Raw genomic sequence first — 288,358 nt, 5'->3', positions numbered from 1 at the left:
ATAAACCGAAAGAAGTATCTTAAACCGAATATGCTCCTGTACAGGCAACCAATGAAGACTCTTCAGGATAGGGGTGATATGACTTCGTTTACTTGACAAAGAAACAATACGTGCAGCGGCATTTTGTAGCTTTTGTAATTGGGCAATTTGTGAGTTTGGTAGATTGAAAAAAAAAACATTACCGAAGTCAAGGCGTGAAGAAATAAGTGCATGAACAAGTTTTTCCGTGGCAGAGCGAATCAAATACTTGCGGATAAAACCAATATTGTGCAATTGATAACGGACTGATTTAGAAATGTTGGTGATTTGATCAGACATAGCCATGTGATAGTCAAACATAACACCCAGATTGCAACATGACTTTGACAGAGGGATATCGTTACCTACAATCGAAATGGAATTAATATCCAACTTAGGTGAGATTTAGAAGCAAAAAGGATAAATTCACACTTGCTGTGGTTTAGAAGCGATGAGTTGGACCTCATCCAAGCATCAATATCAATGATGCAATTTTCCAGACAGCGCAGTGCATGAGATGCTTGGATTTGATGCGGTGTAAAAGATACGAAAACTTGTATGTCGTCTGCATATAGATGATACCGAACAGAATGATTTTAAAATATTTTCTGAGGCCAATCAAATAGATAGAAAAAAGGGTGGGCCCGCCAACAGAGCCTTGAGGTACACCAAAGCTTAATGGCTTTGAGGACGATGTGACACCATTCAAAAGAACAGACTGTGAATGGTGTGATAGGTATGATTTAAACCATTCGAGAGCCTGTCCCTATATTCCCAAACTTGTAAGTGTATTGACAAGAATTCTGTGATCTACAGTGTCGAAGGCCGAAGATAAATCCAACAAAACCATTGCTGTGACGGATCCGGAATCCATTTCCCTTAAAATATAACTAGAAACATTCATCAAAGGGTCTCCACACTATGGTGTGGGCGATAAGCCGACTGTAAAGGATCGAATAGACCATGTTCCTGGATTATAGTCTGAGAGTCTCGAAAACACAACTCTCTCTAAAATCTTGAACAAAAATGGAAGATTGCATACAGGACGATAACTTGTCAGTGATTCCGTATCCAATGAAGGTTTTTTTTTCAGGAATGGACGGATCAGACCTTTCTTTAAAGACAAGGGTACGGTAGCTTGCTCAGTACTGAGGTTAACAATTTGAGAAATAATCGGGGCAAACGTGGGTACGCAGTCCTTTAAGAGAATGGTTGGAACCGGATCCAATGGACATGATTTAGGAGGCAATTTACGAAGAAGGAGAAGGATTTCATCAGTAGTTGTATTTTTTATATGACGTCTGCAACAAAATGACATTAGCAAACATTTAGGGGCCTAGTAATACATAGCACCCACATAACGGACAGTGATTACATTGTACACATCACAATAATTATTGCACGACTTGACTCGGCACACAGTGGAAAAATATCACTCACATCCTGAAGAAATCACGAGCTGTGGTTATGGCCTCGGGTCACCTCTCATTATTATATTAGTCTTGTATTATGTAAATATATAAATTATAAACTACACTTATAAATGCTTACTGATTTGAATATGGGAACTGAAGATCGAAATTTTCGTCTATTCAAGACTAGTGCTCTAACGACATGATTTGAGAGAGTCTTTGCATGTTGCTCTTGTTGTTTTGTCCATGCTGCCACGTCCGACGTTGCTCTGAAATATCAGCTACGTGTATTGCGTACTCACATCTATCATACGTCAACTGGTTCCGCCGTGCTCTTCCCTGCTGCCGAATCCGGGGACACAGACTCGTATGTTGGAGGAGCCTCCTCAGGCTTGGGTGACGGTGGAGCGTAGGCTGGCGGAGGTGATGACGCGTCTCCTGACGCAACTTCCACGCGCGTCGAATGCGTTGACTGCACGTAGGTGGCGCTGGCAGTTGTTGCGGAGCCCGTCTTCCGATGACTTCGCCAGCAGCAGCAAGCTACGAGACACAGCGGTATCACGACCGCCATACTGATCAGTACGATCTTCCACGCAGCTAGACCGGACCCGTAATCCGGATATGAATCTGAAGAGCCTAAGAATTATACATTGTACATAGACAATATCACTTGTATCACCTTTCAGGATAACATAATTTCTAATTCTGAGAAACGTTTGAGAAAAGTCTTCACTGAAGGGCAGATGACTTATCAATGCTTTGCCATATTCAATGATATAATGCAAACACTCTGTAGAAACACAGAAGCTAGAGAAATTGAATGATATAAACGCAAATTACATCATTTAAGCTTTAAACGCAAAGCGCAAAAACAATACCGATTGCCCCATTGACTGTTGTGGGTCTTATAATGCAGGTATCACGAAGCTAAGGATGTATGTTTTTCTTCCTTTTTATACAAACCCTGCTTAGTTATACACAGTCTTCGTCATAAAGAAGAGGCCATAACGAAGGAAGTGAACGGTTAGAAAATTTTTTATTAACAATTTTTGATGAATAAACCAAAAGAATACTTCGCCTCTTCAGATCTATGGTGCAATCCCCAGTGGCAAGTAAAAAGGCTGATATCGTGCAATTACATTTCACGATAAACACGTCTGTTTTTTTTTTTATATACAGCTGCATATATATATCGGGTGTCCCAAAAAAAGCGGAACGGTGGATTTTCAGTACCTTCCGGTCTGAAAGTTATATATCTTTTGGCATCATTAGAAAGAGCATCTTCCGCAGAAGACTATGATACCAAAATCATTAAATTTGGTTTAGTACTTTTTATTCTACGCCAATTTCTGAAAATGCAGTCATTGTCAAATTTCGCAGGATTTTTGCGACTTATGAGATAATAATTTGAGTGCGACACGCGATCCATACGGTGAATATTGTGTAAGCTCGGTGATCCATGTCAACAAAAGATACAGCTTTCACATTGGGCACGGGCCAGGAAAAAACAGTGTGTGTGTCTGTGTGTGTGTGTGCGCTCCAAATATGAAAGCGTTATCTTTTGTTGACATGGATCAAAGAGCTTACACAATTCACCGTATGGAACGCGTGTTGCACCCAAATTATTATCTCATAAGTCGCAAAAAATTGAAAATGACTGCATTTACAAAAAATGGCGTAGAATAAAAAGTACTAAACCAAATTTAATGATTTTGGTATCATGGTCTTCTGCGGAAGATGCTCTTTCTAATGATGTCAAAAAATATATCACTTTTAAAACGCAAGGTACTGAAAATCCACCGTTCCGCTTTTTTTGGGACACCCGGTATATCAATATATACAGCATCATGACAGACGTGGCAATTTATCGCTTTAACTTGGAGACCTCTAGAACATTTTTTTTTTATTTGTCCTCTTACCTGAACTGGAGTGTAAGTGAGGCAGATCGCCCACACACGTGATGATAGCCAGCTCCTCATTGCTGCAATACGGCGCCCTCTTCCACGCTCCGTGGCTACACTCGAACACCTTGTCGATGCTGTCTTGACTGTCTGAAAGGCAGAACGGATCATCAAACCAAACGTGGGGAGATGGCCAGGTGACACCTTCTGTCTCGTGGCTGTACAGAATTCGCGCTCTCCCCGTCCGAGAATGACCCAGTTCCTTGCACAATAACTATCACATAGAAGGAGTTGAGAAAAAAACGAGAACATCAAACGAAAGTACTACAAAAGAAAAACAAACAAATTGAACAAAATAAAGGCCATTTATATTATCTGACAAGTCTAAAGTCATTCACATTCTAAAATTGGATGAAACCATAACTGATAGAAAGGGACTTACTTCCGCGAAGAGGAAATACGTGTCACACACAGCTCCCCACATACCGTCGTGGTATATCTGTACGATGCCGTACCGCGTGTTGGCTATCCCGGTCTCGGTCAGTAACCTGACCGGATGGTTCGCGACACTTTCTTCGTGACAAAAAATAATGATTAAAAAAAGAGTAACACAAAAGTTAGGAAAGCCGTATAAAAAGATCAAATATTGCGATATTCTGTTTTGTTTTCCTTTCATAAACAGGTATTTTTTATGTTCCCTGAATTTTGGACTTACAACTGCCTGTCAACCCAATAACTTCTTCAAGTATATCTGACATGGGACGGTTGGTTACATAACGCGCATATAAGCACAATATGGCCTGTAGCAGGATTAACCAAACGATCAGTTTCTATCTTAGCTGAAAAGTGGATCAGTTTTCAATTTATACTTTTGCATGGGCAATGTAATAATTACCGTCCGCTCTGCTCACCCCAATAATCATGAGCGTATCAAATCGGTTGTTGTTCTTGTTGCTCTTATCATCGTGAGCTTCCACATGGATACATCCATAGTGAGCGCCCTCGTGGAGACATATGCAAAATGCTGCAAATCTACAAAAGCACTGATTGAGGTGTATGATACCGTCTTATTTGATGCAAGTATTGTCAGGGGTAAATCATTTTTTCATAGGACCCATATTTTTCATAAACAAAACAACAACAACATATCTTTTGTTTCATACTTGGTGATGCTTTCTGGAACAATGTCGTGATTGTCACTCTTTCTTTCTTAATTCAGACAGTATCCTGTCTTTGTTCCCAACTGTATTTCTGGTACATCATTCCTAACGTTCATAAACATACAATCATGCTTACCATATGGGAAGCAAATCACGGAAACTTCATCTTCTCGTGTTTTCCTAGTTTGGCCATCTACTACATCTACGTCAAAACAGTCGTCGATCCGAAGTTCTTCACCATGGCAGCCTAAATTTTCGATCAAGATTGGCAGAGTCCCGCGCGGAAATGATCCTCTGTCAAAGAAGACGTCAGAACTGAATCCCGCGTAACCTAGCTGGCGACAAATCACGCTGCGACTGCCGTAGGTTAGGAAGGTTTCGGCTATCACTCCCCAACGTCCGGCCAAGAAGACTTCCACACGCCCCTGCTCGGAGTACTTGCTGCCGGCGAATCTTATGTCATAGTCTGGGTGCCAAAGAAATACCGGTGAAAGAATCATTTTAAAACCCAGTAGCACGCGACGAGAATCGAGTAATGCATGCATTCTTTTACACACCACAGGAAAGATTACGATGTGGAAGGAAAGTGTAAGAGAAGAGAGAGGGGGGGGGGGGAGTAGGAAAGAGAGCAAAGTGGGGAATTTCGTTAGATGTATACAACTACATATTACGATAGTTAAGACAAAGGAAACTAAGTTATACAAAATTGACACAACATAGGCCTACATCTTCCACAGTGAACAGCATAGACTTTCACTGCTCAGAATAGAGTGCACTCTCGTAACGAATTGAGTTAAAAACTGTATAAGGAAGTTTTCGTTACAACGAAATAAAAATTCAGGTCCGAAAAGTATCATCTATATACCTTCACACACTATAATTAAATTGCTATTATAACGAAATTCCAGTAAAACGCAAGAAAAATGCCGTTCCTAAGGATTTCATTATAACGGGAGTGCAATGAAGGACTATTATATTTACCTTTTGGAGGTCCACATGTGACCTGGGCGATCTGATTACTGTCACACTGAGTGATACTCCGGGTCGTGAAGGGGCAGTCGCTTAGCTGTGTTTCCGTTCCATCGCACCGGTAGTCCCTGAAGAAAATCTTTCCCGACAAGGTGCCAAGAGATACCAGCTTGGTGCTGTTGCCATGTACGTACTCTAACTGGCGACAGACCACGGCTGCCTCCTTTTCTCCCCAGTCCTGGTCGCAGATCAAACCGGGAATAGTGTCTTCTCGGTATCTTACGATCCCGTCTCGAGAGCTTGATCCACTGAGTAGTTCTACCACAACCGACGGCACTGCACGTCAAAAATATATTTGGTGCGAGAAAGAATCTACGAATATATTATTAATTACACAAAAAGTAAAGGTCATGAGTGCGATGGCACAAGAGAAGAAGGCCAATTGAATCTCATCTTTCACCGAATGCGGAATCTTTTTCCACTGAACGAATAAAAATGTTCATCTATTTGATTTTCTTTAACTTCACGAAAGCCAGGCCAAAGCCAATGTCTGAACCTAAATATGACGAAACTGCAAAACGGCGAGTTTCATGAAGAGGAGCTTTTGGAAAGGTAGGTCTGTCCGGTTTGTGGTGTCCCGTGCACTATCAAAGAAAAGACTGCTGACTGCATTTTCTCTTCGATGTGTGGAGGAAGTGTGATACGGCCCTACATTGTCATGACGGTGGCTGAACACGAATCTTTGTAGGTGTTGAAATTTGAATATTATGTATACATAGCATTAGCAAGACTGAGATCTTGACCCAAGGCACCGACTCTCCTCCAGACATCCCCATCAATGACACGCATAGGAAGAAATAGAGTTCTTCACCTACCTTGGTTCGACCATCTCCATAGTTCCCTCTCCCTTGACAATGAGACAATGAGATAAGCAATACGATAGGGAAAGCTACCGCAGTCAAAGCCAAATTGAACAAGCGCGTATGGAACAACAGTTAACTAACCAAGAACACCAAAAGCTTGTGTCCTCAGCACCCTAGTCAACCATTGTGAGCCCTGGGCAACATACGTTGGCCAGGAGAAGAGGCTGAACACCTTCCACCTCCGCTGCCTCAGACGACTCCTGCACATTAATTTTCAGGATAGGTTGACAAACACAGATGTCTCCAAGCGTGCCGGCATTCTCATCATGTTTTCGCTCCAGCCAGAGACGCCTTAAGTGGTTGGATCATGTGCGGCGAATGAACCCAGGCTGTATCCCGAAGGGCCTGCTGTTAACAGAGAGCTATGCCAAGGTCTCGCCCTTTCCAGGAAGGGCACATCTTCGTCTTCAAGGGTGTGTGTGCACACACACGTGACATGAAGATATTTGACATCGACACAAAACACCATGGCAAGATGCAGCTGACAATCGTCAGCTGTGGAGAAGCACTGTCAGAGAAGGCATCAAGAGGACTGAAGCTGCAAGAAAAGTACATCGCACTGACAAGAGAGCCAGCAGGACGGCAAGGGCTGCCTCAGTCTTAGCCGCAACGGACTGCATCTGCTGCATGTACTCCAGAGATTGTCACTCAAGAGTGGGACTATGCAGCCACTCAAGGCTATACGCCATCGTTTCTCAAGACGAATGGATGCCAACCAACCAACCAACATATAAACAACATCAGCGAACTTGCGCACGCACACACACACACACACACACACACAACAAACACAACCCTATTCAAGTGATTTTATGCAATATGTCCACCATGCTAACGGTTGAATGTGATATAATATGCCTTATTATCTTCAAATCCGTCTTCTAAGGAACTTGACGAACATTACTTAACAAAACTTTGACTCCATTTTGAAATAAGATAATCAGAATGAAATTTATCAAAATCATCCTATTTTCATAGAATGGGAAGCGCTCCGTATAGCATTGACTTACCGTTACATACGACACCTGCCATCTGAGCTGACTCGGAATCACAGTTCTCATTGTTAGCCCATCCACTTGACAGACAGTCAGAAAGGCTAGCCTCACTTCCGTTACACAGCAAACCATCTAGTAACACAGCTGGTCTACCGACACTAGGCACTACCTTTATCGAGCGAGCTCCAACTGGATGTCCTAACTGTTTACAGAAAACGTGCGCGTCTTCGATGCTCCACTCGTGTGTGCAGATCGTCCCCCACGTGCCTCCATAGAACACCTCCACTCCACCCTCATCCGGGTACTCTCCGTCCACAATTCGAACGGCTGAAATATATCATACATGGAAGCATAATATACGACCATACGGTTAAAATAATGAAAGAGGATGTTGCGAAAATGGACATAATGAAACAGTGCGTATGACAGCGAGGGCAGTGAAAAGAAAACCCTGACATCATTCACATGTGATTGTTTTAGACTCTCGCCAAATCTTCTACAGTTAAAGCTGGAAATAATGAATTTTAAATATGAAATATAAAATGGATCAAAAGGAAAAAAAAATGTAATGATTATGCAGTATACTGAGCCATCAATTCACATAAACCACATCACTGCGATTTGGTATTGGTTCTTTTTCTCTAATATTTACTATTCATTTTTATAGTAAAGCTGGGTAAAGACTTCCATTTCATTTAACACTTTAGTTGTTAACACTTCTCCTTTTTTCCTTGAGGATAGCAAAACTTTAACTTTAACTTGGCGGTGAGTTGGCTCAGTCGGTAGCGCGTCTGCCTCACGATCACGCGGCCCGGGTTCGAACCCGAGTCTGGACTGAGCAATGTTGTGTGTAAACATACCGTCCCCTCTAGCAAGAGGCAAAACACTCTGTCCCTCGGATAGGACATAAAATGGAGGTCCCGTGTATGAGAGAGTCACAGCTCATGCACGTAAAAGATCCCGCTTCATTCATTCATCGCAAAGAGCAGGGTGTCTAACCCGGTGAAGTGGTCCCACCCCACATCCAACTGGACCCCATGGAAGACCAGCTTAGTGTAGCTGTATGGGCTATCCAGCCATCTTCACAGATGGAAAATGGACAACGACAACGAACGACAACAAGCTTCTTAAACGCCAAACTTACTACAGCTCAAGACTCATAAATTGGCATTGCACTTTAAATGCAAAGATGTCGATTCAGTACTGACAGGACAATGATTTCTTCATCTAAGAACTGTTCAAAGGAAGTGGCGGGCTAATTAGTCTGTAATAGAAAACGGCGTGAGGCTCACTTTTGGTCTCGCATATCACCCCAGCATCTTCCGCGTGCGAACAGTCGTTAACACCCCACTCTTTCGTGACGCTGCAGTGCCTCAGGAGAGTATTTTCCGCCGAACAATACACCCCGTCGAGAACAATCGGGCCCGCTCCTCGTCCAAAGCGGGGCTCCCCGGGAGAGGACGCTGAGTTAACTACGGCTTCCAAAGCATCAGGGTATCCAAGCTCACGGCACACGACCCGCGCATCGGCAATATCCCAGTTGTCATCACACACAGTTCCCCATTCACCAGATTCAGTGAGAACTTCAACTCGTCCCTCTGCAGGTGTCGAGCCGTTGACTACTCGAAGGCTTCCTAGACAGCAAAGAATTTAAATGGACAAGCTGAGCAGATTTGGAATTCTCTCGACATTCTAGTAACAATACCTTCACATCACCACAACGGTAGGTGGTTTTGTTTTGTTTTTTCACTTGAAACCCCAACAAATACAGAATTAATGATCTATAGCATTGATTGGTAAAAATAAAAAACAAAACAAATAACAAATAAACCTCATCGCATCATGATTTAATTAGATTTTCGCGAAATCATTCGCCTTGAATAATAGTAAGTGCGCGCAGGATAAGATCACTTTTCAAACTCTTGTCTTTTGATTTGCATCAAAGCTTTTTACAGATTATCCAGCATTCTACTTTTCTGCTCTATGATGATGATTAGGGTCTCAGTTATCTAGGATTACAGCTTTTTGTGTCTGACAGCCTGAATAAATCAATGATCAACTTGCAACATAATTGATCAATAAGATGGTTACGCGAGCTTCATAACACTAGTTTTAGAGTTATACACTCAGTCATAACTTACAACATCGCGTATATCTATCACGTATAGCCCCTCTTATCTACCCTGGGCAAACTCTATCTACGCAAAGGTGCGCCCGGAGAATATAGAATCCTCCTTCTTAATATCATTTCTAAACGAAAGGTGGCTAGAAAACAGGCTCAATCGTATATCTTTGTGTGGCTGACTGGTCGAGGTTTAATTAACAATGTCTACAGTATTGTCTTCCGCGAATATATATATATATATATATATGTATATATCATGACTTTTTTTTTTTCAATAGTCATGACAGTAATTCCATCTGTCTTCTTCAGTCATGATTCTGGTTTTTATGTTAGCACAAGTGTTGAGACGGCCGCTGTAACGCAACTAGGAAAGTATAGAACGAAGGAAGAAGGTGAAGACGTAATTTATCTCTTGCATGTTTTCTCTGGTCATCGGAGATTGGTGACGACGAAAGAACAAGTGAGGATACCGCAATTACCTACTGTAGTGCACGTAACGCCTGCGGTTTTGGATTCATGGCAACTCTTGACGCCTACACCGGCATGCTTGCAGGTCGATATGTTTGATTCAAGGCCATTACATTGCACTTTATCCAGAAGTACGGGGCTATTTCCTCGCTGAAATGGCGAAGCTACCAGAGCCAGGTCCGCCCCGATGTAGCCGAGCTGTTTGCAGACAACCTCGGCATCCTCGGGTCCCCACAGGTTGTCACATATCGCGCCCCAAGTATCGTTGAGGAAGACTTCAACACGACCCTCATAGTCAACGCTGCCATCGACTAGTCGAACCGACCAGGGAGCTGTAATCAATGACAGACATCCAAAGCAAATATTCTCATAATTTGAACTTTGTATTACATTGTATGTTACAAAATGTTTCAAATATCAGTATACAGTACGTAATGTTCAAACTTGTGATCGATTTTATGGATGATGCATGAAGATATTTGGAAAACAACGCAAACGCCAAGCGATGTCTCGCCAGCATGCATATAGCAATATGTGATTGCAGTGCTTTTCAACGTAAATTTCATTGACCTTTTTATCATTGACCTTGTGGTTCTTCACCAATACATATATAAACTTGATCGGCATCTTTAGTTGTTGCACATGCGGCGTGAGTTTTGTGGTCTTAGCTCAAAGCTGTGAAATGTTAATGAAAGTACACAATATATGGCACCTATTACTTAAAGTTCATCGACACTTTGAACTTTGACCTTGTCGAAATTCACCACTATTTGGAACTTGACAGGGATATTAGATGAAGTACTTGCATGTGGTATGAGCTTGGCTATTCATAGCTCAAAGCTTTGGAAAGGTTATTTAGAGCACGCTACAATGTCATGTGGACCAGTGCTTATCAGGTAAAGTTTATTGACCATTTGACCTTTGAACTTATCGGACTTGGTCCAAACTATATTCAAACTCGACCGGCATTTTTTTACCTGCCATGTGAGTTTGGTGGTCATAGCTCAAATCTGTTGAAACTTATTGATAATCCCTCACATTACTGTGAGTACGGAATATCAGGAAAAGTTCATTGATATGTTGATCTTTGACCTTATCGGAGTTAATCAATATACGAACTTAAATGACAGCTATAAGCTTGGCATTTGTGGTATGAAACTGGTGGTGATATACTATAGTAGCTCAAAGCTGTGGAAAGTTACTGAGCGTACACCACAATGCTATGTGTACAGTTCATAGCCCATTTGACCCTAATTTGAACGGGAACTTGGTACATGCATAATACTTTGCCTTTTTCCGAATTTCATATAGAAAAATCAAATGTGCAATCAGAACACAATACATTACAAATACAAACATATGCAATTATATTTGTGCAGTTTCGTATACAGCATAATACAGAGCGAATAAAAAAAAAGGTAATCAAGCTTTGGAGGGCTACGATTTCAAAGTTGTCAGATATGGAGAGCAAATTTTTTTTTTTTTTGGGGGGGGGGAAGAAGGAAGAACTCTTCCTCTTTCCATTCATACTTCTATTTATGTTGAAAATTGTCACGCATGACTGAGCACATGAACTTTAAAGGCAACAATGACAAATCGCACTTTTTCCAAGTTTGAGTGTCACATGAAGGAACAATGAAAGTCTCACCGAAGGGATGGGATCTGTCAATGAAAGTGGTCAAATTGACAAGCCAGCCTGCATGACTGCAGGTTTGTGTTCCTTCTTCTAATAAAACCTTCAACATGGCCACGGTTGTTGATAAGTCAGTCACTCCCACAAAGGCTAACCCATTATCCATTTTCTCTCTTCATATTACAGACATGGTTTGTCGCTGCGAGTTATGTGTTGAATATGAACACAGAAAAAATGGACTGGTGGGTTGGCGTAAGTTGAGTGACCACGTTACAGGACATGTGGACCATAAAATGTTAGAAGAAACCCTGAACACAAACCCTTAACACAAACCTGCATTTGTACAGGCTGGTCTGTTAAAGACAACAATAGGAAAATGCACTTCTTCCAAGCTTTTGGGAGTATTATCGTGAAAAAAAGAATGAATGTCTCATTGAATGGTTGAGATCTTTCAATGAAAGTGATCCAATTAACATGGCATCCTGCGTGATTGCACAGCAGGTTTGTGTTTAGGGTTTCTTCTGACCTTTTATGGTCCATAACCTTCAACGTGGCCACATTGTCGATATCTCACGATCACGTGGCCACTTCCACAAATGCTAACCCATTATCCCTTTTCTCTCTTCATATTCAAGACATAGTTTATCGCTGAGAGTTGTGTTGAATATGAACAGAGAAAATGAACTGTGTGTGTTGAGCTTTGTGGGAATGACCAAGTTATCGGACAGGTGGCCATGTTAGATATGGACCATAACGTTAGAAGACATCCTAAACACAAACCTGGCCTATTTATTAGACCACTTCCATTGACAGATCTCATCTATTCAAGGAGATATTGATTGTTCCTTCGTGATGACACTCAAACTTGGAAAAGAGCAATTTGTCACGATGGTTGTCTTTAAAGTTCATGTGCTCTGTCACGCATAACATTTGTCAATATAACTATAGGTACCAATGGAAAGAGGAAGGGTTCTTCTTTCTTCACAACCAAACGAACATTGGGCCCTCCGTAGCTGATAATTATGAAATTTATAGTAGCCCTCCAAAGTTGGATTACCTCTTTTTTTATTCGAACAGAACTGTGGTATGAATTAAATATTGATTATGCTCTAAACAAAATAAAAAAATTAATATTTCGCCTATACACCTCAATACAAACAACAGCACGTGAAATACGACGGAAGATTCACTGACAATTCAGACGCTATATGACGATTGGTAAATTTATTTATTTAGTTAGTTGCAGTACAACAATAGACACGATTCCACCAGTTGAATAAACTCACTGTGAATTTAACTCAAACTAGGATGATTATCTAATGCAAACTAATTTACAGATGACAGACTATCAACACATTACTCTATCGTGACTTTTTTTCTTTCCTATCACATGCATGATATTAGGCAGCGAAAGCGTTTCGACAAGTTTAATATTTAACAATAGAGAACCTCACTAGTCCACGCTTATTATACACGTACTCTTTGTGAATGATACAATTTTTTTCACTCCCTATTAAACATTTGGAAATTTTACCACGTACCACACTAAATTCATCAGATTATCATCTGGAAAACTCAAGAATTATCTTAGCACAAACGTTCTTTAAAACAGCACGACCCGATGTCTGAAATCTTGTACCCAACAACTTTAAACAAAGTAAATCTAAATTCACTCTTTCAATGGACAGTTTGAGGATACATGTATGTTACATAATTATAATGTCTAATCATCCGGATGATTTTCACACTTTGACATTTAAACAACTATAAATTGGTTTCAGTGTTTATAGTGATTCTGGGATGTCTAAATAAAAATGTTGTACAAATTGAAAACAAATAAAAATGAACAAGGATGATGACATGGCAGTTTCACCGTAAAAATGAACGAGTTGGGGCTCAGAATAAAACAAGAAAGCATGTATGAATTTCAAATAGGTTAAAGGGCCAGTTTACCTTTGGGAGCAGTGATTTTAAAAATGTTCAAGATATCACATTTGATGCATATGTTTAGGTCTGTTGTATCACAAAACATCCTACCATATAAAATTTTAGCAATAAAGCCTAAAATATAAGGTGATATCAGTATTTTTCTCAGTAAACCGTAACTGTAGACGGTTTAATCTGGAAGCATTCTTATTATAACTATTGTTCATATTTTGTGTATTTAACAATACTTAACATCGATTATACGGATTCAAATTTTTACAGTGGTTGTTTCTATCCCTATCTCACATTTTAGAACTACTTTAAAACACTATTGATGGGTTTTTGTTTCATCTGCAAATGGTAAATTATGCCTTTAACCTGTTAAGCAATATATATATATATATATATAGCTTACATACTTATGATACAGGCCGGCAGTGCATGACAAAAGTTATAGTGCACGCAAAATATAACGATTGCCAACGATAACCCACTCTCGATTTGATATCGGTTTTTGCTCCCTCATTTTAATCATCGAGTACTGAATCCCGCACCTTATCGACACGATTGCGCCACAACCGCGATATGCTTTGCTCGATATTATCGTTATTCTCAATTCTCGCTGGCTATGCCAGCAACTTATCTGTGTGGGACTAGACTTTCAGCGGTAGATTTAAACATGGAAGCTGAAATGAACAGGTTCGCTACTGTTACAAAGACTGATCTATATAAACAGTATCTTAGACAATAAGGACGCATATGATGCCATTAAATACGCCCTACGAATTTTGGACTCCTAGCAGTTACTGTTCTAAAAAAGGAATCAATCCGACGGATATTGAGCAAGTCAACCCAAGATTTGTGCCGCTTTCTCCGTACATTCTACGCGGAAGTGCGCCGTGGAAATGGGCAGCGTGTGTACGGTATACGCTAAGCGCTCTTTGATCACGCTACGCTGTGAACTTTTACTACGACATATTAATACAACACACTCTCGGAATCCACATGTGCAGCAATGATGACTTCAATAATGCCTAGCACGAGCCCTGTGTTTAAATCCAGTACAGATCCCTAATCCTACAAAACATCATCTAGTCCTGGTCCTGGACCCACAGTGCAGTAAGTAGGGCGCCTAACGTGTTAGTTAGATCCATGGTAGACATCGTTAGACTAGAGGGTCAAGTAACATTAGCTCTGTCGCTCGTAAGTGACGTAGAACTAGATCTAGTATAACGTTAGGCCAGGGCCCCTAGCTAGACCTAACCTATCGTAGGGCCTAGAAAACGTTAGATATAATCACGTAGACCCTAGACTCTATAGTTGAATTTGGATCTTCAGGATTTTGTCTACACAGGTTAGAAGAAACTGGTATTATTGCTTGTCTAGACACGTGTAGAGTCTTAAATGACCTAGGCTTTCGTATTTTTTTCAATTTATCTTGCCTGGGTATGTATGCTATTTTATATAACACATAGTGCATGACATCTTATTGCACTATAGCAAGTACCAAGCACCTCCAAATTCTGAATTTGCCCTCAGGCAATTATATTCAATTCGGCCTGAGGCCTCATTGAATATAATTGGCCTCCGGGGCAAATTCAGAATTTGTCGGTGCTTATATTGTTTTATAAAATGGGTTCAAGAATGTAGCCAATTGGAAGCGCTGAAATGAGTCACGTGTGCGTGCATTAATTTCTTAGTAAATGCACGGCCTGACGTACGTCACAATGTTTACACTAGCAGTGCGCACTCAATCAGTTGTTACAAGTGCGTCACGCGCTACTATACGCGCTGTCAATCCTGTAAACAACTTCTAGTTCGGGCTGCCACAACAGCCGGCGGCCTTTCTTGTGCATAACACGTGGCGTACGTATACTCTTATACGTACGTACAGTACTTATGTGCGGGATTTCCGAGTGCGACGTGCGTAAATGTTTGGGACGAACATCTTCGGACATCTTGACTTTTGAGCGAGTGCTACATGTAGCTGACTGGTATTGACCCACAAAGGTACGTGAATAATGCTGTTAATTTTTGACCCACTTTATAAAACAAATGATGCACAGGATTATTTCGTGGCATTAGTGAAGGTGCGGCGCACTCTCGAGTATTGACAACGGTTGCAAACATGCACTCGGCTGCGCCTCGTGCATATCGCACCATTGTCAATACTCTCGAGCGCGCCGCACCTTCACTAACACACTCTATTCTGTGCATCATTTGTATATTATAAAATGGGTTCAAGAATGTAGCCAATTGGAAGCGCTGAAATGAGTCACGTGTGCGTGCATTAATTTCTCGCTAACATGCACGGCCTGACTCACAATGTTTACACTAGCAGTGCGCACTCAATCAGTTGTTACAAATGCGTCGCGCGCTACTACACGCGCTGTCAATCCTGTAAACAACTTCTAGTTCAGGCTGCCAGCCGGCCTTTCTTGTGGATACATGTGGCGTACGTATACTCTTATACGTACATGCTCGCAGTACTTTTATGTGCGGGATTTCCGAGTGCGACGTGCGGAATATGTTTGGGACGAACATCTTCGGACATCTTGACTTTTTGACTTGAGCTAGTGCTACATGTAGCTGACTGGTATTGACCCACAAAGGTACGTGAAAAATGCTGTTAGTTTTCGACCCATTTTATAAAACAAATGATGCACAGGATTATTTCGTGGCGTTAGTGGAGATGCAGCTCACTCTCGGGTATTTACAATGTAGTGCATGTTTCACAATAGTAAATACCCTCGAGGAATGGCATCAATTTTTGTGTATTGATAGACATTTACCTATATCATCTTGGGTTACCAAAGAAATTTTGCTACCGAAATGTTCAATGGTATATTTACCCCACTGAAAATGGTCGTAAACGGCCAAATTCCCATGAAATATCACATATTGAGTTTAGAGGACATTTCAAATGTCCATGCTTTCAAGATGAAAAGCCCTAGCCCTGTGATATTTGCTGTAGGGGTAGTCTGTTACACATATTTTAGTAATATATACCACAAAACACTTTTATTACATAATAATGACCTTGAAATTTAACCCAAAATTTGATAAAAACAATTAGTTGCTCCATTTTCCTCATTGCACTGCATGTGTTTTGAAAGACTTTTCACAGATCAATATTTCAAGAATTATGAAAGCTGACAGCCTACCATATTAAGGTTCTAGACTATTTGTGCTCTTCTTTCAGATTTAGTATCAATTTGATCATGAATGTTATACCCTTGACCTTGAAGTGCTTCTAAAAATGGCTGTAAATTTGCTAACTACAAATTACACACATGACAGGTATTTTTATGGCATGATACTACTTGTGATTCTTTCACAAACACAAAAGTTTTTATGGTGTAAATGTTATATACTGGAATTAATCTATACGTGCTTGCAAGTATGTTACAATAAACTACTTTGTTCTGACAATGACCCTCAATTTCAATCGCAAAAGAGGACAGTAATATTTTGTGATTTTGTGTGCATTTCTTATGGAAAACAGTGCTTCGTGGTGAAACTCATAAAAACTTGACCATTTTTACTACCTATCACTTTGATTGATTAATTCTATTCAAATTATGGTAGATAAAGTGGGCTATGACAATTTCCAATAAAAAACCCCACATAATGCTGTAGAAAATAAAAAACAAAGAAATACATAACAAATTTTCCAAAAACAAGAAAATACATAAGAATGGAAATGATTTTGGAAGTTGCCATAAGTTACAGAACAAATCCCCCCAAAAAGAAAACTCTCAGTGCTTTTAATGTGCGTTTCACAGGCTAGAATAAGAATCTGATGTGTTGGGCGCAATGTCCATAATATCAGCTATTAATGTACTTAAATACAGGTCTTTATGGGCAGGAATAGGCATTTCTCCTGATTTTGAAGGTCATAAATTCAGGGTCATTGTCACAACAAAGTAATTAATTGTAACATATCTTGCAAGAACCTATAGATTTATTCCAGTATATAACATTTACACCATAAAAACTTTTGTGTTTGTGAAAGAATCACTAGTATTAACATTGGTTGTTATGCCATAAAACACCTCTCGTGTGTGTAATTTGTAGTTAACAAATTTACAGCTATTTTTAGAAGCACTTCAAGGTCAAGGGTATAAAATTCATGATCAAATTGACACTAAATCTGAAAGAAGAGCACAAATAGTTTAGAACCTTATTATGGTAGGCTGTCAGCTTTTATAATTCTTGAAATATTGCTCTGTGAAAAGTCTTTCAAAACATATTACATGCAGTGCAATGAGGAAAATGGAGCGACTAATTGTTTTTATCAAATTTTGGGTTAAATTTCAGGGTCATTATTATGTAATAAAAGTGTTTTGTGGTATATATTACTAAAATATGTATAACAGACTACCCCTACCGTAAATATCACAGGGCTAGGGCTTTTCAACTTGAAAGCATGGACATTTGAAATGTCCTCTAAACCCAATATGTGATATTTCATGGGAATTTGGCCGTTTACGACCATTTTCAGTGGGGTAAATTTACCATTGAACATTTCGGTAGCAAAATTTCTTTGGTAACCCAAGATAATATAGGTAAATGTCTATCAATACACAAATATTGATGCCATTCCTAGGTGGGACGAAGGGTGATCCGTGACCTTGAATTTGGCACATTTTTCATTTTTGTCGACTTTGAGGGCGCTCTCCGTAAAAACTGTGGGCACGAATCCGCTGATTTTTTTCAGAATTACTGAGCAAGTCAAAGCCTTCAACAGCATAATATTTTAGAACCTAAGGTGATGAAATGTGGAAGATATTAGCCTCTAAATATGCATCAAAATTTTCGAAATTAACATTTAACACCATTTTCGATGACCTCGTGCACGTTAACGAAAAGTCAATTTCGCGTCATAGTCAGTTTTTCTTGCAAAGACTATAAAGTTCTCTCAATTTCCAGATAATGAACACTTTTGCATAAATATCCATGCTACCACAACCAATCAAAAATGCATAATTTTCTTTTAACTAATATTTTGGAATGCGCATTGGTTGCTATGTGAGGCTGTATCTTAGCAACCAATTGACCTTGGGGCAAGATATTTTGGGATTTTCCGTCAGACACTTTGGGGAACATTTGGTGCGATTTTAAAGAAAATCGGAGGGGGTCGGGTGACAACTTTTCTGAAAATTGGATGATTTGACGTGGATTGACCCATTATATACAGGGCTCCACACTAACTTTTATTTTTGGTGGCCCAAAGGCAAACATCCGACCTTTTTTGGTGGCCCGATAAGGTCATCAAATTCTTCATTTGTGAAATTTTGGTGGCCCGACGTGCCTTTTTGGTGGCCCCGGGCCACCGTGCCACCGTTACTGTCGAGCCCTGATATATATATTATACAGATATTTATATTATGCAAATAAAATACATTTGCTTCTCATGCATTCACCTCACGCGGGCGCACGCCTACTCAACTCTCCAGGCCGCGGTTGCTGCTCAATATACATAAACATGTACGTACCGGTACTTCCTGCGCAACTCAACTACTGGTAGAACGTCAACATAACGGTAATGCTGATGGTATCCCGAGAATCTGATAAATTTGAATAGTCAGTCACCCGCACAAATAAAAAACGACCAAAAAACCCCGAAAGAGAAAGGGAATTGATCTGCGCGTTTTAATATCCGCAGGTATAGGCCCTATGCATGGAAGGATAAAACCCATGCCAGTACATTATCTCATGATGCTCATCTGCATGTTCACTGGGACGACGAGTACGGGGGAGGGGCTCGGTGTGTACATGTATGTCTCGATACAAATGACAACTCGTACATTGCTTGCAACTCACTTGTGTCTGCTTCAGCAACATTATTGACATCAACGGAGAGGGAGATACATGTAATTCCACACACAAAGACACGCGTTAAAAGGCATTTAGTGATCATGCTTGACTCCTTGTACATCCTCATCTTGCATGTATGGTGTGGCAGACGAGAGAACCACATGCAGTGAGTGGAGAATCACTCACCGGCGGACCGCTATGGGTAGAGTCATGTTTTATTCTCTTGCAACTCTGACCATGACTTTCGTTTTTGCGTGATAACCGTATGTACTAAATCCTTGCAGCGTGCGAACCAGAGATGCTGTGAGGCTGTGTGTTTTACGAATCCACTTCCCGTGCAGTGAGCACAAAGGGCAGTGCTACTACATGTAGCTCCAGCACCTCCCACCAAGGAGCTTCAAACACACGAACCTACGTACGCCTCTTCAGATACGATCAGGGAGGTGAGTATCACCAGGGAGGTGAGTTTTGTCTCACCTCCCTGGTCTCACCTCCCTGGTAGTATGCATCAGTTCGTCATGACCAGAAATACATTTTATGGGGGTTTATAATAATTGTCATGACCATTGTTATGAGTGGTCCTGCTCGTCATACCCAGACGACTTTCATCACGTTTATGTTGTCAGTGCTATTTTTATAGTCGTCGGTTCCGTTTGCCGCTGAGTAGGTAAAGGGCTAGACAGAAAGATCCGTCTGTCCGGAGGACTCTTTTGTATTTTGCCATTAACGCTGTCCTCCGTACGGAGGGGATCCGTGAAGCCAGACGCAGTCTCCGCGGAACATTCCCCGACGGACAGATACAGACCGATCTTTCGGTCAAGTAAAGGGCCTAATGATTGGAAAAAGAAGGACAAGGCTGCCCGTGGCTAAAGCGCGTTGAGTAAAACAACTCAACTGTTTGTGATTCACCGCAGCTGGGCAGAAACTGCCCATTTTTGTCCTGAAGTGGAAATATGCAAAATAAAGAAATGTGTGAATTGTTCATTGTTTGTTTTAGTTATCATTTTCCATTTCATAAAAAAAAATACACAGAACAATAGGCATACATGATGATATAATAACACATAATTATGAATCGATTAAGAAAAATGCAATATCGTTGGATTGCCTATTTCAGATTGAATAATAATAGCTATATAAAAAGTCACTTACCATCAACATACTGAAATCACTGAGAGAAATCAAATATCTGTGTCGGTTTATACTGTTACTAAATAAACACTTGCTATAATCCATAGCAACCTACAAGTACATCTACATAAATACTGATGCGGTGACAACATTTTTAATTGGGTAATGACGATAATGAGACATTAAAGAAGAAGGGTATATATGCGCCGGGAGTAGTGCAATCCCAAAACATATATGAGGAATAAGAAGACCTGACGGCCATTCACAAAATATATTTCTGGTCGTGACGAACTGAGTGAAGAAACGGAAGTTTGTGTTGGAAGTAGATTTCACTGCCATTGTGTTAACAGCACAGCTTGAGTGTTCACTCTCTGCCTTCGTTCCACTTTTCTGTAATTGTTTAGTTAGCGAGGTATTATCTCAATTTGACTATTGCCATGTTATTATACCAACACTGTAAACTATACTTACGAATAAACAGATGCCAAACAAAACTTTGTCTTTGAAAAAGGCAACTTTTACAAGGCCGAAATATTGCCATTCTCCAATGTGATAACTGACTTCACAGCGTGACGTGTAAAACGACTTGAGCTGATATTCGACTTTTCCATGAAAGACAATGAGTTAAAGTATAATAATTGGGTTCATCCATTCTCTCTAAGACAAATGTACTTGAGAGAAGAAGGAATATCATAGTCCAGAAGACCTATGTGACTGTTATATCGGCAGAGATTGTACGATGTGACGGAATAAGATAATGAGTGTTCCACATATATCGCTCTTCGAGATTCTCTTGTGGGATTTTTGTTTTCAGTTTTCTCGAAAGCCAGGATAGTTATTCTTGATGAAACCTCGACCAGTCAATCACACAAGGCTATTCAATTGATCAAGTTCTTTAGCCACCTCTCGTTTAAAAAGGAAATTAAGGAGAAGGTGGACTTTAGATTCTTCGGGCGCACCTTAGCAAAGGTACATGATTGTACGGGTATAGGAACGAGTGGCTGAGCGAAGTTATGAGTTATGACTGAGTGCATAACTCTAAAACCTTGTGTAATGAACCTTCTGTAACCATGTGATTGGTTAACTTTGTGGCAAGTTGATACTGTGAGACTGTGAGAGGCTATTTATCCTTGATAAATGAGACCTTAATCATCATGAAGTAAGAAAGAAGAATACTGGATGATTTGAAAAGCATTGATGCGACCAAGAGATATGAGTTCAAAAAGTGCCTCTTTTTATCCTGCATGCGATAATTAAACGCGAATTAAGAGATCTGATTAGGTAAAATGCCATGATGATTATCATTTTCGATGCTGTTGTAGAATCAATGTTGTAAGCTGTTAATCGTGTAATTATTGCAGCTTCATCCATGTCATGAACTCTTCGTGATAGTGATCATGGTGATGTTGAATTCTTGTTTCTGATCGCAGATACTATTCTCATTTCACACAACGAATTTCAAAGCGATTCACCCTGTCCATGGAAATTCTAAAATTTGCTTTCTAGGGAGCCTTCGACTAGACAACGGCTCGACACCTGTGGAGGGTCGAGTTGAAGGTCTCACTGAATCTGGAGAATGGGGAACTGTGTGTGATGACGTCTGGGGTATTGCCGATGCACGGATCGTGTGCCGAGAACTTGGTTATCCTGATGATTTGAACGCCGTGGTTAACTCAGCGTCCTCTCCCGGGTATAAAACCTGACTCAATTAATTTTTTTGTTAAGTGTAAGTGGTCACAGAGAAATATGGATCTTTGTAAGGCATGTCATAGGTCTGTCTCTTCCAAGTTCACAGCACTTGGATGCTCTAGGAACTGCGTATTAATGTGTGAACACAATGGACAGAAATTGGAGGGAAGGGATTCCTGACATGCTCGACAAAGATCCTCATCTCTCTGACCACTGAAGCAAATCGGATGGGGTTTTCTGTATTACAGATGAGGGTAGCAAGTCATAGTTTCAGAAAAGAAAATTGCATTTAAATTGATTCATTACTTTTAAATATATCGTTGCAAAGGGTCCCGTTGTATTCTTTTTTTTTTTGACATACACTATAGAGAAATCATGAGGATAAGGTATATAATACACGCTTACTTTCTTACTGTGATAATTTCTATGTTTTTTTGAGTGTTCTTTATCCAGTCTAGAAACGTGTTGATAAACTTTGTTGGGATTTGATACATCTTTACTGTTTATGTTGCTCTTTTTTTCGCGTCGTTTCCTTTCTTTGTATGTCGGCGTTGCGTGTGTGTGTGTGTGTGTGTGTGTGTGTGTGTGTTGTGTTGGGGGCGGGGTGGAGTAGAGGTTATAGAATGGTTTGGATGCTCGCAAGGTACATGTATGGTATTAAAACTGTGTGTCTTAACGAGAGAAAGAGCAAAGAGAGAGTGAGAGAAAAAAAAATGAGCGGGGGGGGGGAGATTATTACAATCATCTTCATCACCAGGCTGATTTTTAATATTGATAACACACGCAATGGGGGGGGGGGGGGGGACTGCAATGTCTTTGTTTATAATACGGAAAAGACCAACTCCTGTCACAATCAATATTATCTTTCTATGGTAGACATACAGTTTGACGTAACAAAGCTAACAACTTTCTGCGAGCCTTCAGCTGTGTTTACTTACATAATGGGTACACTATTCTCCATAAACTATTTCAATCAATTGTTTTGGTACAGTCACTAAAGTACGCAACTGATTCAAATAACAAAAAAAAAATCAACGCACGTAACTGGAAAAAGCTAATGCATTAAAACAATTTACTTGTACAGAATGTACATTCACTAGTGTATAACAGAAGACCTTGTAAACACAATTACACACACATACACTCACGCACAGGCACCTGCACGGACATAAAACACATCCTTGTAGTTTTCTGTTTTATTCTGCTGTTGCTTCGCATATTTCAAAACATCATATAAATGATAACGACGAGCGCTACTGCAACAGTCAATTTTCGCCAAGATTGATAAGGACACTTAATAAACATCGACCGAAAGAGTAGAGGGTAAGACTCCACAATACACTAAAAAACTTAATTGCAAGGGTAATATTGTGACAGAGACACAAAATGACGATTTATTGGCACCACAGATATAACTCCACAATACAGAGGTAGTATCAATTCGTACAGAGAGTGAAAATATCAATAAAACATTTGTATTGAATCATTCCAAATCATTCCAAAAGGAAGCACATGCTATAGTATCAAGACACTAAAGTAAACTTAGGCAATGTCCGTGTCTGCCGTAATACCACAATCAACAAGAATGTCACATAAGTCCATAATTCAGGATAAAATACCACAGCATCTCACCTAACACATTCTCACTATATGGCAGCATTGAGGTAATAGCGAAAAATAAGGGTTTAATGTAAGGGTCAGAACATGAATGTATCTTGCATCTTTAACTATGCAAAGTAAACTGTCAAAGCAAAAGACAGAAATCTGAGAGCCATCAACGTTTTTTGTTTGTTTGTTGTTTACATAGTGTTAACCTGCCTACTGAAAGGATTCCCATATGTATGGCGTTGTGATTTGTTTGTTCTCATCATATTTATTTCTCTATTCTTGGGTGCTTGGGCATCATTAAAATAAAACACACAATTTCCATTAAGTACGTAATACCCACTAACGTGACACATAGTGCCCGTGGAAGAGCTTGCAAAAAACTGTATCAAACATCAAATGAACGTGAAAGAAAATAAAAAAAGTTGATGCTTATCTTGAGAAAGCATTCCTTCCTTCACTATTTCTTCCTCCAACTCTCCTCCCTCATTTCCGAACAACAACAACAAAAATGCATCTGTAATTTCTTACCTCACTTTCACTCTGTCCTTTCTAACCCCCCTTTCCTTATACATACCCCCTCGTCCCTACAAGAATAGTGGCAATCGAATGCCACAGCGAATCATGGAAAACATCATCTCCATTGTGTGTTGGACCAAGGAAATATACTTCTCACGATACGCATTGTATCAAATATTAATAGTCATCTATCTTTATGTTTCTTTATTCGTTCGTTCTTTGGTAACAAATCTTCATTTTTCATTAAAAGGCAAGACAGCGTTACTTACGTTGCAAACAATACATATATCAGAATATGCGCACATAATGAGCAAAATAAAATAAATATTCCGAATGGACATGAGGGCTAAGCATGTATGTTGAACTACGATTAGCTTTGAACACGCATGCAGTCTGGATTCTGTCCGTGAACTGGAACCAGGAACACGCGATTCGGGTAGGCATACAGTTATTGGACCTAGGCCGTCTATCGCTTTTACGTTAAGCATGCATCAAGAGCAATTTTCATTGCGACTGATTTGTTTGAAATAGCGGCTTATGCCATGGTCGTTGACATGTAAATGTTATGAAACGTTCACATACATTTATGCTAAACACACTTTGTATATATACACACACATATATTTTATCTTGCATACTGCACAAACTCACCATCAAATAGCAGCTTTTAGCTTATTAATTATACACGTATACTATTCAAATCTACGTTGCAATACAAACAACAGCCGATACACTTGAATTCGCATAATCATACTTACAAAGAAGACTGTATTAACCACACATGGCAAGAGCTCAAAGGAAAGTAAAACCTGTCAATATGAATGCAACATTGACTTTCGAATTGCACCGAGCATGACACTTACAGCATCAAAGGAATAAAGAAATGCAATCCAATGTACTAGATGACAGTAAACGTTTTTCCAAAGACGTTTTATGCCATACTTCTATGTTTCTTTCAATCTCTACGACCTTTTTTTTTTTGCTTATTTTTCCTGAGGTAACCGTCTTCATTGAAACAGATGTTTATCATAAAAACGATGGTCTTCCTCTTTTTATGAATATGCAATATGCATAGTAATGGCCTCACTTCAGAGCTTTAAAAAAATGTCATAAATCTAAGATTGATTCTTCTTGGCAGTATGGGATGTTGACAGTGTGTTTATTTCGTCAAAATCAGCCAACATAGATCTGTGAGGCGGAGAAATAAAGCGCATTTTGATGGTTGTTGTTTTTTTTTCTGAATTACGGGCCCTGGTAGGACTCTTGCAATACCGGGTAGGCATTTATTTTTCTTGCTCTAATGCATGTTGATTTATATGTACAAACGTGTATTAGCCTCGAAAATGAGACTGGATTTGATCTGTAATCACTATGGAGATGTTACGTTTCAATCACACCCAGCCATTATAGAAATTATCTGTTTTATCATTGAAAATTGTCATATTATGACGTCTGCAACAAAGTGACATTAACCAACATTTAGGGGCCTATGTTAGTATACCTATCAAGTAGCATTCAAATAACGGACAGTGATTACATCGGATATAACTACACGTGTATAACACATCGTATATTGCACGGCTTGCCGCCACCATTTCTAACTCGATGTGCAGTGGCAAGATATATCTCTAACATCCTGATAAAATCAAGAGTGTTGGCCCGACGTCTGCCTCTGATGGCCCCGGGTCACCTATTATTATTCAGTCTTGCATTATGTAAATATCTATGTTATAAACTACATATATAAATGCTTACTGATTTGTTTATGGGCAAAGAAGGCCGAAATCTTCGTCTAATCAAGACTATAGTGCTCTAACCGCCCAGTACATGGCTTGGGACAGTCTTTGCATGTTGTTGTTCTTGATGTTTTGTCCATGCTATGTCACGTCTGACGTTGCGCTGAAATATCACCTAGGTATATTGCGTATTCACATCCATCATACGTCAACGGGTTCCGCCGCGCTCTTTCCTGCTGCCGAATCCGGGGACACAGACTTGTATGTAGGTGGAGCCTCCTCAGGCTTGGGTGACGGTGGAGCGTAGGCTGGCGGAGGCGATGACGCGTCTCCTGACGCAACTTCCACGCGCGTCGAATGCGTTGACTGCACGTAGGTGGCGCTGGCAGTTGTTGCGGAGTCCGTGCTCCGATGACTTAGCCAGCAGCAGCAAACTATCAGACCCAGCGGTATCACGACCGCCATACTGATCAGTACGACCCCCCACGTAGCTAGACCGGAACCGTACTCGTACTCATAATCCGGATATGAATCTGAAGAGAGTAAGAATTATACATACACAATATCACTTGTATCACCTTTCAGGATGATTTCTAATTCTGAGAAACGTTTAAGAAAAGATCTTCACTGAGTTCTGTGAGATGACTTATCAATGCTTTGCCATGTTCAATTATATAATGCAAACACTCTGTAGACAAATTCCACTTTCCACGCAAAGCACATTATACATCGATTATACACCGATTATACACCGATTGCCTTACTGGCTGTTCTGGGTCTTATAGAGCAGATATCACAAAGCTAAAAATGTTCCCATTTTTCTTCCTTTGATACAAACCTTGCTTAGTTATATGGAATCATCGCCAGAGAGAAGTGGACATAACGAAGCGAAGTGAAAGGTTAGAATTTTTCTGATAAACAATCTTTGATAAATAGGCCTAAACCAAAATAAATATTTCGTCTCGAAATAATGTAATTTAAGTTTGGCAAGTCGACAGACTCTACTTCATGCAATTTATGGACTTTCACAATTAGGACGTCTGTTCTTTTATGGAACATGACATCAAGATAGATGTGATAATTTATCATCTTCACTTGAAGACCCTTTTTAGCAGTTTTTAGAATTAATGTTGCCCTTTTACCTGAACCAGAGTGTAAGTGAGGCAGCTCGCCCACACACGTGACGATAGCCAGCTCCTCATTGCTGCAATACGGCGCCCTCTTCCACGCTCCGTGGCCACACTCGAACACCTTGTCGATGTTGTCTTGACTGTATGAAGAGCAGTACGACATATCAAACCAAACGTGGGGAGATGGCCAGGTGACACCTTCTGTCTCGTGGCTGTACAGAATTCGCGCTCTCCCCGTCCGAGAATGACCCAGTTCCTTGCACAATAACTATCACATAGAAGGAGTTGAGAAAAAAAAAAACGAGAACATCAAAAGAAAGTACTACAAAAGAAAAACAAACAAATTGAACAAAATAAAGGCCATTTATATTATCTGACAAGTCTAAAGTCATTCACATTCTACAATTGGATGAAACCATAACTGATAGAAAGGGACTTACTTCCGTGGAGGAGAAATACGTGTCACACACAGCTCCCCACATACCGTCGTGGTATAGCTGTACGATGCCGTACCGCTTGTTGACTCTCCCGGTCTCAGTCAGTAACCTGACAGGATGGTTCGCGACACTCTCTTCGTGACAGAAAATGATAATAATAGTAATAAAAGAATGAAGAGTAACACAAAAGTCAGGAGAACCGTATAGAAGGAGCAATTGTTGCGGTATGCTGTTTTGTTTTCCTTTTATCATGTTTATAGACAAACCTACTTGGCAGGCATTCTTATATACTCCCTGACTTTGCGACCTATGTCAACCCATCAACTTCGCAGGGTTTAGCTTAAGCAAACGATCAGTTTGTTACCTTAGCTGAAAAGGGGATCACTTTTCAGTAATTTTGCATCGGCAATGTAAGTACTGTCCACTCTGCTCACCCTAATAATCAAAAGCGTTTCGAATCGTAACTTTTCAGCAAGTTTGATAGAGGTAAACGATACCTAATCCAGTTTTCTTATTCGGGAACTGTTAGCGTTTGGACCGGTACTTGTTCTTGTTGCTCTCATTATCATAAGCTTCCAAATGGAGACAGCCATAATGAGCTCCCTCGTGGAGATATTATACATGTATTAGCATGATACTGAAAATGTTATAATAATTGAGTCATTCATGATATTTATTGATTTGATGCCAGTATTGTCTGGCGCAAATAATTTTTCCATAGGACCGCATTTTTCATAAACACAACAACAACAACAACTCTTTTGTTTCATATTTGGTCATGCTTTTTGGAACAATGTTTTGATTGTCACTCTTTCTCTCTCAAAATTCAGACAGTAACCTGTCTTTATTTCCGACTGTATTTCTGTTACATTATTCCTAACGTTCATACACATACAATCATGATTACCATATGGGAAGCAGATGACGGAAACTTCATCTTCTCGTGTTCGCCTAGTTTGGCCATCTACTACATCTACGTTATAACAGTCGTCGATCCGAAGTTCATCACCACTGCAACCTAAATTTTCGATCAAGATTGGCAGAGTCCCGCGCGGGAATGATTCCTCGTCAAAGGTGTAGTCGGAATTGAATCCCGCGTAACCCATATGCCGACAGATCACACTGCGGGTGTTGTAGGATACGTGGCCATCGGTTACCACTCCCCAACGTCCGTCCAAGAAGACTTCCACACGCCCCTGCTCGGAGTACTTGCTGCCGGCGAATCTTATGTCATAGTCTGGATCCCAAAGAAATACCGGTGAAAGAATCATTGTAAAACCCAGTAGCACACAACGAGAATCAATTAGTAATGCATGCATTCTTTTACACACCACAGGAATGATTACGATGTGGAAGGAGGGTACATGTATAAGAGGAGGGGGAGCAGCAAAGAGAGTAAAGTGGGGAATTTCGTTAAATGTATACAACTTCAGATTACAATATGTAAAACAAAGAAAACTAAGCTACGCAAAAGTCACACAACATAGGCCTACATCTTACAAAGTGAATAGCAGAGACTACCATTGCGCAGAATAGAGTCCACTCTCGTTGCAACGAATAGTGTTAGAAGGAAATTTTCGTTACAACGAAAACAAAATTCAGGTTCCAAAATTATCATCTATGTATCTTCATACACTATAATTGAATTGCTATTATAACGAAATTCTAGTATAACACACACTAAAAAAAAAAACCGCCGTTCCTGAGGATTTCATTATAACGGGAGTGCAATGAATTAAAATTTACCGTTTGGAGGTCCACATGTAACCTGGGCGATCTGATTACTGTTACACTGAGTGATGCTACGGGTTGTGAAGGGGCAGTCGCTTAGCTGTGTTTCCGTTCCATCGCACTGGTAATCCCTGAAGAATATCCTTCCCGACAAGGTGCCAAGAGATACCAGCTTGGTGCTGTTGCCATGTACGTACCCTAACTGGCGACAGATCACGGCTGCCTCCTTTTCTCCCCAGTCCTGGTCGCAGATCCAACCGGAAATAGTGTCTTCTCGGTATCTTACGATCCCGTCTCGAGAGCTTGATCCACTGAGTAGTTCGACCACAACCGACGGCACTGCACGTCAGAAATATATTTGGTGCGAGAAAGAATCTCCATGAATGCAGAAATGTATTATTAATTACACAAAAAGAGAAGTTCATGAGTGCGATGGCACAAGATTTTGCAGGAGAAGAAGGCCAACTGAATCTCATCTTACACCGAATGCAGAATCTTTTTCCACTGAACGAGTAAAAATGTTCATCTGCTTGATTTCGTTTAACTTCACGAAAGCCAGGTGAATGTCAATGTCAGACCCTAAATATGACGAAACTGAAGAGGAAACCGAACATGAAGAGGAGCTTTTGGAAAGGTAGGTCTGCGCGGTTTGTGGTGTCACCGTGCACTATCAAAGAAAAGACTGCTGACTGCATTTTCTTTTCGATGTGTGGAGAAAGTGTGATACGGCCCTACATTGTCATGACGATGGCTGAACATGAATCTTTGTAGGTGTTGAAATTTGAATATTATGTATACATAGCATTAGCAAGACTAAGATCTTGACCCAAGGCACCGACTCTCCTCCAGATATCCCCATCAATGACACGTATTGGAAGAAATAGAGTTCTTCACCTACCTTGGTTCGACCATCTCCAGTTCCCTCTCCCTTGACAATGAGACAATGAGAAAGCAATACGATAGAGAAAGTCATAGCCAAATTGAACCAGCGCGTATGGAACAACAGTCAGCTAACCAAGAACACCAAGCTGTCCTGCATCCTCAACACCCTGCTAAACCACTGTGAGTTCTGGGCAACATACGTTGGCCAGGACAGGAGGCTGAACACCTTCCACCTCCGCAGCCTCAGACGACTCCTGCACATTAATTCGGGATAGGTTGACAAACACAGATGTCTTCAAGCATGCCGGCATTCTTATCATGTTCTCACTCCAGCCAGAGATGCCTCAAGTGGTTGGATCATGTGCGGCGAATGGACCCAGGTTGTATCCCGAAGGACCTGCTATTAACAGAGAGCTCGCCCTTTCTAGGAAGGCCGCATCTTCGTCTTCAAGGGTGTGTGTGCACACACACGTGACATGAAGATATTTGACATCGACACCAACACCATGGAAAGATGCAGCTGACAATCGTCATCTGTGGAGAAGCACTTTCAGAGAAGGCGTCAAGAGGACTGCAGCTGTAAGAAAAGTACATCACACTGACAAGAGAGCCAGCAGGAAGGCAAGGGCTGCCCCAGTCTTAGCCGCAACGGACTGCATCTGCTGCATGTGCTCCAGAGATTGTCACTCAAGAGTGGGACTATACAGCCACTCAAGGCTGTGCAAACTTCTTGCCTAGTGCTATACGCCATCGTTTCTCAAGACGAATGGATGCCAACTAACCAACCAACCAACATATAAACAACATCAGCGAACTTGCGCACGCACGCACACACACACACACACACACACACACACAATAAATCTGTCCATCATGCGAACGGTTGAATGTGTTATAATATGCCTTGTTTATCTTCAAATCCGTCTTCTAATGAACTTGACGAACATTACTTAACGAAACTTTGACTCCTTTTTAAAATAAGATAATCAGAATGAAATTTATTATTAAAATTATTCGATTTTCATAGAATGGGAAGCGCACCGTGTAGCATTGACTTACCGTTACATACGACACCTGCCATCTGAGCTGACTCGGAATCACAGTTCTCATTGTTGGCCCATCCACTTGACAGACAGTCAGAAAGGCTAGCCTCACTTCCGTTACATTGCAAACCATCTAGTAACACAGCTGGTCTACCGACACTAGGCACTACCTTTGTCGAGCGAGCTCCAACTGGATGTCCTAACTGTTTACAGAAAACGTGCGCGTCTTCGATGCTCCACTCGTGTGTGCAGATCGTCCCCCACGTGCCTCCATAGAACACCTCCACTTGACCCTCATCCGGGTACTCTCCGTCCACAATTCGAACGGCTGAAATATATCATACATGGAAGCATATACGACCATACGGTTAAAATAATGAAAGAGGATGTTGCGAAAATGGACATAATGAAACAGTGCGTATGACGGCGAGGGCAGTGAAAAAAACCCTGACATCATTCACATGTGATTGTTTTAGACTCTCGCCAAATCTTCTACAGTTAAAGCTGGAAATAATGAATTCAAAATATGAAATATAAAATGGATCAAAAGGAACAAAAATGTAATGATTATGCAGTATACTGAGCCCTCAATTCACATAAACCACAACACTGCGATTTGGTATTGGTTCTTTTTCTCTAATATTTACTATTCATTTTTATAGTAAAGCTGGGTAAAGTTTAAAGACTTCCATTTCATTTAACACTTTAGTTGTTAACACTTCTCCTTTTTTCCTTGAGGATAGCAAAATTTTAACAAGCTTCTTAAACGCCAAACTTACTACAGCTCAAGACTCATATTGGTATTACACTTTAAATGCAAAGATGTCGATTCAGTACATGACAGGACAATGATTTCTTCATCTAAGAACTGTTCAAAGGTAGTGGTGGGCTAATTAGTCTGTAACAGAAAACGGCGCGAGGCTCACTTTTGGTCTCGCATATCACCCCGGCATCTTCCGCGTGCGAACAGTCGTGAACACCCCACTCTTTCGTGACGCTGCAGTGCCTGAGGAGAGTCTTTTCCGCCGAACAATACACCCCGTCGAGAACAATCGGGCCCGATCCTCGTCCAAAGCGGGGCTCCCCGGGAGAGGACGCTGAGTTAACTACGGCTTCCAAAGCATCAGGGTAACCAAGCTCACGGCACACGACCCGAGCATCGGCAATACCCCAGTTGTCATCACACACAGTTCCCCATTCACCAGATTCAGTGAGAACTTCAACTCGTCCCTCTGCAGATGTCGAGCCGTTGACTACTCGAAGGCTTCCTAGACAGCAAAGAATTTACATGGACAAGCTGAGCAGATTTAGAATTTTCTCGACATTCGAGTAACAATACCTTCACATCACCACAACGGTAGGTGTTTTTTTTTTTTCACATGAAACCCCAACAAATACATAATTAATGATCTATACAATTGATTGGTAAAAATGAAAGACCAAAACAAATAACAAACAAACCTCATCGCATCATGATTTAATTAGATTTTCGCGAACTCATTCGCCTTGAATAACAGTAAGTGCGTGCAGGATAAGATCACTTTTCAAACTCTTGTCTTTTGATTTGCATCAAAGCTTTTTACAGATTATCCGGCATTCTACTTTTCTGCTCCATGATGATGATTAGGGTCTCAGTTACCTAGGATTATAGCTTTTTGTGTCTGACAGCCTGAATAAATCAATGATCAACTTGCAACATAATTGATCAATAAGATGGTTACGCGAGCTTCATAACACTAGTTTTCGAGTTATGCACTCAGTCATAACTTACAACATCGCGTACATCTATCACGTTGCCCCTCTTATCTACCCTGGGCAAACTCTATCTACGCAAAGGTGCGCCCGGAGAATATAGAATCCTCCTTCTTAATGTCCTTTCTAAACGAAAGGTGGCTAGAAAACAGGCTCAATCGTATATCTTTGTGTGGCTGATTGGTCGAGGTTTAATCAACAATGTCTACAGTATTGTCTTTCGCGAATATATATCATGACTTTTTTTTTCAATAGTCATGACAGTGATTCCATCTGTCTTCTTCAGTCATGATTCTGGTTTTTATGTTAGCACAAGTGTTGAGACGGCCGCTGTAACGCAACTAGGAAAGTATAGAACGAAGGAAGAAGGTGAAGACGTAATTTATCTCTTGCATGTTTTCTCTGGTCATCGGAGATTGGTGACGACGAAAGAACAACTGAGGATACCGCACTTACCTACTGTAGTGCACGTAACGCCTGCAGTTTGGGATTCATGGCAACTCTTGACGCCTACACCGGCATGCTGGCAGGTCGATATGTTTGATTCAAGGCCATTACATTGCACTTTATCCAGAAGTACGGGGCTATTTCCTCGCCCGAATGGCGAAGCTACCAGAGCCAGGTCCGCCCCGATGTAGCCGAGCTGTTTGCAGACGACCTCGGCATCCTCGGGTCCCCACAGGTTGTCACATATCGCGCCCCAAGTATCGTCAAGGAAGACTTCAACACGACCCTCAGAGTCAACGCTGCCATCGACTAGTCGAACCGACCAGGGAACTGTAATCAATGACGGACATCCAAAGCAAATATTCTCATAATTTGAACTTTGTATTACATTGTATGTTACAAAATGTTTCAAATATCAGTATACAGTATGTAATGTTCAAACTTGTGATCGATTTTATGGATGGTGCATGAAGATATTTGGAGAACAACGCAAACGCCAAGCGATGTCTCGCCAGCATGCATATAGCAATATGTGATTATAGTGCTTCTCAACGTAAATTTCATTGACCTTTTTATCATTGACCTTGTGGTTCTTCACCAATACATAAACTTGATCGGCATCTTTAGGTGTTGCACACGCGGCGTGAGTTTTGTGGTCTTAGCTGAAAGCTGTGAAAAGTTATTGAAAGCACACAATATATGGCACCTATCAGTTAAAGTTCACCCACACTGAACTTTGACCTTGTCGAAATTCACCACTATTTGGAACTTGACAGGCATATTAGATGAAGTACTTGCATGTGGTATGAGCTTGGCTATTCATAGCTCAAAGCTTTGGAAAGGTTATTTAGAGCACGCTATTATCATGTGTACCAGTGCTTATCAGGTAAAGTTTATTGACCATTTGACCTTTGAACTTATCGGACTTGGTTCAAACTATATTCAAACTCGACCGGTATTTTTTACCTGTCATGTGAGTTTGGTGGTCATAGCTCAAATCTGTTGAAACTTATTGATAATCCCTCACATTACTGTGAGTACGGAATATCAGCAAAAGTTCATTGATATTTTGATCTTTGACCTTATCGTAGTTAATCAATATTCGAACTTAAATGACAGCTATAGGCTATGCATTTGTGGTATGAAACTGGTGGTGATATACTATAGTAGCTCAAAGCTGTGGAAAGTTACTGAGCGTACACCACAATGCTATGTGTACAGTTCATAGCCCATTTGGCCCTAATTTGAACGGGAACTTGGTACATGCATAATACTTTGCCTTTTTCCGAATTTCGTATAGAAAAATCAAAAGTGCAATCAGAACACAAAACATTACAAATACAAACGTATGCAATTATATTTGTGCAGTTGCGTATACACAGCACAATACAGAGCGAATAATAATAAAAAAAAGGTAATCAAACTTTGGAGGGCTATAGTTGTCAGATATGGAGAGCAGATGTTTTTGGGAAGAAAGAAGAACTCTTCCTCTTTCCATTCATACTTATTATGTTGAAAATTGTCTCGCATGACTGAGCACACGAACTTTACAGGCAATAATGACAAATCGCACTTTTTCCAAGTTTGAGTGTCACATGAAGGAACAATGATAGTCTCACCGAAGGGATGGGATCTGTCAATGAAAGTGGTCAAATTGACAGGCCAGCCTGCATGACTGCAGGTTTATGTTCCTTCTTCTAAGATAACCTTCAACATGGCCACGGTTGTTGATAAGTCGGTCACTCCCACAAAGGCTAACCCATTATCCATTTTCTCTCTTCATATTTAAGAATTGGTTTGTCGCTGCTAGCTATGTGTTGAATATGAACAGAGAAAAAATGGACTGGTGGGTTGGCGTAAGTTGAGTGACCACGTTACAGGACATGTGGACCATAAAATGTTAGAAGAAACCCTGAACACAAACCCTTAACACAAACCTGCATTTGTACAGGCTGGTCTGTTAAAGACAACAACAGGAAAATGCACTTTTTCCAAGTTTTTGGCGCATTATCGTGAAAAAAAAACACTGAATGTCTCAATGAATGGTTGAGATCTTTCAATGAAAGTGTTCCAATTAACATGGCATCCTGCGTAATTGCACAGCAGGTTTGTGTTTAGGGTTTCTTCTGACCTTTTATGGTCCATAACCTTTAACGTGGCACATTGTCGATATCTCACGATCACGTGGCCACTTCCACAAATGCTAACCCATTATCCCTTTTCTCTCTTCATATTCAAGACATAGTTTATTCCTGAGAGATGTGTTGAATATGAACAGAGAAAATGGACTGTGTGTGTTGAGCTTTGTGGGAATGACCAAGTTATCGGACAGGTGGCCATGTTAGATATGGACCATAACGTTAGAAGACATCCTAAACACAAACCTGGCCTATTTATTTGACCACTTCCATCGACAGATCTCATCTATCTAAGGAGATATTGATTGTTCCTTCGTGATGACACTCAAACTTGGAAAAGAGCAATTTGTCACGATGGTTGTCTTTAAAGTTCATGTGCTCTGTCACGCATAACATTTGTTAATATAACTAGGTACCAATGGAAAGAGGAAGGGTTCTTCTTTCTTCACAACCAAACAAACATTGGGCCCTCCGTAGCTGATAATTATGAAATTTATAGTAGCCCTCCAAAGTTGGATTACCTTGTTTTTTATTCGAACAGAACTGTGGTATGAATTAAACATTGATTATGCTTTAAACAAAATCAAAAAATAAATATTTCGCCTATATACCTCAATACAAACAACAGCACGTGAAATACGACGGAAGATTCACTGACAATGCAGACGCTATATGACGATTGGTAAATTTATTTATTTAGTTAGTTGCAGTACAACAATAGACACGATTCCACCAGTTGAATAAACTCACTGTGAATTTAACTCAAACTAAGATGATTATCTAATGCAAACTAATTTACAGATGACAGACTATCAACACATTACTCTATCGTGACCAGGCCCGTAGCCAGGATTTTTCAAGGGGGGGTGCGGTCACTAAAAAAATGGACCTTCGGTACCAATACCAATGATGACACACACACACACACACACATACACACACACACACACACACACACAATTATATATATATATATATATATATATATATATATATATATTCTTTGGACGACCGAACTACAAAAGTTGTATAAGAATTTGCGCGCGAAGCGCGCCGCAAATTGTGAATTTTGACTGTTTTAATGACGTTTTAAAGTCTCGAGGAAATTTGTATTTTTGTCTGTTGCATGCAATCGCGTTACGGTATTTCATCTAGGAAATAGTAAAAACTCATTTTGCCTGGAAGTTGCAAAGTTTAATTGTGTTCGAGACTCTGCGCGCGTAGCGCGCCGCAAAATTGAGAATAGTGATTTTCCTGGTGTTGTCTTAACTTTTATTTTTTCTATTGTATACCCGCGTTAGCAGGCCTGAAGCCAGGATTTTTAAAGGAAGGGGGGATTGCGTTAATTAACAAAACGGTCCTTTGATACTGTCCCGGGAGGGGTAGCGACAATTAAAAGGTGGACACCATGCTCATACATGGACTTTCAAAATGGCCCCTAAACGAGTAATGATCATATGACTTTTTCGGGCCTTAAAAACAAGTATTCCTTAAATGTTTCCTGCACCCTAAAGAAGTACTTCATCATGATTGAACAATATACCACTTTCCCAAATTTCGGCCTTTTTGATACCCTTTGATTATATACGCTCGTACATCACACTTTCCATCTAATCCGTGAGAAAAAACGACCCCTATTACGCGTTTTCTTTAGCGAGTATGGTCACGGTGTCCACCTTTCAGTTGGAGTTTTCCATCCCATTGGATGCTGTTTGGAAGATGAAACATTCACTTTACTATACAGTATATCAGCCGTTGGTATGCGAGTTTGTCAAAAATGAAAATAAATAAGAAAATTTTTAAAACAAAATGAATTGTAAATGTGAACCATTTATATTTTGCCTCCTTGTGGTAGGATATTTCCAGCATTTCCGAACTTTCAAATAATCATTTTAGATTTAATGATATTAAAGGTAGTAGATCCGATTCACAAACATCTCCAATATCAGTCAAATGTCATATTAACCATCATGCTAAGAAGGTTTTCTTTGTGAAATTTGGAGGTCAGTGAAATTCAAAAATTAAACATCCGTTAGCCATTGGAAGAAGTTGAGTGCAAATTCAGACCTCAGGCTTAGTGCTCAGATGTTTTCCTATTTGATTTGATCTGTCTTACTGTGCACACTAAGATACATACTGGAATGGTTATTTCTTATTTATTAAATTATAGTAGCATATTTGGTTACTAGCTGTCTCTAGGCATTTTCGAATTTGGGCTGCAAAGAGATCCACTACCTTTAAGTTAGAAGAGAGATAAGTAAATAATGATAAAATAAACAAACAAAAAAGAATGAGTTTCTTTTGTAATACTATCTGACAAACTTTTTACTTTACCATTTTACTTCATAGCTCAGCACTTTCCATTCTCTCTCATACCCTCTTACCCATTACATTTAAATGAAATACAACTAAAATGAGTTTGCGTGCCTGCATAATACTCTTTGGAAATTATAAGTGAGACTGTTCTTAGGTTTTGGCTCACTTTAAAATGAGAACCAATAGAACTGTCACAACATGAGAAAATGTATAAGTAATAATCAACAGTACATTTCCGAATTTGGCCTGCAAAGAAATCCGCTACCTGTAAGTTAGAAAAGAGATTAGTATACAAATGACGCACAGGTCTGAGTGCGTCAGTCGGAATTGTGTGCATAATGTAACTATGGAATGCTTAACCCACGAGGCGAAGCCGAGTGGGTTTAGGCTAAATTCCATAGTTACCGCATGCACACTATATTCCGACTGACGCACGAAAAGACATGTGCGTCATCTGATTTATAGAATGGGTAATTTTCTTGTCAAAAACTCATTTTTCTATCGTGTTACCCGATGACAAAATTACTGGATGCATTTCCTTTTGGCTTGCCGTAAACAAGCATGCATCAGTTTTTACTGGACGCACAGCCAGCCATGCATCAGTATTTATTATATACCTCATTTCTAGAATCCTCTCATCTGATTGGTTAAAAGGGGAGTCATGAAAATAACTGTGCCCTATTTTTGAGTTACTGTGACCGGAGCCCGGGCACAGTTAGGAAATAGGTTTTAGAGACAGTCGCAACCCCGTACACGTAGATCGCTCATATGTACGCACCAATGATACGACCGCGCGCATTCAATCAGCGTGCTGTAAAAGAGACTAGCGGACTGGTTTGGAGACAATCGCAACCCCGTAGTACACGTAACGTACACGTAACTGTACACATCACTGTACGCACCAATGATACGACCGCCGCGCTGTCGATCAGCATTGATTACGAGTGCTGTAAAAGAGACTAGAATCTATATTTTCGGTATATAAAACAAATAATGACTGCTTGATATTCGGGGTACAGTTAAAATTACGTAGGCCCTCGGTGATGTGAAAACCGTAACCATGCCCTCAGCTTCGCTTCGGGCATAGTTACGGTTTTCACATCACCTTGGGCCCATAATTTTAACTGTGCCCCTCATAGCAGTCATTATTATCCATACAGAGGATTTTTAGAGCCCAAATACAAGCGTTATTTTGTCGACGCACCTCATAACCTCCAACCCATTTAAAAAGTTTGCTGAACTCGACCAATATTTTTTTGCCGAGGCGACCAATATTTAAAATATTGGACGGCAAGAGGGGGATTCCCCAAAGTTTTTTATAAACTGCACCGTGATTGGGTGAGATACATGTATATACGAGATGACCTGAAATATGAAGTAAAAACGTCTGTGATTGGTCAATCACAAATTAACTAGAATATCGTTTCTTCTAAAATTCTGTGTTTATACAAACAAATTTCATATATCAATTAGTTGAAATTGTTTTTCATACAATTTTTCAAAATATCACTTTCATAACAGGAAGTTACATTTAGGTTTGATGAAAACAAGTTGCATTTTTTTTTGTGCATGCAGGCACAAGGCGACGATTGATCTGCAGCTCTGCATGCTCAGCGCTACGGCTAGATAGCCCGCGCGCGATATACAAATACATGTAGCCGGCCGCCGCTTGCATTTGCATGCGCGACAGTAGGACTACAGTACTACAGTGTATAGTTGTGGTAGTAGCCTAATTCGATCTTTCACGATCTACGGTAGATGTGACGTGAATTGTTTCTCAGATCTCGGGTACAAATACATAATGTATCTAATTCTGGTCTAAATTAGCTAGATCTCGGTCTAACAGTAACATTGGTCATGACGGCTACCTTGGATACATAGATCACTGTTTTATCAGAGACTGAAGTGGATTAACTTGCACTGAAGAGTGTACATGTACCATACCCCATGTCAGGATCACTACACAGTAGGAGACCATACAGCACTTGGAGACAGAAAGGGTAGGTCTAAGTGAAAACATTCTTTGCTAAAATCCTCTGCATGATAATAATGATAATATTGAATGTCCTATTTTCGGTTAATACAAGGAAATATTGGACTCGCTAAGCAAAATATTGGACTCGTCTTCGACTCGTCCAATATTTTTGCATAGCTCGTCCAATATTTCCTTGTATTAATCTCAAGGCCATCCAATATTATATAATTATTATCCATACAGAGGATTTTTAGAGCCCAAATACAAGTGTTATTTTGTCGACGCACCTCATAACCTCCAACCCACTTAAAAAGTTTGTTGAACTCGACCAATATTTTTTGCCGAGGCGACCAATATTTAAAATATTGGACGGCAAGAGGGGGATTCCCCAAAGTTTTTGTAAACTGCACCGTGATTGGTAGAGATATATACGAGATGACCTGAAATAAGAAGTAAAAACGTCTGTGATTGGTCAATCACGAATTAACTAGAATATCGTTTCTTCTAAAATTCTGTGTTTATACAAACAAATTTCATATATCAATTAGTTGAAATTGTTTTTCACACAATTTTTCAAAATATCACTTTCATAACAGGAAGTTAAATTTAGGTTTGATGAAAACAAGTTGCATTTTTTGTGCATGCAGGCGCAAGGCGACGATTGATCTGCAGCTCTGCATGCTCAGCGCTACTGCTAGATAGCCCGCGCGCGATCAATGTAGCCGGCCGCCGCCGCTGCGCTTGCATTTGCATGCGCGATATGCCGCATTACAGTTACTGTACATGTACGTACGTGTGTACAAGTACGTTATACACTGTATACAGCACAGTATAGGACTATAGTTGTGGTAGTGGTAGCCTATTCGATCTTTCACGATCTACTGTAGATGTGACGTGAATTGTTTCTCAGATCTCGGATAGAAATACATCTAATTCTGGGCTAAATTAGCTAGATCTCGGTCTAACAGTAGCATGACGGCTACCTTAGTTGGATACACAGATCACTGTTTTATCAGAGACTGAAGTGGATTAACTTGCACTGAAGAGTGTACATGTACCATACCCCATGTCAGGATCACTACACAGTAGGAACAGCACTCGGAGTCGGAGACAGAAAGGGTAGGCCAAAGTGAAAACATTCTTTGCTAAAATCCTCTGTAGGATAATAATGATGATATTGAATGTCCTATTTTCGATTAATACAAGGAAATATTGGACTCGCTAAGCAAAATATTGGACTCGTCTTCGACTCGTCCAATATTTGTGCATAGCTCGTCCAATATTTCCTTGTATCAATCTCAAGGCCATCCAATATTATATAATTATTTGTATACTGGACGCATGGCCAACCTGAGTGCGCGAACGCTTGCTTAGTGCGCAAACCTTTGTTACAAGTACGCGTACTCTTGCTACAAGTGCGCGATAACATGTTTACCACACGGTGACTCAGCGTACGTAGCGTGCGGCCAGTAAAAATCAACACATAGCTCTCGACCAATCAGATCGCAGGATTCTCGCTACCCATTCTATAATAAATAATGATAAAATAAACAACAAAAAAGAATGAGTTTCTACCGCCGTATCCAGAACAGAGCCTGAAACGGTGCAGGCTCAAGAAATCGTTTGTACTAATACGTCTTGAAGTACTGTGTGATACTGTTGACTCAGACTTCTACAAAGCTGTAAGTGAGAATTTTAACCCAATCCGGCTCATTACCTGTGTTTTTTATGAAAAATATGAATAAAGAATGTGAATTAAATAACGACGCGTCACAATGCAGTCTAACGCTCTCACAATGTTATCATACATAGGGTATTTCCCTAGCTGTTTTTACTCCGGAGCTCTTGCAATATTCAGGCTTTTGTAATACTATCTGACAAACTTTTTACTTTACCATTTTACTTCATAGCTCAGCATTCTCTCTCATACCCTCTTACCCATTACATTTAAATGAAATACAACTAAATTGAGTTTGCGTGCCTGCATAATACTCTTTGGAAATTATAAGTGAGAATGTTCTTAGGTTTTGGCTCACTTCAAAATGAGAACCAATCGAACTGTCACAACATGAGAAAATGTATAACTAATAGAGAACTGGAGTAAGACAGGCCTTTCATTTTGTTTTGTCTCTCCTGATCGTTCGTAAGAAATGCTAATTCATGACCACCTTTTCACAATTTGATTGGAGCATGCATTCATAATGGAAAATAGTTGACATAATAATATATCCCCAGGCATTATCATGCCAACATGTACTTATATGTACATGTACTATATCTTTGTGAGACGTAGATATAAAATGTCTCAGGTTTTCGATTAAGTAATTTCGAGGAAATTTCTTTAATTTTTATCATATCTTTTTATATGTAAACTTGAGGCTATTAGATTTTCATCCACTTACCTCTGTTCCTGTGAAAAAATGCAAGTGTCAACCTCAATGTCATCCACGAATCGCATGTACTCGGGCGGCCAGTGGAAAAAAAAAACACCGGTCACACGCGCCAAGGGCCATGGCATGCAGTGCCAATATAATAATAGCTCGCACAAATTGATACATAACATTTGTGTTTGTGTGCATGGGGACGATCAGATGGTTCATACAACAAAAGGGTTTCGTACAATTATTTTTAACATTGTTAAACGTACTCTTCCACATTTACGTAGCATATAATGTGTCTTTATATTTATTTGGATTGTTATCTTGAGAATTGCTAAAAACCGTTATTATGAAAAAGTGGACCTTTCAGAATTTGGGGGGGGGGGGGGTGCGTACGCACCCGACGCACCCCCCTGGCTACGGGCCTGTATAAACAGTATCTTAGACAATAAGGACGCATATGATGCCATTAAACACGCCCTACGAATTTTGGACTCCTAGCAGTTACTGTTCTAAAAAAGGAATCAATCCGACGGATATTGAGCAAGTCAACCCAAGATTTGTGCCGCTTTCTCCGTACATTCTACGCGGAAGTGCGCCGTGGAAATGGGCAGCGTGTGTACGGTATACGCTAAGCGCTCTTTGATCACGCTACGCTATGAACTTTTACTACGACATTTTAATACAACACACTCTCGGAATCCACATGTGCAGCAATGGTGACTTCAATAATGCCTAGCACGAGCCTTGTGTTTAAATCCAGTACAGATCCCTAATCCTACAAAACATCATCTAGTCCTGGTCCTGGACCCACAGTGCAGTAAGTAGGGCGCCTAACGTGTTAGTTAGATCCATGGTAGACATCGTTAGACTAGAGGGTCAAGTAACGTTAGCTCTGGTTGCTCGTAAGTGACGTAGAACTAGATCTAGTATAACGTTAGGCCAGGGCCCCTAGCCAGACCTAACCTATCGTAGGGCCTAGAAAACGTTAGATATAATCACGTAGACCCTAGAATCTATAGTTGAATTTGGATCTTCAGGATTTTGTCTACACAGGTTAGAAGAAACTGGTATTATTGCTTGTCTAGACACGTGTAGAGTCTTAAATGATCTAGGCTTTCGTATTTTTTTCAATTTATCTTGCCTGGGTATGTATGCTATTTTATATAACACATAGTTCATGACATCTTATTGCATTATAGCAAGTACCAAGCACCTCCAAATTCTGAATTTGCCCTCAGGCAATTATATTCAATTCGGCCTGAGGCCTCATTGAATATAACTGGCCTCCGGGGCAAATTCAGAATTTGTCGGTGCTTATATTGTTTTATAAAATGGGTTCAAGAATGTAGCCAATTGGAAGCGCTGAAATGAGTCACGTGTGCGTGCATTAATTTCTCACTTACATGCACGGCCTGACTCACAATGTTTACACTAGCAGTGCGCACTCAATCAGTTGTTACAAATGCGTCGCGCGCTACTATACGCGCTGTCAATCCTGTAAACAACTTCTAGTTCAGGCTGCCAGCCGGCCTTTCTTGTGGATACATGTGGCGTACGTATACTCTTATACGTACATGCTCGCAGTACTTTTAAGTGCGGGATTTCCGAGTGCGACGTGCGGAATATGTTTGGGACGAACATCTTCGGACATCTTGACTTTTTGACTTGAGCTAGTGCTACATGTAGCTGACTGGTATTGACCCACAAAGGTACGTGAAAAATGCTGTTAGTTTTCGACCCATTTTATAAAACAAATGATGCACAGGATTATTTCGTGGCGTTAGTGGAGATGCAGCTCACTCTCGGGTATTTACAATGTAGTGCAACATGCACTCGGCTTCGCCTCGTGCATGTTTCACAATTGTAAATACCCTCGAGTTGGCTACATCTCCACTAGTTACGCACTCTATCCTGTGCATCATTTGTATAATAGTGCATTCAGCCTCATGCACTATATATATAATATATAATGGATTACAGCGCTAACATTTCTGAAATAAGTGAGCCTCCTTTTGTCATCAATTAAGCGTAATTTGTTTGGGGGTTTCTTGGAATATTGATTGGTTTCTCTGCTCAAGGAATCACAAAATTTCACAAATCACATGGAACTGTCAATTTATGCATAATCTTTCCCCCTGAACTTTATGCATTTATTCATCTCTTTCTCTTCTGTTCACTTCTGTCATTCAAGAATAAAGGGCCCAGAGCTGAACGTACACAACAAACATGAACGTGTATAAAGACACTATATAGGCCTATATCAGTATCATGCACATCAGTTTATAATTATACGCACAGCTTCTTTCTAATATATATATATATATATACATATATAGCTGTATATATATATATATATATATATATATATACAGGGGCGGATCCAGGAATTCTGTAAAGGGGGGGCGTGACTAATATTTCTGGTGCCACTTCCGGGTTTCATTTCATTATTGTCTTTTTATTTTCTTTGTTTTTGACGAAAATTAAAGGGGGGCGTGCGCCGGTTCCGCCCCCCTCTGGATCCGCCACTGTATATATATATATATATATATATTATACAGATATATATGCAAATAAAATACATTTGCTTCTCATGCATTCACCTCACGCTGCGTCACGCCTACTCAACTCTCCAGGCCGCGGTTGCTGCTCAATATACATAAACATGTACGTACCGGTACTTCCTGCGCAACTCAACTACTGGTAGAACGTCAACATAACGGTAATGCTGATCAGATGGTATCCCGAGAATCTGATAAATTTGAATAGTCAGTCACCCGCACAAATAAAAAACGACCAAAAACCCGAAAGATAAAGGGAATTGATCTGCGCGTTTTAATATCCGCAGGTATAGGCCCTATGCATGGAAGGATAAAACCCATGCCAGTACATTATCTCATGATGCTCATCTGCATGTTCACTGGGACGACGAGTACGGGGGAGGGGCTCGGTACGCAGTGTGTACATGTATGTCTCGATACAAATGACAACTCGTACATTGCTTGCAACTCACTTGTGTCTGCTTCAGCAACATTATTGACATCAACGGAGAGGGAGATAATTCCACACACAAAGACACGCGTTAAAAGGCATTTAGTGATCATGCTTGACTCCTTGTACATCCTCATCTTGCATGTAGTGGCAGACGAGAGAACCACATGCAGTGAGTGGAGAATCACTCACCGGCGGACCGCTATGGGTAGCGTCATGTTTTATTCTCTTGCAACTCTGACCATGGCTTTCGTTGTTGCGTGATAACCGTATGTACTAAATCCTTGCAGCGTGCGAACCAGAGATGCTGTGAGGCTGTGTGTTTTACGAATCCACTTCCCGTGCAGTGAGCACAGAGGGCAGTGCTACTACATGTAGCTCCAGCACCTCCCACCAAGGAGCTTCAAACACACGAACCTACGTACGCCTCTTCAGATACGATCAGGGAGGTGAGTATCACCAGGGAGGTGAGTTTTGTCTCACCTCCCTGGTCTCACCTCCCTGGTAGTATGCATCAGTTCGTCATGACCAGAAATACATTTTATGGGGGTTTATAATAATTGTCATGACCATTATTATGAGTGGTCCTGCTCGTCATACCCAGACGACTTTCATCACGTTTATGTTGTCAGTGCTATTTTTATAGTCGTCGGTTCCGTTTGCCGCTGAGTAGGTAAAGGGCCTAATGATTGGAAAAAGAAGGACAAGGCTGCCCGTGGCTAAAGCGCGTTGATTAAAACAACTCAACTGTTTGTGATTCACCGCAGCTGGGCAGAAACTGCCCATTTTTGTCCTGAAGTGGAAATATGCAAAATAAAGAAATGTGTGAATTGTTCATTGTTTGTTTTAGTTATCATTTTCCATTTCATATAAAAAAAATACACAGAACAATAGGCATACATGATGATATTATAATAACACATAATTATGAATCGATTAAGAAAAATACAATATCGTTGGATTGCCTATTTCAGATTGAATAATAATAGCTATATAAAAAGTCACTTACCATCAACATACTGAAATCACTGAGAGAAGTCAAATTGATGTGTCGGTTTATACTGTTACTAAATAAACACTTGCTATAATCCATAGCAACCTACAAGTACATCTACATAAATACTGATGCGGTGACAACATTTTTAATTGGGTAATGACGATAATGAGACATTAAAGAATTGAAGGGTATATATGCGCCGGGAGTAGTGCAATCCCAAAACATATATGAGGAATAAGAAGACCTGACGGCCATTCACAACCACAAGTATACTTCATTGCAACTCATGACTAACAATCAGTATACATACGCCCATGATTTTTTTTTAGCATGGCTACTACTAAAACACTGATCAATTCAGTGCTTATTACGTCGATGTATATAGGGCAATTGTCGATCAGTTGCAATGAAAAACATCTTGAATGAAGTATTTCATGAATTTAGAATAAGTACTTCATATTTTAATTTTTCAGCAAATTACTGCCAGGAATACCCCATTTTTACCCATTATTATAATATTGTTAACTTTGATTGAAAAAAAACCCGCAAAATCTGACTGATCCATGTTTGCCAGCTACAAGGTTGCAATGGCAACCAGTACTGTCGGACATGACTATGGTTTTTTGAATATCTAACTGTTTAATTTGCAATAGAATAAAAGGAAAAGTCACCACCAATATTTGGTTGAAATTGGGTTAAGGGCGCAGGGGTGAATAGGAGTGAATAAGAGAATGTTTTCAAAATCTATAACAAATTGCTCAGTGTAATTGTTAAAGATTTTTCAGAGTATTGCTTCCCTGTTCAAGGACCATAATTCATAAATTCATAAAGTCTATACGTGGAGCTGTCGATTTCTGTAGGCCTACTACATGATGTGAAATTTTGAAAAGTTGTCTAGAATATCCCTTTAATCCTGACCACTTATCATAACAACATATACCGGGTATCACAATGGCAATGATCATGTACCCTCTCTGAGCCCATTGAATATATTTCTGGTCGTGACGAACTGAGTGAAGAAACGGAAGTTTGTGTTGGAAGTAGATTTCACTGCCATTGTGTTAACAGCACAGCTTGAGTGTTCACTCTCTGCCTTCGTTCCACTTTTCTGTAATTGTTTAGTCAGCGAGGTATTATCTCAATTTGACTATTGCCATGTTATTACACCAACACTGTAAACTATACTTACGAATAAATAGATGCCAAACAAAACTTTGTCTTTGAAAAAGGCAACCTTTACAAGGCCGAAATATTGCCATTCTCCCATGTGATAACTGACTTCATAGCGTGACGTGTAAAACGACTTGAGCTGATATTCGACTTTTCCATGAAAGACAATGAGTTAAAGTACATGTATAATAATTGGGTTCATCCATTCTCTCTAAGACAAATGTACTTGAGAGAAGAAGGACTATCATAGTCCAGAAGACCTATGTGACTGTTATATCGGCAGAGATTGTACGATGTGACGGAATAAGATAATGAGTGTTCCACATAATATATCGCTCTTCGAGATTCTCTTTGTTTTCAGTTTTCTCGAAAGCCAGGATAGTTATTCTTGATGAAACCTCGACCAGTCAACCACACAAGGCTATTCAATTCATCCAGTTCTTTAGCCCCCTCTCGTTTAAAAAGGAAATTAAGGAGAAGGTGGACTTTAGATTCTTCGGGTGCACCTTAGCTAAGGTACATGATTGTACGGGTATAGGAACGAGTGGCTGAGCGAAGTTATGAGTTATGACTGAGTGCATAACTCTACAACCTTGTGTAATGAACCTTCTGTAACCATGTGATTGGTTAACTTTGTGGCAAGTTGATACTGTGAGACTATGAGAGGCTATTTATCCTTGATAAATGAGACCTTAATCATCATGAAGTAAGAAAGAAGAATACTGGATGATTTGCAAAGCATTGATGCAACCAAGAGATATGAGTTCAAAAAGTGGCTCTTTTTATCCTGCATGCGACAATAAAACGCGAATTAAGAGATCTGATTAGGTTATATGCCATGATGATAAACATTTTCGATGCTGTTGTAGAATCAATGTTGTAAGTTGTTAATCGTGTAATTATTGCAGCTTCATCCATGTCAAGAACTCTTCCGTGATAGTGATCATAGTGATGTTGAATTCTTGTTTCTGATCGCAGATACTATTCTCATTTCACACAACGAATTTCAAAGCGATTCACCCTGTCCATGGAAATTCTTAAATTTGCTTTCTACGGAGCCTTCGACTAGACAACGGCTCGACACCTGTGGAGGGTCGAGTTGAAGGTCTCACTGAATCTGGAGAATGGGGAACTGTGTGTGATGACGGCTGGGGTATTGCCGATGCACGGGTCGTGTGCCGAGAACTTGGTTACCCTGATGATTTGGACGCCGTGGTAAACTCAGCGTCCTCTCCCGGGCATAAAACCTGGCTCAATTAATTTTTTTGTTAAGTGTAAGTGGTCACAGAGAAATATGGATCTTTGTAAGGCATGTCATAGGTCTGTCTCTTCCAAGTTCATAGCACTTGGATGCTCTAGGAACTGCGTATTAATGTGTGAACACAATGGACAGAACTTGGAGGGAAGGGATTCCTGACATGCTCGACAAAGATCCTCATCTGTCTTTGATCACTGAAGCAAATCGGATGGGGTGTTCTGTAAGATGAGGGTAGCAAGTCATAGTTTCGTTGCGAAGGGACCCGTTGTATTCTCTTTTTTGGGGGGACATACACTATAGAAGTCATGAGGATAAGGTATATAATACACGCTTACTTTCTTACTGTGACAATTTCTATATGTTTTTTTTTTTAGTGTTCTTTATCCAGTCTAGAAACGTGTTGACATACTTTGTTGGGATTTGACACAACTTTACTGTTTATGTTGCTTTTTTTTTGCGTCGTTTCCTTTCTTTGTATGTCGGCGTTGTGTGTGTGTGTGTGTGTGTGTGTGTGTGTGTGTGTGTGTGTGTGTTGTGTTGTGTTGGGGGTGGGGGCGGAGTAGAGGGTATAGAATGGTTTGGATGCTCGCAAGGTACATGTATGGTATTAATACTGTATGTCTCAACGAAAGAGCAAAGAGAGAGAGAGAAAAAAAATGAGCGGGGGGGGGGGGGGGAGATTATAACAATCATCTTCATCACCAGGCTGATTTTTAATATTGATAGCACACGCAATGCGGGGGGGGGGGACTGCAATGTCTTTGTTTATAATAGGAAAAAGACCAACTCCTGTCACAATTAATATTATCTTTCTATAATAGACATAGTTTGACGTAACAAAGCTAACAACTTTCTGCAAGCCTTCAGCTGTGTTTACTTACATAATGGGTACACTATTCTCCATAAACTATTTTCAATCAATTGTTTTGGTACAGTCACTAAAGTACGCAACTGATTCAAATAACAAAAAGAAAATCAACGCACGTAATTGGAAAAAGCTAATGCATTAAAACAATTTACTTGTACAGAATGTACATTCACTAGTGTATAACAGAAGACCTTGTAAACACAATTACACACACACACACTCACGCACAGGCACCTGCACGGACATAAAACACATCCTTGTAGTTTTCTGTTTTATTCTGCTGTTGCTTCGCATATTTCAAAACATCATATAAATGATAACGACAAGCGCTACTGCAACAGTCAATTTTCGCCAAGATTGATACGGACACTTAATAAACATCGACCGAAAGAGTAGAGGGTAAGACTCCACAATACACTAAAAAACTTAATGGCAAGGGTGATATTGTGACAGAGACACAAAATGACGATTTATTGGCACCACAGATATGATTCCACAATACAGAGGTAGTATCAATTCGTACAGAGAGTGAAAATATCACTAAAACATTTGTATTGAATCATTCCAAATCATTCCAAAAGGAAGCACATACTATAGTATCAAGACACTAAAGTAAACTTAGGCAATGTCCGTGTCTGCCGTAATACCACAATCAACAAGAATGTCACATAAGTCAATAATTCAGGATAAAATACCACAGCATCTCACCTAACACATTCTCACTATATGGCAGCATTGAGGTAATCGCGAAAAATAAGGGTTTAATGTAAGGGTCAGAACATGAATGTATCTTGCATCTTTAACTATGCAAAGTAAACTGTCAAAGCAAAAGACAGAAATCTGAGAGCCATCAACGTTTTTTGTTTGTTTGTTGTTTACATAGTGTTAACCTGCCTACTGAAAGGATTCCCATATGTATGGCGTTGTGATTTGTTTGTTCTCATCATCTTTATTTCTCTATTCTTGGGTGCTTGGGCATCATATATATATAACATATAAAACACACAATTTCCATTAAGTACGTAATACCCACTAACGTGACACATAGTGCCCGTGGAAGAGCTTGCAAAAACTGTATCAAACATCAAATGAACGTGAAAGAAAATAAAAAAGTTGATGCTTATCTTGAGAAAGCATTCCTTCCTTCACTTACTATTTCTTCCTCCAACTCTCCTCCCTCATTTCCGAACAACAACAACAAAAATGCATCTGTAATTTCTTACCTCACTTTCACTCTGTCCTTTCTAACCCTCCTTTCCTTATACATACCCCCTCGTCCCTACAAGAATAGTGGCAATCGAATGCCACAGCGAATCATGGAAAACATCATCTCTATTGTGTGTTGGACCAAGGAAATATACTTCTCACGATACGCATTGTATTAATATTAATAGTCGTCTATCTTTATGTTTCTTTATTCGTTCGTTCTTTGGTAACAAATCTTCATTTTTCATTAAAAGGCAAGACAGCGTTACTTACGTTGCAAACAATACATATATCAGAATATGCGCACATAATGAGCAAAATAAAATAAATATTCCGAATGGACATGAGGGCTAAGCATGTATGTTGAACTACGATCAGCTTTGAACACGCATGCAGTCTGGATTCTGTCCGTGAACTGGAACCAGGAACACGCGATTCGGGTAGGCATACAGTTATTGGACCTAGGCCGTCTATCGCTTTTACGTTAAGCATGCATCAAGAGCAATTTTCATTGCGACTGGTTTGTTTGAAATAGCGGCTTATGCCATGGTCGTTGACATGTAAATGTTATGAAACGTTCAAATACATTTATGCTAAACACACTTTGTATATATACAGTTATACACACACATATATTTTATCTTGCATTCTGCACAAAATCACCATCAAATAGCAGCTTTTAGCTTATTAATCATACACGTATACTATTTAAATCTACGTTGCAATACAAACAACAGCCGATACACTTGACTTCGCATAATCATACTTACAAAGAAGACTGTATTAACCACACATGGCAGGAGCTAAAAGGAAAGTAAAACCTGTCAATATGACGGCAACATTGACTTTCGAATTGCACCGAGCATGACACAGCATCAAAGGAATAAAGAAATGCAGTCCAATGTACTAGATGACAGTAAACGTTTTTCCCAAGACGTTTTATGCCATACTTCTATGTTTCTTTCAATCTATACGACTCTTTTTTTTTTTTTTGCTTATTTTTCCTGAGGTAACCGTCTTCATTGAAACAGATGTTTATCATAAAAACAATGGTCTTCCTCTTTTTATGAATATGCAATATGCATAGTAATGGCCTCACTTCAGAGCTAAAAAAAATGTCATAAATCTAAGATTGATTCTTCTTGGCAGTATGGGATGTTGACAGTGTGTTTATTTCGTCAAAATCAGCCAACATAGATCTGTGAGGCGGAGAAATAAAGCGCATTTTGATGGTTTTTTTTTTCTGAATTACGGGCCCTGGTAGGACTCTTGCAATACCGGGTAGGCATTTATTTTTCTTGCTCTAATGCATGTTGATTTATATGTACAAACGTGTATTACCCTCGAAAATGAGACTGGATTTGATCTGTAATCACTATGGAGATGCTACGTTTCAATCACACCCAACCATTATAGAAATTATCTGTTCTATCATTGAAAATTGTCATATGACGTCTGCAACAAAATGACATTAGCCAACATTTAGGGGCCTAGTATACCTATCAAGTAGCATTCAAATACATGTACAGTGATTACATCAGATATAACTACACGTGTATAACACATCGTATATTGCACGGCTTGCCGCCACCATTTCTAACTCGGTGTGCAGTGGCAAGATATATCTCTAACATCCTGATAAAATCATGAGTGTTGGCCCGACGTCTACCTCTGATGGCCTCGGGTCACCTATTTTTATTCAGTCTTGCATTATGTAAATATCTATGTTATAAACTACACATATAAATGCTTACTGATTTGTTTATGGGCAATGAAGGCCGAAATTTTCGTCTGATCAAGACTATAGTGCTCTAACTGCCCAGTCATGGCTTGGGACAGTCTTTGCATGTTGTTGTTCTTGATGTTTTGTCCATGCTACAACGTCTGACGTTGCGCTGAAATATCAGCTAGGTATATTGCGTATTCACATCCATCATACGTCAACGGGTTCCGCCGCGCTCTTTCCTGCTGCCGAATCCGGGGACACAGACTCATATGTAGGTGGAGCCTCCTCAGGCTTGGGTGACGGTGGAGCGTAGGCTGGCGGAGGCGATGACGCGTCTCCTGACGCTACTTCCACGCGCGTCGAATGCGTTGACTGCACGTAGGTGGCGCTGGCAGTTGTTGCGGAGTCCGTGCTCCGATGACTTCGCCAGCAGCAGCAAACTATCAGACCCAGCGGTATCACGACCGCCATACTGATCAGTACGACCTCCCACGTAGCTAGACCGGAACCGTACTCGTACTCATAATCCGGATATGAATCTGAAGAGCGTAAGAATTATACATACACAATATCACTTGTATCACCTTTCAGGGTGATTTCTAATTCTGAGAAATGTTAGAGAAAAGATCTTCACTGAGTTCTGTGAGATGACTAATCAAAGCTTTGCCATGTTCAATTAATGCAAACACTCTGTAGACAAATCGAAGCAAGAGGAATTGAATGATGTAAACGCCAATTACAGTATTTGAGCTTTACACGCAAAGCACATATACATAACCGATTGCCTTACTGGCTGTTCTGGGTCTTATAGTGCAGATATCACAAAGTTAAAAATGTTCCTATTTTTCTTCCTTTGATACAAACCTTACTTAGTTATATGGAATCTTCGCCAGATACAAGAGGACATAACGAAGCGAAGTGAAAGGTTAGAATTTTTCTGATAAACAATCTTTGATAAATAGGCCTAAACCAAAATAAATATTTCGTCTCGAAATAATGTAATTTAAATTTGGCAAGTCGACAGACTCTTCTTCATGCAATTTATGGACTTTCACAATTAGGACGTCTGTTCTTTTATGGAGCATGACATCAAGATAGATGTGATAATTTATCATCTTCACTTGAAGACCCTTTTTAGCAGTTTTTAGAATTAATGTTGCCCTTTTACCTGAACCAGAGTGTAAGTGAGGCAGCTCGCCCACACACGTGACGATAGCCAGCTCCTCATTGCTGCAATACGGCGCCCTCTTCCACGCTCCGTGGCCACACTCGAACACCTTGTCGATGTTGTCTTGACTGTATGAAGAGCAGTACGACATATCAAACCAAACGTGGGGAGATGGCCAGGTGACACCTTCTGTCTCGTAGCTGTACAGAATTCGTCCTCTTCCTGCCCTAGAATGACCCAGTTCCTTGCACAATAACTATCACATAGAGGGAGTTGAGAAAAAAAAGAGCACATCAAACGAAAGTGCTACGTTGAAAAAAACAAACAGATTGAACGATATAAAAACCATTCATATTGTCTTTTTCTTCAATATCTGACAAGTCTAAAGTCATTCACATTCTAAAATTGGATGAAACCATAACTGATAGAAAGGGACTTACTTCCGTGGAGGAGAAATACGTGTCACACACAGCTCCCCACATACCGTCGTGGTATATCTGTACGATGCCGTACCGCGTGTTGACTCTCCCGGTCTCGGTTAGTAACCTGACAGGATGGTTCGCGACACTCTCTTCGTGACAGAAAATAATAATAATTTTTAAAAAAAATTAAAAAAGAGTAACACAAAAGTCAGGAGAATCGTATAGACGGAGCAAATGTTGCGGTATGTTGTTTTGTTTTCCTTTTATCATGTTTATAGACAAACCTACTTGGCAGGCATTCTTATATACTCCCTGACTTTGCGACCTATGTCAACCCATCAACCTCGCAGGGTTTAGCTTAACCAAACGATCAGTTTGTTACCTTAGCTGAAAAGGGGATCACTTTTCAGTAATTTTGCATCGGCAATGTAAGTACTGTCCACTCTGCTCACCCTAATAATCAAAAGCGTTTCGAATCGTAACTTTTCAGCAAGTTTGATAGAGGTAAATGATACCTAATCCAGTTTTCTTATTCGGGAACTGTTAGCGTTTGGACCGGTACTTGTTCTTGTTGCTCTCATTATCATAAGCTTCCAAATGGAGACAGCCATAATGAGCTCCCTCGTGGAGATATTATACATGTATTAGCATGATACTGAAAATGTTATAATAATTGAGTCATTCATGATATTTATTGATTTAAGGCCAGTATTGTCTGGCGCAAATTATTTTTCCATAGGACCGCATTTTTCATAAACACAACACAACAACAACAACTCTTTTGTTTGATATTTGGTCATGCTTTTTGAAACAATGTTTTGATTGTCACTCTTTCTCTCTCAAAATTCAGACAGTAACCTGTCTTTATTTCCGACTGTATTTCTGTTACATTATTCCTAACGTTCATACACATACAATCATGATTACCATATGGGAAGCAGATGACGGAAACTTCATCTTCTCGTGTTCGCCTAGTTTGGCCATCTACTACATCTACGTTATAACAGTCGTCGATCCGAAGTTCATCACCACTGCAACCTAAATTTTCGATCAAGATTGGCAGAGTCCCGCGCGGGAATGATTCTTCGTCAAAGGTGTAGTCGGAATTGAATCCCGCGTAACCCATATGCCGACAGATCACACTGCGGGTGTTGTAGGTTACGTAGCCATCGGTTATCACTCCCCAACGTCCGTCCAAGAAGACTTCCACACGCCCCTGCTCGGAGTACTTGCTGCCGGCGAATCTTATGTCATAGTCTGGATCCCAAAGAAATACCGGTGAAAGAATCATTGTAAAACCCAGTAGCACACAACGAGAATCAATTAGTAATGCATGCATTCATTACACACCACAGGAATGATTACGATGTGGAAGGAGGGTACATGTATAAGAGGAGGGGGGAGCAGCAAAGAGGGTAAAGTGGGGAATTTCGTTAAATGTATACAACTTCAGATTACAATATGTAAAACTTCAGATTACAATATGTAAAACAAACAAAACTCAGCTACGCAAAAGTCACACAACATAGGCCTACATCTTACAAAGTGAATAGCAGAGACTACCATTGCGCAGAACAGAGTCCACTCTCGTTGCAACGAATAGTGTTAGAAGGAAATTTTTGTTACAACGAAAACAAAATTCAGGTTCCAAAATTATCATCTATGTATCTTCATACACTATAATTGAATTGCTATTATAACGAAATTCTAGTATAACACACACTAAAAAAAAAAACGCCGTTCCTGAGGATTTCATTATAACGGGAGTGCAATGAATTAAAATTTACCGTTTGGAGGTCCACATGTAACCTGGGCGATCTGATTACTGTTACACTGAGTGATGCTACGGGTTGTGAAGGGGCAGTCGCTTAGCTGTGTTTCCGTTCCATCGCACTGGTAATCCCTGAAGAATATCCTTCCCAACAAGGTGCCAAGAGGTACCAGCTTGGTGCTGTTGCCATGTACGTACCCTAACTGGCGACAGATCACGGCTGCCTCCTTTTCTCCCCAGTCCTGGTCGCAGATCAAACCGGAAATAGTGTCTTCTCGGTATCTTACGATCCCGTCTCGAGAGCTTGATCCGCTGAGTAGTTCGACCACAACCGACGGCACTGCACGTCAGAAATATATTTGGTGCGAGAAAGAATCTCCATGAATGTAGAAATGTATTATTAATTACACAAAAAGAGAAGTTCATGAGTGCGATGGCACAAGATTTTGCAGGAGAAGAAGGCCAACTGAATCTCATCTTTTACCGAATGCAGAATCTTTTTCCACTGAACGAGTGAAAATGTTCATCTGCTTGATTTCCTTTAACTTCACGAAAGCCATGTGAATGTCAATGTCAGACCCTAAATATGACGAAACTGAAGAGGAATCGAACATGAAGAGGAGCCTTTGGAAAGGTAGGTCTGCGCGGTTTGTGGTGTCACCGTGCAATATCAAAGAAAAGACTGCTGACTGCATTTTCTCTTCGATGTGTGGAGGAAGCGTGATACGGCCCTACATTGTCATGACGGTGGCTGAACACGAACCTTTGTAGGTGTTGAAATTTGAATATACATGTATGTATACATAGCATTAGCAAGACTAAGATCTTGACCCAAGGCACCGACTCTCCTCCAGATATCCCCATCAATGACACGTATTGGAAGAAATACGGTTCTTCACCTACCTTGGTTCGACCATCTCCAGTTCCCTCTCCCTTGACAATGAAACAACGAGATAAGCAATACGATAGGGAAAGTCAAAGCTAAATTGAACGAGCGCGTATGGACCAACAGTTAGCTAACCAAGAACACCAAGCTGTCCTGCATCCTCAGCACCCTGCTAAACCACTGTGAGTCCTGGGCAACATACGTTGGCCAGGAGAAGAGGCTGAACACCTTCCACCTCCGCAGCCTCAGAGGACTCCTGCACATTAATTCAGGATAGGTTGACAAACACAGATGGCTTCAAGCATGCCGGCATTCTTATCATGTACTCACTCCAGCCAGAGATGCCTCAAGTGGTTGGATCATGAGCGGCGAATGGACCCAGGTTGTATCCCAAAGGACCTGCTGTTAACAGAGAGCTCGCCCTTTCTAGGAAGGCCGCATCTTCGTCTTCAAGGGTGTGTGTGCACACACACGTGACATGAAGATATTTGACATCGACACCAACACCATGGAAGATGCAGCTGACAATCGTCATCTGTGGAGAAGCACTTTCAGAGAAGGCGTCAAGAGGACTGCAGCTGTAAGAAAAGTACATCACACTGACAAGAGAGCCAGCAGGAAGGCAAGGGCTGCCCCAGTCTTAGCCGCAACGGACTGCATCTGCTGCATGTGCTCCAGAGATTGTCACTCAAGAGTAGGACTATACAGCCACTCAAGGCTGTGCAAACTTCTTGCCTAGTGCTATACGCCATCGTTTCTCAAGACGAATGGATGCCAACCAACCAACCAACCAACCAACATATGAACAACATCAGCGAACTTGCGCACGCACGCACACACACACACACACACACAAACACAACCCTATTCAAGTGACTTTATGTAATCTGTCCACCATGCTAACGGTTGAATGTGTTATAATATGCCTTGTTTATCTTCAAATCCGTCTTCTAAGGAACTTGACTAACATTACTTAACGAAGCTTTGACTCCTTTTTAAAATAAGATAATCAGAACGAAATTTATTATTAAAATTATTCGATTTTCATAGAATGGGAAGCGCACCGTGTAGCATTGACTTACCGTTACATACGACACCTGCCATCTGAGCTGACTCGGAATCACAGTTCTCATTGTTAGCCCATCCACTTGACAGACAGTCAGAAAGGCTGGCCTCACTTCCGTTACACAGCAAACCATCTAGTAACACAGCTGTTCTACCGACACTAGGCACTACCTTTATCGAGCGAGCTCCAACTGGATGTCCTAACTGTTTACAGACAACGTGCGCGTCTTCGATGCTCCACTCGTGTGTGCAGATCGTCCCCCACGTGCCTCCATAGAACACCTCCACTCGACCCTCATCCGGGTACTCTCCGTCCACAATTCGAACGGCTGAAACATATCATACATGGAAGCATAATATACGACCATACGGTTAAAATAATGAAAGAGGATGTTGCGAAAATGGACATAATGAAACAGTGCGTATGACAGCGAAGGCAGTGAAAAAAAACCCTGACATCATTCACATGTGATTGTTTTAGACTCTCGCCAAATCTTCTACAGCTAAAGCTGGAAATAATGAATTTAAAATATGAAATATAAAATGGATCAAAAGGAACAAAAATGTAATGATTATGCAGTATACTGAGCCCTCAATTCACATAAACCACATCACTGCGATTTGGTATTGGTTCTTTTTCTCTAATATTTACTATTCATTTTTATAGTAAAGCTGGGTAAAGTTTAAAGACTTCCATTTCATTTAACACTTTAGTTGTTAACACTTCTCCTTTTTTCCTTGAGGATAGCAAAATTTTAACAAGCTTCTTAAACGCTAAACTTACTACAGCTCAAGACTCATATTGGTATTACACTTTAAATGCAAAGATGCCGATTCAGTACATGACAGGACAATGATTTCTTCATCTAAGAACTGTTCAAAGGTAGTGGTTGGCTAATTAGTCTGTAACAGAAAACGGCGAGAGGCTCACTTTTGGTCTCGCATATCACCCCGGCATCTTCCGCGTGCGAACAGTCGTGAACACCCCAATCTTTCGTGACGCTGCAGTGCCTGAGGAGAGTCTTTTCCGCCGAACAATACACCCCGTCGAGAACAATCGGGCCCGATCCTCGTCCAAAGCGGGGCTCCCCGGGAGAGGACGCTGAGTTAACTACGGCTTCCAAAGCATCAGGGTAACCAAGCTCACGGCACACGACCCGCGCATCGGCAATATCCCAGTTGTCATCACACACAGTTCCCCATTCACCAGATTCAGTGAGAACTTCAACTCGTCCCTCTGCAGATGTCGAGCCGTTGACTAGTCGAAGGCTTCCTAGACAGCAAAGAATTTACATGGACAAGCTGAGCAGATTTAGAATTTTCTCGACATTCTTGTAACAATACCTTCACATAACCACAACGGTAGGTGTTTTTTTTTCACATGAAACCCCCACAAATACATAATTAATGATCTATACCATTGATTGGTAAATATAAAAGACCAAAACAAATAACAAACAAACCTCATCGCATCATGATTTAATTAGATTTTCGCGAACTCATTCGCCTTGAATAACAGTAAGTGCGTGCAGGATAATATCACTTTTCAAACTCTTGTCTTTTGATTTGCATCAAAGCTTTTTACAGATTATCCGGCATTCTACTTTTCTGCTCCATGATGATGATTAGGGTCTCAGTTACCTGGGATTATAGCTTTTTGTGTCTGACAGCCTGAATAAATCAATGATCAACTTGCAACATAATTGATCAATAAGATGGTTACGCGAGCTTCATAACACTAGTTTTCGAGTTATGCACTCAGTCATAACTTACAACATCGCTTACATCTATCACGTTGCCCCTCTTATCTACCCTGGGCAAACTCTATCTACGTAAAGGTGCGCCCGCAAAATATAGAATCCTCCTTCTTAATGTCCTTTCTAAACGAAAGGTGGCTAGAAAACAGGCTCAATCGTATATCTTTGTGTGGCTGATTGGTCGAGGTTTAATCAACAATGTCTACAGTATTGTCTTTCGCGAATATATATCATGACTTTTTTTTTCAATAGTCATGACAGTGATTCCATCTGTCTTCTTCAGTCATGATTCTGGTTTTTATGTTGGCACAAGTGTTGAGACAGCCGCTGTAACGCAACTAGGAAAGTATAGAACGAAGGAAGAAGGTGAAGACGTAATTTATCTCTTGCATGTTTTCTCTGGTCATCGGAGATTGGTGACGACGAAAGAACAACTGAGGATACCGCACTTACCTACTGTAGTGCACGTAACGCCTGCAGTTTGGGATTCATGGCAACTCTTGACGCCTATACCGGCATGCTGGCAGGTCGATATGTTTGATTCAAGGCCATTACATTGCACTTTATCCAGAAGTACGGGGCTATTTCCTCGCTGAAATGGCGAAGCTACCAGAGCCAGGTCCGCCCCGACGTAGCCGAGCTGTTTGCAGACGACCTCGGCATCCTCGGGTCCCCACAGGTTGTCACATATCGCGCCCCAAGTATCGTCAAGGAAGACCTCAACACGACCCTCAGAGTCAACGCTGCCATCGACTAGTCGAACCGACCCGGGAACTGTAATCAATGACGGACATCCAAAGCAAATATTCTCATAATTTGAACTTTGTATTATGTTACAAAATGTTTCAAATATCAGTATACAGTACGTAATGTTCAAACTTGTGATCGAGTTTATGGATGGTGCATGAAGATATTTGGAAAACAACGCAAACGCCAAGCGACGTCTCGCCAGCATGCATATAGCAATATGTGATTATAGTGCTTCTCAACGTAAATTTAATTGACCTTTTTATCATTGACCTTGCGGTTCTTCACCAATACATAAACTTGATCGGCATCTTTAGGTGTTGCACACGCGGCGTGAGTTTTGTGGTCTTAGCTCAAAGCTGTGAAAAGTTATTGAAAGCACACAATATGGCATCTATCAGTTAAAGTTCACCGACACTTTGAACTTTGACCTTGTCGAAATTCACCACTATTTGGAACTTGACAGGCATATTAGATGAAGTACTTGCATGTGGTATGAGCTTGGCTATTCATAGCTCAAAGCTAGTTGGAAAGGTTATTTAGAGCACGCTACAATATCATGTGGACCAGTGCTTATCAGGTAAAGTTTATTGACCATTTGACCTTTGAACTTATCGGACTTGGTTCAAACTATATTCAAACTCGACCGGTATTTTTTACCTGTCATGTGAGTTTGGTGGTCATAGCTCAAATCTGTTGAAACTTATTGATAATCCCTCACATTACTGTGAGTACAGTGAATATCAGGAAAAGTTCATTGATATGTTGATCTTTGACCTTATCGGAGTTAATTAATATTCGAACTTAAATGACAGCTATAGGCTATGCATTTGTGGTATGAAACTGGTGGTGATATACTATAGTAGCTCAAAGCTGTGGAAAGTCACTGAGCGTACACCACAATGCTATGTGTACAGTTCATAGCCCATTTTGACCCTAATTTGAACGGGAACTTGGTACATGCATAATACTTTGCCTTTTTCCGAATTTCGTATAGAAAAATCAAAAGTGCAATCAGAACACAAAACATTACAAATACAAACGTATGCAATTATTTTTGTGCAGTTGCGTATACACAGCATAATACAGAGCGAATAATAATAAAAAAAGGTAATCAAACTTTGGAGGGCTACGATTTCAAAGTTGTCAGATATGGAGAGCAGATGTTTTTGGGAAGAAAGAAGAACTCTTCCTCTTTCCATTCATACTTATTATGTTGAAAATTGTCTCGCATGACTGAGCACACGAACTTTACAGGCAACAATGACAAATCGCACTTTTTCCAAGTTTGAGTGTCACATGAAGGAACAATGAAAGTCTCACCGAAGGGTGGGATCTGTCAACGAAAGTGGTCAAATTGACAGGCCGGCCTGCATGACTGCAGGTTTATGTTCCTTCTTCTAATTATAACCTTCAACATGGCCACGGTTGTTGACAAGTCGGTCACTCCCACAAAAGCTAACCCATTATCCATTTTCTCTCTTCATATTAAAGACATGGTTTGTCGCTGCTAGCTATGTGTTGAATATGAACATAAAGACATGGTTTGTCGCTGCTAGCTATGTGTTGAATATGAACAGAGAAAAAATGGACTGGTGGGTTTGCGTAAGTTGAGTGACCACGTTACAGGACATGTGGACCATAAAATGTTAGAAGAAACCCTGAACACAAACCCTTTACACAAACCTGCATTTTTACAGGCTGGTCTGTTAAACACAACAACAGGAAAATGCACTTTTTCCAAGTTTTTGGCGCATTATCGTGAAAAAAAAAACACTGAATGTCTCATTGAATGGTTGAGATCTTTCAATGAAAGTGATCCAATTGACATGGCATCCTGCGTGATGCACAGCAGGTTTATGTTTAGGGTTTTTTCTGACCTTTTATGGTCCATAACCTTTAACGTGGCCACATTGTCGATATCTCACGATCAAGTGGCCACTTCCACAAAGGCTAACCCATTATCCCTTTTTTCTCTTCATATTCAAGACATAGTTTATCGCTGAGAGTTGTGTTGAATATGAACAGAGAAAATGGACTGTGTGTGTTGAGCTTTGTGGGAATGACCAAATTATCGGACAGGTGGCCATGTTATGGACCATCATGAACGTTAGAAGACTTCATAAATACAAAACTGGTCTATTTATTTGACCACTTTCATTGACAGATTTCATCTATTCAGGGACACATTGATTGTTCCTTCGTGATGACACTCAAACTTGGAAAAAGTGCAATTTGTCAAGATGTGCTCAGTCACGCATAACATTTGTCAATACAATTATGGAAAAACGAAGAGTTCTTCTTTCTTCACAACCAAACAAACATTGGGCCCTCCATAGCTGACAATTATGAAATATTAGCCCGTCAAAGTAGGTTTACCTTTTTTGATACGCACAGAAGTGAAGTATGAATTAAACATCATAAATGTAACAATTAATTACATTTCTCCTATACATGTATATCTCACTCCACACAACAGCACGTGAAACACGACGGAAGATTTATGACCAGACGCTACATGACGATTGAATGATTTCTTTCTTTAGTTAAGTTAGTTAGTTACTGAGTACAACGGATTTTAGACACAATTCCACCAGTTGAATAAACTCACCGCCCCATTGTGAATTCAACTCAAACTAAGATGATAATCTCATGCATACTAATTTACAGATGATAGACTATATCTAACTCTATCGGGACTTTTTTGTTCTTTCCTATATCACATGCATGATATTAGGCAGCGAAAGCGTATGGACAATTCTAATATTTAACAAATGAGAACATCACTAGTCCACGCTTATTATATTACATGCTCTTTGCAAATGATACATTTTTTTCCACTCCCATAAAACATTTGAAAGTCTTACCACGCCGGTACCACACTAAATTCATTAGATTATCATCTGGAAAATTCGAGAATTGTCTTAGCACAAACATTTTTAAAACAGCATGACGGCCCCGGTGTCTGAAATCTTGTACCCGACAACTTTAAACAAACTAAATCTATTCACTCTTTCAAAAGACAGTTTAAGGATATGCTACATGTATAATGTCTGATCATCAGAGCATGTGAGACCTAGCTCGGGATGATTTTCACACTTTGACGTTTGCACAACTAAAAATTGATCATTTGAACAATATCATAAATTGGTTTCAGAGTTTATAGTGATTGGGATGAGGAATAAAAATGTAATCAAAGTTTATAGCAAATCACCAATGAACAAGGATAATGACATGGCAGCTTCATCATGAAAATGAACGAGTGGGGGCTCAGAATTAAACATGTATGGAAGTCCACACAGCTATATAGGTGAACGTACGTGTTAACTCCAGTGGTATATCGGAGTTACAGCGCTACATTTCAGAAATAAGGGATCCTCCTATGTCATCATACCGTAATTTGTTTGGGGGTTTCTTGGAATACTGGTTTCTCTAGCTGCTCAAGGGACCACAGAACTCCACAAATCACCACAAGTCATGGAACTGTATAAATTTATGTACTACATGATCTGAATTAATCGTCCGGACTTCCTCTTTAACTATGCGTTTATTCATCTCACTTTCTCCTTCTCTGTTAACTTCTGTCATTCAAGATTAAAGGGCCCCCGAACTGAACGTACACAACAAAGTTATGAGCATAATAAAAGACGCAGTCACCATCAGTACTGTAGGTCCTATCACATCAGTTTATATCACATACGCACAACTCATCATCATTACTGCCGTGTCAACTGCGATCTCCCTCCCTCTCTCTTTCTAATATATCAATGAACATAATTACTGCATTATGAACAGTGATGTGTATAAATATACATTTGCTTCTCATTCATCTCACACCTACTTCAGTATATAGGCCCGGCCTACTGCATATAGGGCCTATACCTCTCAACGCTTCGCGGTTGCATAGGCTGCTCAATATCATCAATATTCCAACGCAACTCAATTACTGATAACGTCAACATATTACGGTGATGCTGGTGATTATGTATCCCGAGAGTTTGATAAATTTGTATACGTCAGTCAGTCACCCGCACAATAAAACAAAGCATAACACGAAAGAGAAAGGGAATTGATCTGTGCGTTTTATATCCGCAGGCATAGGCCCTATGTATGTATGGAAGTATAAAAACCATGCTATGAGTATGTACTATATCTCTCATCAATTCACTGGGACGCGGCGAGTACATTTTGTGTGAGGGAGGGGTTCGGTACGTTGTGTTTACATGTATGTATCGATACATAGGCCAACTGGTACATTGCTTGCAACTTACTTGTGTCTGCTTCAGCACTATTGACATCAACGGAGAGGGAAATAATTCCATACACAAATACACGCGTTAACAGGCATTCAGTGACCATGCTTAACTCCTTGTATATCCTCATCTTGCATGTAGTGGCAAACGAGAGAACCGCAGTGAGTGGAGAAATCGAATCACTCACCGGCGGACCGCTAAAGGTGAAAGTCGTGTTGTATTCTCTCTTGCGCGTGTAAATACTAAATCCTTGCAGCGTGCGAACCAGGATGTCAGGCTGTGTGTTGTATGAATCCACTAGCTTCCCGTGCAGTGAAAGGGAAATCTAGTACAGCGGACCTCCCACCATTACAAGGAGCTTCAATGCAAACACACGAACCTACGTATGCCCGCTTCTTCAGATAGTAATCATGTATCAGTTCGTCATGACCAGAAATACATTTGAAGAGAGTATATCATTGTCATGACAATTGTTATGATGAGTGGTCAGGATTTATCCTGCTCGTCATACACTTTTACGCAGACGACATTCATCACGTTTATGTCGTCAGTGCTATTTTTACAATCGTCGCAGCCGCTTAGTAGGCATAGGGTCTAATGATCGGAGAAAGAAGGACAAGGCTGCCCGTGGCGTGGCCAATATCATACATGTCTAGCGGGTTGAGTAGAGCAACTGTTTTGATTCACCATGCACAGCTGGGCAGAAACTGCCCATTTTTTGCTCTGAAGTGGAAACTGAACATGAAAAATGAAGAATTGTGTGAATCGTTCATTGTTTGTTTATCATTGTCCATTTCATGTTAGAAAATACACATAATAATAGGCATACATATGCATACACGAATCAAAGAACATGTTACAAAAGCTTACAAAATCGTTGGATTACCTATTTCAGATTGATTCATACTATTAAAATTCCCTAACCTAACAACATACCAAAATCACTGAGAAAAATCAAATACCTGTGTGGGCGTATAATGATTCTACTTTTCCCTAACATTGACGAAAATGAGAAATAACGATGATAATAAAGATTTATACGTGTGCGCCGGAATAAGTAGTGCAGTCTCAAAACATTTATGAAGAATAATGATTATAGACCTGTGATCGAGGGCCATTCACAACCATGATTACTTCATATTTTACACTTTCAACAAATTACTGCTAGGAATACCCCATTTTAATCCATTATTTTCAATTCAATTCGATTCAATTCAAAATAATTCAAAATGATAATACAAAGTAACATACATGACGCTTGCATGAGTACATAACATCAAAAGGAACTTTGAATCACGTAATTTTCAACACAACATGAATATACAATTATTATAATGATCAACTCTGGTTTCAGAAAAAAAAAAGACAAAGACAAGGACAAGAAACAAAAGCAGGGACGGAACAGACAGAAAATAGAACTAAAGATATAATAGGCATGACAAAGAAAGGGAGGGAAACAAAACAAGATAATGTCTACATTCAGTTATCTGGAAAGGTCACCAAGGCATGAATAAGAACTTAAACTTCTATACAATTTGGCTTAAACACAGAAACTCTTAAATAACGAAAGGAAACAGACACTATAGTTTATATTATGTCAAAATAGTAATATTGTTAACTGGAATTAGAACGAAAAACACTCAAAATCTGATTATGTTTGTCAGTTTCATTTCATTTCATTAATTAAGTTTCCACATAAAAAATCATGCAGTGTTGTGTATACAACATCCATCCATGACAGACTAGAGTGTAAAGTAACACATGAATTATACGTTAAGTTCAGTATAATATACAAATAGCATTTACATACTAGTAGCACAAAATCAATTGTAATCCTTTTAAATGGTACATTCATGGCGTATAGATAAACTTGTGTGTGGAGGGAACCTAGCAGTGATAGAAGCAGATGCTTGTGGGAGTAGGTTCCCCGAAAGGAAATCAAACGCAGGCTGTTACACTCACACACACACACACACACACACACACACACACACACACACACACTGCACTCAGTATGTGCACCTGGACAACTGAACACCTGGACAGTTGCAATGGCAACCAGTATACTGTCGGTAAAATGACTATTTTGTACAATGTATATCAAATTGTTTGATTTGCAATTCAATTCAATTCAATTCAAATTCAATAAGATAAAATGAAAAGTCACTATCAATATTTACGGGTTGAAATTGGGTAAAGGGCGCAGGAATGAATAAGAGTGAATAAGAATGTTTTCAAAATTTATAACAAATTGCAATGAACAATGATGATGACATGGCAGCCTCACCATGAAATTGGAACAAAAAACAAGCAAAATCTGACTGATATGTTTATCAACTGGTTACAATGGCAACCAGAACTATCGAACATCAGAACTTGATTTTGATTTTGATTTTATTTTTGAGTTTCTTTTTTTCATACAAAACTGAAATACAAAGTCAATAATTGAGCGCAGTATAATTTGAATCTGACAGTTAAAACAAATGAATGATTAATTCAAATATCCAACATTTTTTCTGACATGACGCAAATAATTGAAAACAAACAAACTATCGTATTTATGCAAACATAAGTTACAGTGGTATTTATTGTTAAAAAGACAAATTAGGCAACTCTTGATGAACAGAAATTCAGGAGACCATTGTCATAAGCAAACGCAAATGAAAATACGGTATAGGGGGACAATGTACACCTCCTTGTGCTTCATATCAAGGGACTGTGATACTGTTATGACGAGCAGCCATTAAAGGACAAGTCCACCTTCATACATGTGGATTGAGTGAATGCAGCAATATTTGTAGAGCACATCAATGAGAGTTTGGGGAAAATTGGACAATCCGTTCAAAAATTATGAATTTTTAAGGTATCATGCACAGTCACTGCTGGATGAGAAGACTACTAGAGTGTATGATGTCACATGCGTACAACGATATAAGGGAAATATAAAGAGAATTTCACAAAATCTTACTTTTTGAAAAAGATGCACACTTCCTCGACTTGTCACTGACGTATGTTAAGGGTAATATTATTCCCCTTGCCTTCTGAAAGAGGGAATTGAAGCGTTCTTTTATTATGCAAGAAAAGTGAAAATATCTTGAATTTTCCTTATACTTTCTTTATATCGTTGTACACAGTAGTCATGTGACATCACAGGCTGTGGTAGTCTTCTCATCCAGCAGTGACTAAGCAGAAACTTCAAAAATTCATAACTTTTAAACGGATTGTCCGATTTTCGTCAAATTATTGCTGATGTGTTCTATAAATATTGCTGCATTCACTCAATCCACATGTCTCTGAAGGTAAACTTGTCCTTTAAAGGCCAGAGACCTCAGGATGATTTTCAGACTTTTTCATTTTGAACAACTATACTGAGTACAGAGTTTCAGAATTTTTAATGATTGGGATGAGGAATAAGAATGTTTTAAACATTTATAACAAAGTGCAATGAACATTTATGATGATGACATGGCAGCCTCACCATAAAAGAATGCGTGAGTTGGAGCTCAAGGAAGCAGGACGAAAGAAGAAGGCATGCATATATAGGCCCTATTCTTCGTAGGTCACTGGTAACTCCTTGGAATAACACCGCTGTATACATTTCTGAAGTAGGGCGAGGATCCGATATACTAGTATATGTCATCAGCATTGCTCAGTGTAATTTGTTTAAGATTTTTCAGAGTATTGCTTCCCTGCTCAAGGACCACAATTCACGAATTCCACAAATCTATACATGGAGCTGTCGATTTATGTAGGCCTGCTACATGATGTGAAATTATGGAAAGTTGTCTGGAATGTCCCTTTAATTTTGACCACCCATCGTAACAACATTATACCGGGTATCACAATGGCAATAATTATGTACCCTCTCGACATGCGTGAGACCATTGAATATGTCAATGTCAATGTCAATGTCAATGTCAATGTCAATGTCAATGTCAATGTCAATGTCAATGTCAATGTCAATGTCACTTTATTCAAAAACCAAACATAAATAATAAGATAACACAAATTGCTGATGCAAAAATTTACGTTGAAGGACCCCGAAAGAAGCAAGGCTTGTGAATGGGGCTCTATGCAAGGTACAGATAAGTTGGGACTCAGCAGCACAGGCCATGATGTAAAGTGACAATCCCCATCATAATGATCAGTTGAGAGAACATTCAGATCAGCAGCTGAATCACACACTAACACTACGACATGGCAAGATATAAGAACAATCATAATGTATATACAATGGCAACAGATAAACCTACATAAAAAGGGAGACCATAAACAGACTAACACACACACACACACCCACACCCTCACACCCCCATACACAACCACACCACCGGCAGAGCACTCAAAACTAAAGTAGGCTGGTCAATCTATACATAACATCAAATAAATGTTTAACATGTAGTTTAACAAATTTATTTCAAATTGTCTAATAGATATTTTTTACACTGAACTTTGAACCTAGAAAATGTTGTACTGTTCCTAATGTCAACAGGTAGTTGGTTCCACTCTTTAATACAAGTGGTTCGGAAATAATTCAAGGAAACAGTAGTCCTTACATGAGGACGATGCATGGAAGAGGTTTCTTTGACGTGTGTTGTAATTATGAATCCATGCAAATATTTCTGGTCGTGACGAACTGAATGAAGAAACGGAAGTTTGTGTTGGAAGTAGATTTCATTGTCATTGTTCACTGTCTCATTTCACTGCGAACTACAGCATCATCCTGGCAATGCAACATGAGGGTATATAGCTCTATGAGTAATAGAGCAGGGAGGTGGATCTCACCACCTCCCTGTGAATAGAGTTCGCACGCTGCACGGATTTAGTGTCCCACGTACGTGAGTCAGAGATGCAACAGAACACGCTACGACTCTATAGCTACATCCTCCGGCAGGTGACTCAAATACTACAGTGCTTTGCCTGATTACCACCAGAATTGTAATACAAACCGAGGATACAAGGAGTTGAGCATGATCACTAATTGTTTATTAACGTGTATAGTCGTGTGTGGAATTATTTCCCTCTCCACTGATGGCAGTAGTGCTGAAACAGACACAAGTAAGTTGCACGCAATGTACGAGCATGTATAGATAGTACAGTGTATACCCAACGTACCGTGCCCCTCCCTCGTCGTATTGTATACTTGCCGTCCCAGATGAGGGCATGGCCCATGGGAGAGTTGTAATGGGATGGATTTTATACTTCCGTACATAGGGTCTACCTTTGCTCTGTTTAGCAAAGCAATGTACATAACAATTCTTTTCTCCTTCGTTTATTTCGTGTGTATGACGAGTAAAAATTCAATATTTGGTAATCATCACCATTACGGTTTTGATAGTGGGGATTTGAGTTGTGATCGTAACTAGCAAACCGAACCGCGGCGCGTCTCAGGTATGTACAACGTAGGTCCCTGTAGGTGTTTGGTGAATGAAAGGTATACAGTAAATGTATGCAAATATCATTGTGGCTTTTGTACATAATGCATTGATAGACCATAATGTGTGTGTGTATTACCCTGTATATTGTATTATATTTTATATTATATTATATTATATTATATCATATCATATTACATTATATCATATCATATTATATCATATCATATTATATCATATTACATTACATTACGTTGTATTATATTATATCCTATCATATTATATCATTTTACATTATATTATATGGGCAATTCCACGGTAACTCGCGTTACAAATAATGGGTACATTTTTGAGATAATGTGCCAATATCTTTGTAATTGGTAGGATCTACAAGTTACTTTTTTCATCATGGGTTAAGTAGACATACACCAACTAAATGAATCCAAAAAGAAAAATAAAGGACAAACATGTTGGGATTCTTGAATCATTTAATTTCGGTAACTCGCGTTACACAAAAAGGACATGGTCAATTCTATGAAGACCTCTTTTTGGAAAGTCTCCTCATACTAGACAATCTTAATAAAAGTTTTCCTACCTTGAATTGACAGTGGGTTAGGACTCATAAATTAACAATATCAAAGTTGAGTAACAATGACCTGGAAAAATGTAGGGAGCCTTTATTTCGGTAACTCGCGTTACGGTAACTCGCGTTACATTATGTCCAGTAACACAGGGTGACACAAATTGATGACATACAATTGTTCTGATGGCACAGAATCTTGTGTTGAATAATCTGAGAGATGCTTATTTGTGTAGATAGTAAAACGAATAAATGTTAAACAAATATTTTACTAATAAACCCAATAGAAGAGTGTGTTTAAGACTAATAAGAGCTTCACTCCTCATAGAGACCTTGAATATGTTTGAACTTATATACTAGATGATAGGTGTATTATTACATTGTAAGTTTCAGAGTGTAAAGATGAAAAATGTTGAAAGTCTTTTTAAAACAAAACATAAAAGTATCAAACCCTATATACAAGTTTACGAAACAGCTTACAATCTTTCAAAAATTCAAATCCTATCTTTGTGAGGAGTGAAAACTAGTAGGCCTACATTTCTTTGCAACTGATTGACAAAAAGACCAGTTCGTAATTCCACTTTGTGCATGAACAAAAAAAGATCATTTGTACGAACAGGCATTTTGGTTTGTAAATTCACTGACATTAAGCATCTGTGATGCGATGATTATTCATGCGATCCTTATCTAAATGATGCTTGCCAGCACATCCACCTGACAGCAAGAATGGTATTTTGCAATATAAACGGAAATAAGCTGTCACTGCATTCAATACAAAACAATGAAATGGATGCCTGCTAAATTATAAACTGATGGGAGTATTCTGATCCCCTGATCTAAATGCAAGTTCATTCTTTTTTTTGAACAGAAGTTCCATAAATTGTTATGTCATGCAAGCTTATGCATTATGCTGCTTTGAAAACAAGTGAAGTGCCGAACCAACTGAGAAAAAAGAAAGGTCATTTGTACCAATGTGTACATGAGCTACAGTGTATACGAACTGGCTTATTACCCTACATCGACGTAAATAAGCACTGAATCGATCAGTGTTTTAGCAGTAGCCATGATAAAAAAGTCATGGGCGTACATACTCAAGCAGTATTCAAACTTACGACCTCCTGATCACCGGACAGGTGTCATCTCCACTAGACCACCATGCTTTCGCCCGACAGCAAGTGCTGGTTCTAATCCTTATAACATGCAGTGGGTACTGCGTAATTATTCAAATTCATGAAATTCTTCCGTTGAGATGTTTTCATTGCAACTGATTGACAAATTGCCCTACATCGACGTTAATAAGCTCACTGAATTGATCAGTGTTTTATTAGTAGCCATGATAAAAAATCATGGGCATACATACTTGAGCAGGATTCGAACCCACAACCTCCTGATCTCCGGACAGGTGTCATCTTCAGTAGACCACCGAACAAGGATTAGAACCAACACTTGCTGTGCTTTATAGCATTCTGTAATAAAAATTCTGTAATACTGATGCAGGAAATTCAAAAGATAAATCTAATGGTCTCATTCACTGCTGGATACATGTACAGTATGCAGTGAAAGCCAGGCTAGACTCTTCAATGTGGCATGTGATCAGTGGCCTTGATGCTAATCACAGTTTATTATGTTGCCCTCCTTTGTTTCAGTCCAGTATAGTGTGTATAGCACTGCATTTGATTGTTTTCACCACAATCTAGCTTAATTAAGTGCTAAAATTTGCTTATGTTGGGGGAAACTTGTGTTTATAGTTGGTAACTCGCGTTACATGCCGGTAACTCGTGTTACATGGTAACTCGCGTTACTCTTTTCATTGACATTTTTTAATGTGATAACAGTGTTTATTGAAGTCAACATCCTGTGTACAGTATCAGGGTGTGATGAATTTAGAAAATTATGATTCCCAACAAATTACCTCCACTGCTTCCTTCAGAATGAAAAATATTTCTTGTTTCGGTAACTCGCGTTACATGGCTCAAGGGCTGAACTTTCATGTGGTGATTAGAATTTTTTGAAGGTGGCATAAAAATTTCCTCATGGGAGACTGAAGTAGAACCAATTTGCTTCTTTAAAACAAATTAATTGAAGTGCTAGCAGAATTTTTCTATTAAAAAAAATTATATCAAGTTAAGCATGCATTTTAGCAATTTGGATGACTGAAAAATTGTCTTCAACATTTGTAGCTGTTTCTCGGGAAATATTTGACCGATTGATATAATTCTTTGAGTTTCTTTAACTTCAATATATGGGTAATACATAATGAGTAATTCTTTTGCAATATGATAAAGTTGAAATTTTAGTGCCATGTCCACATTCCCATGGAATTGCCCATATTATATTATATTATATTATATTATATTATATTATATTATATTATATTATATTATATCATTACAGAGAGAGAGAGAGAGAGAGAGAGAGATACAATTCGTTTATTTCAAACTACATAGTCAACACATTATGAGTTGTGTGTAGGGCTTCTACACTTATAGTTCCAGTAGTTTGTGAAAGAAGCTAATTTGTCTTTTATTGTATTTAGTGCATAATATAATGTGCAAGTGCATGCATACATCACGTGTCTCTATACGTGGCTTGGTGGCTTTGGGTAGTACATTCATATATCACTCATATATGGAACCGTGCAGCTATGTAATACATATTAATATATATATATATATGCGAGAAGATAAGAACATATATGTATATGTTTATATAATATGATATAATATGATATGATATGATATCAAAATAAATGATTTATGTTTAAAGCAGGTTAATAACACAAAGTTTTTAGGGCTTTGGATTGACCAAGAATTATCCTGGAAAACTCATGTTAATTTTGTAAGTAAAATTTTGTCTAGAATTATTGGGATTTTGAATAAGCTCGAACATTTCTTTCCTGTTCATATTTTGCAGAGTATATATTCTTGTTTAATATCTCCATACTTCAATTATGGAATTTTGGCGTGGGGAAATGCAATTCACTCATTACTAGATTCCCTTCTCCGTATTCAAAAGCGTGCAATAAGAATCATAAACCACGCCGGATATTTTGCCCGTACCAATTGTTTTTCCATCAAAACAGAATTCTAAAAATTTCAGACTTATTTTATTATAATCTCGGAATTTTCATGTATAAACTAACAACTAATGAATTACCATCTGTTTTTATCCACATGTTCAAAAGGAATCGTTCTATCCACTGTTATCCCACTCGCCAGAGTGACGCCTATCACCTTCCCCGTACTCGCACTATTTTTGCAAAGAAGACAATTATATTTACTGGACCCAGATATTGGAATGATCTATCTCTAGATATCACTTCTTCCTTATCTTTATTCACCTTCAAACGCAAATTAAAACAGTTATTACTTAGTGGATACACACTACCAAGCTTTTAGCAACCTTTTTATGCTCGCAGTCTTTTGTCCTTGTCCGCAGCACCAAGTTATTCAAGTGATTTCATGGTACCGATACATCTTTTAATAATATAGCATTTTTGTTATTCAAACACTGCGAGATTTGTATGCAGTCTGGTTTGTGCGATATCTATGTGGTTCATTAGTTTATTACTCATCGATTTTTTGTACTGGTGTAATTTCAGTTGGTCAAGACAAACATATCCGTTCTCCGTGTAAAATTATATGCCTATGAACTCGGGAACCTACAGTTTTACAAGCTTTAAAGCTTTTATGTAGGCCCCATCATATTTCTTATACTTACTAGTGACATTTTCATACGATATGACCACGTACATTTGTGTCAAGTATATTTTCTTTTTCTTTTTCTTCTACAATCAGAAGACATGATTGTATATATTTTGTAGTACTCTTGTTTTGTTGTCAATAATTTTGTAATGTCATCATTGAGAAAATGGAAATATGAAATAAATTTGAACTGAACTTAACTGAAATATATACATTTATATAATATCTACAGAGGGATTGGTACACTATAATACCTGCTGACATCACAATTAGTCGCAATATAATCTGAATACACACTGGACAAACAAACCTCATCTTCGTGTGGATTTATGTATACATTAGATAATTAGATTGAAATAAGTGTGAGTCAATGTAATCATGACGGATAAACAAGTACATAGATACAGTAAAACCTTTTGACTATTATATCTTGGAATCATGGTCATCCTGTAGTGCGCGAGCTGCAATGCTTTCACGTTTACAAACATGTAGTAAGTAGGCCTAAATACTGGACTGTTCTTTTGCACGAATATATAACTCAAGCGGAACAATATTTCTCAATGTGATGTATTCCAATGCGACTGTATAATCGGATCTATGAAAAGGGCAAACCAGTTTCTTTATTGGCCGCTCCTTCACGGAAAAGTTTTTACAGTCCTGCATCTGCAATGCAGTTTTGGTTGGTTTTAGATATAGCATTTCAACTGAATTTTCATCTTACTTGTATTATTTCTTGAATCAGTTATCTTGCTTGTGCCAGGGCTACAGCTTAGGACTCCTGCCATTGCCTGCTACTTCTCAAGTAATCTTTTCTTCCGTCCGTCCTTCCTTCCTTCCTTCCTTCCTCCTTTACCTCCCCTTCTTTATTCCTCTAATCTGCCCCTTCCCACTGTTTCTTGTTGTTTGTCCTGTGTCTTTGCTCACGGCGAGCGTTTTGTGCCTGCCTGTGTGTTTCCTTTCCTTTATATTTTTTTTCTGCATTGCAAGTTCAATAATGATTTATATTCAGTAGCTCACATTTCTACAAGCTTGTGTTTTACATGGGCCTCTCTTTTCCAATAATACAATTATTTTGAATAATGCATGTATATTGTTGTAATACATTTTGTACATTGAACTTTTTTTTCTCTCTCTCTACTTAAACTTGTATCAAAACGAAAATGTGTTATTGGAAATAAAATCGCATTTGAATGATTGATAGTTACTTTAATTTGAAGCTATCGTAAAGAATTGATTGAAGTGTTCTATCCCTTTTCAAGATTTTTTTTTTCAAAATAAAATCTGCCCTGTAATAATGATTCACTCAAAATAAAATCTGTCCTGTAATAATGATTCATTGATTTGTGGTGGGATGGCACAATGCTTTAAAATGTAAACTCTAGTACAATTAGGTGCTGGCTTTCGTGAATAAAGTTAATCAATAACATTTGAATAAAGTCAAATCTGATATTACTTCCTACTGCAGCATTCACTTGTATGCCAAAGGTGATTAGGTGATGAGTAGATGAAATGTGAGATTTCTCTGATATCTAATGTGTCATAGCTGACCAAAATAATAATAATAATGATATAATAATGATAGTCCTGGTTCACCGAACACAATTGAACCGTTCAAGTTGTTTGAACCAGAAGTAGATCGTTCTACTTACGTGCAGTGACCACGATTAATGAAAGAGTTATGAACACTGTGAACATTAGTTAATTCTAAACCTATCAGCATCGCAATTTAAACAAATGATGGTTTTAAATATTTCTTCAAGAAAACTTCTTGGGTTTTTCAAATAATAATCGGGTGAACGGCAAGTTGAGCTAAATCACAGTTATAATGATTCAGGTGAGAATGAATATTGGATTTAGGAATTAAAAAGTCATGGAAAGCCGTAGAAATTTGGTTGAACGTGATTTTGTAAATGAAGATGGCTGTCTGAAAAAAAAATTGAATAACATCAATTTTTTATGTGTTTAATTGAGAAAACAATACATGGGTGAGAGGGAGATAAGTTATAGTAATCTAAAGTTCGCAATCACAACCGCACTGCTCGTTTTAGCAAAATTGTATTGAGTCTGTTTAAATTGAACCACAATTTCCCCACACCTAATAATTCAGTCAATCTTTTTCCTACAACTGATTGTCCGTCAACGCAAATGTATTGGTGAAGTTCAATTATATTAAACACAAATACAGTAATTAGAGTTATAGAGTATACTATTTGACTTAATTTTTAATGAATTCTTACAAAACTTGTCTTAGAATGTTAATGAATGATTTTTTTTTTTTACAATCAAACCACTATGATATCACTTCAGATATCTCTAAATTTAGTGTGGTGATTAGATTATCAAATGTTTTATGGGAACAAAAATATTTGTATCGTCTGAAAAGAGCATGCCAAAGAAGTGTGAAATAATTAGTGAGGTTTTCACTTTCAGATATTATCATCTAAATTCTGCTCTGTCGCTGCCTAATATCATGCATGTGGTACAGGAAACAGCAATTCTGTCTCGATTCATTGATGTTAATTATTTCATTTATGGATTATAATGCTTCAGATAATTACCTTATTTTGAGTTTCATTGTCAATGAACTTATTCAGCTGGCGGAATTATGCCTCAAAATTTCGTTGTTACTGAGATAAATATATAATTCTACTCTGTGATTTTCTCGCCTGTGAACGCACACTTCGAATGACGTAGAATGTGTATATGTGTTTTTTTGTAAAATAATGATTTATCATTCTATTCATATCAAACTCACCAAATTTATAGTTCCATTTTCATTCTCATTTAGGTAGGGACCCGAGCTATGCACACTGTGATAACAATTTAAGGCAGATTTTAGTTACCTTCGTAATGATAGTTCTTCCGTCGCCAGCAAAATCACGACAGTATAATTTTTTATTTTCTCTCTTTGGCCAGAGACCTTTATTCATCACCTATAAAGTCGATTACAAACAGGAACTTCATGTACCAGTTTATAATGTGCAGTATTTCAAGCATTCGGTTAATCGGTAACATGATACAAAGTTTAGATTTCTCTGAATGTTTACTTTGAATGTTTGTCATCGATTGCAGTTCCCTGGTCAGTTCGACTCGTCAACGGCAGCGTTGACTCTGAGGGTCGTGTTGAGGTCTTCCTTGACAATACTTGGGGCGCGATATGTGACAACCTTTGGGGACCCGAGGATGCCGAGGTCGTCTGCAAACAACTCGGCTACGTCGGGGCTGACCTGGCTCTGGTAGCTTCGCCATTTGGGCGAGGAAATAGCTCCGTACTCCTGGATAAAGTGCAATGTAGTGGTCTTGAATCAAACATATCGACCTGTCAGCATGCCGGTTTAGGTGTCAAGAGTTGCCCCGAATCCAAAACTGCGGGCGTTACGTGCACATCGGTAGGTAAGTGCGGTACACTTGTTCGTACGTCGTCGCCCGTAAGGAATTATCAGATAAAATGGGTCTAAGATGAATTAAGTGTTCACTCTCTTCCTTCGTTGCACTTTTCTTGTTTAGTTACAGAGGTATTATCTCAATTTGGCTATTGCCATGTTATCATACCAACGCTGTAAACTATACCTACAAATAAAACAGAATTATGACTGAAATTGACAGCAGATGAAACCTCTGTTATAATTTATACAAAATGATGATTAAGGAAATCTTGTCTTTAAAAAGGCAACCTATACAAGGCCGAGATAATGCCATTCTGCAATGTGATAACTGACTTCATAACGTGACGTGAGCTGATATTCGACTATTCCAGTGAAAGACAATTAGTTAAATTATGATAATTCAGGTTCATCCATTCCCTCTAAGACAGATGTACTTGAGAGTAAAAGGAATAACATAGTCCAGGATACCTAATATAAGTGATTGTTACATCGGCAGAGATTGTACGATTTGACAGAATAAAATACTGAGTGTACCGTGTATATCGCTCTTCGAGATTCTCTTGTGGGATATAAATATATGTATTTTTTCAATTTTCTCGAAAGCCAGTATAGTTATTCTTGATGAAACCTTGACCACTCAAGGCTATTCAGTTGATCCCGTTCTTTAGCTACATCTCATTTAGCAAGGAAATTAAAGGACAAGTCCACCTTCATAGCCTATGTGGATTGAGTGAATGCAACAATATTAGTACGACACATCAGTGAAAGTTTGAGGAAAATCCGACAATCCGTTCAAAAGTTATGAATTTTTAAGTATCTGCACAATCACTGCTGGATGAGTAGACTACTATAGTGGATGATGTCACATGCGTACAACGATATAAGGAAAATAAAAAGAGAATTTCACAAAACTTTATTTTTTTCGAATAAAGTGCACATTTCTTCGACTTGTTGATGTATGTTAAGGGTAATATTATTCCCCTTGCCTTCTGAAAGAGAGAAGTCGAGTGTTCTTTTGTTATGCGAGAAAAGTGAAAATATGTTGAATTTTCTTTATACTTTCTTCATATCGTTGTACACATGTGACATCACAAGCTATAGTCTTCTCATCCAGTTGTGACTGAGCAAAAACTTCAAAAATTCATAAATTTTGAACGGATTGTCCGATTTTCCTCAAACTGTCACTGATGTGTTCTGCTAATATTGCTGCATTCACTCAACCCACATGTCTATTAAGGTGAACTTGTCCTTAAAGGAGAAGAAGGATTTTAGATTCTTCGGGCGCACCTTAGCAAAGGTACATAATTGTCCGGGCATAGGAAAGATGAGGAAAGAGTGGCTGAGCAATGTTATGAGTTATGACTGAGTGCATAACTCTACAACCTTGTATGTTCAAATGAACCTTCTGTAACCATAGTGTGATTTATTAAGTTTGTGGCAAGTTGATACTGTGAGACTGTGAGAGGCTATTTATCCTTGGTAAATGAGACCCTAATCATCATGCAGTAGGAAAGTAGAATACTGGATAATCTTTGAAAAGCATTGATGCGACCAAGGGAGAAGAGAGAAAAAATGCCTCTTATTATCCTGCATGCGATTATCAAACGTGAATTAAGAGATCTAACTAGGTTATATTCTATGATGATTATCATTTTCGTTGCTGTTGTTGAATTAATGTTGTAAGCTGTTAATCGTGTAATTATTGATGCTTCATCCATGTCAAGAACTCTTCCGTGATAGTGATGTTAAAGTCTAATTGTTTCTGATCGCGGATGCTATCTTTATTTCACGCAACGAATTCCAAATGGATTCAGCTTGTCCATATAGGCCTAAATACTTTGCTTTCTAGGAAGCCTTCGACTAGTCAACGGCTCGACACCTGCAGAGGGACGAGTTGAAGTTCTCACTGAATCTGGAGAATGGGGAACTGTGTGTGATGACAACTGGGGTATTGCCGATGCGCGGGTCGTGTGCCGTGAGCTTGGTTACCCTGATGCTTTGGAAGCCGTGGTTAACTCAGCGTCCTCTCCCGGGGAGCCCCGCTTTGGACGAGGATCGGGCCCGATTGTTCTCGACGGGGTGTATTGTTCGGAGGAAAAGACTCTCCTGAGGCACTGCAGCGTCACGAAAGAGTGGGGTGTTAACGACTGTTCGCACGCGGAAGACGCCGGGGTGATATGCAAGACCAAAGGTGAGCGCCACGCCGTTTTCTGTTCCGGATTGATAAGCCAACCCCAGTAGTCCACCAAGTTCTTCTACAGTTTTCAAACGAAGAAATCATCCTCATGTAATTACTGAACTGACATCACTGCATTTGACCACATATTCCTCTACCTTACATTTATGAAAGAATTGATGAAAGGTCCTACCGGGTTAATTAATTTAATTCCTAACAAAATCAGGGAAAAAATTAGAAGTCAATAATATAAGAGTGAAATGCTATACTTTAGTCCTTAAAAGTGACCTGGCAGTTAATGAGTTGGAATTTTAGTAAATTCAATTAAAAGGTTTGTCGAAATTGTGCAATCTTACGAAAGTATAAAAAATTTGGTATATCAAAAACAAAGGAGTACATTGAAACAGAAGCCTTTTATGTGAACTATAGAACCATAGATTTTTATGCCTCCTTGAACTTTAACAGGGAATAGTTAAAAATTATAGAATAAGAAAAAAAACAAGTCGCAGAGATGATGATTAATTAGTGTATGCATACTGCACAATGATTTCATACATGCATTTTTAGATCTCCTGAGCCGAAGGCTCAAGTGAGCTATTGCGATCGCTCGTCGTCCGGCGTCCGTCGTGCGTCGTCCGTCGTGCGTAAACTTTTTACATTTTCATCTTCTTCTTGAGAACCCCATGACCGATTTTCCCCATACTTGGCAGGTAGCATCCTTAGGGAGATAGGATCTCAATTTCTTTAAATGGGCACCATGGCCCACCTGGGGGCCCCAGGGGGCCCAAACACCCTAAAATTAAGGAATCTTTAAAAATCTTCTTCTTCTCTAGAACCAGAAGTGATAGGGCTTAGTTGATACTATGAGTAAGTACATTGATGACTGTAGTTTCAAGTTTGTTCATGGGGGAATCAGGGGTGCCCCCCTTGGAACCCAGGGGAGGGTGGGGAAGGGTCCAAATGGGGCCTAAATTGTACATTTTCATCTTCACTTTGAGATCGCCATGTCTGATTTTCACCAAACTTGGTAGGTAGCATCCCTAGGGGGATAGGATCTCAATTTGTTCAAATGGGCACCATGGCCCACCTGGGGCCCCCAGGGGGCCCAAACCCCCTAAAATTAAGAAATTCTTAAAAATCTTCTCTAGAACCAGAAGTGATAGAGCTTAGATGATATTGTGAATTAGTACATTGATGATTGTAGTTTCAAGTTTGGTCATGGGGTTGGCGGAATCAGGGATGCCCCCTCCCCCCCCCCCCCCTTGGGACCCAGGAGTGGGGATGGGGAGAAGTCCTACAGTTGTAATGGAGCCTAAATTGTACATGTTCATCTTCTTCTTGAAAACCTCACGATGAATTTTGACCAAACTTAGCAGGTAGCATCCCTAGGGGGATAGAATCTCAATTCCTTCAAATGGGCACCATGTCCCTCTTGGGGACCCCTAGGGGGTCCACCACCCCCCCCCCCCCACATTAAGGAATATTTAAAATCTTCTACCCCAGAACCAGAAATGATAAAGCAAAGTTAATACCATGAGTTTGTACATTGATGACTTTAGTTCCAAGTTTGTTCATTGCAGATCCAGGGCTGCCTCCCCCCCCCCCCCCCCTACCCTGGAGTTGAGGGGGGAGGATCCATATGCAGACCTAAGTTTCCAATGTTCTCAGGTAAGAGTGTGCAAGAATGCATGGAAGGTGAAATTGCGATACTTAGGTGAGCGCGTGACCCCCGGGTCTCTTGTTTTCATTTAGTTCCACTCTTGCGTTTTAAATTCAATAGTTTCAGGTTTGATAGTAGAATCTCTGGAGAAGGCCTAGAAGAATAGAGAGTCTGTGCCAGTCTTCTTCACTGCCGCTGTCTTTTTTTTAATGTACAAGTCAGTTTCTCTATACACAACCTCTTCCATTTTATTGTAATGGTATTATATTATGTTCCAGTCAGTTTCTCTATACACATCCTCTTTCATTTTATCGTAATGGTCTTATATCATGTTCCATGTATGATACATATAGCCGTTCGTATGGTGGACGGAGGGTACCCGGATGAGGGTCGAGTGGAGGTGTTCTACGGAGGCACGTGGGGGACGATCTGCGCACACGAGTGGAGCATCGAAGACGCGCACGTATTCTGTAGACAGTTAGGACATCCACTGGGAGCTCGCTCGATAAAGACTGTGCCGAGTGTCGATACACCAGTGTTACTAGATGGTTTGCAATGTAACGGAAGTGAGGCTAGTCTTTCAGACTGTCCGTCAAGTGGATGGGCCAACAATGAGAACTGTAATGCCGAGTCTGCTCAGATGGCAGGCGTAGTGTGTAACGGTAAGTTAATGGTACACGGCGCTCTACTCATTCTATGAAAGTCGATTGAAATGTGACAAATTTCCATCTGATTATCTTATTTCAAAAGACAATCAAAATTTCGTTAATTCCTTCAAAGACAGCTATGAAAGTTCCCGATGGCTATATACATATGGTCAGAGTAGATCCTGCAAGGCATCAGCGCATTAACAAGGGTCGAGGGTACATTATTACCAGTGGCTCGGTGGCCATCATTGTCATCAGAAATGTATTAATGTCAAGCCAACATTATCTAAGAATATGTTAAGATCATACAGGAGAGGGGAATAACTTGCAGATCGGTGCTTGATGTAACTTCTGCATGTATAAGTTAACAGGTAGCAGGGTCGCCAGATTGCCGTTATTGTCTTTACAGCACACGATTACTTCACCAACCATGCATTTTTCCCCAATGACTGCTAATCATTTCATAAAACTTGTCGATTTGCAGTTTTGTTCACCGTTCTAGGTGCTGCACTGCATTCAGTGAAAGATGTCATTCAGTTCAGCTTCTCCTCGTGCGAAATCTCTTACCATCGCACTCATGACCCTCACTTTCTGTTTAATTTGTAGGCTACATTTTTTTTTTCCAATCGTGTATATTCTTTCATGCACCAAATTTGCAACATGCAGTGCCGTCCACTGTGGTTGAATTACTTAGTGGATCAAGCTCTCGAGACGGGATCGTAAGATACCGAGAAGACACTATTTCCGGTTTGATCTGCGACCAGGACTGGGGAGAAAAGGAGGCAGCCGTGATCTGTCGCCAGTCAGGATATGCACATGGCAACAGCACCAAGTTGGTATCTCTTGGGTCGGTGTCGGGAAAGATTTTCTTCAGGGACTACCAGTGCGATGGAACGGAAACACAGCTAAGCGACTGCCCCTTCACGACCCGGAGCATCACTAAGTGTGACAGTAATCAGATTGCCCAGGTCACATGTGGACCTCCAAAAGGTAAATTCTGCGAATTGCGGCATCTGTTATTCACTGCCTAATGCTAAAGTCACACACGGTGGGGTGAAAAAACGGATTTGATGAGGGTGAATATGAGCCGGATTAGTCCCGGAATGGAGGGTAAATTAACTATGCTTCAGTCACATACGGCCGGATTTCGAACCGGGTCCAAGGAATTAAAACCGTATCGACCCGGTTCGCACCGTAGAGATTTAATTCTTATGGACCCGGTACGAAATTCGGCCGTGTGTGACTCTAGCATAAGACATTCGTTCTTTTGTGAATTTCCTTCGTTTTACATAATCATATATGTGTTTATAGTTGTGTGCATCTAACGAGATTTTCCCTTTGTTCTCATTCCCGCTATCGCTCATTCTCATTGTCTCGTCTTACTCTCCTTCCATATCGTGACTACGTTCGTGGTGTCAATAGAAAAGTTACATTCTTTATCTATGTATTGCTCTTGTTGTGTTCTGTCACTGTCTGTCGAGATCTTAGTATGATTCTTTCACCGGTATTTCTTTGGCACTCAGACTATGACATAAGATTCGCCGGCAGCAAGTACTCCGAGCAGGGGCGTGTGGAAGTCTTCTTGGCCGGACGTTGGGGAGTGATAACAGATGGCTACGTAACCTACAGCACCCGCAATGTGATCTGTCGGCAAATGGGTTACGCGGGATACAATTCCGACTACACCTTTGACCGAAAGTCATTCCCGCGCGGGACTCTGCCAATCTTGATCGAAAATTTAGGTTGCATTGGTGATGAACTTCGGATTAACGACTGTTATGAAATAGATGTAGTAGATGGACAAAGTTCAAGAACACACGAAGATGAAGTTGCCATCATCTGCTACCCATATGGTAACCGTGTTTATACTTCATTTGATTTGATTTGATTTACTTATTCTCTGTATAGCATCATATACAATATTTTTAGCAATGCATACAAATATAATACTCACTCTATCTATAGTTTCTATATGCAAATTCAACAAAATCATTCCACGTTTAAATCTGTGACATAATTACAGTACATGTGTCATGAATTGCCATACAGAACAGAACAGCATTATGAACGTTATTGAGAAAAGGTAAAATAACGAATATAAGTGGGAATAAAGACATAGAAATGAGGGAGAAAGAAAAAAAAAGAAAAGGAATGAAAATCGAAACATTGTTGCAAAAGGCATTCCTCGATATATGAAGCATAAAAGTAACAAGAACCACCTCTCCAAACGGACACCGTCCCTAAATGAGAAATCGATTAAGTATTACGGTGTCTTTGCCTCATTCTGACTCTGCCTGACATGTAATCCGTAGATATGATACGAAACACTTTTTTGTGTGATCAGAGTGGTACTGTAATAATACAAAGTTTGTGTGTGTACATGGACATTACTTACATCGATGATACCAAAGTAACGATAATCCGTACCTCTTTCAGCAAAACTAAAGAACTGATCATCGTCACCATGACGAATTATTAATAATTCATGGCTTCAATAACTTCTTCATTACATTAAATGAAATGAATGGAGAACGTCTTTGCGCATTCCCTTTTGTGTATTCCTGTAACAAACAATCCTAAACTTTATATTAATGTTATCCATCCTTGATATGAACTTCCAAGTTCGAGGCAATCAAAATAATAAGGGCATGATGCCTCTTTTACTTTCACTCCAGTACTCTGGTCGAAGTTGATGTGTTAACGTGGCTCGAAAATTAAAGGAGAATAAAAGAGTAATTTCTTAGAAGGTTTGTCTTTGAGAGGAAAATGAAAAAAAAGAAGAAAACCTACAGCAAAAATATGATGTTTCTGTCTGACTCTCCTGAATTGTTTGTAACTCTGCATTTTCTGTCACGTAGAGAGTGTCGCGAACCACCCCGTCAGGTTACTAACCGAGACCGGGATAGTCAACACGCGGTACGGCATCCTACAAATCTACCACGACGGTATGTGGGGAGCTGTGTGTGACGTGTATTTCGGCGATACGGAAGTAAGTCGCCTTTTTTCAGTTCTAGTCGCAATTAATATGCATGAGTACAATTATGAATGGCTTTAAATTTATCATATACATAATGATTTGAAGCTTTTCTTCTGAATTTTCTTTTTTTTTTATGTTACTCTTTCGTTTTAAGTGCTTGGTTGTTGGTTTTTTTTTCTCTCTCTCTCTCAACTTCCTCTCTATGTCAGGTAGTGTGCAAGGAACTGGGCCACTCTGACACGGAAAGTTCGCGAATTCTGTACAGCTACGAGATGGATGACGTTGAATGGCCATCTCCCCGGGTTTGGTTCGATATCTCGTACTGCGCTACATACCAGGATGACAACATCGACAAGCTCTTCGAGTGTGGCCATGCGGCGTGGAAGAGGGCGCCCTACTGCAGTAGGGATGATGAGCTCACTATTATCACGTGTGTGGGCGAGCTGCCCCACTTATCCTCCAATTCGGGTAAGATTTGAAGTCATATACTCCATCTTAAAAACAAGAAAAACATGCTTATCGTGAAATTCCAGAAACTGCGCGATGTTAGAATAATGTTATGTCTTGCTAGCGACTATTACTTTGATATTTATCTCGAAGTGATTTTTTTTTTTCGTTTTATCCATTAAATTCAATTCTAACTTTTATTTTCTGTTTTTTCAACAGGATGTACATAATTTACGTAAATTTGACATGCATTCTAAATGTTACACACTCGGGTACCAAGGAATAACATGTTCATATCTGTAGTCATTAATGATGCTTTATTCATGCAAACATAATTATTTATACACATTCTGTGAAAAAAGGAGGCATACCCACTCAAAAGACTGTGCTTGTAGAACCTACTATGTGGGCACCTCACAAGGAAGAGAAGAAAACACACATGTAGGTGAAGAGCTTAAAACTACACGTTTTAGTGTGCAAGGAGAATTACTCATTCAGTATCTCACCGCTCATACAGTTTCCTTCGTTCTGTCCTCTACTGTCCGACAATCACCCTGTCTTAAACTGAGCACGCTTTGTATTATACAGAAAGATCCGTCTGTCCGGAGGAGTCTTTTATTTTTATTGACGTTATCACTCTCCTCCGCAGACAAGGGGATCCGTGAAGCCAGACGTAGTCTCCGCGGAATATAATATTATCCCCGACATGGAAATATAAATTAAACATATAAATTATAAATTTATGAATTATAAATATTATATATATATATATAATGTATATATATATATATATATATATATATATATGTGTGTGTGTGTGTGTGTGTGTGTGTGTGTGTGTGTGTGTGTGTGTAATTATACATATTATAATATCTGCATGATATCTGCACTAAATAAACCCAGAACAGCCAATACACTGGATGAGCATTTTCCTTCGTGTGGAAAGCTCAAAGCATAGGGTCTACTGTTATATTGTAGGCCTAATATTTACATCATTCAGTTTTCCTTGTTTCAATTTGTCTGTACAATGCTTGCATAATCATCAAAACAATGGAAATGGCTGAATCATCTCACAGAAGCCAGTGAAGACTTTTCTCGAACGTTTCTCAGAATTAGTAACCACATGATGCTGAGAATTAACACACAAGTGTATTGTCTGTGTATAATTCTTTAAAATAGACTCTCCAGATTCATACGGGTCCGGTCCAGGTGCGTGGGAGATCATACTGATCAGTATGGCGGTCGTGATACCGCTGAGTCTGATAATTTACTGCTGCTGGCGAAGTCATCGGAACACGGGCTCCGCAACAACTGCCAATGGCGCAGTGTCCACTAGCGCAACTTACGTGCAGTCAACGAATTCGGCACAAGTAGAAGTTGCGTCAACAGAAGCGTCCTCTTCTCCGCCAGCTTACGTTGAGCCGTCGCCAAAGTCTAAGGAGGCTCCACCAACATACGAGTCTGTGTCTCCGGATTCGGCAGCCGCCGAGGCGGCAGAACCCGTTTGCGTATAATAATGTGAAACACGCAAAATAGCTACACATAAATAATATTTCAGTGCAACCTTGGACGTTGTTGCATTTCAAATTGAAATCAACACGTAGAGAGTGTCTTAATATAACTTAAAGGAAAACTCCGGCTGATTTTCAGACTTTGCTTTTATTTAGAACAATTTTAAATTGGTTAAACTGGTTACAGAGTTTTGATCAGAACTTACAGTGATTGGGATAAGGAATAAGAAAAAAACTCATAACTTATCATCGCTATGAGCATGCAAGGATGATGACATATAGCAGCGTCAATAATCCGTAAGAATGGATGGGTGGGGGCTCAATTTAAGGGAGCAGAACAAAAAAAAGAAGAAGAAGAAAACATACATAAATTGTACACGGGTGACCTTGTTAAGAAGGTGGTATTGTACATGCATAATGGTATTGCATTGCTATTTTTCTGAAATATGTGAGCCTTCTTGCATGCATGCATCTTATAGTGAGCCCCCAGTCATGCCCAATTCGTATGGTAAAGCTGCTATAATATAATATGTCATCATCCTTGGTCAGTTATTGTTTGAGTTTTTCAGAGTACTAGTATTCTGCTCAAGGAAAAAATTGATTCCACAAATCTAAACATGGAGCTATCGATTTATGTACTACGTGATGTGAAATTATGAAAATCGCCTGGACTTCCCCTTTAAGGAGTAGTCGTACTTGATTTTCTTAACTGAACTATTCAGCAACACAATGTGAACTATGAGTAGAAATTGCTGATAATACGTTTACCTCATTTTTCATTAGTATGATTGATAATCTACTTTGCATGCTCAATACCTTGTTTATAAACCCGATGTTAAACGATCATTTTTTTTAATATCAGAGGCTTATTATAACACGTGCTTCTCGAAGTCAATTATCATGGCATCATTTTCTACAATACAATTTTACCATATCGGTCATCATTATGTAATAACAGATGATAACACAAATATCACCAAAATTTTACACGACTCAATTAATCTCACGTTATTTGAGCTCATTCATGACAAACGTGAATGAAAATGGCTTTGATTGAAATTTAAACCTGACTCTTACAATATGTTCTCTTCATTGACAAGGCGATATAAATAAAAAATGGCACTCTATAGGTAGGCCTACCTTCTATAACAAAAAGAAAAATGGTTTCTTTGGTTCCATTATGTTTCTCAAATATCAAGGATAGACTGTATATATATAGCAATAATAATGTCACAACAGAGGAATGCATTAAATACCAATCTTGATTTTAATTAAAAATCCGAATATTCTGGGGTCCTCCCCCTTCGTCAGGGATGACAGTGCGAATGAATTTTAATATGTTAATATCACTGTGAAAATTCATTCGCACTGTCATCCCTGACGAAGGGGGAGGACCCCCGAAAATTCGGATTTTAAATTAAAATCAAGATTGGCATTTAATGCATATCTCTGTTTTGACATTATCATTGCTATTTCTAGTACTGCCAATACGCGGAGATATATATATTTTCTTGCCTTTAATACTTTTTTTCCCTCCTCCATAGGTAGTATAGGTCGTCGGTGTTACCACGAACCGACGCTATTTCGTTTTTGAGCGAAAATGCAGTTCTGAGAAAATCGCGTTTAAAGATCTCACAAGTTTTAGACAACGTTTTCAATGACTTTTCCTGTCTTGTGTGTGAAAATTTTGACAGGGTGATGAGAGTGGAAGTTATTCTTCCTATCCATAGTGTAATTTTAGTGTGAATTCAAAAAATTTACGATATTTCTGTCTTCAAACTCACTGCGTCGGTTCGTAAATCCATCGTTTCTTGCGCGCACCATAGGTTATGTACTTAAGCGCGGGTCCCACGAACCGACGTAAGTTGTATTACGCCGGTTCGTGGGACCCGCGCTGTAGGGCCTGTACAATAGGTAACGTGCAATACGCGTGTATTTACGAACCGTCGCTATTTCATTTTCGTATGTGTTTACATACAAATACTATTAGGGCTATACCTGCTTATCAACAATAACCTTATTAATTGAAATTAATTGTCAAGTAATGATTGTTGTGATGATTACAATACATTTAGTGATAATTAAGATGATAATACAAGCCAGTTTCTCTTAATTGTTCTAAAAAGAGTGTTGTCATTGTTTTCATCTTCATTTAGTACACGCATGTATTGTTATTATAGCTGTGGTTGATCGTTCCAAAGATTTCTTTGCCCCCCCCCCCCCCCCTTTTTGTGGATATATTATTATTTAACACTTTTGCATTTGGACATCTATGGTAATACATGTATTCGGTATACTGTGTTTCATATTTTTTTACTGTTTTTTTTTTTTTTACTTAATTAACTTACTTTTTCATTTTTTCACATTATTTTTAATTCAAATTCAGTTCACTTCTTTCATAATAATTATGAATGTTTGTTCTAAGATGAAGGATACCGCTAAATCTTGGGAAAAAGATGTGCCAGTCAGTAATAATTACTTGTATTTACTCATCTTTCATACTCATGCATGCACTCTGTTATTTCTTTCTCTGAAATAATATATTAATTTCTTTATTTCTTATTATTCCACATATTTGTGACATTTACTTTGTCACAATTTTTATCAGTGTCATTGTCATTTGGCTCGCATGCGAATTCACTCATAATTCCTCATTTTCCATCTTTCTCTTTCCTGCTCAACAGATTCTATGATAGCTGCACCTGATCATATAAAGACATAAACTCATCCTGCATGCACTCTTCGAAACTGATAAACTCCTAAAAATACATGAATATCAACACTATCAGAATTTCAAGCTTCATTTTAAATATATAACAATGGTCATGTTTTATTATGCCTTTTGCAGCAATATATTGAAGAGGTGCATTATGTAATCGAAGAAACATAGGTCCTCAGTAGAATATCAAATTTGAATTATTCAGAGATGAGTAATGACAATGGGAAGGATAACAATTGTGGAAGAGCTCCATAAATCAATACATATCCAATGGCAAATGGAGATGGAATCAAGATTCAAGAATATGTGTAATTCAAGTTCATTATTATATCAGTTCTTGTGTGTTCACAAAAAGAGGAACACAGTTCGAACATGCACACCAAATCTTACATCGTACATTTACATCTATAGAGTGCGGACGGAACATATACAAGAGAAAGAATAACATTCTCAAATTAATATATCAAGCATAACTACATGTATGTATATGACCACACAAAGATGTTGCTGCATATATGCATGAAGCTTGAGAGTGCTGCAACACCCATATGTTCAGATAAAAACTTGATGTATATCATACAAAAGAGAAGAGGTACTGCATGTACATGTAGTTACACTATTCACAGGACAGTAGAGAAAAAGCACGAGAGAGAGAGGGAAATGGGTGTCTAAAATAGGTCGATGTAAGGAGTGCCAAGCCAATTAAGTCTCTAATAGAAGTCATACATATATAAGGAAACAAATTAATCACAACATAAATGATCATGCTCATGTTAACCAATAATTAGCATCTAAAAATGTGTGTAGAAAGCCCATAATATCAGCCTTTCGCCCCGAAGGCTTGTATTATGAGAAAAGAGAAATTTTGGCCGACCCCCCCCCCCCCCCCTCCCTGTGAATCCTTAATCCACCAGTACTATAAACACATTCTGAGAATGTGTTTTAGTACATGTACTAGCAAATTCACAAGAGAGTTGGGGAAATTCAGCCAAAATTGTGTGTGGCTAAAATAATTAAAAAGAAAGGTCATCAGCAAAACTACGGGGTGGATGCAGACGAATTTTCATGTGATGACTAAAAAATATGCAGCTAAAGGGAAAAAAAAAGACGGCGGAGAGGGGCCAAGGCTAATTTGACTCCCCTCCCCCCCCCCAAAAAAAAACAAACAAACAAACAAACACCACTGTTTTACAGCACCTTTAAAGGACTCTTAATTTTTTGTTTGTTCAAAAACAAACGTCTTTTCCATATTGTAGGCGAAATGTAGACCGATACAGTGTATAAAGTGTACATCCCAAGCTATTAAAGAAAAAAAAAACAGATTATGAATATCATTTAAAGTAAGAATTTCAGTGTGTTTAATCATCTTTAGTTGAGTTGCAAATGACATGTACATATTTAATAAGAGCAGTAAACTTCGAAGCGCCCCCAAGCCCTTCTATACTTAATTATTCATGTGTAAAGGTAGCGCCAGGGCACTCTGGTGGTCTAGTGGTTATGACGCTGGTCTAGTAATCCAGAGGTCGTGGGTTCGAATCCTGCTTGGGCTGCCTGTGATTTTTTTTTTTCACAGCAGCCTACAAACTGCACACTGCAGTTGCGTGCGTTACTACGGATGGAGACAAATGAATAATCTATTATTTTAATATACGATGTTTGACATCCTTATTGCAATCACTTTCTTTAATTGTAAATTTAGAGACATAATGAATTATTATTAAAAGAAATCAAATTTCTGTATTTTGTTGTGAGTTTGCATGGGAACATACACGTATCATAATTTACAATTTTAGTTAGATAAAGAACATCTTATAACAGAACTGTATAGTGATGGTTGAATAATTATGTCAAATTGTTATAAGTCCTATCATTTACATGGAGTGCATGTTCCCATGTTTATAAGAATCATACGTGACACATTCAAAGTGGGTTGAAGACAACAAAATAATAAATAAAAGAATAAAGGAGAATAGAACTTAATCTGATTACAGCATCATCTAAATATTGCCAATGTGCACTTAGAAATCTATCAAGATTTATCACAAGGTTATGATTACCACACAAAACCTTCAAGATTTATTATCATGAAATACATACCAATGAACACTTAAAAAAATCTAACGTTCCACATCCACATGAAGCTTTCCTTGATATAAATGTCTCTCTGTAGTGTTATTAAAGTGTAGCAAAATTGTAATTACGACATCACAGAATGGAATGCATTGTTTTCACCTTCAATCTTAGGATCTCCTTTCATGTTTCCACTTTACAATCACATTTCACTGTAGATATACCGTCCTTATGTTGTCGCCCTTCATCCCAATTTCTCCCTTCTATCCTATCTGTAGATTGTCTTCTTTCCTAAGCCATTGTATTCACATTCCTTGATGATCAGCACGATGCTGTACTTTTTTCTTCTTCTCTGAAACAGTCCAGCTCTTCGCTACTGCATGGCATCAGTCATCTGAAAGAAAAGACAGAAATTAAGAACTTTCGATTAAAATCAAACATCATGATACAAGATACAACTTTCATTTTGAGAAAAAGAAATCAGCCAACTAAACTGTAGTTGAAATTATTTTGCTCTATTTATATTAAACATAAAACAAAACGGTATACAGGATCAAAGAATGTCAAAAAAAATACTGCTGTTTTTGATGCATATTCAAATTGTCTCGCCTTTTACATACTTTAATGATGCAAGATCTTATGTCTAGCACTTAGTAAGTCTCATGTAGAATTTAAATTATTATTCACATGAATAAATCTGCATGTCCTTGTAAACAAGGCATTGCTTTGAAAAAGCTGAATATCACTAATTGCATTTGGGAAAGAGTCTACGACAATCAAACTTGTTTATTATCAGAGACTTTAACATCTTAATAAGACCTAGACTCTACATTACCATTGTATTCACATCCGTTGGTGATGTACACGACCCTGTACTTTTCCTTTTCTTTTCTGAGACAGTCCAGTTCTTCGCTACTACATGGCACCAGTCATCTGAAAGAAAAGAAAGAAATTAAGAACTTTTGATTAAAATCAAACATCATGGCACAAGATACAACTTTAATTTTGAGAAGAAAAAAAAATCAGCCAACAAAACTGAAGTTGAAATTATTTTGCTCTATTTATATTAAACATAAAACAAAATGGTAGGCCTATGCAGGATCAAAGAATGTCAAAAAATGCTGCTTTTCGTATTTGATGCATATTCAAATTGCCTCTTCATTTACACATTTTACTGATGCAAGATATTATGTTTAGCACTTGGTATGTCTCATGTAGAAATTGAATTATCATTCACATGAATATAAATCTACATGTATTTGTAAACAAGGCATTGCATTGAAATAGCTGAATATTACTACATGTACCTGCATTTGGGAAACAGTCTATGACAATCAAACCTGTTTCTTATCAGAGACTGTAACATCTTAATTAGACCTAGACTCTACATTATCATTCAGCTTTTAAAGGTATTAACCATTCACCTATAAAACACTGGCATTGTCATGTGCATCATATTTCTTTGATACTGCACATATTTTCATGAAGTCTGCACAAGAATGCAAATGAAACACGTCTGCTGTTTGGTATTTATGAAAAAAAAAATTACTAACCCGAAGTCCTTGGCCTTAGAAATAACATGTGGCGAGTTTAGTAGGAATTGACGTTAAATTCTTAAAATAGAATAAGAATAGATCTACTAAGTAGGCCTTTGCCTCATGAATGTCTGGTCTAATTATAGACTAAGTGAAGTCTAGACCTTTCACTTTTAAGTTACCAGTGGTTCACAAAATTTATATTATAGATCTAGACTACATCTAGATCTAGACATCTAATACTATTAGATCTTGGCAACTTTTGTCTTTGTGACACGAAATTAACATGTCACGGATGATATTGCGGCGATATCCAACAGGATGACAGTACCACTATTACTGACTCAGTAAAGTTGACATAGATAACATCAACTTGTTAACGTACGTTAGAGATGGCACCATATACAAAAGCCGGTGACACTGACACTGACAGATCTAACGACTACGTTTAGACTAACGTTAAAGAGTTAGACTCGCCATCTCAGTAAGTCGGCCAAAGACAAAGTCAATACAGGGCTAAGTCAGTGTTACTGTTATGTTAGGCCTAACAAATGTTAACGGTTACTCGGTTAGGTTAGGTTTACCAGGACTCAAGAGTCCTGGTTAAATCAGTCGAGGGACATTTCTTAGAAGTCCTTCGATTCCAAGAATAAAAAGGGTGAAAGAACAAAGGGAAAAAAGGAAAGAAGAAAGGACAAAAGATTATGTATGGATGCTGTGGAAATCGACAGCGCTACTGTATCACTATCAATCACGCGTGAATATGTAAACGCCATTTGGTTGGGCCGCATTCACAAGTTTTAGGGAAAAAAAGTCCCACCGCTGTGCTTCAAAGGTACTCCACTCGAACTAACATTAGACATAATGTCACATATCTACACACAGTACGGTACTAGGGCTGAATTCACAAGTATACTATAACACTGCACTGTACAGGAAAGCCACCTAACCTGTAGAGTACTACTCGTAGTGTTTAGCGTTAGGTAGTATCACTAGACCACATACTGTCATAGATGACATCTACACCAACGCTGCACACTGGCACTGGTCCGACGGTCCCTGACCAGGAAAAATCACTGTTGGACACTGACCAGTAACTTTTTCAGGAATGGACCAGTAAAGATTGGGGGAAAAAATGGGTGGACTCTACCTACTATTACCACTAGTCTAGATGTAGATCTAGAGCTAGACTACCGTGTACCGGTATGGCTCTGAACTGTGTTAATTTGACTTGGTCTTAGACTTCAGCTGATCTTAGTTTTAGTAACTGGTACCGGTATTACAAGTAAAGTCTTAACTTAGACTTAATAGTTAGACTTGAAAGTAAAAGTCTAACATGTCTAACTTTATTCTTTACTCTTCCTTTGAGTTTTACTGTTAGACTTTTTATTATTTTTTTTGTTTAGTACGCCTACTTTGTCAATCTCATGATTTCATTTTCAACTCAAAAGTCAAGGCTTTTAGTGTCTTCGAGACTTTGAAATCTTGCAATCTGCATGTCTTGCACACAGACGTTACGACTACAGTACTCAGTAGTCTCAGAAGTAACGACATAAGTTGAAAAGAAACAATAAATAATATGATTTGGGATCTAATTTGAAATTGGATGGCGTTTACAGACTAGGCTTCATAAGCATCACGCGATTGAATACATGGGACTACACACTACCGCAATTAATGGTTATGGTAGTCCAACTGAAACTGTTATTTTGAGCATGATTTTAATAGGATTATAGCTTACCATTCACTTCACTCGTGGACAGTGGGCTGGCTTAGGCCGTCATTCATCTTTCAGAAGGTTTGGTTCTCACTCTGAGATCTGGATTAGGGCCAAAACCTAATTCTAGGCCAGTAAGTTGAACAAAGCTCAAAATAATGCAACTGCGACGGTTCGTGAAACCCGCATTGCTCTTCACCGTAGCAATTCGGGTTTCACGAACCGGCGTATCTTTCCTGCGTCGGTTCGTGAAACCCCTTTTTCTCAATTTCTCGATATTTCGAGTACCGTCGTTTTTTTCTTTCTTTGATAAAATTAAGAATAATTAATTTTGTGATCTAAAATTTTGGGATTTGGTAGAGTTTTGAAAGCACTTTCATTTGGTACCAATATCTCGATTTTGAAAATTTTGACCAAAATCGAAATAGCGTCAGTTCGTGAAAACACCGACGAGGTAACGAGACACTTTCAGCAACCTAACTACTTTTATCTAACTTTGACGCCACTTACATTGCTATCTCCCGTCAGGCATTATTGTTAAAGTATAGAAGTAAGATTTCTTTGCCTGTCATAATTGTTATGGGCAGACGAAAATAACAGCATGTCCATTTACGAAAGTGCGTTGCTCATACCACATCTATATAACGTCATTCTTCTCGAAATTGATAGCATTTATTTTATACGTTTTTTATGGATGAGTCAGATTTGTTAAGAGAGTATTATTTCTTCCAAAGTTGAATCAAGGCAAACAATAATGCTGAAATTTCGAAAACGTTTAGGGGATGTCTATTCTTTTTTATTCCCCCCCCCCCCCCCCCCCCCCCCCGCCCGGCTCGGTCTTTTTTTTCCTCTCTCTCTCTCTCTCTGTTGTTCAACGTGTGAGCAGTATTGTTTTATGCATATAGCAAAGCATTTCAAGATGCGAAATTGCGACACTTTTAGGAGCTCATGATTTTGGCAGGATGTGTGTATTAATATCTTGCCCCTGTGTGCTGAGTCAGGGATGGTGACGACAAGCCGTGCAATATACAATGGTGAAACTGTTTGTTGTGTAGGTGTTTCGAAATAATAGGCAATACTAAATATACAGCTGTAGTGATAGAATAGCTGTCTTCTATGCGTGGTTTTGTGTGGTTGAAACATAGATTGTTGTATATACGATGTACTTACAGTAGTTTTACTGTGTCTCCTTTGTCTATGGCATACATGCAATTACAGATTAAACCCTTCCTCATTCTTGAAATTCAAGCATTCAAGCAGCAGAAGCGTAATGCAGGACATATTCTTAGAAAAAAGATTTGACAATTAGTGACGAATAATGCAGTAATGATGAATGACGGTAGCAGTGTATAAATATCATGATAACTATAAAGATAATCATTTTGAGTCCGACTGTGGGGCGCGTACTAATTCATATGTTTTCATTAATGAGAGACATCTTCAAAATGTGATTAATTTCTCCGCCAATATCCGCCTCACGGATCAATGTGGGCTGATTTGACGGAGTACAACAGTTACTGTGTCAACCGAACATATTGTCAAGAAAAGTCCATTCAAAATTTAGTGTGTAAGCACTTCAACATAACAATCTTTGAGCTCTGAAGTGTAATATATTTACCATCGCTATGTTTGCATATTAATGAAATGAGGATGACTAGCTGTTTAACCTCTGTGCTAATGAGTCAAACGTGCACAAATTTTACACACTTTATATACTAGACATATGAACGTGGCACACAAAAGGTTAACGAAGATTGTGCGCTCTGGCTCAGCAGAAGGGGGAAAGCACGTATCTATAGATAAGATTTACAATACGTCGTAATGCCATAAACTTCTTTGGAGAAGCTTTGACTACGACTGTCATCTTATACACTGGACTGCGTTGCTCTATTTATTCTTTTATTCAAGTGTCATATGAAAAAAATCGTGTTCTATGCAATAAGAAACTAATTGCTATGTGACAGTCATATTGATAGTTTTCACTTTTCCTTTAATATTATTGGTGCTTGCCTATGACGTGTGTAACGCAATCTTCTAAATGTGTGATTATGCGATGTTATCTGTATATCGGATGTTGTTCATGTTGCAACATAGATGTTATATGTCTTATTATTATAATCACTATATATGCTGAAATAATTGTTTCAATAGTGCTTGTGAATTTGTACAGTGGGCAAATTAGAAATCAATGATAGTCTGTATGAATGTATATTCGGTAAATTGATTTTAACTTTTCATGACATTACATAATATTATGTTAGACTAAGTCAATACTCACTCACCACCCATCAGTCAATCACCAAGGCAGAAGTCGCTATTTCAACTAGACCAGTCAGTGTGGCTGGAGACTGCACTTGATGATTACGGTATAAGAGATCGATGACCGATATGACAAAAATCAGGTATCGGAACCACGTGCTTCTGACTGTGGTTCATGGATAATACGATCATGACTGTGCGGGGAATTTATTGCCATTATGCGTATGCAGTATAGAAATTTCAGGCCACATAATAATTATGCCTCCGCCACGAAGTGACGCCGGAGGCATTATGTCTTCGGGTTGTCCGCCCTTCCGTCCGTCCATCCTCCCGTCCGTCCGTCCTTCCGTCTGTCCGTAATGAATTTTGTGTACAGCGTAACTAAAAAACCGTTTAAGGTGTCTTAATGAGCCTTGGTATGTATATGCATGAGTGGGCGAAGTTGAGCCTACTACTGTAACTTTTGGGTGCACATGCTCAAGGTCAAAGGTCAAAAGGTCAAAGTCAAATGCTCAAAATTTCACTATTTCCCCCATATCTATGCAATGCTTGGAGGTTTTTTCTTGAAACTTTGTGTATACATGTAATACCAAAATAAAGATTCTCCAGAGAGAGTTTTGAGTCACGAGGTCAAAAGTCAAATGTCAGAGGTCAAGTGAAAATGTTAAAATGTCACTTTTTTCTCCATATCTTGGAAATGGTTCAAGCTATCTTCATGGAACTTAGTACATATGCATATACTGACTATCAGTTATCATCTAAGGAATGTGGGGGTCATGTGTCAAAGGTCAAGGTCAACTCTTCAAAATTTCACTTTTTTCTCATATCTAAATGCAATACTTGCCGGATTTTTCTTGAAACTTGATATATACATGTATAACCCAATAGAGATTCTCTGGGAAGTTTCTAAGTGAAAGTGCTAAATTTCATCTCTTCGTCCATATCGTGAAAGTGGCTCGAGGTGTCATTATGAAACTTATGATAGTACATACAACGTATAGTATCTATAATGCATAAATATACCTGACAGTGATTCTCTTGGGAATTTTAGGGTCATATGGTCAAAGGTCCAGGGTCAAAGGCCAAATTAAAATGCAAAAAATTACTATTTGATTGTGAAATTACACTTTTTCTCCATACCTGGAAAGTTAATCAATGCATAGACTTATTAAGAAGGGTTAAAATTGAGGTACAAATCCTAAAATCCCCAAATACCTGCGCTCTTTGGCAGTATAGCCATCCATCCAATTAAACCTAGTTCAAGGAAAGTAAACATTTAACTTATTTGTGACAAACCTGTCATTTTGATATTTTGCCAATTATGTAAAACTCATCACACATTGTCAAGACGTTGTAGGTACTATAGACCTCTTAGGAGAATCATGCATTATGGCGGAGGCATACCAGTCGCCATAGCGACATTTCTAGTTTCATTATGATTGTAATGCTGCCTTGCCTTCTAACAAAAAAAAACAAAACACACACACACACACACACAAAAACACACAAAACAAAAAACACCTCGATAGGATTACCAAAGAACGAACCAAAGTGCACGAACAAAAGTAAAGATATATATATATATATATACAGTGTATACCCAATGGTGATGTGATACAATGAACATAATGTGTCGAAAGATGATTATCGTGGTCCAGCATACAGAGGTACAATGTATATGCTGTTTAGTTTGATTTATCGCATTCGATTGCCACTATTCTTTTAGGAGGGGGCATGGAAAGGAGGATTGGAGAGGAAAGAGTGCATGTGGATGAAATAAGAGCTTACAGAGGAGGGAGGGAGGAATACTTTGTCACTCAAAAAAGCAATTCTTTGTTCATGTTTCGGAGTATATTTTTGCATAGTGTATATCCTGTGTATATTACAGGACGCATTTATTTGATGTTTGGGTTTAAAGCAGTTTTGATCATGCTGTTTCACTGAAATTCTGTTATTTTATTTTGTAGTGTGTACTCGATGGAAACGGGGGTGTTGATGAATTAAGAATTAAAAATGATCTGAACAAACAAACAAACAAACAAACAAACAAAAAACGGCCACACACATGGAAATCCTTTTGGCTGGGAATTCAGCACACACATGCACGCGCGCAAACACATACACACGAACACAAACAAACAAACCAACAAACAACGTTTACGGCAATCACATTTGTGTCTGTGATATTTTACTTCGCACAGTTCGGGTGAACAATGATTCAAGTCACGACAGTGGGTCAAATCGTGGTTTTCCCCGAAACTTCGTAACCATACAAATTATAATGAGGCTGTGTTGAGTGAGCTGCCTGTAGTACAATGAACATTGTATTTTATCCTAAATCATGGATTTCTATGAAAATCTTATGAATTGTGATATGTCATACAAGGAAATTACTTTATTACCGATGTTAATGTTTGTGTCTTGATAAGTTATGATCTTCCCTTTACGAATTCAGTGTGTGTTTTGTGGATATTTCACTATGTGAAGATTGATACTCTACCTCCGTTTTAAGATATCGCGTCATATGCCTACATCTGTGATACCAATAAATCGTCATTCTGTGTCTCTGTCACAATAACTCCTTTGCCAATGAACATTGTATTTTATCCTTCTTTTCTTCTTTTTTTTTGTGAATTGTGGAGTCGGTTACAGCTCGTTATTCCGAAGGTTCGTTATTCCGAAGGCTCTTAAGTCCGAAGATTCGTTTTTCCGAAGGTCAGAGTCGTTATTCCGAATTTCATTTTCGGTCTAACGAATCTCCGGAATTTCGAACCTTCGGAATAACGCCCAAATGTTCGGATTAACGAACCCTTTCTATTTTCGGATTAACGAACCTCTAGGTATAGGGAATTTACAAGTGTGTTTCGGATCAACGAACATTCGGAATAACGAACCTTCGGAATAGCAAACCTTCGGAATAACGAACAGCACCCGTGGAGGTTGACATTATCCTTTTCGGTCAATATGTGCCTCATCAATCTCCTCATCTTAGATCAATCTTTAGGGCTTTAAAAAAAATACTGATATATATGTTGCAGTGTATGTTTCATTCTAGCATTTATAGTGTTGATGAGAAATACAAAGCATCGATAGGATTAAAGAATGTACGTATATAACAATGTGATTGATTATATCCTTGTGTATCTGTGTCTGCGTGCATGTGTCTGTATAGCATATTGCCAGGACGTATAGCCGGAATTGTGATCCACACTAATGGCGTATGACGTTGATATAATATTTTCAGCCATTAAATGAAAATTTACTGTCTTCAATTGGATGAGCGAATGTAGAAATATAATTATAGAAAAACACATCAGGGAAGATCGAAGAAAAATCAGACAACTCGATACGAAAGTTTGAATTTGAAGAATTTCTGCACCGCCATCATCTGTACGGTCGTATACATAGCAACGATTTGAATGATGTACCACTATATAGGACAACGATGTAAATGAAAATTAAGAGAATCGACATACTGCTCGCGTAAATAGCACTTGGCTTAAAGTTACCTCTTTCAGAAGTCACGGACAATGATACCCTCAACATAGGTCTACTTATTATGTTAATAAAATTATATACTGTATAACGAATGATAGTATGTTATTGCCCTGGGCCGATTCTGATTTTCATTACAAAAATTGATATTTGATATTTCATCTTGATATTTTCTTTATAACGTTTGTTTGATCTATCGTCCTGCTTTGACATCAATCTTGTAGTTCCTATCAATTGATGGCCATTACGTAACTTTAGAAAGATGACATTTGGAACGGATTGTCTGATTTTCCTCTAAAATAATGTGTTATATCACATTTGCTCGATTCACCCATCGCACGTACATTTTTTTTTAAAAGAAACATGTAATATATACATTTTTGTGCACTTAAATACTTTATACCTCGAGTCTCATGTCTGATACTCGTGAGAGCCCATACCATGGATGTTATCTGCACGGTACAAGAAGAAGAAGAAGAAGAAGAAGAAGAAGGAGGAGGAGGAGGAGGTGGTGGAGGAGGAGGAGGAGGAGAAGGAGGAGAAGAAGAAGAAGAAGAATTAGAAGAAGAGGAATATCATGGGGTCTAATATACAGCTTACTCGGTTGATTTCAGTATCACTCAATGAGAAAGTATGTGATGGGTTTCATAATCTAACTTTGTGTACATCCCTCGTACTGTATTTTGATATCATTTGCACTATTAATGTGTGTCAGTGGAGGACGAATTTTTGTAATCTAAATTCTCCATCATATAAACGACATTTCGCTGTCCAGTCAATCCCCGATCAATTACAAGGCGGTCATAAAAGTGCACGGAGGGCGCTTCTATACTTTTTGGTTACTGTATGACAGCGAAGCTAGCGATGCTTCTGTACTCACTCTTTGATGACAACTGTCAAACGAACAATGTTCGCGTGCATTAAATCTCGCGGAAATCTTCTTTTTCGTTCAATAAAGTACAGGCCACCTTGGTTTATCAGCGCACTGGTATCTCGTGGGGCCAAGATTCGCGAAATAAAAATGCACGCGCTAAATATAATGAATGCGAGTGGCCGGTCGGTGCGGTGGCAATCCACGAAAACAATCCATCCCACGAATTGACATGCCACGAATAGCTAGTGTGGCACCTTTCACCGGTTTTGTTATGGTGTCCTCTTCTTCAGACTTGTGCAGAATCAGAAGGACACGTATCCGGGTTGGCAGCTGTGACACCCCTTCAAAAATCGGCTTCATACTGTATCTAAACGTTAATGCTGATCGTGGAGCTTGCAGAGCTTGACAATGTGGGCATGACACCCCTGTTTTTCATCGTCAAGTTGTTGATATTGCTTGCGTAGTCCCACAGCCTGATATGTGTGCTGCCCCACAGACACAGGCGCAGACACTGCACAACACGCCGTCGCCACCGCCACCTCAACTCTGCGCCGCACGTATGTGCATGAGCTGCAACTTTGCTGCAAGCACCTGCTAAGGCCAGGAAAGGGTAAATATATTGTGCTTCAGTAAAATCAGGGAGGTAGAGAGTTTCCACCTATCAGTCTATGGAGGAGAGCCGACAAAAGTGAAAAAAAAAAGAATGATAAAAGACTCCCCTGGAAGCTGGACAGACAGATTTTTGCATACTCTCGAAATAGACCCCACCTCTGTGTGTCTGTACTAATAATACTACAGCAGCTCGCCTGTTTACACTTGTGAGTTCAGCCCCACCGTGTGGCGTTCAGCAGTACGTAAAGGTAAACTACATTAGCTGGGTGGGCGGTGGGGCTTTCTTCCACAGTATAATACTGTAAAAGTGGATATTTTCGCACGACTAATTTTTCGCGCTTGGCCGGGTCAGAAGAGTTTCGCGTGTTTTTAATTCCACGGAATCAAGACATCACGCACAGGAACATATGGCATGTAAAAATATTCGCGTGCTTTTATTTTTTTGCTAGTTTCTGGTTGCGCGAAATGCGCGAAAATTTCCACTTTTACAGTACTCGCATATGCGACCCCACCAAACAGCATTTACGCGAGATTGATACAGCGGCAGCGCCAATTTCCACAGCTTAGCGTCTTTTGTCCTTCCTTTCTCCTGTTTTTTCCCTTTTTTCTTTCTTTTCTTTCTCCCTGTTATTCTTGGAAAGACTTCCTAATGTCCCTCGACTAATTCAACCATAAATACAACCCTAAACTAAGCCAAACCTACTTGTTTAAACCCAAACCCTAAACCTTAACCTAACCTTACTTGCTAATGCACGGATGCATGAGCACTACTGCGGTGAGGCTGATTTCATGATTTTGCTGATTTTTCTGTCTAAATTTAACACTGCTGCAGCACTGCTGCAGCAGTGCCCCAGTGCTAAAGCTGAAACAATTGCTGAAAGGAATAAAGCAGTGTTAAATGTAAGGTTTCATATATTGTCTAGCATAAAATATTTTACTACATTTTACTATGTAGAACATACAGCAAAACTTAGGCCACTCTTACTACACGTAGGTGCATTTTTAGACCCAAAATCTACTTCATTAGTTTATTGGGTGAACATTCGTTTACATGTATGGCAACAGGAGTATAGAGCTAGACCTAGACACTTGTTCTAGAATCATAGCAGTTTATATTTACGTGGGTTTTTTATTCAGGAATCATGGTACATGTATTTGTGTTTATGTGTTATGTGTACTGACAGTGACACTATAGAGTGATCAGTAGACAGTGCACTCCAATTATAACAAACATGGTTACACTTTAATTTCCTTATACTGAAGTAAATTCCAGCCCCAAACAACTCTAAACTATTAAAAGTCTATGGTACAAAATTTGCTTGTATTGTATAAGAACACTGTGTCTATAGCAAACATTTTGTTTCAGTGAGTAATTTCTGAGTGCTATTGACAAAGAAAGCAAAACAGATGTCCTTTATTATATTCTTACAATGATTAAAAAACATTCAGAATAACGAACCTTATATAATTGTCGCAGTAACAAAACCCCCCCCCAAAAAAAACAACAACTTTGGAACAACAAACAATGTCTCAATTCCAGAATGATGAACTTTCTGAATGACGAGCCTTCAGTAGAATGAACCTTCAGAGTAACAAACCTTCAGAATAATAGATCCTGGGAATAGCAACCCTTTCGAATCTTATTGAGCCTTCGGTATAACAAACCTTCAAAGTAAAAAAACCTGTGAGATAACAAGTTGTAGCCAAATCCTAAAAGCTATCACTTTTTATACATATATGTTTTCATACCAAGCATAAAAAGTACAACTATATGCTCTCTCTTTAAGTGTGAATTTAAACAAAATTGATGAGATAGCATCCCATTTTACATAAGCTAGCAAGGGTAGGGTAGTGTAGAGTAGTATCACAAAAGTAGTAAGGGGTACATTATATGGAACTCTTCCTGATGGGCCTGTTCAATGAAGGGACCTATAACCACCAGCACTACTACCTGACAGCCCACCCCCCCCCCCCCCCCCCCCCCCATTCGCCCATTCGCCCATTCGGAGCACAGAACATTACTGGGATGGTCCTCTGATGTGGGACCTGGGCTAGAATGAGAATTATTTTACAGGGTGATGCACAAGTTGTCAATTCCTTACTTGGCTGTTGAAATTATTATTGTCCCCGCCGAACGAGTTCGAGCAGGGGACTATGAAACGGGCTCCGTACGTGTGTCCGTCCGGACGTCCGTCCGGACGTCCGTGTGTGCGTCCGTGTGTGATCAAAATCTTCAATTTGCTACTTCTCTGTCATTTATGAGCCAATTTTGATTCTCTTTGCTTTATATGATAGCACTACATGGGAGCTTTGAAACTGCTACACAGAATTTCAGTCGTGACCTTTGACCTTGACCTTTGACCTATATTATACATTTTGCTACAAAATGCTACTCCTTCGCCATTTCTAACCCGATTTCGATTCCGTTTGCTTTATGTGATGGCACTAGGTGAGGGCTTCAAAACTTCTACACAGAATTTTGACCTTTGACTTCTTTGACCTTTGACTTTGATTTTTGACCTGTATTGTACATTTTGCTACAAAATGCTACTCCTTCGCCATTTCTAACCCGATTTCAATTCCGTTTGCTTTATGTGATGGCACTAGGTGAGGGCTTCAAAATTTCTACACAGAATTTTGACCTTTGACTTCTTTGACCTTTGACCTTGATTTTTTTACCTATATTGTACATTTTGCTACAAAATGCTACTCCTTCGCCATTTCTAACCCGATTTCGATTCCGTTTGCTTTATGTGATGGCACTAGGTGAGGGCTTCAAAACGTCTACACAGAATTTTGACCTTTGACTTCTTTGACCTTTGACCTTGATTTTTGACCTGTATTCATTTTGCTACAAAATGCTACTCCTTCGCCATTTCTAACCCGATTTCACTTCCGTTTGCTTTATGTGATGGCACTAGGTGAGGGCTTCAAAACTTCTTCACAGAATTTTGACCTTTGACTTCTTTGACCTCTGACCTTGATTTTTGACCTATATTGTACATTGGCTACAAAATGCTACTCCTTCGCCATTTCTAACCCGATTTCGATTCTGTTTCCTTTATGTGATGGCACTAGGTGAGGGCTTCAAAATTTCTACACAGAATTTTGACCTTTGACTTCTTTGACCTTTGACCTTGATTTTTTACCTATATTGTACATTTTGCTACTAAATGCTACTTCCGGCGGGGACATATATTACGCACCGCGTAATTTCTACTTTTCCTTGTTTATGCAGCAAATAGATAAATGACTGAATAAATGAACAAATGAATAAATGAATGATTGAATGAATGAATGAATAAATGAATGAATAAATGAATGAATGAATGAATGAATGAATGAATGAATGAATAAATTAATGAATAAATAAATAGACAAATAAATAAATAAATAAATAAAAGAATTCTGTCTGTATGCCGAAGTAATGCAAAAGTCAAACTGCAAACTGAAATTGAAAGATCAAAACTTATAAGAATAGTGCACATGGTGCACATATTACTCTCTGCAGCTACAGATCAATGCTCCAACAATTTGACTGAGCACTGTAGAAAGTGTAGTTGATTATACACATTTAGGGGTTTATTTCTAAGGCTACAATTTGTTTGAAGTATAATGCATATGGCAGGAAATGTTCTGTTTGAGGGATGTATATACAAATGTAACTATACACAATTTCACAGCTCAAGCTGGCTGAAAACGAATACAAATTAAGAGTAAAGTTGAGGGCTTTCGCTTCTGTGAAATCAAACCACTGAGAACTGATGGTATTCTTACCATTGCTTATTGCAGATCATGATGTCGTCAAGAGGTTCTTCACTGGACTCCTTCTGTGGAAGGTCATACACCAATCACACTATATGGGAGCACAATCCATATGGCCATTGCTACGAGCAGCTAGTCTTCATCCTACCTGCCCATTGCTTGCTAGCTATCATCAGTGCTCTGTATGTTGACTTTTTGAGCAACAAATTGAGCAGTCCCAATCTTAAGAGGTCAATTGCAGTCCATGGTAGGTTTGTCACAGCAGTCCTTACTGCCCTGATTCAAGTATTAGACATACTGCTAAGACAATTTGTATCCAATGTAAAGCCAGCACCTGTGGATTATCTGGTGGATTGCTTGGCAGCGGTCGCATGGTTAATGGTAGCCCTGTACCTGTGGAAGCTGAGACATCAGAGCATTGCATATGTGCGGACCCACAAACCTGTCATAGGGTCATGGTTCTTGACACTGATGGGCGTCTGTGTCCGACTGACCACCATCAGCAAGGAGTTGCACAGTGAGGGTAAGACTTTGTCCACTGGTGAAGAAGCCATTGTCTTTGCATGGACTGCTCTCCAGATCCTCTACCTCATTTCACTCCTGCCAGCCCCTCGACACACCAGAGTGCATCATGAAATTGGAGCCATTTCATCGTATGGAAGCATAAACGAAGATCCCACAGAGGAGGAGCCACTGTTGGCCTCATCACCTTCGTCCAGATCTGGCTCGCGGGAGCTGGAGCTTGGCACAGCAGAGGATTCCGCCAGTCTTCTCTCGAAAGCCACTTTCTGGTGGACGCAACCGTTGATGCACAAAGGCGCCCAGGGTCAGCTTGTTCGGTCAACAGATGTGTTCCTCTTGCCAAAGAAGCTGACCACTGGGTATGTAGAGGCGTACTTCTCAACAGTTTATCCCCAAGGCTCCAGGGCATTTGCAGAAGAATTGTATTGTTTCAACGACTCACTCCATAATGGGAGGGCACCTGCAGTGAGTGAAGAAGGTGGGTCATATGGTTATGGAAGCGTGATAACAGGTGCAGTCCACAGAGAAGGACCTCTTGATACCGAGGTTGCCGTGACGGAAAGAATCACACTTTGCCGGGCACTCTTCCGCGCATTTGGCTTGCGATTCTTCCTGTTAGGCATAGTCAAATTTCTGGCAAATGTGCTCACATTTGCAGGTCCTCTCCTCCTCAACGCCATTGTGTCTTTCATGGAAAACGGTAAAGAACCGATGCGGTATGGCTACTACTATGCCCTTGGACTTTTCCTGTCAACATTCCTCAGTGCCATGCTGGGTACCCATTTCAACTATCAAATAACCAAGATACAAGTCAGGGTTCGTGCAGCTCTCATCACGACTATTTACCGCAAGTCCCTGGCAGTCAGCGCCACCACCCTGTCCGCCTTCACGACGGGACAGATTGTGAATTTTATGAGTGTCGACGCTGGGAGGATAGTCAACTTCTGCAACAGCTTTCATGCCTTTTGGAGTCTTCCCCTGGAAGTGGTTGTTTCACTCTATCTGCTTTACAGGCAGGTATGTATCAAAGAGTTTTTCATGCATGAGTAAAGAAAGTGATTAACATGATCTTTATCATACAACAGTGTGATACTATATTTTGCAATTAGCAGGTAATATTTGATTCGTGTATACCACAAGAAAACCTTTCTTTAATGGTGCATCTAATTTGACATGGTGTATTTGAATAATATAAATGTCAATATCATTTGTAGCAATCTGATACTTTTGATACTTTGAAATGGAATGGTGCCACACAGGCATGCTGAGAATGCACTTTTCATTCAAGAGTTTTTCTGTATTGGATATTCATTTTCTTTTTCTCTGTGAAAGCTCAATACCTTCCCCTTATTGCACTACCTCTGTTGTGCACACAAGATGAAATGTGCAGGCTCTTTTTCGTATGAGTAATGCATACTTGCATCGGGACCGGCAATGCATCTAGCATGTTGTCTGCACGGATGCCATTACAGGTATATATAGAGCATCTAATTGCTTTGTGCTTGACTAAAGGAAAACAAGACCTACTCCATCAAGCTGTACATGGTGGAACTTCAAGTATTATTTAACAGCCTATCTTTAGGCAAGTAAATATTATGTATTGAGAAACTTTCTTTGCAAATTTTACATCAACAAATTGTACTTGCTAGCATTATCCTGTGAGTATTGTTACTGCAGGTAAGGTTTACTTTAAGAGGTCTTTTCATTTTTTTCTCTCTCTTCTTTCTTTTTTCCCCCCTTTCTCTTCTTTCTTTTTTTCCCCCTTTCTTTGTCTGATCTCAAGGTTGGTGTATCTTTCCTTGCTGGCCTGGCCTTTGTGTTTCTGCTCATGCCTATCACCAAGTGTTTAATGGAAAAGATACAGAAACTGAACACCGACATGATGCAACAAAAAGATGGAAGAGTGAAGGTAAGACATGGGGATATGTGGGCATAGAAATAGCCAGCAATAGGGAGAGAAGTATATCAGCACACTTATAGATGTGCTGTATAGCTTAATGTGCACTAGAGTATCAATTTTGCTGTAAGATTTTGCTGTTAGACAAAAGAAAAACAACAAATCACAACAACAAAATGCAGAAAAACCTGCTTGTGAATACATATACTCTTGCCCTCAAGTTCCTTTCACAGACAGGTAATATGGAGGCCCATATACCGGTAGTTAATTTAGCTGAGATTGTAAATAGATGTAATACCTTTGTGTAAAAAGTGTTACGTCAAAGCTTTTATACAAAGCTGATATGGGTTACCTCATACCATACTATTGCACACAAGCATAGGGGATGATCAATAGCTGAAGTAATGCAGTGTTTCCATACTCAGTGCTATCCTTCAGAGGCCAGAAGCTCACTAAATAGGAATTAATATATAAAATAGTATGCTCCTCACTGAAAGATGTGGTGCCTGTTTTGTCTGTGACCATTGCATCACAGAAGTTTTTTTTTTATTGTGTTGCCTTAAGCCTCAAGCCTTCCCATACCCTCACCACTTCAGATCATGAACGAGATTCTCAGCGGGATACGCGTCATCAAGTTCTACGCCTGGGAGCGCCACTTCAGGCAGCACATTGAGGAGCAGAGGTCAGAGGAGCTGCGCAGTCTGCGAGGCATCAAGTATCTGGATGCCTTGTGTGTCTACTTCTGGGTCACCACGCCCATCCTCATCTCCATCCTCACATTTACGACGTACGCCCTTCTTGGACACGAACTAACTGCAGCAAAGGTTTGTTACCCTGTGTGGTGTTTTCAACACAAATTGTTCCTAGGCCAGCTAATATATGCTGTCATAGACTGACTATTATGTGCCATGTATGTGGTAGAAAAAAAAGTTTGACACAAGTGAAATCACAGAATCACCTTATCCTCTGTGTCATCTTCCAGAGGATGCAATGTTCAAATGTGAGATTGTACTGAACTTGCTCATATTGATCAGGTGCTATATTTCCATACCATCCATGTAAAATAGCTTCCCTCAGGAGGATTTTGATTTCTTTTTTGATATCATCGCCTGCCTGGTAGAAGGACCTTGAGTCTTGGGCAGTCAAAAAGTGTTGATGACAGTGACATATAAAAGAGCTTTCAAAACTATGTCAAATAATGTAACATCAAACTTTGATTCGGGGGTCATAACTTCATGCTATGTGTAGGACCCTTCTCCTGAGCAGGCAATGATAGATTCTCCCTAATTCACAGATATGTCCATTTCTATGTTGAAAGGTGACAATTGCAATTTGAGGGGAAGGCAAGAAGGTCTTAACTTCCATGAAGATGTTCAATCTCACTATCTGGGGTAACTACTGAAAGCAATCCTTTACACACAGCTATCACTTCTGATGCTGATTCTTTGTAAGATGTTTACACCCATCCAGTGTCAAATGAAATCATTTCATCAGAGTATGAGATCCTAACATCAAAGGTACTGTTAGCTATCCCTTTGTCATGAAATATATTAGGGCCTTAAATTATCACATTAGCAGCGCCATTGTGTATGTCAATTGTGTCATGCATTGGCACACCTTGTCATGAGGAGATAAACTTTGAGATGGAGGTATTGTGAACCAGAAATGATTACGTGCATTTTAATTTTGCGAGATTTGTGAAATTTAATGCACACAAAGTTTTCGTGTATACTATATGCATTGAATGCCAGTGGCATTTCATGAAAATTTAAAGCCACACCTAGTCGGCTTCAATTCGCAAAATTTTATGCTGCAAAATTATTTTGCTTTAGAGTGAGCCTTCCATTACACTGCACAACTCTGGTGCATGCTACATTTCTGAGTGATATGTAATCCAAATAGTCACATTCAGACTAGATAATTGTCTCAGTGTTCTTCATTTCTCTGACGATCAGGTATTCACCAGCCTGGCCCTGTTCACCATCCTCATTGGACCTCTGAATGCCTTCCCATGGGTCCTCAATGGCGTCATAGAATCATGGGTGTCACTGAAACGTGTCCAAGAGTTCATGGATCTAGAAGAATCTGACCTGAAAGCATACTATCAGTCAGGTTAGCTGGTTACATTTTTGTCCCCGCCGAACGAGTTCGAGCAGGGGACTATGAAACGGCTCCGTACGTGTGTGTGTCCGTGTGTCCGTCCGTCCGTCCGTCCGTCCGTGTGTCCGTGTGTCCGTCCGTGTGTGCGTCCGTGTGTGATCAAAATCTTCAATTTGCTACTTCTCTGTCATTTATGAGCCAATTTTGATTCTGTTTGCTTTATATGATAGCACTACATGGGAGCTTTGAAACTTCTACACAGAATTTCAGTCGTGACCTTTGACCTTGACCTTTGACCTATATTGTACATTTTGCTACAAAATGCTACTCCTTCGCCATTTCTAACCCGATTTCGATTCCGTTTGCTTTATGTGATGGCACTAGGTGAGGGCTTCAAAACTTGTACACAGAATTTTGACCTTTGACTTCTTTGACCTTTGACCTTGATTTTTGACCTGTATTGTACATTTGGCTACAAAATGCTACTCCTTCGCCATTTCTAACCTGATTTTGATTCCGTTTGCTTTATGTGATGGCACTAGGTGAGGGCTTCAAAACTTCTACACAGAATTTTGACCTTTGACTTCTTTGACCTTTGACCTTGATTTTTGACCTGTATTGTACATTTGGCTACAAAATGCTACTCCTTCGCCATTTCTAACCTGATTTTGATTCCGTTTGCTTTATGTGATGGCACTAGGTGAGGGCTTCAAAACTTCTACACAGAATTTTGACCTTTGACTTCTTTGACCTTTGACCTTGATTTTTGACCTGTATTGTACATTTTGCTACAAAATGCTACTCCTTCGCCATTTCTAACCCGATTTCGATTCCGTTTGCTTTATGTGATGGCACTAGGTGAGGGCTTCAACACTTCTACACAGAATTTTGACCTTTGACTTCTTTGACCTTTGACCTTGATTTTTTGACCTGTATTGTACATTTTGTTACAAAATGCTACTTCCGGCGGGGACATATATTACGCACCGCGTAATTTCTACTTTTCCTTGTTTTCAAGTGATGTGATATATACAGCTGTAATAATGATTTTTGTTAATTGATACTCCAGAATCTTCACCATGCATTCAAAATCTGGGATATTCTCCATGAAGCTGCTTGATGCTGACTTGCATCAAAATGCATGTTGCTTTCAAGTGCTTCCACTTACAATGTATTTCTTTTGAAGCTTTCCTCCATCAGACCAGATTGTTACAAAGTTTTCCATTGAAAAATTCCAAAGTCCATTTCCAAAGTTCCGGGCAAATTTGCAAAATTTTGCAAAATCATTACTGTGCACAAACATGTAGTATTCATTTTTACTCTCGCAAAGCCTGTATATCAATCCTACAGGATTCTGTATTATTATCTTTTTTTCTTTTTTTTAATCCACCAACTCCTCCCATGATTACTTGTATATGTCTTCCTTGAACTGGTAATCCATATTGTGGTGCTGCTCTCAGTGTGTGACACTGAGATCACTGGTGTAGTGTGTGTTATGAGCGCTCACGTTATGATGCTGCTGCACTGTTGGGCTCATTCAACAAAAGTTTTTTTCATTAAACACTAGAAATTGCTGTCACCCATTTTTTAGTAACTCAGTGTACACCACCACCACCACCACCAAAAAAAAAAAGAAAAAAAAAGTAATAATTCAACCAAAATGGCAGATTTCTGTTTGGTACCCCAGGGTACCAAAAACTGCATCAAATGTCACAGATTGCACTGAAGTAGTGATTGTTCACTTGTCAGAAGCCACAGTTTGTAGTGTTGTCTAAGTCACATGCACTTACTTTTATATGTTTTCTTTAACTTGGTTTTCATAAATAGATATGTGTCTATCAGAGGGAGAGCATCTCAAAATCCAGGAAGGATGTTTCCACTGGGAACGACCCAAGAGAGAGGATGAAGAAGAGAAGGAAGGTGGAAACAAGGAAGAAGGTGATAAAGGTGACAGAGAAGAAGAAGAAGAAGAAGAAGTAGAAAGGCTCGTGAGCAGCAGAGAGCAGGAGAATGATGATGGAGAAAATGTCGAGCAGTCATTAAGATTGCAAGACATTGACTTCAGCGTGTTCAAGGTATGATGTTAATGTGCTCACTCACAGTGCAATACAGCAATTTGACAATGCAATGCAATGACTGTTTCTTAAAAAAAAGCCAGGTATATTGGATACTGGAACAAAAATATCATTTGATGCATTTTATTTGCCTATTGTACACTCAGTATAACAGTGAAGTTAAGTAAACATCATGAACAGACAACTGTGCCGACCTGAACAGTTTATTGGGGGAGGGATTTCCCCAGCCTCAAAGAAAGTGGTATGGGATATTTCTTTACTAGTTTAGGTGAAATATGAAGAATATGCTAGTCATATTTCTGCAATGTTACTAATTTTGAAAAACTAGATAAGTCAAAAAATACATCGAGCTGTTTTTCAAAAAATGGATGTCCAGGACACTTGCTTTCTCTCGTCACATCATTTTATGTAGCTTTTATTCTCATTGCCAGCTATTTTCTTTTTCTTCTTCTAAAGAGTCAGCAAAATCTTGCAAAACATGATGTTAAGCAGTTTTATGTTATTTTTGTTGTCAAATCTGAAGGGTCAGTTGGTTGGCATCATCGGTCAAGTCGGCTCCGGCAAGAGCTCCCTCTTCTCGGCCATCAATGCGGACATGGTCAAGGAGGGTGGCTCCATCAGCGTGGCCGGATTGGGCCAAGGATTCGGTCTGGCGTCGCAGGACCCCTGGCTGCAGCATGCAACAGTCAGAGACAACATCACCTTTGGGAAGAACTTCAACACCAACTGGTATCAGCAGGTGGTGGAGGCTTGTGCTCTCATGGAAGATATCAAGGTAGGTCTAAACACAAGCTTTGTCGTTTTAAATTGATCATTGTGGCTTACGTTATTTCAGTTGTTGATGACATGTTCAGGTTGTTATATTATGGTATTAGTGTGGATGCTGAACTGAAGAAGGTATACCGAGGCAATAATCTTTCAGCTCACTTGACTCCCTTTATTCAAGAGGTCGCCATCTAGGCAGACTCTCCTAGCCTTGTTTCAGACTGTACATTTGTACATCATATCAGTACACAGGGCACTGTTTTGTAAAGTTGTCAGTCCTGACAAGTTGTCGGTCTCAGACAATTTCAGTAAAGTCATTGGTTGTGATTGGTTGAGAAACAGACAACTTGTCAGGACTGACAACTTTCATGAAACGATGCCCAGATGGAAATGGCTGATGTGGAAAGAGGAAGGACAAACTGAGTCACCTGATCTGAGTTATTATTTCATTCCTTGGCCAGCTGTCAGCAGCACTTCATGAGTGAAATGTTACAAATTGCTCCAGACATGAAATGAGGACCTAATGACAATGAAGGCATTTCAAGTTTCTGTATTGCTATTAAGATGATGTCAGCTGGGTGTTTGCTGATCAACTAGAGGGTTTCACTTTTAGAAGTTAATCAGTAAAATCTTACTTTTTTTGAAGTTTGAAGGTGCTTTCTGTTTGTTTTGTAACATAACTGGTTGTAATTGATCACCTCAAGTTAGACAGCTTGTTCAAAAAATGCATGTATGTTTGAAGTTGTATCTCTCTGTGTAGCTCAGACCTCTGTTATCCTGCATTTGTTGTGTTGTAGATCCTACCTGCTGGACATGACACTGAGGTAGGAGAGAATGGAGTTACACTGAGTGGTGGACAGAAGGCAAGAGTTGCATTGGCAAGGGCTGTGTATCAGGTACTTTAATACAGGGTGTCAACTTGTGAGTTGGGGGGGGGGGTGGCTGTTTCACAAAAGAGATTTTGCTAATGTAGGTGTAATGTTGGGCAGGTGTCTATGGGAAATGCGTGTTATAGCAAAATCAGTCCATCCTCAAAGGGGTTGAAGTCACAATCGCAAAGTCGCTGATTCCGCAAATTTGATCTCAAAAGTTGCGTGAGACTTGAAAGAAAAAAGTCAAGAAACCTCATGATGAGGTTCTTCTCACGTTGCAGAATTATTGCCCGAAATTAGAAGTAGGGCAGATTCCAAAGCCCCCCCCCCTGCTTGATTAGGGTAAATGGGGGCTGTGTAATAAAGAAACAGATCTACATCATCAAGTGGGTAACTGTCTGATAGAATAATAACAGCATTGTCTCAGTCTTTCCAAACAGTATGTGGTTGTTTGTCTTACAGTAAATGAATAATCTTGAGATGTGGAAGGAAGAAATATAGGTCAACAAAAATGTTCACACTTTATTGGTCTCCAATGCCAGGATAAAGAGATCTATCTCCTGGATGACCCCTTGGCAGCAGTGGACGTACACGTAGGCCGGCACATCTTCTCCAAGTGCATCATGGGACTGTTGCGGGACAAGACTCGCATCCTGTGCACCCACCACACAGGATATTTGACCGAGGCAGACATGGTCATAGTCATGGAGGGCTGCAGAATCGTAAATGTTGGTGAGCTCAACATAGTTTACTACCTATGCTGGTTTTGAAAATGCGGTTTGGTCACAATGGGTTACGCAGTGTATGTTAACCCGTTGAAGACGAGTCCCGAGTATACTTGGGCAGGTGTCTGTGGGAAATGCGTGTTGTAGTGAAATCAGACCGTCCTCAACAGGTTAAGAAAATTTTGACCTGTGGACTACTAAAGTACACATCAAATATACGTGTAACACAGATAAATAACCTAAATTTTGATGCCGGAAGTATTGTGCCTCTGTGGCCTCCATTTTGTGAAGAATTTAGAAACTAAATGAACCAAAACTTATCATGGTATGATGAAAAGACAGAATCATCTATGTCCCTATCGTCACTGGGGTGACAAGACCTTGAATCTCAAATTTTGGTGAAAATGACTTTTCTGGATTAATAGTCAGATAATCAGTTAAGTGATGTCCTGTCCAAATCCTGGCTGTTTTACCACCACAGCATGTCAATGGGAAGACTTTCCCATTTGATATAGTGCTTTGGCTGCCATGTTTTTTTGCTCTCCTGAACATCTAACATTTTGTAGATACAAGGTCTTGTCGCCCCAGCGACACTATGTTCTTAATGACATTACATGACAAAAATGATGTTCAACATGGACTTTATGTAGACAAAGTTTGTTTGGTGCAGAAGGTACTAGTTCCTTTGTAGTAAAGATTATTTCACAGGAATTGACAGAGGGCTCAAGTTGTGTTTTTCTCTTCTTAATCTCGATCAAGGTCCTCCCAGCTCTGTCCTCGACCATTCCCAGTTTGCAACCCATCTCCAGTACAGTGAGAGCGTCGGGGAGACCAGCACAAAGGACTTATCGGCAGGGAAAGAGGTCGCGGGATGCACCAAGGGTAGGGAGAAACTGGTGGAAGAAGAAGAGAAGGAGGAAGGTGTCGTCAAATTTGGCATCTACAAGGCCTACTGGAATGCTGTGGGCAAAATCTTGGCTCCATGTGTACTGTTCTCACTCTTCCTCATGCAGGGTATGTTCAATGAAGGGGCTTTCATACTATGAGAAGGCTGCATATAGAGTTGCATAGTGCTTCGTACCAACTACGCCATACTTCCACTGCCCTATGCTGTGCCTGCCCTGGCCTACAAATGTACATGTGTGTAACAATGTGCGCAGAGGCATACGCAAGATTTTCTGAACTTGTTTCGCACTTAATCAGATAAATTTGTCAGTCCACATATAATCATGGAGTAAAAATCAGAAGAATTATCACCGGTTAGATATGATAATATGAGTCTTTATTCAGTGATAGTATAGTTTCAACAGACAATGCAAGATAAGACAGTGTGAAATGTATGCTATCATATGACAAGATATGCCACTAGATCTGACATCTGACCAAATGTTTGTATTCCCCCACGCTCCCACTTTCCCTTGGCCTGGATTGCCCCCTGTAGCATCAAAGAATGTGAGCGACTGGTGGCTATCATACTGGACTGTCCACACTGGTGGAAATGCTGCAGGAAACAGCACCTTAGCCCCTCCCACTGGAGACCCTCCCACCATCCACTTCTCCCTACTGGATCCAATATACAGCTCTTTGGGACTAGGGCATCACATGTGAGTTTGCAGTGAAAGAGTCTCACATCAAATGATCCCGTGAACATATGCATTGACATGTGAAACAAACCAATACCAGCTCGGCGTAAAAGAGATCTGTAGGATGCGCATCCAAATCAGATTGGAAATGGTTCGTGGTGACAAAAATTTTAACAGTGGAATGGAAATGAGTCGATATTGCTGTCTTTAAACGAATCCACAAACTAGTTTCCAGTAAACCTTTATCTCAATTTAAGATATTAACAAATATGTTATAATTTGTATCCAATCTATGGACATGTAGTTTTTAATTTGAAGCAAAGTATATGAAGGTGATATACTAGTTTTTGTTTCCAACTTCCTATCTTTGTGTTTTACCTGCAGATCAACATCTCACTCAGGACTCTGGAGTTCGAGCGATGGTTCTGAACGAGGTCTTGAGTTCTATCTCGGAGTCTATGGTGGCCTTGTGGGAGCTAACTCGATCTTCACGCTCATACGGGCTTTTCTCTTTGCCTACGGTGGTATCCGAGCAGCCACAGTCATCCATGAAAGATTGCTTGAAAGCATTCTAAGGGTGAGTGCAGTCAAGCTTGCAGTCTCCAGCAGTCATTGCTACCAAGACAAAGCAGCCCAAGCTGGATGGGGAGAAAATCTAAGTAGTTTTGCTATCATCCATTTTTGGAGTCAATCCATTTGAGGCTTTGCTTTGATTTTTTTTTTTGAAATTACAATTACCAGCAATAATTTCAGCAGGTAAATTGTGCTAAATGATGCTTCCAAATCACAGGTTTTAGGAGTGTATAGAATCATGTGTCTACATTGTCAGGATTGGCTTTGACGTTGTAATGCATGCCAACCCAACAGAGATTCCATTAAGCAAAGTGTGTTGAAAGTGGAATGAAATGATGAATACTGGTAGTGCATACTAGACGATGAAACTGAATATTTTCTTATGCTGCCCTCTACTGTGGTTTTTCCATTCAGGGTGCAAGCTTTGGTGTATATGACATTGACTACCCAGACATGTGCTCTTTCTGAGGATCCATGTGAATGTGGTAATCTACTGCATTTTGCAACTCGTATGTCATGTTGTTTACAATAGCTGTTATTTAAAGGGTTTGGTAAATTTCTTTTCTCCAGGCTCCCATCTCATTCTTTGATGTGACGCCCGTGGGCCGCATCATCAACCGCTTCTCCTCCGACGTGTTCACCGTCGACTTCAGCCTGCCGTTTGTCCTCAACATCCTGCTGGCTCAGGCCTTCAGCTTCCTGGGCACAGTGGCCGTCACCTGCTATGGCCTGCCATGGTTCACACCCTGCCTCATCCCCATCGGAATCCTGTACTATATCATACAGGTAGGAAATGGTCTGCCATGGGGACATTGGGCATCAGTATCATTATTTGGTTATGTGGGACACTGAAGAGAGAGCTGCAATCTTGCAGTCATCTGTAGAGGGTAAAATTGAGTGTGTTGTAGTAAATCTGAGATGTGATTACCACGTCATGTAAGCCATACATTAGCAAAACTCAGCGGAAAAGAAGAAAAAATTAATACACATGATGTGTATGTGCGTATACAGTGCTCATTTCTGTAGATAAATATCAAATTTGAAAAGGGTGATGGACAAATGCAAAGTTTTGCAATCTTCTTGATTTCATGAAACCATCATCCAAAATTTCCACTTTTTCTTTCTAGAACTACTATCGTAAGACATCTCGAGAGCTTCGTCGAATCTACAGTATCTCCAACTCGGCCATCTACAGTCACTTCTCAGAAACTCTGGCAGGCTTAGCTACCATCAAGGCAATGAGGGCCACACAGAGGTGAATTATGGTAACATATGTTAATGAAGTATCGTGATCTATCCAAGATGCAGCTTCTATATTGCTGTTCCTCATACTATGATTAACCCGCTGAGGACGGACTGATTTTGCTACAACACGCATTTTCCACAGACACTTACCTGAGTATACTCGGGACTCGCCCTCAACGGGTTAATGTGTTCATAATGCTACTCTTAAATATTGTACGGAAAGGGGACATATTTCTGCTTATTGCAGCCCAAGAAAACTCAGATATTTTGATTAAAAAATGGAAAAAAGAATGCTCTATGTTATTCTGCCTGATTGCAAGCCAACAAAATCAGCTAGAAAATACTTTCAAACACTTTGACATGTCATTGTGAAGTCACAGAATAATGGATCACATAGTCAGGTTTTGTTTTTATCTCAGTCAAGTCTATGCATTGTACCATTTTGCATGCAGGTTTAGACGTGAAAATCAAGAAAAGCTGGAGTTGAATCAGCGTGCTTGGTTCAGCAGCAATGCCGTGACCTACTGGCTTGCCTTCAGACTGCAGATGATAGGCGTAGCCATGGTGACAGCAGTAGCCATCATAGCTGTACTGGAGCATCATTTTAACACTGTAGACCCAGGTTTGTCATTTATTACTCCTTTTAACTTTGATTTCGATTATCAATATAAATGTTATTTACCTATACAATGCAATTGCATACTGACTTTATGTTGATACATCATACCCTGTTCATCACTCCTGTGGACCAATAGATTTCGAAGTATGTGTCATATGTATTATAATAAGTTTCCTACTACTTACATTTGCATTACTTGGATACGCCCACAGAAAGAAAAGAAAAAAATCCAAACCAAGATTCTGTCAGTGACATCATCTGACAGTCACTGCTTATGTGCTAGTATGATTTACAAATGACATTGAAGTGCACCTTCCCATAAAACGAGCATCACTTTACATTTTTCCATGATGTTAGTACGATTGCAGGGAAACGTGCATTGTATGGTTGGTCTGTAAAAGGGGAAGATGTATTCCAATGTCTTTTGTTAGTCATAATAGTACTTTATCAGTGATTGACAGATGATGTCATTGACAGAACCTTGGTTTGGAAGGTTTTTATGAGCATATCAAAGTAGTCGGAAGAAAAGTAGTAGAAAAATCATTATAAATCATATGGCACATATTTAGATGTTTGTTGGGCCACATAAGGAAAGATCAAGGTACATGTATTATAAATCAATACAAGTCAACAAGCATTTGCATGGCATAGTTCCTTTTAAAGGAATAGGTTGTGGTGAATAAAATATTAGGCAACTTTTGTTCTCTTTCTATAAATGATAATGGTGTATTTTCCTATAGTTGTCCACAATATGAATAGGACAGAGCAATGATAATTGTTCAATTGAAACTAAAGAGACTTCAAACGCATGAAGAGCATGTTTGGTCAGAAATAGCATGTTTCAGCATCAGATATCATCTCATGGGCAGATCAGTCTTAAACCAGAGATGAAAGTTTCCCCATGTTTGCTGCTTCTGATTCCAAAGCAGGCATTCAGGTCTTTGAATCAGGAGTGCCATGCTTGTAAGCAAGCCGTAGACAGTTTGTTATGACAGGTTCAACGTACTGGCTGCTGAGCACAATCCAAATTACTCGCTTTCATCTCCACTTGACCAGTTTGTGAGTTCGTTTTTTTCTGCACGCATAATATGACATGAATTGCATAGTCCACTTTTGTTGCAAATCTTTCCTGTCACAGATAAGACTAGATATGTCTACAAGGCATCAAAGACAATTTCAACTAGTAGATAACTTTGTTGCATAAAAATCATGATGTCATGTTGAAGGGTACTAGTGATCACTGTCGTATTGAAATATCAGGTTAATGTTCCTGCGGCTTTAAATCTTGTTTGCTTCTCTTTCTATCACTGGACAGGTTTGGTCGGTCTAGCCATATCCTATGCCCTGTCCATCACCAACCTCCTTATCACAGCCATCACGCAGTTCACGGAAACCGAGAAAAATATGATCAGCGCGGAGCGCACTGAGCAGTACACTGTTGGGATTCCGGCAGAGCTACAAGGAGGCCTCGTACAGGTGAGGAAGGTACCTCAATGATCCCAGCAATCTCAACATAAAGAGCCCTGTTTTCAAAGTACTGGTATTGTACAGTGACAACTGGCAATGATTCAGTTTATTATAACATGAGGTAAGCAACGACTTACATGTGAGCTGTAATCAGTATTCAAATAATTTCCTGTGGTAACAAAGTTTTGGAATATACAGTCATGGCAAAATTCTATATTACATGTGTCCCTGGTCAAGAACTTGTCATAAATGTTTGATACTTAGTGAACAGTAATGTATTGCACTGTTGTGCAATTATTTATGTTTTGGATAATGTAAATATTTTTAAAGAGTGAGTTATAGTGATGTCCACATCACAGACTTGGGCAGTAGGTTACCATGCATGATTTTACAGATTGTTTTATTTTTATTTTTTATTTTTTAGCAGTAGTCACTTATAGATTTTTCATTGCATTTCTTTTTCGATGTAACGTTCTAGCCTCCAATGACCTGGCCGCATCATGGAGTGGTGTGGTTCCGCAACGTCCACTTCTCCTACCGCGCCAACCACCCAAAGGCCCTGGATGGTGTCAGCTTTGAGACCCGTCCGGGGGAGAAGGTGGGCATTGTGGGCAGGACGGGCTCGGGGAAGTCCACCCTCTTCCTGGCGCTGTTCAGGATGGTGCAGATCCAGCAGGGGGAGGTGTCTGTGGATGGAGTCAACCTTGCAGAGTTGGCCCTTGAGGATGTCAGGTAGAGTGACAGTACAGGGCTAGGGAAAGGTGACACCTGCAAGTTTCATACCACCCACTGTCCCCACCCCCTTCCCCTTCCACCTTTTTTGGTGACATCCTTAACTCACCTGCCCCAACTAGTTAAAAATATCATCATCCTATGTGTATCAAATTTCATGTTTTTGTGGGGGTTTTTTCGGGGAGGGAAAAGGCCTGTCTACTCTGTTGTCAAGTTATGAGTTATTGTGTCTTGTGATTATTCTGAATTTTGTTTGACGTATGGCTGTGAATGAAAATGCTCTCTCATTATGTTTGTTGCATGGATGTAAAGTGGAAATGAGTGGAAAATCACAAGAGAATGCTATGTGCCATCTGTATGTGAAGAAAATTATAATGGGTATTGACTTTGTCCAAGCTGTCAATGAATTTTAATATCTTGGTCATGGCTTGATGCCATGAGACCCATGCAATCAAGCATTGTGTTGATCATGCAACCATATTCTTGTAGCAGTATTTCAATCCACAATGCACCGTGTAGATGCTTTAGTTTTGTTGCAACTCTGCAAATATGACAAATGGATTGATATCTGTGATCGAAAAATATGTCATAATGTAGCAAACAAATTTGTATGGTGTCCATAATGTCTGTTTTTGTTGCAGTTCTTTTCTGTAACATCTACTATTTATATGATTTACAAACTGTTTTACCACACAGGTCGAGGCTGGCAATCATTCCACAGGATCCATTTCTCTTCAGTGGCACTGTAAGGACAAACCTTGACCCAATGGGTCAGTTCACTGACCGGGAGCTCTGGAGTGTCCTTGAGAAATGCCACCTGAAGGAAGTGGTCACTCGTATCGGTGGATTGGAGACCCTGGCAGGAGAGGGAGGCAAACTTTTCTCCACTGGTCAGAAACAGCTGGTCTGTCTCGCTAGAGCAATGCTGACCAAAGCAAAGGTGAGACATGTTGCATTGTACAATGCAATATTACACTGTTGAATTGTAACATTTGATATCCGTGTCATATGCCATTGAATTTGTTTTTACTAGAGTGTAATCCATTCTCAGAATTATGAGCTTATGAATCATAATTTGGTTTCCTTGTATGTTGTTTTGTCATCTACATTTATCCATTTCCAAGCTAATACCTTAAATCCTCTTTTGTTGTATGAGTCTCTCCCATTTTACTGTTTTTAGAGAATGAGCTGTTGATGTATTTTGTTACCAGTGGCATACAAAAATCCGTTTTCAATTTTTTTTTATTATCTAGAATTGATAAAGAAGTAGTGATCACTCAGGCTCTTTTCCCCAAGATGAGCAGTTATTAGAAACAACCATAATGACAGCTACATATCAATGAGAAAATGCACACATTGCCATTGCCTTGCTGATGCCATGAAAAAAGTTTATATTACACAAATGCCTGCACCTTTTCAAGTCTGTTGATGTCAAAACTTTGTCAAGTCTTGCCATGCAGGTGAAATTTGAATCGTGAGTAAGAGGATAGTGATTATTGATATGAAATAACCCTTGGATCAACTGTATTTCAGACTTTCTCTTGACATGAAGATTTTCAGAAGATTTTAGAAACTTGAGGTTTACTTATTCTGAGGTAGAGGAGAGTAATCGTTGATATGAAAGTAACCCTTCATTAATTAACCCATTGAGGACGGGCTGATTTTGCTGCTACATGCATTTCCCATACACACTTGCCTGAGTACAATCGGGACTGGTCTTCAATGGGTTAAGAATTTCATCATATTTCATACTGTTTCTTGATCCCATCACAGGTTCTGTGCATTGACGAAGCAACAGCCAACATCGACATGGAGACGGACAGCCTCCTGCAGGAGGCCATCCGCGAGGAGTTCAAGGAAAGCACAGTCCTCACCATAGCCCACCGCATCAACACCATCAGCGACAGCGACCGCGTCCTGGTCATGAGTGGGGGCAGGGTGGCCTACTTCGGACAGCCGGATGACATTTCCGCAGTGCTGTGATGTGACTGGTTGAAACCATTAGAAAGTCTGTGATACAAATGGCCCAGGTGCATCACAAAAGTATCTGTCTTCATTTTCCAGCGGTCTTGTTGTTGTGACTCCTGTTCCCTTCAAAATATATTGTGTGCTAATTTAGTGGTACATGTACTAGCCTTATCTTTAAGGCGTTATAATGACCTCTGCTCATCAAGTTGATGGGTTTTAGCTTCTGATAATGTACTGGTGCAGAAGTCGATTCATGACGTTCATTTCATGGTCACAATGAAATGAAAAGTCTAGAGGTGTATTGTATTTTCCTGGGATAAATGGCAAAGACCTCTTGTATTCAATGAAAGAATTTGGAAATTTGAAGACGAAAAAAATTTCTCCAAACCTACGAAAAATATCGAACTGAAATAGGACATATTGTATTGTGGTAGTAAATACTATCAATGATTGCACTTTGATGAATTTTGCACAAAGGTTCAATAGTTCTAAAGAGCTGTGAGAAGATGAAGAGGAATGATCCTTCTTCTGTCATTTTGAGTATTATGAGGGTACATGTGAAATATCTCATTCTGAATTCAGCATCGTTACAACGTGTAGCTGTCAAGTAGGATATAAATCTCCCCTCCGTAGGCCTTGAAATGGCTGATACAAGAAGTATTCTGAACAGTGTCATTTTTTGTCGAGCCCACCGGAGGTGTGGGGAGACTAAGGGATCGCCTGCGGCGTCTGTCCGTCCGTCATCCATCCGTCCGTCGTTTGTCCGTAACGCTACAAAAACTTGAATAACTCTCTACTGAGGATTTCAATTTCAATGAAACTTTGAGGGAAGAGTGGTTATGCAAAGTTACACAGTTTACCAAACATGAAGGGCACCTCAAGGTCAAAAGTTACAGGCAGAGGTCAATGTACTTTAGGGCCCAATGTTAAGTTTTTAGGGCGTGTTTCGTTTATGGCTCGTAACTTTTGATGTATCTGTCTGTTTGTGACCGAACTTAGATGGTAGATGTCGCTTGGGAAGTTGAAGGTTACCACAAGGTCAAAGGTCACAGACAGGAGTCAACGAACTTTTAGGGCCCAATGTTAAGTTTTTATGGCACGTTTTGATTATGGCTCATAACTTTTGATTCCTTTGTCCGTTTGTGACCAGACTTGGATGGTAGATGTCCCTTGGGGAGGTGAAGGTCATCACAAGGTCAAAGTTCACAGACAGGGGTCAACAAACTTTTAGGGCCCAATGTTAAGTTTTTATGGCGCGTTTCGATTGTGGCTCATAACTTTTGATCCCTATGTCCGTTTGTGACCAAGCTTGGACGGTAGATGTCCCTTGGGGATTTAAAGGTCATCACAAGGTCAAAGGTCACAGACAGGGGTCAACGAACTTTTAGGGCCCAATGTTAAGTTTTTATGGCGTGCTTCGTTTATGGCTCGTAACTTTTGATGTATCTGTCTGTTTGTGACCAAACTTAGATGGTAGATGTCCCTTGGGAGGTTGAAGGTTACCACAAGGTCAAAGGTCACAGACAGGAGTCAACAAACTTTTAGGGCCCAATGTTAAGTTTTTATGGCACGTTTTGATTATGGCTCATAACTTTTGATCCCTTTGTCCGTTTGTGACCAAACTTGGATGGTAGATGTCCCTTGGGGAGGTGAAGGTCATCACAAGGTCAAAGGTCACAGACAGGGGTCAACAAACTTTTAGGGCGCGTTTCGATTGTGGCTCATAACTTTTGATCCCTATGTCCGTTTGTGACCAAACTTGGATGGTAATTGTCCCTTGTGGAGTTGAAAGTCACCACAAGGTCAAAGGTCATAGGTGGGTCAATGAACTTCTGGGAGTTAGAAAAATATTAATTTCTTGCACGCGAATGGGCGAGACACAATTTGGCGCTTGCCTTGTTTTTATTTAACTTTTGGTGGTTTATCCCACATGCCCTCAATTTTAATATATATTTGTTTTTCCTGTGTAGGCTGATATACTCAGACTAACTGGCAATATTCAATTCCGTATACATGCAATCTATGTGAATGACATGATGCTGTTTGTCACTGTCTTACCACAGGGTATTCTGATTGAAGAGGCAGTTTACATTCATTTACATTTGACTTTAACATTGCATTATATTTCTATCATGAACAACTATTGCTGTTCCTTTTACCTCGATGTGTACATGAAGTTGAGGTTACTTCAAACATTCCATTATTCTTTGCATTATTTGACTTTGATTATTTGACTGAGTGCCTTCTATTACCAGTGTATCTTCATGAATAGCCAGAGTAGCAAATAGCAGGATTTGCCTGAAATTCTCTCCAGTCTTGGTTTAAACAAAAGAAAGCGAAAGAAAAGAAGAAAGGACTGTTCATATCAAGATATCTGAACAGATAAGCAACATTGCATAGCATGGAAATAATCCATCTCATACAGTGTTGTCTGTTCCCTTTCCTTGTTTTGTTTTAGATTTTTGTATACATTGTATTAATGATAATCACTGTAATGGTCAACTCTATGTTGTGATGACAGGGAAAATATTGTCAGCTATGCCCATGCCTTGGACCATCACCATATAATTCTAACTTGGGTTATATGTTCTGATATTTTCCCCAAGGTTAGCCAACCATACATCACACGGTTTATCTATGAAACTCAAATATGGCACAATGCAAATATGTAATAGCCATTGTTATACATAGTTTTACGTGAAGTAGATTGCTGCCTATACATCACCTGATTTAGCTATGAAATTCAAATATGGCACAATGCAAATAAATCCAATAGCCATGGTTAGACATTGTTACCACATGAAACAGATGGCTGATTATAGGATGAGTCACTGCAAGTGCATTACCGGTAGTTAAAATGTTTGCTCCAAGTGCATAAAGAAGAATTCATAATTTATGGAGTATATCAGATGGGAGGTATGTATATGCCTTTTCTTGTGGGATAGTGCACTCCCTTTTTGCCAAAGTTCTTAGGACCAGGGGTTTTCTTATGTTATATTTAGATTTCCGTGTAGCCGAACAGTGAACTACATAAAGATACGTATATGTAAATGATAATTTTGACACCCTGAAATTTTACTTCATTGTAACAGGAATTTTGTTATAACTATGTAGCATTGTATTTATTTTCCATCATTTAAAAGATATATCAACAAAGATGTACCACATGAAATAGACCTTCAACAGAGGGATGACCCTACTCAGCTCTGTTATTGTAACAGTGCTGTTTTACAGGGGGGTCCCTTACATGAGAAATATAAACCAACAGTACAGTTACATACGAAGAAAATATAAACATTCAGAGAAATATTTCATGTGAGATTTATATACAATAACAACTTTGATGATGAAAATATACACGCAAAGGAAAAAAAATATATGTAGGCATTTATGTATATTCAACAGAGAAAGAAAATGAATGAGGAATATACATCTACATGTTAGTTACATAAGTAATGATAATGAACATTTTCATTCATTACGGGAGTGCACTGTACCTGCATCGGCAATGTCTTTATTTGGTTTGGAAAAGTAGTTTTATATTTGCCGCAAAGCATGAATTTAGATTGCTACCATGGGCAAGTATTTTGACAAGTATTTGTAATTTGACAGTACAAGTATGCCTAACTACTGATAATGCACTCACCTGTATTCAAACATGAGTGTAGACAAGTTTCTGACAGATTAGAAATGAATGGTAACATTTTATGTGATGACAATGGTGACGTCCTTACTGCCAATATTGACAGAAAAAAAAAATATCTCTTTCTACATAAGAGTTGATCTTATTCTCAAAGATGTCAGTGACTGAAAGTTGCTTTCAAGTTTATATGTTATTAAATTATATTTTTCTTGTAGTATATGTGATGAAAGTGCATTTCGAATTTCCTTTCTTCTGCTAGTGATGATGGACCTGAGCCTAAAGACCCCAAAGAAGTTTTCCTACTGAAACTGCTAGGCACAGAGTGACGGTCTTGCTAGGTTGCAGATCAGCCATTTCTCTTTTTATGTGTTGATGTTGGAGATGAACATGAGGATGATCGATGATTATTATTTCTGATAATGACTTGTTATGCTGATCGACATGTCTGTCAATATTCAATAATATGCTGAGGAGACTGAATAGGGGAGAATTTAGAAATTCCAGTTGTGAGTGATATGTATGCAAAAGTGTGTCTGCAGTCTGTTCTTTTTTTCTTTTCTTTTCTTTTCTTTTTTTTTTTGGGGGGGGGGGTGTGTCTTAAATGCCTGCATAGGTTTTGTGATTTGTGTGTGTTTGTGTGTGTGTGTGTGTGTGTGTGTGTGTGTGTGTGTGTTGTGTATTCTTGTCCAAATTCATCAGGGTATTGATGATGAAGATAGCAATGTGTTGGCATGTGTACCAGGGTATCTATAGTTGTTTGATTAATTGGAAGTGCATGTGTGAGTTAAATGAGGGGTACTGGTAGGGCCTATGAATTCATAGACTCAACACACTCACTGTCATCTACCAATCACACCACCATGACGAGTATTCTGCTTGAACAATGCACCTTCAGGCAATGTAGGAATGAAGGCTCTTGCTTCGTTCAAACCAATTAATCAGTGGGAATAAATTAATAGTCTCTACCACAGCGCAGACTACAAGAAGGTCAACCATCCATACAGATAATTGCTTTGGTCCTCATTCAGTGAGCTGAAATAGCAGTACATGTGTTATGGTAATTTCAAATTATATCATATTTGTCATGTTAAGATGTGTGCTATCAGGCGCGCCGGAAGCAGTTTTGGATTGGGGGGGGGGGGGGGGGGGGGCAAACATTGGAGGGGGCTCAAGATTAGACCATGCATATGTTACACAGTATACACATATACACACACACATACACATACACGCACACACACATCTATTATATATATATATATATATATATATATATATATATATATATATATATATATATATATATGTAAAGTGGCGTATGGTGGGTCGCCGAAACATGGGGGAACCATAAAGTAATTTTGACGGTCTGTATGCTTGTGCGTGTGTGCGTGAGCAATAATGGGACTACAATACATTACGGAATGTGATACATTCAACAACGCAGTCATTGAAGAACATTGTAAGTTTTCCTAACATGGATTATGGAATGACGGTGTGAAACGATCAACAAATTATATACTGTCAGCAACATAAGGTGAATGGCATAGCAATAAAATGCGAGCGAGCGAAGTGAGCGAGATTGAAAATTTTGATATTCTACAGTTCCAAAACTGGAGTTTTAATTGTAGCTACATATTTCGCTTTGAAATAAATGGGGGCGCATCGGGCGCAACTGCTGGCAATTATTGGCAGCAACATTAGGAGAATGGCATAACGATTCAATGCGAGCGAGCAAAGCGAGCGAGCTTGAGAATTTTGACATTTTACAGTCCAAAAACTCCCGTTTGTAGCTATATCTTTCGCTTGGAAATTAAGGGGGGGGGGCATCGGACGCAACTGCTGGCAATTACTGGCAGCAACATTAGGAGAGTGGCATAACGATTCAATGCGAGCGAGCTTGAAAATTTTGACATTCTACAGTCCCAAAACTGGGGTTTGTAGCTTTATCTTTCACTTTGGAAATTAATGGGGCGGCGCATCGGGCGCAACTGCTGGCAATTACTGGCAGCAACATTAGGAGAATGGCATAACGATTCAATGCGAGCGAGCAAAGCGAGCGAGCTTGAGAATTTTGACATTCTAGAGTCCAACAACTGCCGTCGTAGCTATGTTTTTCGCTTTAGAAATTAAGGGGGAGGCGCACGTACCGGGCTCAACTGCTGGATGCGAGCGAGCGAAGCGAGCGAGCTTGAAAATTTTGACATTTTACAGTCCAAAAGCTGCCGTTTGTAGCCATATATTTTTCCCTTTTATTCATATATATACATATTTATTTTATTTTCTTTGTTTATTCATTTATTTTTATTATTATTTTTTTTTTCTGGGGGGGGGGCTTTTTGGGTGGCAAAAATGCGTTTTGCCCCCCCACTTTTTGGATTGGGGGGGGGGGCGGCCGCCCCCCCCCCCCCTGCTATGTTCCTATATGCTGAATAGCCTTGACAATGAATCATCCTCCTAAGGGAGGTGGGACTCTCTTCCCACCTCCGTGCTCCTATGGATCACAATAGGCCAGTTCAGAACAAAGATCAAAACAGAATTAATACAATGTACGAAATTATGTAAATTGCCCTTTTAATTACTTGTTTTTTTATTTATTTAGTTTTCCTTTTTCTCAATTTGTCCACAAAATAAGTAGGCCCTACCCAGTTTACAAAAGACAATAAAATTGTAGTAATATCACACAGCCTGGGAAACAGGCTAGGCTCCTCAAGTATTTAGTAAATTTTCTGAGAAATTAATTTTATGCAAAATAAACGCAGATGAAAACGCAAATATTTACATGTGAATGACGCGCCTCAAACACAACAACAACAACATCCTGTATTCACAACTAGCGGCATTGATTCTCGATTCGCACGGCTACACACACGAGGTGTACTAGCACCTGGGGATAGCGCTGCCAAGCTACTATACCTTTACCGTGACCCTCGACCTCTCTCGACCGTCGGTACACGACGGGTAGTAGCTGTCCGCTCATGCCTCTGCCGTCGCGCCGCGCCGCTAGCGCGCGCTCAATGCGCCATGCGGCTCTCTAGCTCTCTTGTCTCTACAGCATAAGCGAGCCACAGGCTGTATGAGTAGCGCATGCAGTCTCGCCGTTGATTTCACGAAGGCACAATAAAGCGAGTGGATCGTGGAACGAAAATGTCGTAGTATTCGTGTTTATAAGTATTCAGTCATATCCCATCCATCGTTGCCATACGTACACATCTCTGAGGATGGAGATAGAAGAACAAGCCAGGCAGTTGGCTGATGCTGTTAACATCACTCTGGATTCAACAATTAACCAGAAGAGGCGTATGGAAGCTTACCAGGTAATTTTAAATTAGAGAAGGCCATTTATAACGTTAGAAACATTTATTGTTAAATTGTAGATCTGGGCTTCTACTACTATCAGTTAATATAGAAATCAAAAGTTGGTAAATTAAGCCCAGTTATTGACCCCCCCAAAAATGAAACATCCTAAGGGATTGATTTTCTCCTGCTCCTGACATTCTTCAATTCTCTACTAGCATTGTTAGGTCTACTACATTAAAAATGTCTAATTTAGTAATTATTCTAAACAAAGAATCCTGCAAATGCATTACCAGGTATAGACAATAATACAACAAGGCGTAGATTTTTTTTTTTTTACTTTAGTATACAGGGGGAGGGGCGGGGGGCGGGGGGATAGCGAATCATGGACATGGTGTTTGTAACATTTTATCCTGATCATTTATTGAAATTATTGATTTGACAGGTAATGAATGGGTTGTAGACTCTCGGTTGTATGACTGTTTGATATGAGTGAATATGAGTATGATATTCAAGGCTTTATGATGAGGAATGAGGTGCCCTACCATTTCCACACAGGCCAATCGGCAATAAAAGCCTAGCTAGTCCTCACTGAGCCAGGCCAGCATTGCGTAAGCGTGAGCCTACGCCGAGATGGTGACAGAACCCTGTATACATCAGCATGGATCTGCACATATTGAGAGCTTGGGCTATTATTAACTGCACTAGCGACCCCAACTCGTACCGAGTCGGGGTCGCATTGCAGCCCTATGGCTATTGATGTACCACCTGATATGACTTAGTATTTTGGTGACCAGAGACCAAAATGCAGGGTTTTACACTGAAATTCATAGCCATACTTACAATCAGAGGCGCTGAAATCAATTTACAATATGATCTGTTTTAAGAGCCCAGTGAAAGATTTTATACGAGGTTTTAGTCCTTCCGCACTTCGTATCGTTGTACAACTTACACAGCGCATGCGCTAACAGCCTTGCTGTCGATTGGGTATGGATAAAACGTAGCACATGTTATAATACACAATGTATGCGTGTGGAAAAAAAAAACAGACGGCTAGCTAAGAACTGAAATGAATATTCATTCGCGCATGGGCAGATCATCAGATCTCAAAGATGATGACGATTAATCTTGTTTTCGGAGGTAATGGTGAGGGATTAGTCGCCTATATTCAACAATATGGTATTACAGCATGTGGCTTTTCGTTGCTAATCCGAGTGTCTTTTTGAACGATGAGTTGTTTACAGAATTGCAAACATCGCAGTGCACTTGATTACTTCACTAAATTGCATACAAGTCGTTGGGGCGCTGTTAGTGGTTTACAGCACCCTGTGCCGGGGTTAGGGCTATTATCAGTAAAGTCTAGATGTCACCGCATGACTTCCTTGTGTCGTCACTGCACATTAGCAATGATTAATGATTTTAAAGGGTTGCCAACTCTCACACATGTATAGAGCATGTGACTTGCACGTTTTACCTAATTGAGCAAGTCTTATTTATGTTTATTAAAAAAGAAAAACTGAAAAAAACCCCCTGAGAAATCAAAACGGCCATTGTTATTGGCACTGGAAGTAACAACAAATCTCTCGCTAGTGCACATCCTTTTTGAGATCCTATATTAATCAGATGACAAACTGCAAAATATGGAAATATTAATGATGCAGCTCGAATTGAAGAACCTTCGAATAAGTTTTTGAACTGCTCAACATGAAAATATTGCTGTTTACAGTAGGGCCTACATACCAGGTACTTCATAAAACTGAAAGATGTGCTTGATATGTCAGTTTCTAGCAATACTTCAGGACAAGCAAATCAGAAAAAATAAAATGAGAATGTGGTACTAAGATATAATGTTTGCTGGCTTATAGGACAGTCAAGGTGGAATATTTTTATTTTTAGAAATTACAATTGTATATGGCAATGAATGTTACTAAACTTGCAGGATACATAATAACCCAGGGCTATTATTATTATTGATATTATTACTGTTATTATTGTTATTATTATTATTCTTAATATTATTATTATTATTATTATTATTATTATTATTATTATTATTATCATCATCATCATCATCATCATCATCATTATTATTATTATTATTGTTAAATATTATCATCATCATCATTAATTGTGGAATATGCACAGGAATTATCTCAGAAATCTATGAATCTATCAACAAATGAAGTTCACTGAAATTAGCCAGGACTGGAGGGTGAAGCATTAGATGATTTCTAATATTTTTTTTTTTTCTGTGCAGTTGGCACTGTTAGTGTAAATGTGATTTTAGGGAATATCTTGATAATATCGGGGCCACAGAACTGGAGGGGGAGGGGTGAGCATTTGACCCTTGTTTGGCAGTAATGGTGCCCCCCCCCCCCCCCCCCACACACACACACACACAAACTACTGAAGGTACCCCAGACCCCGTGAAATAGTTGTGAATTGATACTCCTTGTATGGAAATTCATATTGTCAGGCTGCTTTGGTTCCATGGATCGTAATGAAGTGTTTTCTCCTCCTGTTTCAGATATGTGAGACTTTCAAGGAGAAGTCGCCTCACTGTGTGGCTTGTGGAATGTACCTCAGTGACGCAAAAAATTCACCAGTTATCCGACACTTTGGTTTACAGTTACTGGAACACTTTGTAAGGTTTGTACAGAAAAAAAAAAATGAAGTACAGCGTACAGTATAATTTATTCTTTTGTAGTACAATAAAGTTCTAAAACTGTTGAGGAATGCTGTATTGAATCTGAACAAGACTTTTCCCAAAGTATTTGCTATATTTTACAGGGATGGGATGATCTCAATTTCTTCACTCACTACACTCACACTCACAACTACACTCATGAACAGATTATGTATTACAGACTTACGTGATCGTAATACTGTTCTTGCTCAGTTTTCCGTCTCACTTCTCCAGATTTCTCTATTATCTAGACATAAATGCACAGTCTCTTTGTTTTTTCTTTTCTTGCATTTTTAGTGCAAAGTATACTGTAACTAAATTTATGCAACATAACAATTTACATATTTGCATTAAAAAAGAGTCAGGACATAAATACCAATATTACTATAATACAATGTATCATACCTCCCACAGTGCAGTCATTAGAAGGAAATATGTGTACATGTACAAGTATTAAGCTCATCTGATGGTTTGATCAGTGGGATGGGAGTGAGAGAGACCCTGAGGTATGATTATCCTTCCTTGACAGTTAACTTGGGGAAAAAAAGCAACAAAGACAAACAACAAGGGAAATTTGAATGATATTCATTTCAATTCCATGTCATGTGAATTTCGAAGCATAGAAATAGATATGTGTGTGTGAAACATACAAATATTATAATTTTCAGTGAATTGTCTACAGTATAACTTGTATAGATGTCGAGCACAACTAGCTGGAAAGTGTTGTGCTTTAGCATATCCTGCTTATCCAGCCAGCAGGCAATCAGACTTCTTATTTGGACAATCACCAATCCTGACATTGCAGGATAACTGAGGTTGGACTGTTACATCTAAAAAGAGTGTTTTCTTGTATGCATGAAGGAGTCAGAAATATGCATCATAACATGAGGGTGTGATATAAATTGTGTTTGATCACTTTCAAATATGACTCTTTTTTGCATGTAATCATGTTTGATATGTCTTGTTCGCACCTTTAGATTCAAGTGGAATGATGCTTCACAAAATGAAAAGGTCCAGTTTAAAGAAATTACCCTACAGCTCATCACAAAGGTACAACCATGTATAGTGTAGATAAGTACCGAATGTTCTGTATCATACAAATGTAAAACTCATTTAGTTAATAAAAAGAATCTCAGATTAGCAGTATTTGTTTTAAATCAAAGAATCCACATTTCTATTTCGTACTATTAAGCAATATTAAGCATAAGCAATATGAATTTGGCAATTTGAAAGATGAGATTTTGTTCAAAAATGTACTGAACATTATCAGAATTTTTCATTGTGCAACATTTACTACAAAAAATGAATTGACGAAAGGTTTCTGTAAAAAGACAAGGGACATTGGATATGAAAAAGTAAAGGTACATTGTTGTGAGTCTTGATGCCATGATTATGCCTGACTATGTATCATTTTCAGTTTATATGGCCCCAGAGGACAGTATGGAAATTAACTGAAGGCCATCAAGAAACAGATATTAAGCTTGCACACCTAAGCTTGAGTGTGAGCAATGTATGAATAAGTTGTGAATGGATATAAACTCAGGGTATCTGCTATCTTGACCGTCCAGGGAGCTGGTCATATCCTCGAGACGGCTAACTACATCAAGGAGGGTCAGGTCAAGATTCTTGTGGAAATGGTCAAGCGCGAGTGGCCTCAGCATTGGCCAAGTCTTCTATCTGAGCTGGACCAGATGAGCCAAATTGGAGTAAGAGTAGCTGATAAGAACTCAATGCACAATAATGTCTTCCCACCACTCCCATTGCCCCACCCCCTCAAAAGTAGATTTAGTGTATGATAGAAGATCTCTGGTATTTATTAAAAAAAAATAAAATATATCATTTCATCACTTGTCTGTCTCATGTGACCGCGAATGAAAATCGTAATAGCTCAGCCTCTTCATTGTATGACATCTGAGTACAATGGACTACTGTTATAACAAACTTCTCGGGACCGGCAATTTTCTTTCGTTGTATCAAAATTTCATTTTAAAGGAACAAATAAACAATAAAAAACACAGAATGGATAATGTGGCAGCCTGAATTTTTATTTCATTGTAACCGGAATTTCGTTAAAACCATGTTTTGTATAACAGGAGTGCACTGTAACTCTAAATGAAGTATCACAAACGGGAGGTTCCTTTTCTAGTGATTTGAATTTAGTAGACCAATATGTATGTCAAATCATAGCTTACACTGCTGACTTTTATCCACCCTTAGATGTCGCCATCTAGTGGCATGAAGAAACATTTTGAAGTTTCAGTACAATAGAACAATGATTTTAACATTGACATTTACACTGTGAGTTATAATTGCAAGCCTACTGAACTGATGTCCTTGCAACATTCCCACAATGTCACATAAAAAAAAAAGAGTAATTCTTTTGTAGGAAACATGGTGAGTTTGCAAGTGGGAATTACTGTAGTGATTGCTCTGTATCAGGACAATTACCCTTCCCTGCCTAAGTACCGGTTAGTGATAGGGTTAGAGTACAGATTAGGGTTAGGGTTAGGTTTAGTGTTAGAATTTGGGTTAGCATTAGGATTAGGTTTAGCATTAGGATTAGGGTTATGGTTATGGTCATGGGAAGGGTGTGGGGTAATTATCCAGGTGGTAGTTGTCCTACAACCAACTGATACATGTGTGTCCATGTACTCTCTGTTTCTATCAGGATTCTCAGACAGAGCTGGTGCTCCTCTTCCTCTTGAGACTGGTGGAGGATGTGGTCTCCTTCAGGAACCTCCAGCAGAGGAGGAGGAGGGACCTCTGGCAGGCCCTGACCTCCAACATGGCCGATATCTTCTCTTTCCTCTTTGTGCTCCTGCAGAAATACTGTGAGAAGTACGAGGCCTTGGTGAGTGCTCTGCGTGAAATTCTGGTCAAAAAAGACCGGGGGGGGGGGGGGGGTGTTTCATAAAACTGTTGGTAAAGTTAAGAACAACTTACGAGCGACTGGTGATCAGTTGCGATGTGCTATACTTACTAGAATTTCAATAATTCACCACAAGAACTGATCACCAGTCGCTCGTTAGTTGTTCGTAACTTTACGAACAACTTTATGAAACAGGGCCCTGGTAGTGTGGGGATACCATGGAGTGAGAAGGCCAGCCCGGCTCTTGATATTTTGGAGAATTCCTGTAACAAATTGTATGCAGCTTTGTCACCCATCTCTGTGTAATAAGGTACACACTCAAAGCCAATGAAGAATTTTGACTTGAGCCAACTGTTACCGATGAGTGTACACTTCTATGCACATATTCACTGATAAGTGCTAGGGAGGGGGGTTTAGTTAGGCATATTTTAGTTCAATTTGTTTTCCATGTTTCTCTGGTTTCATTTGTGTGTTTGTTTGTGTGTGTGTGTGTGTGTGTGTTTTCATCTGTTTCAAGAATTTTATCTGCATACGAAAACAATCAGGAATAATGTCATAATATTAAGATAGTCTGCCACTGTTGAGATGGGTGTAATACTTTGACTTTATGTCTGACAGAAATAACTTGCCAGAGTTTGAAGAAGAAAATGTTCAATAAGTTATAAAAATATTTAGTGTAAGTAGGCAAATCTTGCAAAGCCAAATGGTCAAATTATTGTAAAGTCATGCATGTACACGTCTATAAGTGCCGCAGGTTATGCAAAGATGCCAACTGTCCGTTGCTTTGTGCAGTATTTATACCGGTTTTGGCAAAGATACTGCAGGAGTCATGGAAATAGTGTTTTCTAAAAAAACCAAAAAAATGCCCTTTCAGCACTCAGAATATTGCAATGCTGTTTACAAGGTTGGCATCCCTGGTTTTGAATCATTGTTTTAATTTCTATGTATTCATGCAGATGGTATCGCAGCCACAGAGTACAGAGGTAAGTCCTCGTGATATCCTATCATTCTGAAAGGCTAGATTATGACAATGCTCTACATGGCTGAGAATGTGAGATGATTGACATGATCAATAGAAGATTGGGCACATCTCTGAGTATAAGATTTAAGCACTATGTTTTTGTGTCTGCAGACAAAATTATCCCTACATATGCAGTGAAAATTTTGAATTGTACAGTACTCTCCGCGTAATCAGGTATCGCTTAAATGGGTACTCCGTTTGATTAGGTAGTAATGTCAAAATCTGTTCCAATGCACATTAAAATTACCTGATAATCGGGCTGTCTCTCTGCATAAATGGCTAAATGATTTTCTTTCAATCTAATTTCTACCCACATTTTATCGCAGATATAACACTTTAAGAAATCATGAATGTCAAATTTTCCACGGCTAATCGCATTCTCTGCTTAACTTGCAAGAGGACCGATCATTTGAGGAGTGATGAAACATGAAAACACATGTACCAGTACCGACTTGCCACACGTAAACGAACATTACACATGTAGCTGGCACTCGCAATTGCATAGACAGACAGGAGTTGAACTCACTTGCACTCCTCCCTTGCTCCGCAACAACATTCACAATACGAGAAGTTTGCAACGAAAATCGGGCCATGCACCAGCTCCATAATTTTGCTTTTCCCCAGTCACTTCTCGAAAAGTAACCCAACGTTCTACGTGACTATAGTGCACGCAAAGAGAAGTGTTCATTTCGGAAAACGCCTGCGTGTTAATGAGGAGTCTATAGTCAAACGACAAAGTTTTCTGAAGACATTTTTGGCCATAAAAAGAGTAAATTATTGCTCGTGACTGAGCAAGTGTAAGGTATGTATAATGTGCTGTGCAAGCTCGCGTGTTAAGCATACAGTGTAGGTGTTTGGTGCAGTGTACAATGCATGTACATACACATTGTGTGTGTCAACTGTGAATGAGACGTGTTCTTCTGTTAATCGGATACAAAACGCTCTGCCCGAGCCTACCCGATTATGCGGAGAGTACTGTACCTGTGTTGTATTATAGATGTTTGCAGTTGATATAATAGTTATGCTGAAGCATGAAGTGATCCATAACTTCCCATTTCAAACAAAGTGTTGGATGTAAATCAAGTGGGTCATTTATGCATTTGTTACATACATTGAGCAAATCATAAAGAGTTACATTTTGTATAGTTCAGTATCCTTGTGTTGTATCTTCTGTATTATTTTCTTGGACCATGCATCAGGTTTGAGAAACATCTGTTTGCTTTGTTTGTTTGCTTTTTTTCCTCTTTCTTTGTAGCTGTTTTAAAGGTTTCATCATTTCCTTTATCTCTCAAATCACGAGCAGGCTATGTCGGCATGCAAAGTGACCCAGACAGTGCTGCTGACCCTGTGTGGCTTTGTGGAGTGGGTGGGGTCGGAGCATCTGTTCATGAGAGACAACGCCCTCATCGTTGTGCTGTACGGTCTCCTGAGGAAGGATGACCTGAAGATGCTGGCTGCAGAGTGCCTTCAGCTCATCGTCAATAGAAAGGTATGCCGCTGAGTGACTGAGATGCTCTGTGTAGTCGGATATCAATGGGGGGGGGGGGGGGGAGAAGTTCTTAGGAAGTTCATTTTCCCATGGCTGTCAAAACTGCGTAGCCGTTGAGGTACCATACATTCGATGCCATATAAACATGAGAAAATACACATGAGCAGATACACAGTCATGAGCAAAACTGTAATGTCTCATACACTTGCCTCCAGAGCTGATGCTGACGTCGCTGTGAATTGTTCCCTGTGAATTCAAGACAAAATAGTTATGATGATGATGATGATGATGATGATGATGATAACATTGACCACAACCACCACCTTTGCCACCATCACCATCGTCATAGCAATAAAGATGATGATTTGTCAGTATATATAAACCACTGGGTATGATATAAATAGATCTAACTAAAATGATGTCACTGTATTGACGGAGCACCTGAAAGGTATGACTGCCTCTCCAATATCCATGCAACTAATAATGGCATGTTATTTACAAGTTGTAAAAATAATTCAAAAGATATGATTGAATGAAAGAAAATGTACACTAGCTACATTCTTAGATAGGATTAGCATACAAATGAAGACGTACAGACTGATAACCAAAGACGCTTAACTGAAAAGACAGGAAAGTGTGCACTAATCCTCTACAAAACAAATGGGCAGCGCACGGTCCTCAAGCGTATTACGCACATCACCTGAGACGCGCTGTCTTTGAAGTTGTTGTTGTTTTTTATCAAGCATCTTTGAGGGAGTGTAGCCTGAACTCTGTTTTTAGATCATGTTGTTGCCAAATTGTTACCTCCATGAAATATTCCTTATTACTTTGAAATCTCGTTTTTTAAGATAATCCCCTTAATAAAAAAAAAGCTACGACTATAATTTTTAAATCTTTTTAAGATAATAAAAAAACCACTACCTTTGGAAATGAATGATGTTCCTAGGTGTACTGAGTTTGTACTTACCTCTCTCTCTTTTGTATCCTCATGTAGGGTTGCCATTTTTATCACGCGTCTTCCTATCTTGTTAACTCTAAAATATCTTTGCTGATAACTATATTGTAACTGAAGCATGTTTTGCATACCCCCTCAAAAAAAGCAACAAGAACAAACATACAAGCAAACAAACAAAAATAGCAAAGCATCTCATGTTTAGTTTATGAAAGACCCCATGTTGAAAGATGCAGAAAGATGCCAGCTTCAGCCTGGATACATCTGTAGAGCCAACGACGGCAATTGTGTAGTGATTCGCCTAGATTCAGTCTTTCAGCAAGAGATTATGATGCAGAAATGTTGACTGCCATTGATTGTGTACTCTACTAGGGCTGCATTAGTAAGTTGTTCATATTTATGAATGACAACTGATATCGCAGAATAGTATTTAGTGTTCATACAAATTTCCTTTGACCGTTGCATCATCTTTTCTTCTTCCTTTTGTTTTTCAGGGCAAGATTGAAGAGAGAAAGCCCCTCATGGTTCTTCTATGTGAAAGCGCCATGGTTGAACTCTTCAATGCAGCAAAGTGAGTATTAGTTTATTTTTTCAAACAGGGTAAAATAAAGTTCTGTCCTGGGTAGAAAAGGATTTGTTTATAAGTAGGTGCTTTGGTTTCTAGAAATGATATTGACAGAATTTGTGAAACCAGTGATGCAGCCCATCGCTAGACAGATATCACTGGAAACTCTTCTGCAAATGTACATAGTGTGTTTGAATCATCCACTTCATTTGAAGATATACATTCCAGTTGGCAAGGCACCATCTGGAATTTGCCGTTTGATGATATCAAAGAATTGTGCCATGTAATGTATTTTGAATGTTTGTGTCTTTTCATTGCTCATTTCCTTGGCAGCAAAGCTTGCAATGCAGGCATTGATGAGATGAACCACCTTTTCATCAAAAAGCTCTGCCAAGTGATAACTGGCCTCGGTACTCAGATTTGTGCAGTGTGGGTATGTCTTTGCCTTCTGAGCATTCTCTTTAAAAATGTCTTAAGTAAGAGCTTGATTCTTATGAGAATGAAACTTGTGTCATCTTTTCACACCAGACCTGCAGTCCCTCACTTCTAATAGGTGCATAGATGGTTGTATCGATCCATCATACTTACGCTGCTTGCTGCTGCAGACCAGAAGTAAACAACTTTGAAATTGGAAACTAATGCAAGCAAGTTTTCCTGTTCTAAGCCAAATTCAGTGAACATTGATATTTTATAATTTCACAGATGACAGTATTTTTGCACATACGGTATCACCATTAAAATTTAAAAAAATGAAAATGTTTGTTGCATGTTCCTATTTTCATACTAGTTTAGTGGGCCCAATTTCTGCTGTTCAAAAATAGTTCCTTTGAAATATTTTTTTTTCTTTGCAATAAAATAGCACTGAAAACTGTTGAATGATATATCCTGATGAGAGATTGTATAAGACTTGTAATGTGAAAGAAATCTTGTAACCAAGTGAAACAGTGTAGTCATAAGGTTGCCCCCATTTCCATTACCATTAACAAATGTCCGTCAGTATGACACTGAATGTATGAGAGAACCAGAATATGCCTACTTGTAATAATATATGTAAAGTCCTGTGAAGTGTGACATATGATTTTAAATCATCTCTTGTAGGCATCAGAGGGTGAGAAGTTTGAGCGGCCCCCGAGCCTGGCGTCGTTCCTGAAGACACTGTTTGCCTTCACGCAGCACGCCAGCATCCAAGTGTGCCACCTGACGCTGGCCAGCTGGACGGCGTTCCTGCGCCACGAGTACATGTCATGTGATCCAGCTGTCAAAGAGATAATCCCGAGCCTCAGCCAAACATTCACCACGACAATACAGAAGGTTTGCAGCCATCCTTATCTTCTCGCAAGACTCAAATGTTCATCTAGATTCATTGAATGCAGAAATAGTCAGAGCTGCCAACTAGTACTGATTTTCAGTAATTTCTACTGAAATTGGACAAGAATACTGAAGGTTACAAGCAAATTACTGATTTTAGAAATCATTGTCTGTGATAAATTCTATAACACTGTTAAGGATTACTGATTTTCACTCAAAAAAGGTGCAAATTACTGATTTTCAGCCATCATAATACTGTAAGGCTTTTACAAAAGTTGGCAGCTCTGAATAGTAGTAGTGTGAGGAAAATCATACAAATATATTCCATAGGTGTGACTTCTTTGCTGAAGTTTATTGAAGAAGTGCCATCATCTCTGGATAAGAAGCTATAACAATTAGTGATGTCACAGAAGTGGTATACATAGATAAAATATAATGAGAATTCCTCAGAATTTTAAAAGTACATTTTGCCTTTACTTGCTATTCACATCCTTTTTGGGTAATATCATTTGCCCTGCCTTTTTAAAGGGGTAAGTCAAGTGCTTCTTCAGTAATGATATGTGGAATTCTTTTTATACGTTTTGTTGGTTTTTTTTTACCATTTTGAGGCAATTGCCTCCCTACACTTGAAATAGATACAACATGCTTATCAGAGCAGCTCTGAATTCTTTCATGATCAGGGAGTAAAATTCATTGTTTTTGTATCAAGGAATATATTGATGAAGCTCTTGAAAAGGTTAAAGGGTGTGTACAGTTCTGGTTGAGATGAGGATTTAGCTTTTAATGTTTTGCAAGATATTCAGAAACCACTCTATGAGATGTCGAAGAGCATGCAATTCTAAGGGGTATCAAAAGTTGATTTGATGAAAATCAGTTTTGAAATGGCTGAGATATCCAAAGTCAAGGTGAAACAAAGAGATCCTAATAAAAGGTGTGGCCTGTCGTCTTTTATTATTATCACTTTTTTGGATATCTCAGCCATTGGAAAAACAATTTTCATCAAATAAACATTGAATCCTTCTTAAAATTACATGCTCTTTCATATTTCATTAGAGGTTTTTCATTATCTCACCTAGGAATGTTCAAAACATGAATCCCCACCTCAACCAGTACTATACAGTCCCTTTAACGTCACATCAGGTGCATTGTATCATTTAGTCAAATACCAGTCAACAATCAGATAAACATAATCAGATGATACCATACAATTTGTTTATGTTCTCCCATTGGCAGAGGATTCTTGAGGATGTTCTCTTTGTTTCAGGATATATGACCTTCTTCAGTTGAAATTCAAACCCTTTGTATCATTTTGTGTGTTCCCTCCCATGCAAAGCATCATCTATACAGTGCAGAATTTTCTCATGGATGTATCCATTATATTATCAGATTGGATTCCCCTCCCAGTCGGACTCTCCTGCATGTGCCTACTCAAGGCTGGAGTTTGACTCAGACGATGAATTCTTCCAGTTCTTTGCAAGTAAGTGCTTATTTCAGGTATAATGTTACCTGGGTGAAAATCAAGAGGAGAGGGAATTTGAAAACTAAACAGTAATGGTGAATCAAGAATTACTTCAACAGCTAAAAGAAACAAATGAAAATGATGAAATGTTAATGTTAATTGTCTATTTTACACATTGCGACATTGGTTTTCGTGAATTATGGAAGCAAGTGATGAGTATTATGTATCATTTCCTCACAACACATGCTTTGAGACTCCAAATTTTGTATAGAATTTTTATAATTGGCATATGTATGACATGTGAGAGATTGAATTCATCATGCTAACAGATGACATACTCTTTGTGTATTATCAACCCGTAGAGGACGAGTCCCGAGTATACTCACTAGACAGGTGTCTATGGGAAATGCGTGTTGTAGCAAAATCAGTCCGTCCTCAACGGGTTAAGCAGAGTGACATGTAGATGGATTAGCAAAGCTCTTCTACTTTTGAGATGTAAACGATGGTGTGAGAACCATCCCTAGCCATCTGTTAACAGTTATCTAGCTTTAAATATATGTGCAACTGAAGGAGTTGTGAATATCATAAGGGAGTGCGGTAACAGCATCCTGTTGATTGACTTTGAAGATCATCGGCATCATCAGCTGGAAATCATGCGACTAGCTACGGCTATCTGTCCAGAGACGACATTCAGCATAGCATCTCACTGGCTGCAGGAGATGCTGTCGGCTCCCTTACAGAAAGAGGGAGGTGAGGCCACTTAGCTCTGTAGAGAGGGTGATTTCTTATTCTGATTGTTTAACTGCTTAAATTGCATGCGTCGTGACATTCTTGGACAAATTGATCTACAGTTACTTGTTATGAAATTGGACTGACATAATTGTAATTTGTATGCACAAGAGACGTTTAAACAGTGGTTCTCGTCAATTTTTGTGCATGACATGCCAAGGAACTGTCTGTAGTAATCTTAATTTTCAGAACGATAAGCAGTATTTGAATGATTTTTTTAGAATTAATGATTATTATCATATTTCTATCCATTCCTTTTGCAAATGTTGAGTTTATTACAGTCATCATATTCTTTGCTTAACTTTGATATTGCTTGTCAAGTGATTCTTACAATTCCCATCACTAGACAGTATAATAGCGATCTACTGGCAGGAGTGGTAGCTCCCTCTCTGACACTTTCTATTCAAGTTATATGTAGTACTATATGTTCGTACAAAGAAGATAAATATTTTCCAATTCATTTATTGTTCTGCATGCTAATTTGACATGTTCTGCCTTTGACCTACATTATTTAAGAGCTGGAAATGTTTTATTCAATTTGGCAGACAAAGAGCTGTGCACTCCCCACAGCCCATCGTACATAAAATGGGACGCCCTCACCGGCTACTTAGACAGTGTCATGACAACTCTTATTAGGCGCGACGAGCTTCCAGTCCAGCCAGCCATAGAGCTGCTTCAGGCCACACTCAACTCAAAGATTCAGGTAATCACATGGTAGAAAGTAACTTCCATCCATTGTATCATGTTTATTCAACTCAAGAAATTAAATCAGTACGTGTTTGATTAACATGGACTACTTTCTGTGGCTATATTTCATGATTTGCATTTCATAAGATTGTTTGAACAGTGGTAAAATGGTAACAAAAATTAAAAATAGATTGCAATCATATGAAATGTACATGACTTTCTGTTCAGTTAAATGTGTAATTGGTGATTTCAGAAAAAGGCCAAAAAAGGAATTACTATTTCTTAATATCACCCATCTCCCCAAAATATGAAGACACATCCATTATCCATTTTTTCACTGGAATTCGTTGTGTGTATCTTATCCATCTCTTTTTTCCTTTCTTTCTGCCATCATTTCAGGATCCGATGATTTTGTCGTGCCAGTTGACCTGTATCTCTGTTCTCTTTCCTGTCTTGCACCATGCCAAGCAGTACGTGGAGGGAGTCCTAGCTAAGGTAACGCACATGGACTTCAGTCTGCTTGCTACTAGTGTAGGACTGTCACAAATATCAGTTACTCGTAGGGTCAAAACTTTGTTTCTTGTAACACCGCTTATACTGCCCACCCTATTGCTACCTCTCAATTATCAGAGATTTTTGGTGTTCCCATGTTTATGCCAAGTAATATAATTTGTGTCTGTACCTTAGGTAAGTACAGTCTTTTTTGATATGTAAACATTCCTAAAATTAAAGACGCATAATTGTTGTGTTCCATTTTTTTTTTCATTTGTTAAGACTTAACTTGTGCTAGTGAAATGATTGATTGTGTTCTTCTTTTCTTTTATTTCCTTTTTTCTTGTTCTTTTTTTCTGGGGGTTTGTGGTGGCCCATAAAGTGAATCTTCTGACATCACAGCAATATTGAAAAGCTGAACATAACATTGAAAAAAAATGTCAGTTCACCAAAAAAAAAATAAAACATGCAAATCTCTTGAGGGCATTTTTTTTTTCTTAATGTGCGTCTGCAGGCTTTGCATTGCGTTGCTCATTGCCTGGAAGAACAGATATTGTAGGTCTGCCCCATAGGGTGTCAGGGGTATTATCATTTATCCCACAGTCACATAGACACTGTAGTTGCCCCATCAAATGATACATTCGTGAAGCTTACTTTTCTGGCCCATGGTGTCCATGTTGGTACTGTCAAATTCTGAAGTTCTTTATACGGTTTGAGTCATGCGTCCTGTGACAAATACATGTAATTTCACTGTTTTCTTAATTTCCTTTGCAGCTATTCATTGCAGCGGTATATTCTCTACCTGGTCTGACCAAGGTATTGTATTGGCATTTCTGTACACATGACATTTTTTTTATATTTTAATTTCTGCCCTGAGTCAAGAATACCCAAAGCAATCTCAATTTACCCCACTTATTTGAGGTTACTTGGAAAACTTATTTAAAATTTTCTTGATGAGTAAAGCTAAAAGAAAAAAAAAGGCACATATGCATAGATGTTATTGTTTAAAGTTTCTGATGATAATTCCTCTTCACTGGTTTCAAATTATTTAAAGATATATCGCAGTTTTAGCAACTGGGTGATTTCTTCAAAGGCCTCCAGAGCTTCCAGGATGTCATTTGCATAGAGGAAAGACACTGAGGGGAAAATGTATAACTTACCATAGTCATATGCTTTGGAAGTTTAAAAATTTGAAAGTTGCTTTTGCTACTGGTTCTCACTAATTGGCTATATTAATGGAATATATTTAGATAGTAAAAGAAATGTGTTCTGTGTGTCATATCCTGGATGGGAAAGGTCTTAGTTGGCACAGGGGCTAATGCTGGCTCGTTGTTGGTGTTTTTTCAGAAGACTAGGACACGGTCAGTACAGAACGTCCGGAGACATGCCTGCTCTGCCCTGGTCAAGATGTGCCGTGACCACCAGGACCTCATGCTGGTAAGTTCAGACAAGCTCCAGTCCCTGTTCAATACACAGGCAAAATTTATGCTTATGAACAGAAGGGAGATTTCACCTTTATTACAATGTAGAGTGTTGCATTATCTTTGAGTTAAATGAAAGATGAAAAGGTTAAAAATAAAGAAAGATTAAAAACAAAGAGTTTATATAGAAGTGTAACTACTGATCATTTTAGACAGATTGTTGTGTAAGACATGCAGGAATTGCTATCATTATAAAGCGCTCTACAGCATAGTTTCAGTACCCATAAGAAAAGCCTATTCCCAGGTTTGTGCTCTGTGTAAGATGGTACACGACATTTGCTCCTGCAACAATTGCTCCAGTTTTATTTTCTCCAAGGTCGTAGGCTTAGGGGTAGGGATGTGATAGGGTTTTAGGTTTTATAGTTTGATGTGAGGATTAGGATTAGGATTAGGGTTAGGGATATGTTTGTTGGTAGGTTTTAGGTTTAGTTTGATGTGAGGATTAGGGTTAGGATTATGTTTGTAGGTAGATTTCATATTTAGCTAATTAAAAGCGTGCAGATATTTCGTGGTACCAATTTTTTGCAGAAGCAAATGTCATTGAACTGTACAAGTAATTCATATACCCCCTTTGCTGAAAGTGCTGGTATTAGTATAAGATGTTACACAGAGGTCAGAGGTTACATTCTGGGAATACCCTTCCCTGTCGAACACTGTCCCATCCAATGTTTTGTTGGTTTGTGACAGTGTCTTTGTGAACCTCACCGGCCGTAGAGTAAGATCACACAGAGGTCCATAGTACCGGTGGAGTGTTGTGACTGGTATGGTCTCTTATACACACACTGGCCTCCAGAACCTCATACAAATGTCTAGATATTGAAGGATAATGTCCCCACAAAGAAAGATTTCATAATTTATTCAAAAGGGAAAGACTACCCTGAAAATTAGGTCGTGTGAGTAGAAACAGAAAAATGAGTGGATCAGGAAGAGTTTGAGCAGAGTCTGATCAGAATTAAGAAAGTTATTTTTATTATTATTTTTTTTTAACGTTGTGATTGATATACACAAATTGTCAAATCTGTGATGTAGCATGTGAGCTCTCCTTCTTTTGTCTTGTGCAAAAAAGATACCAGATTTGAGAAGTCACACGTTGTTCTAAATGTTTGTCTTATAGTTTTTTGTTTTTCATTTTGTGATTATAATGATGATAATGAAGACCACGAACCACAAAATTATAAGCTCGCAAAAATGTCCCATCAACTGCAATTTGTGACAATATCGGCATGTACAGTGCTCTGTACTAGCAAGTGTCCCATTCTTATTACTTTATCATTACATTCTTATGGCAGTATTAAAATTTCAGTTTCCCTTGGCAAACCGATTATCTAATTGTCTTCATTGATTTGCAGCCCCACTTTGAGAAGATCTACAGCCAAGTGCAGACCCTAAGCTCTGACCCCGATCAGCTGACCCAACTGGAGAGGGTGACACTCAACGAAGCAGTCATCCTACTCAACAACGGCCTTCACAACTTTGAACGACAGAGCGCCCTCATTGCTGAAATAATGCAGCCTATCACCAAAGTGTGGCAATCGCAAACAATATCTGAGTACGCTTATTTATGTATTTTCTTGAAAGAGAAATGTACCTATGGGAGAAACTAGCATTCTGTTGAAAACAGTGACACAGAAGCAACAGATCAGTTTAAAAAATTTCGGAAAATAATGGAATTATTTCAGTGTTGTGATGTCATATAACCGTGGCATTTGTTGCATATGGTGGAATAGTTGGGATTATGAGACAGAGGCATTCATTTACATTGTCAGTCATGTCAGGTTTCCGATTTTGCTGGAGGCTCCCTAAAAGCATACATTATACTTATCATATGTTTGCAATTTTTGAAAAACAATTTGTTTCTTTTTTTTTGAAAGTATTTCCTGTTTAATTTCTCTGGATCTTTTAAATGTGCAGTATGTGCAATATCATAGGGATTCAGATTGACTGCCACATGAATGTTTGTTGTGCAATCCCAACCTCTGACCTGTGTAGATATGAATTGTCATTTCAAAAACTCCCTTCATGTTCCTTGGTTATTTGCCAGCTTATGCCAAATATCTTTATTTATTATGATATTTGTAAAATTAATTTGATAGTAAAGGTTTTCCAGTGCATGATCATTGATGCCATCAAAAGATGAAGTTCTGTGAAAATTCAGGGGACTGGTTAATAGATGAATGGAATACAAAGTTTTGTCATATTGGGAGTAGATACTGAGGTTATTTTTTCATGTGGTATTCACACTCGATGCACATTATAGTTTAAAAGGAGAGCAGGTGATCATACATAATTCCATATATACGTATGTGTGTTCTCAAACATAAGCAATATTGTAATCATTGTTTTTGTCATCTCCTCCTCTCCCTTCTCCCCCTCCTCTCTTCTCCTCCCCCCCCCCCCCCCCCCCCTCCTCCCTCCCTCCTTCTTCGTGTATGTGTGTATTTGGGTTTTGTACTGCTTGGCTTGAGGTAGAATGGTCCAGTCACCGGACATGTTCATCCACCACATTGGCCTTGCTCAGCCCAGCAGTGTCCAGCCCAGCCAGGAGGACACCCACAACAGGAATAGGGCACAAGTCTTCAACTGTCTCTCTACCAGCCTTGCTGTTATCAAGAGGAGCTGCTGGCCGAGTGACCCGGAGGTACGTCCCTTCTGATGTCCACACATTAGTCATTTGGGTCATGCTTCCTTGGTCATACAGCTTCTATAGTTTTAGAAATGAAATAGATGAGTACACAGGCATTGATTTCTAGCAGCATGTAAGGGGGGGGGGGATTCAAAAGACCGTTGAAGATCAAACAAGAGCACCCTTATTGTATGAGAAAGCTTCATTTGTAAATGAACAACCATATAAACAAACAAACATGAATTTGAATTACTAAATTTTCTCCAGTAATTCAAACCTGAAGTAAGTATCCAAGAGCAAATCTTAAGGAAGCATTATCCTCTGCTCTCTCGTGTGTGAAGTAGATCGGTCACAATCATGATGTGCAAATTAATGTGTCACGTAATATGGGATGGAATGCCGAGGAATTTTCCAGCATATTCTTGTAAGTTGCTAGCCATGTGGAATGATAAGTGCATGTAAATTAAAAAAAAAATAAATAAATAAAAGTACCAGGTTGTGTCCTGAGCAAGAAGAAGACAGATGAATAGATAAAGAGATACCAAAATGTGTGCTATTAAAGCCAGGCTAGGTGAAAGAGGCCAACTGGTAAATACACCATTGATTACATCTTAGATGGCTGAAACCATTACTCCGTATTGTCTTAGTTGTAGAGTCTGATGTCAAAGGCCTTATACTTGGCTGTGTTTCTTTATTAGGTCGCTGAAGCTGGAGGCTTTGTCAGTGGTCACCTACCCAACGGGACCTGCATCTACAAAAATCCCTGCACGCCACACATTGTACCTCTCTTGCCAAACCTCTTCACCTTAGCCAGGTAGGATCAGTTTGTCATGTCATAAAATGTCAAGTCTGGTACGAGTATAATTATGTTAATGAGAACAACTTTGGAAGCCCTGTGTAGTACCACTACAATGTGAATTTCATGCATAGTCTGTTGTGTTTTGCTCACAGTATTTGGACTAGAAACGATTTACATAAATGAACTCTTCTGTAGTTTGTAAAACCAAGCATTTAGAGATTTGAATTATTTGTCCAACAATGTTGTGCAGTTGTGCAGTATTTAGAAAGCATGTTGAACATATATTTATCACTTTATCAGCACAGCCATAAAGTGATTTTGTTCTGACTCTCTGCTGTATTTTAATCTTTAATATTTATCAGTCAGCGGTAATTGTTCAATTCGTCATTACAGAGATGAAGAGATAGGTATATAAATTGATTGACTGACTGATAGATAAGATGAAAACAAAAAACAAAATGCTTGGGGAGAGCTATTTCAGGTTTATAGAACTTGGCAACAATTACATCAATGAATCTTAATATGATAGCTTCAATATCAACAACCTTGTGATATGCTTTTGCTCTTCTTAACCTGTCGAGGACGGGCTGATTTTGCTACAACACGTATTTCCCATAAACACTTGCCAGAGTATGCTCAGGACTTATCCTCAATGGGTTTTAAGGTAGTCCACAGTGCGTGATGAGGTATCATTGTATATAATATAACACCATGTAATACCATTCCACAATGAAGAGATAATGTGTGCAACCTGCTCCTGTATTTCATGTTCTCATCTGCTCTGTCATAGAACGCTGAATGGTATATGGGCACCAGAAATCAGAGCGAAAGTCTGCCCAGAGTACACAAAATCGTACGACATGACGGACAATGAAAGAAACACCATTCTAGGTAGGTTCCTCTCAATGTGAGATGCTACTTGCATGTGGGTGAAATTAGAAGTGTCTATGTGGTCATGTTTGGAATAGATCAATGTGATGCATATTGAGAAAAAGACCGAAGTGTTTTGTCTGGAGTCTTATTGTGAAAGAAACTTGAGAAAACAACATTTTATGGAAACGTGGACAGCTACGATCAAGATGCGCAAGTTGCCATTATGTGTAGATGAAGGAATGTTTACATCAATCAAGCAAGCAGTCAGTCTTCATTACCATGCCTGCTGACAGTACTGTTTGCCTTCTTTTTATTTGAATGTGCAGAAAGATGTGTACTTATCTTGTGTTAATACTGTATAGTAGGCCAGCCAAGACGATTTTTTTTACTTTGGACGGCAAAATTTGTTAATGCTAAGTTTTCCAGCTGAAAGTCTTGCAAAAATACTCAAGTTTAGCGTACGGCCGGATGTCAAGCGCGTTTTTGCCGAAAAATGTCTTTTTTAGCACAAAATTTGAAAGAATGTAAAAAATCACGATTTTTATTTTTTTACCGAAATAAGTAATGGTTGATAAGTACCTTTCAAACTAGAAATGTGTTATCTTCCATTTCAAGTTTAGAACCTGACTAATATGCATTTGAATGTAGAATTTTTACACGCACATATATGGCGCAATGAAACATAAAAACTTGATTTACTCAAAATTGTACTTTGTAAAATCTACCAATATTTCAAAGTTTTTTTAAACTACCTAAATCAATCTATTCAAAAGTTTTTATTATTCCGAAATATAATATATATTCTGATATCTTATGCAGCAAAGAAATTACAAGATAAGGCGAAAGATAACTCGTTTTATGTTATCCTAAATGGGACGATGTATTTTTACCGGACGCGCATTTTGAATGAAAAATCGAATGTATAGCGTAAGCCCATATATGTTGTACATGGTATAGTGCGTGTAGGTATTTATCTTACGTAATTGGCGAAGTCAATGGACAGGTTGGATAGCTGACTGCAAAACCCTTTGTGGCACCTTGATATGACTGAAATGTGCTTCTTCCCCACCCCCCCCCCCCACCCCCCCCCCCAAAAAAAAATAAAATCAGTAGTGTTGTTACCATGGCAACTGATCATCATTAGGTCACTCCCTGAAAATTTCAAATATTCATAATTGTAAAACGTACGAAAGTGTTGAAACATTTTGTGTTTGTGTGAAAAATGTGTCAATCTAACTAATCTATGTTTAACAATGAAACCTAAGAGTTATATAAAATTGTTTACTATGTTCGGAAATGGTTGTCATGGAAACCGTGATAACAAATCACATGTTACTGGGAAAAATTACGATACCAAATCTCCCATCCTGCATACTCACCCCTTCCCCCGAGAATGCTTTGGAATTCGTAATGCTATATAGTTTGCATTCTCAGGCCCTGAAACGGAGCCCTGCAAGGGATAGGCACGAAATCACTTTTACTTTTGTAATGTTCTAAGGCGAGGTGTTTGCATTTTATTTTGATTTATTCTCCCGCAGAAGACTTATACTAAATGTTTCTTTTATGATGGTTGATTGTTGACATGAACGTTGTTTGGAACGCACACTTAGTCGGCGACATAAAAATGTTATTATGTATCCCGGATTTGTGTGAAGAAGTAAGGCAAATATCACCCTCAAAAGAGAAAATAAGAAGCGAAAAGGAAGTAGAAGTGAAATGCGTACAATGCAATAACAGCTTTATTTCCCCTTCCCATCATTAAGTCGGTTATATCATCGAGTCTATATTGCAGATTATATTAATCCTTGGCCAAGTTCTATGTCCTTGGAGCAGACATGTAACAACTTGTTTGTTTGCAATTCGATTTTTTTTTCTATAATATCACAAATTTGTGAAAAAAAAATCATTTCAGTTATCACCAATTCCCAGTCAACCAACAAAACGTACTACACAATGTGCACACGCCCGCAACCACCGTCTCAAACAGCGTTCACGAATGAAATACAGTAAACACTAAACGAGGCAATTTTTCTTTTTTAAAGCAATGATTTGCCATTAGCGTACATTTACTAGAATAGCAGCACTTGACATCTATGTTGCTGGTTACCAAAATGCTGATTAGAATACCATACACAGTAAGAACATGCTTGAATCCTGCAAAATATATATAATTATTTCTCTTCAACAGTATTTCGTTTTGAAAGGTAAAGAACCTCAGTCTCCATTTGTGGACATCTAAAAACAAACAAAAAAATCCATCTGAAAGCAATCTTCTTAAATGATTAAAAGCTTTAGAAAAGAATGAGTCCTCAGTGAAAATGTCTTTCATGAACAAATCTCTGTGATATACATCAAAAGAGTTTGAAAAACAATACAAATTGCGCTGACTACATTAACTGCATTGACAGCCTCAATTTTTTTTTTAATGTGACATATACTACAATGTGTCCAGCATCACAAACGTTACACCAGTTAGAAAAACAAAATGTTCTCTTTAAGCAATATTTCAATATCTCTATCTTTTTAAAAATTTGTGGTTACATATCCTAGCTAATTATGACTGTACGCTGTTGCATTGAACTTTCGTCAATGTACAACTAAATTAGAATGGTGACTGCCAAATTTTTAAAAATCTACTTTTAGTCTGATATTATTTTTGTGTTATGCAGACCAGTGTGATAAGGTATCTGTACTGAATATTCGTCTCTCAATGAAGAAAAAAAAAAATCACCTCTCCAAAATGCATGGTACCGGTATTTCCCTCTAATACTTTCCCTCATTCCAAGTACCAGAATACATTGCTGGGGCCCTGAATAGCTAACATATATTACTGTATTACCAACATCATGACAATTATGGCACATGTGAAAGAAAACCTGGCAAAACATACATCTTGACCAGTACATTTTCTTTTCACTAATTCTTGTACTTGGCGTTTGGATTGAAACATTTTACTTATGTTCGTTCCTTTAAGCTACATACTATTCTTTTATATCTTAAACTAGAAAAGAAAAAACATGCTTTATGCTATTTCCCTTCAGATTCACCAACTGTTACTTTGTGAAATTTTCTCTTTTTAAGCACTTCAACGTGCAGTTTTTTTTTTCTGACTAACATGTCACATATTTTCCTCCATCTGATGAAGAAAGGCAAAGTTCACTTCCCTTTTGTTGCCCCCCCCCCATAAAAACAAAAACAAAAGACATTCCAATCTGACAGGATTAAAATGTTGGCGTTTGGGCTTCAAAGGAAATAACAGGATCAATTTCCATGAACTACTAGTATGCAGCTTGTAACTGTGAGTCTCAAAGGCATGGTATAGTTTTGATTGAGATGGAGATTCAGACTTTAACTTTTTGCAAGCAAATAAAAACAACTTATGAAATATGAAAGAGCATCAAATTCTTAGAGTAATTTGAAGTTTGTTTGATTAAAGTTCTTGGTTTTGAAACGGCCGAGAAATTTTTTTAAAAAGTGACACAGAATGATAATAATTAGAAGTGGGTGCCACCTTTATTAGGACCTCTTTGTTTTTGTACATCTCAGCCTTTTCAAAACCAATTTTTAACAAATAAATTTGGAATTCCTCTTGGTATTGTTTACTCTTTAATATTTCGTAACAGGGTTCTCATTATTTTACAAAATCTCCATATCAGCCCCCATCTCAACCAAAAGTAGGCCATCCCTCATCCCTTTAATGCTGCCATCAAAATTGGAAGTAGATCTACATCAAATCATATTGTAAATGCTCTTTGCCAAGTAGTGTTGTGCACATTTTGATATCAGGTCTTGTTTTACTTCATCACTAAGGGGAAAAAAAAGAAAAAAAAAGATTAGAAAAGAAGCATTTAATCTGGATTAGTAGAAATGTCTAATATATACACATGTCTTTTATATATTCAACTTCTATAATAGTTCTGAAAGCACATTGTGATTATATTTGAGAAGTTTAGATGGATGCATTCCACATGTAAGTTCAGGTTCTGATGACATCCTTCATACGGAATCTGGATGCGGACCGGATAGCCTGGCAGGGTTGTTTCTGGAGAGAGACAGAGAGAGAGAGAGAGAGAGAGAGAAAGAATGGTGTATCTGTCTTTACTTGATGAGGAAAGTGACATGGGCATTTTAATCTTTGGTGAACACACAGTGACATATAGGCTAATAAAGACATACGGTTACTTGATTTCCTCTATATGTAGTGTTTCCTTGAAACTGTAAAGTATATTATTTTATACAGTAGATCCTAATTATAGCAATTTAACCGTGAGTACACGATGAAATATAAAATGTAGGAAACTTTCATGATCCAAATATCCAATTCTTTCCATTAAGCTTTTTATTCCATTCAGAAGAATTTCAAGGTAGTGCTTGCCTGATACTGCAACTGGATACATTCAACACTTTCGTGCATATAATGTCCCTGTGACCTTTCACATCAATACCCTCATAACTAATCAAAGTCAAATTGCTTAGAGGTTATGGTAACTTTGCCATCCGAAGGTAAATATAATGTCATGGTAGCAATGCTCTACAGTCAATAAAAATCAGGGTTTCCCTGTAATTTACAATCAGCAGCAAAATCACAACAATAACTAAAATGCTACTTGTACAAGGCTCAGCAGGTAATCATCTCTTCTGTATAAAACCAAAGTTGAAGATGATCTGCTGAGTAAATGTTAAGTTATTGCAAGATGAGAATAGGACAGATGTGCGTGTGAATGATGACTGCAACAACATAAAAACTCCTGCAACCATCTTTGACAGAGGCTAAAAAAAAAATAATAATAATCAGCGTTAATTCATGTAAATCTTCGTTGTTGGAGTGATTGACTACATGCATATGCAGTACTGCATTCATTTAGCAAAACATGCGTTAATTTTCTGCCCAATGAACGATCGACAGTCAAAAATTTGGTCAAGATGTCAAAGGCTTGACAAAATATTCCAACATATTTGGGGTTTACATTTTACATGTACATGTATTATTGCTTACCTCTCACATTCTCTTTCGAAATAGAGTGCAGGATGCACAGATTAGAGGTTGGTAGTCAGGATATCTCTCTCTTTCTTTTTTTTTTTCTCTCTCTCTCTCTTGTCCGTAGTTGGCTGTGGTTTGCAGGGTCCATTTTGTCCACTTTGTGCTAATTCTGGTCGAAAATACAATTAACAAAAACTTAAATAAGTTATCATTTTTATGAGTGAAACAGGATAATCATACTGCAACATAAACAAACACATTCATCATGAATTAGAATTAATCATCACGATCTCATGAATCCCTTAGTATGAGATTTTGGATCTTCAGGTCGCTGTCAACATTAATTTGTCTTACATGTAATACATTAATCATGTCATTGTTATTATCATCTTTGATGCTCTAAAGCCATATCTTACTGAAAATGAATTATGTAGGATGGAAGTCATCTTGACACCTGTAATTCCTGTACACAAATATTTGATTGTATCATGCTCTCATTTGTATGTGGATTAGGATATGATTTCCTTGCATAAATCGATTTGTATTCATGAGATGATATTCCTAATTTCAAATCGATGACACTTACTTCTGAGCTGGAAAGGGCATTCACATCGCAGTCAAGACATCTTTCTATCTCCCCCTCACTCTAGTGGATGTGATCTCAAACTCAGCATGTCCATTTGTTGGTGACACCTTGATAAAAATAAAGAACAATACATCACAGCATATCACCCTTACGTCATACTTAACGCAACATAATAACAATGGAAAGTTAATTGATCTGTGACTACAGACGTATTTTCATTTGTGCACACATTAAACACTTGTGCCAATTGACATGGTTGAGAAATATTTCATTACATATAATATCTTACTTGATTACATTTATGTTTGATTTTTATATGATCTCATCTTCAGTAGATAGAATACCGTTCTTTCATATGATCCTCTACAATAGAACATGCAATGAATTTACAAGAAAACAAGAATAAACATCCGATCATAGATTTGCTCCCCTTATTATATAAATGGAGATACACGTGTATAAGATTATTCTCCTCTCTTTGTTTGCAAAGTATTTGTACACTGCATTGTAATGCAACTGTCAAAGCGAAAACATGCTTGTTACAATTTATTCAAATGGAATAGGAATATTTGATACTCAATGTATTTAGATTTGGCATTATTTTCAACTGGGCACTGAAGTGATACATTTGATAATCAAACACTTAGTAAGTTTGTATTTAAAAGATATTTCAAATTAGACCGCTATTTAAGACATTTACCGTTTCTTACCTTCTGGTTGTTCTGCAATTTGTTGCAGGTAGAAAGAGCTCAGTCTTTACAATTAGATTTTGGCAAGTCAGAATAGGCATATGTCTCTCTCTTTGGTGAAGTTTGAAGACAAGACTCAGTCTGTCCACTTGTTGGTACATCTAGCTGAAAACAGAAATCAACATGACTCAAATAATTTTTTTTTCATCTTTAAAGCAGAGCATTATAAGCTAATAGTGAACAAAAAATAAAATCAATTTGAAATTTAATTGTTTTGAAAAGGCATCTTGACATTGACATAATTTTCTTTGTTTCCCATGCAAATCAATTATAACTAAAAATATATCTCTTTCATTAAGATGATATTTTTTTTTTTTAGCTTTTTAAAAAGTTAAAAAAGAAGAAGATATTTAGGTTTCAGTGAGTCGGTATAAATGATCCATTAAAAATGTAATATTTACATTTTTTCAAATGAACCTTTATTCTTTGAGACATTAACATAAGAACTTGGTACTTATGAGTAAAGACATTTCTAAATAGTTTCTCTTTGACTAGATCTATTTGTAAACTAGAAGAGTACATGTAAATGATTCACAGATTAGGAGAGGTTGGCAGTCAGGACTGAACACTTTCTCTCTCTCTCTCTCTCTCTCTTTCAGGCATATTCGAATGGCAAGATCACTTGGTTGTAGACTCGCTTTTATATAAAACACCTAGGCCTAAATCCTAGACTCTTTTTCTGAACCCACAGGTCTACAAATACCAGAAAGAGTGGAATCAACCTTAGACCTCTGCTCTAGAGACTAATATTAGCCTAGATAATTCACGTTAGAGCTAATGTTAGGATCTTCTAATGTTAGATCTAACATGAACTTTTTGATCAAAGTTAGCCTACATATATAGTATAATTATTATGCATAGATTTTAGAACCTCTAGATGCCTAAACTTAGGTCTAGCTAGGCCTAGTACAGTAAGCTGGGTCTTTACAACAAAACTGCCTAGATATGAGTAGTAGATTACTAGAAACCTCTAACGTTAGGTAGAATCAGTGGCCCAGATCTTGACTAAGGTTAGACCTAGATCCTAATTCCAGACGCCAGCTATTTATGCTTCAGACCCCGGCCCTAGATTTTATATTGTAGGTCTAGTAAATTACTATTAGACTCTAAACGTTGGTAGAGCTACATCTACATCTTCTGTATAGTCTACAGCCCCTTGCCCTGGACCTGGCTCTAGCCCTACAAATAGAAATACATCTAACCAGCGCAGTAACGTTAGTAGTAGTGGTCCTGTACTGTCCACGTTATACAACTGCTAATGTGCTAACGTTAGGTGTTAAGTTCATTGTGATTATACTAGTGTCATAGGGCCTAGCCCGATTGAATTGTTTTGGCATAATAACAGGCGTAGCCGTACATTCTAGCACTAACACTAACATTCGTCATTAGAGTAAAACTACCCCTACTACTACTAGCTAGAATGTCTAACACTAACGTTAGTATTAACAGTTAGAGAGAGTGTATTACCGTTAGATAGATTAGACCTAACAGTAGACGAGGATTCAGTCCAACTGCATGTGATGAGGCCATAAATTACAAACCTAGATCGAACTAACAAGACACCTAAATCTAGACGTAGACTATACTTAATGTTTGTTAGGCCTCTTTTCGCACCGTGTCAAGACGTGCTTTACGGAATAATCGCTGTTCCACTAACAAACACCGCCGGCACGGTCGGGTGGCGGCCCGGGGGTTGGTAGGCATGCCCGCGCCCACGGGATCGGTGCGAAATACAGTCACATTAAAGACATCGGCCTAACGTAGTACTAGCGCTTGAACCTTGATATTAACCAAGTCTCAGATTAAAGTTGTATATCTAACTAATAGATCAAAACAGATTTTTAAGTTCCGTTATGCAGTGCAATAAGGAACTATGTATTTATTTACTAAGTTACTTACATTCGAAGGAAATAGTCCCTTTTCCAGTCACCACGTTTCCAACTCAATGACCGAAACATGCAGCTCTCGCGCGAGAGATTTTACCTGTATGCTAGATCGTAGGGGTAGTGCGTGGTAGACGTACGCACACGTATTAAGTATTCGCGCGCACACAAGCTGCGCGGGGCTACTGGAAAATGCTCGGAAAATGCATTTTCTGAGTTCCTGCAAGTTCAGAGTTTTGATTAAAAGTAAAGATTTCTTCAAGAAAACTAGAAATAATATTGACACATTCAATTAAAGAAGCACTTGTAGTTTTATAAAACATTAAAGTACTTTTGGAAGATCATCTAATTAGCTTGGAAAAGCAAACTTTGCAGAACGTTAAGTAATCTGTGAATATTATTTCGAGAAAACAACACCCAAACATTTGAGAGCCCCATATATGGCTGTACAAAATGACTTTTTAAAATGCTAAGGAAACACATTTAAATTGCAATTTCATTAAAAGGGACAATTGAAACTCATGATCTTTCAAATATCAATTGAATGCAAGCAAAAAATAAAAATCGTGATTTTTGACATGCTTCTGAATTTTGTGCTAAAAATGACATTTTTCGGCAAAAACGCGCGTGACATCCGGCCGTACGCTATTCCTTAGTATTTTTGCAAGACTTTCAGTATGAGAACGGAGCATTAACAAAAAATGCCGTCGAATCCTTATCTAGAGCCTTTTTTGAGGTTTGGCTGGTCTACTATGTAGGGGAAAATGTGAATAAGGAAGACTCCTTTGAAAGTCATGTTGTTGAATGCTTGTGGTACTAAATGTGTGGATTTTATACGAGTAGTTTTAAGATCATTTGTGTCCCTGTGAATTATCTTTATAGCATGAATGAGAAAGACATTTATTATAGATATTATGGGTTAACCCTAACTAGGCCGGGCTAAATAGGTAGTTGATAGAGCCGGGGGGGCCTCCCAGGCCCCCCCCCCCTCCAGATCTCGGCCGTCGACCGTGCGATCGCGACGAAAATTGGCACACACATTGCCTATGATGTAATCTGAAATACCATGAAGTTAGTTTTTCAAAATATTATAATTTGTGCTAAATTATGCTAATTTATGCATCATGATGCATGAAATCAGACTATTTTGTATAAATCACTAAATAAAGCTCAAAACAGGCACATTTTTTGTGTAAACATTCATTTTAGTGTCCTTAGCAAATGTAATAAAAAAACATTGTGATATCAGAAAAAATGTTTAAGTATTTCATTGTTTTTTTGAATTTCTTATGTATTTCACTGTTTTTTCGACTTTATGTTATTCATTGTTTTTTCGATGAAATTTGCCCGCGACATCGCTCCGAACAAGAAAATATGTTATTCATTGATTTTAATCAATAAAACACCAAAATAATCATGCTTTTATTAAATTTGCCTGTAAGCACAGTTTGCATTAAAATTGTACACGAATTCACGTTTCTGAGCAATTTTTGGTCTGACATGCATGTACATATTTATGCGTAAATTCGGAACCGCGTGCCCGGGCGTCGCAACTTGGTGTCAAAAGATGCGGGAGACTCGAAAGAAAAAAGTCACAAAACGTCACGGCGATAGCTTTTTGCGATTGCGATACATCGCGCGGAACGTCGAGGGAGGGGGGCCTCAGAGGCCCCCCCCCGGCCTAGTTAGGGTTAAATGACTGAAAAGTGTATGTGAAACCACTTCATAGGGCTTGAAACTGAGATTGCGCTGTGCCATGGTCTATGAATCCTGTGCTAAACTGCTGCTTTACAGTATGCATCTATTGAAAAGTCATTACTTTGTTAACTTGAAATGCAACAGAAATTATGCATGAGCCCTCTTCATTGCTCTCCAGGTTTTCCCCCCACTTCCACTTTATTTATTTATCTATTTTTTGTGCAAAGGAAGAGATGGAAACTTTGTAAGTGAAGATAATATACTTGTACTCAATCTATGCCTTCCTTTCATTTTTCTCTAATTTTGTGCAGGAGTGTATGTCAACAGCTTAGATATTCATGACATGCCATCAAACAAACCAGTCATGGAGAAAGTTCAGACCTTCCTCAATGTCATCTATGAGAACATGTGAGTTTATATACTTTCTTAAAGCGCTGACATTTTCACAAATTTTGTGAATATGCTCTTGATCGTAAAAATACAATGTAACTCGCAAAAGTATTGACAAAAATGAAAACAAAAACCTACCCCGCATGTACTGTCCTAGGCCAGGCCAGCACACTATCGTTGCAGTATCAAGTGACTACAAGTACATGTAGTAGAGCCCAATACCATGCTATCGGCCCTCCTACTCAAATTTTTGGCATACTAATACTTTTGTTGTTTTTTTCTGAGAGATGTGATCTCATTTCAAGGAATGCTTTGACAAATTGGTTTGTTTTGGAAGTCACACTTTCATCTAACATTTGTGTTTTGTTGTTTTTTTTTTAATTGATAATGAGAAGATCACAAAGTGCAAAATTAACAACTCATGAAGATGTATTTCTGATCAACTGCCGTTTGCAAAAATGTCTGGACACGAAAGTATCAACATATACAGTATTAGATTTTTATTTAAAGTAAATAATATCTAAAGATACATTGAGCTATGTCACAGAATTACTCTTTAATACTGATGTACATGTATTGTGGGTTGATGGTAAACCTCCAAGCCTAAACTTGTTGTATTGTGTTAAAACGTGGCATCGACTGCTACTGACATCCAGTGGAAGGATTTCTGACAATGACCCAAAATTTTTTTTTTTTTTTTTTAATGAAATGCTTTTGATTTGCATGGAATATTGTATGTAAGCTATATGTCCCAGGTTTTCCATGTTGCTTCTCTGACATAGGCACAATGAAGGCATTCTGTACACGTGTATTATTAAACATTTAGACAGGCATTGTTGGTATCATCATCAAATTGCCCATCATAGAAGGAATTCTGTGGGAAGCATTCAAAGAGACCTGTGGATGATAGTTACATAAATTGTCATGATTAGTAAAGGCATTTCATTATATTTGAAAAAAAAAGAGTGTACCTATTTTCCCAGTTTTAGGAGTTTACAAATGAACTAGATATTTCTTGTGTTCACTCATCCTGTTCTCTCTTTTTTGTGTATCCACAGATGTCACCTCTTTGCAGACTCCTTTCAGAGGCTTGGTTATGAGTTTTACGCCACGGAGGGTCTTTCGGATCAACTCCTCGGCTCGATATTTGCCAACCTTCATCACTTGCCAGACTACAGAATCAGGCACATCATTCATATCCTTTCATCATGCACATATAATGTGTTTAGTGTCTGCTTTTATGCGCCTTCCCAAGCTTGGATGATCATCAAGAGTACTGTGGCTGTTTTAAATGAATTGTTTAAATACTGAAATACAAACATATCCTTTCTATTTTGATTTTCATTAGACTGAAATGATTTTAACATTCAGTAGTATTCGAACTGTAAATGCTATTTCTATTTCCTGAAATTTGTCAAGGGTTTATCCCTGTCACATCAGGTGCATTATTTTACAATAGGAATGTTTCAGAGGAGAGTGAAAGTGAATGCAATCCATGAAGTGTCATCCTGGTAGGACAAGTGATTTCCTTAACCCCCTTCCTCTTCATCATCCACGTGTGGTAGCCAAGTCCCTGGTCCAGTTCTGTCCTAGCCAGTGCTGGCAGTCTGTCCTGGTCCCAGCCATGTCTGGCCTGAATGCGCACATGGTGAATCGCCTCAAGCACCAGTGGGCCGCCGTCATACAGAAGAGGCAGAGCAGGTAGGGACACTCGTGCCAGACAATGTCGGGAGTAGTATGGGAGCTGTGGAGGAGGGGATGAGGGGTGCACTTGGTGACTCTTTAGGATTAAGGTTGGATGTCTGGTGCCTGTAAATGGGGCTGCAAGCACTGCCAGAGCAGGACAAGTCTTGCAATATTTTCGAGGGAAAACCAGCAATTTCATTAATCATATCATGCACGGAAAAGACAAATGCCTTTTTAGTTATTTCAGTGAAAAGGTTTTTTCCGGCATTTGAGTGTGTGTCTATGTGTTACAAATCATGAAAATGGATTTTAGGAGAAATCAAATTATGTGTTTTATCAAATCCATGGAAAGTAACAAGTTAGTATTGTTTGTATATTTGTAGCAGTGTGAAACAAGAATCCTCATGATGCTTTTGAGACACATTCATCAAAACAATAAACCTTATCAAGGAGAAAAATGAGTGTTCAAATGTCAATTCAGATTTTTTTTTTTTTTTTTTTTGCTATTCACAAATATACAAAAAGTGTCAATAACTCTGACGCCATACAACTACTAGTATTCGAGCATGCTTGGTACTGGTCTTGAGTTGATACAAGAGCATAATTAATGATGTACTTCATTTTCCCAACCATGGCATGATGATGAAACAGTAATGTGTCTGCAGTTCCAAGGTGATGGGAGAAAATTCTAGTCTGTAACCATCTCCTTCCAGTCATTCAATCTTTCATGATGCTTCCTCCTTCATCCTTTCTCCTTCCCTACCCATGATGATGTCATCCACCTGTGAAGCAGCAAGGGAGACGAGCGGGAGGAGGAGCTTGAGGCGCAGGAGGTCCTTGAGGAGCACTTGACGAGAGCTGTCACCAGGGAACACATGGAGCTGATCGGTGAGACCTGGAGGGCTTTTGTTGGGTCAACCTTTAACCCATTGAGGACGAACTGATTTTGCTACAGCACGTATTTCCCATAGACACCTGCCAGAGTATACTCTGGACTTGTCCTCAACGGTTAATAGAAAGATCAAGCTCTTATCCTTGAGTTTGCCTTATGCAGATGTAAATTCTCCATAGGTCAACCGTGTTCAAGCAGCAGTTGACTGTGTCTTTGCCAAATTTGAAACTTACATTGTGCATTAGCCTGGCTGCTTCACCAACTGATGAAAATATCATCCATTTACTGTCCATTATTCTGATATGAGATGTACTCGTTGACATCAATTTAAGTTTTGTTGTAATGGGTATTACATACGTAAAATCCCTTCCTTTCTTGTAAGATTACAATATTATAGAAAGATTATACACAAGCGGATGGAATTAGGTATGTGACTTTGTATTTCGAAAAACTGTTATAAAGGCCAAATTATATCATTGTGCTAGGTTAAAGTGATGGCTGTTATCCTTTCCTGACCTTTAATTATTTTTCAAGTTTTTCATGAGACCAAAGTGTACATAGATCAAACATGCACTGAAACTACAGGGCAAAAAGAATCAGTACTGGTAATTAGAAAAGCACAATAACTGCTAATTGCCTTGAGAATGCAAGAATGAATAGGGTTTTTCAGTATGGAAGATACATTTCACTTCCTTTCTTGATTGCTAGAAGAAAATAAAAACATAAATTAAATGTGTTGAAACATTGCAGCTGTAGGATTATACACATGTTAAATTTTCCCTGTATTTAACGTCTCCTTTTAAACCGAAAGGCCTCCTGTGCTGGAAGAAGACACATGCATCGGCCGGAAGTGGCGGCGTTGCTACGGCAATTGAGGGAGGAGGAGGTGGTGGCGGTGGCGAAGGGGGTGAGGATGATATGGAGATGGATGGGATGGACCAGGCAGAGGGGGATCCAGGGGCAGTGCAAACTCCCAACAAGCCAGACATGGATAACATCAGTGATATGGGCAAGGTCATGCTCCAACATGAGGTGAGTGTAAACTGCCATATTTCACTTTGATCTTGAGGTACTTTGTACCTTTCATGCGATTATGTTTTTTCTAATGGACCAAGTACCCTGTGTTTTTATTAGCTCTTGATCGAGAGAAACATGTTGTCATCATAGACTATGTATTTAAAGCTTATCTATCTTTGATAAGCATTCATTGAGAAACTTGCAAAATCCTTTTCTAAACTGAAGTTCTTCTACATCACTGTGATGTAGGCAAAAGTGACGTATAGTGCTCACAACATTTTACACACAGTATCAAGTGAAAATCCAAATCCATAAATACATTTCTGTATCACCTGCTCTAAGACAGTGTACCAGTCCTTCTTCCTGTTTTCGTTGACTGTTATTGTATGATAGTCGATGCATACAGTGCCGACCGCGGGAAACGTCACGAAAACCCCTAGGGCAAATGCGGGAAGCCCTTTCGTCCGGGCGTACTAGGTAATACGCGGGCGTTTGGACGCGTACAGACGAGGGAAGTCGCCCGCACTTTCACGCTCGTCTAAACACCCGCATTTGCCCGAGCGCTCCAGCGCGGAATTAATGATATGAAAATCAAACTCTCCCGTCAACCATCGGCTACATGAAGGAAATTAGCTGAAATCGATCCGCGAAAATCTTTTGAAAAGTATCAGTAATTTGCCGGATGTTTGCTTTTACGTTCGAAAGTAAAATAATAACCATAACATTCAGCTCCCGAATATGCTAAAGCAAATGTCGAATGATCCCTTTGACGTTTGGAAATGAATAACAATAATACTCCGTACGATGATTAAATAAATGTCGGATGTTTGCTTTTACTTTCGGAAGTAAATAGCAATAACATTTGGCTCCGGAAGATGCCCAGAAAATGGCAGATGATTGCTTTTTACGTTTGGAGGTGAATAGCAGTAACAGTCTGCTCCATATAATAAAATAAATGTCGGATATTTGCTATTACATTTCGAAATGAAGAACAGTAACATTCAGCTGCGTTTGATGGTAAAGTAAATGTCTGATGTCTGCCTTGACGTTCAAAATGAAAAAACAGTAACATTCGGCTCCGTACGATGCTAAAATGATTGTCGGATGTTTGCTTTTAAATTTGGAAATGAATAACGGTAATGTTCTGCTCCGAACGATGCTAAAATAAATAACAGATTGTTGCTTTTACATTTGGAACTGATTAACGATATCAATCGGCTCAGTTAGATGCTAAAATAAATAGCGGATGTTTGCTTTCACGTTTGGAAATGAAAAAGGATAACATTCAGCTCCGTAAGATGCTAAAATGAATGTCGGTTGTTTGCTTTAACATTTGAAAATGATTAACGGTAACATTCGGCTCCGTAAGGTGTCAAAATACTAGTAAATGTTGGATGATTGCTTTTGCGATCAGAAATGAATAACGGTAACTTTAGCCTCTTTACAATGCTAAAACAAATGTCGGATAAATCAGATAATTTTGCTTAACATTCGACGTCGTGCGATACCAAGTTAATTGCATAAACCTTCGACACTTCGTTGCTGCTCAATTTTATTTGATCTCGACATTATGGACGCTATACCTATTTGATTTAATTGTCCTTATTTTATCAACTTTCGACATCAGCCGCTACTTTATAGTTTTCTCGATCACTAACGTCGGACGGTATGACCTAATCAACTTTGGACATTGGTCGCTATTTAATAATTTCATCAACCTTACACATCGGTAGCTATTATTCCGATGTTCGTTATTCCGAAGGCTCTCTAGTCCGAAGATTCGTTATTCAGAAGGTATATTGTTCCGTTAATTTCATTTTCGGATTCATGAATCTTCAAAATAACGAACCTTCGGAATAACGCCACAAACGTTCGAATTAACGAACCTGTAGGTTTAGGGAATTTGTGTGTTTCGAATTTAACGACCCTTCGGAATTACGAACCTTCGGAATATTACGAACAGCACCCATCCGATTATCAACCTTCGACATCGATCGCTGCTTACTGATTTTATCAACCTTCGACGTCGACCGTAAATAACGTATTTGATTGACACTTTCGACGTCGATCGCTGCACATTAGATTGGCAAACCGTCGAAGTGTCGATCGCTGCCTATTTATTTACTGGTTCCCCAATTTCTGACTTAGTTACTGATGTAATCTACCTTCAACATCGGTCGGTCATTATATTGTAAGTGGCCACTTATTGTCTCGAGCTTGATATTTCCCAATGGCGTCCACGTCTACACACACACACATAAAAAGAAAGAAAAAGATCTGAGTCTTAAAGGTCTAACGAGGCGTGAAAGTCCTTGTGTGATGCTTTTAATTGTGTCATTCACAATAGTGTCACGGTCCCTAAGATGGATGAAAGAGGCGCAGATCTTAAGAAGCCACTTGAGTTGAAGTTTAACACCGTCTGTCTATTCTTAAAGTACACGATTTGTAGGGGAAAAAAAAGACAAAGAGAGGGAGAAAACAAAGAAAACGTAGGAGAGAGAGAAGGGTATGGCGAAACCACCAGAGTGGCATTATGTAATCAACAAAGCTGCGTTTAACTTCACTCGAGTCCCCGAGAAGTGGTACTACACGTGCATGCATAATGTTTATCTTGGATACATGTACTGTAGGTACCCTTCTCTCCTTTCATGATAAATTGTTTATACGTATCACATAACTATGTCAATGCATGTTTACGTCGCAATTTGTCCAATCGGGGTTTTCCCTCTTTAAGGAGTGCTTGCTTTCCAAGAAAAAAAAAAGAAGGATGAAATTAATGATTATGAGCAAAACTGAATGCATTTAAGCAGCGGAATCGCGCTACATCAATAGCACTCCAAAATCTTCGAGTGATCCCGGAGGTCACTCCGAGTGAAAATGAACATTAAATTTTTCACTCAAAATTCACTCCAATTTCACTCTAAATTGACTCCGTTTTAAATGTATCCACCCCTTCAAGTGTGAATGTTTTCATTTTTTTTTTTTAGAGAAAGAGAGAGAGAGAGAGAGAGAGAGAGAGAGTAGGCCTACTGTGCATTGGAATACGAATCTCTGCTGTGCAGCGATATTATGATCGCTATAAAAACGATCAGTTCGATGAGCAAAGCACGTGCTTGCCCTGCCAGCAGTGAGTGCGCCATGTGGTTCCAACATACTCATCTTGTGTGCCCAGCGTGTTTTTATCACAGAACTCTTGTGTGTAGAGTTCTGTCGTTTTTACGTTATGGTCAATTCATGACGTGTGAGTGCTTCGACTTGACGCCTGTGAGATTGACAGGTGCCGTTTACGAGAATAAAAACTGTCAGTAGTGACTATCAATCCCAAAATCAGTTGCTATATAATAATCAGACTAATTACTTAAATGTAGAGTTACATGTAGTTACATGTATTTCGAATGACAATGCGCACATCCCCTTTATCATCACACTTTTGATACGGCGGACAGAAGGCCGTTAAATTTCATTTCAATGATTCGATACAATCATAGCTTTTAAAAGGTCCAATTAAACAAATTGGATATGAAATCACGGTTACAGCTCGTTATTCCGAAGGTTCGTTAGTAAGGTTCTTTAGTCCGAAGGTTCGTTAATCCGAAAATGAAACAAAGCTCGACTTACTTCGAAGGTTCGTTACGGACCCTATATCATTTCGGATCCTATATCATTTCGGATCAACGAACCTTCGAGATAACGAACCCTATTTCATTTTCGGAATAACGAACCTTCGGAATGACGAACCCTATGTCATTTTTGGATTAACGAACCTTCGAAATAACGCCGCAAATGTTCGAATTAACGAACCTTTTTTCGTTTTCGGATTAACGAACCTCTATGGTTTAGGGAATTTATGTGTTTCGGATAAACGAACCTTCGGAATAACGAACCTTCGGAATAACGAACAGCACCCGAAATCACAACGTCTTTATCTTGTTAAGATATAAGACAAAAAAAAAAGGTCCCTCAGTTCATGAACTTGCAATGTTTCTTTATTGCGTGTGTTTCTAGCTTGTATTTGGCACTCACGGAATGAATGCGCGTACAGTATATGGTAGGCTACATACTCGTGCTCTTGTTGTTGCTGAACATTTCCCCTTCACAGTGATTGTGTGGCATGATCGTTCAGTATGTTCAGATGGTGTTAGTGCGTTGATTAAAATGTTACCACAATAGATGCACGTGTGCTATAACAACGATCTGAGGTCTTTGCTACGCGCTGCTTTCTTGTTTACAAACATTGAATCTTGGTGAACTTAATTCACTATCGTCCCCATGCTAACATGCAAAAGAAGAAAACGCTTTTGTTCTTGTTTATATGTACCATGCAGTGAACAGAAGGTAGACCTGTAAACTGTGCCGCTAGGCCCTAGCTGTAGTTTGCACTTTCACGGATTGTCACTGCTCGTCTACTATTCGAAGCGAAATGAAAATCAAACTAGAGATCTCGTGCTGTATACTTTCTCGTACTGTGTACTATATACCATATTTAAAATGCAATTTGTGGTAGTACTTGTCAACGCTGTGTTTTTGGCTCAAACTTTTCTCTCTCAAACTTACTTGGTTACGCAGGGGCGGATCCAGGGAGGACCGCAACCGGCGCCCGCCCCCCCCCCCCCTTTATTTATTTTTTTTTTTTTTGTTGAAACAAAAGAAATGTAAAAAAAAAAAAATGGGGGAGGGGTGCGTGCGCCCCCCTTTAATTTTGTAAACGCGCCCCCACTTTACGGAATTCCTGGATCCGCCCCTGTTACGGGATAATACCTATCAGAATTGTGATTTTGGTGCAAGCTGCATGGCAGTATTGATTTTGAGACACTTCTATGGTCCGTCAGCACCTGATTCTCTTTATGTGACGATGTGCACGTGAAAAGCATTCAAACTTTCCCATGTTTTTGCTCTTGCGTTAAAGGCGTATTAATTCACCACGTACATGAAACAAAACCCCCATAGTTCTGAAATGTGAGTTATAGGGATAGAAACAACCGCTGGAAAAAAAAAATTGAATCCGTATGATCGAAAATACAGTACACTATGTGAACGGTTACAGTTTGCTATTCCGAAGGTTCGTTAATCCGAAAATATGAGGTTTGTAACTTGTTATTCCAAAGGTTCATTTATCAAAAAATGAAATAAGGTTCGTTATGCCGAAGGTTCGTTAATCCGAAAATGAAACAAAGGTCCTAATTCCGAAGGTTCTTTACAATCTATAAGAGAAATACTGATATCTCCTTATATTCTAGGCTTTATTACAAAAAATTATGTAGGATGCTTTGCACAACGGACCTATTATGCATCACATGTGATATCTAAAACATCTTTTAAATCACTGCTCCCAAAGGTAAACATATGACCTTTGTGTATCTACTCGTTTGTGTGTATGTGTGTGCGTGTGTGTGTGTGGGGGGGGGGGGGAATAGTTTCCTCCTTCTTCTTCTTTTTTGTTAGAGTTTATCTTAGTTGATCTTGATACAGTGTACCTCTTTCGGTGCGCCCTTTCTCTTGTTATGTCACTTCATCTGTTTCTACATTTTGAAGCAAAGTAATTTGTTCAAGCATTGTGTATGTCCTCGTAACCGTAATGTGTCATTTTGCTGCGATGAGTTGGTTCTAGTAGGCCCTATTATCGCTGTGAGATGTAATTTTTGTAATAACGTGTTGAGAATAACAGATTTTTGTTTCTGAACGAAAGGAAAATGACGGAATTGTTTTGATAACCAATGTGGATGACGTGTTGAGAATTCTGATTCCTGTTTCTGAACGAAAGGAAAATGACGGAATTATTATTTTGATAACCAATGTGGATGACTACCTTCTATAAGTGATTTTGGTGTGAAAAGAGAGTTTGCTCAAAGAAACGCTTCTCATGAATGGTCAACGAAACAAAATACATCATACAATGCAACGTGACTCGCGTGCATTTAGCAAACGAAATGTCTAGACCTTTAAGTTCAAGTAAAATGCATAAAACACAGAATAAGAAAGCAGACAAACTAACAAATATGGAATTAATGACCGCAGACGTAACGTAGGAAAACCTGACACCTATGCTTGAAGAAATTCCCACAAAAGCAGAGCGCAAGATAAAAGAATACATGTGCGTAGTCCATACAGGTCGTGATGCGCTCGGTCGAAATGCGTATGTCGCAGTAAACGAAATTTTAGGCATGTCTACACATGTATATATAAATACTTGAATTCTACATACATTGTATAGTTTTATCTTTACAATAATATATAAAACAACCCCTTTCCGCATCCCTAGAAGTCATAAAAGAAAAAAAAAAAAGAAAATCGCCCTTAAAGTTCAGGTTATGTTCAAGCTCACAACCCGTTCCCCCCCCCCCCCCCCCATGATGCAACAGTCCTGCTTAGCGACGGCGTTAACGCTTCATCGCACACACATAAATGGCGACAGCTTGGGTGTGTGAGAAAATTCATTCTTAAATGGATGCACCCCCATGGCACTCAGGATTATCACTGACCCTCCTATGCCTTTTGTCTATCCACCCTCCTGCTTTAATCCCCCTCCCTTCACCTGTTGGCCTCCTTGCCCATGACCTCCCATCCTCTCCTTTTGTTTTCTTTGTTCCGTGTCCCTAGCCTGTCCCTGACTGTTCGTGTTGTGTGAACTTCTTTATAATGTGATTGCTTTCCCTGCCTGATTATCATTTTGCCTCTGACGAAGATTCTTCTGGAATCAAAAGCTCAGGCCCCTTTAGAGTATAGACTCCATTTTACTCCTTTGGCACGCCACTGATATTCGATAAGCAGTTTTCAGCATTTTTGTGTTTGTTTGTTTTGTTTTTGTTTTGTTTTGTTTTGTTTTGTTTTTGCTACAGATAATTAGCCAATCACAAGACAGATATAATTCGATTCTAACCAATACCAAAATACGGTTGCCTGAATGTAAACTTTGGTGTGTTTGTGTTGTGTGTCGGCTGCAGTGTAGTTTGAAACAACAGAAACAGAAAAAAAGAAAGAGGCACGCAATGTGTGCTATATACGAAAAGCCTCATTTACCGAGAAAGTTGATCGCTTCCATTCTCCTCCCATGGCATGTTGTTGTCAATGGAAGCTAAAGAGAATGCTTTTAGCAAGTATACCAGTACCTAAAGAGGACCTGAGGAACCCGTTGTTTTGAATGCTGTGCTCGGTACGAGTTCAAAACGCAGTCGAAGTTATCAGAATGCCATTATAATAGAACTGATAGCTCTATAGAAAACTTGTTTAGGTCAGTAAAGGTTGCTGTAATGCAATCTTTGTGGAATTGACTCATTACATCTGAGCATTTTGAAAAACGTGTAGAGTACTTTCGTTTTGCATATAAATGTTAAGAAATAGTTTGAACTATGAAAATAAAAAAGTATGGTTACTTCAACGATGTTGAATAGTTCGATTAGCCGTGATGCATAAAGTGAATTCATGAATTCATCTGACTAATCCTTACCGATTGATGATCACTTCTATAAGCCAACAGTTAAGCTGAACTGCTTTGGAGTGATAAGACAGGTAAACGATGAAAACTTGGTACATGTTGTATGCTATTATAATTATTATAAAATCCTGTAGCCAGAACTGATTTTACGATCATCTTTAACCTTTCAGAAAGTTCCAGTTTTCAACTTAAATAGTAGCGATAGCTTGTAAGAGTAAATTAGCATCCCTCTGACTATTTTTGGTCAATATGCATACTCTTAACCCTATTCTAACTGGGTGGGGGGGGGGGGGGTCAAATGGGTCAAATTGACCCCCCCCCCCCACGTTTCGCGTCACGATTCTGCAACGCGCAAAGATTTTGCCGCGTCGTTTCACAACTTTTTTCATTGAAGTCTTCCGCATATTTTGAGACCAAATTTGCGACGTCTGAGTACACCGTTCTGAAGTTACGTAATGTTATGCAAATGCATGTCAACCGGAAAACAGCTCAAATTCATGATATCGTGTGCAAATTGAATGTAAATTGTGTTTTTGGGGTTAAATTGATATAAATTATAGTATTTCATCTTTGAACCATTGAAATTAATCAATTCTATATAGTGTAGATAAGCCTGAAAAAGTGCCTGCAACAAATTTTGAAAAACAACAGAAAACACAAGGTCGAACAATCAATAAAATACATAAGAAATTAACAAAACAATAAAAAACAAAAGAAATTGGTTTTGACTGTGCTTTATTTTTAAATGAAAATTGGTTTATATGTCTTGAGGAATTTTGACACAAAAATTTAGCAATACTTCAGTCTTTTTTATGGAGTTATAGGTGAAAATATGATTTCATGCACAACTTTGCATAATCAATTTATTAAAAATAGAAAGGCAATATTTTTCTATTGTATGACCATGTAATCTTGTAGTTGACATCCAGCTCTATCTTCAGGAAAAATTTCGCAGCGATCGCGCGATCGGTGGCCGAGATCTGAAGGGGGGGGGGGGGGGGGGGTCACCCCCAGTAAAAACTCCTCCCAGTTAGAATAGGGTTAAGCCAGCTGGACAGAGCGATCAATGGGCGCGATTATCACCACGCGTGGTTAACCTAAACAATGCTCGGCCGGCTTGTTCGGTTTCAGTGTTGTTTATTTCCCCCTTTTAAAAACGAAGGTTCCTTAGTCCAGCCATTGTTTTCGCTTCCTGCTCAAGACATTGAACAGTTCAGCAAAGCTGAAGTTTAGATCACTAAACGGCGACATGAACTCATGATGATAATAGGACTTAGATCACAGCCGAAAGTGCGCTCCTTCATTACTCTAGAATGAGAAAGAATACCCTGTCTGTGTTCAAAGTTGGGTTACGGACGATGAAAAAAAAAAAGGTTTGAATCATGAATTGTCGGATGACGTCGGCAGATTGATGATATAAATATTAGCGTATCATGGGAAAGATTAAGTAATGATGAGCCCAATGATATCGCAGGGCTCCAAACTAATTTTTATTTTTGACCACCAAAATCATTGATTTCTATTTTTTTTTTTGGTGGCCAAAAAAATCAAGAAAAACATAGGAAAAACTAAATCGGTCCTACTAAAAACAATTATTAAGCATTACTGACGTGACAGGTACCCATGTCTAAAATAAATGAATACAAAAGTAGATCATCTCAATCACCATTATTCTGAATTCTAAGATTTAGCAAATAGGCTTATAGATAATTATAAAAGTTGATGCCTATGCTATTAGGTGGTCATAGCTTACTTTTGGGATGAGAAAGTGGGAGCATTTCCAGATTGTTTGTTTTAGCATTGTAAAGAGCCGAAAGTTACCGCTATTCATTTCTGATTGTAAAAGCAATCATCCAACATTTACTATAGTATGTTAGAACCTTACGGAGCCGAATATTACCGTTAATCATTTTCAAATACACTGTATAAAAGCAAACAACCGACATTCATTTTAGCATCTTATGGAGCTGAATGTTACCCTTATTGATTTCCGAATGTGAAGCAAACATCCTCTATTTATTTAAGCATCATACTGAGCCTATGTATACCATTAATCATTTTCAAATGTGAAAGCAATAATCTGTTATTTATGTTAGCATTGTACCAGAGCTGCCAACCGTTCCGAAAAATTCGTATACGAAAAATCGAAGGGAATACGACAATATGAAAACGTCCTTAGAAAGTACGAATTCACAGTGGGGCAAAATAATGGGTAAAAATATAGCAAACGCACGTCGCATGTGCCATGTTATCTGTATTCAGCTGGGATATCGATGCAACGCGTACGCACCGTATGTGGAAAGCGCTGAATAGAAAAATGTGCGCACACGCATATCGCTGCTTGCGTACTGTGTACACCGAACAGAACTTCGCGCGCGTGAATCCCTGTCGCCTACGGACCCTGGATGTTTACATGGATCGCCGTGGTATCCCAATTAGCCAGCTGCCACTACAGTACCGTATGAGGCGGGGTGAAAGCGTCCCGTTGTGCAATGTCTGCTTCTTTTTCTCTTCTTTTCATCCTCTTGTCCCTTGCCTCCCAAGTACGAAATGATTTTTAGAGTGTTGTCTGTTTTTTTTTTTTATAACGCTATTGCATCATTTTCTGCGAGGAAGTTGTAGAGGTGAGTTTCTGTTCGTGTATTGATGACTGATGTGCACTGCCCTCTGCAGTATATGTGCAGGTGAAAAGCGTTCGAACTTTCTTTCCAGAGTATCGTGGAAACTCGATTATTTCTAGGCCTATTAAAGGAGATCTCATATAACAGAATACTTATAACAAACTATTTTCCCGTCAAAATGAATCAATTTCCTTTGTTTTGTATCGTTTATTGACTTGATCCCATAGGATCTCGTCGCAATACCGAGTTTTATATGTGTGTTTATTTTCGCGTAGCTTTCGGTGCTGCAAAACTTTTGCTAGGGCCTAAGCTTACTACTAAACTTCGTTTTATTTCCGTCGTTTCTCACACCTCGTTTAGTACGATTTCTTACATTTTATATCACTTTATCTGTTCCCTTTATACTTTGAAGTATTTAAACGTAATTCTCTTAGTGTCTCGCACTGTTATTTTCGTAACGGCGATTTCTCCGCTTCGCTGCAATCGAAGCGACGGAGTTTGATCCCAGTCGCTTTGATGTGCTATTTGCTGTCTTTTCTAAATGTTTGTGTTGTTGGGAGGTGTTGATACTTTGTATTTATTATTGAGTTTCCTAGGTATTTATCTCGAGGGATTATGCGTGTTTCTTAATGTTGATCATAGGAAAAGGCTAAAATGATCTTGAGTGATGTCTGATAGTGATGATAACTATGCTGTGACTGGTGTAAAAAGACGGCTTCCTGTGAATGCTCAGCGTACGTGACGTTTGTTTTATTTCCCTTTCCCTCTAGTCTTCTTTCCCCCTTACTCTTCTTTCCCCTCTCAAGAATGATTAAAAAAAAGAAATTACGTACACCTCACAACAAAACGAACCATGTGCTATAGCAACTTTCGTAAAGTTAAATCTAAATGTTCAATATCAGCAAAGAATAAGGCGAAAACACGAATGACAATAAATAAAAGCGAAGAGATTGTGTATGCAGTCTCTTCGGCTCGAAGAAACTTGACACCCCACCCCTCTCCCTTGTGGAAATTTCCACAAAAGCAGGTGCCACACCCAGGTGCGTGCCAGACGAAAGAATGCGCGCATTGGAATAAACAGCGTGTAAGTATCCTGGAAATATCGATCGAAGAAACAGCTCATTAGTTGAATTAAAGGAAAAATTCCAAAGATATCATGGTTCTATGTCTATAGCCTTTCTTTTGGCGCATAGTAGGGAACATCGAAGAGTTGATTATAGTGTACTTGATCGAATATCTAATGTTCCCTGAACAATAACAAAAGGATTGATTATTTAGTCAATTAAAAATGCAATCACAGAAATACATGAAAGGTCTCGTATGCCCAGACAAATTCACTACGAGAAGGTCCAATGAGATGCAGTCATCACCTGGTTAGACAGCAAAATACAACGTGTAATGACAATTAATTTCAGTTCACGCGCATCAAAACTGCTTATTACTTTTCAAAGTTTTGGCTATCAACATTCGTTCGTGGGTGTATTTTGTTTGTTTGTTTGTTTGTTTTGTGTGTTTTTCCCTCGTGAAAGACGTAATGATTTCTTCATATCGAACGTAAATTGCATGTTTACCGTAAACAAGCCATTCAGCTCAGCTCAGCTATGGCGCATTCGATCCATCGAACTTGCAGTAACCTCTTATAGGCAGGAGCACATGGCGCATTCATTTAAACTTGAAAATGAAGCCACGTGTTTGCACCACATCGGCGCTTCCACACACAGCGCGGCATTTTGCGATCATCGTTATAGCAGACTTTCCGATTCCAGTCAGGGGAAAAGGAATTGGAATACTTCGAAAAATACTGATGTTTAAAATCCAATAAAATGAAAAAAGCCTGAAAACAACGCATGATTATGTTTTGATAGTACATAATTGGAAACACAGAACAGAGTTTTGCATCCGCTCACACAGAAGCTCTCTTGAGAAGATCAAGCATTCCCCGTCCCCTGCTAGAAAATGGAAGCTTCCATAATCAGCCCAGAAAGATTTTGGAGGTACAAACTTGCACTTGTACACATTGCGAGAAAGCAATCAATCAACGCTGAACATTGCGTAGTTTAGAATCTTTATCGTGCTGGTGACCAGCTGGATGCTTCGGCATGTGTCATAACGTTATGTTTAGAGCCTGTAGGCCTCATAGCAAAAAGAGGGAGATTGAAAAAAATACGAATTCTGGTGGAAAATACGAATTTTGGAGCTGCTGAGTACTAATTTGTGCTTCGAAAGGTTGGCAGCTCTGTCGTATACGGAGCAGAATTTAACAGTTAGTCATTTCCAAATATAAAAGCAAACATCCGACATCTATTTTATCATCGTACGGAGCCGAATGTCACTGTTGTCCACTTGCGAAAGTGAAATGAGTCATCTGACAATTATTTCATCATATCGTACGGGGCCGAATTTTGAACGTCAAGGCAGACATCAGACAGTTTTGTGTGTGTGTGTGTGTTTTGTTTTGTTTTTGTTTTGTTTTTTACCATCAAACGCAGCCAAATGTTACTATTCATTTCGAAATGTAATACACATGTAGCAAATATCCGACATTTATTTTAGCATAGTACGGAACAGAATGTAACTGCTATTCACTTCCAAACGTAAAAGCAATCATGTGACATTAATCATTTTGGCATCTTCCGGAGCCGAATGTTATTGCTATTTATTTGCGAAAGTACATAGCAATATAAATTATAAGCAAGCATCCGACATTTATTTAAACATCGTACGGAGTTGAATATTATTATCATTCATTTCCGAAAGTCGAAGGGAGCTGATTGTTATTGTTATATTTCGAACGTAAAACCGAATATCAGACATTTATTTTATCATCGTATATACGGAGTTATTTTGGTTATTCATTTCCGAACGTCACAACAAACATGCGTTATTTATTTTAGCATCTTCCGGAGCTGAATGTTATTGCTATTTACTCTTGAACATAAAAGCAAACATCAGACATTTATGTTATCATATACACGGAGTTGAATATCATTGTGTTCATTTCCGAACCATCGAACGCAGCTGAATGTATACTGTTATTCATTTCGAAATTTAAAAGCGAACATCCGACAGTTATTTTAGCATCGTATGGAGCAGAACATTACTGCTATTCACTTCCGAACGCAAAATCGTATATACGGAGTTGAATATTTTTGTTATTAATTTCCGAACGTCACAGCAAACATTCGACATTTATTTTAGCATCTTCCGGAGCTGAATGTTATTGCCATTTACTCTTGAACATAAAGGCAAACATCAGACATTTATGTTATCATCGTATACACGGAGTTGAATATTATTGTGTTCATTTCCGAACCATCGAACGCAGGTGAATGTTACTGTTATTCATTTCGAAATTTAAAAGCGAACATCCGACAGTTATTTTAGCATCGTATGGAGCAGAATATTACTGCTATTCACTTCCGAACGTAAAAGCAATCATCTGACATCTATTTTGTCATCTTCCGGAGCCGAATGCTATTGCTATTTACTTTCGAAAGTACAGGCAATCATCCGTCATTCATTTTATTATCGTAAGAAGTTGAATATTTTTGTTATTTATTTCCGAACGTCAAAGGGATCATTCGACATTTACTTTAGTATCTTCGGGAGCTGAATGTTATTGCTATTTACTTCCGAACGTAAAAGCAAACATCAGATATACATTGTATATTTTATAAACGTATATACGGAGTTGAATGTCATTGTTATTCATTTCCGAACATCAAAGCAATCATTGAACATTAATTTTACCACCGAACGCACCTGAATGTTACTGTTATTCATTTCGAAATCTAAAAGCAAACATCCAACAGTTATTTTAGCATCGTATGGAGCAGAATATTACTGCTATTCACTTCCGAACGTAAAAGCAATCATCTGACATCTATTTTGTCATCTTCCGGAGCCGAATGCTATTGCTATTTACTTTCGAAAGTACAGGCAATCATCCGTCATTCATTTTATTATCGTAAGAAGTTGAATATTTTTGTTATTTATTTCCGAACGTCAAAGGGATCATTCGACATTTACTTTAGTATCTTCGGGAGCTGAATGTTATTGCTATTTACTTCCGAACGTAAAAGCAAACATCAGATATACATTGTATATTTTATAAACGTATATACGGAGTTGAATGTCATTGTTATTCATTTCCGAACATCAAAGCAATCATTGAACATTAATTTTACCACCGAACGCACCTGAATGTTACTGTTATTCATTTCGAAATCTAAAAGCAAACATCCAACAGTTATTTTAGCATCGTATGGAGCAGAATATTACTGCTATTCACTTCCGAACGTAAAAGCAATCATCTGACATTCATGTTAGCATTTTCCGAAGCCGAATGTTATTGCTATTTATTTTCGAAAGTAAAAGCAAATATCCGTCTTTTATTTTATCATCGTACGGAGTTGAATATTTTTGTTATTCATTTCCGAACGTCAAAGGGATCATTCGACATATAGCCTACTCAAGCATCTTCCGGAGCTGAATGTTATTGCTATTTACTTTCGAACGTAAGAGCAAACATCCGGCATTTATCTTATCGTCTTACGGAGTTGAATATTATCATTCACTTCCGAACGCCAAAGCAAACATTCGGTATTTATTCCAGTATCATACGGAGTCAAATGTCACCGTGATTCATTTCTAAAATCAAAAGTAAACATGCGACATTCATTTTTGCGTCTTACGGAGCCGACTGTTACCGCTGTTCATTTTCAAAAGTAAAGGCAAACATCCGACTTTTTTTGTAGCCCGATTGGGCCACCGAATTTTCAGCAATGAAATTTTGGTTGCGCAGGTCGTTAAAAGTCGTGAATAGCGAGATGATCGTAACCGATGTCGATATGTTCTAATAATTATTGATACTTGAGTGATGAACGCATGTGCACAACTTCCGCAGGTGTACTTCTTTAGAAAGTAGCGAACAATCAAGGCAGTGGACATCAGAGTGTGATTAAATAGAAAAGAAGCCCCTGAAATCGGAATTTGATGAAAATGGGCAAAGTCGGAACTCCATGAAATGTATTTTGATTGAGCGGTCAAAATAAAGCTTAACGGGAATGTGCCCTTGAATACCCTCGTCCACCCTCGTCCACCCTCGTCCAACCCGCGTCAATCGAGACGCAAATTCCCGAGGATGGATTATCCGTGCGGGCGGATGGACTCGTCCACTGAACGCGTATACCCGCGGGTACCCGCGAGGATACGCGTCAGTGGCCTCGTCCAGATCTCGGAAAAGCGTGACGTTTCCCGCGGTCGGCACTGTAATTTGGTATAAGCTATTGGGTTACTCCAGGTGAATAAAAAAGTGTATGAATAAATACTTAATTATGAATGCAGTAAATTTTTTAAACCCTCAATTGGATACTCTGATTAATTGGGTAAAATCTGCTCTCACTGACCCTATGCCATAAGACTGAGAGAGATATAGTTTGTATCATTGCCTCTGTAGGCCATCTCCATTGAATTATCTAATGTATGTCAAGTATCAGCATTCTGGCAAGATATTTAATCTGCAGGTTGTTTACGTAGTTCAGCCATCATGGTGCTGAGATTGACAAATTGTGCTGAAATGGTGGTATCGTTGATTTCCCTTTTTTACATATTTCCTTTGATTTCCTCTTCTTCTTCCAGAGACTGTGTGAGAGTCTAGTGATGTGTGTGTACTCTGCCATGTCTTGGCCAGACACTGGTGTGTGCATCAAGGCTTGTCGACTCTCATGGCTGGTGCTACAACAGGTGTGTGTGCATTCCATGATGATAATCCATCCCTCTTCAGAACCAAATGAACACTAACTCCATCAGCCCAGCATAGCATTAACACATGTCTGGCTTTCTCAGCTGACATTGAGTGGTCATTCAAAACCATACAAGTGAACTTCACATGTGTGATGAAAGCAGGATTGGCCATGATGTGACAGCTATCCAAGTTATTATTTGACTTGCATACAAATAAAATCATTTATTTTGTACCCAGCATGTGTGAATTTTGTATAATGTACTTTCAGACTTGATACACTCAGACAAACCTACAATTATCCATGGACATGTACAACTTTCTTTTTGTACTGATTGCTTTCAACTCAACTGCTTTGTGCTTCCACTTCATTTTTGGGTAATGCCAGATTGCCATGTAGTTTGGTGCAGCCCACATACCTGCACCCAGTAATAAACAAAACCACTCCCTGTAGTAAGGTTATAGTTGCCTGATTTTCTGATGTCATGATTCAATCTAATTATGCAAGGAGTGGTTGTCATGCTGTGATGTTCAATGTTCAAATTGAGTACTGAGTATGGTGTATTTTTTTTTTTATTCCAGCTGGCATTGCGCCCTTTACTTCCCGAGGCAGCAGCCTTCCTCTACACCTCCATCCTACAGGGGCTGCAAGTTCATGGAGAGCATGACACGTGTCTGGCAGAGCTTGTCCTCAGAGCTCTCCAGCACTATGAGCTACTTGTGAGTCCTTGCATAATTTCTTTATCAGTTCTGTGACAATTTTTGTCATTGGTGTTAACAGTTGCTGTTGCTGTTGTTGCTGTTGTTGTGTGTTGTTTTTGTTTCTGACCTTCCATGTGTTGATGTAGTTCCCATTTCAACATCTTGATACAAGGATCACAGAGACTCCAACTCTCCCGTTTTCGCTGGGAGATCTCCCGCCAAAAACCCATTTTGGCTAAATCTCCTGTTCTCCCGCTTGAGATTTAATTTCTCCCGCCCTGGCTCTTTGTCGCCCGTTGGAAAGGATTTCTTACTTATTTCTATCGTATGTTGAAAAAAATTAGCCTTAGATAGCACCAGAGAGCATCTAGAACCCTAGTAACTTTGCGCTTCGCACACATCAACTTTGAGTCTCCCGTTTGCTAGGGGTTTCAGGCGGGAGAATCACCAGATCAGAAGGTGCTTTGGGTTGGAGTCTCTGATATCAAGCGTTATAAGATATCCCTGGACGTCTACGCACATGTGTGGGTGTATAGTGTATAAGTGTTTGACTGTGTGTTTGTAATCTACTTTGTTCCCATTTGTTAAAATGAAGAAGCAAATGACTCTGCATCAATGCATTAAGCATGAATTCCTCTTTCAATACTTAGTATGATTCCATATTTGATGTGGACCATCCTCATCCCAAATCATAGAATGATGTACATGTATGCCATTGAGCTCAAATAAATAATTTTTTCCCTTTCTTTGTATTGTTAATTATATCAGTCAAAATTCAGGTCCTGTAAATCATTTTTCATTCAAACTTTCCATCATTGATTGCACAAATAGAATATTATATCATACATGGACTCTTTTGGATGAATATGATATTCATTTGTATGATTGATATCTTAAAGACCTGAAATCTGTATTATTTTTCTTTATTTTAGTGAGCATATATCAGCCCACACATCAAGGAACTCTCTTTGAGATCTTTGGCCAGGGGTCACATTCTGGGAATCACCTTCCCTGTTGAACATTGTCCCATCCAATGTTTTGTTGGTTTGTGACAGTGTCTTTGTGAACCTCACCGGCCATAGAGTAAGATCACACAGAGGTCCATAGTACCGGTGGAGTGTTGTGACTGATATGGTCTCTTATACACACACTGGCCTCCAGAACCTCATACATGTGTCTAGATAGGAAGAGCTGCATTTTTAATGAAAGCAGTCATTTTGAGGCAGCGTATTCCAAGGGTGAATAATTGTGTCTGAAATTACGCAAGTAATGAGAACACGGAACAATTTAACGCCAATATTTTTTGTAGTATGCAACTGGCCAATTTATATCTTGGACACTTAACAAAGATGTCTCTTTTTAACATCCTGTGCTTTATTTGTTTTGAACTCCCCTAAATGAGTAGAATTAGGTGTATGTGTGTGTCTATTGGGGAATGGGGGGGGGGATGTGGATCCAGAGGGAGAGATTCCTGTGAGCTATTAAAGTAGAAAGAGTGATGTTTCATAGACACAGACATGGAGGAGTGCTGCATAACTGATATCATAGCAGCATGAAGAAGGAGGCTATGTTTGGAAACCCATTGGAAACCACTTTTGTGAGTTATGGATATTCAATGTTTCAAATTATGACCAAGGTCTGATTGTAATATCAGTGTGCCTGGCTTTTAAGTGTGGTGTTTGCTGCACATGACTGTTTTTATTCAGTATACATTTATCCAACTAAGTTGTCCTGTAAATTTTGCTGTCGTCTGCTGACACAGGGAATGCTACAGTACCACTGACTTTTAGGGTCCGGTTGTGTTGCCCAAGTATGTGCATTAGACAAGAGAATATTGACCAATAATAAGGACCAAATTTGCTATGTGAAAGAGATTAGCCTTGGAAAAATAACAAAGCTTGGATTTAGATGACTTGTTTATAATTTCTGTCCTGTTTGCTTCTAACGATCAGAGAGAAAAGTATCCGGTGCTGACGGAGATGATGAAGAATCTGCCAGAGTGCAGCGAGCAAGCCATGCAGCAGTTCCACCAGAGGGTGCTAGGCAACAAGGCCATGTCGGAGAAGAAGAAGAAGGACGCCTTCAAGAAGCTCCTCGTTGGAGTCATCGGGGTGAGATGCGGGCAAACATTCCTCACAACTATTGTATTGCGTACTTTTCAAAAGTCTCATTTTTCACCTTAGCCTATTTTAATTCGTCACATGAGAAGAACTGAACTAAAGAGTTAGGTTGAAAAAGGTCAGGGGGGAGATACCACAAAGACTTTAATGTTTGAGTGTGTGAGTCCTGTATGCAGCAGCAAAACACTCCATTTGATGTTTCTCTAGATTTGACCTATTGAATCTCTGTGCAGCAAGAGTGATAGAGTACAATAATCATGTTTTCCATGCAGAGGTCAATTTCACGCGTGGCAGAAGTTGCTTTCATTACTCTTCAGATGCTCTAATTGAATGAACAGCATCCTTTATTGTATGTTTTTTTATATTAGTCATAAAAACCAACAACAACAACAACAACAACAACAACAACAACAACAACAACAACAACAACAAACAACAACAACAACAACAACCAAAGGCTCTTTCCTTTTCTTGTGTTTTGTAACAGCAACATGTGAGCCAAAAGTTCAAGAGGAATGAGGTGATAAAGGATCTCCCCGCCATCTACAAGCCCAGGAGGTACAAGCCATCACCCATCGATGAAGAGGGGGAAGATGCAGGCTTAGTCATGCTGTTCCGCCACAGCGATGATTTATGACGAGTGCTACAAGATGGAGGACTGTAGCCTCTTCATCTGCAACTCCTAGGAAATATAAGTTATCAAGGGTAGTGACCCCCTCTGACAGGCCAGTTTGTCTGAAGATGCCACAGTTGGGTGAGTGCCAGAAGGGCATAAACGTGACAAAATATTTGAAATCAGCACCCTTCTGGCTCTCAACCTATGTGACTCATATGATGAGTCAAATTTTGAAAATCAATTTTATGTGCAGGATATGTTTTGCAGAACAGAATGACAGTTTTTCTTGAATTTCCTTAATTTTTTTTTTTTTTGGAATGCTGAAGGGTTATAATAGCATCAAGCATCACATGTTTAATGAGATGTTTATCACAGGAGCCATCATTTTGTACCACATGACTTGGCATTTAGATGCCGTTGATTTGGAGTGGGAACGGTTAGAAATGAAGATGCATTGTTGAGACCATTCTAAGGCTGAGAGTGTGTCTCTTTATTCAGCAGGTTTTTTCAGTGAGTGTCCCTCTGCACGTCGAGTTGAATCGTATTACATCCAGCTACAGCTGGCAGGTTAGTCTTTGCTCAAGACTCATCACAGCAAAGACTTTACAAACATAATATCAACACACCACAGGGTGCCATTTCAGTTTGAGACCTTTTCCCCCTTAGATGTTCTCGGATGAGGACTATTCTTATTGAAGTACTTTTCCTCGGTCTTTTACCCTTCATGTCAGAATTAAAGATGTGATATCATACGGTGCTACATATCAAGTGGCAAATCACTGGCTTGCTGAGTATGGTTTTCATTGATGCATGAATGTCCTTTATGCTACACAAGATTCTTTGCCCATTTGAGTCACTGATGATTTAGAATACTACTTGTGGTAAAGGCAAGACAACTCTTTTTAAGCGAGAGGTCATGAATATTTCCCAGATAATGCATGCAAATTCCATTAGGATATCTTTAAGCGTCTTACATCTGAAGTATTTGATAGAAAGAATTGAAAGGTTCTGCCATGTATGGTATCTGCATGAGTTACAACTGGCTGAGGTGATTTATGCAGTCACCACCCTGCACACACTGAGTTAATTTTACTTGGCCTAAGTGCAAAAAGAAAAAAAAAAGAAAAGAAAAAGAAAAGAAGAGAAAATTAATAGAACTTGTGTGCATGTGATTTGTTGCCAGAAGAATAAATCTTCCATCGGCTTGTGCTCGTAGCTCACAGGGTACTGTCAGGAGAATCTATGTATTCAAGTTATGTTGATTGCAATTGTAAGTGTGAACAACAACAACAAAAAAAATCACAAATTTCTGCTTTTATGTCATTGCGGGTAATGTATTTATCACCAGCATCATTTCTTGTGTGGTCACACGAAAGAGTAAGCTTTACAATGGAAAACAGTCTGTGTACAAACAGCTCATTTCAGTGATGTGGGCTCACATGCCTAACGGTAACAGTAAAATAATTAATTTTGTGAGCCCTAGGCCATGTGTGTTGTGTGTTGAAAGACAAATTTAATTGCCAAAATAGGAATGTCATGAATCAAATTCATGTTGGAATAGTCGAATCTATACCTGATGAAGAAATAATTGATTTACTGTGATCATTGTGTGAGAACATTTGTGCAGTGTCTACTTATTTTTCTCTGATTTGACGAGATGTTGCATATTGAGCTATGAGTTAACTTCAGTTTGTCTCCCTCTGACAAATGAACTTTCTAAGATCACAACTGCTGATTTACATTTCTAACAAACATGTATAAAAAAAAAGGAACCAGCGAGAATTGAATCTGTCATTTACTGCTTTCTTGGCAGCGACACTACTACCAAGCTATCCCTGGTTGCTGGCAATGACATGATGTCACTGCCAGCAACCAGGGGTAGCTTGGTGTTAGTGTCGCTGCCAGGAAAGCAGTAGATGACAGGTTCAATTCCCGCTTGTTCCTTTTTTCTAACATGTTTGTTAAAATTGTAAATCATCATTTGTAATCTTACAAATTTCATTTGTCAGAGGGAGACAAATCAAACTCATACCTCAACCTTCACCCTTCTGCTTGATATCTTGCTTTCATGTTGCATATCTAGAAGATATGAACAAAGGTTTTTAAATCAGTGTGAATAGTGCAATCGTCCTGTTCGTTGCATGGCAACTGTGTTTTGAAAATATGGAATACCACTCATCATTGTATTGATTTGCCATGCTTCTTTCCAATGAACTCAAAGTTTAACATTTGTAAATGCTGCCTTGTGTTGGTTCATGCTGTTGAAGTTTTGGATTTGGGTACACATCCCTGTACTGGGGTCTTCTACAGCTTTGGGCTGTTGCTACACAGTCCAAAGGATAGTTTGTGATTGTTCATTGTAATTATTTGTACTTCGCAAATCAATCAGAGATGAAATACAATCATCCACTCTATACAGTACTCTCTGGATGAGTCAGTATTATTTAAACATTCTACCGTTTATGACATCAAGTCTGTATGTGATTTGTGTGGCAGAATATCTCAATGAAATGGAGTTTCGAAGAAACACAAGTGTGAAATCTAAAGATTACAAGGTATCCTTTCAACTACTGCTGACAGCTGAATTTTGTTTATTTGGTTTATCGCTTGTCTTTGTAAGTGCATTCGTTTTGTAATTTTTCTTTTATTTTCCTGTGTGATATTGTCATGTGGAATGTCCTTATGTTGACTGTACATGAATTGTGTATAATAAAGATACACTGAAATAAGCCAGCTCTGTTTTTAAATTCATTGGCATCTGAACTTTTCACATCAACAGCAGCTCTTATAGAATGCCACATAATGACGGGCAAGTGAACTGTGATGACACTTGCCTACTGGGGCAACAGTCAATTTTATTGGAATGCACCATGCTCACATACTGTAAAAGTGGATATTTTTGCGTGAGTAATTTTTTGTGTTTGGCCAGGTAAGATAAGTTTGGTGTGTTTTTAATTCCTTGGAGTCAAGACATCAACTTCTGGAACATATAGCAAGCACAAATATTCACATGCTTTCATTTTGCTGCTAGTTTCTGGTTGCGCGAAAATGTCCGCTTTTACAGTAGGCCTATGGAGAAAAAAAAAGAAATGAGAGGAGGTCTGGCCTTGAGGATATACAGATACAAGGACATGTATTGATTGTAGCAACTGTTTACAAAGAGCAGTTGACTAAAGAAATCTAACAGAACACTGTCCTACTATAGTGTGGTCTTTTGCTTTTGAGTAGGCCAGTACGACTTCTGAATTCTTGTACAGTTGAACCTTGTTATAACAAGGTGGGACATAGCGAGATACCTGAGATAAATAATTGAATTACCCTGTAATAATTCAGGTCCAGTTCCTCTTATGTGCTGTTTTTATTCCTGATATAACAAGATGCCCTATAAATCAAGGAAATCCAAAGCATCTGGTTATAACAAGGTTCCCCTGTAGTACCCCAGATGCTGATAATAACCACACATGTTCACACATCAACTGGTCAAAGAATATCAAGCAGACATGCTCACATACCTTTGAAATATCTTTTGTCATTTATTATACATTTTACACTATTTACACATTTAAGTGACATTGATAGTTCGACACACTCCTGGTTTGAATCCCTGTTGTCTACTACCAATCTGCCAAATTACAAGGTGATAAGTGTTGTTACAATGTAATTGGTCCTGGGAAAACGACAGGTGCCATGTGAAATTTATCGTCACAGGCACACAGCATCTTTCTGCAAAGCACACATGTACCAAACCATCTACGACATTAAAGAACCAAGCAACATTTTTTTCACAATTGATTAGTCAGCAGTCCTTAAATAGCTGTTCATCAGAAAGGTGGCTGATAAAGGGTGGACTATTTTTTTATTGTCAAAATACATCACACCGGAACATAATCATCAAATAGCTATACAGCGTGTTTCAGCTATACAGCGTGTCCTAGAAAAAAAAAACGAAACTGAGTTTTACTGCAATTCTTTGCAATCATAATCAGAGATTTACTTCATGAGATGTATATGAATGGAAAGATACACTTCTCATCTTTCATTTGATACAAACTCACTTCATAATACATGCATGACTGAGTTAGAACAATGGACAGTGGTGCTACCAAATTTTCATTTGCACACACAAATGGGGACTTGGAGTAAGGAGAAGCACATGGCATCTCTGTACTATCAAATTCCTTCATCTCACACAAGGGGAAAAAGTGGCATGATATCACTATAAACCAAGAAATTGTTGGGGAAAAAAAAAATCATGAATACATGTAAATTTTGCACACAAGGAGATATATGCTGTATCTCTACTGCACTAGCCAGATGAGAAGGTCCATGCAAGTCACATGACGATTTAACAAACACAGGTATTGCTTCTCTTGGGGATTTAAGACCAATATATCTACTTGTTCAGTAACATTAGATATACCATCTGAAATGATGGTTCTCAGCCTCTAATGTGTAACATGTAATACAGCCCTTCTAAATATACTCCTGACATATTCATATATACAGACAACCTTGCTTAAGTGGACCTTGCATAAGTCAAATAATCACCTAAGCCCGAGGTCTTTTCAAGTCCTCTTCCCTTTATATTCTATTGATTTTTAACCCCTCATAGGTCAAATTTTTCTCTAAGTCAAAGCTATTTCTTCAGTCCAAATAGATTCGACTTTAATAGGCAAGTTTGACTGTATCTCTGATTGTCAATTCCATTTTTTGTACCAGAAATTATTGAACTTTTTGCATACTGGCTGGGACCTAAAATTCTTTTCACTTTGTTACAATTAATTTGCCTGCCAACTGGCCAAGAGCTCTAGAATGTTACACAAAGTGAATTTTGTAACCAGATATTTAGGAGAAACAATGAAATACATTTGACAATGTGATTTCAATTTATTTGCCGCTGTGTTGCCGATTCTGTCATCATGTCATCCACTTCTTCTGATATGTGTTCATAATCAAATTCTTTGCAGGGCTTCACATGGGTACCCACTCTGCCAAATACACTAGTGCCACCACGTGAACATGCTCTGTAGAGTAACAGCTTTTCATGATAGCAACTGCAACATACTGGTAGTGATGCGAATGTTGGCATGACTACATACAGTATGACACCATGGCCCCGTTTTATCAAAGGATATAATCTATTGTAAATTCCCTTACCACACAGGCTGCCATAGACTTATGATAGAAATCAACTATATAATCAATTACAACTCTTCATAAGACAGGGCCCATATAGCTCAGCTGCACTTGTGTTTCTGCCCACCAGTGCTGCAGTGACATTCATGATATCATCATCTTTGATCTTGTTACTCCCTCTCTACATTTTACATTGCTGTCAAAATGATGTAGATGTGCTACTGAGACCAGGGGTCCATTTCATGAAAGTCTTATGAGAGACTTTTCACTCGTAAGACACAACACTTACTAGTATGAAAGACTTCATGAAATGGAGTTGAAAGTCTCATATAGCTACATATGAGCGACTTTGGCCATTCTGAGATTTATGTAAAGACTTTTATGTGATGACTTCACAAGCACTTTACAACAAATGCAAATTATAAAGATTGCAGTTACTGCCAAAGCAGCTGGCCAGGGCAACAAGCAATTAAAGGACAAGTTCACCTTCATATACATAAGGATTGAGAGAATGCAGCAATATTAGTAGAACACATCAGTGAAAGTTTGAGGAAAATTGGACAATCCGTTCAAAAGTTACGAATATTTTAAGTATCTGCGCAGTTACTGCTGGAAGAGAAGACAACTACAGTGTATGATGTCACATGCGTACAACTATATAAGGAAAATAAAAAGAGAATTTCACAAAACTTTACTTTTTGAATAAAGTGTACATTTCTTCGACTTGCTACTGACGTATGTTAAGTGTAATATTATTCCCCTGCCTTCTGAGAGAGAGAAGTCGAGTGTTCTTTTGTTATGCCAGAAAAATGGAAATATGTTGAATTTTCTTTATTCTTTCTTTATATCGTTGTACTCATGTGACGTCACAAGCTATAGTAGTCTTTTCATCCAGCCGTGACTGAGCAGAAACTTCAAAAATTCATAACTTTTTAACGGATTGTCCGATTTTGCTGAAACCCTCACTTATGTGTTCTACTAATATTGCTGCATTCACTCAACCCACATGTCTATGAAGGTGAACTTGTCCTTTAACTACGGATGATGACCTCCAATGTCTTCGCCATGGTAACTAAAGTGTCAAAATAAGGGAAATCTTGTTTATTATAACGAGCTCGCTTACAACGAGGTACCGCTTTTAGCAAGGCGAATTCAGCAGTCTCAATTTTCCAATACTGTACTTAGCTGGTCTATGTTTTTATTACGTTTGAATTAAGGTACCGGCTGTAACAAGGTGAAATCAGCGGTCCCAGCAACCTCGTTATGACAGGTTTCCCTAGACATTCCTCCCGACTCTACAAGAACCGCACACTTCTCTATGAAAAGGGCCCCTGGAATGCTGCTGTTGCTGCCATAGTGGGTTCCCTGCTGCTGTGATCATAACCTGAGAGTCCCGTCCCCCATAGGACCCCCAGTCTTGTTCTCCTTGGCTCTCCTCTCTGCCTGCCGCCTGTACCTCTCAAGCTCCTGGGTTAAAAAAGTGAAAGAGACATGCAGGAAAGAGCCACATGAGACCACACAGACTTCCAAACATGGAATATCGTATATGCCATACATCTGTATATTTAGGGAGACTAATTTGAATAAGGACTTCCCGACATTTTTTATGAGCACCTAAATTTGTGATTGTGGAGTACAGGAATGGACGGAGAAATGCACACAATGTGCACATTGAATTCATGTCGGGATCAGAGTTGATATTTTTGCATGTCATTAAATTCAAGAGCAGCAACCAACTGCTGATAATTCACAAAAACAAAACCTCACAAAATTTATGGGGTATTCAATATTGGTGTGAAAAGAGCTGGTACAACGAGAGCACAAATTCTCTTTCTTTGGTCTCTTTTGTACAGGTCTGTTGCTTGGTGGGATTCCTCTTGGGTTTCACTGTAAGTGGTGTGGGAGGTTTCAAGATACAATGATTAATGAAGAAATAACTTTATTGCACTCAGAAGAAGGAAGGCAAGGCGGGCCAACCGATTGTGTGCTGCAATCTGATTATTGCGTAGATTTATGGCTAGGATTTCCTTCTTGCAAAGATTCCACCTACCTTATTCTTCTGTTCCCTCATGTTATCCACAGCTGCTTCTGCATACTGAGGGTCCTTGGATGGGTCCTCCACTATAGCCTTGATAGTGCTCTGTGAATTCAACGGTTTTGTACACGGGGATCATACCATCTACAGCGACATACACAATACCTTTCTAAGAATGAAGATAGAGTGAATTTTCAAACTACCATTTAAAGATTCTTGACTACTCATAGACTCATTTGCATACACATGAAGTAGGGCATCTTAATGTTTGCTTGAGTGATTAGCATTTATCTATGACAAATTAAAGATTCATTCATTTATTTTCACAATGAATGGTGTGTACCGGGTAGTAAATTCAAGTTGAGGATGATTGGCCATAAAAAGATATGAAATGCTTCAGTATCTTAAAGTGTATCTTTGGCCAAAAAATTATTTTGGATATGTGAAAGAGACATATTTCAGTAATCCATTGCACCATCTTTCAGAGAAAATGGGTCATTAATTAGTGAAATAATGCATCTCAAAGTTTCTAAACACACTGTGTCTGGGAGATTCAGGAACCGCTGTGGTTCCGTAACCTACTACAAGTACAAACAATAGGGTTTGCTGTAGTCTTGCCCCCCAGACCCATTGTGTTTAGAAACTTTCCGATGCATTATTTCACTAATTAATGACCCCTTTTCTCTGAAAGTTGGTGTAATGGACTACTGAAATGTGTTTCTTTCACATATCAAAAATAATTTTTGGGGCAAAGATACACTTTAACATCCAAATTGGCTATCAATCATGTTTACTCAACTGTCAAACTGCAAAATTAGCCTGACTTTCTCCTCCACTTTGATAAGAGGCATTAAATGACTTGACACCAAATGGCTTCCGCACTCAACAGTCCAAAAAGTCAGGTCAATCTAATCGATCCAGCTGGTTCTCAACAGAATACATGCCACGAGGCTATTAAATGATCCTGTACATAGAATGTTCAAAGACTCACCTTCTGAGGGAAATATGAGGTGAATGCATGCTTCCACAAATCCAGAGGGGTCCTTGCATTGGACTTTCCAAGATCGTCATCTGCCACTGGTGGTAAGCCTGATATTGAGAAGTCAAACAAAACATAGAAATCCTTTTATCTCTCTCTCTCTCTCTCTTTCTCTCAATCCCCATTCTGATTATCTCGCATATATGTTGGAGAAAAGCCCAAATGTAAGAAACAAATCTTATCGCAACAGTCAACACTTTGCATTTAGCAATGAGATGGAACTCATCTCTTTAAACATGCTCACAATCCCCCCCCCTAAAAAAAAGTGGTTTTTGTTTTGTTTTGTTTTTAACACACCTATGTGGTATCTCTGTACCTCCAAGACAACATCTCTCATACCCACAGTTTGTATACAAGAGGCTGTAAAATAGACTCCGCCAATAGATGAGGTTCCAATGGCATCATCAAGCCATGCTGACGGGCAAAAATGTATGGGGGCCCCATATACGTGTGGGCAAGCCTGTCAACGTTACATCCCATGTCTCATCATCGCAGGATTCTATCAGGCCAGCCAGGCAGGCCGGTATGCATGCAGTATGCGTATCACGCCCCAGAGCTATGCGCTTAATACACATATGATTTGTTTTTGTTCCTCGGGCAACACATTTTTTGACATCACAGAACCTAGTCTATTAACATAGCTTTACATGTGGATTCAATACATCACACATTTAAATTGTGGAAATTCAAACTACATAGTTCACGGGAGTAGTGACAAACCTATTTGTTCCATGGAATCCATTCCAAATGGCACAGACAGAGGTTTATTGGGGTCCACAGACATACTCTTCAAGCTGGAAAATGCAACAGAGAGAACCAAGGCATAACCAATACAGATGATGACTGACCCCAAAGACAAGCTCACAAAAGAATAACATTTACTCTGGCAAGAAAACATTCGGTGAAAAAATATATTGCTTTAGCATCAGGTAATGATACATATGGTATCCATCTTGTCTCAACAGATATTATAGTGCTTTAACAAAGTGGTAGAAATCAATTGAGCCAAACATAGTAATGAATAAGTAGGATAGTTTCATATACAATGGTAAAGGGAGAGGTAAACCTTGTCCATCAAAACATAGTTTGCTATCTTGTAAATCTTGCCTGGTATCATAACTATCAGACTGAGCCAATGCTACTTTGGTCCAATCGGATAAACCCAAAGAGATACTCTCCTAAATTATATTGTTAGTTGTATCATTATATTCATTCTCAGGAGCCATAATACTGCATGTGCATACTGCATTATGAAATGGGTTCAAGATGTAGCCAATCAGATGCACTAAATTTAGTCATGTGTGCTCAATTTATTTCTTTTCGCTAATGCATGGGAGTACGAAAAATGTGTGCAGCAAAACAGCATACCACAGTAAAACTGCACTGTGTGTTAAATCCTATGGCAGAGCACTGACTGCTCTGTGCAGCTGTTAGCTCAATGTACTGTGGCACAAACCCAAATGATAGCTTTGATTTTCTCAGATGTCAGGACAGCCAACCGAACAGCGGCTCCATTGTATTGCAATTGAAAGTTTTACCAGCAGATATCATATTCATAGACCCATTTTATAGGGCAGATAATGCACAGGTTTAAGTTATGAGCAGGTGATTACTGGAGTTCATACGACTTGCAACGTTTTACTCCTCTCACCTCAGAGTTGTTCCAAATGCTAGATGGCTGACCAGGTTCTTTGTCCTTGACATGAGATTGTCTGTCTTGTTGCTGCAAAACTGAATCATGCAAAGATGACTGCCATCACGATACCATGATAGAAACTGCCAAGAAAGCTATATTGACACTGCAGGTGAATATTTAATGCTGTGACAATGGTACTTATCCTATAATCCCTTTTTAGGTGGGATTCTTCATTCTGGTGTTATGCATTCCAAGGCATAGGTATGAGCATGGGGGATAGGTTAATTTTTCTCCTTTTTTGTCACTAATGTGATGTTCTGTAAAAATAAGGAAATGGGGCATTTATCTAATTGGCTTGATCATCTTTTTTCCCTCTTCTTCATTCTTTTAACACTGACTTGCACTCAAAACTCATTTCACTCTTTGCATTATAAAGGATGAATTTTTCTCACTATTCTAAAAACTCATTAATACACTGACTTCCGGCATGATTATTCACATTAATCAATATTTGGTCAAAGCACAATACAAAATGCAAGTTAGAATGGTAGTGCACGCTCTGGAAATACATTTTGTTGACATAATGTTCTATCACAAATTCTTTAACACGAAAAAGACATCAGACTCTTCTTATACACAAATGGAAAATGTTACCTGCAAAGCTGCTCCATAATTATGTGCGATGAATCTCAGTGTTTTGGCAATGACCTTCCTCTTTTCTGGATCAAAGTCCTTGAAAAAGACATGCATAAAGAGAGAACCGCATTTTAGATCCGAGGGATTGATCACTTCTTAGTCTGCAGAGCCTTATTCCAGGTGTCCAGTTGAGTTTGACATTTGGAATTGTTTGTATGCAAGTACAGTTCACTGGTGTTGAACTGCAAAAAATATAAGGCTTGTCACTGCATCAAGGATACATAAATATGTAAGATAACAGTTCTGGCAATACAGAAACTTCAATGTACACTAGGTTAAACTGTAACTGGGAAATGCTAACCTTTCTGTAATCTAGTGATGCATTAGATGAATCCTGGAGAAAACTGTACCATGCACTTTAGCACTGCTGATGACAAATTCACTCTCTAATGGCGTATTCAAAAGTGACACTTTAACACCCCAAAAGTTCTTATAACAAATGTATCAGGTTTAACCTTGATTAAGAGACAATATGCTAGTTATTTAGTAGAAAATACACATATAAATAGTGCTACAAATTGAGACCAACCATATTGAGATGGGACATTCTTTTATATTAAATGGGTTAGTCAAATACCGGTTAGTGATTGGCTAAACAGAGTCATGTGATGGAGGTACATTCATTATGTTCGCCCATGGGCGAACATTCTTGGTAATATTCTCCCATGGGAGAACATTTTCACGTAACAAATGACAGAAGGCGTAGGACCGGCCACCCACGCGCGCACAGTGAATTTGGCTCTGCGCGAGCGAGTGATCAAGTGCGTTGTGCTCTGCATGCATGCTGGTGGTTGCAAAGATTGTACACTGTAACTACAGCAGCCCAGTCGCTGTGTAGCGCACTGCGTATTAACAGCGTCTGGGTGGTGTTTCATAAAGCTGTTCGTAAAGTTACAAACGACTTACGAACGACTGGTGATCAGTTCTCGTGCTGAAGTATGGAAATTCTGATAAGTATAGCTCATCAGAACTGATCACCAGTCGTTCGTAAGTCGTTCGTAACTTTACGAACAGCTTTATGAAACAGGGCTCTGGTTGGGATACGCTAGCTACACGTAAGTACACTGAATCTCTACGATCTTTGGTGGTTGACGTTGACGTATTTGACTAACCCATATAATATAACAGATGATGACTTTTGTTGTCGCGAACATGTACCAAACGTTCCACCCTCAGGGTTTGAAATGCTATTTCGGGAGGATATAAGTCCCTCAATAGCATTTCAAACCCTTCGGGTGGAACATTCGGTATGTTCCCTCCCGCGCCAGTCATCATCTATATAATAAGTTTTTAACTGGAAAATTTGGTTCTTTCTGGGAAATGATACATCTGTATATAATCATTTGATTAATTCATTCAAGCATATGGCACACTGTGACTGGTTGATACCGTTTGCTGATTATTGCTAGTCACCTGGGGCGAACCACGAGGGGTCGGTATCAAATCATTTGACGACTATCAGCATCAAAGTTTGCGAAGAGTTCACTTATGATCCCTTCTACCCAAAAATGCACGAATGCAAAAGTAAAAGAAGAGTATTTTTATTAGACTACAACAGGGGATATATCTTCAAGATCTTACCTGATAGACATCATACTTTGAGCCAATAATGACCAATGGGAGTGGGAATGGATCGATCATGTCTCTGTCCTACAAAATCAGAATATAAGGTGGAAACAAGAAAGTCAACATGAGGGCTTGTAACGGACATCATTTTTACCAAGACAAATCTGTTAAGACATACAGTAAAGTGTAAACCGGTTGCTCATTTGCAGAATTGAATAGCAGCAGTTTTATACATCAGAGTCTGCCTTTTGAAAACTAACACCAAATTTGAGATGCTAATTGTAAAACTTGCAAATAGTTTTGAGAAATAATAATACTCCTTGACTGAAGTCACTAAATCACATCAAGGTGCCAATGTTTCACTTCAAAACGTTTTGCCTAAATCTAGTGAAAGGCATAGTCTCATGTAACATCATTTACAGCTAATATAATTATATTTCTGAACAGAATAAAAAAAGGATAAGAGATAGTTACAGAATAGACAGGGAGATAAAAATTGACAAGCAAATAAAAAAGACATAAGATTATGGGCAGGTCGTAGGATAAATGACTAAGTGTACTGGTACAAGTGCAGACATACTACAAGACTTAGAAAAACAGCCATTAAGAAGAGAGAGATATGAAATGAAGGAGATGGACAGATGGATATATGCACACTACACAGACATAAAGTGAGCTACATGTTACTACATGGATAGACAAACAAGTACAATGCGTGTAACTTGACTGACAGATGGATTAAGAGGACAAGTAGACTGATAGAATAATAGATAGATATAGATAGATAGATAGATAGATAGATAGATAGATAGATAGATAGATAGACAGGCAGACTGCTGACAAGTGGAGAGATAGGAAGATTAATCAACAAGGAGTATGAGCAGATAGAGAGAGAGAGAGAGCGACAGATATTATACAATTTGTAGACAGATGGAGAGAAAGAGAGATGGGGAATAGCTAATTTGATATACCTCACTCACAGATTGTAGGCCTCTGATTGGTCAAAGGCACACTCATGGAAACCACTAGCTGACTGCCAGGCAATGTAGTGAAAACTAGTGACTAGGCACAAAGTTCCGCATACATCTTACCCAGGAAGCTGACAAAGACATGCTTTAAGTGTATCTTGCGTGCGCATCTATATGTGCGCATTGTGAAAAATTATATCTTTACGTAATTTCTCTGACTGGCAGCACGAAAACTTCATCTCAGTGGCTTGAAATAGCATAAATACTGTAGATTAAGAAGCAGGATGTGGTATATAAAACAGATATCACATGCTTCTTTTCAGGTCATAGTTAAAACTATTATCGTGCCCTCAGTGATTTTCAATAGTGCTATGCCCCAAGATAAAGTCTCGGGGTATAGCACAGTTAAAAAATCATCGAAGGCAAATAGTTTTAACTATCCCCTTTCAAGCAGTCAATATTTGTATAATACTCACTGGATGGGTTTCACCGATCCTCTTCCATGCTTTCTCCTTGATTTGTTCCTGGATCTTGGGATTTTCCCTCATGAGCTGGGAGATGACCTGCTCCACACGGTCCAGGGCCCCCTTCATTAGGGTCTCCATTGTGTGCCACACCTCGTACGGCTGGGACAGGTCCAGGACCAGCATCAAGGAAGTAGACCTGGATCAAAAGATTATGGTAGTGATGAAAACGATGATGACGATGATGACGATGATGACGATGATGATGATGATGACGACGACGACGATGATGATGATGAAGATGACGATGATGATAATAATAACAAATTCAATCATAAACATTTCATATCTCTTGTAGTGATATTGAGATATTCACAGGCCATAGCTAACCTTTCTTTCTAGCTAGCACTGTCCAGATTAGTGTATACTTGTGGCTCAATGTGGGATCATCATTACAGGATACTGTAAAAGTGGAAATTTTCGCGGTGTTCAAATTTTCGCGCATTTCGCGCAACCAGAAACTAGCGCGAAAATAAAAGCACACGAATATTTTTGCTTGCCATATGTGCCTGTGCGTGATGTCTTGATTCCGCGGAATTAAAAACACGCGAAACTCTTCCGATCCGGCCAAGCGCGAAAAATTAGTCACGCGAAAATATCCACTTTTACAGTAATTGTTTTGCATGAAAGTCATACATTACAAAAAAAGAAGTATCAATACTAGCACAAGAGTGAGTTTATTTTAAAAAAAGTAATGAAAATCAGCAAATCCCTTTCTCTTTTATTCCATTTCCTTTTTTCTTTACACCTGCAGTCGTTCACTCAGTTTTCTGCCAATTATATCAATGTACAATGGTTACTTACGCCAGCCAACAGCTAAACACTTGAATATCACGTTTAACCAAACCAAGCTATGAACCTAATGTTGATAAGAATACAATTTATGCCTCTGTCTTGGCTATGCCATTACTTTTTACAAGTTTTTATTGATGTGAGTACCAAGTTGTAAAAAATGGATCCTGGCACTCACATGAGATTACTTTCCGAAAGAGGAATCTCAGTCAGTTGAGAGAGGAAGGTCCCTCCGCCAAGCTCCCAGATGTGACAAACATCCTTTACCTGGTGTAGCAAGACAGCATCAAGGAACAAAACATAGTATGAGAAACTGACCAGAGTAAAAGAAAATCAGTGTTCTGGTAACTGCTGCACTGGAGTATTTTGCCTACGATGCTTGGCATCTTCTGTGTCACCTTCATCACGCACGGAATGAGGCAAATCTCTTACACTTTACAAATTTCATCTAGCAAATAATTCGTCATACAAATTTGTTCCGAATTATGCAAGATGATGTACATTTTGTCAAGTACAAACAACTAATGCATAATGAAAACCCCCACATCAAAAGGGGCGGATCCAGGAATTCTGTAAAAGGGGGGTGGGGGGGTGGCACCTTAACAAAATTAAAGGGGGGCACATGCACCCCCCTCCATTTTTTCTTTTTATTTCTTTTGTTTTAACAAGAAATAAAGGGAGGAGGTACACCCGGTGTGCCCCCGCCTGGATCCGCCACTGATCAATATCAATGTTTTAAAACAAGCATCACAACAGCATTCTATACTGCCTTAATATTGTACTGGACTATTTGCTCTGCATTTTTCCCTACATGTGGCTATAGTCATACTCCAACCTTGTATCAAGCTCGACATAGTCTGGTGAGTGTGATTTCAGTTATCCCACAAACAGATATGAGAACAGATGAACATCCCTTTAATGGTTAGTCGGCGTACTAGTATGATAGATGATGGATGGACAAATAAATAATAGAAAACAAACCAAGAAAAATATGTCTCTGCAATATCCACACTGAAGAGGCACAAACTCATGATATGTTTAAGACAAAACCCTTGACTTGCTACAGATCGTACTTACCAAATCCTCTTCGTTCAATGATAAATCTATAGATGAAGAGTTTGTTTGCAAAAACCAATAAGTCTATTTTTGAAGATTTTGAAGTACGGTCTCTGTCATAAAGTACAAAATAATACCTTTTAAATGATATATTGGTCTTTACATATAAAGGTACATTTTTGAAGTTATAGTCAAAAGAAGCAAAAATTTTCTTATTATTCTCTTTATTTTTCTTGACCTTTAATCGCAAATATCTCCATTTGGCAAATATGGACTTATCGGTTTTTGCGAACAAACTCTTCATATGCTGTTAGCTGTACAAGTAAAATTAATAGCTTTGGTGGAAAGAAATGAGAGCACAGAAGACATGCATGGACACAAAGCAATTTCATGCAGTGTTATATCATGCAATGGCAACTATTCTAGTTATGTAAACAAATATGACTTTCATACATATCTTATTTACATGAAATGTCTCAATGAAATATTCTACTATATTTTCAATTCCCATAAAAAGCATATTAACAAAAGAAACAAATCATTCATACATTCTAGGAAAATATTGTCTCTTTACTAATAATGTTCACCTATTCATTCCATGGTCATTTTTCTTTTTTGATTTTTAGAAGAAGTTTTATTAACACTACTGTCAATTTTCACATAGTATTCTTTTACACTAGTCAGCAATGTTTGCAGTCTTTTAGGATCCTTCAAAAAGAAAGGGGGAGGCTTGGCTGAAAGTTGTCTTCTAATCAATAGGAGTCACTGCTTGATTCAGCATAAGAGTTGACTATACATGCCAACAAAATGTGTCCTGCACTGCCAAGACTGCTGAATGTTTTTCGCCTATGAACTGCAGATCTGAACAAGAGAGTCAGCAACATAGTGCCTGCAAATATGACTGAAATTATAAAAAGAGTGCAAAGAGTCAAAATAACAGGAATAAAATTCAAATAGATATGAAAGCTTTAATTACATCATCCAGGGATATCCCAGATATTGCTTTATTGTTATTTTTTATAATGCGCTGAAAATCAAGCATATTTATGAAAAAATGAAAAGACAAAGTGTAGAGTCACTTTTGTACATGCATGATGCCTACAGAAAACATGCATTGCTACCATACAAGTAAAGATTTGGGAATCATTCACTCCTAAGCATGCAAAATCCACAGTGAACCAATTCATGAATTTGATGTAAAGCGGCAAGCACTACAGCACACTCGGCATGCAAAAACAAAAATGTAATCAATTTTGTTACCGCATTATATTGTAATGACTTCCATGGGTTGATAAGGGGGTAAGCCAAGCACAGTCAATGCATAATAGGAACAACAGTAAAAATGGGTGACAATCAAATGAAAAAATGTGGTTAGTATTTCAAAGGGATCAAACATTTTAAATGCTTGAAACTTAAAACAGTGCATAAGCAAAGGAGTTGAGCTATCTTCTTTACATCACATTTTATTCATTATTCATCTACTGACAAAGGCAATGGATTTATTACCAGTCAAAACTAGCATCACATTGCATGATGATGAACTAGGGGACATACACATCCAATTAAATGATGGCTGATGAAGCAAGCTGATGAAAACAAGCAGCTTGAATAGAAACTACATAGCACATACACTTTAACATATTTACTAATATATATATATATATATATATATATATATATATATATGTGTGTGTGTGTGTGTGTGTGTGTGTATATATAAACATATAGATATATAAACATATCACTTCCTAATGTTCATCTTACAGTCAACAAAGCATAACCAGATATTGATGACTGTATTGCCTTGGTATGGGCTTTTAAAAGGTTCATGCAAAATCAATATATAAATATCAATGATAGGATAGGCAGTTAAAAAAAAGGGGGAAAAATCAAAACACAGGAGGATGCATTGCTTTGTAAAATTTTGTGCAAATCTGTGCAAAGCATTTTTTTTCTTCTTTTTTTTTTTGTGAGAGCAAATACATTGAATCACTTCATATTGAAATTATAAACCTGAATTGATAGGTACTTGATTCTATGTTCTTGCCACAAAACATGCCAATAAACAGTGCATTATAAAAGTTTTGTTAATAAAACTTTGATAGTATAGTACGGTTGTCAAGTGTTCATTGTGTCTGAAGTAGAAAGGAAACTCGATGAGAGGCTGGATTGGTGAGTGCAAGTCGGATAATTTGAATGCTAACATGTGCCTAGGATGGTGAAAAAAACAAAAAACAAACAAGAGGAAATACAGACAAATAAGCTAGTACCATTTGGTGTCCACGAGCCCTGCGACCAAATGTATACTCCAATGCAATGGTGGGCTTTGGCGTTTCATCCTTCTCCAGGAAGCGCAATATGATTGACGTCTTTCCCTTCAGGGCAAAGGTCATATGAGAGACAGACAGACAGAGACAGAGGATATTGGCAACGTTTACAGAGTATACTAGTACTCTAGCATCTGTTATCTAAGAGTTGTCATACCTTTAGTGCAAAAAGAGATATTTGATTTGATTCGATTTAGCTATTTTCTGTATTGCATTGCTTTATATCATTAATTGCTTATACACAGTATTATCAATCATCACAATAGCACAACCTATTTAACCCAGCATACCTTTCTGCCTCCTAGAAAAGTCACTGTCAGGAATCTGATTTGTATAGCTACTTACAGTATATTGCAGAACTACAATTCAGACTTTATTACACAGTATGACCAGTAAAGGTGTGATGGCACAAATGATACCGTGGCATTTTTTGATACACTTGTTGATCCGAAGTGGTTACAGTAAGAGATGTCATCATGCACACTTATTCATGCAGTATAACTAGATTTATTTATCCCAAATACTTACAATCTTACAACATAAAGAAAAGGATATCTCAACTTTTATCTTGTGCTTTGACAAAATTGTAAACATAACTTGAGCAAATCAGACAAGATCAATTAGTATTGTGCTAGAAGGTCTGAGTGAACAACCTGATAACAATGTCATTATTAGGTGATCCGAGTATCCTCTCGGATCACCTTCTGTATCTGTACGGATTCTTTCTTCTTCTTCTTCTTTCTTTATTTCTCCCCAAAAGTTGTGCAGAGGTTAGCTCAGAAAGTGCTATGCCTGTTAAGTTTAAACTTATACCATGTATGTATCGTGTCCCAAAGACGGCAATCGAACTAAAATCAAAGTGATCAGTCGACCTTGACGTCACTATGACGTCATTATATGAAAACACATTCTCAATCATATCTCATTAATGGAATGAAGTTTTTCAATGAAATTTACGTCACATATATTTCAAGTTATGCGCATTCTACTCATATTCTCAAAATTCACATTTTCTCTTGATACGTGCGCGTACGCGCGCGTTGAAATATTTGTATGCTCAAATCGAGCTCAAAATTTTTTTGCACACGTTTCAGACCATCTGGAGCATTTTTTGAAAAATTGAAAAAATCGGACGGACGCGTACGCGCGCGCGCATATACGCACGCACAGCTCATGTGCAATTGAAATTTCCAGTTTTTTCACTTTGATCGGATGTCTGAAATGTTAAGGAATATTTATACCAAGTTTCAAATCAATGCGACTCAATATGACGTCATACGGGCCCGTCAAAGTTGAAATTCTGCGCGCGCGTCAATGGCGATATACAGTGCAACTTTGCCAAAAAAATGCTAATTTTAAATTCGATTTTACTCGTCAGGATGGACGGTGACCCCCCATTTTCTTTACATATTTTAAAACCTGATGAGTTGTACATGTCATTTCATGGGGTGGCAATGCTGACAAAATGATTAAAAGATAGCAAATTTCTTAATAAAGTAAAAAAAGTAAATTTTCAAAATGACGTCATCAAATTTCAAGTTTATTCGAGCGTATCTCACTAGTCCTTTGTCAATTTTCACCAAGATTTCAGTATGTTGTAGCTTATTTAATGTTCTTTCAAACATAAAATAACAAAACTTTGATTGGATAACGGTTTCACCTCGTAAAAATGGATTGAAAGTAACCTTGTCAAATTTGACCAGTTTACGTGTTATCTCTATGGGAGTGCAGTTTTTCTGGAAATGAAAATTGACATGAATATCTTTATCGAGCACTAGCTCACTTACCCTTCGGTAAATTTCTCCCAGATTTTGATATGTTGTAGCTGAGACTTTACGCTACCGTAAGTGTGCCCTTCGTTTTTTCATACGATGTCGGGATCACGTCAAAAATTTTGGTTGAAATTCAGGCTTATCTTCGATGTATTGAGATAGTTCTTTCTTTCTGCAACTTTCTTTGCAATAACTCAAGGAAAACACGCCCTATCACTTTTATATTTCGCACATGTTTAGTTCATGTCACGTACATTATTTCATAAAATAACAACTACTTGATCGGACACCATCTTGGGTATGTAAATTAGGGTCAAAGGTCATAAGTGTTTCATCCTGTATCTTAGTGAATACATGTCCTATCTTTCCCATATTTTGCAAACGCAAAGACCATGTTACAAGGATCATTTCACAAAATAACCACTTTTTACTCAGATGCCATCTTGTCTGTGCAAATTGAGGTCAAAGGTCATATGTACTTCTTTTTGTATCTTCGTTATGACGTGTTATCTCTATGGGAGGGAATTTTTTTTAATGTGAAAATTGACATGATTGTCTTTATCGAGCACTAGCTCACTTACCCTTCGGTGAATTTCTCCCAGATTTTAATATGTTGTAGCTGAGACTTTGCGCTATCGTTAAATTTGATTTTGTTGTTTCATACGATGTCGGGATCATGATAAAAAACTTGGTTGAAATTAAAGCTTATCTTCTATGTATTGAGATATTTCTTTCTTTCTGCAACTTTCTTTACAATAACTCAAGAAAAACACGCCCTATCACCCCCATATTCTGCACATGTTTAGTTCATGTCACGTACATTATTTCATAAAATAACAACTACTTGATCGAACAACATCTTGGGTATGTAAATTAGGGTCAAAGGTCATAAATGTTTTATCTTGTATCTTGGCGAATACCTGTCCTATCTTTCCCATATTTTGCACACGTATAGACGATGTCGCAAGAATCGTTTCACAAGATTACCACTTTTTCCTCAGATGCCATCTTGGGAGTGTAAAGGTGGGTCAAAGGTCATATGTATTTGTTGTTGTATCTTCGTTATCTAATGTATACGGAATTTGGTACCAAAGATGGCAGATATGACTCCCTTTTCTAAACGAGAATTCAAACATCTCACGGCCAACGTTTTTAACAACAGACGAAACCTGTATGGTCATGCCTATTGCGATCAGGACTCGAATCATTGATGAAAAAAAAAATCGGATCACCTTAATTTGTCAGTAATGACAAATTACAATCTCTAGTTGTGTGATTTCTGGTTTTCCACTTACTGCATTTTTGCTCCCAATGAACAGTATGTGATTCTCTGCACCTTTTCCATCAGTGCCTGGAAGAAATGAAGATGATTTGTTGCATATAAAAAACAAATACTACAGGCAGTGAGAAAGGAAATTGGAGACCAGTTGTTATTCTTTACAAGTCAAATCTCTTTGACTTTAAATTTTATCGAAATGATATGCACTGATATTTACAGGCTCACCAAAACCATGCACTTCTTGTACCATGCATTTTCTGTACCAAAAGTCAAACACTCAGAGGGTGATCATGAATTTTTTCTGTTGTAGGTCCAAAACTTTGGAACAATCCCCCCCCCCCCTTCCCAATATTCTGCCAAATTTTCGCAAGACAAATTAAGTCAAAACTTAAAACATACTATATTCAACCTGTAATTACTTAAGTGCCTTACTTGTATTTCTAATTTCTGCTTGATACCTCCTCCATTCCAGTGCATCATGTCATATTGCGTAGATGACTGTTTGTATCAAAGTGCCATGACCGTCTACAGGCGGACCAGTGCACTATAAAAGCAGCTACACGTACCACTAGTACCATCCTTATAATTGCAAAATACAATTGTTGCTGCTTAACTTACCAACAGTGGTGATGTTTTGTTGTTATATAATCCACTTACAGTATTGACAAGATATGAAAAACTAAAGACACAGTACACATCATTATATCATAATTTTTGTAAACTTGCATATTCAAACTCTTCAAGCACTATAATCACACTTTACAAATTGAATGTATTGGTCGGGATCCACTTCCCCTTTCTCAAAAACATAAAATGCAGAGCTACCACTCTAAATGGGTGGTATATACTGGTACAGGCCTTCTGGAAAAGGAAAGCGATACTATTAAAGACAAGGTGGAATACTTGCTTGTGCTTTACTTAATGTACTTTTAAGGTAGCAAAAGCAACAGTGCCTGCCTTTCAGCGTAGTTTTTTTCTGCATCATCAAACACATGAACACTTTGACCTACCTTGCTCCTTTGCTTCAGTGGCATTCTTTTCTGCTTCTATAATGGCAAAGTCCCATATTGTCTTTTCGCTTCTGTGATAAGAAAGAACGAAAAAAGAATTATATTGCTTACTCATGTATCTTACTTGTACATCAACCACAATTCAACATTTTTTTGACAGGCTTCCTTATGTCCCTCCCCCACTTATTTTGCCATACCACCCTATGCTGACCTACACTTGCTTGTTAGCTTATGCATGGATGAACGCTGTCCCCACCAATAGCAAAATGTGTGTGCACCCACTCATCCATCAGTAAGCCATGAAGGGTAGGGTAGTTAACTCTTTATGTGCCACGTTCGCACCTCCAACTCAGTCGACGGCGTGCCAACTTCGCATATTCTGCTCAAAAGCACAAAGCCGCCCAAACGGACCAATAAATCGCCAAATGCCACAGTACTATGAAAGCGTTTCTCGTGATTCCATTCCTGCCACAGGTATAAGCTTGATTTTATGTGGTGATTGGCTATCAAGTGATGTTCCCTACTGGATTTGCGAGTAAATTCTAAGTTTCTGACACTGTTTTGCGTGCAAAAGTAATGCCTCTACAATAATATGGCTATATTCTGGTCATTTGAAAGAAAAACGATCGTAGATTTATCATACAATTTACATCAAAGCAAAGTTTGGCATTTTCTCGACAACTTTGCTCTTTACATTTCCAGGGTAACAAAAATCTACTTTAACTTAAAGAGATTTGAAAAGCGGATTGTTTCTCCAAAGCATGGCAATACATTGGTGTCTCAGAATAATGTGGCACACAGGGGGTTTACACCATGGCACATAAAGAGTTTTAAGAGTGGTAGGGCCTGTGGCAAAATAAGTGGGGGGGGGGGGGGGGGACATAAGGATGTCTTTCCACATGCAACTTGTGTGTATATGTTTTCTATATAGATATATTTTTCTTCATACTATTACCAATCAACTCATGCAAACGCGATTGTTTGTGCAATGTTTTTGTCGGTTTATATGATCTTTTTTTTTAATATATACTTTGTATGCCAGTGGAGGGCAAATTCTGTATTCATTTCAAGAGACAATAGATCTAGTACCAGTAGTACCTAGTATCCTTGTATCCTACAATGTTTTTTCTACTTTTTAAAGTTTGTTCCTATAATATGTGATTACAAAAGTCTAAAGAATATACTGTAAAGTGTGATTTATAATCACGTTTTCTTGTATCTTGTAACTTAGCAAACACTTTTTAAATGCACAATTCAAAAAACATGGAAGACAAAAAAGGACAAACATAACCCTAAGCAGCAATTTTCATGCCCATATTTATATTCTCAATAAACCGCACAGCACAGAAAACATTAAAGTTTGTTAGTCACTGCATCCAGATGATGGAGTAGTAGAGGGGCAATTCAAATAAGTTCTGTATAACTTAAATGCCCACAACCAGGTGTGTTACCGCGGGTATAATGTTAAGAATCATGGACATCAAATGTATCAAAAGTTTCAAATCATAGGATATAGTGTCTAGTCTCTCCACTTGTACTCATATCGCGGTGGGGCCTAACATTTGTATTTAATGATTTTGCCCATTTTCGTGCAATCTTTAATTAAATTTAACAAAAAATAATATTGTTTTATTGCAATGCCACATGCCAATCAACTACAAATTGCATCTTCCAAATCAAATGGTGCCAATCTAAATCACTGGCATATCAAAACAATGCCATAAAAAGGCATAGGCCTAGTAATGAACATCTGTATTTAATGCATGGCATTTATAATATATTGTGGCTACCATGCCTTTATATCTTCAATCTTCTACTACATGCAGCAGACATTCGTGCACTCTCTTATTTACTAGTCTTTCACTAGCACTCAATTCAACGGTTCGGGAGCTGCGTGATCGACCGTACGCTTAGCGTAGGTTTTTGTTCTCGTCGATTCCACTGCACTGGATCTAACGTTAGGCCCTAGCTCCAGCTCAGATCTTCACCTCAGTCGTGTCTTGCAACCCCAACCCGAGTCACGTCACAGAAATACCATTAATTGCTACAATAGCAAATTAACTTTGCTATTTGATCATACATGAACAAACAATTAACACGAATTTACCCTTTAGGCATGGCTTCTTTCTCTTCTTTTGGCACAGGTCAACAGAACACAACCAGGTTTCTATTAAGAATTCAGATTTGTTGACGGTCGTCAAGAAAAATGTATTGTTGAATATATGCGAGTTATTTTCATTGATGCAGCAGAGTCTTGCCATACAAAGTTAGTGATCTGTAAAGTCTTGGCAAGTTCTTTTTTCTAGATTTGTAAATATGACCATAGTTTCAGGTACAAAAATATTTTAATCCAAAAATATAAAATAAAATACTTTAAATATAAAAATTTACTTCTAAAGGCTTAAAAAATCACTATTAATTAGAAAATCAGATTCAATTTGGCAATTATTGAAACATACACTTCGTTACTAGTTTACAATTTTTGCAACCGAGCAGAAGTACATTCCTCGAGGGATCATCGTTCGTGGGATTGCGCCCACAAACAGAAAAATTTTGGTTTTTGCTCTTGATTACAAGTATGTATTGTCACGTTGTCAGTTTGGTGTGAAAACGCTTTATGATTAGCTTATTTTGATACGCTTCTAAATCTCGTATCTATGTTAGAGACGGAGATGACGGGCATCATCATCAAAATGTAATTTAGTCCCAGTCGTTGAATTTTGTGTATATGTTTACGTTTGTTACAGTAGGCCTACCGGTATGTATGGTTGGACCTACTTTACTACTCATCGACCGCCTAATGTTTATTTGCTTGATAAGAATATTTAACACTGAAATTCACGTAAAAAAACTTGAGTTACGTGATTGCGAAAATCCAGCACTATCAAATGCCGTTGTTCCCTTTTCGATTCGAAGTTTCAGTGCAAAAATATCGCTGTCGAACTTGCGTGGCCTCGTTTCAGCTCCCCGCGGTAACGCTCCTTATCATTCATGCTTATTGAGATCGACCGCTGTTTTTGCATTGACAATGGTCAATGCACGAAAACCGAGTTGTATTGAACACCGTGTTGTACGAAGCTTTTTAGAAACTTCCATAGACATTACATTTCGATTCGGTGAAAATATTCATTCGAAATTTTGTCCTTGATTAAAACCATTAATGAACAGTGAATTTTCGCGTTTTCCCACACCATCCTCATCAACAGTCAAAGCCAATCCATTTTTATGTGCTTTGCGCGCAGTGAAGTGCGTACTAACTGTTAAGCGTTCTGTGCGCCAAATATTACGCGGTCGGTTTAAAAAAGGGTGGTCGATATGTAGTAGGGCTACCATAAGTACGCTTGGAATAATTTTGTTGCATTACCAGCGTCCAGCGTGCAGTCCACTGCAGCAGCAGTGGGCTCAAGCCACAGCATGACAGCATTTTCGACTCGGCAAACAGATGCTTTTTAAACTGGCAAACCTGAGCTTACTTGTGGTCAGTTATGGAACACGGTGGATTCTCTTCAACAATAAGGACTGTGGCATAATATAGTTTTAGTTGGACCTACTACTCATCGACCACTTTTGGATTAAAATTTACTGATTAATAAATTTACCTTTCACCTTTGATTAAATACCTTGTCCTAATAGTGCCTATATCTTAGAAAATATACTTGACTCGTACCGTACGCGTGGAATTCTCGGCGATAAACGCAAGTTTGCGTTCACTGGCGCAAGCTAGTCAGTTTATATAATCTACCACCCATTTTCCCATTTTTGAAAAGCACGTAAATCGAGTGAATGGGCAAATACGTGTTAGCAATATTAAATTACACAGTGGTGGATCCAGAGGGGGCACACCAGGCGCGCCCCCCCCCCCTTTATTTGTTTAAACAAAAGAAACAAAAAGAAAAAATGAGATGAAACCCAGAAGTAGCATCAGAAATATTGTTTGCCCCCCCCCCCCCCCCCCTTTTTACGGAATTCCTGGATCCGCCCCTGATTATGTGTATAACTAATGAGGATTTTTTTTTTTTCAATCCTTTTTTCCTCCTGTTTCCTCAAGTTATTTTTTACCTGTATCCCCCTAATTTCTCTTGATTTGTATTCATGTTTGAATGTTCCAGCATATTGCGCCCCATCCCACGCATACTTTTGATTTTATACGCGAGGAAGCCATTGCGCCAGGGTGGTCGATCTGAAAATAGGTGGTCGATGAGTGCCACTACCAGGTAGTAGACTTACGGTACTATACTCGGCTCAGGCATGTACCTTCACTTGTGCTTTAGTAGGGTATACTATTGAATGCATCCCTGACTGAGTGAGCTCACTGTGCTGTGTGCTTTTAAATTTGAATGTCTAGATGATCTTCTCTATCAGGCAAAGATATGTAAAATGTACATGAGGTTGTGTCATAACAAATTTAAAAAAAAAAACCAAGATTTTCATCATCCTTCCAAGTGCTCGTTCACTGATATACATGTACAATGTATGTATGTACAAACAAGCTGACAAATAGACAAAATGACGTAAAATTAATGAGTAACTTAGACACCTACTTCTAGTCTACAAAGTTGTAATTGATTCAACAGATGCAAAAATACCTATAGAATATAAATCTAATCAGTCAGAAAATGCCCCAAACCAAAATTGACCCTCTAAAGCCAAGTCATGTCATGCAGGATGTTTATTGTTAAAATGTGAAACCAGCTATACCTGTACAAGCTACTTGTGTCTCTCATGTTCGAATATGAAGTGCCATTTGAACTGTCACAAGGATAAAGTGTTTCAGTTTGCTATAATGAAGTAGAGCAAGGTAGTGTGCCAGTGAAATCAGTGTACATGTATTCAGGTTCAAGTGAAACATTCGTGTACATGTATTCTTGTTGACAGGATCCAGAACTTGTTATCACAACAATGCCACAACCCCAGTCTCAGCAGCCTCAGGGCTCGAGAAGAGTTCTGCCTCCCATCTCCCCCAGCCCAGATGCTCACCAACAGTTCTTGCGAGAGCTGGAGGAACAGATTGAAGTGGAGATAGCCAGAGTAGAGTGTTCAGAAGAAGGACCTGACCCCCACAGATATGCGATCTATAAGGGGGCATTTGATCAGGTTCGACTTCTCTTTATCCCATAGCCACATATCAGCAGTTTTAATTTTGTTTCACTTTTTTTTCCTAAGGAAATCCTTTATTTTACAGCAATTGAGCACAATATTTTCAGGCTGCCTACACTTATTCAGTATGAATTGCTTTCTTTCAACTTGTTAAAATAGAAGAGTATTATTATTATTATTATTATTATTATTATTATTATTATTATTATTATTATCATTATTATTATTATTATTATTATCATTATTATTATTATTATTATTATTATTTGTATTTGTATTTGTATTGTGCATAAAATGCTATGCAGGTACCTACATTTTTCTCTAAAGTTTGAAATGCATTCATTTTTGAATGAAATTTAAAATATAAACAGTGTCATAGACAGCCTGCACATATTAATCATATAACCTGGATTCATTATATAAATTCAACTTACAAGTCTAACTTATTTCTCAGGTAAAATACCTCATGATAGCAACTACGTAAATGACAAGACAAGTGTACGTAAATACAATGTGTGAGTGTCTGTGTTTTCACTTTCATCATCCTCACAGATCATGGATAATGTGAGTGCATATAAACCTATCTTGAGTGCCATTAAAGCCGAGTATGAAGAGTGCATTGACACGATCGAAAGGGGTCAGGAGGAGGCGTTCTATCTGGCTGGAAAGGTCAAAGCCCTGGCATCTGAGCAGACAACCCTCAGCCTCTATCAGAAGAGGGCAGATGAACTGGAGCAAAAGTGAGTTGAAATCATTTGCCATTGTCATTACTGAGTCATCTATCACATATACATGTCATCTACAGATGTACTGTGATTGAAATTTAGAAGGTTGTAGAAGCTTTAAAGTTCATGTGTCCCTTTTGCAACTCTGAAAATAAGAATCCTTTCATAGGCTTGTATATTGTAGAGGTAGGTAATTCTGATCTTTCCTCAGAATGATAAAACTGAAAACTGGAGGGAGGGGGAAGCATTTCTGTAGATTTCCATATTATGAATTTAATATTAATTGAATTTATTCGGACCCAGAAATCCAACTTTTTTTCTCTGTACAAAAGGGGAGCGTATTCTGGAGTGACATGGGGTTAGTGGGTTACGTTTTCGTTTCTTTATTGAAAACCCTAAGGTTTCATACAACGACGTTGGGTGACGTTACTCTTCAACCTTACAAAATTTTGTGACATTTGTAAAAAGGATATGACCTGTAAATCTTTCATGCGTTGAAAAAAAAAAAAAATAATGGCTTGATGATATTATGAGTAGTACTTATGGCAGAGTCTCCATGCTACCTTAACCCATTGAGGAAGGGCTAATTCTGCTATAACACGCATTTCCCTTTAGGCACCTTCCCCCAGTATACGCGGGACTTGTCCTTAATGAATTAATGATCATTTGGTGGCATTTACACTTGAGTGTATCTACAAAATCGACATAAATGCAATGAGAGAGCTTAGTCTATGTGGACCCCAAAGTCATAGTGTTTACTGCAGACACTTTTCATGATTATTTTGGACATCATTCATGTTTGTGGGACTGAATGAAAGCCTACAATGTTAACAGTAAGTTCTCACATGTCTCATATTGGGTATCCTACAGCAACCTGTTAATGTACAATGTAATATCATTGTTCTGATACTCATAAAGTTTTGTTGTTGTTTTTTAGCTCACCTGAGCCGAAGGCTCAAGTGAGCTATTGCGATCGCTCTTCGTCCTTTGTGCATCCTCCGTCGTCCGTCGTGCGTAAACTTTTACATGTTCATCTTCTTCTTGAGAACCCCTTGACCGATTTTCACCAAACTTGGCAGGTCGCATCCCTAGGGGGATAGGATCTCAATTTGTTCAAGTGGGCACCATACCCCACCTGGGCGGCCCCCAGAGGGGCCCAAACCCCCCAAAATTAAGGAATCTTAAAAAAATCTTCTTCTCTAGAACCAGAAGTGATAGAGCTAAGTTAATACTATGAATTAGTACATTTCAATGATGACTGTAGTTTCAAGTTTGTTCATGGCGGAATAAGGGGTGCCCCCCTTGGGACCCAGGGGAGGGGTCCTATTGGGGCCCAAATTGTACATTTTCATCTTTTTCTTGAAAATGCCTTTATGAATTTTCACCAAAGTTGGCAGGTAGCATCCCTAGAGGGAAAGAATCTCATTCCCATCAAATGGGCACCATGCCCCACCTGGGGGGCCCTAGGGGTCCCTCCCCCCCCCCCCCCCCCTGTAAGGAATCTTTACAGATTTTCTCTAGAACCAGAAGTGATTGAGCTAAGTTAATACAATGAGTCAGTATATTGATGACTGTTGTTTCAAGTTTGTTCATGGGAGAATCAGGGGTGCCCTCCCCCACCCCCCGTTGGGACCCAAGGAAGCGGCATGGGATTGGGGGGGGGGGGGGGGTCCAAATGTGGGCCTAAATTTTCATCTTCTTGCTGAAAACAACACAATGGATTTTCACCAAACTTTTCAAGTAGCATTCTCATAGGGATAAGATCTCAAAGTGTTTGAATGGGCACCATGGTTTCCTTGGGGGCCCCAGGGGGTCCAAACCTCCTAAATCAATGAATATTCAATAATATTTTTCTCTAGTTCTAATCAAAAGTGATAGGACTTTAAGTCTTTTTTCCCAAGCTGCATAATCCAACATTCTATAAAGTACAGTGTACTTGGCAGGTATTTTTTGCCAGTGTGATGGAATATGTAAGTGGACACCATGCCCCTATTCTCAAAGCTACCTCCACCATAAGTTTCCAATGTTCTCAGGTAAGAGTCTGCAAGAATGCATGGAAGGTGAACTTGCGATATCAGGTGAGCGTGTGACCCCCGGGTCTCTTGTTGTTATCCATTGTAGCTCAATTGGTAACATGTATACATGACAATGATGTTTTTTTTTTGTTATTGTTGTTTTTTGCTCTAATCTCTGTAGCACTTTATTGAAATGTGACAAAACTGCACCATTGCTGATTCTTTCATGCTTTTCAGACTTATTGTTATACGGGCAGACAATGAGAGGTACAAGGCTGAACTAAAGAAGATTGCCGAAATATACCACAAAAGAGATGAGGTGAAAAGGAAGGCGGAAGAGAAAATAGAGCAGCAGAAGAAAAAGTTGCCAACATTGCCGGACCAGATGCTGAAAGGTATATGAATAGGAAAGCAAAATAGAGTCTCATTGGCACGTATACCTGTATAATTGTGTTTGATTTGAAATCCAGTCAAATCAGATGTATACAATCATATACCTTTAGCAGAAGCAAAGGCGTTTATATACAAGCACGTGAAAACATATCTAGGCAAGTATGAGAACAGGGCTTGGTCACATTTTGTTTATGTGACACGGCAAATACTGTTGTATAAATACCCTGTAGACTTTGGTATAAATACCCTGAAAACTTTGTTGGCCATTCATGATGGTGCATGGTATGAACAATGAAAGAAAGAGTAAGTTTATATAGCAAAAACTGATCACGAAGTGCAGCCATAAAGCTGACCAAATCATTACATTCATTATTGTATTTGAAATACCTTGTAATTATCCAAGAGAAATGTTTCCCATTGCATTTTGGCATTGTCAAAATCGACTTCGAAAGTTTATAATATAATGCTCATTCCCCTTTTAAGGTCTGGATCTAGAAGAGTGCACCGATGTGGACAGGCTGGATCGAGAATTCAACAGACTTACCACAGTTTTGCGGGACCTCCGGCTGAGCAAGGATCGGGATTACTCCACCAAGGAGAGGAAGAATGAACTGAAGACCCAGCTGGAGAATAAGACTAAAGCCAGAGACAATGTCCAAGAAAAGAACCAACAACTCAAAGAAAGGTAGGCATAAAAAGATGATGTACAGACACACAGACACACCCACATACACACACACACACACACACACACACACACTCTTTATAGCAACTGCTTTTGAATTTCAGCTAGTGATTTGACTACAGTGACCTTTCTTTTGATTTTTTTGCCCCCCCCCCCAGAAAAAAAAAATCAAAGCTTGAAACAAAATATATTTTGCTACTTTTTTGTGTGTGTGCATGAATATGTGTTGAAATTCAAATACAGAAACATTCATGTAAAGGTTTTTATGATATTCCCTTCAAACTATAACTGAAATGATACTCAAACTTTCTACTTATTCAAAATTGTGTCCTGAACTCAGAGAAATAAACATCCTTGAGCTCAATCCACATGCTTTTGTATCCAGGTACTAGTAATTCAAGAGATATGCAGCCATTTTCCCATTTTTGATGGGGTCCTTGTATCCCAGATTCCCAGCAGTAACCATGCATGTCTTGTAAATTGAATGTAATATGGTACAAATTACCAGTTGGTGAAGTATTACCATCAATCATAGGCAGGACCCAGTTTGCTTGAAGTTAATTATCCACTTCCATTCATGCTGTTATTCATATTTACAACAGGTATTATAAACTATAGTTTTTCTGTGATTAAAACACCAATTGATTAAGAGTGATTCAATACCTACTTGATAGGCAGATATTGTATAGGTATGACATATACTTTGCGAGTCTAACTTTTAACGAATTAGGACTTCCTGACAATTTTGCTAGTGGTTAAATTCGCAATTGTTGAGGACTGTACTAAATGGAGAAATGTATGCGTGCACATCACATTCATGTTTTCGGAACAGTGTTAATATTTTCGCATGTTTTTAGATTTGCGAATAGCGCCCAACTAGTGAAATTCACAAAGATAATATCCTCGAGAAATATTAGCAGTATATACAGTTATCTGGCACTTGCTCAAAATTAGTATAACAATAGGTTTGCTCTGTGCCAAATAATAATCCCGTTCACTGAAATGATGTGAAATTTCCTTTATTAGCAACCTCTGTCAGCTGATTTGTTAGTCAACCAGCCTCTCTGTAAGAGGCTTCCAGATAGAAGTTGATCACCTACGTGTACCTGCAGTCATCCTAAGGATCGAGTTTTGCCTGTTCTGAGCCGTCTTCACCCTCTTGAAGGACAATGTATCATAATTCATTTCCCACACCCTGTAGTCCAAAGTTTCTCAAATCCATGGCAACTTTTCTGTACATATGTCACATTACACTTCACTGTCACACATGCCTATAATTATGGCCTGCTTTGATCATTGTGACCATTTCAATTGCATTATGAACAAAGATAATGTTGTATCTTTGCCAGAACTTAAAAGTTGATAATGGTGTTGGTGTTAATGCTGGAGTGTAATCTGGAAGTAATGGTGTTTGTGTTATATTTTTCTCTGAGCAAGTAAGTCCATTCACTTTTTTCCTTCTCCCTGCTTAATCCCTGCTCTATTGTAGGCACATAGAAAAGAGAGTTACCTGGTACTTTCACACACAACCTGTTTTTGTTATGTTTGTTCTTTTATGGTCACGATGCACCCAATTGGGGGTTATAATCCCACTGGCGGTCTGCAGCCTCTTTAGAATTCACTGAGGCACGTCAGTAGTTGTACAACCCAAGAGGGAGCTCCTCTGGTAGATTTTATTGATCTTGTAATCAGAGGCATTGTTCACTTTATGGTGCACCATGAAAAAGGGCTTCAATCCTTTCAATGACTTGATCCCAAGTTTTTCCCCTTAGTGAGGGAATACCAGTAGCAAACCCTGAACTGCATTGCATGCAGAATGGCACAGCATGTGTATGTGTCTTAGCATCAGTTTAGTGATCCTTTTACATAACAGAATCATCGGTTGTGAAAGTGAGTAAAGTTTGCATTGTCGTCATCGTGCATATATCTATTATTGCCCCAATATTGTTTTTAATATTGTGCCATATACTGTTTTGTATCTATTTTCTTTGCTTAACATGTTGAGGACGGGCTGATTTTGCTACAACAGGCATTTCCCATAGACACTTGCCAGAGTATACTCAGGACTCGTCCTCAACAGGTTAAGAGCGAACATCAGCTATTGTAAGATTCTGGCGTGTGGTTCTATTTGCCTGGGTTTCCACATCTTGTCTGTTTGTAAAACATAGCTAAAACGACAAGAAGTGATTTTAGACCTGCGTGTTTCTTTGTATTTACCTATAATATCTCAAATATTCTAGTAGCAATTGTGCTTAATGAAATATTTTAAATATGCTGTTGTCTCTTTATAGTTTTTATGAGTGCAGTGCAGATTTTTGCTATTGTTTTTCATGCACTGCATTACAGATCCACTAAATTAGCACTGTCATAAGAGTGAGTGAAAAACCAGGCATGGACATTTTTGCATCATAATACATGGTATGAGAGCAAATTCAGTGTTAGACATCACAGAATATAAAATGGGCTGACAATTCTGAAATTTCCTCTTATCTCTGCACGTACCCTGTCATTCTGATACAAAAATGTTTTTTTATTACTGGTCATCCTTTCTCTTTTGCACTCTTAAAGCAGAATTTAGCACTTGTCTATTTCTGAATGACTGTAAGTCAGAGCATTTTGTTTAATTTCTTGCTGTACTGCAGGTGTCTGAAAGTGAGAATAGCCCTTGATGCACTGACAGCGTACTACAAGGAGAAGCAGTTTCTGCTTGGGCCAGCTGAGGCAGTTTCCATGGCCCTGGCTCGTTCAGGATCCATGATGAGTGTTAGGAGTAAGTTTGTTCATTAAAACGAAAAGGAATTGGTTAGCTTGTTATTTTTTTAATTATTATTATTATCTTTTTTTTTTGTGGTTGTTTGTACGACATGCCAGTCAGTATAACACCTGTTGAAATGGTAAAGAAATTAATCTGCAAATGTAATATGCTTGTGGTAGGGGGAAGTTTCCCTTTTTGAAGTCACCCATATTAGGGTATCACATGTTCACATGAACAACTGAGCAGAATGATTGCAGAGAGAGTGCTTGTATACATTAAATATAATATATTCAATGTATACAAAATTCCCTAATCTTTCTGCTTTAATTTGATATATAACACATCTTATGAAAATAATCGGCTGCGGAGATATCGATGTTTAAAAGAGAGCATGTCGAGACGTGTGGGAAATCACTGTTTCGAGAAAAGCGCCCTAAAAGTTTTCCTTGCGACGCAATCGCGATCAAGGGACACGCAAGTCAGTTTTCACCTCCGGACAATAGAAGGTAAACCCTAGCAACCCCCGAAATGCTCATTCAAGCACAGCGTCGGCGGTCTCCTCACCGACCAATCAGTGACCAGGATGCCAGGAGAAGCGGCTGGGCATAGCGCACCCCGCCCGCACGCACCAGTCGACTTGGCAGTGTGCGAGCTTCACGCTTCGGTTAGCGGCAAGCAGCAAACTGACCAATGAGATCACTCCGGTCGTTGTTGGGGGCGGAGCCTATCTGTGGCGCTCAATCCAAATTTTCGAACCGGTTTCTGCTTGGTTGAAACGCCAAAAATATGGCCCAGAAAAACGCTATTTTTTGGTCTTTCCTTTCATCATTTTGCTTCAAAATTTCGACAGATGATAGAAGACATGTCAGACTCCAATAATTCGCAAAATCAGAAAATCATCAGTTTTGACTAATTATGATGCTCTGACTTCAAACTCGATTTTCACGGCTTCGACCGTGCGCGACTTTAGGACCTTTTTGTTGTAGCGGGTCACATATATAGTTTGTGTATATCATATTAGTATCACCTTGTTGTGTGCCTGTTTTATTCCCATCTGTTGCAAATTGATGTCTCTGTCTCTCTCTACAGGTCAGGAAACGGCCTCCACTTTTGAGGATGACGATCCCACCAAGGAACGGGAGGCAGAGCTCCTCCTGGAGTACATCGAGCACTTCAATGAGATGTTTGAGGACTCTCGTTACCTGGAGGCTGCAATGCATGCTGCCAACAGTCCAAAGGGCATCCTCCGTAACCCCGAGACACTCCAGAGATTCAAAGGTAGGAGGCTTTTTTTACCTTCGCCAAGGGAGGAGGTTATGTTTTCTTCGGCATTTGTTTGTTTGTTTTTTTCTTTCTTTCTTTGTCTGTTTGCAAAATAACTCAAAAAGTTGTGAACGGATTTGGATGAAACTTACAGGAAAAATTGAAAACGACACAAATAACAGATTATTACATTTTGGTAGTGATCTTGCAATTTTTATTTTTTTTTTATTTTATGAAGGATTTTCGATATTTAGGGTCAATGAACTTGGGAGTTCACAGCTGTGCATTTTTGAGGTTTTCATGTGCACACTTAAGTGCATGCTCTATTTTCTGCTAAGGCGAGGCATGCCGCGCAGCTGAAACTTGATGACGTGACAAAAGGCTTCTATATTGGGAAATCGGGCAATTTTCAACATCCCTGCAATTGTACGTGTGGTGGAAATCACTGATCTCTATGGAAGAACAAGATACAGTGGTGGAAATGAGCTGCTTGGCGGAGGTCTGCGCTCTTAGAGTGCTTCTCTAGTTTTTTTAAGTGTTCTTCTTTTTATAGAGAGTGACCATTCAAATCTGTGGATCAGTTACAATGCTTCTCCAAGAAAGCCAATAGTGAATGTACGAGTGTTCTGCAGTATGAAAGCCATCTATGTCAAGTTTGAATTATATAATGTTTTACAAGATTCATACAAGTGGTCTCTTCAGCAGTGGGTTGAACGTGTTGAGTTCGTAGATCTAAATCAATCACTACTATTACATTTGTAAACTGATACCATAGGGGTTAGAGATATCTAGCCAAGCATTGCACTACAGTCATTAATTATGCTCTCTTTTTTTTTTCAGAACTTGAAAGATTTTTGTCATGTCCTGTCAACCAACAAGGTAAACATTCTTGTGCATATTAGCCTGATGCAAACATTGTGTAAAAAGCTCTGCACTGTTTTTTTTCCTTCTCCTTTATCCTCCAGCTGTGAGGGTCAAACGAGGACAGAAGTCCCCCCTCCTTATGTATGCTGAGGCTCTCATGTCGTCCGTGCCTGCCATTGGTGTTCCTCCCAATGCAGACACCACACTGGAGTGTGTGAAGAGCGCCCTCAGCGAGGATCGCGTGGATGTTGTCACACATTGGGTCGCAAATGACTGGTAAGATGTAGTGGACTAATAATGCATTGACTTTGTGTTAACGCACACTCAGGAACAGAGTTGATAATATTTGAGAGAATGTATAGTGATGTATGGTCTTAGTATTCTTTCTTGGATACGAGTGTGGTCCTTCAAAGAAACCTACTCGATCTCGACATTCTGGAAAACATGCTGTATTACTGAAACATCGAGATTGAATAGATCCTTTTCAGGACTACACTCACATTCAAGAAAGAAAATGTAATGTACCATGAAAAAAAAGAATGATCCTTTTCTTTCATAGCACCCAGTATTTACAACAAACTCCCAACCCATATTCCAATGGTAACAACACACATCTCTTTTACGACCCAAATACAATCAATTAACTTCTCAGTGCAGATTTAACGCAAATTCTGTTGTTGTTTTTTTTTTATAGTTTTGCGCACCAACTGAAGCCGCAACTGTTATATGGCATGTTGGTTACCCTGTCTTTTTATGTGGTATCTTGTTCTGTTATGAACTTAATTTAATTGTTTCTGTTTGCTTGTTTGTTTTTCCTGCTTAATTGTTATTGTGTTTGACTTAGTATATTTTGGTTTTGTCGTAATAACTTATTTTACACTGTGCAAATATAAGTTCCGATATGTAATTATATCTTCATGTTAACAGGGCTCTTTTTAAAAGCAGGCCTTTTGGCTCTGAAAAGATTACCCTGTTTTTAAAGAAGACTGAATGACTAAATAATAAATAAATGAATAAACCATTCTAGACGTGTTACCAAGGAGAGAATGCATTTGAAGACTCTGATTTCAGGCATATATCAGATAGTGATTGACATCTTTTAGATCTCATCATTGTGCAGCCATTGGAAATATCCAGCAAGCTGTATCAATACCAATAGAGGTACAGAGTAATGTTTCAAGAATTGTCATTCATCAAAATAATGTTAAAGTTGGTAATTTGCTTTCATGTATCGATGTGATCTGCCCATACTGGATAATGGAATATGGCAGTGCAGTTACTGCAGTTACAGACTCTTACTCTGGTGGCATTCTCTTGTTTTTGTTTCAATGTAAATTAACTGACATAACTCATAAATGTTGATTGACTGGGAATGTATGCACATTAGCAGTATTCATTTTTATGATTGTTGTGTGTGTCCTGTAAATTAATTTTAAAAATTCTGATTTTAGAAACTCTATCCTGCAAACAGTACTTTCGAGTTTTACGTGAGAAAATTCAAATACAGCTTATTTAAAATGTTCAATACCTTTACGTACCACTTGATACAGCGAACATAATGGTACAGCCATCTATTCTTTAATGATAATCCGTTGAATTCCAGGTTGACCTATTCAGAGCCATTGGGCCACCTCCTCTACAACTATGCCCATGGCCGAGGTCAACAGGTCAGAGGTCAAGACATCATGGGTCAGTGTCTTCCCCTGGCACAGGCTGTTTACACCAAGGTCGGTGCCCACATACAGGCCGCCGTGTGCATGTGCAAACAGGGCCGAGTGCATGCCATGCTGGAATATGCTCAGTCTGTCAAATTCAGCAGAGGTAGGTCTCACGCTAGGATGGAACAGTTTGGTAATCCTTTGCAACGATACATTCGTGGTTCCATTCTTCTGTTGCATTTCATTTGTGACTGGCTTTCTGAAATCACCCAGAGTAGAAATAATGATACAATTGCCAGATGAAAGCAAAAAGCAATGAATAGTATGCATTAGATACTGATATTATCACTTCGCTTTATAGAGCCACTTTTTCTTTTCTCAATATGCATCATATACGGCAAACCTGCATCATGCTTGGTGTGATGTTGCTGCCCTTTATATTTTATCTCAAGAAGAAATAAATGCAAATTATTCAATTTCTGTAGCACCATCAGTGCAACAAATGCTGCATATACTTTCAATGTTCTATTGTCAGATGCCTACATTGGAGTGCTGGTGGCCTGCCCCTCCCTAGCTCTGGCAGAGGTCTTGGTCCAGTCCAGCGGTCACTCCACCAAACCAGTCTTATCGGTCGGGTCAGTGGTCAGTGCCCTTTTGAAGACAGACCATCACCAGGTTGGCATTGAGCTCATTGACAACATTCATCTCGACATCAAAAGAGGTGGGTGGCAATTCCTTCAGTGATTTTATTTGCAGCTGGCGATGCCACAATCACATACTGTAAAACGAGGAATTTTCGCGTACATTTTAATTTCGTGAATTTTGCGAGAGCCAAGATTCGCGAAATTAAAATGCACATGAAAGTTCTTGTCTACACTATACGCATTGAATGTTAGAGGCAACTCACAAAAATTTCATGCCTCAAAAGGCCGTTGGCTCCAATTCACAAAAATTTACATGTATCGTGTTTTACAATACACCTCTAAGCAGATTAATAGTTTGCTAAGTCTTTTTGCAGATTGGAGCGCTTCTATTTGTATGTTTGTGTGTCTGTATGTGCATAAGTGTCTATTTGCACATGCCTTCTAACCCAAACTACAGCACAGATACACACACACACACCTGCCAGGTAAAGACGCACATTTGGTTGGCTGCACAAATCCAGGAAGTTCTTGTCCTCTTTGCTGTACAACCAAAAAGGAGTGAAAATCCTGCATCATATTCGAGTAATTGCTTCATACATGTGAACATGATGAAACACGCTATGATTTCATGTCTTGGTCAATTTGCTTTTCTCTGACCAGATTATTCTCTTGAGATATGCATTCAAACCACCAAAGAAGAAGCAAATATTATGCTTTTACTTCATATCTTCCATACAATCCAGGTGCAAGCGATCTGCGTCTGAAGGATCTTGTCTTCGATGATCCGGACACCAAGATCGAGGTCTGGCACCAGATAATTAGAGCCTGCCAGGACAGCGGGTCCTACGACGTGGGACTGGAACTCTTGGCTGCCGTCACAGTTCTCTCTGCGATCAGGAGGGCGAGAGAGACAATCTAAACTTGAGGCAGTGCTACCTTGTGACTTTGCCTTTCAAACCGTCCTTAGCAGTGGTAGGGAGGTGGCCGGCTTTCACCTTCACACATACCACCAGGTATTCATGCTCATTGGAAATGATCCACCAATCCATCAGAAACTCCCTCCCAGCCCCGATACGGAAACAGTATTGAAACTTTTCATTTACTGTTTATTAGTCTCTTTCATCACAGAAGATGAGATTCTGGTGTCCGCATACATGTACCGCGCAACATCGGTAAACACAGATGTGCATTTTTGACCGACTTACATAATGCAGTGTATACTGATTAGTTACTGCAATGAATGCTGTTACAGTAATTATGCTAGTTCTCAGAATGTTGCGTTTTTTTCGCGACGATTTCAACTCGTAACATTTTGCAGAAATGAGACCAACTGTGGCTGATTATTCAGGGTTTTTTTTCAAAAATTATATATCTCTCTTTCAGACAGATGGATGATATGATACACTCTTATATGCACCTATTTCTGAGAATGCAGTAAGTGCCTCCCAACCACATCATGTGAGACTTGTCTTCCTATTTATAGCATGCAAATATTGCAAAGGTAATAAGACATGAAAAAAGTGAGTTTTGGTTTGGGAGACAGAGTGTAAAGCCCATCTAATTACTCCTACCCAATTATCTACATCTTTGAACCCGCATGTGATGTTTGGCTGCATTGTGGCAAATTTGTAATTTTTCACAATGCTAGCGCGATAAAAGTGTAAATTGAAGAAGGAAAGCGTACGATTCTGAGCAAAAACAAATTAAAAACATCTTGTACTGTCTTCATGCACATCGTGCAGTCGATGCTTGTTTGAATTCTACATTCCTTACTAAACAAGACAAAGTCTTCGTAGATTTAACAATCTTCTAGACAGATTCACCTGTCCTATAGGTTATAGCCTCTTGTACATTTAGCTTTGTTTTATGTGTATCGACAAAGCCGTCCAACAAAAGGTCCAAACTCTTATTGCCTTGGAGAAGATCACCCACCTTGACATTTCATTGCTGTGAGCACAATTGCCTTCATTTGTTATTTATTGTCATGCAACATATAATACTTTGTAAATAGTGTAAATAAAAATTTATGACAATCTGTGATTCTTGTTGTTGACTTTTGTAAATTTGTTTGCCGATAAACATGCAATTGTTACGTAAACATACATATACATACACACACACCCTCAACCACATATATACGTATCAAAGGTGAGAACATGCATACACACCAAGGACAGTAAATTAACATGTGAATTGCCATCTTCAATACCATATGTCAATTTATATAACACCTAGATAGATCCTTGTCATTTGATGTTTGTTTGCTATCGATCATTCGCCCCATTTTACTGTACGTCATCATTCATGCAATTGTGGCTTCATTTGCCGTACAATCTTGGATCCATAGATTTGCTCCATTGCACGTACGCCGAGAGCTCGGCACACTACGCATGTAAAACGCTTGCGTTTGCAGTGTGTATGTGACAGCACACTAGCGTCGAGCACTTGGGGAGGACTCTCCTGATCTCAGATGCTGCACATTCTCTCATGTTTCTAAATTCATAAAACATCAAATGACAAGGATCTATTTTAGATGTTATACAAAACAAATAATAGATGTTTTTCATTCGTGCAATGGACAGAATATTTCATTCAATGAAAGATGAAATTCTATTACATAACACTTCGTACAAGCTTTCAGAGGGTTAGCATATTCCTGCGTGCTTTGGCAGAGAGATCACACCAAGGAAATTCAAAGTCTTTTGTTATGATAATGAGTTTGGCACCCCAGTCCCTATAAATAGCAGGTATTCCCACTATTCAACATCTTTTCTTCGTGTGTTCGGCAGAGAGTTAGCTTGCACAGTGCAACTGTGCGTTATAAGCTTCGCTTACTGATCTTTTTCGACGTGTGACAAACCTGAGTGATACAGAAGACAACGGTTCACAGCCGCCGGTAACGGGGCTGTATATCAGGTAGAGCTGCGGTCTAATCTTTCGGCGCAGAAGAGTGAGATTCAACGTTTATCGGCCCAATTATCTCGCTTTATGGATGGACAGATGTCTGTCTCCAAAACCTCTGAGCCAGCCCGCCATGCGCTGCATGCGGGAGCACTTCAGACTGGCTCCTTCGCGGTGTGACCGCGAAGTTGATTTACTGAGCACTTTGTGGAGCCAATCAGCCAGAATTCTGCAACCACTCACCTGCTCAGCTCCGACCCGAAGGCGGAGTTCGAGAGCTTAGTGCAGGCAGCACAGCCCGTGGGAGGCAGTGCAAACGCCGCTTCGGCGACCAGCTCATAGAGCTGGAAGCAGACAATTTGTATGAAGGCCCTGAGGAATTCGGCCTCGCAGTTTCTGATGGATTGACCGCTCAGCTGACAAGGCGGTCACATTGCCCCCGTGAAAGGAGAGCGTGGAAAAAAGAATCCATACACTACAGTACATGACGCCCTCGACGCCCCCTTTCGGTGTGTGCACCGAGAGTCGAGGAGCAAATGTGCACCTCGATCCCCGGGAAAACCGTCCAGCTGACAGAAGTGCAAAAGACGGTTATTCAGTGAATGTTCCCTTGTAATAGTAAATGCTAAAATCACCCGGGAGCTGCAGACAGCAGCTAGGGAGCAACGGTCAGTCCATTCAGCCCCCGTTGCTTGACTGGCGGTCAACGGAGTTACTCTGTGCGGTAACATCCTCGTATGAGATGAACATGAGACCCGAGAGGAGCTCAAACTTGTTTTCAATCAGAAGTACAGGGGCATAATAATTTATGCAGTAGATCGATCTCCATAGGGAAAACGCTATTTGAGAAAGACTTGCAAACAACATGAAAAATGCTGGCGAGTCGCCCCTCGTGCGTGGGCCAAAAAGTCACCTTCTCCGACCGACCGCGTCGTCGGTCGTTCGGTAGCACGCGGATAGAACATACCGTCATATTTTCCAGCATCGCACCATCTAATGTAGAAAAACTAGTAAGTCCCCGTTTACATGCGGGACGACTCAGATTTTTCAAAGAGACGTGGTCTCTCATTATTTCTGATCCCTGGATTTCAGACACTATTTGTTGTTACAAGATCTTATTTGACGGTTATCCCAACAAAAATTATTCCTCCTCAATTACTACTGTCGGAGGAAGAAAATGCGGCAATTAATTTGGAATTTCTTTCGTTGTTAACCAGAAAGGGGCAACATCAGAAATTTCCCCAGGGGAAGTGTCATTTCTGTCCACTGTATTCACAATTCCAAAGAAAACCGAGGATCTCAGATCCTTCATTGATTTGACTGAACTCGTTCGTTCAGTATGAGCATTTCAAGATGGAAATTTTTCGAAATGTTAAAGAAATCCTAATCAATGCAATCCGACTACTTAACGCCACTGGATCTCAAGGATGCATATTTTTCCATTCCTATTCATGAAGATTATCAAAGTAATTGTTCTACGTGGAATGGTCGTTTTTATTGTCTTACTTGCTTACCCTCTGGGTTAAGCTCAGCGCCAAGGGTATTTACTAAAGGAATGAAACCCGTTATTGCTTCTCTTAAAAGCAGAGGCATGAGAATAATGATTTATTTGGACGATATTTTAATTGTTTGCCCGCTCTAAAGAGGAGAGTATTGCTAACACGAACTGTGTTTTGGATTTACTGGCATCATTGGGATTGTCATTAATTTTGGGAAGTCACAACATCTCCGACCTACTCAGGCTTTAATTTGGTGGCGAGCCATCTAGACAAAAAAAAAATGACAAGATAAGGAATCTTGGGCATCCCATTTTGTCGTCTCCCTCGACAAAAATTCGAGATTTAGCCAAGTTCATTGGTTTCTTTCTTCTCCATTTGACCCCGTACCGGCGGGTCGTTGGCATTATCGTGTTCTAGAGTCGTGCAGAACCAAAGCAGTGCAAGAATCAGGTGGTAATTTTGATGCATCTCTTTAATTCAATAAACAATAATGCCATTGAAGAAATTCGTTGGTGGCTTCCCTTGCCATGCAAGGAATTTGGGTCCTGCATCGACATTCCTGTCATCCATTGACAATATTCGTACAGATGCCAGCACCTCAAGATGGGGTACACTCTGTGTAAATGATAATTCCTTTGCTCAAGGTGTCTGGTCTCGAGAGGAAGCTAATCTGCATATCAATGCGCTAGAATTACTGGCTATTCATCGAGGCCTTGCCTCCCTGTGCGACACCTCCCATAAGCAACACATTCATATTAAGTCAGATAACAGTGCAGCTGTCAGTTACGTCAGGAAAATGAGTGGTAGTATTCCATTACTTAATAAGTTGTCATATGACATTTGGGCGTGGTCGCTGGGTCGCTACTCTTGGCTATCTGTTTCCCACTTGGCTGGTGTTGCTCATATAGAAGCAGATAATTAATCTATCTCGGAGAGATATGAAGAATTAAGTCTTCGTCCTGATATATATTTTCGTTGCTCTTATCTATACCTTCCTTCAGACCCGAAATTGATCTTTTCGCGTCCAATGCCAATAGGAAATTGGTTACGTACTTGTCTTGGGAACAAGACCTCTAAGGCTATCGATGCCTTTTCAATATCATGGGAATTTTTACATCCCTACTATGTTTTTCCTCCACTTTGTTTTTGCCTACTTTCCAGGGTCCTTCCCAAGTCCGCAGGGACAATATTAACTGCCAGAGAGCAGTCTCGATCACCTCCTTTGTGGAGGACACAATCGTGGCTCCCGCTCACCCGCGATCCTGGCAGCCCTACCCCTCCTACCAGGGGACTGCCTGGTTCCCCTTCCCATTCCAATGCCCGAGCTGAGGTTACTCGCCTGACCCAGGGAGAAATCTCTTCCCACCTCCCTGCCTGACCTATCTCAGCAAACGTTGGCGAGCATTAGGAATTTCAGAGCACACTTCCGAGCTCATCGCAAATTCATGGCACAACACCAAAAAACATTATAACTCAGCTTGAAAGCAGCGAATTAGTTGATGCCGCAAACAATCGCTTGAGCCATTTAGTTCATCTATCACCAATATCGTGATGTTTGTCTGACCAGCATGTGTTAGGGAAAAATACAGTAAGGTAGATTCGTATCGATCAGCCTTGTCATCTGTGTTGCCCTCTTCTGACGGGTTTTCCGTGGGAAAGCACCCGTTTGTAGTACCTGTGTTGAAAGGTAGAACTTCCCAAACCACGGTACAACACCACATTTCTTAAGTTTCTCAATTATGTTCATTAGGTAATGATGCAAGACTGTTACTTCTAAGCGAGAATTTGATTGCCCTGGCGACTCTTGTTTCAACACAGAGATTGCAGACTCTGAGTTTTTTGGACATTACATAATGTCAATTCCTAATGACAGTACAGTCTTTCAAGTAGTTGAGTTATTGAAAACAACTACAGAAGAAGGGTACTGCCAACCAATCTATTAAATTGTCTTCTTTCCTCACAAACGAGAAGTTGTGTGTTTTATCAGTGCTCATGGAGCACTTAAGTCGAAAAGAACCCTTGCGTCAGGTTCACGTTGTGACTTAACTTTTTATTTCTACTAGAAAACCTCACAAAGAAGTAATCACTTCTACCCTGTCTAGGTGCTAAAAGGGCACATTGAATAAGCAGGCATAGATACATCGGTTTTCTGCTCACATTTACCGCAGTGCCTCGAGTACTGCAGCTTTTAATCAAGGCGTTACCATGGAGGAGTGGCCAATGCCAAAACCTTTCGAGATTTTTATTCTAAGCCAGTTCAAGAAGCAAAATTCGCTTCAACCATTCTCAGCTCATCTTCACAAGTTATAAGGAAGATGGGGGACACGATACGTATGTAACTCAGTTACTATACTGTTACAAAACTATACTGTTCTTTCCTCCTTGTGATCATGTGTTCATACGGAACATACACCTTGTCATGGTACTACTCAGATTGCTCATGAATAAAATTTGACCTATCATGAACGCTCATGTGCAGCAGTTTTTTGTTTCATTTGCCTGAAACATATCTCAATTGACAGTTTCTGCGTATTACTTTGAAGATGCTAACCCTCTGAAAGCTTGTACGAAGTGTTATGTAATAGAATTCCTAAATTATGCGAATAATATTATGAAGTATAATTAGAATTCTATTAATAACAATGAAGTACAAGATGAAGAGGGTCCCACCCAACGCGTTGCGGGTTCATAACATATTGTTTGATAACCCTCCCTCTCTCTTCTCGTCACAGAAACTGTCAACTCATTTGCCATACTATATTATACTATACTTCCGTAACCAGGCTCATTACTGTACTGTCTGGCTTCATGCCTGTAAGATATATATGACTGAGCCGGATGAATGATTGTTGATACGTATTCTGTTAATTCAATGTTAGTGGAGACTGACGTTGAGTGATCGTGTGAATGTTTGGATACTGCCTCGTATACTTTAAAAAGATGTTGAATAGTGGGAATACCTGCTATTTATAGGGACTGGGGTGCCAAACTCATTATCATAACAAAAGACTTTGAATTTCCTTGGTGTGATCTCTCTGCCAAAGCACGCAGGAATATGCTAACCCTCTTCATCTTGTACTTCATTGTTATTAATAGAATTCTAATTATACTTCATAATATTATTCGCATAATTTAGGAATTATTGATCCATTCAACGAGGCATAGCCTCGTTGAATGGATCATTTTACCTTTCACCTCCTGAAATATTCTGTCCATTGGACTCATAAACATTCATTATTTGTACAACATTTGACATTTTTCTTCTATGGCAAAAAAAAACCCCACAAACTAATCAACTTTGGAATATCATGAATTTACTTATACATTTTTGTTTAGTGAAATACTTTCTTTGGCAAGGTCATTCCTTAAGACTCAATTTAACTGTCTAAACGAGTTACTCTTGAGTCCTCCTACGTGATTAATTACACCTATGACCGTGAATTGTGAATGATTTATGCGGGTATAGTGATTGTGATGGTAGTGGTGATCGACGATGGTTGTGGTAATGGTGGAAGTGATGACAGATGGTAACAAATGTTTTACTTGACAGGATTGGGCAAAATACAGCATGTACATGCTGTAAATGAAGAACAGGATAAGACAGTTTCATACAAAGCACAATAAAATTTGTAAGTTCATGTTCCTTTATTAGAACATTTCCCAATTTTTACAGGTGCACGTACACAGATCTTTTGACAATATGTACAAAACAAAATGCTTTAAAGTTTTCTTTGTTTTTATAAACAGATAACATTTTATACTGTATCTTTATACATGAAGTGAAAACCCGAAAGACGTTTATACAGACAGATAAATTACCGTAGAATACACTGCATTGGAATGCACAAGTACACAATCTCAAGTGGCTAAAACATTAGTTTTCATTGATAGATCTTTTGCAAGAAAGGCACTACCTTTTGAAGAACCAATGGAATGGTGCTAAATATACAAACAGACACATAAATGGTGAAAAAAAAGTTGGTGTCTATTTCCCCAAAGCAAGTGAACCTTTTAGTCACCCTGGGAAATAATGACTTTCTTTTGTACATTCACTTACTTGCAGATGATTCTAAACATACATGTATCATTAAGGAACGGAACACACCAAGTATACTGGCACAGTTGTACAGTACACCTGTCAACTTGTTCAACAAATTCTCTTATTTCCCCCTTTTACTTTTTCTTTAACAATAGAAATATGTGCCCATTATTTAGTAAAAAGGTATTTAATAATTTTGCTGTAGCATTTTGCTGACGAATTAAATGTTGTCTTTTTGTCTGTTTTTGAATGCTAGTGGCAAGATTCATTCCATCACATGTACAAGAGATGGACAGAATATTCTTCTTATCTTCTAATGCCTGCCACAAGTATCTTTGGTTAACTACACACTTTCTACTCCTCTTTGGTATAGCACATCCATTCTCTGGATAAGACCACTTCATCAAAACTGCTAGTCAAGGCACTGCTATCCACTTCACTATTCATGCTCTTAAACTGGTAACAACACATTGTTAAATGTTTGAGCACAAAGTGCAGTTTTGCCAAAAAACAGTATATATGCATAACTAGCAATCCTAATAGAGGGCTCAACACTAATTTCTTTCTCTGGTGGCCCATTTGGGCCACTGAAATCTATGAATTTGAAATTTCAGTGGCCCTAAAAAGAAATGTAATGGCCCGAAATAAAAGGGAATATAGCTATAAATATACATTTTGAATTTTAGCTGCCCAATTGGGCCATCAAAATATAGCCCTTTTGGAAATTTGATAGCCCGCCATCAGTTTTTAGTGGCCCTGGGCCACTGCTAGCGTCGAGCTGGTAGCCCTGTCTAATGGCATGATAAGCAATCAAGTGGGATTTTTGGTGGCACACAAAGCACAACGGAGACCAATTTGTTGCATCTTGGCAGGAGGGAAAAGTATTTTCAAGCAAAATATATAATAATCATATCTCTCCCTGGGAATGGAAATATGGGCAATGGCGGCATCTCGCATTCCCTCAGCTCAGCCATGTGGCTTTCTTACTTCCCTTTTATACAGAACCCTCTGAAGAAATTTGTGCGGATATGATTCTTGGATACAGAAAAAGTTTCTTACTTCTCTGTCCAAAGACACGTGTGAAACTATGAATGACTGTACCATGGGGATCCCTGTGCATACATTGTATATTAAAACGGAAATATACTGTCTCTCATATTTACAACGAAATTTTACATGCATTTAGAGTAAATGGCAGTACAGCACAGAAACTCATAAAGCAGCATATTGCAAATAATATAGGCAGTGTTATAAGAATGGCTGCTGTGTTGACATAAGAACAGATACAAAATGTTAGGACATTTCCTTTTACTTTCCTAGATACAGACTTTCCTGGACAAAAAAAGCAGGTTGACGAGCTTGCTTGTGTTTCAAACACCTTGTTTCTGTTTTCATGCTTACATTGCATTTGATTTCCTTTCTTCCTATGAACATACAACACAGAAATGCAGTATTTCAAATGCTAATTCTAACATAACACGTAGAGTATATTGCGTAGCTTGTTTTTACAGGGTGAGATAAATAACTTGTGCAGCATACATTGCTACAAGAATGAGATCTACAAATTGTGCAGCTTCCTAGATCATCCTTACAACACAAAGCCTAACTCACTCTATTTCTGCATTACAAATGGATTTGACAGACCCCCTCTATCCAGTGTAGCCTATTAGTAATATATGTATATAGGTCTTATAAGTACTACTTTACTTCAAGACACGGGACAGACTTACCGAGGAACATCCCACACAAACAGACACTCGTATCACAGATCTTACACGGATATTTTCTTAATTGGTTCGCATTCCTCTTGTCCATTTCCCTTTGAATAGTACTACTGTATAGTCACGTAGTGATGAAGACCTTTACAAACTCACGACAAGGGTTCAAGGTTTGAAGGCGTTAAACCTCTGCGACTCAAAGTCCGCTCTGTTTCTCTCAGTGACACAAAATTTACACACAACCCACATCATTTGCAGGGGCCAAGATACCGATACGAGCAAATTTCTCTCTGACAGCACTTTATTGTCAAAAGATTGGTATTTACTGTAATCACCTCAAATGAAGCTAATTCAACCATACGCATGACAACAGAACAGAAAATTTTGTATCCAATAAAAGAAAATGAAGTCTGTTTGAAAGCACTAGTGGTATATCTGTGTCATCAGCTGAGAAGCATGTTTTGGCCTCAGCTGACCTTTCAACAGCTTCAAACTTCCCTGTGGGAATCCAAATGATGACATGTTTAAAAGCCAGAGACTCTTTAGTCATTACCCACACGAGATGATGATGGCAACACATTCCCATATCTGCCTTATGTGAGATGGTACTACCTGGGCCTTCCATGCCGTACATTACTGCCAGTGTATCTGGTGGAAGAAACAAGGGTTAAAGAGAGATCAGCACAACAAACAAAAATTTGCCTCATTGCTGCAGTTAACATTATCTGTCACGTATGCCTTCAGGGGAGAAAAATCAAATTTCATAACAGGATGTATGACACATTAAACCTGTGTCCCAACACATGGATATATTGTTTAAGTACTAATGGTGTAGCATATAGAGAATCACCTGTATGTCATACTGATTAGAGAATGCTATACATGGATTAACCTGCTGAAGACTTCTCTACACCATTTGCAACCAGGCACATACAATGGCGTCATTAACTTCAAAAGCACTGCAAATAAGGCCCGGTCAGACATACTTCACTTCAAACGCAGCTGTATTAGTCAAGCGTGTGAAAGTGGCATGTTAACAGAGAATTACATTCCTAAAACTTGGGCGCAGAGACCGACCTCTCTGCTGGACGTGGCAAATGCAGTAACAGATATCAACTCACCCTTCATATCCCTGGGTCCTGCTGCTGTGGTGGGGGACATAGGGCACTTGGTAGTGGGGCTGGTATTGACCCCCTGACCTGCCAGACGTGCTACTGGAGTAGTTCATCCGGGTGGCTGTGTTGCTAGGGGAGGACTGGGAGTCTGCTTTGCCATAGCTGCGCTGCCTTCGATTTGGGGCTGAAGAGAGATTTTTTAATGGAGATAAGACATGGTGAATACTTCTGCACTCTGTTTGGCATGACACCCACAGGTTTTTTGTTGTATCAAATGTGTTATAAAACAAATATTGACCATCCAAAATATTAGAGAGGGGTAAGACATATCTAAATACACTAATTCATAGATTTACCATGTTTTTAATAGGATAGAATTAAATGGTACAGCCCAAATATGGTTTGGAGGAATGAGAGAACAAATCAGTTTCCTTATTTACAAAATGACTGCACAGAAGTGCGTATCAATGAACACATGAGAAGTCTGCACTTAAAATACTGTTGGGCAAACTACAAAGAGAAGAAGCAAAACTGATTTCTGGCAAGATAATCTTCATAGACAAGAATAATAAAAATCCCCTAGTTCTGATTCTGTGCAGGTTGTAATTTTTTACCTCACAAGGTGATAGGCATATTATTCAAATTTCTCAAGAATATACAACATAGACACGACTTATCATCAAGATCAAACTTTGACTGGTTTCTCTCAGAAAAATATCACTAGCAAGACAACCCGATCACCCCAGGCTTGCATAGCAAAAGTAGCAACTCATGCATACACACTCGATTCTGTGTATTGATATGTACACAGTAGTAAAAGTATATTGTATAGCTCTTTCCTAGAGATGATTGGAGAAAAAAGATAAAGATATCTATCAATTTGATTACATTTATCTGTAAACATGCCCACTGGCAGGACATGTACACAATGTCAACTTTGACCCCTAAACATACCCCTGTGAGCATCTTGTATTGAGTTCTCATCGGCCAGTCCATACTGGACTTGGGTGCTCCAGCCATGACTGGCAGTTGACCCTCCCTGGAGCTGGACATTGGTGATCTTGACTGGTGCAGGATGACCCTTGTAAGAGGAAATGCCCGGTAATGTAGTCTCCGTGGTGATAGTAGTGGTTGGCTGCAAAAAATAAGAGCATGTTTTCTCAAAAGGTGGTTTAAAATCTGGCACACAGCTTGTGCATCCATGGTTCTCATCATACTTGATATTTTACACTTTTGTATAATTCACTTATTTGGTTGAATAATTTACACAATTCCACTTGTCAAGTACCGTCCATTCTTGGAGGAGACTAAGATGCTGTAAATTTGAATAGTTTCAATGCTCATTTAGGCCTAAAGTCAGACCAGGTTCATGATACAAGCTAATGGGTTTGAAAATGCAATAAGAGTATGAGCAGCTAAATTTTTCACACCCAACAAAACAAATACAAAACAGAGACTCTTATAGTGTACCAGTGAAACTTCAAAGCTTTTGGTATGTATGTCTGACCCTGAAATGTACACAAATCATGTATTTACGCTTAAGTGTCATTGTTGTTCCTGATGTGGATACACAGTTATTAGGATCTGATTTCTTCAGAAGAGTGACCCTGCAGGTCAATTACCACCTTTAAATCAGTACTCCAAACAGAATTTATCCTTGAATAAGGTATGTGGTGACATGTGAAGTTTTAAAATCAAGACTAAACTAAATTCAACTAAACTGAACTAAACGAAAGGAAACAGATCAAAATCAAGAAGTCAAATCGCCTGCCCTGATACAGTAAAACCAGAAATTTTTGCAGGTATTTTAATTCCACAATTTTTGCAAGAGCAAAGATTTGTGAAATTAAAATGAACATGAAAGTTCTTGTTTACACTATATGAACTGGATGCCAGTGACAATTTTCAAAAATTTTCATGCTGTGAAAAAGGCCATCAGCTCAAATTTGCGAAAATTTTCATGCTGCGAATATTTCTGGTTTTACAGTATACAGTGTACAGTGCAGACAGAGGAAGTGGTGGGTAACTTCAGCTCACCTGCTGCTCCATGAAATAGAGCTCTGCCTTGGTTCTCTCCTCCTGAGTGACAGGGATGCCATCTATGCAGAGCAGGTTGGGCTGGCGGTACACCAGCATCGGTCGGTGCATCAGCCGACGGGACACCTGGCAGAGCAGCAAACAACCAGATATATTTGAATTAAAGAAATATTCCACCCTGATATCAAGCTGCTTTGTATGAAAACAAAAAAAATCAGAGAAGTAGATCACTATTTTTTTTTTTTTTTTTTTTTTTTTTTTTTGGGGGGGGGGGGGGGATTAAAGACACATAAAAAAAAGTAATGAACTGCAAGCATTACGGGATTAAGACATAATTGGCAACTCTGAGCATTGTAGGTGTTGAGCAACTCTCCATTTGGTTTGTACACCAAAAGTTCACAAAGTTTTATTTTTCTCCAGAGAAAAAAAAATCTTTAGACCAGTTCTTGGTAAATAACAAGAGTTATACATTTTTATGTGACCTCCTCAGCAAATAAGTTCTGTTGGGGCCCAAATATTTGTGGAAAAGGGTTATACAAACTTTTCATACCTTTATTTTGTGTCCACCCCCCCTCCTACCCCCCCCCCCCCAAAAAAAAAAATGTCTGATTCATTTTTCTGTTTTCACATAAAGCAACTAATATCAGGATGTCATCTTCCTTTATGATTTCCAGAGCAATCTCAATGTCAAACAAAATACTTGTGGAAAGTGATATCCATGGTCATACACGTGTCAAAAACAAATTGTCTATAAGTAGTATGAATCAGAGCAGAAGGGGGCTAGGCATGATTTCATGGGATAATCTTAGGTCAAAATATCTCACCGGGTTGCTGATGACAGACAGTTCTATCAGGTTTGGCAGACGATCCAGCTTCTCCAATTCTGACATGTCCTGTAAATAGAGCGAAGTATATGAAGAATTTACTGACACAGGCAAGAAAATGATACACTAGGAAACCATAGTCATGCTGTATGAAAATTTGCACTAAGAGTTTTTATATTTTCATAGCAACTCCACAACAATGAGAGAGCAGTGGCATATTTCTCTACAAATTCAGAATGAAAATAAACTACACATTTTTGTCCCCCACAAATACACATGCAATGTGTAGCAAAAGCAATCTCAATTCCAAAAAGTCAGTAGGAACTGTTGTTTATACATCATATTGTAAGAAGAGTTTTCATGAGTTGAGAATCAGATAGATACCTAGACGATGGATTTTCCCATCAACTCTTCCTGTCATGTTTTGGAAATGAGTCTGACTAACAGCAAAACATGCTATGACAGTACATCAACCTGTTTAGCAGCATTGGTTTATGATGGAAAAAGCTCAGTGTAATTTGGAATTAGTGAATGTATCTACCACATGTGATTTTTGCAGGTGAGGGGGGAGGGGGGGGGGGGGCTGGGTGAAGGAGAGAAGATACATCTACAGGGTATCTCAACAGAAATTGACCATTAAGAAAATGAGATGAGAAATGAGCCCTAACCTGGATCCTGTTGCTGCCCACATAGAGCCGCTGGAGGTTCTCCAGGTAGTGGAGGTTGGCCAGGTCCCGCAGCCGGTTCTCCTCCATGTGCAGCTCCACCAGGTTCCACTGGTTGATGAGGGAGGTGTCCCCCAGGCTCTTGATCTTGTTCCGGTCCAGCACCAGCTCCCGGAGGTCCTGGAGTCCCTCCATGCCCTCCACCTTGCTGATCTCGTTGCCCTGGAGGAAGAGGGCCTTGAGGGACGGCAGCCGGGACATCTCCAGCTTGTTCAGGTCGCTGATGCCGTTGTACCTGCAAGAGTGGGAAGGCAGAAGGATTACATCGCGTGTAAATTGCTCAGGTCACTGAGGCCATGTTGCCTGCTTATGGCATGATCGCCTAATGGCACTCTCCGTATTGTTAAGTGAAGAAGACTGTACGTGAGATGTGATAAGAATTGAAGTGAATAGTACAGTAAACATACAACAAATACAATTATTCAAAAGTGATGTTAATATGCAACAATAACTTACATTTAATTTGTTTGTATGTGATAGGAAAATCAAATTCCACAATACAATATCAACATTATAATGACGTAAAAATACTCTGATGACAAAAAAAAAGTCTGTTTCCGTGGACCCAATGGTTGGAGTATTCCTGCTCTTTTAGTACTTTCTGTCAATCTCGGCTCTCTACAAGGTTTCTCCTGTACTTCTTTTTAGACTGACTGGATTTGAATTTCCACTCATGCCAATGCAGTAGAGGAGAGTGCTGATTTCGTGACTCACCCCAGGTGCAGGACCTCCAGGTTGTCCAAGATTGGAGCGAGACTGCCCGGCATGTAGGGGTCAATGTGGTCATCCTTGTCCGTCTTTCCGCCCTTGGATGCCTTGGGCCTCTGCAGAATACTCTCAACGTGGTTGTGGTTCAGACAGAGCACCTGGGATGACATCAATGAGATTCAAATGAGATACATGTATTATAACTGAAGACAATTTTTAACTAGAAATATCACTGAAGGTGATTAATACCCCCGCCCCGTGACGACAGTCTTACCCAAGGAATGATCTTTCCTTGATCTTCTGCCATTTAAATGCCGTTACCATGGCAACGCAGCTTCCGACACGTCCGAAAAATATGTCTTGCACATCTTCCCACCAATACTATTGTGTGTGCCACATTTCATAAGCTTTTGTCAAAAACTGAGGAAGTAGTTCAATCCACAAGATCTTTCCTTGATCTTCCGCCATTAATATGCCGTTACCATGGCAACGCAGCTTCCGACACGTCCAAAAAATATGTCTTGCACATCTTCCCACCAAGACCAATGTGTGTGCCACATTTCATGAGCTTCAGTTGAATACAGAGGAAGTAGTTCAATCCGCAAGATCTTTCCTTGATCTTCTGCCATTTATATGCCGTTACCATGGCAACGCAGCTTCCGACACGTCCGAAAAATATGTCTTCCACATCTTCCCACCAAGATCAAGGTGTGTGCCACATTTCATAAGCTTTGGTCAAAAAACTGAGGAAGTAGTTAAATCCGCAAGATCTTTCCTTGATCTTCTGCCATTAATATGCCGTTACCATGGCAACGTACTTTCGGGTACTGTCAAAAAATGCATCTTGCACATCTACAACCAAAGGCACACATCTGTACCAAGTTTCATGGAAATTGGGCAAAAACTGAGGAAGTAGTTTGCAACACAAAATTTTCCATCATTTTGGCTCATAATATGTGAGCTGTTACCATGGCAACATACTTTTTGTCACTGTCAAGAAATGTGTCATGCTGACCTATATCCTAAGACAAACATTCAATATGAATTCCATGAGAATTGGAAGAACACTGATGAAGCAGTTTTGCCATGAAGCATTTTGCTCTATATTTTACCAATAACATGCCGTTACCATGGCAACGCACTTTTTGCCACTGCGGAAATATGTGTCTTGCACATTAACATATTCAGATGAACATCTGTACCTAATTTCATAAAAATTGATCAAAAACTGTGGGAGGAGTTCGCGACGCAAGATTTGTACCCATTTTTGCCCATAATATGCCGTTACCATGGCAACGTACTTTTGGGTACTGTCAAAAAATACGTCTTGCACATCTACAACCCAAGGCACACATCTGTGCCAAGTTTTATGGGAATCGGTTGAAAACTGAGGAAGTAGTTCGCGACGCAAGATTTGCAACGGACCGACCGCCCGACAGCCCGACCGCCCGACCGTCCGCTGATTCCTATATACCCCCTTCAAACTTCGTTTGGCGGGGGTATAACAATAGAGTTTTCTCTGTATGGCATTGCTATACAATTACATCAGTTTTCAGCAATTTCATTAAAATTGGGTGTGCAAATATGGCATCACACAGTATGGTTATTTTGCAAAATTTCAACAATTTCCATTTCATGTATATATCTGTAAAATATAATCACATGTGTTACATCATAATTCTCATAGAGAATGATTGCCAAGAGTAAGCACAAAGCTTGACTTTTTGTCAACCAATAATACATAATACAATAAAACAAGGGTGCCCAACATTAAAAACTGAATGTCATTACAGTCAAGGAAATTATGTTGTCAAATGAAAATAATGAAGAGTGGTAAATCCATAGATTTTTAATCATCTTTTTCCTCAGCTGCAAATGCAATGTTGCATCTTATCATGAAATATCCCTTTTCCATCTTTTCCAATTCCCCCACTTCATTGTTTTGTCCTTTTTTTTCATGTCAAAATCATATCTGATTTTTTTTTAATAGATAAGATATTATAATTCCATATCTGGTATACAGAGTTCTACCATGAAATAACTAAACAAAAAAGTGCCTTACAACGCTCCATGCAAGAAATTCATGAAACAGAGAAAGTGACGTAAACGGCAAGCCTTCTACAGTGAATTCATTCATCAGAATTGATAACTGTCATTGTTCTCACCCTGAGATTGACCAAGTAGATCAGACCACTGAATGACGTCAGGTTGTTGTGCTCCAAGTTAACACTGAAATAGGAACATACCAGGTACATTATGTATTCTGAATACATGCATACACTTTCCCATTAATATATTCTTTCAGCTTTTAGGTCAAATCACAGCAGTCATTATCAACTTTATCTCATTCTTTTTTTTTCCAGTTTCAGTTTCAGGTTGTTTTATTTCTCCACTTATGGTCTTGTACAAATGAAATCATAATGACAAATCAACAACAATATTCATAAAAATATAGATAACAGAACTCAAAGAATTATTTAGATGAAATAGATAGGATTACGAGTACACATGGACATACATTAGATTGTACCATAAGATACAGACGGATGAGACCGTTGTCGAGAAGCAGCTAGCTTGACTGGGATAACAACCTCTGGGCAGTATGATATCTTGTAATTATCTACTTTTTTAACTGAATGAACAAAACACACACACACCGAAAAATAAAATATACAACTAGAACCTTGAGTACATTCAATAAAATAATCCTATTCATCTGTAAATAGACCATCTCTGAAGAATATCTATTTCAAGCTGGCAATAATTCTTTTCTTGGAGTTACATAATTTGGAAAATCATTTGCATTTACATGGTGCAGTATGAATCCATTTTATGCAGTGTATGTATACCCTGCAAATGCATTGTATGCATGTGACACAGACAAAATCTGCAACATAAAATCTCTACCTGCGAAGGTTGATGAAGTGTTCCCCCGAACCCAGATCCACCTGCCGGATTCCGCTGTGCGGGAAGTCCAGCTCTCTGATTTCGTGGAAGTTGGAGTGACCGAGCTTCTCCGCCACAAAGTCCTGGTTCAGCCGGCCTCCAAAGGTGTCTCTGGCTGTACCGCCCTCTGTGGATTCCTAGCATCCAGATTGAGACAAAGATGTGATGTTTGAAAAAATATAACAGAAATGGCTCTGAAGAACTTCTCTTGGAAATTTACCTCTTAGGACATCAAACTTGCAGACCTCCTCCCAACAAAAATTATTCCTGGAAATTCTCACAGAACAATTACAGAGAAAGACATTTTTGATTGGATAGAAATGAAATCAATAATGATGCTAGATTTCTCATTTCCACATTTTTACTCTTTCCACTATAACAGCACATTTGAACTTTCTAGAGAAAAAAAGCACAACGTGATGACCAATTTATATGTAATGGTTATCCATTACTTTACAACACCCAAGCTGGTAGGTAATAAGATTGTAAATTCAGGGTCTATACAGATATGGGGAGGTCACTAATTCCATGTATCATCTTGTCAATGAGAGCTCCATACAAGGGCAATTCTCTTACCACTGCTGATCCATCCAGGGCCTTGAGTGACTTGAGGTGATAGACCACAAACAGTCTGTAGTTGTCGGATTCCTTAGCCACTGGATTCCCACACATGTCCAGGATCACAAAGTTTGGCAAAGGCTGTAAAAAGGGGAAAAACAAAGAAATAAAAGAATACGCAGTAGCAAATCCTGACAGGCATAGTCAATCTGCCTGTCATAAGTATTTGCCTTTCTCTGCACAGCTTCCCTTTTATGGAATTAAAATAATGAAATTACATGAAAGGATGGCATATTGATGTATCACCTATACAAGAAGCATGTACTCGATTTATCACTTTCCTCAGCTGGCAATTATTTGTGTTCATTATCGAAAAATAGCACACATTTCCACAACAAATGTCGGTACAAAAATTCAACATGCAACTTCAAGCACATCCCTTGGTGAATAAACAGCCTACAAGCATTTTCATTAGCTATGTACAGTCACTTGGACCATGGCTTCAAGTCCCATGAAAATAAACAGGAGGCAAAGGAAAAAATCACCTTCCAAACATCATCTACATCAATAAGTGCAGGCTTGCTCATTCTCTGACTGATGCAATCGATATGTCTGTTTGCTGTCTATTTGGATAAAAATATTTGTAAGTATTTTAAGGAGGAATAAAAATATGAGGAGCCCTCTCTCACCTTGAGGTGGAACACCTCTCGGATGTTGCGGATGTTGTTGTTGCCTACATACAGCTCCAGCAGAGATGTGACCTTGTCTAGGCCTGCTAGGGTGGAGATGCGATTGTCTTCCACTGACAGGCACTGCAGACTGACCAACTTGTCCAAGCCAGCATTTTCCAAGGTGCTCAGATTGTTCATACCCAGGTTCAGTGTGTGTAGCTTACTCAGATGAGATATACCTGGCAGGAGAACAAAGGGTGGGTATTCATATGAAGTTGTTGTTGTTTTTGTTTTAATTCTATAAAAGGGCTATAAGCTTTTGAAACTTCTTAATAAAAATGGATATATGCAGTAAATATTGGTTACCATTTTCCAGCTGGCACATTTTTTAGATCGTACATCTCATTAGGAAGTCAGAAATTAGAATGTTCTCAAGTCTCTTACAGATTTACGGAGGATTTTGATATCAATTTTAAGGAAACCACCCACTGTCCATGCTTATTACTCAGCCAAATACAATAAGCCATCATGGCATTGTTGTGCTATGTTGTGCTATGTTCCTAAGAGGGTTCCAAGGCATTAAGCTGCATGTACTTTAGACACCTACGATGCTTTGAAAAATATGTGCAGTAGCAGTACTATACTAAAGGACACATCATTTGCAAGAATAAGCTGTACTATACTAAAGGACACATCATTTGCAAGAATAAGCTTTATGATCTCCTTTCATGATTTAATTTTTCAGTCTGAGAGACATGCAATTAGCTTACTTATGACTTTACTTATGATTTTGCAATACAAGATTTGGCAGTTCGTTTGGGATTTCAATACCAACAGTCTTAATGGGTCTCAAAGACTTTGAGATTGGGAACTTAGAATATGAACAGCCGAGGTCTCACCTTCGATTCTGTAGATGCAGTTGTCCTCCAGTGAGAGTTCTTCAATCTGGGAGCAGTTCTCCAGCCCCTCAATCTTGGTCAGGTCGTTGTCGTTAAAGGAGGCCCATCGGAGGTTGACGAGGCGCTCCAGATTGGATAGCTTGCTGATGTGTTGGCTGTCTAGATTTAACGTCGTCACCTAGAAAAGGATGTAGAAATATGCACAACTGTTTACTGTGCAGAGAAATTTTGTGGTTTGCACATGTACTGAAGATTGGGTGAAAGGTGGTGGGTGGTAAAGACAGCACAATTGAGTGAAATAGGCATTCATTACCAGTGCTTCCCTGAAGCATCTTGCCACTACACCATCCACTAACATAGACAAACCACAAAAAGAGAAACAAACACAACGTTCAGCATAGACGGCTGACATATCTTTCCTATTCAACAAGGATTTTCAGCAAAAATTACTAACAACTAGATACAAGGTGCATCAAATTTTAGTTTCATGTAACAGCGATATTGAGTTCTACATCTCATGCATGAACTCCACCATTTCTTACCCCCTTCACCTCATGTGAACTTGTGAGAACAGAGGCTGTCATTTAGAGATTTAATCGCTTTTATTTCTTGCAGGTGTCCCCTCATTCCCAAGCAAGTCGCCACAAATGAGGGCAACAAGCAAAGGGGGAAGTAAAGCGCTCTTAAAGCATCACCCACAATAGCACTAACCTTACTGTACCACTCGCTGTCATTCTCGCTCTGTCTGTCCGGCTTGTTCCGGCTGACCGTAGTCAGCAGCTGGGCGCAGGATGCCAGGCTGAGGCTCCTGGGCCGGCTCTGGTCAGTTCGGGTGTGGGCCAGCAGTGACACCTGGGATATTCGTGACCCTGCCGCCATGCGTAGGGCTGCTGTGGCTTCAGTCTCAGTGACCGGCTGACCATTCAGAATGGTCAGGGACTTCAGTCTGCCGATGGTCCTTAGTCTCAGCCCCTCTGGCTGTGGAGGGGAAAGAAGCCAAAATAGTGTATTGTACCCTAATATTTTCCTTAAGCAAGATAGATAAAAGATTAGAAAAGATAAATTGTCATTGATGTACATGGACTCTGCAGTTGTGATGCACAAATTTAACATAGGATTTTACATCATGGACAGTAAGTTAAAAAGGAGAGAAGATGCACGGATTAGGAGTACTAAGAGTAATTCACTTTTTACGAAATATCAATATGTAGAAATAAACAATCATCCAAAGTTTATAAGTCCTCGTAAGTCATTTCCTCACTGCATGTGCAAATATCCACCACATATTAGTTGATCAATTGATTCATAAGCTTCCAGTACGACACAGAGAAAACTATAGCTGGACAGCACGGACCACAAATCATAATATCCTGGTCTAATGAAAGGCTTTGATTTCTGCTTTTGTTTCTTTTCTTTTTTTCCCACTCAAGCAATAGTATCCAGACAAGAGTCTCTGACCTTTTGCCAGCTGTTGTGCCTGAGGTCAAGACATGAGAGGTTCGGCGAGTGCTTGCGTAGGATGGACAGGTCATCACGAGTGTTGGTCAGCTCATTCCAGCTCAAGTCCAGTGTCTTCAGCTTAGACAGAGCCTGCAAGCAAGATTGCATTTTATGGATTGAGTTATACATACATAAGACATACAATGCTAATTTAGTGAATATATGGAAAAAAATTGGTTTATTGGACCTTCTGCTGAAATATCTATGATAATGTATACATATTATATCATAAACCTTAAATGTAATTTAAATATTGTAGAATAATGATATTATGTTCTACAATATAAACATTATTATAATTGTATTTACATAGGTCACTGAATAGTAGCAATGATCAACATCAAGGACAAGATAATTACAAGTGGATTCCTACACCACAACTAGAATGCTTATCTATTACAAGTGGCCCCAGTACCATGCTGTGTTAAGTTCTTGAGGTCTAACAGAGCACTGCCTTACCTTCATTCCATCAAGGGTGTAGATCTTGTTGAAACTGGCATCCAGGTATTCCAAGTTTGGCTGTGGATAGAAGTATGACCAACACACTACAGGTAAATAGGGAAATACAGAGCACATAAATAGATTACTGTAAAAATTGATATTTTCGTGTGACAAATTTTTCTGCACTCAGCCGCGTTAGAAGAGTTTCATGTGGTTTTAATCCCGCGGAATCAAGACAACTACTGAAACATATGGCAAGCAAAAATATTTGTGTGCTTTTATTTTCGCGCTAGTTTCTAATTGCACGAAATATGTGAAAATTTCAGCATCGCAAAAATGTCCACTTTTACAGTATTTTAAATAATTTTGTAAATAACAGACCATCACCATGACACCTCCCCATGACACATAATAGTTCATCTCAGTATAGCCTCTTGGAGCTGCAGGAGAGATTACCTTATCAAGCATCACGTATCACATATTTGAAGAACTTACATGAGACAAATCATTTTTAGGTGAAGGGGCAGTAATTTAATATATTTAGTAGACAACTGAAACTGGAGATGATAAAATGACAAGAAATACCATGTGTGCTACGTCCTCCAGTCTGCTGAGCTCATTGAAGCTGATGGTAAGGCGCAGCAGGGCGGGCAGCGAGTTGAGATGCTTGAGTTTGGTCAGGCCGTTGCCATGGAGATTGAGTATGGTGATAGAGGAGAGAGTTGATGCCTTGGCCGCTTTCAGGAGGAGTTCTTCTGTGAGCATTGACAATCTGCACAAGGTACATGATGGGACAGGCATCAGTAAATACAGGTCTTACCATAAAATTATATGCATAACAATGACACTAACAATAACCAGACAAGGGAAAGGTTTTTGAAAATCATTAGAAAAAAAAAAATGCATTACACCTTTTTCTTTAGTGATCACACAGAAGAAGACATCATTACATCCCATTCTCACAAAGTGTTAATATTATAACAAGAAAGATACTTGTACAGCAAATATTTCAAAATACTCTCTTCTGACAAATCATTTTTCCAGAAACTGAAATAAGAAACAATTCCTAATAAATAGATACCTTTTCATAAACTTTTATGGCATGCATGTCATACCGCTCAATGGGACATGTTTTCAATGGGACTTCGTACTCCACATAGGTAGCAACATTAGGGATACAGAGTGATGATTTATTTACAGAAAGATTTAGCCAGTTTATGACACAATAAATGCTTCCTGATTTGTTTATGCTCATCATTTGAAAAACTTTTCTGAATTAATGAATACAGTATCTCTAGACATCTGAAATCAAAGGAAACAATTCCTATGTAAAGCACAAGGCAGAATGTTTCAATATCATATGACTTTGGAGACAGGGTGAATCAAACATGCATACTTTAATCTGCACATCATCCCATTTCACAGGAAGTTTCTAACCTGTTCTCCGTACTTATGTACTAATGTAATAATAACTTATGTAATAATAATGATTTGATATAATTCACTCTCACTGACTACTATTGATATAACTAAGCAGGAAACCATCAAAATTACAGGTATCTCAATGAAACGTCATGGGTTTGGCCATGCATGCCAATCCATCTCCAGTTGCATGTACCATAACACAAACTACTATCACACCTCATCTGAGCATAAGGCAGACAGGGTTTTAAACTATCTGCCTCATGCCACGATTTAAAAAAAAAAAACAAAAAACTGAGAGCATCCTCCCTCTCAAAATGATTTTACCTCGGTCTGGGCTGGGAGACAGGTTCCATCAGCAGCACATCATCGTCTGCATGGGGGTCTGAATTAGGCACTGTGGGCCTCTTTCCCTTCTCACCCTGCTTCAGATCCATGACATTCATAAAAGGACTTGGGGCAGGAACCTAGTAAGGCAAAATATCATCAAGATTGAGTGTTAATCCATACTTTTGTAGACTGAAAGGCCAGGTATGTGTACAAACTAAAAGAAAACATCTAGTCTGAAATATGAAAAGACAGACAACAAAAACACATGATATCTAATGTGTGCTTATGAAAGAGCATACTTAATGGCATCTAAAATAGATGGATGGAACATTGGGGAAAAAGATAACGACCATCACCAAACTCTAGCACTCATGTTATACAGCCATACAGCCAACATCATCTTTGCAATGACCCATGAGTTGCACGGGTACAAGGACAGTCAATACATGTTAGTTGCACAGGATAAATATGATATTGATTACCTGAGCAATTCCACCCTGTTACAGAATCTATTTCTTTACTCACTGTTGTGACATAAAACCAATTCATCAACAACCCATCCCGCTGAAGCACTAAAAAATGTTTGTAAGTTTACCCAGCAGATGTTATCAAAACGAAGATATATCTGGCAAAAAAAAAAGGTTTACTCAAAGAGCAACTACTCACTCTGCTGATGGCAACAAAAAATCAACTCAGCAAACAACTCACCCTCGTCACATACTCAAAGTCGATGACGTACTCCGGCAGCACCAGCTCGTGGTTGAAAACAAACCACTCACACTGGCGGGAGGAGCACTCACACACGGGCTCTTTCTCACCTCCCGTTCCTGTCCCCGAGAAGCACTTTGGGCGGAACACGGAGTCGCAGTTTGAATAATACTTTTGGTGAATGCTGCATGAAAAAGAGCATGATAGAAAGTGATTATTACATATTATGCACGCTACCTATTAAAAATCGTGAGTGGGTTCAAAATTTGTATGCTTAAAGCCATGTGTTGCAATATCACTATGTTATGACGAGGTGTAAGTACTTATATCAACAAATTATTTCACCTGTTATACAATAGCATTATTCTATGATGATTTATTAAGACCCAATGTATTAGTTTGATGCTTCATTCATTTGTTGTACAATTCAGAAGGACCTAGTTTATCCTTTTTAATCTTTATCCCATTATATTCTAACATATCAAAAGTTATTGGAAAAATGAGCAAAGAAAATGGGATTCCATCGGGATTTGAACCCGAGACCTCCGGATGCTAGCCCGGTGCTCTACTGACTGAGCTATAGAAAGCCCTAGTTCAATGTTCATCCCAGAAACCCTAAATTCTCAATGCTTGGATGGTCAGAAGCTATAGCAGTGCGCTTTGTGTGTGACACACACGCACGCACTTAAACCTGGCATAAACCCGAAGGATAATACAACTTGGGGATAAATGTGAGGGATCACCGAAGTGATGCAGCTTTTTGAATATGTAACAAACGTTAACAGAGGAAAACTGACCAGAAATGAATATAATTTATTACTGGAAAAATGAGCAAAGAATGATACAAATCGATTTCTGGGTTTTTTTTTTTTTTTTTTTGGTATACTGCTGAAAATTACAGATTAATATATTCATGCTCTGGCTAGCAATCTATTACGAAGGAAATATGAAAGACAAACCTGCTGCTTTCATAACTCACCCTGTGTTGACATCAAGAGCTGGCAGGCTCTTGCCCAGGTAAACCTTGCAGACCACAAGCTGACCATGCCTGAAAGGGCAAGGGTCAAGGGCCGCTGAATCAGACCTGGCCTTGTTCATCAGGTACTGGACACGAGGCTGCTCACACACGCTCAGGCTATTAGACAGGGGAACAGCGCCATCACGCCCCAGTTGCTGCAGTTAAGAGGGAGCGCATATTATTAGAGAAAATGATACTTTGGGTTTTTGTTGTTTTTTTTCTGTATGTGGTTGCTGAGGAAGGCAAAGCAACCATAGGACTGACAGCTTTAACCCATATCAGCAAGTCACAGGATATTCTGTAGTTGTGACAAACCCTCGAAGAAGCCACATATGGGATATCTCATTGTTAAAAAAGTAACAATGCAGCCATTTGTTAGAACTTTGACTGCTACTGCTACTGCATGAATTGAATGCCAGTGATTTGTATGTGAAATAGAGAAAATCTTCTTCTCTTTAAAATGATTAAATAACTTTACCATTCTTTACTTTTTTCGCCAAAAGTAGTTATTTTGAGAACTGTCAGTCTGCATGTGCTCATGTGGAAAAGTGGTGGGCCTCTTTAGGTGTTAGTGTGCATGCCTGCAATAGCCTGACTTCGGATAAGTCCCCTACAAAGGCTGAGGATAAAGTGCTATGTCTAGAATAATATTCGACAAAACACTTCATGAATTGCCCCTATGACTTGACCAACATTGCAGTGGAATAGCCCTGTCAGAGCATGTGGCATGGCCTATCATTATCACAACAGAGACAGTCATTTCTGACATAAAATTGTACACATCCAATCTTCTACGTTGTATTTCTGACTCAAATCTAAATCCTCAAAAAACTAGAAATGTCGCTATGGCGACTGGTATGCCTCCGCCATAATGCATGATTCTCCTAATAGGTCTAGATAGCACATGTGGACAATGTGTGATTACATTTTCACAAAACTGGCAAAATATTGAAATGACAAGTTTGTCACAAATGTGTTGAATGTTCACCTTCCTTGACCTTGGTCTAATTGGATGAATAGGAGAGCATGTATTTGGGGATTTAAGGACTTTAACTTGACTTTGACCCATTCATACATTTAATGCATTGAGTAATTTTTATGGTACCGGTATGGAGAAAAAGTGCAATTTCTGTACTGAATAGTAAATTGTTACCATGTTCATCTGGCCTTTGACCCTAAAATTCATAAGATAATCACTTTCAGGTAGAACATGCATAGATATGCAGTAAGTTTCACGATAAATTGAGCCACTACCGAGATATGGAGGAAAAAGTTAGTTCAGCACTTTCACTTGATCTTTGACCTTTTGACCTTTGAGGCAATAAAAAAGAAAAAGAAAAAAAAAAAACTCTCCAGAGAATTTCTATTAGGTTACACATGCATACACCAAGTGTAAAAAAAAAACTAATCCTGCTGGCATTGCATGAACATGAGGGAAATAGTAAAATTTTGAAGTGTTGCACTTGACCTTTGACCCCTGACCTTTGACCCCATGAACCCTACATTCTCTAGATAATCACTGCCAGTCAGTACATGTATACACTATGTTCCATGAAGATACCTTGAACAATTTTCCAATTTACAGAGAAAAAAAAGAAGTTTTAATACTTTTACTCGACCTTTTGACCTTTGACCTTTGACCTCATGACCCAAACTTTCACCAGAGAATCTAAATTGGGTAATACATGTATACACTAAGTTTCAAGAAAATATCTTCAGGCATTGCATAGATATGGTGGAAATAGTGAAATTTTATGTATTTGACCTTGACCTTTTGACCTTTGACCTTGAGCACGTGCACCCAAAAGTTGATAGGCACAACTTCACCCCCTAATACACATACATGCCAAGTTTCATTAGGATACCTCAACAGCTTTTGATAGTTACCTTGTCCACAAAATTCATTACGGACGGACGGAAAGACGGACGGACGGACGGACGGAAGGACAGACGGACGGACGGACGGACGGAAGGACGGACGGACGGACAACCCGAAAACATAATGCCTCCGGCACCACTTCGTGGCGGAGGCATAAAAAAACTAGAAATGTCGCTATGGCGACTGATGCCTCCGCCATAATGCATGATTCTCCCGATAGGCGTATAGTATAATGTCTTCACAATGTGTGATCCATGACAGTTTCACATAACTGGCAAAATACTGAAATGACAGGTTTGTCAGAAATGTCTTGAACTGGGTTTGCTATAATTTTCTAAGAGTGCAGGTACACATATTTGGGGAATTGAGAATTTTTACGTGAATTCTGACAGACCTTTTTATAAGTTTATGCATTGATTAATTTCCAAGGTATGAAGAAAGAGTGTAATGACGGTACAAAATAGATTTTTTATTTTTATTTTTTAATTTTTTTAATTTTTAATTTTTAATTTATTTATTTACTTCTTTTAGTTTTTTTTTTTTTTTTGGGGGGGGGGGGGGGCATTGAAACCTGGCCTTTGACCCTTAACCTTTGACCTTTGACTTTCTGGCCGGAAATTTCCCAGAGAATCTCCATTAGGTAATGCACGTATAAAGTTTTGAAACTAGTAATGCAAGCATTGCATATACTAGTATATGAAGGAAATAGTAAAATTTTGAGAGTTGACCTTGACCTTTGACCCCTGACTATTGACTCATGACCCCTAAATTCCCTAGATAATCCCTGCCAGTCAGTACATGCGTGTGTACCAAGTTCCACGAAGATACATTGAACCATTTGCGAGAAAAGTGATATTGCAACATTTTCACCTAACCTTTGACCTTATGACATGAAACTCTCTCTGGAGAATCTTTACGTAGTAGTACATGTTCACACCAAGTTTCAAGAAAATACCTTCGGGCATTGCATAGATATGGCGGAAATTGCAACATTTGTAGCATTTGACCATGACCTTTTGACCTTTGACCTCTTGCCAATGTCACTAAAATCTACTCAACTAATTGTCCCCTCATACATCATCCTTGGACCAAGTTTGGTGAAAGCTGCTTCATCCAGTTTTGAGTTATCACGTAAACAGATAAATTTTAGGATTTGACCTTGATCTTTGACCTTTGACCTCAGTCCGATTTCACTGAAAAACTAATCAAGTAATTGTCCCATCATACATCATCCTCCTACAAGGTTTGGTGAAATTTGCTCCATCCAGTCTTGAGTTATCGCGTAAACGGATACAATTTCATGATTTGACCTTGACCTTTGACCTTCAGCCGATTTCACCCAAAATCTAATCAAATAATTGCCCCATCATACTTCATACTTGGATCAAGTTTGGTAAAATTCCAATAAATATTACTCAAGTTATCGCGTAAACGAAAGCGGACGGACGTACGGACGGACGGACAACCCGAAAACATAATGCCTCCGGCACCACTTCGTGGCGGAGGCATAAAAAACATTCCATGCTTTGAATTAATATGAACTGGATACACAGACTGCTGTAAAAGTGGAAATTTTCACATAAGTAAGTTTTTGCACTCGGCCAGGTAAAATCAAATTTATGTGCTTTTAATTCCACGGAATAAAAACATCAAATGATATCAAACATAGCAAGCAATAAAAAATGCATGTTTCTATTTTTGTGCTAGTTTCATGACACGTGATAACTTCCACACGGCAAAAATGTCCATTTTTACAGTACGAGTTTTCTCTCCTGTCTGAGGGTGACAATCCAATATGGTCAATACAAAATATTGATAACTGCTGTCATTGAGAGAGAAAATCACTAACCCTGTAGGTGTCTTGGTCCATGGGACCTTCCTCTAGGACCTTCATGGGTTGATTCTCTCCACCAGGAAGTTCTGGGTCCCAGACAAAGAATAAGTACTCCTGCAGCTTCTTCATTGTCTGAGGTCTGATTATTGTTGCAAAGAACAGTGAAAGAAAAAAGTGGAAGAGTATGTAAGAGTTGTGTAAACCATCTGTAACCCTTCATGAATTTGTCAATTCCATACATATTTAAGGGAGCAGAGAAATGAAATGCAGAGGAATGAATTATACCTGACATACTTCTGACGTCTTAGGTCTGTTTGAAAGACTTTGAAAGATATTGTCGATCAATCAAAAAAAAAAAGTTACTAACATTTTCATTCTCAATACGGCTCTCCCAATATCAGCAACTGGAGAAACAATATTACACTGTATGATATCAATCTCAGCCTCTGTGCCATTTTAATACAAAAAGAAAGAACATACTCCCCCCCCCCCCAAAAAAAAAAAAGAGGAAAAAAAAACCCTGCATGCACTATTCTCAAATGTCAAAGGAAGGAAGGAAGAGTTTCCACTAATGTTGAAACAGAAATGAGCTTAGTGTATGCAGCTATTTCATTTGCGCTGTGAACTAGTGTGTTTAGTGTTTGTTTGTTTTTGTTGTTGTTGTTGTTTTTTTGATAAACCTTGAGAAAAGGTGGAAATTACCATGAGATTATACAGGTCAGCTGATATGCACAAGTACAAAGGCACTCTTCCAGTGGATAGCAAATAAGAAATATTTTCACTATATTTGCCTACAATGCATCACATCACTATCTCAGAACACCAAACTCACTTGGCCATGGCTGGGGAGTCATCATCGTCCGAGTAGGTGGCCAGGCAAGTCTCAAATCGGTACCTCAGCATTCGATTGTGAACCCTGGTGATCCGGTGGATCTTGAGACCGGTGATGCTGTAGGCCTGGTAGTCAGAGGCGCAGAATCGCGACAGGATCAGATCGTGGCAGGATGTGAACCTGGAGTATAAACAGTCACAAACCTTGTTGAACTGCATCTTAATACAGTACAATAACATGTCTGTTTCTGGCTCTTTGTATTCATTCATGCGCAGTATTGTTTGACGTGGCCAGTGAGCACACAATATTGTGACGCATCACACTTCGTCTTTGTTTTTTAGAAGATACTGTGGTGGGTAACTTGATGATCAAGTCTTTAAAAGCCACAAAGAACTGCAAACATGCATATCTCTTTGAGTTGTGTTTCATGCATAGATGTACAAAAACGCTTTCAGACTATATTAAAGGAAATTCCAGTGATCATCCACCACTTCTTTCTACAGGTTTAATGCATATCATTATCATGTAGACAGTTACGAAGGAATTGATAGAACTTTTTTTGTTGTATAATTCAATTTTAACTGTTATCACGCATCTTCAACACCAGAGTTGTGTTTTTCTATGCCTTTGGACACCAATCTTAGGTGAAAAGGCTACCTTCTTCAAATATACACATAAGAAATACAAATCAATCAATATAATTATTATGTGTACATATGTACAGATGCACACATGGAATGAACATACAGATATATAGACACACAGACAGAAAGACAGAGACACAGCCAGCTACACTGATATTCAGACAGAAAGACAAGACAGAGGTAGGTGTGGATAGCAGGCATTTGACTGTATACAATGATAGAGAGATGTCTTTCTCACCAGATGTCTGAGGCAGAGCCATCCTCAAACCTAACGTTGCCCCCTGTCTCCAGCTCAGTGATAAGCCTCTGGGAGGCCATGGCAGTTGCGTGCTTCACTTTGCTGATGGCCTCCGCATGATACTTCTCCACTCTGAGGGTTGAGACATTTAATACAGCAAAGCTGCTATCAAGCAAATTTTCAAACCATTGCTCGCATCCACAATCCGAAGAAATACGTGACAAGTTTAACAAGCGATCATCAGTGATTTGTCTTCAATTAAAATACCCAATACATCTGTTCTCTTGAGAATGGGAAAGTGTTGTAGTCATACTTGAGATTTCATCTCAGGTATCACCAGTCTGAGGAAATGGACTATGTGTCTTTCTAACATTATACATATACCGGTATACATTGTCTGCATTGGCAATACATCTCTAAAATTCCACCATCACTGGGGCAAAATCACTCATGCCTCAAGAGTACTTGTACGTGACTGGTAAAGCTCAGCTACCTGCAAACAGTGACAGCATTAAGCATTTGAATGAAAGACCCTTTTCTGAGCTAGTCAGTGGGATGTATATTGTCCCTGGGGTAATAACACCTCGAATCTCAATTGGCATATATCAAAAGCCTCCTAACTCAATTTTGAATATATAAAATACTGATTTGAGTTTGAAAACATTACAATTATTAATGTAGTCAAAGTAATGTTACTTCATAATTTCACATTGACAATAACACTATTATGCAAAAAAGTTGTGAAAATGAATTTTTTTCTCTCCTCTGAAAATTCATGATTTTTGATATACAGGGTCCTGTTACCCCAATTGTTACCCCAATATGTACAAAGAGGGTGAAAACACAGCAGTATACAAGAAGTAAATGGCTACTCCTCCCCTCCCCCACCCCCACCCCAACATCCCCCCCCCCTCAAGGACACTCACTGTTCAAACAGTCCACAGCAGGTGTCATATCTCTTCTGGAGCAGGGCCAGCTTGGCTCTCCTGTCAGCTTCCACAGTGGTGTGGTCCTCCTCTTGCACATCGCTCTCTGTCCCGCTGCCATGCTGTTCATCCTCATCGTCCCCAAGGTGGCTACTCCTCCTCAGGGGTGCCCTGGTCTCTATCTCTCTCTCCAGCTGAAAAGGGAATTTTATTGCTATTCTGTTAAACATACATGATGAACATAAATTATAAACTCTGCATAAATGTCCCGAGACTCACTCTAAACAAATAGGGATAAAGGCGCCGGCACACCGAATGCTGCCCAGGCCCTAATCTGTTACACCTATGCACAAACATGGTGGAAGAAAAAAACAATTGACGTGTATCATTTTAACACGACTGCTCACACCAAACAAGCAATTAAAGTGCCCTCATGGTAACTAGAAAGGTAATTGTAATTATTGTTTTGCATATGCTCTGGGAATGATTTGATACGGTCTGGTGTGACAGGGCCTTAATGGTATACTCTTACAGATGAAGTTATACCAAACACGAATATGGATTACGGGAATGTAGACAGAATAGTGAAACGCTCAGTGAAAAGTTGAAGAACATCATATGATATATCTAAGGATTATCCATTACTAAAGTTGTAATTAATTTATGTGCCCCCCCCCCTCCAGATTGAAAATTAACATTTTGAGATGTCACAATTAAAGAAGGATATGAAGAATATAAAGATAAAAGAACACTTGACCCAGTTCCTGTAGAAGTCATGGACAGCTTATTTCATTACAAAGTGAGTACCTATAATTCCACGTTGCAAAGTACATGTAGCAGCATATGGAAAACAATGGTCACAGAATTTTGGAGCTAAGAAATGTAGATGACTTCAAGGACACGTCACTGTGCAGCACACGCTCTCTGGAGCAGACACACAAATAATTGGTACCAATACAGACCTCTTTCACAGCAAAGCTGAGGGCTTTAAGCCTGTCTTTGGTGCCCCTTGTTAACAGCCGCTTCTCCTTGTGAAGTTGGCGCAAGATGTCCGACATGTTCCTTTTCATAGTCTTGACCCGCATGTTATAGTACATCTTCTTCTTCATCACTGTAGCCTGATTGGCAAATGAAAACAGGAAAACCATAAGAGAAATAATTGATCACCAGTTACTACAAATTCCTCATTCACATTGTATTGTCCTTAGGATTTCAGACATATAACTGATGTTGACGTAATATAGTGTATACTTCACTGCATTTCCTCAGAGGCGGCTCAATCTTTTCTGCATGACTACTTTAGCATTAAAAAAAAAAAAGACTATTATCTACAGCTATGATGCAACATACCACAAAATTAAGTGGCAACTCTAGAAGTCATGAAAGTGCTCTAATTTTTCAAGATAGCATCGTCAATAACAGGCTGCCATAATCACAAAGAAAACAAGTTAAACAATTTGAAAAATTAACATAATTGTTCTATCATTCAATCTTTCTTGACTAACTAGCACTGTCCTCAATGCTTCAACAAAGTCTTCTAGAAAAATAAAACTATCATTGCAAATAAAGCAATACCCATCTAAACATATCCTAAATTTACAAGATGTGGTCTGCATTCAGACTGTTACCAAATATGCTAAGATGAGAAAAAAAAATATCCCACTAAACGTCCTGTGATCAACATACATATATATATATATATATATATATATATATATATATATATATATATATATATATATATATATATATATATATATATATCAAATAACAAGGATCTCTTCAGGCGTTAAATAAATATATGTAATATATATATATATATATTACATATATTCATTTAACGCCTGAAGAGATCCTTGTTATTTGATTTGTTGTTTGACATTCATCATTCAGCCCATTTCACTATGACGTCATTATCCGTGCAATTGTGGCTCCATTTACCGTGCAATTTTGGATCCATACGATTTGCTCCATTGCACGCTTGCTGAGAGCCCAGCACACTACGCGTGTTAAGCGCGCTTGCGTTTGCAGTGTGTATATACGACAGCGCGCCCATAGTGTAAAGCGCACAGTGAGCACTCTCACGATCTCAGATTCTCTCTTGTTTTTTAAATTAATAAAACATCAAATGACAAGGATATATTTTAGGCCTTATATAAAACAAATAATAAATGTTTTTCATTCGTACAATGGACAGAATATTTCATTCAGTGAAAGATGAAATGTTTGATACATTGAACTCAGCTGCGTCTCATTGAATGGATCATTTCATCTTTCACCTCACGAAATATTCTGTCCATTGCACTCATAAACATTCATTATTTGTATAATATATATATATATATATATATATATATATATATATATATATATATATATATATATACGCTTCAATTATTTGGTGTTCTGAGTAATAGTCATGGGCATATGAAATCAGGAGGGATGTAAGTAGATACATCTGCCCATGATTTCTATCATGGCTATTAACCCAAACTATGAATAATCAGTGTGTATTTACGTTATTGAAGGGCAATTAGTCAATCAGTCGCAATAAAAACAACTCAATGCACAAATTCATTGATCTGAATCAATGTCCTGTAAACTTGGCTCTACCTCCGCCATTTCTCGCAGGCTCTTGTTGGAGACATCGTAGGCATCCAGCCTCTCCAGCCACGGCAGGTGGTATAGAACATGGGTGGAGTAGTTGCACAGGTAGCAGACGGGGTTGGGTGCGTAGAGGGGGTCCTTCAGACCCAGGCTTTTGAGCCGCGGCAGTCTCACCAGGTGAGTTATGTCCTGTGATGTTGTGAGAGCGCAAGCAAGGACATGTTTTATTTACACAATGCATCATGTACCAAGCATAGTTCTCAAAGTCATCCTATGTAGGTCATAATATTTGCACAGCACAATAACTCCCAAGATATAAACTCAAATCTCTGCATAAATGAAACTCAAACGTCACAAATACTCTTTGTAATTTCTTACCTTAAATGAGCAGATGTTGTTCCCAGAGAGATTGAGGTTTTCAAGCTGAGAATGGCTATCCAGTGCATGCCCTGTAAGAGCAATTGTGTTTATATCTTCTGAATCATGATGTACTTCTAGCATTACACATTGACAGAAAAATCAGATTTGAATCTACTAAAAGCAAAAAGAACCAAAAAAAAAAAAGAAAAAGAAAAAGAAAGACTACATTCACCAGTCTTGTGAATGCAGACTTTGCCATCTTCTTCTACATGATGTAGGGTCCACTCACTTAAATGCAAGGCACAAGCTGAAATACACAATTATCGCTTACATATAAATCTTTGGGGGGTTTCAACTGGTATTGGAAGTGCATTGTAAATGAATATGGGAGTAGTTAATTGTACATTATATTTGACAAAATAACTGCTTACTATAGCCATAGTCAGGTAAAAGCTACAAATCGTACACCTACAAGATAGAATTACAGAAGTCACACCTTCAGACATTTAATACTGCACACCTCTTGGTGATCTTTAACTATCTTGATCAACACCACTGTAAGACATATGCATCAACTGTGCTTTGAGCATTTCTTACCAATTTTTTCAATCTTGTTAGAAGCCAGGTTCAGCTCGAGGAGAGAAGACAACCCTGTCAGACCCTTTAAAAGGAACAGTTATGACATGCAATGACAGCAATTCTTTACCATTCTTGTCACTCTATGTCAGTAACAATTGGCCGTGTTCAAGGTGTTCCTATGACACAATTGCTTGCTTTAACTCATAAAGTGATACTCACGATGATAGACTTCAAGACTGTACTTTCAACATACACATCAAATGAAAACATCTCCAAAAATAGGAATAAAAAATACTACAATATTCAAGAAAAAAGAAAAGAAATCATATAGGACAGTACATATAAACTCTTTGGAAGTAGATTAGGAAGTAGTACGAAAGTGATACTACTACTACTACTGATAATGATAATGATGATGATGATGATGATGATGATGATGATGATGATGATACTAATAATAATAATAATAATAGAAGTAATGATCATAATTATAATAAAAATAATAATGATAATAATAATTCTATGATAATAATAATGAAAATCATAATCAAGAAACAAATATTATGTGCAAGAGAATAAAAAGAGGAAGAAAAAGGTAAAGCCAAAAATCTTCAGACAACACTTTTCATGAACGTGGAAATATTGATGAGTCTCACAGACAAAATGCAAACAAAATTATAAAGTAGATTTTGCACTTACAAAATTATACAGCATTCATAAATAGATATTAGTCTCCTGAACATTTCATCAGGAATGAAAATGATTGAAAACAAGACAGTTCATGCCAAAACTAAAAAAACTAGAAATGTCGCTATGGCGACTGGTATGCCTCCGCCATAATGCATGATTCTCCTAATAGGTCTAGATAGTACATGTGGACAATGTGTGATTACATTTTCACAAAATTGGCAAAATAATAAAATGACAACGGACGGACGGACGGACGGAAAGACGGACGGACGGACGGACAACCCGAAAACATAATGCCTCCGGCACCACTTCGTGGCGGAGGAATAAAAAAAGAGAACAAAAATACTGGAAAAGAATTCTGGGAAGCTTTGTGACTAGTCTACACTATCTGGGGAGTGTTGTTAATCCTACTGCCCTGTCAAGCAAGCTTGTGGAAGAAATGCTAAGGATTCAATCAACTTTCCTTCTGCAAGGACTTAAGAAGACTACATACATCGTACAGCTCTTAGTTACAAAAGGACTTACTTCAATATTGGTGATGACATTGTGTGAAAGCCAGAGAACCTCTAGCTGCTGCAGATGGGATAAATTCTCTATTCTCTCAATCTGGTTGGAGTACAGATAGAGCTTTTTCAGTTTCTTGCATGCGCTCAGATCTCCAATGTGCTGTAAAGCAAAACAAAAGAACACCATGGAATTCAGGGGCATTGTCCACTGTCTATGATACATACCTGCATGTTTTCACAACCATTTTGTGCCTCAATATGTGTTTAAATAATTTAAGGTATTCATCAAATGTAAAGACAACATATAAGATGATACAATCCCATTCATCTCTCTCTTTAAGAAAGGCACGACACATCTTTTTTATGCTGAATACCAGTTCACCAGATACGTCAAGTATTGCACAAATCAGAGGCGAGTACAATGGCTTACTCGAGCATTAAGCCCCCGTAAATATGATTACTACTGTTCGCCTGCTAAATTATGAAATGTGTTTGAATTTACTATGGATACTTTGACACTCAAATGCCTGATAACATCAGTGCAATTTTTGTTTTGTTTTTTGTTCTTTCTTTTTTTATATCACATGACATATAGGTCTAAATGACAGAAATAACTTACAGCAAGCTTGCTCTCAGAGATCCACAGCTCAGTGAGCTTGGAGCAGTGGTGCAAATATTCCATCTCTGTAATGTCCTGGCCCATGATCACTAGTGTGGTGATGTTGGGGAAGAATTGGAGACCCACCATGCGGGGGTAACCAGAGAAAAACATCTCCAGAATGTCCAGGTGAGCTCCTCCACCATTTGACAGGCGGCTGTACTTCACGCCATTCACGATGCACTGCACGTTTGTTTGATTGAGAGACAGACAGAGAAAAATCAAAACATCACTAATATTCAGATGCACAATAGATCAGTCACTGCAAAAGAGCCTCCTTACCTGCCTACCATTAATCTATAGCTTTATCATGGTAAATCTGTGCTTATTCTGATCAAATACTCAGATGTCTCTCATCATATCAAGATAAAATCATGTCTCTTGAAGTAATAAAAACAAATGTAATTGCCTCACCACTTTGCAATCAGAAGTCAACATTTGACTGACAAACGTTTTTGGTAAAGATCAGTTACAGCCAAGCACCCTTACCTACCAAAAAATTTAAATCAATATTGCAATAACTTGCTGACATACAGTATGCATGTACAAAACATATACAGTGTACCACCTTGCCACTTTGGATGATCAGAGTTGGACATCAATACTGATACAATAAAAAGCACTAATCACTTTGTAGATGGGTACTTTTAGTATGTACAGCAACTGTATGAGGGTTGCTCTACTGAAAAAGTATAACCTTTATTCCCTGAAGCTAAAAGTCTGAATATGCCTTGATTTCCTCACAGATCAAGCAATCTATGGCTACTCATTGCCATACATTTGCAAAGCAATGTACTTCAACATATATATATATATTTTTAAATGCATCTTCTTGCTTTGTTTTAATTCTGGCTCTTCTTATTCAATCATCATAATCTTAGTCAAGTCCTTACCACTTCTTTCAGAATGTCATCATCCCTCTTGTTAGGGAGCAGTTGCTCCGCTGTAGACGTAGCCACTGGATGGTGGCTTTTCTCCTCAGAATCTGACATACTTGCTTCTTGTTCACCCTCACCTATGTTGCTGGCACATGTTTTCTGTCCGCTAATGGTTGAAACTAGTCCATCCGATCTCTGATATACAATGTACAACATGATATCACATGTGAAAATTCTCCATCCCAGTAAAAGAAAATTTATGTCGAAGAAAAATAAATGAGTTGTTATTTGTTGTTGCTGTTGTGAAAAATTATTAGTATACATTATCTAGAATTTTACATTATGTCTGATACAACTATATTCCAATTAACAATGAGTAGACAGGATAGTGTTGACAAGTCCCCTGTTTGATCTGCTAAACAATATCTATAGAGGAAATGTTGCTATTGTTAAACTAATACTGCAGTTGATTGGACAACAAGTTTTACATACTGTAGCATCAGACTATTAACATTTGTACCAATAGGCAACCTGATTGATGTCTGCTACAACTGCACTTGCACAATTATGCAGTGTATTATGAATGACATAGGCCTACCCCATAAAGTAGTTACTGTAAGCATACACTGTTACACCTTGATGTACACCAAACTGTCACTTATTACCTACGCCAAGGGAGGAGGCTATGTTTTCATTACCGTTTGTTTGTTTGTCGACACATGTGCAAAATAACTAAAAAAATAGTGAACAGATTTGCATGAAACTTGCAGGAAATGTTGAGAATGACACAAGCCACTGGGAACAAACATTTAAATTTTGGTAGTGATCCAGGAATTTTTATGGATTTTTATGAAGGATTTTGATATTTTAGCAGGTAGGGTCAACGAACTTGGGAGTTCAAGCTGGGCATTTTTGAGGTTTTCATACACACACCAAAGTGCGTGCTCTAGTTTCTGCTAGGGCGAGGCGCGCCGCGCAGCTGAGGGTTGAGGACGTAACAAAGGCTTAATATTGGGAAAGTGGGTTATTTTCAGCAAGCATGTATGAGTGGAAATCACTGATCTCTATGGAAGGACAAGATCAGTGGTTAATAAAGCCTGTTTGGCGGAGGTCTGCACTCTCAGCTCAGAGTGCTAATTTTCTAGTGTTGTTACTAATGTTAGATTATCATTTGGAATCTGGGGTTGGTATTCATAAACCATTTTCACCTTCAGTATGTTTCAGCTACAAGTGAATATCTTCCAGGTTTGCTAGACATGGTGGACGATGTTGTGGTTTAAAAACAAACAAACAAATAGACTCTCACTATCATGACTACAACTGTATGGTTCTAACCATTAGAATATATTCATTTTCTTTTTCCCAAAAAGAGGCCGGCAATTGTGCACTTTACGGCCCTATATTATCGGTACCTCATTCGCGGTATGCAAGGGTGATATTCCATGAACCACCACGCACTGAGCAGCTGGCAAGCTTCTCTTGCTGTATGGAACGCCGTTTGACAAGTGATAAGGTCACTAAAAGCCCGCCCCACTCACTGTGTTTCTGCTGCGGAGCTGATCACATCAAACTGTGCGATCGCGATTTCGCGTGCCTTTGCTCTCCGCGGCAGGATTATCGAGCTTTACATATACAATGTTTCATCGCAGAAAATTGCCATGATAGTCTGCGATACAATAGATTCCATTTTTGAACATCCTAGCTTACGTCAGCTCGCCACAAGTTATGTGAATAATATGCCTCCTTCATATCCATCCCGATCCGACCCCATCACGAATCGCGCAAACCAACCATGCGGGCAAGGTTTGTGTGTGTGTGTGTGTGTGTGTGTGTGTGTGTGTCCATGTAGTGGCTGCCCGTAAAACGATAGCTATACACACTTCGCACGGCGTCTGGTCGGGCTCGTTAAAAAAAGGTAAAGTGTAGACGAAATAAACACTAACAGACTGACGAATTGGGATAAGATTTTGGGTTTTTTTATCATTAACAGAATGATTTCGCCAATGCCACAAGTGGACATATTTCCTGTGCAATAGGTTAATTAGTGATCCCCTGCTTAATAAGATATAGTTATCTAAAGCATCAAAGTTTACCACTCGTTGCGTTCCATTGTGTGCCAATGCACAGCACCCTGTTTGTCGTAGGTAGGGTCTGCTCGCGCTCGATCACGTCAAGCCGAGCAGGGAAGGGCGTTAAAGCAACCATGTGGGGTCCGTAAGTGCTTTCCTCACGCACACACATGTTGACACATTCATACACACTGCATCCCAACGCGAAATCTCACACACATGCACACAGTAGACACGGAAGACACGCTGTCACACCCGCGGTGCCTGATAGGTACTCGAATTCGCACGCACTGCTCAATTAGGGTGAAATCTCGCATCGATAATTATAGGGCTGTAAAGTGTACAATTGCCAAAAGAGGGAGGGGGAGCATTCTTGCCCCTTGATCGAAGCAAAGGCACTAGCTCTAGTTCTACAACTCTACAAGTAATTTACCTTGTAGTATTCACAGTAGTCCCCATGTTGTGGGGAAAGTCTCATGCCAGGATCTGACACTAGTTGACAGACACAAAAAAGTGGCAATCCTGGGTTTTATTTAGGGGGCCGGAGGCTAATTAACGTTAGGCTTCTAACTTCACTGTGGTCTTAATATCAGCACAGCCATTAATTATAATAATAATAATAATTGCATTTATATGGCGCTTCATACTGACGTTTCTAAGCGCACTTTGCTACTCATACAAATAGACTAGAAAACACAATAACATTAACAAAATTAACGTTAACAGTAACAAAAGAAGAAGAAAGAAAAGAAAAGAAAAGAAAAGAAAAATAGGTCTACATGTGATACAATGGTACAATAATTGATAACTGTGTGCGCCTCCAGAAAAAAAAAAAAAAATTACAGCTGATTAAACAGGTGAGTTTTAAGAAGAATTTTAAATGATTCGACAGATGAGGCATTCTGAATATAAAGAGGGAGTTTATTCCAAAGAGTGGGAGCAATGGAAGAGAAGGCTCGGTCACCATAACGGGTTTTTGTACGTGGGCCATGAAGTAATTGGAGAGAGGAAGATGAACGGAGGGGTCTGGCAGAAGAGGAGGAGCGGAGAGAGACTAGGTTTTGAAGATATATGGGTGCAAGATTACGTGTGATTTTGTACGTCAGAAGTAGGATCTTGAAAGTAATACGGGAATGGACTGGAAGCCATGCAATGGAGTGAGCGGAGAACAGGAGATATATGGTCATGTCTCCTACTAAACAGTGCCGAGGTCTACACTTATTTTTTACTTAACCTATAATTTACTTTACGATTAATTTCACAGTAGGCCTAGGTCTAGCAGAAGGGTCGTCTAGACAAATTAGGTACACATGTTGATGTAAACCCTATTCCATTAATTTTAGATCTCTTCACATGTTACAGTAGTGTACACAGCTGGAAATAGGAAAGAACGCGAACGGTTTGGTTGATTGCTCGCTCCTCGATCAACTCATTGCTTATTTTGGCTCGGCCGGCGGCCTTGTTTTATGTAGGGTAAATGCTCCTTTCTATGCAGTTTTACTCTCATACCTTTCAAAGTCAAGGTCCGATTTGTGCAGCTGTCGGATGTCCGGTAGTCTCGACTTATAAAAACAAGTATTATCAGATTATGATGATAATCAATCGCAAAAAAGCGATCCGTCTCGACGACATAGCTAGACGTAGACCGAGCCGAGTACGTGTGTGTGTACCACCGCACACTACACACACGTTAGTACACATCAACCCTTTACCCATGGAGTTCGCCATTACTGCAAATGACAGTTTTTGATTGGTTCATTGCAGTCACGTGTGATCCAGTAACCTAGCAGAGTGAAGCTTGCCTCCTCCGTTGTTGTTATTGTTGGTGGTTGTGGTTCTCGGCCAAGTACAGCTTTACTAGTAGTAAATGGCGTTGTCGCTTGATTGTTACAAATAAGATTTAAAAAAAAAATGAAAATAGAAAACCTTACAAAGTGGGAAAAAATGCTACTTTTCTTTTTTCTTTGGAAGATTCTCTCAATCAAATGACTTGATACAGAGCAAGTTACGACACACGATCTGGATAGCTAATACACTGAAGTTGATCTCTTTTGTGGAAATGTTAGGCCTATTTGGTATTTACCAGTATAACGTCAGTTCTTCCATAATCCACTATGAATGTTCATAAATTTTGTTCTTGAATGTATAATTCAAAACAAATGCATATTTTTAAAACCGAAGTTGTTCCTGACACCCAGGAAGCTTTACGAGATAACAGGGAAAAAAACAAATATGAATCGATGAATATGCATAAACACACACTGTAAGTCACAAGATAAGTAGATAACATAGCAAGCAGGGAAAAATATGGAATAGAGTACAACAAAATCAAAGAAACAGACACGGACCAGCACATAAGACAAACAGGGCTGGCGGAGCATTTTCAAAAGTGGTGGGGGGGGGGCACTTCTGGGTTTCATGAGCAAGAAAAAAACAAAAAAAAAGGTCCTCAGCTCATCTCTTCCCTTCAACTTCCGGGTTTCTTCAGCTGACAAGCAAAAAAAAAAAAAAAAAAAAAAAAAAAAAAGGGTCTTCAGCGGAAAAACATAACCGCTTGCTTTTGGCGTAAATTTTAATGAGCGCTATATTGACACACGCGCGCGAGGTATCGTTTTATTCATTAACCCGTGGTTTATTGATCTGCAAGAGTTTTAAAATTTACGGGAATTATACAAAGTTATTTACCAGTGGCAGATCGGGGGGGGGGGGGCGTGCGCCCCTCTTTATTTTTGGTTTGAAAAAAAGAAATAAAACGGGAAAAAATTGGGAGGGGCACGTGCGCCCCCCCCCCCCTTTAATAACATTTTGTAATGGTGCCTCCCCTTTAATCCGCCCGTTTTTGCCTTGTGTTATATACGGCTCATCATTAAACTTAGTTTGTGGGGAAATATCAACAGCTGATGTAAACAACAGCAACGACAATAACAACAACGAAGGAATTGCAATCCGAAAGTTTATGAGGATTACAATAGGCCAAGGGAAACATTTAGAATGGGGATATAGGCCTAATTGAGTTTTATGGAAGACAATCATGTTTGGGATCGGGTTTTAAATCAAACAGCTTGACCCTCCAATTTAATTCATTACAGATTTTGAGCGCATTTCAGCCAGCGCTGTCAGCAAACAAATTTGTTTTGCATTATCTATACTGTCAGTTTTGGCGGAAAGACAAAAAACGGAGGATTTTTGCAAACCACATATAATTAGAACAGGGCTGCCTTTAAGCTTTAACGTGAAATTTACGCGTAAAAGAGTACGGACTACTAAAGTATTATCTGTCGTCCAGGAACAAGTTAACAGGATGTCTATGGAGAACAGTGCTATCTTTTCTTCATTAATGCGAGAGTAAAAATTTCAGTTATAATCATAGGCCCTATATGGGGTGGTATCAAATCTTGCAAACAAGATCAATAAAAGACAAAATGTCATAATTGACTCATTAATGACTGTATCCATGTTCCTGACCACTCTTCTTGTTTCACTGGATTGCTATGGGAAAGTGTTTAAAAGAATAAGAAGGAGAATTGTATAAAGATAACTCATTTATTGACACCAAATATCTTTTTGCCCCAAAAGAGAAGCCTATCATATAGGGCCTACAACGTGAAAATAAAAAGCGTATGGATAAACAGAATATCTATTTCATTTCAATTTTTTCGTCCTTAATTGTCTCTAATAGGGCAAAGATGTATATGGAGCACAGTTGTATCTTTTGTATGTGAGTGAAAATGTTAATTCTTAATAGATTATTATGTCGAGACTTGAAACACAAATAAATACACTATATCAAACACACACACACACACACGCACACACACATACACACACACACACACACACACACACACACACACACACACACACACACAACTTTGCCACGAAAGCCCAATACTCGATCGCTCATACTTCCCCCTTCCCAATGCTTGTTGCATTAAAAAAAAAAAATGGGTTGAGCACTTCCACGTTTATTTATACGGAATGATCATTGTTTTCCTTTGTCACATGTGCATGACGAAAGCAAAATGATGCCGATTATTGATAATATAAAGGCATTTTATTAGATCAACAGAATTTCTGATGGAACCTTTTTCCATATTTCAAAACTAGGCCCTACGTTCAACAAACTTGTTTTTATGTATAGGTTCTATCATATTTCTTTAGCATTCATTCTCAGATTGCAACTTTCGCAGATTGACAACTGTATGTTCTGACAATAATTATTCAATTATGTTTCCTATAGCTGGATATCGTGACTTGTATCATTTTATGTTGTTATTATATATTTGATGTATTTCAACCTAGAATTATGAGAATAAATGGAAATTGAAATTTGAAAACATTTTAACAATAAAGTAGTTCAATAAAACGGCTAAAAACATGACAATCATACTCGCAGGCTATACATTCATCGCCTTCAAATGGAACATATACCAAACAATAAAAAAGTACCAAACTTTATTGTGCCTTTTTGGTGACAAAGTCATGCACGAGCGTGCAAATGTTGTGAGTACATAGGATTGATGCGAGATGTGACGGGTTCAACAGAGTACGCAAATGAAGGTAGCAGCTAATTATAGACTAGAACAGCATAATATAAGGTAATGAACACATAATGGATGGGCGTGGTCTTGAATAATTGCGGAGGCCAATTGATATTATAGTGCGTTACATAATTATGGGTCACATACCCGACGGAGAAGAGAAAGAAACAAAACAATTCGAGGAGGAGAAAAGGAGAGGAGAAGGAAATGACCTGGGTATGCTCATATTCCGCAAAAATGGTCTTTATCAACTCACCTCTTCGCATTTTTGTTCACTTGTAATGTTATGAAAAATCACTGTCCTTATTTTAAAAGATTATAACCCGGATGAGCCAATAAATATTTAGATTATTTTGTATTTTTTAGTACTTATTCAGTGGCACTTTGTGTCTTACTGTTTTCAGGGTACCATTATTGTTTTATGTTTTGGAATTGCATTTCATACATAGGCGAAGAGGAAAGAAGACTCTGAAACCATCAATGCATTCTGGAAAGAAAAATCGTGCATAATAGAAATTCACAATTGCCTTGAGTTTTGGACGGGAGAGAAGTCGAAACAGGAAGGAGGAAAACCGGAGAATGATATCAATAAAAAAATTGTTTCATTTCATTTCATTTATTAAGTTTCCACACAAATCATTCAGTGTTGGGTTTACAACATCCATCCATGACAATGTAAAGTAACGCATACATAAGTTATGAATGCAGTATGTACTTGTAAGAAGAACAAGAAGAGAAGCTGTAAATGAGAAGGTGAGAAAGAGAAGAAATAGAGAAGGGGAGGTGAAAGACAGGATGTTTGCAGTAAATGTATATTAAATTTTATGATATTTCATGCGCCGTTGTTTTACCTGGATCTTCATGATTATATCCCAAACAACGTTTATTCAAATATATTTTAGTATAAACATCGTTTGATTTACAGTCTTTGTTGGAAAGATATACACATTGATAGATCATGAGAGCAGCATGTTTGCGTGGATCTGTCGCATAAAACAAGTAATTTTCATGGTGTCATTTTTTATTATTATTATTCCTATCCACGACGCCAACAAATGTAAATGTGTACGTTTGTTTTGTTGTTGTTGTATTTTGATTGATGATAAGAAAAATAAAGAAGGGCCCGCATAGGTTTAAACACTACTATAAGTGCTACAACTATATACCATGCATATACTACTATTACTATACTATACTACTACTACTACTTCTACTATAGTACGACTAAACATGATGATAATAAAGATAAAATAATTATTTCTGAAATAATGTTAAGAAAAATGACAATATTTGATGTGCATCAGCTGAATAGACGACGTACACCGACTGGTAAGTGACTGGTCAGCTATCATAGAATCCGTTTTATGAGTGGTCCATTCTGACAGATTGTAAGTATTGACACATTCCTGTGGACGCGGGGCTTATACACCTGCTTCGTTTGTTTTATCTATCTCAATACAGTTGAAAAAAAAAACCACTATCAGCCTCACGGCTGTTTTTCAGTGAGTCCGTACACGAGTTTGCAGCATATTAAACAACATAACAAAAGATAACATTCACAACACAAGAAAGAACATATTGGCAACAACAACAACAACAAAAACAACAACAGACGGCTGTTTAAAGTAAACACAAAAGTCATATAGATAGAAAAAGGACATAATTACAGTGTATTTACAATATCATCTTTTTTGGTTTTCTTTCTCTGTCTGTGTGCTTGTGTGTTTTATGCATTGATCTGTTTGATGTATACGAGATAGCGCATTATACATCTGTTACTCCACGCCCCTCCCCCTTCCTCCTTCAGCCCCCCCCCCCCCCCCCCAACATACACACCAGCACATCTTGGGCTAGGTGTTCTCCCCATAATACGTTGTTCTGGATAGACTGAATGCGTTATGTAGGCCACGAACTCCTCCCCTCACCCTCCCCACCACCTCCCCCCCCCCCCTTTGGCTTTGGCAAAAAAAAAAAAAAAAGCAAGACACAGATTAATGAAGCAACAAAATAGCTTTCCGAAGGTTCCGCCCCGAGATTCATTTAGATACCCCCAAGAATCCTAGAGGCTCACAAATCCCTTATAAATGGGCCTGATGTATGGAATGCTCTCCATGCAATTTGCGTTCTTCTTAAGATCTTTCAACGGAAATTAAAGGAAATTTATAATAATCAAATTTATTGAAAATCACAGGGCCTATCGAAATACACGGTGTAGTGTTGACAACTATATACAACAGAAACGCATAGTTACGTCCATTCATGATCACTTAAGTTACCATATTGATAATTTTCTTTTCAAATGAAACCATCCTGCCTAATACCTGTTAGGCCAAATCGTGAATCCTCCTCCCAGCACTTACATCTGTTTCTCCTCTTCTTCTGTTAAATCGCAGAATACAGCTCGAGATAGCCTCGAGATAGATGGTAATATGATAACTTTTTTGGGGTCGTTTCGTCAGGAGGAATAATTGACTGTCATCTCATTAGTATCTTTCTGTATTTCGATGTCAAATGGAACATGTCATACACTCATAGGAGAGAAAAGCAACAACCCAGCAATATTCTGTGATATAAAGTATTATGTATCTGAAAATTTCCTGAATTCGTTGGTAAAAACTTGTTGTTTGTTTGTTTGTTTGCTTGCTTTAGAAAATGTAATATACCAAAATCTCACATACTCTAATACAAATGTATTTTCGTTTGTAAAATGTATCCTTGGAAGAAAATGTTGGAGAAATAAATTGCAATGTTGTGTTGTTTGAAGGTTTGCATGGTGAAGTAAATGAGGGAGAAAGATTTGCGGTGACACCATGTGTATGGATCGTTGTTTGGCAGAAGAGCCTAGAAAGAGGAGAAATGAAGAGGGAAGTGACATATGGGGGTTGTGAGGAGGGCAAAAAGTGAAGAGTGGGGGGGGGGGGCAGTAATGGGCTAGAAGTTGAAGTTGCACTAGTGGAGACGGTAGAGAAAGGGACACAGAGAGTGGCAAGGAAGAATAGTGTGAGAATCAAGTAAGATGTTCGGACATCGTTGGAAGGGGAAAGATGAAATAGAAGGGAAGAGGAAGAGGAAGGAGTTGAATGTTGAAGAATCATGGAGATAGGGGAGAGCAGTGAAGATTCATGAAACCAAGAGAAGAACGAAGTCGGCGAACAGTGTGGCTATGGAAAGCAGAATCAGTGGAGAAAGGACGAATAATCCTTCGAAGGAAGGGTAAGTACAGGAGGGATGAGAATATGTGGGAGAAGGGAGAGAGAGAGAGGGGGGGGGGGGACAAAGAAAAGAAGAAGAAAAGAACAAATTGAAATTCAAGACGTAAATTAGAGGGAGCTAGCTACTGTGAATCCTAGAAATAAATGCTGCGTAGGAGAAAAATGGAGAGGAAAATTGACGAAAGTTAAATCCTGAAAAGGTTCCTGTGGGAGAAATGCAAAAATGAGAAATTAAAATAAGGTTGAAGTGTAGACCTGAGGAGAGAAGACAAGAGAAATAACCTGTAAATAAATGTGTAAATCAATACTAGTGGTCCTGAAAAGGACCGTTGGGTTGTATGGAAGGAAGAAATAAAAAGCAAAAGAAGAAAGAAGAGAACAGAACAGAACAGAAAAGAAAAAAGATAAGTGACGTAGAAACAGACAAAAGTGTAAGAGAGGGACAGAGGAAAGAGAATGAAACACTGAGTAAAGGTGCTAGTGAAAGTAGAGCAAGATGTCTAGTTATAAGAATAACTAGGAAAACCGAGGAACTTGACGTTTCGGACAGGTTGACTGTCCTGTCCTTAAATTGCAATTGAAATTGAAAAATGACAAATAGACATTCTTCCCGTTGAAGCGGGAGAGGTAAATACATTGTACACGCTAATTTAATTGATAACTGACTGTCCCGAAAGCACAGACAACACGTAATTCGGATCGAAGAGTCTCGAAGCGTCTCAGGACGTCCAGCCTGCAGCTCCACTCGCTCCGACAGAGCCTTTAGCGCAGTGCAACTACGTATGGGCCTTATACCGTACCGTACACATGCAATCCGGCAACGACCGCACGCACAGCTTACAGGTAGGTACGTAGGACGGATTGCCGACGTTTATGAGAGGTGTGACTGATTCGTCTGGTTACACAGGCTACTGATGCTTTTGTCCTACTCTTTATTGCTCGTTTACTTGCTTTTTTGTGCCAAGTTTCTGTATCTGCTCAGTCTTAAGCTGTAAGTGTTCATTCGTGAACCTGAAAATTGTGAACTGTTTGAGTGTTTGTTGACGATTACACCCTTCTAATCTAAAGGTACGTTAATTTTACATATCGTAGTCCCATGTATTGTATCCGGTGTTTGTAAATTACTTTGATGGCGCATGACGGCAAGAGTAGTGGCTTGTCGTCCTTTTATTGAAGATGAGATGCTATTAGTTTATAGGAATGGGCCGTGGACGATTTCTTACCACAAATTAGGATTGTGGCTTGAGTGCTACTTCAATTCTTTTGGCCTTGTAATGCTTGCTCTAAATTTACTCCAGTCTAGTTCTTGCATTATCTGATTATGCGATGTACTGTGGACTCTCATTCTGCTGCCTGCCATGTCCCCATTTGATGGCCATACGTTCCTGTGGCTATAAACAGTTAGAAGTCTAGTCTAGATTTGAAGGCCAAATTTAAAACTAACAATGTTTTGACTATTTGTTTGCTAATCCTATTTACACAAGGCTTAAGTAAGTTCTGCGTGCATCACCATTACTCTCTTATCAAAAGAATAGTGCTTCTTCTAGTACCTTCTAGTTCTACTGAACCTGCTGTACAGTGTTTTTTTTTTCTCAATGACAATAAATACAATCATTTCTCAGTTTTGAAATTTAAGTGATTTTTTTTTTTTGTCGTTTTGTTGTTCTCATTCCTCAATTCACAGTAGTTTAATTTCCCACTGTGCCTTCCTTCCTTTGGGCTTGACCGAGGTTTGCTTTGCTGAAGTGAGTCCATCCCTGGCTGTATTACATGGTAAATTTCAGTGTTTTCTTGTATTTTATTATGATCAATACTGGTACTTTCATTGTTATATTTGTAACTCATTGACATACTGTAAGTACATTTTTTTTTAATTCTACATGTACAGTGTATCTGTAAGCATATCACTACCATCAGGAGCCCTTGCAGTGCAGAAGATTCTATGTACACATTAAACTTTATTGATTCACAATGTAGGTTCTATGCTTAGGAATTGATATTATTATTGTCAGTATTATGTCATCATCATTGTCAGCATCAGTGTCTACCAAGAAATGTCATTATCTTACGAAAATCTTTCTTTGCTACCAAGCCAAGTGATATTCATGTGCAGAGATGACACCTTGCAAGTGTTGTGCAAGATTTGCCATATTTCATTTACCATGGTTCTTATCTTGCTCTGTTAATTTTTGCATTTTGATTAGGTCACCAGCTGCCAAAGAATTGTTCTTCTTTCCGCATTGAAGTCTGCATGATGAAAGTGTGAGTATTTGAAACTGTAAGCTACCTACATGTTTTCAAGATGCGTATGCACACACAAACTGTAATAGCAGTGTATGCAGCTCTGCTGGAAATTTCAGCCTGCTTCGTGCACGGCATGGAGGATTATTTCTATCATCTGCAGACCTTTGAGGATGTCATTGGTGCAGGCAACTACACCTACTTCAAACTCACCCGCCCCGGAAATATCCGCATCTTTCTGCAGACATTGGAAGGAGATGCAGACATCTATGTTTCCGAGACGACGACGAAACCTACCTTTGAGGATTACGATTTGAAATCAGTGACGTGTGGGGAAGACATTGTGGACGTACCGGATTCCTTTTTGCGGCCGACTGCAATTGCCATATACGGGCATCCGTGCTGTGAGGAGAGCAGATTCAGTTGTTCGGTGTACCTGGATACGAGAGACCTGTCACAGGGCGACATTGGTCTTCCGCCACCTGGCTTTGAAGGTGACCTTGAGGAAGAACACCCAGGATGGTGGTTCCTCTTGAAGGTGTTGGAGTTTATCCTTGATGTGGCACTATGATAGTACCTCTCATTTAATGCCTGCTGCCTGTTTCTGCTAGCTCATCTTCTATTTAAAAAAAAATCATCAATCAATGATAGATCCACTGGAACAGAGGAATTTAATTGGATTCACATACAATGTATTTTTATGTGAGAGATGACTTTACCGTGACAAATGTCATTGCATTTTGAGAAAAAAAAATGACAAAAAGCCATTGTGAACTTGGGCATATCATCACTCTACTACTGACTATGAATTTATTTGGAAATACAAGATCAGGCATCACATCACTTCCTATTGTAACTGCCATGATATATGCTACCCTGCATCAAGCAGTCCTGATTTGTATGGGTTACTGAAGATGAGCAAGTTGTGTCGCTAAAAGTGGAAACAGTACGTAGATCAGGTTGATAGTATAATGGATTGTATTGTGAATCCATTCGACATGCTTACCAAACCAACAGCTACAGGTGCACTTCTAAGACTAGATCTTTATGAAGAAATATTTCATGCTCAAAATTGTGACCTTCATTTCTGTCATTCAGTCATGAGCCATGAATCAGGATCACATGAATTGTGGTAATGATATTTTCTGTTATAATACCTAAGCTAAATGTAAGTCAAGCCGCACCTGCTGACTGAACCCGAACTTTGTCTCGTGGAGCTTGTGGCTCTGCTGGATGGGAACTCAGAAGCAATCAAATCAAGCTTAGAGTCAGGATAAATTGTTACACATCAAATGTTTTTTCATGTCTTATACACAGCGCCAGCTTGGCTGATAATGCACAGAATTATACTAAAATATGTTGAGAGTATGCATGTATGATCACCACTTCAAATAATGGAGGAATCAGCATTTGTTCCAAGGTGTGCAGGTAATTCATTTAGTTTTGCACTTTTGAGATCTAAATACAGGCAGTAGTGATTGTGTTCAAGTTTGTTCTTATTAGTTATTGGTTATAATTTTTTCTGAGGTGTTGGTTTACATTAATCAATTTTCATCAGATTGGAAAGAGGGACAGTGGCAGACTGAGTTATCGCTGACTGTATTTGTTGTAGAGTATCCTGTACCGATATAATGCGTCAGTTTCTTGTAAACTGCAGGGAACTTTGTAGGATAGCATTCCCCACAAACACACACAAACATACATGTCATGCTTTGATTTCCTGAGCATAACGATTGTTTGACCCCAAAGTATGGTGTTTACCTGCAGAAGTGTGGTGAAAATGTGATACAATGGAAGAATGGGCAGATTTGCCTTTCTTTCTTGAAGCTTGTTTGATGTAGATGGTTTAATACTGAAGTGGTTTCATGTTTCCCGATCCTGAACAAGGGGAGAAGTTCATACTGTATGTGCCACATGTTCCTGATGAATACATGATTACCGGTATAATACTACCAGTTTGGGACTGGAACTGCATACATATTCAGGAATAGACTGAAACTACAACGTGATGAAGTTTGCAGAGTTGTTCCCACAAATTCATATCTGGCCATCCATGCTCATCATTATCCCTCTTCGCACCTCAGCATGTCACTGCCATTGATATTGCCTACAAACATGTTTGCTGGTATTACTGTTTACCATTGGGAGCAGTGATATAAAAAATGTTGGAGATATCACATTTGATGCATATATGTAGGTCAGTTGTATCGCAAAACATCCTACCCTATAAAAAAAAATTGCAATAAAGCCTAAAATATAAGGAGATACGTCACTATTTTTCTCAATAAACCACAACTGTAGGCAATTTAGTCCAGAAACGTTTTAATTACAACACATTTTGTATACTAATTCAAATTTTTACACTGGTTATTTCTATCCCCAACTCACATTTTAGAACTGTTTTGACGAACTAAAGCTAGGTTTTTGTTTCATCTGCAAATGGTAAATAATGCCTTTAATTTACTTGTCATGCTTAAATACATCCCACCTCTTAGAATTGTTAATGTTTGTTTTTATGCCTCCGCCACAAAGTGTTGCCGGAGGCATTGTTTGTTTTTGTTTTCTTTGTGTAGTTCTCTAAACTATCAGTTTCACTCGTTGTCTGTCACTTCTCTCTCAGTAGCTGTACAAAAGTCTTCCAGATTATGTAGTGTCACAAATCTGCACTGACTGCACAATACCACCAACTCACCCCGTGTACGTAATGATGACCTAATGAGTTTTTGTTTGATATCAAGAAAGAGACATGAATAGTACAGCTCGTTATGATGTCAGTGGTGGCCTGAGTAATTATTTCCATGTCTTTGCTTTTTAACTGTAGTTGCAGAAATGTAGTGGGAGATTACATCAGCAGTTTGATTTGATCCTAGACACTCAAAGACTGCCAAAATACTATTGACCTTTGATCCCTATCACATACTCTCCAGCATTGTCGGGTTCCACCATGCCCAAGGAGCAATGCTGGTAGAGTTATATTTTCTCAGATTTTAATCATATAGACACTAAGGAAAGAAGTCCGACAGTGTACTGTACACTTTATGACTCACCAGAGACCTTACCTTGTGAGACATGGAACATTGGGCTCACATGATTTTTACTTTTCAATTTTCCCAAAAATACAATATGAAATGCATTAGAAATTCAACTATGTATCTTAATTTGTTTTGATATCACTTTTCTTGTGAACCTGCTGCTGCATATTTATATAACATGACAACTTCTGTCTCATGAAACTCGAAAAGATGTAGTGTTGTTTGTTCTTTTGGTGGCAATTACCCTGCTCCCCCACCCCGTTAATGGTATTCATGCTATTTTAAGTGGTATTTTGCCTTATGACAACATACCTAAATTTGAAAGGGTCTCCTTTTGATTTGAACCCTTGAGCCTTGTCACATTTTTCATAACTTTATTCCAATATGTCAAGTGTATGTGGTCATGACGAAAGTAGTTGGATTACTATGGGTGAAAAGGTCAGAGCTTGGTGGAAAACAAATTCAAAATAGCCACTGACATTTTTAGAGAATGCATTGTTTCATCAAATATGATCTGGTAGTATTTACAGTCTTTCTGATTGACATTTTCAGTGACTTAAAAGTATTGTTATTCATTGCAACTACTGACAGGTGTTAAAAATGCAGTTCAATGTGTAGAATTCTGAGCAGATAAACATGAAAGACTGCCATAATTATGAAAAAAAAAACAAGACCAAAACAACAACAAAAAAGGAGTCCTGAAATTCTCAATATGCTCCAAAATGTTCCAATAAACAAAATACAATGAATTTCAACTTTCAGGTGTCATGTTCGCACTAAAAGCAAAAGTCATTGCTACAGTTTGTGTACAATACATTGTATGATGTTCTTGAAAAGTGCCTTAAATAGTCAATGTGTTGGTCCTGATTTGAGTACCAGGTAACATTTCACTTAGTTTAAGAAAAGTGAATGATTATATACAGCATTTACATGTCAACAAATGTTTTTGTATGATACATGTACATGTAGTAATTTGCATTGTGTTCAGTACAAAATGATTATTATCTATTCTTAGTGTCACTGACTTGCATGTAAAAGCTCAAATCTATGATTTTTTTTCTCACTTTAGCATTTGATATTTATTCAGACTTACATGTATTTGCTTACCTGATGTGAAAGATGTTCTGCTGTGTATAATCTTTCAAGCAAGTCATTACTGTACATGTATTATAAATGCTTGACTGCTGTTGTTTTCCGTATGTCATTTTTTAGCCTTAATCTTTTAAAGTCAATATCCTAAAAGTTGAACTTATTTAGACAGAAAAAAAACATCACTTACAGTACGTAGTAGTTTAAGCTCTACCTGGACACAGTTACACTAAATGTTGTGTTTCATCTTCATCATTCATTTTGATCATAAACTTTTTATGCCATAGTGACAACTTGGCAAATTTATTTTTTTCTTGTTCTCTTGGTCCAGAAAAAGCTGAAATGGTTAGGGGAATGTGGCATGTCCACTCAAAGAGCTTTCAAAGTTGCATACGGTTTAGTTATAAATGCAAGGGGGACTGTATTTCAACTCGTGCAAAGTGTACTTCATGTAAATTATTATTGAATCTTGTAGCTGCAAGAGGATTTTTGACACTTCCATTCCCTTTCCTGGTGTTATCTGTGGACATTTTTTACACAAAAGGAAAAGAAAAAGAGGGAGACCAAGAGAAATTCAAGATATTTCTACTACAATGTAGTAGTAGTAGTTGTGTTATGTATGTGTACTGTTGCTAGATGTGAGAATATGAGGATAGTGAATGCTATTAAAACACTATACATGCAGTTCCATCATACAGAGGAATATGGTGCAAGGTTTGGCAATACATTTCTAACAACAACAAAAAAATGACACGGATATAGTGTGGTACACTAGTTGATGCTGTCTCAAGTGTTGCCACAATGTTGATATGTATTTAATGTGTACCTTTCCCTTCCTGTGTTTTAGCTTTTACTTGGACCTAGGATGTGTTTACATCCCTCTGAATGCATGTAACATCCATTTGACAGTGTAAAAAAAACAGTGAAGGGTGTGTTACGAATAAGACTTGTCATTCAAAGTATATGAATAATCACTGTAAATAGCTACAGAATATTGAAAAATTCTTGGATAGCATGGAAATGATTGAAAGCTCATTTCTTCTTGTATTCTTTTCAAAATCAAAACAGATATTCTGGTCAAATGTTCTGTAACAAGACTGCAAGAATGATCATTTCATATTTTAGCAGAGCTTGACATTAGCGATGGGCCTCTAAAAATTGATGTCAGGCCACGAAATTTCCAAAAAGGTTACCTTTTGATGGCCTAATTGGGCAGCTTCAGTTCAAAATGAAATTGTACGTTTCCTTTTATTTCGGGCCATATTAAATTCAGAGATTTTATTTGCCCAAATGGACCACCAGGAAAATAAAAAAATAGTGTTTAGTCCTGAGTGGAGTATGGTGCTTAGGTGAAGGCACTCATTCCCTCCTTTTTATAGAGGAGGAGATTGAACAACAATGTGTTTAATATGCATTCTTTGTATCTAGACAAGACAGTATTTGCAGAAGCCACCAGCCTCCACAACATCTTAGCTAAATAGTTGAACTTCCTTGGTTTTTTTACGTGGTCTAGCCAGTTGTCTTGAGCAATCATGTAGCTAAGACATGTCACCTTTTGATACAGAATGTCATTGCCTATCATGCAGAGGATTGTTAAAGTGTATCCGTGATCTCAAGTCATGTCCACTTACCATGTATCAGGTCCCAATCTGCCCTGGTCGGAAAATAGAATAAATGGTAAACTGTACTGTACAGTTGGAAAAAATTGCATACATATGTTTGACTCTCCCATACGGCAAAGCTTACTCATGGGACAATGTGTAAACCTTACACAATGTTTGCCTTTCATAGACTTGCGGATCACAGGAATTGGTGATGACTTGCAGAAAATTGATTTTGTAATCACAGAAATGGGTGTAAAGTATATAGAGGTGACACAACTGGCTGATCATGAAGCCATGAAACATGCATAAATCCACAGATCCATGCATGATATTGTGTGTGTTCAAAAAGCATTATAGGTGGTGGCTTTGATAGCACGTCCAGGTATTACCGGGTACTTTCTTTTATTTGGGAATGCCGATGTGCGTGTACTCAGAATGGTGAAAACATCAGCATTACAATTTATGTATCTTCTCTTCTGGAATTATATGTTTGTTTAAATATTAATGTGTGTAGAGAAATATGTTCTTCAAAACTTGCAAAAGTAATATTTATGCAGTTTTGTCCTAACTAGCGTACTTTCTATTTTTGACATACATTATAAGATTATAAATGTCACAATAATCACCTAAAGTATTCAGGATGAGGAATATACTGTATGAATATCAGTCACATAATTTGTGTATTGTTATGAGCATACTTTACATAAGTGGTACAGAGTGGCAAGGGAATGATACTCTTTCTTTTCTTTCTTTCTTTCTTTCTTTCTTTCTTTCTTTCTTTTTTTTTGCTTAAATGCCTCATTATGAAATTCAGACTAAAATTAGGCATCAGGAAAGCTTTGAAGATAACATTCAGTTTTGGAAATGAAGGAGTGAATTATATTACATTGTAAGTTTCATGTACATGTTCATGTGCTGTGTATGACTTTCTAAAAAATAAAATGTTTAAGGAAGCAAGGAGATAATGCTTTTTCAGAATATTTCTGCCAGAGCTGTATTGACAAGAGAAATGAACAGAAGGCTGTTCATTATTTTTTCTTTTAACCAGTGCATTCGTGTCATTAGAAAGTGCTGTGGAGAAATTGTGAACTTGATCTTCATCACTCACAGCGAGCAGAAGTAAAAAGGAAGAGAATCCATTTTTCTTCTGACAGTACAGTCATACATCAGTTCATGCCATCATACAAGAAGTTGTGAATGGCTTCTTCATTGTTACCTTCATTATTCTGTTCGTTTGTGTATCCTGTTCATGCAATGTTGGTGTTCTGTACATCGACACAGCATACACATCATCCAATGTTTGTATGAGCATGATAATAGTCATTTTCATTGTACACCTTGCCAGATAATTTATTTTTCATTAAAAAACAACAACAACAAAAAGATTTCAAACTTATAATTGCCGAGCTCAATCCGTGCAATTTGTTCTGTGTTGTCAAACATGCAGCCCTGTGCACCATTTCAGTGTTCACTCGGCCACTTGGTGTACATTGTTGTCATGTGTCTGTGTGAAGCTTTTTATCCATTCCATTGATACCCCTCTTTAGCGCCTTTATATTGGAAGGTGCTGGGAAGGAGTGGGGCCATCAAAAGAATGTAGACTCCAACTCCAGGCATTTCTTAAAGCTCAATGGTATCATCGCTGAAAGGGTCATCCTCAAAACACAAGAAGTAGTCATCATACGTTGCATACAGTCAACCTTGCCCAAGTTGAATCTATTTGGGCTGAAGAAATAGCTTCAACTTGAAGAAAATTTGACATAATATATGATGGGTTAAATCAATAGAATATAAAGAGGAGAGGACTTAAAATGACCTTTGACTTTATAGGCAATTATTCAACTTTGCGAGGTCGACTTGAGCAAGGTTGACTGTAATGCTTTAGAGTCATCAGTCAAGCCCTGGATGTACCTTGTGTGGCAGCCACAGGGAATATTATGGCGTGACGATGATTTAACTGATTCTACAAAAGCATCATAGTTGCCAGGGGTAGCAGGAAGGTCTAGAAAAGCAGAGTCTAGGTATGATGATGATGATGATGATGATGATGATGATGATAATAACTGAATTGACAAATTGGCAATTTATTAGAAGAAACAAGATTACACTAAAATTTTCATAATTAGTTAAGTGCATTAGTACTTATCCTCTTCTGATAAACATATTGGTTTTAACAAATTATACACACCAACAACAAAAAAATGTAACTGCCCACATAAGAATTTTTTTTTGGAGAAATAATTCATGATTAACTTGGTCACACAGATTTATAGGCTCTCAACACTGGTTTATACTAATGTAAAGTCATAAATGTTTTAAAAGAATCAGTAAGGCAACTTCACAATATCAAAAAAAAAAACCAAACAAACAAACAAACAAACAAAAAGAAACACACACATGTGTTGCACAGCCATTTATTAATACCTCACAATACAAGTACATTTACACTTTGTATGTATTCACAAATACAAGAAAAAGGCCCCATCAACTTATATTGTCACTTTGGCAAGAAAGAAATACCACACAGTTCAAAAATAGAATACACAAAATTAGATGCTCCTCTCTATCTCCCTTCATTATTAATGCTTCTCCACACAAGATCCTCTGCCATTCTACCATGTGTGTCCATTTAATGATCACCACGTAAATATTACTGTTATCTGTAAAACAATAAGCTGAAGTGTACAGCTAAGTCAAAAAACAAATCTATAGACATCGTAGCATTTGCTGATCAGCACGTGTCCCAATCAAGTGTCCCATGTCCACAGCTTTCTGCTTTGATAAACACCATGACCGTATACATCTTTCTGCTGAACCCTTTCCTAGCCAGGGACTTTGGATAGTGCATTCAACACTGGGGATTTTCAGTGCCAATCAGCATTCGAAGCACACAAAGGGATAAAGGAACAGAGACAATGCAATGTGTAACAGCATTAAGAAAAAAAAATGCTGAACAGTCTAATTTGGGATGGGGGTGGGGAGGGGGGGGGTGGGGAGGAGTATCATATCTACAGGTGGAAACACAAGGTCCACCAATTTCTATCATAAACTAACATTTTTGTCTGCCTGGCTACACAATAAATATTTATCAGCATATGATGCATAGTCTGGAAAAGTCACTAACTTTATAACGTATATATATACATTATTTTTTTTTCATCAAACAAGCTTTAACTTATCGATTACACAGATGTTCTGTACAATCTTGATATCATTTTTTTTTTCAAAAAAAAATTAGAGTTACAAATACATTTACACAATATAGAATGAGCACTATTGACAATATTTTACAAGAACAAATAAATATGCTAAATCCATCTTGCTATAAATTAATACGTGAAAAACAAATAGTATCCTTAACACAGAGATGACAATTTGTGCAAATAAGTCATAGTAATACACTTAGTGTTAATTGCATGAACATTTTAACATGTTACACATGATGAAGAGCATAATGATAAAAGCACATTTCATTTAAATCAACACACTGGCATCATCTTAGAAAGTCTGAAGCTGCAAAACTTGATATGATTGGCAAAAATTGTATAGACACAGTAGTAAAGACTTACGTATGTATGTATTACCTAATTATCTGCAATGAGATACACAATGTTGCTCTAGGAAATATAACTTTATGTCCTTGAATTCAAGAGAGCAAATTCTATACATCCTTTTGTATTCAAAACTTGCTTTTGTGTGGTGTGGCATATGATTACATTGTGGTTTTCAAAAAGATGAACATCTCTTTTTTTTTTACCTCTACATGAGTGAAAAGCTGCTTAAATCATCTACAAAATTGTTGTAGTAATTGCAGAGGCAAGCAAAATATTCCATGTGGGCTTCACTCTGGGACAGGATTTCATTTACTTACCATTAGCTCTTTTCTCATTTCGTTCTTATGGCATACAAATTTTCTTTCATACATGCATATCCCTTTCGTGGTTTGGTTGCTGTTTCTTTTTTGTCAAACACGTGTTAAAGGGAAGGTCCTGTTTTGGTTGATGATGGCACGTCGGGATGAAATTTTTTGGCAAGATAATGAGAAACTACTTATGAAATATGAAAGAGCATTGAAATTTATGGGGAATTCAAAGTTTGTTTGACAAAAATTGGTCTAGAAATGGCTGAGAAATGCAAAAATACGTCGTCCGATAAAAGTGTGGGACCCACACTTTCCCCCGTGATACGACCTTACCTCCCTCTACCGTTTGAATTTGACTACATTGGGCTTGGGGCTTTTTCAACCGTTATCTTCCGCACACGCGAGCGATGTGTACCGCACGGCTTGGTCTGGGAGGTTGACCTTTTCACCTCCGTGAATTTGGGAGACAGACGGCGCGGCGAGGGAATATTGCGTAATCATGGGGGTTCATGGCACATTTGCAGACCTGTATGCACGTCGATCGTGTGTGCGTGGAGTTCTGTGATCGCACTGCGGTATCAGCCGTCGCGTCGTTCCGTTTGTTTACTTGAGGGCACATATAGTCTCTTTTCCTCGGTGTGATGCTGCGTATAGAGCTCTACGGATTCCGACTCGAGAGCAACTGAAACAGTTAGGTTTTGCAAGACGAGGTATACATACGTCTCCGACCCAGAAATCTCGCAAAAGAATATAGAATCTTTCGAAATGAGGCGTAGGGGACAACGAAGGGATCGCGATTATTGAAACTGGACAAGATGCCTTCATCCCGTAGAAATGAACCGACGCGACACCTGGATCTACCGACCCCAGCTCGCGATGTCCTGAGTGAAAAAGTGAGTATACAGGCATTTAGTGTAGAAGTTAGTCAGTCCGACCCATCTTTATCCGTAAGTGCATGATGTGAGAGCTTGAAGTTTATCTCGTGAAGAATATCCTGTGCCTGCTAGAAAAGATGTATGTAGGATGACCCACAAAAGACTTGATTACTTTATTTTTTTACCTTGATTTTCAAGGTTTTATGCGTGTAAAAAGTTCAGAAAAATAGATTTATGAGTAATGAAATTCGCAAGGGGTAATCGGCCAAACGAGAATGAAGTAGGGTCCCTTAGTGCAGAGTGTTCGTTGATCTGAAAATGAAATAAATTTCCTTATTCTGAAGCGTCCATAGTATTCTCAAGATTATGTGTATCGATCCGAAAACGAAATAAGGCTCGTTATTCCAAAAAGGAGATTCGTTAGTCAAAAATGAAGGAATATTCGTTATTAATTCTAAAAGTGAATAATATGTGCCCAAAGAGAATGGGGGAAGGGGTGATCATAATTTCTGTCGAGTATAGTTTACATGAGATTTGGAAGGGAATGATCTACACTGTATACTACTAGGTAGTATCAGAAACGGGAACACAATGGCGCGGCAGCATTACACCCTCGTCGTGTCCTTTTCTTTTCCCTACCTTTGAGTAGCCCCTATTTATAATAACCGTTTCTACATCATATTACATAGCTCATCCTTATAATGTAATTAATCTGTCATATCATAATCATAAAAAATGAAGTATACAATACCTGCAACATAACAACTAACGCTGGCCGTTTGGCGGAGGTTCAGTGGTCCGATCCATCATGATAATGTGCGTGTGTTTGCGTATCATTTTCATTCAATTTTCTCTGCGTAGTATCCTATATACTTTTTTATATGTATTATGATTTGTTTGCTTTTGTTTTCAAAGCTCTTCAATTACTGTTTGTTATTATTAAGTCGACTGAGACTCTACTTGTATATGCCGTAGAAGACTGTAGGTTGTTCATTCACTGTGTCAGTTTTGTCCATCTATGTAGATCGTACATATTGTACATAGATCCATCATGATGAATTGCTGTTTGCTTTGATGTGCCCTTTTCTTTGAAGTGCTGAATAATTATGAAAGTTATAATAAATGGAAATATGAAATAGATTTTGTAATTTGACAAGCTATACGATGATTTGCAGGTTGCATAATTCCATTTCCATTTCATAATTTGTTATCACAGTCGGTGTGAACAGCTTGATGTCAGGTTCTAAAACTTTTTAGGATGCTATGATTATGTTCCCCGGATGAATCCCTTCTTCATCCTGGGAACAATGCGTGTATACTTTTTCATAGATTGTCGGTTATGAATGCAACCAATGTCTTTTCCTTTTACACTTTCAGTAGGCTATGGATACTCTACATCTCAAATGGCACTTTAGTGGTTTCTCGGGACCTCTGAAAATGAAATCAGACCACCAAACTTCTAAACAGTTTATATTATGACGGTTCCATCGGAGAACTGTGTCGAAAAAAATGTTTCCTTTCATTGGTAGGCCACGATACATTTCTTTTTTCGGGTCATCAAAATTCGAATTGAACGTTTTTGTAAGCGATCCGAACAGGACACCAAAAATAAATGAATAAATAAAACTCAAGTTTGTCTCGGAATTAACTTGTGAAAACTCAATTGATTCCATTAACAGGGAACGCGGGATATTGCGATGAATCATAGTAGTCAATGAGATACGTTGTATGACCCGACGTTACTCTTTCAATATACGTTTACGCGTGAAAAAAGAATGAATCTCTAATTCCACTGTATCAATTTTTTTTATAGATCTCGGGAGCAAATCGAGAAAAGACAGGAATGCGCATTGGAAGCCAGTCAGCAAAGGTAATGTTATTCTAATAAATATATCAACAAACGTGACCTGTTCTTTTTCGCATTGTGTGTGTGTGTGTGCATGTGTATTTGTGTTTTTGTTTTATTTTGTTTTGTGTTTTTTTTTTTTTGTAGGATGTGAAAACACGTAAGGCCTATATCGGCCTATATGACGCTTATTTTTATTCCGCGAATTTCTTATTAGTCAGAATGGAAGGCATTGTGTGAATATCATTTTACTCTGGTACATAAACTACGGGATGTGCAATTGAATCGTATATTAGTTGAAGAAAATGTCTACTCATGGAACCATGGTAATGATAAAATTATATATGAAAATGTTTCTGTTTTGTTCTTTATTACACAGGCAGATGTGTTCAACAAAATAACAAAACCAAAACCAAAAGCACTAAAAAAATTGGAGAGGTTCGGACATGCCGATTTTCTATTCCCGGCCACGAAGTATCGCCAGAGACAAGTCGCTTTATCCATCTGTCTTTCTCCTGAAAAGTTTCTTCCTCCACCTCTCCGAAGTTCGGCTGAGCCCCTTCACAGCCTGAACGTTCCTGGCGAAAACCATGCCCAGCCCTCATTCCATCTGGCCCGCTGCTACCACTGCCCACCTGTCTAAAGAGTTGAACATTGGGGAACGACGTTGATGGCATCACAGCGAGTATCCACGGTGGTTGTTCAAACTGTGTGAACAGTTCCTTTGGTAATCTACTCTGCTGTGGAATCGGCAGTAGACTATATCATGGTGTACTATTAGGCCGTAATTTTTTTTAATACAGTGTACTGTACATTTTTTTTAATACAGTGTACTGTACATTGTTCTAAGTTTTGCACACAACTATATCCCCACAAACACAAGAGTCACTATTAGGGTTCGCGCGTATGCCAAAAAGCGGGATACAAATCTCGAGATTTACATGACCATCGTAATCTCGAGATTTTTGCAAATGTGCACACAAAATCCCACTAATTTTCGCGATCAGCATCGCGACGGTACCCCCAACAAATCTTGCACTTGATTTCTGAAATAGTGCGCTGATTTGCTCCCGGTGACCGCGTAAACGGCTGACCGAAAATACTTTACTCATCTCCAGATTTTATATTCCATCATTCAAACGAGCATCACAATAATGGGTAAATGACAACATCACACTACTGTGTGGCAGCTGCGTAAATATTGTCGGTACATGCAAACGCGTGAAGAGGGGGAAAAATCTCGAGATTTGGAGTTCAATCGTCATCCTGGGTCGTCATCCCGCTATGTTGTTATACGTGTGGATCCGGCTAATGGCGCGTAGATATTCTACATACTGGAAAGATAGTAAACACAATATCAAGACATGCATGATCATGAATGCGAACGATCCGGGTGAACAAGCGCATGTTGTATCATTGTACTGATAGGGTATTATGAAGGAAATTGTACGTATAAGGTCCACGAGTGTTACTTTAGTAGCCGCGTTTGTACGTACCATATAGCGGGTTACCAAGCTCCCCGAAACTCGAGTTTTTATTTTGTTTTGTTTTATGTTTTCTTTGTTTTTGTTGAAACCGTTAATCGACACTCTCCAAATTAATTGGTTAGTAGAGTATACTATGCGCTCGGAAACTAGAGTTTGTTGGGCTTTTTGTCTGTTTCTTTATTTGTCTGTTTTTATGTTTGCAGCCTTTCTCCCTTACAGAAAAACTAGTAACTCGCTAATTGCCTATCGATAAATCGATAAAACTACAAGCGTTGTTCTTGAACCTCACATACATTGTCGAGTGCACGCCGTTGTGGCGTGCGCTATGAATGATGGGATATGAAAGATTCGAGTTTTTGTGGTCGACCGTTCACACGTATCTGCGGGACAAAGATTAGCGCGCTAATGACAGCAAGATTTCTTGGGTTTAGCATTGCGCTGCTGACCGCGCTTTGTTGGGTTTTTGTCCACTCGTGCAAAGAACTCAGTTTACTAGCGGGTTACATTATTACAAATTTCTCGTTTTGTTACCCAGTAATTTTTCCCCCTATAGGCGTGTATAGATGGGTAATGAATGCCAGCGCGTTTTCACTTATTTTCATGTTTATTTAGGCTGTATGTTTGTTTATTATTGCCCTTGTCATATTCAACAAAACAACAAATTACGATACAAAATAATAATATTATACTCGGTATAAATTACGCAACAGTCACTCCAAAGATATTACCCTGAATGCCCATCCCCCGTCACATGGACGTAGGGCCTAATTTACACTGTACAGTGACGTTCAAACAGTAAAAACATTGACTCAACGATCAATCATTAGTTCACACATTGTATACACACATGTTTACATGTATGCTGGTTAATTTCTTTGGTAGTGCAATACGCTGTACAGGCCTGCTGGTAAATTCCCACAAGATGTTCGTAATCTGTCCTTTTTAGTACCTCGGATAAGCTTGATTTTCAGACATTTCCTTTTTTATGTCGAAGGTATATTTTCTCTCTTCCTTTTCTCATATTATCCCTGTGAATTATCCCTGGATGAATTTTCTTTGCAAATATGTGGCTCGACCGTAAGTTTCTTATAGATAATCCATTACATCGGTAAGTACACTGTATGTATATTTTGCTATTAACAAACAGGCAATGTTCGCACCTCTTTAAAATAATGGCAGAGAGAAGTTTAAATTTGCGCTTTCAAGCACAGCGATATGCTTGACGTGGAATTATTATAGGTGATATATTGAATACGACTGGGAAGAACACTGTCGAACCGAAGATAATGATAATTCACATTTACTGCTCAGTATTATCAGTGTAATTCATTTTTGTATAATATTCACATTATTAGTATTATGTCTCGCCATCGTTGTTGTTCCTGTTACAGGTCATTGGTCATTGGTGTTTTTTGTTTTTGTATGTGTGCTATATGCCTATATCTCGCGAATCGTGAAGAGGCTAATGGCTGGGAGCCAAATGATATCAGATAATTATTGTCGATAGCATTAGCACTAACTGGAACGAATTCCACGTACTCTGGCGTTATGAGCATCGTCAAAATAATCTTGACAAAACATATTTTCTCCTCAATCAAAACAGAGGTTCTCAGGAGGTTTGTAATGACAACTTATATAGAGAATGAAATTGTATGTGATGATGATAATAGTACAGTATTCATGATAATCATTACAATGGTATAAAAAAACGGTAACAACAAAGGCAACAATTTCAAGCGGCAATACCAATTCCAGGACTTAGCTGTTTTGTTTAGATATAACTTCGATTTTTTTTAATACCACGAACTGCGGTGTTTGTGATTGATGAAAAAAAAAAAGTTAAGTGCATTAATTACTTCACGCAACCACATTGGCCTCATTAGCTGTTATACGAGTTGATAAGAATAGTCACAGAAATATTCATTTTCAAAAGTGATTGACACTTCGTCTTGTAATTGTACTTACATTTCCCTTGAAATGTTGGTATGTACGGTCCGATATCACCATCTCCGGTTCTGTCCGAGGTCATAATGTGCAGTAATCGTGGATACTGGTTAGCTCGGTTAGCTTCAAGAGGGATAATTTTAAAGCGAGATGCCGATCCAGAGCACTTGCAAGATATACTTACTTTATACACTTACTTTATACACTGACGAGAAACTAACTGTAAACAATCGAGGGAACTTGATTAACCACAACTGAAATGCTCTTCCAGGGAATATAAAGCATATGAAAATATACAAGGGTTCACCTTCAAGATCAACTCTTCTTGTTTTGTTCTAATTTATTTATTTTGTAATTCAATTATTTTTTAGTGTCTTTTTATTGCACTTAATTGTACTTGAATGATGGTGAATAAAACTAGACTGAACTAAACTAGAACCGAGTTTGTAATCCTTGACAAGATCAACCTTGTTTCGTTATGTTCGTCAAGTTCACAGCTTTGTCGACCTCATGTTTCAGCAAGGAACTGTGAACGGAAAGATATCCCCTACCTCTCTCTCCCTCCCTCCCTCTCTCTCTCTCTCTCTCT

General features: G+C 38.8%; 10 protein-coding genes and 3 long non-coding RNA genes across 13 annotated transcripts; 6 read left to right on the top strand and 7 right to left on the bottom strand.

Annotated features, from left to right (window-relative positions):
* Positions 1-1,737: 1,737 nt before the first annotated feature.
* On the bottom strand, positions 1,738-10,955 carry LOC139735661 (scavenger receptor cysteine-rich domain superfamily protein-like). The gene is made up of 9 exons (XM_071646412.1): positions 10,949-10,955; positions 9,983-10,303; positions 8,671-9,012; positions 7,394-7,705; positions 5,473-5,796; positions 4,628-4,957; positions 3,818-3,904; positions 3,350-3,481; positions 1,738-2,057 (listed from the first exon to the last, which is right to left on the bottom strand). Exons 1-9 carry the CDS (start codon positions 10,953-10,955, stop codon positions 1,738-1,740), a joined length of 2,175 nt encoding a protein of 724 aa, XP_071502513.1.
* Positions 10,956-28,122: 17,167 nt separating this feature from the next.
* Positions 28,123-34,232, bottom strand: LOC139735660 (scavenger receptor cysteine-rich domain superfamily protein-like). The gene is made up of 9 exons (XM_071646411.1): positions 34,181-34,232; positions 33,462-33,782; positions 32,180-32,521; positions 31,424-31,581; positions 30,411-30,464; positions 30,127-30,256; positions 29,344-29,667; positions 28,505-28,834; positions 28,123-28,169 (listed from the first exon to the last, which is right to left on the bottom strand). Exons 1-9 carry the CDS (start codon positions 34,230-34,232, stop codon positions 28,123-28,125), a joined length of 1,758 nt encoding a protein of 585 aa, XP_071502512.1.
* Positions 34,233-52,524: 18,292 nt separating this feature from the next.
* On the bottom strand, positions 52,525-60,761 carry LOC139735659 (scavenger receptor cysteine-rich domain superfamily protein-like). Its single transcript, XM_071646410.1, has 9 exons — positions 60,704-60,761; positions 59,998-60,318; positions 58,719-59,060; positions 57,805-58,116; positions 55,853-56,176; positions 54,993-55,322; positions 54,084-54,214; positions 53,644-53,899; positions 52,525-53,014 (listed from the first exon to the last, which is right to left on the bottom strand). The coding sequence occupies exons 1-9, from the start codon at positions 60,759-60,761 to the stop codon at positions 52,683-52,685; spliced, it is 2,406 nt and encodes an 801-aa protein (XP_071502511.1). The 3' UTR covers positions 52,525-52,682.
* Positions 60,762-78,913: 18,152 nt separating this feature from the next.
* Positions 78,914-83,960, top strand: LOC139735658 (scavenger receptor cysteine-rich domain superfamily protein-like). The gene is made up of 5 exons (XM_071646409.1): positions 78,914-78,944; positions 79,439-79,780; positions 81,779-82,087; positions 82,739-83,062; positions 83,596-83,960. Exons 1-5 carry the CDS (start codon positions 78,914-78,916, stop codon positions 83,958-83,960), a joined length of 1,371 nt encoding a protein of 456 aa, XP_071502510.1.
* A 6,950-nt stretch (positions 83,961-90,910) lies between these two features.
* LOC139735686 (uncharacterized) lies at positions 90,911-95,398 on the bottom strand. Its single transcript, XR_011711222.1, has 3 exons — positions 95,073-95,398; positions 92,632-92,729; positions 90,911-92,190 (listed from the first exon to the last, which is right to left on the bottom strand). It is a non-coding gene; the product is annotated as an uncharacterized lncRNA (long non-coding RNA).
* A 6,557-nt stretch (positions 95,399-101,955) lies between these two features.
* On the top strand, positions 101,956-123,737 carry LOC139735685 (ATP-binding cassette sub-family C member 10-like). Its single transcript, XM_071646431.1, has 19 exons — positions 101,956-102,286; positions 106,081-107,592; positions 108,359-108,484; positions 109,069-109,296; positions 110,428-110,584; positions 112,400-112,647; positions 113,171-113,422; positions 114,210-114,308; positions 114,827-115,016; positions 115,769-116,023; positions 116,451-116,613; positions 116,977-117,169; positions 117,736-117,951; positions 118,293-118,420; positions 118,863-119,032; positions 120,345-120,505; positions 120,975-121,228; positions 121,925-122,168; positions 123,002-123,737. Exons 2-19 carry the CDS (start codon positions 106,084-106,086, stop codon positions 123,209-123,211), a joined length of 4,803 nt encoding a protein of 1,600 aa, XP_071502532.1. The 5' UTR covers positions 101,956-102,286; positions 106,081-106,083; the 3' UTR covers positions 123,212-123,737.
* A 6,320-nt stretch (positions 123,738-130,057) lies between these two features.
* On the top strand, positions 130,058-183,711 carry LOC139735657 (exportin-5-like). The gene is made up of 29 exons (XM_071646408.1): positions 130,058-130,153; positions 132,661-132,782; positions 133,797-133,869; positions 134,388-134,525; positions 135,488-135,670; positions 136,645-136,671; positions 138,013-138,198; positions 139,645-139,721; positions 140,049-140,148; positions 140,814-141,026; positions 142,410-142,500; positions 143,110-143,232; positions 143,817-143,974; positions 144,358-144,453; positions 145,225-145,266; positions 145,798-145,887; positions 147,281-147,480; positions 148,401-148,569; positions 149,253-149,368; positions 150,144-150,244; positions 160,435-160,531; positions 161,572-161,708; positions 162,070-162,214; positions 162,990-163,087; positions 163,903-164,123; positions 179,802-179,906; positions 180,487-180,624; positions 182,559-182,717; positions 183,214-183,711. Exons 1-29 carry the CDS (start codon positions 130,058-130,060, stop codon positions 183,361-183,363), a joined length of 3,651 nt encoding a protein of 1,216 aa, XP_071502509.1. The 3' UTR covers positions 183,364-183,711.
* LOC139735674 (uncharacterized) lies at positions 155,308-158,484 on the bottom strand. The gene is made up of 4 exons (XR_011711220.1): positions 158,442-158,484; positions 156,504-156,647; positions 155,794-155,900; positions 155,308-155,376 (listed from the first exon to the last, which is right to left on the bottom strand). It is a non-coding gene; the product is annotated as an uncharacterized lncRNA (long non-coding RNA).
* A 5,760-nt stretch (positions 183,712-189,471) lies between the features above and the next one.
* LOC139735683 (cytoplasmic dynein 2 light intermediate chain 1-like) lies at positions 189,472-207,395 on the bottom strand. Its single transcript, XM_071646430.1, has 13 exons — positions 207,286-207,395; positions 205,179-205,249; positions 204,185-204,240; positions 201,061-201,165; positions 197,913-198,001; positions 196,895-197,081; positions 195,466-195,534; positions 193,843-193,920; positions 193,204-193,283; positions 192,273-192,346; positions 191,505-191,602; positions 190,529-190,618; positions 189,472-189,945 (listed from the first exon to the last, which is right to left on the bottom strand). Exons 1-13 carry the CDS (start codon positions 207,294-207,296, stop codon positions 189,856-189,858), a joined length of 1,098 nt encoding a protein of 365 aa, XP_071502531.1. The 5' UTR covers positions 207,297-207,395; the 3' UTR covers positions 189,472-189,855.
* A 2,749-nt stretch (positions 207,396-210,144) lies between these two features.
* LOC139735682 (clathrin heavy chain linker domain-containing protein 1-like) lies at positions 210,145-222,196 on the top strand. The gene is made up of 10 exons (XM_071646429.1): positions 210,145-210,272; positions 210,828-211,015; positions 213,253-213,410; positions 213,892-214,093; positions 216,736-216,863; positions 217,938-218,126; positions 219,077-219,251; positions 220,579-220,796; positions 221,169-221,354; positions 222,021-222,196. The coding sequence occupies exons 2-10, from the start codon at positions 210,831-210,833 to the stop codon at positions 222,194-222,196; spliced, it is 1,617 nt and encodes a 538-aa protein (XP_071502530.1). The 5' UTR covers positions 210,145-210,272; positions 210,828-210,830.
* Positions 222,197-232,042: 9,846 nt separating this feature from the next.
* Positions 232,043-260,081, bottom strand: LOC139735681 (leucine-rich repeat-containing protein 9-like). The gene is given in 30 exon segments (XM_071646428.1): positions 232,043-232,082; positions 232,556-232,733; positions 233,504-233,684; positions 234,554-234,712; positions 235,411-235,479; positions 236,079-236,370; positions 236,850-237,001; positions 239,009-239,072; positions 239,751-239,926; positions 240,366-240,488; positions 241,037-241,257; positions 241,918-242,095; positions 242,629-242,895; positions 243,376-243,507; positions 243,877-243,936; positions 244,444-244,630; positions 245,608-245,747; positions 246,319-246,502; positions 247,298-247,491; positions 251,065-251,188; positions 251,882-252,061; positions 252,764-252,895; positions 253,690-253,883; positions 254,652-254,807; positions 256,303-256,485; positions 256,675-256,745; positions 257,254-257,317; positions 258,451-258,591; positions 259,051-259,272; positions 259,983-260,081. Coding segments are annotated over 30 exon segments (4,563 nt in total).
* Positions 260,082-270,660: 10,579 nt separating this feature from the next.
* LOC139735680 (uncharacterized) lies at positions 270,661-272,072 on the top strand. The gene is made up of 3 exons (XR_011711221.1): positions 270,661-270,780; positions 271,474-271,562; positions 271,994-272,072. It is a non-coding gene; the product is annotated as an uncharacterized lncRNA (long non-coding RNA).
* Positions 272,073-272,166: 94 nt separating this feature from the next.
* On the top strand, positions 272,167-272,601 carry LOC139735656 (UPF0669 protein C6orf120 homolog). The gene has a single exon (XM_071646407.1). It carries the CDS (start codon positions 272,167-272,169, stop codon positions 272,599-272,601), a length of 435 nt encoding a protein of 144 aa, XP_071502508.1.
* Positions 272,602-288,358: the final 15,757 nt, after the last annotated feature.

The sequence above is a fragment of the Diadema antillarum genome, unplaced genomic scaffold (genome assembly GCF_040938485.1).
Source record: "Diadema antillarum isolate AM-2024a unplaced genomic scaffold, OU_Dant_1.0 seq00000590_RagTag, whole genome shotgun sequence".
Taxonomy (NCBI): Eukaryota; Metazoa; Echinodermata; class Echinoidea; order Diadematoida; family Diadematidae; genus Diadema; species Diadema antillarum.
Note: the sequence above shows the minus strand (reverse complement) of the source record. Positions and strands in the feature narration are given on the sequence as shown.

What these genes read in the sequence shown, in the direction of transcription:
- LOC139735661 (XM_071646412.1), bottom strand. An exon ending in GGTGATATGCGAGACCAAAA is followed by an intron (nt 7,706 to 8,670) that starts GTGAGCCTCACG and finishes GATATATTTCAG; the next exon opens with CCGTTCGAATTGTGGACGGA. An exon ending in CGTACAGATATACCACGACG is followed by an intron (nt 3,482 to 3,817) that starts GTATGTGGGGAG and finishes TCTGCCTTTCAG; the next exon opens with ACAGTCAAGACAGCATCGAC.
- LOC139735660 (XM_071646411.1), bottom strand. Translation starts at nt 34,232, where the DNA reads ATGCCTGTCAAGTTCCAAATAGTGGTGAATTTCGACAAGGTCAAAGTT. An exon ending in CGTTACGTGCACTACAGTAG is followed by an intron (nt 32,522 to 33,461) that starts GTAAGTGCGGTA and finishes TTTGCTGTCTAG; the next exon opens with GAAGCCTTCGAGTAGTCAAC. An exon ending in CGTCATCTGCTTCCCATATG is followed by an intron (nt 28,170 to 28,504) that starts GTAATCATGATT and finishes TCCATTTGGAAG; the next exon opens with CTTATGATAATGAGAGCAAC.
- LOC139735659 (XM_071646410.1), bottom strand. Translation starts at nt 60,761, where the DNA reads ATGCCTGTCAAGTTCCAAATAGTGGTGAATTTCGACAAGGTCAAAGTT. An exon ending in CGTTACGTGCACTACAGTAG is followed by an intron (nt 59,061 to 59,997) that starts GTAAGTGCGGTA and finishes TTTGCTGTCTAG; the next exon opens with GAAGCCTTCGACTAGTCAAC. An exon ending in CGTCATCTGCTTCCCATATG is followed by an intron (nt 54,215 to 54,992) that starts GTAATCATGATT and finishes TCTGTCACGAAG; the next exon opens with AGAGTGTCGCGAACCATCCT.
- LOC139735658 (XM_071646409.1), top strand. Translation starts at nt 78,914, where the DNA reads ATGAGGAAAGAGTGGCTGAGCAATGTTATGA. An exon ending in GGTGATATGCAAGACCAAAG is followed by an intron (nt 79,781 to 81,778) that starts GTGAGCGCCACG and finishes TGATACATATAG; the next exon opens with CCGTTCGTATGGTGGACGGA. An exon ending in GGCAGGCGTAGTGTGTAACG is followed by an intron (nt 82,088 to 82,738) that starts GTAAGTTAATGG and finishes TGCAACATGCAG; the next exon opens with TGCCGTCCACTGTGGTTGAA.
- LOC139735685 (XM_071646431.1), top strand. Translation starts at nt 106,084, where the DNA reads ATGATGTCGTCAAGAGGTTCTTCACTGGACTCCTTCTGTGGAAGGTCA. An exon ending in TGGCAAGGGCTGTGTATCAG is followed by an intron (nt 114,309 to 114,826) that starts GTACTTTAATAC and finishes CTCCAATGCCAG; the next exon opens with GATAAAGAGATCTATCTCCT. An exon ending in TGCTTGAAAGCATTCTAAGG is followed by an intron (nt 117,170 to 117,735) that starts GTGAGTGCAGTC and finishes TCTTTTCTCCAG; the next exon opens with GCTCCCATCTCATTCTTTGA.
- LOC139735657 (XM_071646408.1), top strand. Translation starts at nt 130,058, where the DNA reads ATGGAGATAGAAGAACAAGCCAGGCAGTTGGCTGATGCTGTTAACATC. An exon ending in CCCTACAGCTCATCACAAAG is followed by an intron (nt 133,870 to 134,387) that starts GTACAACCATGT and finishes TTGACCGTCCAG; the next exon opens with GGAGCTGGTCATATCCTCGA. An exon ending in TGAAAGAAACACCATTCTAG is followed by an intron (nt 150,245 to 160,434) that starts GTAGGTTCCTCT and finishes AATTTTGTGCAG; the next exon opens with GAGTGTATGTCAACAGCTTA.
- LOC139735683 (XM_071646430.1), bottom strand. An exon ending in ATTATGGAGCAGCTTTGCAG is followed by an intron (nt 193,284 to 193,842) that starts GTAACATTTTCC and finishes TGCATGATTCAG; the next exon opens with TTTTGCAGCAACAAGACAGA. An exon ending in CCTCATATTTCCCTCAGAAG is followed by an intron (nt 190,619 to 191,504) that starts GTGAGTCTTTGA and finishes TTGAATTCACAG; the next exon opens with AGCACTATCAAGGCTATAGT.
- LOC139735682 (XM_071646429.1), top strand. Translation starts at nt 210,831, where the DNA reads ATGGATAATGTGAGTGCATATAAACCTATCTTGAGTGCCATTAAAGCC. An exon ending in GCCGGACCAGATGCTGAAAG is followed by an intron (nt 213,411 to 213,891) that starts GTATATGAATAG and finishes TCCCCTTTTAAG; the next exon opens with GTCTGGATCTAGAAGAGTGC. An exon ending in GACACTCCAGAGATTCAAAG is followed by an intron (nt 218,127 to 219,076) that starts GTAGGAGGCTTT and finishes TTTATCCTCCAG; the next exon opens with CTGTGAGGGTCAAACGAGGA.
- LOC139735656 (XM_071646407.1), top strand. Translation starts at nt 272,167, where the DNA reads ATGGAGGATTATTTCTATCATCTGCAGACCTTTGAGGATGTCATTGGT.